We start from the raw sequence: 251,707 nt of genomic DNA, 5'->3' as shown, positions 1-251,707 counted from the left end.
AACTGATAACCTAACTTAAAATTCCTCCACATTCTTGACTCTAATAGTTTTTATTCATCCACTAGTGGACCAGTGCATGAAATTCGTGCACAGGGGAGGTGGGGTGGTCCCTCAGCCCGGCCTGCATCCTCTCCACTCTGGGACCCCTTGAAGGATGTCCTACTGCTGGTTTACAGGGGTTGGGCCTAAACTGGCAGTTGGACATCACTCTTGCAATCTGGGACTGCTGGCTCCTAACCGTTCACCTGCCTGCCTGCCTGATTGTCCCTAACCACTCTGCCTGCCAGCCTGCTCACCCCCAACTGCCTCCCGTGCCAGCGTGCTCACCCCCAACTGCCCACCCTGCTGGCCTGCTTGCCCCAAACTGCCCCCCCGCTGTCCTGATCACCCCCAACTGGCCCCCCTGCTGGTCTGTTCACCGCAAACTGTCCCCCCTCACCAGCCTGATCATCCCCAATAGCCCCCACCCCACCGGCCTGATCACCCACAACTGCTATCCCATCCTGGCCTGATTACCCACAACTTCCCTCCCCTCTTGGCCTCTAACCACCTCTACCTCGACCCATCCACCATGGCTGTGTCCAGAAGAACGTCTGGAAGGTCTCCCAGTCTAATTAGCATATTACTCTTTTACTAGTATAGATAGAGGCCTGGTGCACTGGAGGGGGCCAGCTGGTTTGCCCTTAATCATGTCCCGGATCAGGGTGAGGGTTCCCTTGGGGCATGGGGCAGCCTGGGTGAGGGGCCTGTGGTGGTTTGCGGGCCAGCCATGCCCCCATGGGGTGAGGGTCCCTGCTGGGGGGCTTGGCCAGCCTGGGTGAGGGGCTGAAGGCTGTTTTCAAGCTGGCCACACCCCCTTTATGGTGGGGGTTCCCGCTGGGGTGCCTGGCCAGCCTGGGTGAGGGGCTGATGGCTATTTGCAGGCTGGCCATGACCCCAGCAGGGACCCTCACCCCATGGGGGCGTGGCCAGCCTGGGTGAGGGGCTGATGGCTGTTTGCAGGCTGGGCATGCCCCCCAGGAGGGACTCTTACTCCATGGGGGCATGGCCAGCCTGGGTAAGGGGCTGAGGGCCATTTTCAGGCTGACCACACCCCCTTTAGGTTGGGGGTCCCCCTGGGGTGCCTGGCCAGCCTGGGTGAGGGGCTGATGGCTGTTTTCAGGCTAGCCAAGCCCCCCCCCAGTGGGGACCCTCACCCCATGGGGGTGTGGTCATCCTGGGTAAGGGGCTGAGGGCTGTTTTCAGGCTGGCCACACAACTCCAGTGACCCAGGCTCCCAGTCCCTCCTTGAGTGGTGGCCAGGGCTGGCGGGAAGCTTGGCTTCCTCCATTGCCGGGGGCAACCCAAGCCTCCTGCTTGCTCCAGCTCCATGGCCACCACCATCTTTGTTGGGTTAATTAGCATACTCACTCCTGATTGGCTGGTAGGCATAGCTGAGGGATGATCAATTTGCATGTTTCTCTTTTATTAGTGTAGATACTCTGATTATGAAACCCTCTATCAGATTCATATCCTAAATATCACAATTTTCAGTTCTGTGCCACTTAATAAATATGTAAAACTGAAAATAAGGTGTTAAAGCCTAATCAACCAAAGGCCATCAGAGACAAACATACAACCTTGCTTACAGCAACAAAAAATGATCCTTTAATTGTAAAATGCTTCTGGATTGGGAGGACAATATATGGAATATAGTCTTCCCTTAATGCAGTGCTTCTTATAACTGTAAAAAAAAATGCTTGCAGGAACCCTGAAAGTATATCTGAACATTATAAGATATATTGGTCCTAATTATGGTCATAAGACTTCTAAGATAGGGTGGTCCCTCTACCTGTGCTAATGCTGTCTCTTGGGGTCCAATGTAAAAGCCTGGGAGGATTATGCTCCTCGAAGAGAGATGGCTGATATAACTGCTGGCATGGTGAAATTTTCAGTTATGAAGTTCTTTATGGGTGTTTTGCATACTATTAGGCATTATTTTGTTTTCTGTGATTATTTCCATTTAAAGTTTTACCTTCATAGCACAACCTTTCCCGATGATAATCAATGTCAACCTCAAACTCAGAGCTCGGACTAGGAAGAGTGCCGAAGTGTATTGTCAGCATCACCAGCAATTCCTCACATTTCTACTTCCCTTCCTGTACCCACTAGGCTGTCACTGGCTCCTCTGTTGGTAGAGCTGGGGAAGTAACAGAAGGTAACTGACAGCAAAGGCTGTATTTGACCAGAGATGTACCTTTTCAAAGTTAAATTTTTTCAGGCATGAGTCAGACACCATTCCCACACATTCCAGGGCTTACATGCCAAACTCTGGGTGATTCTTAGATACCTTCTTAACTTTCTTGCAATTGGGGATGGGGCATTTATGTCTTAGTTTGCATTTACTGGAGGCAGAGGCTGAGACAGGCTTTTGCTTCAGGTATTTTATTTGGGAGGTGATCCAAGGAAGCAGGAGTAAGGAAACAGGGAGGGTTAGCAGGCATGTAGGATCAGCCAATACAAGGTCACTGCTGTCGCAACAGTGGCTTGACTCCATTGGGATATGTGAAAAGTCCAGAGATCGCATACCAGAATTTTTCAACTGAGAAAGAGGACGGATGTTCATACACTGGATTCCATCCTGTGTTGACTGGGGTTTCCCCTGGGGTTTTAACTACTCCTTACATTTGGACAAAGCAGGTTGCAAGAGACTCCCCAGAAGGTCTTAGGCTTCAGAGAAAGACTGGGACATTAAACAGAGACATTAGTGGTTATTATCTCTGGAAGCAGGACACCGGCAATGTGAGTTACAACCACTCACCACATATAACCTTAAAATCATAACTGGGGCAAGAATAAGTGATGTAGGTATCAAAAGGGTACGCTACAACCCTTTGCCCATACCACCTGACCCCACGGCAAGAGAAGGGAAAATGCCACTCCAACACTTCACTGTATAAGTAATTACACTCTAGAAGTTGTTTTTGCCACTCCCCTATACAAATGCCCTAATATGCCCTTGACCTGCATAATTAGTTAAATGTTCTTGGACCAGTTTTTGATTTTGTGTTTTTTGGAGGGTGGTTGTGGGTGAAATCACACTTAGAAAAATTCTGATTTTTGGTCATCTTGGGTTATCAATGTTATCTTAGGTTAGTTTCCCTGGAAGCATATCCTGAGAAGAGCGTTTGTTTTAAAGTGATTTATGTAGAAGCTGCTCCCAGGAGAAACTAGGAAGGGAGTCAGGAAAGAGGACAGCAAAAAAGAAGAAAAGCAAAGAAGGGTGTAATCTCAAGAAAAGCCCTGGTTCTCCAGTGAATATAATTTATATAGGCATAATAGCACAATCCTTTAATATTTTGTAGTCAGCATATGAGATTTATAAAACTTGATTCTAATTACAGAACACAGTATCAAGATAATGTGACTGAGCTGAAACCGGTTTGGCTCAGTGGATAGAGCGTCGGCCTTCGGACTGAGGGGTCTCAGGTTCGATTCCGGTCAAGGGCATGTACCTTGGTTGCGGGCACATCCCCAGTGGGGGGTGTGCAGGAGGCAGCTCGTCGATGTTTCTTTCTCATCGATGTTTCTAACTCTCTATCCCTCTCTCTTCCTCACTGTAATAAATCAATAAAATATATTTAAAAAAAAAAGATAATGTGACTGAAATAAGAACTCAATGCTGGAATGAGAATTGATGAGAAGAATAGACAGGCAGATATCTTTATACTCATAAAATAGGGGTCATTAGATATCTTCTATAGTTAAAGTAAAATAAATGTGAAGTGTATATTACATAGAGTTTTAAGGTTTAAAAGAATAGAAAAATAAAAAAACAAAAATATTGAAAGGAGTGGAAATTATATGAGTGTTTGAGTGTACTGACTGATGTGAGCGATGGAGCTGTGCACAATGTCAATAAATGAATATATAAAATTTCTAGATGAATTAAAAATGGTATAATCTTTAGAAATACATTTTATGCTCCAAGTTATTTAATTCAGCTTTGATTAAAATTTAAGTTACAACCAGATGATTATTATAATAGCTAGAAACTTAAAATATAGAGAAACGGATTTTTTTAGGCAATGTAGAATTTAAGATGACAATGAACTAAGCTAGTCATTACACCTTGTTATATAGATATGAATAAAATATTGAAAATAATATATATGATCATTAAAGAAATTGAAAACATGCTATTTTGGGGTGTAAGATTTATTCTCTACTTAACTATAATAAATTTGAGTAGCTTATTTATAATACTCTAGCCGATAAGATTCTACTTTAGCTCTACATGTTGAATGCTGTATATCTTTAAAACATGATACTATCACATTCTAGTTCTTTTTAGCTGTGAGAAATTATTCATTTTTACTTAATCTTTGCAATAGAATATTAAATTAAAATTTATTTTTTTTGATATTTAACATTGATTATTATGACCTTATTATAATAAATTAAACAAATAATATCGGTAATGATTATCTAGACTTGGGAAAACTAAGGGATTCTCCTTGTATCAATTATGTTTCCAATAAATAAAAAGGAAAACTAGCAGAAGCAAAGATAGAATTCTAAGTTTTTTTTAGTAAAGCATATTATTTACAGATACTGAGTAATCTCAATCATAAAAAAGTTTAAAGAGTCAAGAGTGGCAACCTGTGGGGGTTTTTAAAATATATATATTTTTATTGATTTCAGAGAGAAAAGAAGAGAGAGAGAAATCAATGATGAGAGAAAATCACTGATCGGCTGCCTCCTACCCCCCCTACTGGGGAATCGAGCCCACAACCCAGGCATGTGCCCTTGACCAGAATCAAACCTGACCCTTCAGTCCACAGGCCAGCACCCTACTGGGGAATTTAGCCCACAACCCAGGCATGTGCCTTTGACCAGAATCAAACCTGGGACCCTTCAGTCTGCAGGCCAACACTCTATCCACTGAGCCAAACCAGCTAGGGCACCTGTGGGGATTTTTAAAGGAAGAGAAGATGGATAATTGTTATCTCTTCTGAGCCATTTAAACCAAGTGCATGTAACTGATAGCATTAAAAATAAGTAACGTTAAATTATTTTAATAAATAACTCACTCAGGCTGTTCTGTGGAAGACCAAATGTACATGTGGGAAAATCAAGTATACCGCTTTGTAGAGTTGAGATAAAGAGGACACATGATAGGAATTGGGAGGTAAGATGAACAGGACCTGGTCGTGGGTAAGCACAGGAGAATACGTTGGGATTCTGAGTATTAGCCTGGCACTCAAAGCTACGGTGCAGGCCTCGCCAGTTACTGGGAGTCAGGCAGAGTGTTGAGGGTGGGAAGCAAAAACTGTGTAGTGTAGAGGTCAGGAACTAGTTGGGAACCAGTGGTCATAAGTGGTTCACTTAAGTTTTAAAGTTGACAAGATGACAGTAGTAGTGGCGCTCTACATCTCCTGGCTCCTGTGCTTCATGTTCATGGAGATCAATACCCTCCCCTCGGCACCCACAGCCTACGGGTACCTGGCCCGCACAGACACCAAAGGCGACATCCTGAGCCAAGCCCCTTAGTTCCGCTTCCCTTACCCAGGTAATGAGAAGATGGGGACCCTTCTGGCCTGGGACACATTTCCCAGGGCTGCCCGTGGGACCCAGGGCAAGAGTATACATGCTAGCATCAGTCTGAGTTGAATTTTAAACCTAGATTGAATTATACCAGTTGAGTATACTGGACAAGTATCTTTATGCCTCAGTTAATTTTCTGTAAAGTTAGGATATTGGGAATACTTAGCTCACCAAATTATTGTGAGGATTAAATGAGAATAAATACAGTGTTAAGCACAGTGTTTGGCAAATATCAGTGGAATTTCCATTGAGTGGTGCATCAGCAGGGTGAGACAGGGCTTTCTAAAATAAGGATTAGCAAATGAATAAGCTTGAACCTTCAAGTTGAAGATAGCTGTTCCTACCATCATCCATCTAGTCAAATAAGCCACTAATCAGTAGTCATCCATTTGAGGCAGATTAATTCTGATGTAGAAGTCATTAAGAACTCTTTTTACTTCACAGTTCTCTATAACTTTAAAGGTAGACATTGTACACACTTTGCTAAGAAAAAAATACACATTTTTAAAATAATTGTGGTATTTAAAATTCAACTTTAGGTGGCATTCCACCCTAAGGTTCCCCAAGGCATCTAAAAGAGTATCATGCAAAAAAAAACACACCACACAATAAAAACAATGAGATACCATTTCACACACCTGTCAGAATGGCTATCAACAAATGATAAGTGCTGACAAGGATGTGGAGGAAAAGGAACCCTCTTGCACTGCTGGTGGGAATGCAGACTGGTGCAGCCACTGTGGAAAACAGTATGGAGTTTCCTCAAAAAGTTAAAAATGGAAATTCCGTTTGACCCAGTTAATCCCACTTCTAGGACTATATCCCAAGAAACCAGAAACACCAATCAGAAAGGATATATGCACCCTATGTTCTTAGCAGCACAATTTACAATAGCTAAGATTTGGAAACAGCCTAAGAGCCCATAAGCAGATGAGTGGATTAAAAAACTGGTACATCTACACAATGGAATACTACACTGCTATAAAAAAGAAGGAACTTTTACCATCTACACAGCATGGATGGAACTGGAGAGCATTATGCTAAAAGAAATAAGCTAGTCGGAGAAAGATAAATATCACATGATCTCACTCATATGTGGGATATAATGATCAACATAATTTGATGAACAAGAATAGATTCAGAGACAAATGTTAGGGAAGTGGGAGGGGGATTTAGAGATCAACCAAAGGACTTGTATGCATGCATATTAGCATAACCAATGGACACAGACACTGGGGCAGTGGGGGCTTGCCCGGGGTGGGAATGGCTGGGGAAAAAGCAGACATATGTAAAACTTTAGACAATAAAAAAATAAAGGAGCATCGCACATATATCATGATAAAACACTTATAAAATACACATTTAACACATGTTGAATGAATGAAACTAAGGTTACCATTTTATAGTTGAAGTTTAATATTACTTAGCCCAAAATATCAAAGCAATATTTAGCTATGAAACAATTTATTATTTATACTCCCAATAAATATCAATGGAAAGTGCATGAAAATATAGACATTAAGAAAAATATTAATTAGTACAAAATTGACCTCTTGAAAATTATTTGTATCTGTGTTAAGTGAACTGCTCAATACTCACTTGAGAATGTGATAATGATCCCTAGTGCTTTTGAATTCACATCTGAATGTCTAGATTCTTCAGAGGTTTATCCCCAAAGGCAAACAATAATAAAAACATGCCTACTATATAACTATAATGATTTTGAATTTATTGTTGTAAGATGAATGAATTCCTATGTCAACAGGTAAGATTTTGGCTTTTGTGAAGAATCTATGATTTCCATTTATTCTCTAAAATTGCACCCACAAGACCTGGTGGAGAAACAAGGCAGATGTAATCCAGCAATCAGTTAGCAAGTAACCTTAGCTGAATTAACCTACGTTTCTACAGTCTTTTTAGTGGATATAAACAAATATAATTCAGGGTACCAGGACTCTTTGTTTATCCACCCATAAGACCAGAAATTCACATGATCTTTCCCACTATCTAAACTTGGCACTCAACAATAATGCTAATTATTCCACTAGCTTTGAGATGCTTTGGAGACTTACTGTTTGCAAATATTCTGTGGAAAATCTCCCTTTGTTCATTTTTTTTCTGAATTCTTTAGCTTACAGGCAACCAGATACTTTTGATCAAGTTGAAAATAAACAGACAAAAACTTAGAGACGCGTTCAATCTGGCCAGGAGCTGGGTGAAACTGGGTAAACTTCTGAACATTTTAGGCTGTAACTTTATTCAGCAGCTTATTATGTTGAAACTAGGTTTATTTCATTCTATAATACTCCAATTATAAAATATTGTTATATTAGGAAGTTATTTGATGTGTTTAAATACATTTATACAGTATTTAGGCTAATATTTCAAACTACTTGATATAACAATATTTTAATTGTAAATGTTAAATTTACATAATAAATTTATACTAGGTGTCTTTATTTGTAATCTCAACTTGAAATTTCTGTCATATTTATCCTGTTAATAAAACTGTAATTCTTCATTTAAAAATATTTTTATTGATTTCAGAAAGGAAGGGAGAGGGAAAGAGAGATAGAAATATAAATGATGAAAAAGAAACATTGAATTGGCTGCCTCCTTTACACTCCACACTGGGGATTGAGCCCACAACCCAGGCATGTGCCTCGACTGGAAATCAAACCATGACCTCCTGGTTCATAGGTTGATGTTCAACCACCAAGCCACACCGGCTGGGTCTGTAATTCTCCTTTTAAAAAAATCTTGTTTTACTTTTAGGAACTATAAACTTCCTGATTAACGATGCACCTCTTTTATATATTAGCTGTAAAAAGGGTAATCTGTTATCCATGCATTTCTGAGAGACTCGAAAGGATAATTTGTTACCACACACTTCTGAGAGATTTAACTCCATTATGAGTATTAATTTCCATTTATAATGTAATTACAAAAAAAATGGACTGGCTTCAAACTGCCTGAGATTCACAACTTGATTCCACCACTTGCTATGTAAACTTGGTGAGTCATTTTATAATGTCAAATCAGTTTCTTTATCCATAAATGTAAGTCCTCAATATTATTTCATGAAAATTAAAATAGAACTATATATCTAAAATGTTCACACTGTGCCTACCATCTAGTAAACTTGCAATAACTGTTAGCTATTATTCATGTCTTCATTATAAATTTATCTTTTTTGTTATGCTGACCATTCCTATTTGCTATTCTTACTAGTCTTGTTTTTAATGTTTGATGACCATTACTATTATGCTAGTCTTGTTTTTAATGTTTAAATTCAAAGCCACTTTAAGTATATTTTATAAATTGATAATATAAGGGAAAAGGACCTACATTATTTGAAGTGGGTTCTCTAGTGTTTCTGGTAAAACAATTTTTAAAATATACAAGATTCACTGCATGCAGCTCTGGACTCTGAAAAAAAGTCTAACCTTAGCTTGAATAATTATTTTGTTTACAATAACTCCTATTTGTATTGAAGAACATAAACCATTGAATTAACAATTCTTTTTTTAAAAAATATATTTTATTGATTTTTTACAGAGAGGAAGGGAGAGGGACAGAGAGCCAGAAACATCGATAAGAGAGAAACATCAACCAGCTGCCTCCTGCACACCCCCCACCAGGGATGTGCCCGCAACCAATGTACATGCCCTTGACTGGAATCGAACCTGGGACCCTTCAGTCCGCAGGCCGACGCTCTATCCACTGAGCCAAACCGGTTTCGGCTGAATTAACAATTCTTTAATGCAATCTTTTATCACAAGTTCTTTTGGTAGCAGCTACATTATCTCATGGATTCCCTGTGGGATGGAAACCACACGGCAGTGACAGGCTTCATTCTACTGGGCTTAACTGATGACCCCATCCTTAAAGTCATCCTCTTCATGATCATCCTGTGTATCTACCTGGTGACTGTATCTGGCAACCTTGGCACAATCATTCTTATCAGAATCTCTTCTCAGCTCCATCATCCAATGTATTTTTTTCTGAGCCACCTGGCTTCTGCAGACATAGCTATTTCAACTTCTGTCACACCCAAAATGCTTGAAAACTTCCTGGTAGAGGGAAATCCCATCTCCTTTCATGGATGTTGCACCCAGCTTGGTTCAGCTGCATTCTTCGGGACAGTGGAGTGCTTCCTTCTGGCTATCATGGCATATGATCGCTTTGTGGCAATCTGCAACCCACTGCTTTATTCAACCAAAATGACCACACAAGTCTGTGTCCAGTTCCTCATAGTGGCTTACATAGCTGGTTTTGTCAATGCTTTCTCTTTCATTATTTCCGTCTACTTTTTATTCTTTTGTGGACCAAATCGAGTGAATCATTTTTTCTGTGATTTTGCTCCTCTGGTTGAACTCTCCTGTTCTGAGAGCAGTATCCCTGCAGTTGTCCCCTCATTTACATGTGGCTCCGTCATTATGTGCACACTGTTTGTCATAATTGTCTCCTACATGTACATCCTCATCACCATCCTGAAGATGCGCTCCAAAGAGGGGCGCCACAAGGCCTTCTCCACCTGCTCATCCCACCTCACTGCAGTCACCCTGTTCTATGGGACCCTCACATTCACATATGTGATGCCCAAGTCCAGCTACTCAACAGAACAGAACAAGGTGGTGTCTGTGTTCTACACGGTGGTGATCCCCATGCTGAACCCCATCATCTACAGCCTCCGGAACAATGACATTAAGGGCGCTCTGAAGAGAGTGCTTCACAAGATAATATTTTCTTAGTGAAGCCTGTTATTTTATGAGCTTAGATATGATAATATGCCACAAATATAATAAAAGTAAACTGAGTGTCTGTGGTAAAAATATATTAATTCGTATGTAATTAGCCAGTGTGGAGTCCTTTTTATGAAAATGGGGGTTGTATTTTCTGATATCAAAGAGTATCAGAGGCCCACAGTCACTTCTAATAAAATTAACCTAAATTTATATTTATGAATACAGCTTTCTTTTTCTAAATTTTTAAAAATATATTTTATTGTTTTTTTTACAGAGAGGAAGGGAGAGAGATAGAGAGTCAGAAACATCAATGTGAGAGAAACATCGATTAGCTGCCTCCTGCACACCTCCTACTGGGGATGTGCCTGCAACCAAAGTACATGCCCTTGACCTGGAATCGAACCTGGGACCCTTCAGTTCGCAGGCCAACGCTCTATCCACTGAGCCAAATCGGTTAGGGAGAATACAGCTTTCTTAACATAAAAATACTTTATATACTTAAAATCCCCTCAAGTATAATTCATTTTTTCAAATGTCCTAAAATAAACATGATATTTATAGTTATAACTGAGTACACCTGTTATCCCTCTGTAGAACCCTGTGTATTTTCTTCAGAATATTCATTGCACTTGTAATTGAATATTCAGTATTTGTTTTCTCCACAATCTTGGAAGCTTCATATAGACAGCAAAAATGTATTTTTCTCTCCCTATGCATCTATTTTCATAGCAGCATAAACACTTAGTTGAAATGAATGAAACCATTAATAAATGAATGGATGGCTGAAGGAAGCTTTTGCTGTGTCATGAACCACTGGTTCTGCTGGCTTTGAATCCTGGCCACTGATATGCTGAATGTTTCACTGTGATTCAAGTGATTGAACGTTTGTGTCAGATTTTGCTACAACTGTGACAGGCCATCACACAAACTCATGCTCATCATAATTAAGACCTTGCCTCCACACTGATTAACTCAAAGTGGCAACTAGAATCCCAGCATAGTTATTAAAAGATTTGTAAACACGTTATGTTAAATAATGTCTTTCTCATATATTTGCATGGCTGGAGAGTTTGAAAATCTAGAAGTCAAATAGTAATAAGGGTAGTAGTGGCAGCATTAAGAGTATTAGCAAGAGAAGCTAACAATATGAGATTGTTTACTACATTCCAGGTACTGCTCTCAGATATCTACAGGTTAAAGCCAATTAATTATCAGAATATCACTTCATTGTTCCAGAGAGGATGTAACTGGAACACATACAGGTTAATCAAAAACTCCAAGTCACAAATATCCTCTTAATAATTTGTCTTCTTTTAGGTATATAGTCTGTCAAGTGACAGAATGATAAGCTCTTTGAGAATAAAATAAGACCCATACATATGCTGCCTACAAGAGACCCACTTCATATCGAAGGACACACACAGACAAAGTAAAGGGATGAAAAAAGCTATTTCATGCAAATGGAAGCATAAAGAAACTGGGGTACCAATACTTTTATCAGACAAAATAGACTTTAAAACAAAGGCTATAATAAGAGATAAAGAAGGACATTACAATAATGATATATGGAGCAATCCAACAAGATGATATAACCCTTATAAACATTTATGTACCCAATACAGGAGCACCTATATATATTAAGCAAATTTTGACAGACCTAAGGAGAGAGATCAACAGTAAGAGACTTTAACACCATTGGCATCATTGGGTATATCATCCAGACAGGAAAATCAACAAGGAAACAGCAGTCTTAAATGACACATTAGACAGATGAATTTAACTGACATTTTTAGAACATTTCACTCCAAAGCAGCAGAGTATACATTATTTTCCAGCGCATATCATATATTCCAGGATAGATCATATGTTAGGCTACAAAACAAGTTTCAATAAATTTAAGATTGAAATCAATGCATGCACCTTCTTGAATTACAATGGCATGAAACTAGAAATCCACTTGTAAGAAGAAACCCGAAAAATATTCACACAGGTGGAAGACAAGTAACATCCCATTTAACAATGAATGGGTTAACAGTGAGATCAAGGAAGAAATAAAGAAATACCTTGAGACAAATGAAAATGAAACCACAATGACCCAAATACCTATGAGACACCGGCAAAGCAATTGTGAGAGAGAAATTCCTAGCAATAAAGGTCTGCCTCAAGAAAGAAAAATATTAAATAAACAATCTAAACTTACATCTAAAGAAACTAGAAAGACAACAAAAACAAAGCCCAGATTGAGTGGAAAAAAGGAAATAATAAAGATCAGAGAAAAAAATAAAAATTTGGGTCTAAAATAATAATAGAAAAAAGTTATTGGAACCAGGAGCTACTTTTCTGGAGAAGTAAAATTGATTAACTTTTAGACAGACTCTTCAACAAAAAGAGAGGCAGGGTCCAAATAAATAAAATCAGATATGACAGAGAAGTGATGAAAAACAGATACTAGAGAAACACAAAGACTATAAAAAATACTTTGAACAATTATATCTCAAAAATGCGGACAACCTGGAGGAAATGGAGAAAATCCTAGAAACATATAATCCTCCAAGGCTGAATCACATAGAACAATAAAATTTGAAAAGACAAATATCTACTACTAATATCAAATCAGTCATTTAAAAATTCTCAATAAAGGAAAGACAAAGAAAAGTCCTAAACCAGATGACTTCACAGGTACATTTTACCAAACATCCAAAGAAGCATCAATACCTATGCTTTTCAAAGTGTTCCAAAAATTAAAGAAGATGGATGGCTCCCAAACTCATTTTATGAAGCCAGCATTACCCTGATACCAAAATCAGAGGAATACATCCTATATAATAAAAGAGTAATATGCAAATTGACCATCACTCCAACACACAAGATGGCTACCCCCATGTGGTCAAAGATAGCTGCCCCCATGTGGACACAAGATGGCCACCACAAGATGGCCAACAGGGGAGGGCAGTTGGGGGGGGGGGACTCAGGCCTTCAAGGGAGAGCAGTTGGGGAGGCCTGCAGGGGAGGGCAGTTGTGGGGGACCAGGCCTGCAGGGGAAGGCAGTTAGGGGTGACCGGGCCTGCAGGGGAGGACAGTTAGGGGCAATCAGGCTGGCAGAGGAGTGGTTAGGAGGTGATCAGGCTGGCAGGCAGGAGCAGTTAGGGGCAATCAGGAAGGCAGGCGAGCAGTTGGCAGCCAGCAGTCCTGGATTGTGAGAGGGATGTCCGGCTGACCATTCAGGCCTGATCCTGCGGGGATCGGGCCTAAACAGGCAGTCGGACATCCCTTATGGGGTCCCAGATTGGAGAGAGTACAGGCTAGGCTGAGGGAAACACACCCCCATGTACAAATTTCGTGCACCGGGCCTCTAGTTACATCACAAACAAGCATAATCTCAAAATGGATTAAAAACTTAAATGTAAAACTCAAAACCATATATATCCTATAAGAAAATGTAGGCAGTAAGATCTCGGAGATTTCTTATAGCAACATTTTTTTCTGATAAATCTCCCCTAGCAAGAAAAACAAAAGAAAAAACAAATAGGACTACATCACACTAAAAAGCTTCTGGGAAAACATATTTGCCAATGATACATCTAATAGGGGGTTAGTATCCAAAATTGATAAAGAACTTATACAACTCAACACCTAAAAAAGAAGAAACCCTCCCCCCCAACACACACACCAAACAATCCAATTAAAAAATGGGCAAAGATATTGAAAACTTATTTCAAGAAATAATGAGAAAATTTCCCCTACCTGGTGAAAGAAATAGACTTATAAATACAGGAAGCACAGAAAGTCCCAAACAGGATGAACCCAAAAAGGCCTACACCAAGACCTTTTTTAAATGCCAAAGGTTAAAGACAGAGAGAGAATCTTAAAAGCAGCAAGAGAAAAGCAGTTAGTTACCTCCAACCAAGCACCCATACAACTGTCAGCTGATTTCTCAACAGAAACTTAGCAGGGCAGAAGGGAGTGGCAAGAAATATTCAAAGTGATGACTAGCAAAGACCTATAACTAACATTACTCTACCCAGCAAAGCTATCATTTAGAATTGGTCAGTTAAAGAGCTTCACAGACAAAAAAAAAAAGCTAAAGGAATTCATCATCATCAAACCAGTATTACATGAAATGTTGAAGGGCACTCTTTAAGAAGAAAAAAGAAGAAAAAAGAGATTAAAAAATATGAACAATAAAATGGCACTACATACATACCCATCAACAATTGAATCTAAAAATCCAAATAAATGAACAAGGAATCTAATTAACAAAATAAACTTATGAAAAAAATAGGACCAGAAGCATGGAAACATGGGACAGACTGAGGAATCTCAGAGGGGTTGGGGGTGGAAGAGATTAGCTAAAGAACACGCATACATGCATTACCTATGGACACAACTAATAGGGTGGTGAAAGCCTAGAGTGGGGTGGGAACTGGGGGTGGAAGGGGAGGTAATGGGGGGAAAAATCAGGACATCTGTAATAATCTCAATAATAAAGATATATTTTAAAAGACGAGTTTGCAAATACCAAGGGGTTAACCAATAAAAAATAGAGGAAGCAAACAAAAAATGGGGAAAGGACCTATATAGACTCTTCTCCAAAGAGGACATATGAAGGTGGCTTCAGACATATGAAAAGATGCTCAATGTCATTAATCATCAGAAAAATGCAAATTAAAACTACAACAAGATATCACCTTACACTTGTCAGAATGACTATCATCCATAAATGAACAAACAACGAGTGTTGGTGAGGATGTGGTCAAAAGGGAACCCTCAAGCACTGTTGGTGGGAATGAAGGTTGCTGCAGCCACTGTGGAAAATTGACAGACTCATTAAAGATTACTTGTGTTTGTGTGAAGTGAACTGCTCAATACTCACTTGAGAATGTGATAATGATGCCTGGTGCTTTTGAATTCACATTTGAATCTCTGGAATCTTCAGAGGTTTATCCCCAAAGGCAAACAATAATAAAAACATGCCTACTATATAACATCAGTGAGTTTAATTTATTTCTGTAAGATGAATGAATTTCTATGTCAACAGGTAAGATTAGGCTTTTGTGAGGAATCTATGCTTGCCATTTATTCTCTAAAGTTGCACCCACAAGGCCTGTTGGAGAAACACAGCAGATGTAATCCAGCAGTCAGCTAGCAAGTAACCTTAGCTGAATTAACCCAAGTTTCTACAGTTTACTTACTGGGTATAAACAAATAAAATTTAGGATACCATGATTCCTCATTTATCCACCCATAAGACCAGAAATTCACATGATCTTTCCCACTATCTAAACTTGGCACTCAACCATATGCTAATTAATTCACTGGCTTTGAGATGCTTTGGAGTCTTAATGTTTGTAAATATCCAAAAATCTCCCTTTATTCATTGTTCTGAATACTTTAGCCTACAGGCAACCAGATACTTTTGACCAAGTTGAGAATAAACAGCCAGAAAACTTGGAGATGGGGTTCAACCTGGCCATGAGCTGGGTGAAACTTCTGAAGATTTTAGGCTGTAACTTTATTCAGCTGCTTACTATTTTGAAACTAAATTTATTTCATTTTGTAATACTCTAATTATAAAACATTGTTATATTAGGAAATGATTTGATTTACTTAAATTTATATAATATTTAGGTTGATATTTTAAACTACTTGATATAATAATAGTTTAATTGTAAATGTTAGATATAATATATTTATAATAGGTATCTTCATTTGTAATCTCAATGTGAAATTTCTTTCTATTTCTTCATTGCCCTATTAAAAACTATAATTATCCTTTTAAAAAATGACCTTGTTTTATTGACAGAAACTATAATCTTTTTTATTAACTATGCACCTCTTTTACACATTAGCTGTAAAAAGGGTAATTTGTTACCCACCCATTTCTGAGAGACTCAACTTCATTATGAGTATTAATTTCATTTATAGTGCAGTTAAAAGAGATGGACTGGCTTCAAACTGCCTGAGATTCACAACTTGATTCCATCACTTGCTATGTAAACTTGTTGAGTCACGTTATAATATAGAATCAGTTTCTTAAAATCTATAAATGTAAGTCCTCAATATTATTTCATGAAAATTAATATAGAATTATATACCTAAAATTTTCACACTGCTTACCATTTAGTAAACTTTCAAAAACAGCTATTACTCACATCTCCATTATACAATCCGGTATTTATATACATCTCTTTTATACTGACAATTCCTATTTGCTATTCTCATAAGTCTTATGTTTTTAATGTTTAAATTTAAAGCCACTTTAAGTACATTTTATAAATTGATAATATAAAAAGAAAAAGACCTACATTATTTGAAGTGGGTTCTTTAATGCTTCTCCTAAAAACAATCTTAAAAATCTGCAAGATTCACTGCATGCAGCTCTGAACTCTTAAAAAACTTCCTAACTTAGCATGAATAATTATTTTGTTGCTAATAACTCCTATGTGCATTAATGAACCTATAAACCATTGAATTCAAACTTCTTTAACATAATCTTTCATCACCAGTTCACTTGGTAGCAGCAACATTATCTCATGGATTCCCTGTGGGATGGAAACCACACGGCAGTGACAGGCTTCATTCTACTGGGCTTAACTGATGACCCCATCCTTAAAGTCATCCTCTTCATGATCATCCTGTGTATCTACCTGGTGACTGTATCTGGCAACCTCAGCACAATCATTCTTATCAGTATCTCTTCTCAGCTCCATCATCCAATGTATTTTTTTCTGAGCCACTTGGCTTCTGCAGACATATGCTTTTCAACTTCTGTCACACCCAATATGCTTGTAAATTTCCTGGTGGAGAGAAATCCCATTTCTTATCATGGATGTTGCACCCAGCTTGGTTCAACTGCATTCTTTGGGACAGTGGAGTGCTTCCTTCTGGCTATCATGGCATATGATCGCTTTGTGGCAATCTGCAACCCACTGCTTTATTCAACCAAAATGACCACACAAGTCTGTGTCCAGTTCCTCATAGTGGCTTACGTGGGTGGTTTTCTCAATGCGTCCTCCTTTATTATTTCCTTCTATTTTTTATTCTTCTGTGGACCAAATCGAGTGAATCACTTTTTCTGTGATTTTGCTCCTCTAGTTGAACTCTCCTGTTCTGAGAGCAGTATCCCTGTAATTGTCCCCTCATTTACATCTGGCTCCATCATTATGTTCACAGTGTTTGTCATAATTGTCTCCTACATGTACATCCTCATCACCATCCTGAAGATGCGCTCCAATGAGGGGCGCCACAAGGCCTTCTCCACCTGCTCATCCCACCTCACTGCAGTCACCTTGTTCTATGGGACCATCACATTCATATATGTGATGCCCAAGTCCGTTTACTCAACCGAACAGAACAAGGTGGTGTCTGTGTTCTACACGGTGGTGATCCCCATGCTGAACCCCATCATCTACAGCCTCCGGAACAATGACATTAAGGGGGCTCTGAAGAGAGTGCTTCACAAGATAATATTTTCTCTGTGAAGCCTATTTTGTGGGATCTGCTATAATAACATGTCATAAATATAATAAAAGGAAATTGAGTGTCTGTGGTCAAGATATATTCATCCATATGTCATTAGCCAGTGTGGAGCTATTGTGTGAAGGTAGAGGGTAGATTTTCTGATATCAAGTAGTATTAGAGGCCCATTATCAGTTACTTCTCACAAAATTAGCCTAAATTTATAATTATGAACACAAATTTTCTAACCTGAAAATACTTCATATACTTAAAATCCCCTTAAATATTATTCATTTTTTCAAAAGTTGTTTTCTGTCATGATTATTGTACCTCCAAACCTTTAAGACTGTGACTTTCTACAGAAGCTTATCCTAAAATAAACATGATAATTATAGTTATAACTGAGTACATTCTGAGTAGAAAAAACCAAGTGGAACCAGTCAGTAAAATTACTGATGACATTCTTCTTGGAGGAAGGTTATCAGCTGGGCAAGTGCTCTGTAGACTCATAAATTGTGACCTGTCTTCCTGATCTCTGGCTCCAGCCTAGGTACAGGGGACCCCATTATAGAACAGGATGAGGTTCCCCTGACCATCCTGTGAATTCTTCTGTCAGGTCAAAACAGTGATACTCTGTGGGAAGGAGCAGGGATTCCAATGCCCCTGATTCTCTGTGGAAAGGAGCAAGGATTCTGATATTTTCTAGACTGAGTGAACAAAATCTTGGAGTGACTTGTTCATGATCAGATTTGCATCCTGTTAGGGAAGCTTGAGGGAACTCCACTGTATTTTCTGTGAAGCTTAATTTACCTCTATATACTCAATGATTACCACATGTATTTCTCTTTCCCTGGCTTCTACTCAGAATTTTAGATAAAAATATTTTGGTCTATTGAATCCTCAGCATTAATTGTCTAAAATTATGTAATTATCTCTTTCCATCCCAACTTATTTTCCTCCAGTGTTTCCTCAGAATATTCTGTGCACTTGTAATTAAATATTCAATATTCGGTTTTTCCCCACAAGGTTGGAAGCTTCATATACACAGCAAAAATGTATTTTTCTCTCCCTATGCATCTATTTTCATAGCAGCATAAATGCTTAGTTAAAATGAACGAAACAATTAATGCATGAATGGATGGCTGAATGAAGCTTTTGCTGTGTCATGAACCACTGGTTCTGCTGGCTTTGAATCCTGGCCACTGATATGCTGAATGTTTCACTGTGATTCAAGTTATTGAACGTTTGTATCAGATCTTGCTACAACTGTGACAGGCCATTATACAAACTCATGCTCACCATAATTAAGATCTTGCCTCCACACTGATTAACTCAGATTGGCAACTAGAATCCCAGCATAGTTATTAAAAGATTTGTAAACATGTTATTTTAAATAATGTCTTTCTCATATATTTGCATGGTTAGAGAGTTTGAAAATCTGGGGGTCAAATACTAGCAAGGATAGTAGTGGTAGCATTAAAAATATTAGCAAGAGAAGCTAACAATATGAGATTGTTTACTACATTCCAGGTACTGCTCTCAGAGATCTACAAGTATTAAGCCAATTAATTATCAAAATACCACTATGAAGTTTGTCCTTATCTTTATTTTACAGAGGATGTAACTGGGGCACATAAAGGTTAAGCAAAAAATCAGTCACAAATATCTTCTTAATACTTTGTCTTCTTTTAGATACATAGTCTGTAGAATGTTAGAATGAGGAATTCTCTGAGAAAAAAAACAAGACCCTTACATATGCTGCCTATAAGAGAACCACTTCAGATCAAAGGGCACACACAAACTTAAAGAGTTGAAAAAAGATATTTCAAGCAAATGTAACCAACAAAGAAACTGGGGTACCAATACTTATATCAGACAAAATAGACTAAAAAATGCTATAATAAGATACAACGAAGGACATTACATAATGATAGATGGAGCAGTCCAACAAGATGATATGACCCTTATAAATATTTATGCACCCAATACAGGAGCACTTAAATATATAAAGCAAATTTAAAAAAATATATTTTATTGATTTTTTTCAGAGAGGAAGACAGAGGGATAGAGAGTTAGAAACATCAATCAGCTGCCTCTTGCACACCCCCCACTGGGGATGTGCCCGCAACCAAGGCACATGCCCTTGACCGGAATCGAACCCGGGACCCTTGACGCTCCATCCACTGAGCCAAACCAGTTTCGGCTATAAAGCAAATTTTGATGGACATAAAGGGAGAGATCAACAGTAATAACATCACAGGAGACTTTAATACCATTGGCATCAGTGGGCATATCATCCAGACAGGAAAATCAACAAGGAAACAGCAGTCTTAAATGACACATTAGACCAGATGAATTTAATTGACAGTTTTAGAACATTTCACCCCAAAGCAGCAGAATATACATTCTTTTCCAGTGCACATGGTATATTTTCCAGGATAGACCATATGTTAGGCTACAAAACAAGTTTCAATAAATTTAAGATTAAAATCATATCATGCACCTTCTCCAATCACATTGGTATGAAACTAGAAATCACTTACAAGAAGAAACCTGAAAAATATACACAAAGGTGGAGAATAATAAGCATGTTTCATACCAATGTGATTGGAGAAGGTGCATGATATTATTTTAATCTTAAATTTATTGAAACTTGTTTTGTAGCCTAACATATGGTCTATCCTGGAAAATATTTACAATGATGGGTTAGCAGGGAGATCAAGGAAGAAATAAAGAAATACCTTGAGACAAATGAAAATGAAACCACAATGACCCAAACATCTATGAGACACAGGCAAAATAATTCTAAGAGAGAAATTCATAGCAATACAGGTCTACCTCAAGAAAGAAAAAAATATTAAATAAACAAACTAAACTTACATTTAAAGGAACTAGAAAAACAACAACAAACAAAGCCCAGATTGAGTAGAAGAAAAGAAATAATAAAAGAGCAAAAATAAAAAATTTGAGTCTGAAATAACAATAGAAAAAAGTTATTGTAATCAAGAGCTACTTTTCTGGATAAAATTGATAAACCTTTAGCCAGACTCTTTCTTCAATAACAAGAGAGACAAGGCCCAAATAAATAAAATCAGAAATGACAGAAAAGTGGTGACTGACACCACAGAAACATACAGATTATAAAAAAAATACTTTGGAGAGAAACCAAGATGGCGGCATAAGGTATACACCTGTACGTGCTGCCTCTCACAACCACACCAAAACTACAACTAAAAGACAAAAACGACTATCACCCAGAACCACGGGAAAGCTGGCTGAGTAGAAGTTCTACAACTAGAAGGAAAGAAAAAAGCGCATTGAGGCTGGGTAGGACATGCAGAGGCATGGAAAAGCAGAGGTACGGAGGTGTACGAATCGGGCTGGCGACTGGGTGAGCTGTTTTTTTCAATCGGGAAGGAGATACAAGCTCCCAACTGCTCTGAACTCCAGTTTCCAGCGAGACTATGGGGACTCAGATTCCTACGGGGAGACACTGGACTGTCTGGCATCAGGTCAGAAAGTGAGGGTGGTTTTCTTGCAGAGGTGCTCGCAGGAATCATTGTTTACTGTGTGGGGGCACAGGACACGGGGGCACGGAGACATAGAGACTGCTGACTGCCAGCCATCGCTGTTTGCTACACCCTGGTGATTCCCTGAGACCCCACCCCACCCAATTTATAAACCCACCCAAACTGTGCGCAGCGGCTTTTGCATATGAATGGCCTGCCCTTTTGCAGCTTAACCTAACAAACTGCAGCTGGGTCAGACAGCGCCAAAACTTCCAAACCCCAAACAAAGAGGAGAAATCTGCAGATCTCCCTGTAGCTCCTACTGGGTGGCCTCAGGCAGTAGCTGACTTGCACCTCCTTAGAGATCCATGAGCCAGTGTACCTAGTGGTCAGTGTGAGACAATACCAGATTTCAACTCCTCACATCCATAAGTGACACACTCAAGAGGCAGACTCAATGAGCACCAAAGCCCCACTGAAGCAAGTGCTGCCCCATAAGGGTGTCTCCAGCACAGCAGTTCTTCCATTATAGACACAGCGGGTCCTCACAGCCAATTGGCTTGGAGATCAATTACTCCCAGTGTACCAACAGCAATCAAGGCTTAACTACAACAAGACTGTGCACCCAGCCCACAAAGGGGTGCACCAATCCACCTCAGGTGATTGGGGAGGCTGAGCCACTGGGCCCTATAGGTCACCTACCACACAAAGCCACTCCATCAACACAGGGAAGCAGCCAAAATGCAGAGACAAAGAAACATGTCACGAATGAAAGAAATGGAGGAAAGCAAACTACTGGATATAGAGTTCAAAACCACAGTTATAAGGTTACTCAAGAATCTTCTAGAAACATCCGAGAAACTTAGTGAGTCCTTCAAGGATCTTAATGAGAATGCCAAAAAAATGGAAAAGGACCGGTCAGAAATTAAGCATAAACTGTCTGAAATAAAGAATAATATACAGAAGTTCAACAGTAGACTAGAGGACCCCAAAAATCAAACCAAAGATTTGAAATATGAGGAAGCAAAAAAGACCCAACCAGAAAAACAAAAAGAAAAAATAATCCAAAAATATGAAGATAGTGTAAGGAGCCTCAGGGACAACTTCAAGCATACCAACATCCAAATTATGGGGGTGCCAGAAGAAGAGAGAGAGCAAAATATTGAAAACCTATTAGAAGAAATAATGACAGAAAACTTTCCCTACCTGGTGAAAGAAATAGACTTACAAGTCTAGGAAGCACAGAGAATCCCAAACAAGAGGAATCCAAAGAGGACCACACCAAGACACATCATAATTAAAATGCCAAGGGCAAAAGACAAAGAGAGAATCTTGAAAGCAGCAAGAGAAAAACAGTTAGTTACCTACAAGGGAGTACCCATATAACTGTCAGCTGATTTCTCAACAGAAACTATGCAGGCCAGAAAGGAGTGGCAAGAAATATTCAAAGTGATGAACAGCAAGAACCTACAACCAAGATTACTCTACCCAGCAAAGCTATCATTTAGAATTGGAGGTCAGATAAAGAGCTTCACAGACAAGAAAAAGCTAAAGGAGTTCATCACCATCAAATCAGTATTATATGAAATGCTGAAGAGTATTCTTTAGGAAGAGGAAGAAGAAAAAGGTAAAGATAAAAATTATGAACAACAAAGTGACAACAAATACATATCTATCAAGAAGTGAATCTAAAAATCAAGTGAAGCCGAAACCGGTTTGGCTCAGTGGATAGAGCGTCAGCCTGTGGACTGAAGGGTCCCAGGTTCGATTCCGGTCAAGGGCATGTATCTTGGTTGCGGGCACATCCCCAGTAGGGGGTGTGCATGAGGCAGCTGATCGATGTTTCTCTCTCATCGATGTTTCTAACTCTCTATCCCTCTCCCTTCCTCCTCTGTAAAAAATCAATAAAAATATATTTTAAAAAAATAAAAATAAAAATAAAAATCAAGTGAATAAAAAATCTGATGAACAGAATAAACTGGTGAATATAATTGAATCAGGGGCATAGAAAGGGAGTGGACTGCCAATTCTCGGGGGGAAAGGGGTGTGAGGGGTGCAGGAAGAGATTAGACAAAAATCTTACACCTATGGATGAGGACAGTGGCGGGGGGTAAGGGCATGGAGTGTGTGTGGGGAAATCGGGTGGAGGGGAGCTATGGTGGGAAAAAAGAGGAACATCTGTAATAATCTGAACAATAAAGATTTATTTAAAAATAAATAAATAAATACATACATACATACATACATACATAAAAATACTTTGAACAATGATATCCCAACGAATTATACAACCTGGAGGAAATAAAGGAAATCCTAGAAACATAATTCTCCAAGGCTGAATCAGGTAGAAAAATTAAATCTGAAAGGACAAATATCAACTAATAATATCAAATCAGTAATTTTAAAATTTCTAACCAACAAAAGACAAAGAGAAGTCCTAAACCAGATGGCTTCACAGGTAAATTTTACCAAACATCCAAAAAAAGCATTAATACCTATGCTTTTCAAAGTGTTCCAAAAAATTGAAGAGGATGGATGGCTCCCAAGCTCATTTTATGAGGCCAGCATTACCTTGATACCAAAATCAGACAAATACAAGGTAAAACATGAAAATAATAGGCCAATATCCCTGATGAATATAGAGGCAAAAATCCTCAACAAAATATCTGCATATCAAACTACACTACAAGGCCACAGTAGTGAAAACAGCATGATACTGGCATAAAAACAGGCATATATAGCTCTAGCTGGTTTGGCTCAGTGGATAGAGCATCGGCCTGCGGACTGAAGGGTCTTAGGTTTGATTCCAGTCAAGGGCACATGCCTGGGTTGTGGGCTCGATCCCCAGTAGGGGGGCATGCAGGAGGCAGCCAACCAATGATTCTCTCTCATCATTGATGTTTCCATATCTCTCTATCCCTCTCCCTTCCTCTCTGAAATCAATGAAAATACATTAAAAAGAAACAGGCATATACATCAGTGGAGCAGAATATAGAGTCCAGAAATAAACCCATGCCTTTACAGTCAATTAATATCCTACCTAATAATAGACAAATATGCAAATTGACCATACCTTCGCTATGCCCATGATTGGCCAGGAGGCGCGGGGGGGGGCAGGACTCGGGGTGGCCGGGGTAGCTGATTGGGCAGGTGGGCCGCTGAGCTGCGTCGCCAGCAGTGGCACGAGCTCAGCGTCTGCGCTATGGCTGTGCTGCGGCACAGAAGGGGCCTCTGGGGCAGCGAGCTGACGTCCCGCTGCGCGGACCATCAAAAGCGGGGGAGCTGAGTGCCTGTTCACTCAGGCACCAGGCCTTTCAGAAGCCTCTGCCACACCGGAGGCTTCTGAAAGGCCTGGTGCACCAGCGGACAGGCACCCAGCTCCCCGTGATCGAAAGGGAAAGCGTGTAGGGGACCCTACACATGCATGATTTAATCATGCACTGGGCCTCTAGTTTAACAATAAAAGGCAAGAACGTATAATGGGGTAAAGACAATCTATTCAATAAATGGTGTTGGGAATATTGGATAGATACATGCAAAAAACTGAAACTAGACCACCTCCTTACAGCATAAACAAGCATAGTCTCAAAATGGATTAAAAACTTAAATGTAAGTCTCTAAACCATAAATATCCTAGAAGAAAATGTAGGCAGTAGTATCTCAGAGATTTCTTGTAGCAATATTTTTTCTGATATATCTCTTTGAGCAAGGAAAACAAACAAAAAAAAATAAACAAATGAACTACAACACACTAGAAAGCTTTTGCACAGCAAAGGAATCCATCAACAAAATGAAAAGACAACCCACTGAATGGGAGAACATATTCACCAATGATCATTTATAAAGAACTTATACAACTCAACACAAAACAATCCAATTAAAAGTTTGGCTAAGATATTGAAAACCTATTTGAAGAAATAATGACAGAAAATGTTCCCTACTTGGTGAAACAAATAGACTTACAAGTCCAGGAAGCAAAGAGAGTCCCAAACAAGATAAATCCAAAGAGGCCTACACCAAAACACATCATAATTAAAATGCCAAAGGTTAAAGACAAAGAGATAATCTTAAAAGCAGCAAGAGAAAAGCAGTTAGTTACCTACAAGGGAGTACCCATACAACTGTCAGCAGATTTCTCAACAGAAAATTTGCAGGGCAGAAGGGAGTGGCAAGAAATATTCAAAGTGATGACTAGCAAGGACCTACAACCAAGATTACTCTACCCAGCAAAGCTATCATTTAGAATTGAGGTCAGATAAAGAGCTTCACAGACAAGAAAAAGCTAAAGGAGTTCATTACCACCAAACCAGTACTACATGAAATGTTGAAGGGTATTCTTAAGAAGAAGAAAAAGAAGGGGAAAAAATATGTATATATATATATAAAAGGCTAATATGCAAATTGTATGATTGGGAGTTCGACCGCTTGCTATGATGTGCACTGACTACCAGACGGCGACGTGGAACATGGTGGGCAACTGCAGTGGTGGGAGGCACTGAGGGAGCGAGGGAAGGAGGAGGTGGGGAGGCCAGGCATAGGGAACCTACCCTGCATGAATTTCATGCACCAGGCCTCTAGTAAGATAATAAAATGGCAATAAATACATATCTATCAATAACTGAATCTAAAAATCCAAATAAATGAACAAGGAATCTAATGAACAAAATAAACTGATGAATAAAATAGAACCAGAGGCATGAAAACATGGAATAGACTGATAAATCTCAGAGGGAAGTGCTGGAGGGAGGAGGTGGCGGGAAGAGATTAACCAAAAACTATATGCATACATGCATTGCCTATGGACACAAACAATAGGGTGCTGAAGGCCTAGGGTGGGGTGGGAACTGGGTGGAGGAGGGTAATGGGGGAGAACTGGGGGACATCTGTAATACTCTCAACAATAAAGATTTTTTAAAAAGATTAAACAGTTTGCAAACACCAAGATGTTAACCAATAAAAACTAGTGGAAGTAAAAAAAAAAAAAAAATGGGGAAAGGACCTGGATAGACACTTCTCCAAAGAGGACATATGAAGGTGGCCAACAGACATATGAAAAGATGCTCAATGTCACTAATCATCAGAAAAATGCAAATTAAAATCACAATGAGATATCACCTCACACTTGTCAGAATGACTATCATCCATAAATGAACAAACAATGAGTGTTGGTGAGTTGTGAACAAAAGGGAACCCTCAAGCACTGTTGGTGGGAATGAAGGTTGCTGCAGCCACTGTGGAAAATTGGCAGACTCATTAAAGATTACTTGTGTTTGTGTGAAGTGAACTGCTCAATACTCACTTGAGAATGTGATAATGATGCCTGGTGCTTTTGAATTCACATTTGAATCTCTAGAATCTTCAGAGGTTTATCCCCAAAGGCAAACAATAATAAAAACATGCCTACTATATAACAATAATGATTTTTTAAAAAATATATTTTATTGATTTTTTACAGAGAGGAAGAGAGAGGGATAGAGAGTTAGAAACATCGATGAGAGAGAAACATCGATCAGCTGCCTCCTGCACACCCCTCACCGGGGATGTGCCAGCAACCAAGGTACATGCCCTCGACTGGAATCGAACCTGGGACCCTTGAGTCCGCAGGCCGACGCTCTATCCACTGAGCCAAACCAGTCTCGGCTAACAATAATGATTTTGAATTTATTGTTGTAAGATGAATGAATTCCTATGTCAACAGGTAAGATTTGGCTTTTGTGAAGAATCTATGATTTCCATACATTCTCTAAAATTGCACTCACAAGACCTGGTGGAGAAACAAGGCAGATGTAATCCAGCAGTCAGCTAGCAAGTAACCTTAGCTGAATTAACCTAAGTTTCTACAGTCTATTTAGTGGGTATAAACAAATATAATTCAGGGTACCAGGACTCCTTGTTTATCCACCCATAAGACCAGAAATTCACATGATCTTTCCCACTATCTAAACTTGGCACTCAACCATATGCTAATTAATTCACTGGCCTTGAGATGCTTTGGAGACTTGCCGTTTGTAAATATCCAAAATTTCCATTTATTCATTGTTCTGAATGCTTTAGCTTACAGGCAACCAGATACTTTTTTTTTTGGTAGAAGAATGGCTTTAAAGTGCCCATTTTAAAGGCCAGGGACCCAAGCCCTGCTCCAATTTCTTGGGCAAGCATCAAGCCCTGTGGCTAGAGTCACCTTGGGGAAGCCGGAGGCCCCATTTTTCTCTGCTCAAAGATAAAGTTGGAACTTGGTATCAGAAGCCTCGAGCCACTCAAGTTGAAATGATATGATTGTTTTCTTATCTGATAAATGCCTTTGTAACCCAGGAAATAAAAAAGGTATAGAAATTATTAAATAAATCAAATACATACTAACGGTTTAAGGTTACATTTATGAACCTTTTTGTGTAAATTAATATTCAAGTCCATAAATGTTTAAGAAAATTTGCATATTAAAGTATCCAACAAATTAGACTTGTGAATCTAATATAAAATGTGTTACTTTTAGGCTTATGATTTTAAGTTGAAAATACTTAGATGCTTTTTTAAGTTTATGTAAAATATTGGAGTTACTATATTTTATATTTAACATATTTTTGAAAAAATTTTCAAGTATTATATAAATCAGAAGATAATATTGATTAATCAGACATTTGGAGCACTTAGAAATAAAAGTGGAATATATTGAACTTTAAAGGCAATATTTTAGAGGAAATTATAATGGTCCCCCTGCAATATGATTCTAAATATTCGCTGAATTGACAAAGAGAATTACGAAACTAGCAGGTTCAACTTAAAAGCTCCAGGGAAAACAAGACAGTTTCCTACCCAGAATGTTAATATAAATTTTGAAACAAAAGTAGACCCCGAATAATCTTTTATGTGTCAATGCTCTCCCCTCCCTCACTCACCTCCAGTACCGAAAAGCTTACATTGAAAACGTACTCCAGCCTTCCGCAAGCAAAGCATGAAAACCCACTGCTGTAAGCTGTGGGCAGTCACTGAAGGATTTTCATGATAGCTAACCCTGATTGAATGGGTCAATAAATAATCCTTGCGGCCAATTCAATGCCAATGGGTCAAGCGCTTTGGGCTAGACAGCACTGCTTCTCTGCTTTGCTCTTTGCAGGCCAAGGACACATGGGTTTCATTCTTCCATGGGAAGAGAAAGTTCACTCTCGCAAGCAGATACTTTTGACCAAGTCAAGAACATACAGCCAGAAAACTTGGAGATGAGGTTTAACCTGGCCATGAGCTGGGTGAACCTGGGTAAGCTTCTGAACTTTTTAGGCTGTAACTTTATTCAGCTGCTTATTATGTTGAAACTAAATTTGTTTCACTCTGTAATATTCTATTTATAAAACATTGGTATGTTAGGAAATTATTTTATTTGCTTAAATAAATTTATACAATATTTAGGTTGATTTCAAACTACTCAATATAATGATAGTATAATTGGAAATGTTAAATATACTAATAAATTTACAATAGGTGTCTTTATTTGTTATCTCAATGTGAATTTCTTTCTATTTCTTCTTTGTCCTATTAAAAATTATAATTCTCCTTTTAAAAAATGATCTTGTTTTACTGATAGAAACTGTGCTCTTTCTGATTAATTATGCACCTCTTTTACACAGTAGCTGTAAAAAGGGTAATTTGTTATCCACCCGTTTCTGAGAGACTCAACTTCATTATGAGTATTCATTTCATTTATAGTGTAGTTATAAAAGAAATGGACTGGCTTCAAACTACCTGAGATTCACAACTTGATTCCACCACTTGCTATGTAAACTTGCTGTCACTTTACAATATCAAATCAGTTTCTTCATCTATAAATGTAAGTTCTCAAAATTATTTCGTGAAAATTAATATAGAACTATATATCTAAAATTTTCACACTGTGCTTACCATTTAGTAAACTTGCAATAACTGTTAGCTATTAATTCACATCTCCATTATATAATCCTACATTTACACTTTTATATTGACAATTCCTATTTGCTATTCTTATAAGCCTTATGTTTTTAATGATAGATTTAAAGCCATTTAAGAACATTTTACAAATTGAAAATATAAACAGAAAAAGATCTACATTATGGGAATTGGGTTCCCTCATGTTTCTGCTAAAAATAATTTTTAAAATATACAAGATTCACTGCAAGTAGCTCTGGACTCTAAAAAAAAAAAACCCCTCCAAACCTAGCATGAATAATTATTTTGTTGCTAATAACTCTGATGTGTATTAATGAAAATATTAAAATTTCTTTAACATAATCTTTCATCACCGGTTCGTTTGGTAGCAGCAATATTATCTCATGGATTCCCTGTGGGATGGAAACCACACGGCAGTGACAGGCTTCATTCTACTGGGCTTAACTGACGACCCCATCCTTAAAGTCATCCTCTTCATGATCATCCTGTGTATCTACCTGGTCACTGTATCTGGCAACCTCAGCACAATCATTCTTATCAGTATCTCTCCTCAGCTCCATCATCCAATGTATTTTTTTCTGAGCCAGTTGGCCTTTGCTGACCTATGCCTTTCAACTTCTGTCACACCCAATATGCTTGTTAATTTCCTGGTGGAGAGAAATTCCATCTCCTATCATGGATGTGTCACCCAGCTTGGTTCAGGTGCTGTCTTTGGGACAGCGGAGTGCCTCCTTCTGGCTATCATGGCATATGATCGCTTTGTGGCAATTTACAAACCACTGTTTTATTCAACCAAAATGTCCACACAAGTCTGTGTTCAGTTGCTCATAGTGGCTTATGTGGGTAGTTTTCTCAATGCTTCCTCCTTTGCTATTTGCTACTATTTTTTATTCTTCTGTGGACCAAATCGAGTCAATCACTTTTTCTGTGATTTTGCTCCTCTGGTTGAACTCTCCTGTTCTGAGAGCAGTATCCCTGCAGTTGTCCCCTCATTTACAGCTGGCTCAATTGTTGTGTGCACAGTGTTTGTCATAATTGTCTCCTACATGTACATCCTCATCACCATCCTGAAGATGCGCTCCAAAGAGGGGCGCCACAAGGCCTTCTCCACTTGCACCGCCCACCTCACAGCAGTGAGTCTGTACTTTGGGACCGTCACATTCATCTATGTGATGCCCAAGTCCAGCTACTCAACGGATCAGAACAAGGTGGTGTCCGTGTTCTATATGGTGGTGATCCCCATGCTGAACCCCATCATCTACAGCCTCCGGAACAATGACATTAAGGGGGCTCTGAAGAGAGTGTTTCTCAAAAAAATAATTGCTTAGTGAAGCCTGATATTTAGTGGGATTTGATATAATAATATATCATAAATATAATAATAAAAGGAAATGGAGTGATCAATTATATCCCAACAAATTAGACAACCTGGAGGAAATGGAGGAAATCCTAGAAACATATAATCCTCCAAGGCTGAATCAGGTTGAAAATAAAATCTGAACAGACAAATAACTATTAATAAAATCAAATCAGTGATTTAGAAACTCCCAACAAGCAAAATTCCTAAACCAGATGGTTTCACAGGTATATTTTATCAAACATTCAAAGAAGAATTAATATCTATTCTTTTTTTAACACACACACACACACACACACACACACACACACACACACACACACATATATATTCTGGTTAAAAAATGGGCAGCAGGCCTGAATGGACATTTCTCCAAAGAAAACATACAGATGGCCAATAGATATAAGAAAAGATGCTCAAATTGCCAATCATCAGAGAAATTAAAATCAGAATGAGATATCACCTCACACTTGGGATATATTCCTAGAAGTGGGATCACTGGGTCAATAATGGCTATCATAAAAACAAAAACAAACCAACAAGTGCATATGAGGACATGGAGAAAAGGGCCCCTTGTGCACTGTTGTTGGGATTCTAACTGATACAGTCACTATGGAAAATGGTATGGAGGTTCCTCAAGTAGTTAAAATAGAACTGCCTCATGATCCAGCACTTCTACTTCTGGGTATTTATCTGAAAAAAAAAATGCAAAATACTAATTTGAAAATATATCTGCACACCTATGTTTACTGCAACATTATTTACAATAGCCAAGATGTGATGGCAACCTAAGTTGTCCATTAACAGACAAATGAATGAAGAAAATGTGTTTTATCCATTGAATATGACTTAGCCATAAAAAATGAAATATTGCCATTTGTGACAACATGAATGGACCTAGAGGGTATTATGCTAAGTCAAATAAGTCAGTCAGAGGAAGACAAATACTATGATTTCTCTTATACTTGGAATCAAAAATATAAAATAAACAAAACAGAAACAAACTCATAAATACAAAGAACAAGTTGATGGTTGATGGTTGACAAATGTGAGTGGGGTTGGGGGGATGGGTAAAAAAGGTGAAGGTATTAAGAAGTACAAATTGTGCCCTGACCGGTTTGGCTCAGTGGATAGAGCGTCGGCCTGCGGACTCAAGGGTCCCAGGTTCGATTCCCGTCAAGGGCATGTACCTTGGTTGCGGGCACATCCCTCGTGGGGAGGGTGCAGGAGGCAGCTGATCGATGTTTCTCTCATCGATGTTTCTAGCTTTCTATCCCTCTCCCTTCCTCTCTGTAAAAAACCAATAAAATATATTAAAAAAAGAAAAGAAGTACAAATTGTTAGTTGTACAAACCTTCATGGGCATGTAAAGTACAGCATAGGGAAAACAGTCACTAATATTGTAATAACTAAGAACAGTGTCAGATTGGTACATTGGGATGATCACTTATAATATAAATATCTAATCACTCTGTTGTATACCTGAAACTAATGTAATATTGTATATCAATTGTAATTGGGAAAAAAACTTAAGAGATATGTTTTAAAAAAGATATTGAGAAAAACCTCAGAAATGTTTGGCTTCAATTATTTGGTAAATGTGAATGGAATGTCATTTATTAGTTGAGGAAAAGTGATGTTCATGTTATCCATTACTGCATAACAAAAACTCAGGGGCTTAAAACAAAATCATTATTTTATTTTTTTCTTTATTAAGGTATTACATATGTGTCCTTATCCCCTCATTGCCCCCCCCCCTCGTTCATGCCCTCACCCCCCTGGTGTCTGTGTCTATTGGTTATGCTTATATGCATGCAGTTAAGTCCTTTGGTTGATCGCTCCCCCTCACCCCCTCCTTCCCCTACCTTCCCTCTGAGGTTTGAGCATCTGATCAATGTGTCTCTGTCTCTGGATCTGTTTTTGTTCATCAGTTTATGTTGTTCATTATAATCCATAAATGAGTGAGATCATGTGATATTTATTTTTCTCTGACTGACTTATTTTGCTTAGCATAATGCTCTCCAGCTCCATCCATGCTGTTGCAAATGGTAGGAGTTCCTTTTTACAGCAGCGTAACATTCCATTGTATAGATGTACCACAGTTTTTTAATCCACTCATCTGATGATAGGCTCTTAGGCTGTTTCCAAATCTTAGCTATTGTAAATTGTGCTGCTATGAACATAGGGGTGCATATATCCTTTCTGATTGGTGTTTGTAGTTTCTTGGGAAATATTCCTAGAAGTGGGATCACTGGCTCAAATGGGAGTTCCATTTTTAGTTTTTTGAGGAAACTCCATACTGTTCTCCACAGTGGCTGCACTAGTCTGCATTCCCACCAGCAGTGCACGAGGGTTCCTTTTTCTCCACATCCTCACCAGCACTTCAAAATCATTATTGTGTATTACATTGTTTTGTAATCAGAAATTCAGGTTGGGTTTGACTCAGCATTTCTTTTCTTCTACATGGCATTAACAGGAATCACTTGGTAATATTCAGGTGGCATCTCGGCATGTGTAGAGAATCCAAGATGGCTTTACTCAGAAGCCTGGCACCTTAGCAAGGATGGCTTGAGAGTCTTAAGAGTCTTTCCATATGGTCTTACCAGAAGAGTAGTTGAATTTCACAAAAGGTGGCTCACACTCCAATAGCAGCTATTCCAAGAGACTAAAAAGGAAGCTGTAGTGTTTCCTATGATCTAGCCGTAGGAGACCCAGAACATCATTTGCACTGTTTTCTATTGGCAAACAAATCACTAAAGCCCATTCAGATTCAAAGCAAGGGGAGGTAAATTAGCTCACAACTTTTTGTGAGAGAGAGTAGAAAAGACTTTTCAATCATCCCCTTACCATAATCCCTCTGACCACAATTATTTATATACAGGCATACCTTATTTTACTGTGCTTTGCCAACTGCATTTTTTACAAATTTAATTATCTGTGGCAATTCTGTGTTGATCACATCTATTGGCACCATTTTCCCAATAGCATTTGCTCACTTCATGTTTGTGTGTGACATTTTGGCAATTCTCACATTTCAAACTGTCTTATTATTAGTATACGATGTGGTGATCAGTGGTTTATGATCTTTGATGTTACTACTGTAATTGTTATAGAGCACCATGAACAGTGACAATATAATATGGTGAATTTAATTGATAAATGTGTGTGTTCTACTGATCAGCTTTAAAATCATACTCAGTGGTGAAAATCTTGAAGTTTTTCCTCCAAGATCAGGAAGAAGTCAAGGATGCTCACTCTTGCCAATTCTATTTATTTATTTTTCCTTTTTATAAAAAAACTAGAGGCCTGGTGCACGAAATTTGTGCACAGGTGTGTGTGTGGGGGGGTCCTCTCAGGCCAGCCTGCACCGTCTCCAATCTGGGACCCCTTGGGGGATGTCCAACTGCCAGTTTAAGCCTGATCCTGGGGATCAGGCCTAAACCAATAGATAGACATTCCTCTCACAATCCTGGACTGCTGGCTCCTAATTGCTCACCTGCCTGCCTGCCTGGTCGCCCCTAACTGTCCCCCCCCCCCCTCCGCACCAGCCTGATCGCCCCTCACTGCCTCTGCGTGCTGGCCTGATCACCCCTAACTGCCCCCCCCCACCCGCCAGCCTGGTTGCCCCTAACGGCTCCCCCTGCTGACCTGGTTGCCCCTAACTGCCCCCACTGCAGCCTGGTCGCCCACAACTGCCCCCACCCTGCCTGCCTGGTCACCCCTCATGGCCCCCCCGCCGGCCTGGTCACCCCACACAGCCTGCTTGTTCAATTGTTTGGTCGTCCCTCACTAACTCCCCTGCCAGCCTGGTCTCCCCACGCAGCCTACTTATTCAGTTGTTTGGTAGTCCCTCACTAACCCCCCTGCCGGCCTGGTCGTAGGCAGCCATCTTGTGAGGGCATGAGGGTTAATTTTCATATCACCTCATTATTATACAGGATTATTTATTGTTGAAAGTATTATAAATGTCTCCTTGCTCACTCTCTTTATCTCCCTCCTGCTCCCTCCCCAGGCCTTCACTGCACTATTGTCTGTGTCCATGGGTTATGCATACACATATTTGGTTAATTTCTTCCTACCCCCCCCCCACCCCTGCCTCCCTCTGAGATTCCTCAGTCTGTTCAATGCTTCTATGTCTCTGGATCTCTTTCGTTCATCAGTTCATTTTGTCCATTAGATTCCACATAGAAGTGAGATAATGTGATACTTATCTTTCTCTGACTGCCTTATTTTGCTTAGCCTAATACTCTCCAGCTCCCTCCATGCTGTCTCAAAGGGTAAGAGATCCTTATTTTTTATAGCTGCATAGTATTCCATGGTGTAAATGTACCACAGCTTTTTTATCCACTCATCTACTGATGGGCAGTTGGGCTGTTTCCAGACTTTATCTATTCTAAATTGTGCTGCTATAAACATAGAGGTGCATATATTCATTCTTATTGGTGTTTCAAGCTTCTTAGGACATATTCCTACAACTGAGTCACTGGTCAAATGGAAGTTCTGTATTTAATTTTTTGGGGAAACTCCACACTATTTCCCATAGTGGTTGTACCAGTCTGCAGTCCCACCAACAGTGTACTAGAGTTCCTTTTTCTCCACATGCTCGTCAGCACTTGCTGTTTGTTAATTTATTGATGGTAGCCATTCTGGCAGGTATCAGGTGGTACCGCATTGTCGTTTTAATCTCTCTGATGATTAGTGACTTTGAGCATTTTTTCATATGTCCCTTGGCCAATTTTATGTCCTCTTTGGAGAAGTGTCTATTCAGGTCCTCTGCCCATTTTTTAATTGGATTATTTGTCTTCCTTTTGTTGAGCTGTATTGAGTACTTTATACATTTTGGAAATTAACCCCTTATCAGATGTATCATTGGCAAATGTTCTCCCATATAGTGGGTTCCCTTTTGATTTTGATGCTGGTTTCTTTTTCTGTGCAGAAACTTTTTAGTTTGATATAGTCCCATTTATTTTTTTCTTTTATTTCTCTTGCCATAGGTGAAAATTCTGCTATGTGAGATGTCTGAGATTTTTCTGCCTATGTTTTATTCTAATATTTTTATAGTTTCACAACTTATATTTAAGTCTTTTATCCATTTTTAGTTTATTTTTGTGTATGGTATAAGCTGATGGAATAATTTCATTTTTTGTATAATTTTTTCTACATCATTTATTGGAGAGACTATCTTTATGCTTTAAACTTTTCTTGAAATACTAGAAAAAAATTTTGAGTGTAACTACAGTAAATGGAGATGTCGATTACAGCAGATTTTCCTTTTTAGCAAAAAGAAGAGTTTCTTCATGAGAAAGCAGCCACAATGATTGTGACTATGTATGTGTTCATATTCTTTTCTACTTTTCTTCTGGAAGATTCCCTGGGCAACCCCCAGTAGGACAGGCCCTCTCCCTAGGCCTGTATATAGGACAGAAGACCTGTGGGGCATGGCAAATTTTCAGAACTATATAAAAAAATATTGAGTAGGAAATAAAATATACCAGAGGGAATCACCCACATTTCAAAATGTACTTGAACAAGTTGAGTTTCAATTACTTGGTTTGTCTTTTCAGACAAATGAGAACAAACTTCACTGAGTAATCATGATGCCACATCAGAATAAAACAATGTTTTGTGGACACCACAATGAGTTCTAAGTCCACAGAGGACAATCTTCCTGGTGTCTAATGGAGAGGAAGAAACTCCAAGTGGTGCCAAGGGAAATGGTCTCAGGTGACAAAATTCTCATTGGAATTCACAGGAAACTCGGCTCCAGACATAAGGAATAGAAAAGATTCTACCCTATCGATATAAGGAACTTAATAATCTCAGACACAGACTGAGCATATAACAGGGATTCAAAGGGGGAAATGGCTTAAAAACTTATCCCTAAATAATACTGCAGAAAGAACTGTAGAAAACAGTACATGAGCAATGAGTTCCTCATGTAGATTAATGTTTTGTCTTTTTAAGAGATTGGAAGTGACTTCTCTTTGACATAAAATGGAATTTTATTTTATATTTCAATTTACCATGAACATTGTGCTCCATCCACTAATAACCAAGTTTCTGTGGGTGTTAATGGACAGTTAAAATGTATTGAAAATACCAAGAACACAGCTGAACTGGAGATAAATGCTATTGTTTCCCTATTCTTGGCATAATTAGAACACAGACAATAGCAATGTGAGGAGGTTAGAAATCTGCAAACAGGATAGGACTGCAAACTCTAGACCAAAGCAAAGTGTGCCAAGAGGGCTCGACTTCACACAGCTGACTAAGCAGAAGAGCTCATACAGTGTTCCAGGAAACTGTGAGCAGGTAAGTACTGCTGGGCACCTGTAGGAAACGTCTATAAAACATGTGAAGTTTTAGCAAATGGGAATAGAACTAGCATGTTCTGAGCACTTAATATCTGTCAGGTCTGTATGCATAGCATTGTAACCTTGCAAGAAAGTATATGTAGAGCCATGTTACACAGGAGAAAAGTGGTTATCACGGAGATTAAATTACTGTATGTAATTTGTATGTAATAGTAGCAGAGCTTGGATTTGAACCCAGGCCCCTCTAATTCTGCTCAATTCCCTATTCCATTATAAAATCATTCCTGGTCTAATCTCAAGGCTAATTAAGTGACTGCATTATATCACAAGAATTAAGTAGGGAGAAGTCAAGAAAAACATGTATAAAATCCTTCTGGAATTTCCATATTTCACTCATTATTTAATTGTAAATTTCACTGTAAAATACGGGCAGTTTGATTATTCCTGTCCCCATCCACCTGCATTTTTCCTTTGACCACTCACTATGATTTCAAAATCATGCACTTGTGGTTTTTAAAACAACAAGCAATCCTTTGGTGATGGCTCTAATATACCCTCACTGTAAGAACTAAGGAAATAAGTTTATACATATATATGAACTTAGAAAACCATGTATAATCAGAAAAAATGAGCGTCATAAACCTCTAATATACATAAATTGTTAAATTTTCTACCAGAATTCATACCTATAACTCAATAAAACATAGTCTTTATTTTCCCACCCTGTATCAACTGTGATCTGAAAATATTAAGTGGAAAATTCAAGATATATAAAATTCTTAATAAATTGTGGGCCATTCTGAGTTGTATGATGAAGTCTTGCACTGTCCTACTCTGTCCAGTCCAGGATGTGAAGCATACCCACACTGTATTCGCGCTACTCCTCACCCCAGTAAGTCACTTAGAAGCTGTTTTGGTTATCAATTTGACTGGCACAGTATCATGGTGCTTGTGTTCAGGTAACCCACATATTATTTAATAAAGGCCCCAAAGCACAAAATAGTGATGTTAGCAATTCGAATATGCTAAAGAGAAGTCATAAAGCACTTCCTTTATATGAAAAAGTATCTTATGTTTAAGGAAAAAAAACTATATAAGCTTGAGTATTATCTGCAGTTTCAGGCATCCACTAGGGGTCTTGATACATAAGCCCATGGATAAGGGAAGATTACTGTATCTTTTCTGAAAATTGTAGAAAAGCTGACTCAAAGCTGACATTTATTCTGATTGGGTTGAAAGAAAGCTGAATGCACTTTCCCAAAGACTTGGTGATAAATATTCCCCATTGCTTCACCTTCGAATATTGCTCCATGCCCTAAAATTAAGTGTAGCTGCCAGAAAAACCCTCCAGTTCAGTCTGGTGTGGAATGATGAATGACATGATGGTCCCAGGGGTCCTCAGACTGGCCATGGTTGTGATGTGTCTCCTGGAAGGTAGATTGGTTTACAGTGTCCACTTTTTAGGGTTTTGATATAGTGCGTGGACAAAACAGTCTGCAAGGTGACTTAGTATCAAGAAGCAGCCTCAAATTCCTGTAGGTCTCCACTGATATTTCAAAGAAATCAGGCATGCTAAGTCCCTAGATCTCTCGGCAAGGGTGGGGCATGACTGAACTGAATAACAGGGTTGTCAGGGAAAGAAATCAATTATTGGCTCTTTCAGTCCACAGAAGTGTATATCCCAATGAGGGTGAATTTATCACAAAATGCTGGGCCAGAAAACATCTCCCTCAAACTCTGTCCCTCAAGAAGCAATGGAAATGATGCCATATTAACATATTCTCAATCACTTGTGCCCATTATGAGGAAAGCTGTATTTATTATCAGTACAAATGAAAAAAAGGAAGTAACAGAATCACAGTGAGAGTTTCTGAACCTAAACATACAAAATTCTCCTGAAGTTTTTCTTTTCTCTTCTTTGAAAGATTGCCCTTGTAATGAGAATATATAACTCTCAAGAAGACTGCCCTGGTGATCCCAACATGCTCCTTGGTGTAGGAGCAGTCATGGCAATCAGGTAACATTTTATGCTACAGAAAATGAAGCTTATTGTTTAGATCAGAAATACTAGTCTTTTTTGCTTTGTTCCAAGTATACCACTCTGAGAGTTTACACATTATTCATTAAATAATTATGTATTAAATGTCAATATGTAGTTATATTGCTAGGTGATGTGACTATATCTTAATGGGTATTGAAATGTATTGAAGGAGACAGCCAATAAATAACCTTTAGCACCTGTCCAAATTAGGTAAAGGCTAAAGAGAGAAAACAATATAGTTGGGAAGAATTAGTCAGTGCGCCTAAGGAAAAAAACCAGCGAGGCTCCCTGGGGCAGATGGCACCCCATTTATTTGTTGAACTCTCAGGACACAAATGCTTGGATTTACCACGTTATGCTGCAAGTACGTGGACAAATTGGTAAAATAGCCTTCTGCTTTGACTAGTAAAGAAGTCAGACGTTAAAAATGTCATCATAATGCAATCAAATATGAACACAGAATTTATTAACAAACTTGATTGCCTTCACAAAGTAAGTTCCTAAAGCCATGGTTTCCTTATCTCAAGCATGGGCACAATATTACTATTTCTCTCGCAGGGTGTTTAAGGTGACACATGAGACAGGTGTTCTGCATACACTGATTGTCTTCATATCCCTTGAACAGGTCAAGCTCATTCCCACTGTGAGATCTTTGCACTAGCTATTTCTGGTGTGTTGTCTCCCGCCTAGATCTTTCAATGGTGGGCTGCTTACTGCATTTCAATCACACAGTAAGGGTAAGTTCCTTAGAATGGGCTTTCCTGATTCTACAGTTCAAAATAGCCATTTAGTAATATAACTTTCATTTAATTCTCTTGATGGCATTTTTCTCTATCTGGGATAGAAGAGGCTATATGTCTTATCCCATGTTACATTTCCCACACATGTGATTGACAACACATCATAGACATTAAATAAATATTTGTGGAATCAATGCACTGGCTTTGGGTGGTCAATTAAGTAACCTCTACCCAAGTGTCAATTTCTGTAACATCAGGATTGAAATGCTTATTATGCAGAGTTGCTGGGAGAAATTTAACGAGAAAATTCTATCAAACACACAGCATATTGACCAGCACATGTCAGATATTGAGTAAATACTGGTTACCTGACATGTAAATTTTGCCCAGTAATTCATAAAGAACATACAAACTGTTCAGCTAAAGGTATATTTTCTTTAAGCTTTGTAGATCTTCCCAGTGTGTCTCTACCATTCTTTCCTCAACCATTAACTCCATGCCCATGTCTTCTCACTGTTCTCCTTTACTTCCTTGACAATAGTGACTGAAACCAAAGCACATATTGTTTGGAAAATCCCTGTCCTTCATACTGTCATCTCACTTGCAGCAGAATGGATGAACTCATGAAAATGACCAGAGGAACTTAAGCTCTAAAAAGAGCTGCACTGAAAAGCAGCCCTTTCCACTAGTATATCAGTTAGAAAATATCCTGGCAATTCTCCTGAGAGCTCAAGAATTAATCCTGACATCATGAACACAAATGAGCCATCTAGGATGGGGATGGTCTCTCCATACCATTTTGCCTTCAAGATCTGCATGAATGGGAGACAGTTATTGAACACCTCCAGCCTTAACGTATTGTCACGGAGAGAAAACCAGTACAAACTTCAACAGTAAATTCATTTGTTAGGTCAGTTCATGGTGGCCTACTTGTTAGCCAAGCAGCCACTGCCTCCTGGGGAGCACCTCTGAGGGTAGGACTACTTTCCAAGAATGTTTGGAAGCCATTCAAAAACATTTTCTTACTTCTTAAACTTGCATTGAGTCCACATTGTCAGGCACTTCTGTGTGCCAGACTATAACTAGATCACATGCAAACATTTTATACCTGCTACCCCTCTTGTAGGTAGGAAAACAAGTATTTTTCATCTTTCCCTCTTTTGTGCAGATTTTGACTGCAGAGGAGATAAAGGAGAGATAAATGAGGGGGTTCCCAGGAAAAAATCAGGCATACTTTATGACATTTATACAGAATCTCCTACTAGAATCTTTCTCATCAGTCTGAGTCCTGGCCTTGAATTCAGCAAGGAGTATTTAATTCCCATTTCTCAGGGTCTCTCATTGAGAATTGTCTTGCTGTTGCCCAGGGATCCTTGATGTCATCAGTGCTCTTTATAATCTCATCAGAGTCTTGAATCAAGAATATTTGCTTCTGTGGAGAAAGTTACTGAGCCTCCTAGATGATGGGCAATCGAACCAGAGTGAGCACATTCGTCCTGCGGGGATTTTCCAGTCTCCCAGACCTGCAGGATCTCCTCTTTGTGCTGGTCTTTTTCTCCCATGTGACTATCCTCGCTGCAAATGTGTCCGTAATGGTGGCCATCAAGCTCAGTCACAACCTTCACACCCCCATGTACTTTTTCCTCTCTGGCCTGTCCTTTTCAGAAACCTGTACCACCCTGGTCACCATCCCCCGAATGCTGGTGGACCTGCTCTCAGACAGCAAGACCATCTCTCTTCCTGAGTGCGCCACACAGATGTTCTTCTTCTTTGGTTTGGCGGGCAATAACTGCTTCATCATGGCCGCCATGTCCTATGACCGTTACACTGCCATTCACAGCCCACTGCACTACCCCATCCTCATGACCCACAGGATCTGCTTGCAGCTCATGATGGCCTCTTCTGTCACTGGGATTGTGGTGTCGTTGTGCATTGTCCTCATAGTATTCAACTTGTCTTTTTGTGACGCCAGCACCATCCAGCACTTTTTTTGTGACATCGCACCGGTAGTCTCCCTTGCCTGTGATTATACGTTTTTTCAGAAAATGATCCTTCTTGCATTCATTGCCTTTGTGTTGGTGGGCAGCTTCATTTTAATTATGATTTCCTATGTCTTCATTGTGTCCACCGTTGTGAAGATGCCCTCTGCAAAGGGGAGGTATAAGGCCTTTTATACTTGCTCCTCTCACCTCACTGTAGTGTGCATACACTATGGATTTGCTGGCTTTGTCTATTTGAGACCCAAGGACAGTGATTCGTTTAGTGAAGATATGCTGATGGCAGTGACATATACAGTGCTGACTCCTCTGCTTAATCCCATAGTTTACAGTCTAAGAAATAAAGAAATGCAAATAGCTCTAGGGAAAGTACTAGACAATGTCTATAGGTTTTTCTCACAGATGGTAAGTAAAAGAATGCTGAACACTTCTTAAAACATTTACAGAGCACTGATAAATAAAAATAAAGAAAGTAGAGTACCTTTAATAAATATCAGCACTTTATGTACAAAGCAATTAAAGTGTGTTCTAATTGCCTGATAAGCCCCGATATCATTTCTTTCCTACTACAAACAGGATGTAGTTTTTAAATACTGTAAAATGTTAGTGTATATGTGTATATATATGCATATACACATGCACATATATATGTAGCAAAAATATCTGAGATGCGTTGGAACACTGTATTTTCATAATTTTGGTTGCCTTTGGGGGAGAAGGAAAATTATTCTAAAAAGAAAAAGAAGAATGAAAGAAGTAGACACAGACTGAGAAAAAAGGAAAGGAAAGATCACTAATTCACCCAAGAAGGAGAAACATAAATTTAGACTTACAATGAGTGAAAGACCACAATACAGAGAAATTTCAAAGAATTTTAAGAAATTATATTTTTCAACTCTATTCAAAGAAAGTTAGAAACTAGATGGGAATGGATGAATATCTGGAAATATAAACTGATGAAAGTTATTGCAAAAGAAATAGGCATTTTTAACATATCAAATTCCAAGAAAAATATAGACCAGTCTACCAAAGAGCTGCAAAAGGAGTAGGTTAGATGGTTTCGTAATTAGCTTCTTCAAGTCCTCAAAAAGCAATAATTGAAATGCTATTTAAGTGAGAGCATAGGTAAAGACAAATAGCTTCTACTTTATGAAAACCACAGAGGTGAAAGGTGCCGTATACAACTGAATCTAATTGAGGCGATTGCAGTAAAGTTCACATATGGATTGTGGAAGATAGTAGAGGCTGTAAGGAGGTCTAGGCATTTTGAGATCACACTGTCTAATGGTAACATCCACATTGTGTGAAGTTGCCAGGACTGAGGTATTAAAATGGTTTAAGGATCAAGAAGCCAGTGGCAAAGTCTTTAACAAATGAGGAAAAGAAACTGGTCAGTAAAGGACTCTGAAACAATAGCATGTTGTTTCATAGCTGGATAACACTGGTGCCAGTGAGTAAACTGTTTTGCCATGAAGACTGCAAACTAACGATTTAGAAATAGGGTAAGGAGCTAGGAGAATGTCAACACAATAGTGTCTTGGAAGAGGGGAGTAGGCAACTTCTCTTCAACAGAGCTGAGAAGCATATGTACCCTTCCCAGGCCATCAGGTTTGGTTAAGATAAAGAGATAGGGAATGTACACAGTGGAAAGTTGATGAGTGGAAGAGAGAAGATTCCAAAGTGAAAGTAAGACATATTAGGAGAAACCCCAGCAAAGAAAGAAGATTCCAAAGACAAGAAGTACAGCATTGTGCTGGGGTGAATCTAGGTGAGGACAGCTGCCAAAGGGCTTGCAACCAAGATTCTTATCATAGCTTCACTGATTACAGTGGTCAGAACCTACTGAGTCTCCAGGTCCCATTTTTGTTCAACACTGAATTAAAATTTGACTAGATGTTCTCTGACCATCCATTCCACAATCTTCACCATTCCCATTTTCACAAATATCCCCTGTGTAGTGTGAAATTTTCTACCTCCTCATATAATTATCATAAGCTGTTTCATTTCATTAATTAAGTCTCAATTGTGATCAAATGGGACTTATCCCTGGGATGCATGGTTAGTTTAACATATGCAAATCACTCTATGTGGTATACCACATTAACAGAATGAAAGATAAAAACCACATGATCATGGTATATGTACACAATGGACTACTATCCAGCCATTAAGAAAGATGGAAATCTTGTCATTTGTGACAACATGGATATTTCTGGAGACATTATACTCAGGGAAATAAGCCAGACACAGAAAGAAAGATACTGTAGGATCTCACTTATATGTGGAATCTAAGAAAGTCAAATTCATAGAAGCAGAGAGTAGAATAGTAGTTACCAGGGTTGGGGAGGTAAGGGAAATGGGGAGATGTTGGTCAAAGGGTACAAAGTTGCTGTTTTGTAAGATGATTAAGCTCTAGAGAGCTAATGTACAACATGATAACTGTAGTTAATAATGTATTTTATACTGGAAATTTGCTAAGAAAATAAATTTCAGGTGCTCTCACAATATCACCTCCCTCAAAAAAAAAAAAAAAGGTAACTATGAAAAGAGATGGATATGTTAATTAGGGTAACTACATTCATTATTTCACTATATACATGTATGTCAAAACATCAACTTGTATGCCTTAAATATATACAGTTTTTGTTAAAAATAAAACATTTTTTTTTTAAATTTAAATATGGCAACTAGCACTTTATTCATACCAGTTGAATGGAAACCATTTTTTTAAAGAAACATTCCTTTGATTATTTTTAACTTCTTGAAAGAAAAGCACATGATATATTCAATTTTGTTTCCTCAGTTAATAACCTAGTGCTAAGAATAAAGGAGACACTAAATAAATATTCATTGAATTAGAGTTAATATTTAACCCAAATGTATTTGTTAAATGCTTGCCCTGTACCAGACACTGTACTTTGGTTAAGGATCATTAGTTCAACCTCCCACGTCACTATTTTCGCCCACCCACCAAAGTTTCTGCAACTGCATTTCCAACTCTCAGTGACCAACCACTTCATTCCTATTTTTCTCTATGTCTCCATTTAAATGTCATTTCCCCAGTAAACCTTCCTTACGCCTCAAAAATAAATGCATTTGCCAAATGATTTCATGAGGAATAGAGATTGAACTAAAAGATACAGCCTGGGGCTTTTGGCAGTGTGCTGAGTGCGTAGAAGTCTGAGGTCAAAGATGCCAAGGCAGATAAGACTTGTGAGGCCAAGATCCTGGAAAAGAAAAAAACCTGTAGTGATATGAGCCTGAAATTCCATGTGTAATTTCTCATTAAGTTACACATGGGATCAGGGGCACAGAAAGGGAGTGGACTGACAATTCTCGGGGGAAAGGGTTGTAGGGAGTTTGGAGGATGTGGGAAGAGACTGGACAAAAATCGTACACCTATGGATGAGGACAGCGGGTGGGGGGGGTAAGGGCAGAGGGTAGGGTGGGAACCGGGTGGAGGGGAGCCATGGGGGGAAAAAATAGGAACAACTGTAATAATCTGAACAATAAAGATTTATTAGAAAAAAAAAGTTACACATGGGCTGGTGATATATCAAAACACTGGTGGAAATCAGCCTGTGGAGGCTGAAGATCTTAGCAGAGACTTGGGCGTTTTCCAGTTCTGGTTTGATAGAGTTTGTTAGAGAGGCCATTTGAGGTAAAGGGGACCCATAATACCCTATGCTTTTATATTTAAGAGTCGTGAGGGACTACACCCTTGGAGTAATCAATCACTATAGCCTAGAAATAAGATCAAATAACAAAGAAATGGGAAGATATGCCATGTTCAATGATTGGAAGAATTAACATTGTTAAAGTGGCCATATTACATAACTGATATACACATTTGATGCAATCCCCATTAATGTTATTTTTTCACAGACGTAGAACAAAAATCTTCAAATTTGTATGGAACCATAAGAGTCCTCAAATAGTCAAAGAAAAACTGAGGTGGGGGGGGGAACAAAGGTGGAGGTATCACACTCCCTGACTTCTAAATCTACAAAGCTACAATAATCAAAACAGTATGATAGTGGCAGAAAAACAGACACACAGACCAGTGGAACAGAATTGAGAGCCCAGAAATAAACCCACACATGTACGGGAAACTAATTTTCAACAAAGGAGCCAAAAACTTACAATGGAGAAAGGAAAGCCTCTTCAATAAATAGTGCTGGGAATATTGGAAAGCCACATGCAAAAGAATGAAACTAGACTGCTGACACTATATAGAAAAAAAAATCATCAATAAAACAAAATAGCAACTAACCTAATGGGAGAAGATATTTGCAATTGGTACTTCTGATAAGGGGCTAATATCCAAAATATATAAGGACCTCATACAACTTAACAATAATGGGATACTACCTCACACCTATTAGAATGGCCATTATCAGTAATACGGGAATTAACAAGTGTTGAAAAGGATATGGGAAAAAGAAATCTTCATGCTCTGCTAGTGGGAATGTAATTGGACTAAGTTATATTATCCTGGTGAACAGTCTCAGAGAACCCTTAAATATGTTTCACACTTATATGTTCTCAATTATATAGTTACTGCTGTGAATAATCCTTAATGTCTTTTTTCCTCCCCCTTGACCTTGTGTATGTGTTACATGGCATTGAGTTGGCTCTGACTTTGTTTTAATGATTTAAAATTTTCTACTAGGTCATTTTTAAAATTAAATTTATTGAGGTAAAACTGATTAATATATAAATTTCAGGTGCACAGCATTATAATTCCATATCTGCATACTGTATTGCATGCTCACCACCCTAAGTCTAGATTCCTTCTGTAAACTTTGTTACCTACTGTCCTTCAACTTCCATGAAGGAGGAATCATGTCTGCCTTGTTCAACACTTAATTCTTAGAGCACTGCAGAGTGCCTAGTTCATAGCAGTACTAAACAAATGAATGACTGAATGAATAAATGAATGACCTACTTTTTTAAAAACTTTGTTTTATTGTGGTAAGAACACTCAGCATTAGCATGAGACTTATCCTCTTAACAAGTTTTTAAGTATATACAATACAGTGTTGTTAACTATAGGTACAATGTTCTACAGTGGATCTCTAGAACTTCCTCATCCTGCATAATTAAACTTTATGTCTATTGATTAGCAATTTCCCATGTCACTCTAACCCCAGCCCCTGGCTACCTTCATTCTATTCTTAAGTCTATGAATTTGACTATTGTAGATGCCTCATAAAGTAGAATCATGCATATTAGTCCTGTGACTGGCTTATTTCACTTAGCATAATACCCTCTAGGTTTATCCATGTAGTTGCATATTGCAAAATTTCCTTCTTTCTTAAGACTGAATAATAATCCAATGTATGTATATACCAAATTTTCTTTATACATTTATCTGTCAATGGACATTTAGATTACTTTCATACCTTGGCTCTTGTGAATAGTGTTGTCATGAACATGGGAGTGCTAATATCTCTTTGAGATACTGATTTAATTCTTTTAGAGAAAAATATGGAGGTGAAATTACTGAAGCATATGGTAGCTCTTTTCAATTACACGAGGAACCTCCACACTGTTTTCCAAAGCAGCTGTAGGATTATGCATTTCCAGCAACAATGTACAAGAGTTTCCCTTTTCTCCATATCCTCACCTACACTTATCTTTTGTTTCTTTGAAAAGAGCCATCCTGACAAGTGTGAGGTGATATGTCATTATAGTTTTTATTTTTTTCGTTTTTTTTTTCTCTCTCTTTTTTTTTAATGAATCTTTATTGTTCAGATTACAATTGTTTCTCCTTTTCCCCCCCATATCTCCCCACCACCCAGTTCCCACCCCTCCTCTCCCCTTACCTCCCCCCGCCACTGTCCTTATCCATAGGTGTATGATTTTTGTCCAGTCTCTTCCTGTACTCCCCACACAGACACCCCTTTCCCCCTGAGAATTATCAATCCACTCCCATTCTATGCCTCTGATTCTATTAAGTTCACCAGTTTATTCTGTTCCTCAGATTTTTAATTCACTTGACTTTTAGATTCACTTGTTGATAGATATGCATTTGTTGTTCATAATTTTTTATCTTTCTTCTTTTTCCTCTTTTTAAAGAATACCTTTCAGCATTTCATATAATACTGGTTTAGTGGTGATGAACTCCTTTAGCTTTTTCTTATCTGTGAAGCTCTTTAGCTGACCTTCAATTCTGAATGATAGCTTTGCTGGGTAGAGTAGTCTTGGTTGTAGGTTCCTGCTATTCATCACTTTGAATATTTCTTGCCACTCCCGTCTGGCCTGCATGGTTTCTGTTGAGAAATTAGCTGATAATCGTATGGGAGCTCCCTTGTAGGTAACTAACTGTTTTTCTCTTGCTGCTTGTAAGATTCTCTCTTTGTCTTTTGCCCTTGGCATTTTAATTATGATGTGTCTTGGTGTGGTCCTCTTTGGATTCCTTTTGTTTGGGGTTCTGTGTGCTTCCTGGACTTGAAAGTCTAATTCTTTCATCAGGTGGGGGAAGTTTTCATTCATTATTTCTTCAAATAGGTTTTCAGCATCTTGCTCTCTCTCTTCTTCTGGTACCCCCATAATTCTGATGTTGGTTCGCTTGAAGTTGTCCCAGAGACTTCTTACACTATCTTCAACTTTCTGAATTCTCTTCTCTTCATGCTTCTCTGGAGGAGTGTCCTTGGCCTCTTTGTTTTCCAAATCTTTGAGTTGATTCTTGCAATCCTCTAGTCTGCTTTTGGGTCTCTGTATAATATTTTTTATTTCAGTCAGTGTATGTTTCATTTCTAGTTGGTCCTCATTGAATTTATCGGCCTTTTCCATGAAATTCTTGAAAAACCTTATAACCGTGGTTTTGAACTCTATGTCCAGTCGCGTGTTATCCTCCATTTCTTTGGTTTGTGATCTGTTTCCTTGCCTTCTCATATTCTCTGCTTCCCTAAGTTGGTAGGGTAGTTTTGTGTACTAGGTGTCCTATTGGTTCAATGGGTCAGCCTCCCAGTTACCTGAGGTGGACACTCTTGGTGTATCCTTGTGTACTGTGTGTCCCCCAGCAGGAGCTACAGCAAGAACTAGTTTTCTCCTCCTTTGCTTGGGCGGTTTTGGAGCAGTCTGACTGGAGCTGCAGTTTATTTGGTTAAGCTGCCACAGAACAGGCCATTTATATGCAAAAGCCACTGTGTGGAGCCTGGGCGGGTTTGTAGAATGTGCGGGGCGGGGTCTCAGGGCGGGGTGGGGTCTCAGGGCGTCACTAGGCTAGGGCATGGCCAACGGCGATGGCTGCCGTCAGCCGTCTCTGCCTTTCCACGTCCAAGTCCCTGCGCCCCGAGTTCCAGCGCAGTAAAACAATGATTGCTGGGCGCACCTCTGCAAAAAAGTCACTCTCACTTTCCGACCCGATGGCTAAGAGTCCAGCTTCTCCCCGTGGGCGTCTGGGTCCCCCACGTGTCCCCAGAAACTGGATTTCAGAGTGATCGGGAGCTTGTCTCCCTGCGGGTTGAAGAAAAACCGCGCACCCAGTCGCCCGCCGCCAGCCCGATTCGCGCGCCTCCGTACCTCAGCTTTTCAGCGTTTGTGCTCCTTTCTCCCCTTAGTTGTAAATCTACCACTCAGCCAGCTTTCCCGTGGTTCTGGGTGGTAGACGTTTTGTCCTTTAGTTGTATTTTTGAAATTGTTGTGCGAGGCAGCAGATTAGTTGTTTAACCATGCCGCCATCTTGGTTCCTCTCCTCATTATAGTTTTTATTTGCACTTATTTGATGATTAGTGATGTTGAGCATATTTTCAGTACCTGTTGGCCATTTTTATATCTTCTTTGGAGAAGTGTCTACTAATATCTTTAGTCCATTTTTTTAACTGAGTTGTATGTTTTAGAAATTAACCCCTTATTAGATACATTTTCTCCCATTTTGCAGTTGCCTTTTCACTCTGTTGATTGTTTCCATTGCTGCACTGAGGCTTTTTAGTTTGATGTATTTTCACTCGTCTATTTTTGTTTTTGTTGCAGATGCTTTTGATGTCACATCAAAGAAATTATTGCCAAGACCAATGGCATGAAGCTTTCCCCATATGTTTTAATCTTGGGATTTTCTTCTTACAGTTTTGGATCTCACATTTTAGTCTTTAATCCATTTTGAGTTGATTTTTGTGAAAAAATATAAGATAAGGGTGACTCGCAGTCAGGGCACATGCCTGGGTTGTGGGCTCAATCCCCAGTAGGCGGTGTCAAGGAGGCAGCTGATCAATGATGTTTCTCTCACATTGATGTTTCTATCTCTCTATTCCTCTCCCTTCCTCTCTCTCCAAAAATCAATGAAATCATATATTTTTAAAAAAACTACATGAAAGTTGATGATAATCAGCAAAAGAAGCCAAAGCAGAACTGAAAGTGTCTGGAGACAGTTCCAGTTTCCACAACGAAGGGCCTTGTGCTTTAAGAGCTGTGCAGCATTGCAGATAAGGGTTTGGGACCATGCACCTTGCATGGCTGATTTTAAATTGGTCAAGAGACACCTCTCTGTGGAGGGGCATTTCAAATAAAGCTTAAGTGATACCAACCAACCAACCATGCTAAGGTAGAGGGAAGAGCATTCTGTAAGCAACCAGTGCAAGGGCTCTGAGAAGTGATGGCTTTGTACGTTTGAAGAAAAGCAAACCAATGTGGATGGATAGAGCAAAAGGAAATTAACTCAAGAGCTAGGCAGAAGCCATGATGGGAGTATTCTAAGTGCAATGGGAAGACAATGCAAAGTTGTAAACAATGACACAATCTAAATTATATAAAATAACTCTGGCTTTTTACTCTAAGGGGACTAAATTGTAGAGAAGTAAGAGAATTGACAGAAGATCTGTTAGAATGTTGTAGAGTTTAATCCTGCAATATGGTGCTGGCTTGCATGGCAGTAATAAAAGTTGAGAGTAGTGGACAGATTAAGAAAGCATTTGATGTGTTAGAGGGGAATTTGTAGCTGAGTTAAGAGAAATGTGATGACAATGTTAACGAGATTTTAAAAAAGAGAAGCTCAATGAAACTGCAACACATACTTTTGAGGTCAACCCAGAATCTCAGTGAGAGAGAAGCCAGACCACTGAAAAAGGAAGTACGAAACAATGAAAAGAATAAGTACCATTAAATAAAAAATAACTATCAAATCAAATAATACTTTGGAAGTAGTGCTATCAAATATCATAAGCCTGCTATCTGAGAGAGAAGAAATGCCATTGTTTTTTAAAGGAATGGCCTCAACTACCTGTTGACTCCTGAACTGCCCAATGTAATGTTTGCTACTTTTTAAAGAATGTCAATATTAAAAATGTTTTTACAATATGTACAGGTAAATTACTATCAGAAACTTATCGTTCATCACTTTCATTATGAAAAACTTGTACTCTAGTGGTCATCAAACCAATGCATTTAATCAGTTTCTGGCTTCAATTATTAGTCCATAGGATTGCATCAGAGATTAAAAGACAGAAATCTAGAATAGATCTTGTATTTTTATAAGAAAATATCTACATGAAAGACTCAAACTCAAAATATGACATGAGTGCCAGTATGATTTGGAAAGCATACATACTTCACTGTAATAAAAGTAAAATAAGATTTCAGAGCCCAAAGCTCTGGGGGATAAATTCCTCATCTGCCACTTGATAGCTGGGTGATCTAGAAAAGTTACTTAATACTTCTGAGACTCAATTTCCTTATTTTAAAAAATGATACAATAACATTTACCTCTCAAGGTCACTGTTAAATGAGATGTTGTGTTAGAACACCTACAATGGATGATAATAAATGAATAATCCATAACTGAGAATATACTTCAAATAAGCAACTACATATGCAAAGGACATTTTAAAATAAAAAAATAAAAACACTACCTGCTGGTCAAATGTTATAAGGGGACAGACTCCAGGAATCATCTGTATAAAACAGGGCTTATTTGTGCTGGACTTAGGACCATTTGGAATACAAGACCTTAAGTACCTCAGCATCAGATAGGCACAGGTTTGCTAACATTCCACTGAAAATCCAATGAGAGGAAATCCAATGAAACTGAGAAAAGTAGGTGCATTTACATGTACCCACACCAGTAGGCAGTCTGAGATACTCAATAAGGCCTCAGGGGGCTTCATTTATTATCTTCCTTATTTGCATAATAAGCACTGTAATGCATAGATCTAATTAGTTTTGAGACTCTCTTTGGATCAACATAATTCGTGGGGCTATGCTTTGATCATCTGTGATATTTCTGAGAAGCAGCTATGATCTAGAACAACCGTCCTGTGGTTCATATTTAGTCGTTCCTTAGGGAGCTGCAGGAAAACCCATGATGCTTTTGTCTGTCAAAGTGACCCGCAATTTAACTCACTCAGCCTTGGCATTTCCTCCTTTTCATGCCTATTCCTACGTGGTCATAGATAGCACTGGCCAATCCATAGCTGTTTCTCACACATTGACCATGTGTCACAAACTCAGCCAGGGAAGAAGACTTGCACATAATCAGAGCCACCTCCCATGCCACATCAACTGCATCAGCTGCCAAGTGTAGACGTGAAGGAGACTTAGTGTTTGCCTCCTGTAAATACAAAACAATAGTGAGAGAATGCAGGTTCACAAATGCCTCAACGGACAGTACCCGAAATGACTGTCTAGTCACCTGACTTCCTGACTGTGCCACCAAATTATCTTTCCTCTCCTTTTCTAACACATGCTTATAACTATTCATTTACACTTGGAGAATAAGAGAATGAAAAATGGGATAGCATATGCTCATGGGTTGTTTGCAGGCATGTAGTCCAGTCTATCTTTGCAAACAAGGACAACTTTGATGTCCAACCCACTTGTAGAAAGCGGTAACTTGTACTAAGAAATAAGTAATGTTTGCAAACCATTACTTAGATGCCAACCACTTAGCTAGCCAGATACGCTCTGGGAAGCAACAATTGATGCGAATGTAATGGGACATGTAATACTGCTTGAACAAGATTATGCTTCTGAGGTTTACTCCCACATCTTACAAAAATCTTTGCAAGAAACCACATTCAGAAACATCATATGGACATGGTTGAATGCCTCAAGTCTTGGTTAATGAATAACCTCCTTTTAAATGGGCTTACTGCTGGTCTCACAAGGCTTTCTATTTTGTTTGATTCTCTTTGGTCTCTTTAAAATTTCAGGAAAAAACTCTGAATCTCAAAATGCCTATGAGTAAGAATAAACTGTTTTTACTTCTGGGAATGATCTGTTTGGAACAAGGTAAATCTGCAACTCTCTCTCTTTCCAAAGGTAAGTTTCAAACAAACTCTATAGTTACCTTGTCTGAAGGACTAACCTTTACTGTCAATGGGCATCCTAACTCCACTCCATATTCCTTTGGTAAAACCAGAGAAGCAAATATATTTTGGAAACCTAACTGTCTTTCCTGTAATTATTTTGAACTTTACTCTTGAAATCAGCATATAAAACTGGGAAAAACGTTTATGGAATACAACTTGGACAAGTTGCATTGATCTGGATTGTTCACTTATTTGGACATGTTACACCACCCCATCCTCATTCATAGAACAAATTCTGGAAATCAGCATACATGTTGAAGCATCTGTAATTTTTTGGAACACTGTCTTGCTAGGAAATAGAAAGCATGCTCACTGTAGTGTATTACAAATGGTTTTTTCCTCCCTCAAGCAACATAAGCTGAGAATAGTTCTTGGCAGGCTTTTCCACAGTCAGATTTATGCCAGTCCTGAGAATCATCATGTTTTCTCTCTTTGCTCCAATGAGTTCAGAATATAGTACATTTTATTTCTGAGGTATTGATGCTTCATTCAGTTGAAACAGTTAGAAAATAAGCTTTTGATCCAATGTCACGGCTGCAGTGGGTTCGGAATCAAAAGGCTTAGTGTTATATCCATGCTTTGTCATTAATTAGCTGTGCATCTCTTTGATTCTTTTCTTTAATTTAATAAAACTTTATTGTTCAGATTATTACAATTGTTCCTCTTTTTTCCCCCCCATAGCTCCCCTCCACCCGGTTCCCACCCCACCCTCTGCCCTTACCTCTCCCCGCCCCACTGTCCTCATTCATAGGTGTACGATTTTTGTCCAGTCTCTTCCTGCACCCCCCACACCTCTTTCCCCTCGAGAATTGTCAGTCCACTCCCTTTCTATGCCCCTGATTCTATTATATTCACCAGTTTATTCTGTTCATCAGATTTTTTATTCACTTGATTTTTAGATTCACTTGTTGATAGATATGTATTTGTTGTTCATAATTTTTATCTTTTTCTTCTTCTTCCTCTTCTTAAAGAATACCCTTCAGCATTTCATATAATACTGGTTTGGTGGTGATGAACTCCTTTAGCTTTTTCTTATTTGTGAAGCTCTTTATCTGACCTTCCAATCTGAATGATAGCTTTGCTGGGTAGAGTAATCTTGGTTGTAGGTTCTTGCTATTCATCACTTTGACTATTTCTTGCCACTCCTGTCTGGCCTGTATAGTTGCTGTTGAGAAATCAGCTGACAGTCGTATGGGTGCTCCCTTGTAGGTAATTAACTGTTTTTCTCTTGCTGCTTTTAATATTTCTCTTTGTCTTTTGCTCTTGGCATTTTAATTATGATGTGTCTTGGTGTGTTCCTCTTTGGATTCCTTTTGTTTGGGGTTCTGTGTGCTCCCTGGACTTGTAAGTCTATGTTTTTCACCAGATGGGGGAAGTTTTCTGTCATTATTTCTTCAAATAGGTTTTCAGTATCTTGCTCTCTTTCTTCTTCTGGCACCCCCATAATTTGGATGTTGGTATGCTTGAGGTTGTCCCAGAGGCTCCTTACACTATCTTCAAATTTTTGGATTCTTTTTTCTTTTTGCTTTTCCGGTTGAGTGTTTTTTGCTTCTTTGTATTTCAAATCTTTGACTTGATTCTTGCGGTCCTCTAGTCTGCTGTTAGGTCTCTGTATAATATTTTTTATTTCAGTCAGTATATGTTTAATTTCTAGTTGGTCCTTTTTCATATCCTCGAGGGTCTCACTAAATTTATCGGCCTTCTCTAGGAAATTCTTGAAAAACCTTATAACCATGGTTTTGAACTCTATATCCAGTCGTTTGCTTTCCTCCATTTCTTTCATTTGTGATCTGTTTCTTTGTCTCCACATTTTTGCTACTTCCCTGAGTTGGTAGAGTAGCTTTGTGTGCTAGGTGTCCTATAGGGCACAGTGGCTCAGCCTCCCCAGTTACCTGAGGTGGACACTCTTGGTGCACCCCTTTGTGGACTGTGTGTACAGCCTTGTTGTAATTAAGTCTTTATTGTTGTTGGTATCACTGGGAGGAATTGACCTCCAGGCCAATTGGCTGTGAGGATCAGCTGTGTCTACGCTGGGAGAACTTCTGTGCTGGAGACACCCATATGAGACAAGACTTGCAAAATTGCAAAAGCCTCTGTGCTCAGCTTGAATGGGGCGGAGTCTCAGGGCGGAGAAGACAGCCTTGGCTTCCCATCAGCCCTGCCCTATGAGGCCCCTGGGTCTCAGTATCCCTCGGTAATCGCTGCAAGCACCTCTGAGAGAAAGCCGCCCTCGAGTTTCACCCGCTGTCAGACAGTCCAGTTTCTCCCCCAATGAGTCTGGGTTCCCAGATTCTCGCCCAGAACTGGAGTTCAGCACAGTGGGGAGCTTCAGTTTCCCACCCACTAGAGAAAGCCAGTGGTGCACTCCGCAGTCAGTCCTCTCCGCGCACACGCGCCTCCGGACCTCTGCCTTCCGCAGTGGGCTTTTCTCTTTTCCTGACAGTCCAGATTCCCCCCGTATGAGTCTGGGTCCCCAGGGTCTCGCCCAGAACTGGAGTTCAGCACAGTCGGGAGCTTCTTTCTCCCTCCCGCTTGAGAAAGCCAGCCACGCACTCAGCCGCCAGTCCTCTCCGCGCGCGCATCTCCGTACCTCAGCCTTTTGCAGCTCCCCTGAATCTCAATGTGCTTTTCTCTTTCCTTCTAGTTGTAGAATTTCCATTCAGCCAGCTTTCCTATTGTTCTGGATGGTGTCCGTTTTGTCTTTTAGTTGTAGTTTTGAAATTGTTGTGCGAGGCAGCAGTTTATGTGTTTACCTATGCCGCCATCTTTGTTTCTCCCTCTTTGATTCTTTGTTTTCCCATCTGTAAAAGGGGTAACAGTGCTTGGTTCATAGGCATAGAATGGAGGGTTAAATGAGAAGTTATTTGAATGAGCTTTGTATGTTTTAACACATTAACATAAATAGCTGTGCTCTGAAGAATACGTTCTCAAGGAAAACTTTATGTTCATCCACCTAACTTTCCTAAGTGTCTACTCTGTGCTAGGAATTGTGCTAAACCTTGGAAATGCAGAGATGAATAAAGACATAGAGTGTGGTTTTTTTTCCTCAAGTAGTTCAGACTCCAATGAGGGAGACAGACAAACAATTCACTATCACAATGTTGCATGGCAAAACTATAAAAGGGGAAAGAAAAGAGTACTACCTGGTAAAGAAGAGAGACACTTAAAACACATCTCGAGGAAATCAAGGAAGACTTCTCAGTTGAGGTGACCTCCAGGCTGAAGAATAAGTATTAGAGGACTCAGGTACCCAAAGAAGTGTGGTGATTGTGAGGTGGGGCTTTCCAGGCCTTCCTAGAAAATGTAGAAAATAATGATCTGCCATCCCTGACAGTTGCAAACATCTTTAATCTAATGCCTCTCTTAACTGATAAGTCAAAAAAAATTTGAGTATAATAAGTAAATGCAATGTTTTCAGGGACAAAAATCTTTTCCATAAAGACAAAAGAGTTATTTCTTCCATTATCTGGCAACGCTTCTATCCTAACACCAGTCTGGTGTGTGAATCAGGTCACAGTCTTCTCTCCACTCTCCTTGAAAAATCTGCTACTTTCTACCCTCAGAGAGAATTAAATCCAATATCAAACTGTGTACCGGGTACTACAGACCATGGTCTCAGATTCAGTCCCCTGCGAGGGAGCAAAAGGTGAACACACAATTACAATCTAAGCCAGACTATGGCATCATCCACCTACTGAAGGAATTAAATAAGCAACTTCTATGTATCAGGAACTGTGTTAGATATTGTTGGATATAGGTATCTCTAAGATTAAGTTCATATCTTTGAGGAGCTCACTGTCTAGTTAGCTTGAAAGTCAGACATAACCAGCCCAGCCAGAGTGGCTCAGTGGTTGAGCACTGCCCTATGAACCAGGAGGTCAGGGTTCAATTCCTGGTCAGGGCACATGCCCGGGTTGCAGGCTCAATCCCTAGCTGGGGGGGCCTGCAGGAGGCAGCTGATCAATGATTCTCTCTCATAATTGTTTCTATCTCTATATCCTCCCTTCCTTTTGAAATCAATAAATACAATAATACATATATTTAAGTCAGAAATAACCATAATGTATGTAATTAATGTCACAGAAGTACAGAGTGCTGTGAGGAGCCTCTAAGGCAGGGGTGGGGAAGGTCAGGCCCGTGGGCCGAATAAGACCCGCAAAATCATTTGGTCTGACCCTGCCAAGGCATTAGGGGTGAGTTAATAAATGTTTGACCAAATACAGCAGGCTAATTTTTATGTTGATAGTTTTGTATGGCCCACAAATGATGTTATAAATATCCAAATGGCCCTTGGCAGAACAAAGGTTCCCCACCCTGCTCTAGGGGTCCAGATTGCTCATAAGCAAAAAGGGTCTGCATTCCTGCTAACCCAGTGAAGATCTACTTCAAAGGCCCTTAATCTTCATATTAGAAAAGATTTTTTTCATGCTACCTATGTTCTATGTGACAAAAGCTGAATAACCCTTCGTACAGCACACTACTGCAAACCCCACAACTAACTTAAAGCCATTTTGTAGTCTTTCTACATGATCCAGGCCCTACAGTTTTTCTTGCTTATAAGACTTTGCTGTGTCCCTCAATCTCAGAAGCTATCTAATCATTTTTTAAAAATCTTTTCATTTCTCCAGCTCCCACTTGTGGGCAGAGTCTAGTGAAGGCACAGCCCTGGAATTTCTTGAATGATTTTAGTCGCATTGTTGGGGGAAGCCAAGTGGTAAAGGGCTCTTACCCATGGCAGGTGAGTCTCTGAGAACATTCTCTGGTGGGTAGATTATGAGCTGTTTTGGGATTTGATACTTCAAAATCACCTGCTACTCACTAGTGCACTCCTTTCGGCCTAGCTCGGCATCAGAGATCTCATGAGTGTGTAAGGGGTTCAAGTTCCTCATGCTGTAGACCAGTTATACTGCAGAAAAGGTGTGTCCAGAATAGTTCCATGCACTATTGGCTTGTTCCAAAAATTGAAAAAGACATCCCAAACTTTCAACCCCTAAGACAATTTAAAAAATAATTTTCTGATTCAATGCATAGATTTAAAATATACCTATCTCACTATAGTTAAAGATGACCAGGGAAGTCAAAGGTGTCATATCCACAGGTCTACTTTATGTCTGAGGTTTAAGATTTGTACCTATTCCATAGGACCTCTCAGGAAATAATCAAACTTACTACCTTCTTAGTAGCTAATGTCTGAAGGATTCTGTCTCAATTTAATTTCCTGGTCCTCCCGTGCCATAGAAATGTCTTTCTGCTACTGCCCTTGGCCAATGTTGTTCACATTTATTCTCCTTAAAAGTCTCTCACCTTTACCCTGGGAGCCACACTACACTGAGTGGCCAATTATGATCTCTGAATGCATAATAATCTGGCCACTCTGTATGTGTGTGTGTGTGTGTGTGTGTGTGTATGTGTGTGTGTGTGTGTGTTTTGGAGGCCTGGTGCATGAATTCATGCATGGGTGGGATCCGGCCAGCCTGGCCAGGGGGAGGGAATATGGGCGGTTGGACAGCCTGCCTGCTGGTCGGACTCCTGGTAAAAGGGAGAATTTGCATATTAGCCTTTTATTATATAGGATATACACTGAGTGGTCAGATTATTATGCGTTCAGAGATCATAGTAATCTGGCCACTCAGTGTATATTCTTGTCATTTAATTTTATAAGTAGAGTAACAGCTCTTTATTTTTACTTCTCTTAAGCCAGTCATATGAACTTTTAGGCCAGTGGATATTTGGAATGGTTTGTCGATTGGTTCACTATGTTGATGAATTAACTTGGTTGAAGAGCTGATTGATCAGTTGCTTACTTGGCAGTTGGTTAGCTAGTCAATTCAGACGTCCATATTCAAATCATAGTCAGAGATGAATCACTGACTTTTACTTACTTGCTCTTTATTATATTCTTAGCCTTTTCTCTGTATTAAATATTTTTTTCCCAATCGTTCATTGAATAATATTTGGTCAAAAAGGGAACAATTCTAATAAATTGCTTACTTTCTTATTCCAACAATGGAATTAAAAGTATTACTTGTACCCTGTAAGTCATTTTAGAGTCAAATCTAATATCATGAACAGGATAAACCAAAGACGGAGGCAGAGTGAAAAATAGGCCTGAAGAAGTTGTAGAGGTCAAACAGTTAAGAGTGCCAGAAAACTGTAGGTCCAGACTCTCTCTCCAAGAGGCTTGGAGGACTTGGAGCACGTGTTGCAAGACGCTTTGGCCCTCTCCCCTGGCCTTTCTCTCAGACCTGCTCATCTGGATTCTGCTGTATCTTATTATTCTTTTTCTTTCTCTTCATTTACAGATATTGTTTACATTGTTAGAGTAACAGTATGAATATTATTGTAAAAATTAATAAATACCATCAATGTATAAAAAATAAACACTATAGCCAATGATCTGAGATTAACCCCCTGGGAACCAGGCTGGGAAGGTTTTGGTTCCAGCATTTCTCTTTTTTCCTGAGCCGCAGTGAAATGGGTTTTACACCTTTACAGTCCATGATTTCTAATAGTTGTGAAGAGTATATCTGGGTCTATTTTCCAGAATATGCTCAGTCTCCAGGTTTTGGGGATGCCAGGGCATTAACTTGCTCTTATTTAAGGTCTTTGCAATTCAGGTGTCTCTGAAACGAAGGCAGAAACATATCTGTGGTGGAACCATCATCTCTCCACAATGGGTGATTACGGCTGCTCACTGCGTTGCAAACAGGTAGGGAAAGGCCCAGCACATGTATAAAGGTCAGATTACCTCTCTTTTCCCTTGGAATCAGAACAATAACTCTTTAAAACAGGAACTGTGTGATAAATGCTTTAGTGAGAGAACATCTTAATTGCATAACACAAATGGGGCTCAGTGATGTTGTCAGAGGGTACTCAACTTGGTAGAAAACATAATCTCTTGCAGAAATAGTTAAATATGAATGGATGTTCATAAAGAATAATATCGCCGAAACCAGTTTGGCTCAGTGGATAGAGCGTCGGCCTTCGGACTCAAGGGTCTCAGGTTCGATTCCGGTCAAGGGCATGTACCTTGGTTGCGGGCACATCCCCAGTAGGGGGTGTGCAAGAGGCAGCTGATCAATGTTTCTCTCTCATCGATGTTTCTAACTCTCTATCCCTCTCTCTTCCTCTCTGTAAAAAATCAATAAAATATAAATAAATAAATAAATAAATAAATAAAGAAATAAATAAATAAAGAATAATATCCAGGTGAGAAAAAGCATCATAAAGATGTATTTGTGAAAATTCTCTCCTAGTTTTCCTAAATTTCAATGGAAAAAAAAATCATGCTGTTCATTATGCGTCTTAAGAAGTGTATAAAAGATAACAAATAGAGGCCAGTAAAACATAAAGAAGGCTCTCACATCTTCTTTCATATTGATCCCGCCTCTATGAGCTTCAATCTAACAACTTCCATCCTTAATTCACTTTCCTGTGTGTTTCAAATGTTCTATTGTTGCCAGTGTTCTTGGTATTCATTAGGCTGCAATCAAGATCATGTCCCCATATTTATCCTATTTCAAATCTGCAAATATCTGCTGGATATTTACTTGGTGCTAGACACTAGTGGGTACCAAAGATACAAAGATGAGTAAGACATAATTCCTGCTCCCAGAGAGTTGGCAGTCTAAAGAAGAATCACCTAATAATTCCACTAATGTGACAGGTGCCTAGGTTAGGGATTTGCTATGTGTTAAGTTAGGTACTTAATATAGCCAAGAGCCAGGAAAGTATATCAAGAGAAAAGTATGGCCTTTCCAGGTTTTTATAAAATCTGGGAACAAAGGGTCCCAAAAGATGGCAAACCCAAAGCTCTTAATCCATCTCAATTCATCCCATCCCATTCCTTTCAAATAACTTTGCTTCAGGAAGGGAAATAGAATGGTCTTTCCCATGTCATGCCAGGTATCTAAATTATAAACATAAAGGAAGTAGGGAGAAGATCCCCACCTCCCATTGTTGTAATCAGTCCAAAGTCCTGAGAGTGCATGCTGTTATGGGGTTCACAATATACATTCTGTATTAGCTCTCTGACAGTAACGCAACATACTTAGTGGGGATCACAAGTCATTCGCTGATACTGAGGCCAGGCCAACCACCTAAGGTAGCTAAATGAAGTCCACTACAGCTTTAGACCCCTGAATTACAAAGTATACTGTATACAGCTTTAGACATTTTACAAATAAAATTGCAGAGCACTTGATTTATTACATCATTGACTCCTGAGGACATTCATTACTATTCTCCAATCAAATTGAGAACCTCTGCATTTTTAGCAAGAGTGCAGGAATCATTCTCACTTTCTCTGTCCAGCAGCCTCCTACCTCCCATTATCCACCCATGCCATTTTGAAGAGGCCAGTTTGTCAACCATTACAACTGTACTAAGAGGCTCAATGAAATCAATTCATTCTACTACTTCCTCTTTAATAGAAATACTGCATCGACTTTGAATGTAACTGCTGGAAAACATGATTTGAGCCATGAAGAGCCAGGAGAGCAAACCCTCACCATTGAAAGCATCATCATACATCCCCAATTCTCCACCAAAAAGCCAATGGACTATGACATTGCTCTTTTGAAGATGGCTGGCACCTTCCATTTTGGTAATCATTTCAGGCTCACTCTGAATTATCTATTCCATGCTCTCCATAAATTCTGTTCTATAGTACATTCCTTATAGTACATGATATGCCCAGCAATGCTGGGTCATGGACTTAGAGACAGGGGTTTGGGGTGGACGGTCCCCTACCTGAAACACTTTTGCTTATAGCTTCAGATATAGGATTATGTAGAGTGTCTTTCTTTGTCTGACAAGTAACACCTGGAAGTGTCAGGGAGAAATATCACAACTCTTACAAGATCTTGGAGGACCACCTAGATGCCAGCGGGTGAGTGCATCTGGTGACCTCTCCTCCATGCCCTGCCTTGCTCTTTTTTCAGGCCCGTCTGTGGGGCCCATGTGTCTTCCAGAGCCAGGAGAACGATTTAAGGCTGGATTGATTTGCACAACTGCAGGCTGGGGCCGCCTGACTGAAGGTAAGAACTTATATGCCTCTACCCTTAACCAGATGTTAGAACTTTCTGTTGGGTAATCCAAAAATACAAATTTTAATCTGTTATTTTTTAAGAAAACAATTGTGCAAATGTGTTTTAAAATCCTATCTAATAAAGAGTAATATGCAAATTAACCACCACTCCGCTACACCCACAAGCCACACCCACAAGCCAATCAGGAGCAAATATGCAAATAAACACAACCAAGATGGCTACGGCCACAGAGAGCAGGAGGATGGCTTGGGTTTCCCCGGCAATGGAGGAAGCCAAGCTTTCCGCCTGCCCTTTCTGGCCTAGGCCTCCACTCAAGGCTACAAAGTTTCAATGATAGAAGATACATAAATCCAAACAGAAATGGCAGCAGTCATGGAGCTGGAAAGAGCAGGATGCTAGGGTTGCCCTGGCAATGGAGGAAGCCAAGCTTTCTGCACACCCTGACTGGCCCAGGCCTCCGCTTAAGGCTACAAAGTTTCAATTATAGAAGATACATAAATCCCAACAGAAATGGCTGCCGCAACGGAGCGAGCAGGAGGCTTGGCTCTGCTCTAGGCTACAAAGTTTCAATTGTAGAAGATAAATAAACCCCAGATACCAGGGCCTCCACTTGGGTTGCCAGGGGGTGTGGCAGGCCTGCAAACCACCACTGGCCCCTCTCCCAGGCTGCCCCACGCCCCAAGGGAACCCCCATCCTGATCCTGGACATCCTTCAGGGCAAATCAGCTGGCCCCCACCCGTGTATCAGGCCTCTATCCTATCTAATAAAAGAGTAATATGCAGATTGACCATCACTCCAACACACAAAATGGCTGCCCCCATGTGGACACAAGATGGCCGCCACAAGATGGCCAGCAGGGGAGGGCAGTTGGGAGGGACCAGGCCTGCAAGGGAGGGCAGTTGTGGGCAATCAGGCCAGCAGGGGAGGGCAGTTGGGAGGGACCAGGCCTGCAAGGGAGGGCAGTTGGGGGCGATCAGGCCTGCAGGGGAGGGCAGTTAGGGGTGACCAGGCCTGCAGTGGAGGGCAGTTAGGGGCAAACAGGCTGGCAGGGGAGAAGTTAGGCATCAATCAGGCTGGCAGGGGAATGGTTAGGGGGTGATCAGGCTGGCAGGCAGAAGTGGTTAGGGGCAATCAGGAAGGCAGGCAGGTGAGCAGTTGGGAGTCAGCAGTCCAGGATTGTGAGAGGGATCCCAGATTGGAGAGGGTGCAGGCTGGGCTGAGGGACACCCACCCCCGTGCACGAATTTTGTGCACCGGGCCTCTAGTAGGGAATATAAAAATGTACTTAGAAGTTCGAGTCTTTTCAAAAGACACAAACCTGACTGGAGCAGGCACCTTCAACTCAGAAAGGGTAGAAGAGTGCCTTGCAGGGGCTCTCGTCTCTGTGTGTTCTAGACGGCATCCTCCCGCAAGTCTTGCAAGAAGTGAACCTGCCCATCTTGACCCAGGAGGAGTGTGTGGCAGCTCTGCTAACCCTAAAGAAACCCATCAGTGGGCAGACCTTTCTCTGCACAGGCTTCCTTGATGGAGGGAGAGATGCATGTCAGGTAGGTGGGAGCAGCTAGGCTGATGAATGGACTCTGAAAAGAAGAGTCTAGAGTGACAGGAGAGGTTTGAGTTAAAATAAAGAGACAGTCTGAACAAACTGTTTATACCGGGGAGTGTGAATACAGAAGAGGTCTTCCACTTTTTCCAAAAGACGAAGTAACAGATAATGCCAATAATGAGCTCAGGGTTCTCCACCTCTGAAGAATGGCTGGCTCTTTCCTATCTAGAAGTTTCAGGTTCATGTATAACAGGAACTTTCCTTTCCTCCCATCCCTCCTGCTGAACAAGCCTGAGGTCATTTTTACTACTGGGCAAGACTTCTTTGAGCCTGCAAGACGAGATGGGAACAGGAAGACAGCCTGATTGTGTGATGAAAGTCTAGGATGAGGAGAAGGAGGTGGAGCTGATAGGCTCTGATGATACTCGAGGGTCTAATGTGAACTGTGCTTGCCTGTTCTACCAGGCCTGAGTCCAAATTATTAGAAGTGAAGAAATGTCATTGGTCCTCATCTAGCATCTTCATTGGGGGAAAGGGTGAGCACTTTGGGGCACAGACACTGATCATGATGGTAACAGAGGCTTTTCCCCCTCCAGGGAGATTCAGGAGGTTCCCTCATGTGCCGGAATAAGAAAGGAACTTGGACTCTCGCTGGTGTGACTTCCTGGGGTTCGGGCTGTGGTCGAGGTTGGAGAAACAATGTGCAAAAAGACGATCAAGGATCCCCTGGGATCTTCACAGATCTCAGTAAAGTGCTTCCCTGGATCCGCAAACACATCCACATGGGTAATAAAGCTGGCACCTAAGGTCAAGAAGCTAGGGCCAGAGAGGGCCTCAGCAGAGTCCAGGCAAGTCAGGGCCACTGTGCACAGGCTCTGCTTCTGTTCTTAGGGCAACACATCAGGACTGTGGTATTTCCTAAGGCTTAAACAAGAGGAAAACTTGGTATGTGGTACAGCATACAAACAGTCAATGAAATATGAATGCATCCATCCTAGCCTTTTCAAATTTGCCTTTAATTTAAACTATGTCAGCTGGTGATGTGTATTCACCACTTCTCAACTGTGCTAACAAGATTCAGCGTGCAAAGGTAAAGATCAGTGGTCATCGAGCACAGGGGACAATGTCTGGAGACATTTTTGGTTGTCACACTAGGGCAGTGGTCGGCAAACTCATTAGTCAACAGAGCCAAATATCAACAGCACAATGAATGAAATTTCTTTTGAGCCAAATTTTTTAAACTTAAACTATATAGGTAGGTACATTGTTATTAACTTAATTAGGGTACTCCTAAGCTGGTCTTTGCTAAAAACTCAAGGGACCAAAGAGCCGCATGTGGCTCGCAAGCCGCAGTTTGCCGACCACTGCACTAGGGGAACGGGAGGGAGTGACATTAGCATCTAGTGGATAGAGGCCATGGATGCTGCTAAGCCTCCTACAATGCACAGACAGGCCCCGCAAAAAAGAATAATGCAGCCCCAAATGTTAGCAATGCCCTGGTTGAGAAGGCCTTATACCAGCATTTCTCAACCTGTGGGTTGTGACCCCTTTGGGGGTCGAACGACCCTTTCACAGGGGTCGCCTAAGACCATCGGAAAACACAGATATTTACATTACGATTCATAACAGTAGCAAAATTACAGTTATGAAGTAGCAACGAAAATAATTTTATGGTTGGGGATCACCACAACATGAAGAACTATAGTAAAGGGTCGCGGCATTAGGAAGGTTGAGAACCACTGTCTTATACAGATCTAGGTACAGTAAGTCTGAAAAGACCTGGGTCTACATATACCTTCTACTAGCCTGACCAGTGAGTTAATGAAAACTTCATTTCTGCCTCCAAATCAACCTTAATTGTTTTCTTAACTGGTACCTGCACCCTTAGTTCAAGCTATAGCTATCTCAAAATTCTCTTGTGGTTGTGGTGAGTTATTCCATCTTGAGCTTCCCTTCTCATGTAAAACAAGAGGGGTGGGCCAAATGACCTCTTCTTGCTCTGTGTAACCTCCAAGCTAATCATGGCCTGTCTCTTAATTCCCCTACTTAATAAACAGAATGACATCATCTCCTTAAAACAAAAAGGCCACTTTCTGCTTTGTCAACTTGTCCCTTCTGTTCTTTCCATAGATTAGATTCTCATTAGTTGCATATTGACTTGAAAATCTCTGTACTTTTAAGTCAGGGAGTTGCTAATTTCTTGAAATATTGTTTAGGATACCACACACTTTGAATTGCACCTTTCTTTTTCTTCCCCAGGGAAACGGAGAAAGAGCTCCAAAGGTGGGTATTTCTCCAGTCCGCTCCCCCAGAAGCATGACTTATATATCAGTTCCCTTTATAATCAAACGTCTTCCTCAGCAAAAGCTGTCCTCGCTCACTAGGTACAGAGCCACCACTTGGAAAACCCAGAGCCACTCCCTGCCAGTCAGGGCAGTCCCTCACCCAGCTGGAGCCCCAGATTCCCTCCCATTTCCCATCCTGTACATCCAGAGCTCCCTCTCAATTCAGCAAACATTTGCCAGATCCTTGCTTTGCATCAGAGACTTGAGGGAGGAGGGTAAGGTGGTGAAGGTGTGGCCAAGAAGCTACACATCTTGCCCTGAAAGTGCCCTTACTTATCCAGGGGACTCACCCTGGTGTACGTTGTAAGACTACAATGAATTCACTCTGTGATCTGGGGAAGCTCCTTTCTACTTCTGGACCTTAGTTTCTTCATTCATAAAGAAAAGAGTTTGGACCAGATGGTTCCTAAGGCATCTTGAGCTCAAGTCTCCGGTGGTTCTGTGTGAGTCTGTGGAACTACCTACAAAGAGCAATGTGAGGAAGAGTACCCCGAGAGCTCAGAGGAGTAAGTGGCTCTTCTAGCAGGAAAAAAAAAATCAGGTGGCAATGGGATACAGGTAAAGAAACATATCCAGCTGTCATCCTGGATGGGTACTAAAGGATGGAGATAGGAAAACGTAGGTTGTAATAGAGACCAGTCATCTCAAAGCAGCTGAAGTGCAGGACAGGTGATAGGTTAACGAGGGAAATTAGAAAGATAATGTGAGACCGTGTTATGGAAATTTGAATGCCAGTCAAAACAGGAAGTTGATTAAATAGATTAGAGCTATACTTCAGTGGTATAAGAGCCACACATAGGGAATATACACTGAGTGGCCAGATTATTATGATCTCTGAACGCATAATAATCTGGCCACTCAGTGTGTCAATATATATATACATATATATGAGGTCTGGTGCATGAATTCGTGAGTGGTTGGGGTCTGGCCAGCCTGGCCGGGGGGGGGGGGGGGGGGGGGGGGGAGGGGGCCATGGGCAGTTGGCTGGCCTGCCTGCTGGTCGAACTCCTGGTCGAGGGGACAATTTGCATATTAGCCTTTTATTATATAGGATATACACTGAGTGGCCAGATTATTATGTGTTCAGAGATCATAATAATCTGGCCACTCAGTGTATAGGTTAGAGGGGAAAACAATTTGAGGTGGATTATGAGATTACACATTAGTTCAAGAGACGAGAAATACAGGCTTGACCTAGGGCAAGGGCCAGAGGATGAAAGGAGGGAACAGAAACAAGAAGAATTAGGACTTGTTGGTCACTTAGATGAAGGGTGGAGAGGGGGGAATCAAGGACGCTACCGAAGTTTTAGGCATGACAGACTAAGAAAGGGGCAGATAAAAATAATCAAAGCCGAAGTGGAAGCACTCTTGCATACCCAGAGGAGTTTCATTTGTAGCATGTTAAGTTTCAGGGGCGAAACCTAGGAGACGATTGAAAAATCAGGTCTGAAGTTTAGAAATGTAGAGATGATAGTTGAAACTGAGGGTATGAATGAGACTAGTCAGAGGACCCAGGCAGAGAGAGATGAAAAGTAATGACAGAACCTGGAACTACCTGTATTTATAGAATGGAGTACGGGGTCAGAGAAAGAAGAGGGAAGGGAAAAATAATCACAGAATCTTAGGGTTAAGCAGGACCTAAAAGGAACATACATACATACATACATACATACATACATGGCATCTAGAACCAAGGCAGGAAAAGGTTTCGTGAAAAAAGGAAGCATGCATAACCAAGAACCAGGAGATCCCAGTTTCTGTCTGGGTCCTGGAAAGCGAGGGCTGCTGTGACTAGCCATCATTGTTAGCCTGATTCTGTGGCTTCCCTCCCAGCCGCGTGCAGGGAGAAGGATCGTGTGGTCAGGGAGTCGGAGGGGGAGCTGCACTTCCCAGAAAGCCCCCACCTCTATTATGACAGCAAGCAGTGAGTAGCCCCCTCTGCCACTCCTACGTCCGGTCTGACTGTGCCCAGTAACAGGGACAGCCACTTTCTGTCTAGAAATAACACCCTCCCGACGTATCTGCCTGCAGACTGTGTGTCTGGACCCTGTTGGTACCCGAGGACATGCATGTGTTCCTCAGCTTTTCCCACTTGGATGCAGAGTCTTGCGACCACAATTACCTGTCAATGCATTCTTTAGAAGACAGACTTCTTGGTGAGTGGATTCCCACACTGTCAAACGGACACTAGTGCTTGGAGGGATTCATGGGGCCTGGGTACAGTATGTCTGGCACTGTTGGAGGGGGAGCTGCACTTCCCAGAAAGCCCCCCCGCCATCTGTGCCCACCACATTTCCTGTCTCCAACTTTTGAGACTCAGGATGGAGGAAAAGAACTAAATCTGGGCCTGTGTGATGGCTGGGAGGCCACAGCGCATTTTACTCGCTGCATGGGCTTCCCATGGAACCAGGCTTCCGACGCTCATTTCAGACCTGGAGCCCATCAGGAGTAAAATGTAGGCACCCTGCAGGGCCTCTGCCTCCCAGGCAGCATGCGGCTTTTCTAGGCATGAAAACGGTCTTTCCCTGTCTCGTCCAGCTAAAAGTAAAAATGGATACTCATGAGCAGGAGAGGAAAATTGCTTATATAAAACACAGAAATGAAGGGGCGTTTCTGTGGTTCTTAACTGGAGGTGATTTTTTGCCTCCCAGGAGACCGCTGGCAGTGTCTTTAGAAGCTTTTTTGGTGTCACAGCTGGAGGGAGAAGTACGGGCATCCAGAGGTCAGAGGCCAGGAATGTGCAAAACACCCTACAATGCACAGGAGCCTGAACACAAAGAACGTTCCAGTTCAAAATGTCAGTGGTGCCAAGGTTGAGAAACCCCGGGTTAGACGATCCTGCACTATCATGACACGTTCAGGTCTCCTTCAGTCTTTGAATGGGTGCTGCTTTCTAGACTGTGAACAAAGACTCTCCTTATGTTGCAGGGAAATTCTGTGGAGAAAGCCTCGCTTCATCAGTTCTTGTTGCCTCCAACTCTTTGAGGCTGAAGTTCATCTCTGATGCCACAGATCATGCCGTTGGTTTTAATCTCACCTACAAAGCTCGTAAACCAAACTACCTTCCTGGTAAAGCCATTTTTCATTTATCGCAAACTATCCAGGCCTTTCGTAAAAGTTGAGGCCCCACAGGAATGGGGTGAGGGGCAGGGAGCCCCCTCCCAAGGCCCCCTTGGCTCCAAGGTGGAGAGGAGCACAGGCCCGTGAGACGCCAGGCACAGCGCTCCGATGGTGCTGCCATTGCACACCTAAGTGAGCTGAGCGTGCCCGGTGAGTTCTGGAAAATCAGTGCACGAGCCTCTTCCTCCTTGCTGGCTCGGCCTGAAGATTCGGGTCATGCGTCATTCGTGGAAGACAAGAGGGAACACAAAGGGGCTCCTCTTTGCTCGGCTGATGCCGCTGTTGGCATGTCTTCCCTTGTGTTTCAGAGTCCGGGTGCAGTTCCTTGACTGTCCTTTTTGAAGAAGGCCTCATACAGAGTCTTCATTATCCGGAAGATTACAATGACATGGCCAACTGTAACTGGGTATTTCAAGCCCCCAAACACTACCTAATTAAGGTACCGACTCTGGCTCCCCGTCCTTTGCTATGGTGTCTCCACAGAATAGCTACAGGGCACCACAGGGCAGCTTTTTATCTGATCTATTCACTGCTGTAACCCTAGTCCCTAGTCCCTAGTCTCTGGCATACAAGGCTCTCAACAAATACTTGTAGAATAACAGACCAGCCTATTTCTCCCTGTAACTACCCACACTCACCACCAGATGGCAACTGCACACTTTATTTTTGTTGAAGTGCTGCCTTAGTCTTTGTACCTGGTAAATTGTTTCATCATTCCCTAGTCCCTTCTAGAAACACTCTTGTAAGTGATGGTTAACAAAAGTCGATGACACTGAGGCCCAAATCATCCGCTCTTGTGCAGAGGGGACAGGGCAAGCACAGAGGAACCAGCATAGAGCAGGTACAGGTGCTCTGGTGTGAGCGTCATGACATGTACTGGAAGGGGTGCTGGGAGGTGAGGCTCAGGTTAATGTATGGAGAGCCTTGAATGCCAGGACACAGGGTTTACTCAGCAGTCAATTAGTGGTGTTTGTGCCCACCAGTGTTTGTAAACACTAGTGAGCCATCTGCACAGAGATGCCTCCGGGTAGTTGAAGGTGAGACTGCATTCATAGTGAGGTGGAACTAGGCACTTATTTAGACGTCTTTCTCTTAAAATTATAATTGAAAGTAAGAGAATATGAAGTTGAGAAGGTAGAGTAGAAAATAAAGGGGGGCCCTGGCTGGTTTGGCTCAGGGGATGGAGCGTCGGCCTGCGGACTGAGGGGTCCCGGGTTCGATTCTGGTCAGGGCACATGCCTGGGTTGTGGGCTCGATCCCCGGTGGGGCGCATGCAGGAGGCAGCCGATCGGTGATTCTCTCTCATTATTGAGGTTTCTATCTCTCTCTCCCTCTCCCTTCCTTTCTGAAATCAATAAAAATATATTTTTTTAAAAAAAAGAAAAGAAAGGGGGAAGAATAGGGTGAACACCACCACCAAGTTCTCAGATGTTCAAGAGGTAAAACGTGATCTGAAACCCAGGAGAACCAAATTGGTGTGATGTTATAACAGTCTAGAGAATGGAGCCTTTAACTTAGAACATAAAACAAAATAAACAAAATGGTGTGGCCAACACTTAGAATTTACTACACAATCTCAGAATTTAAAGAGAAGGAGGACTGAGCACTCATTGTCCAGTCCCCACCTCCCCCCCTCCCCCCCCCCCAGTAAAAAGGTAGAATAACTGGACTGGAGAACTGAACAATAGAGAGGAGGTAGGAGTGTCTGAAATATCAGGGTAAGTCCAATCTCAGGAGCAGAAACAAGATCACACAGGTCTTACCAATGAGTGGGAGAAGAAGACACAGAGGAGGTGAGCATAGCTCTTTTCCTAAAAGTTCCTGAAACCCAAACACAGGCAGGGCAGGTGTTTCAGAAGGAAGAAGTATTAAGGGGAGATGTTATTAATGATGGAGGATTTTCTGGAAGGAAGATGAAGACACATTTAGTTGAAAATCTGAACGTGCCAGTGCTAGAAGTGATTAAAAAACATCTATTCAATAAATGTCCACGGAGTGCCGAGCATCCGTGAAATGAGGCTCTCACACCCCCCGGTGACAGGATCTTCCCAGGCCTCAGCCAAGACAGTAATTTGGAAATGAGCATTGCAAGTCATAACTGTGTGCTTACCCTGACTCAGAGAGAGAAGGGCTTACTTCCAGAAAGCATCCCAGTAAGGGTTTAAGAAATGCTTGAATGAATCCTGTGTCTGACTCGGCTCCTTCTCCCCATGCCTACATTCACCATTAACAACCATTTGCCTCCACTTTTGTCCTATCCATGCAGTCCTGTATCTCCGGCTTCAGTGTGCAGGCTCCACTGAACCCTATCATCTGTATGTTTAAAACGTGAACGCCTGCTTCCTCAGCCCTTCATCCCGCTGCTCTTCTCTTCGCACTCCACTGGCCAGTGCTACCCAACTGCTCAAATATTGTTCTTTGCTCCTCCTAGGAAAGAGCAAGGGAGCTTAAACATTTGCATATCTCCCCACCCTTACATTTGGATTGTATTTGGTCACTTAGATGCTTCAGCAGGTTTGGGAGCCTATGGTGCAGCATCTTTTCCTAAGTAACTTAACCCACTCGTGAACATTCCACTAACTTTCTCGTCTAAGGTCGAACTCCAGAGCAAGTTGCACAATCCTAACTTCTCTCCCTAATCAAAATCAGGTAATCCGTCCCTATTATTCACTCTGGATGTAATGTTGAGTCTCCTCAGCTTTCCTTTCAGAATCTGGAAATAGAGGAGAGTGGAGACTGCACTTCCGACTACGTGACAGTGCACCGGGATGTAGAAAGGAAGAAGGAAATAGGTGTGTGTTCCTGGAGCTCAGCTGCCCTGGTTTGCGTTTGGACCCGGTCCTTCTGGGGAATAAAAAGGATCTGACTCAGTGGTCCCTCATTCTCCCCCATCCCTCCCTCCGCTCTCACCACCACCACTTCCTCTTCTCCTACATCAGGGGCAGGAAAAGCAAGAGGGAGAGTCACAGGACCATTTGAACAGAAATACAGAGAGCCCACATGAGCAAGGGGTTGGAAAGGGAAAGTGCTATGGAAATAGGAGTGTTTGAGAGATAAACAGAATAGAAATGTTGATGAGATTAAAAACATATTAAAAAGAGGCCAACTAGTGACATCCACCAGGAAAGTTTATTTCTTAACAGTTACCTAAAGGACAATTCTTTTTTTTCTTTAATGCAATGTCACGTCTATTTGCTGGCCCTTGACCCTGTCTCGCCTGGGCTGGGCTTGACCCAGCTCGGTTGTGTGGCTTTGCTGCCCCAGCCCCGGTGCTGAGCTCCTCTGGTGTGATGCTCATCAGCTTCCAGTCGGATGAGAATGTGACCTTCAGAGGCTTTCAGGCTACAGTCTCCTTCATCCCTGAAGCAGGTAAGAAGGAAGAGGCACCAGGCCCAAATTCTCATCCTCATAACGTGTTAATCAAGTCTCATCATTTGCAGCAGTTCTGTTCTAGAAAGTCGCCACAAACACTGAAATTAGTGAATACTGAAGCAGTGCTCACAGGGGAGATACTCCTAGGGTTAGGCTCCTCTGAGCCTCTGGTTTGATGTCTATTTCTGTTGAACGTCACCTTATTTAATACATATTGCTGATTCATTAACACTGAACTCACAGCCAATATCCTGTCACTCAAACCTGAACAAAGCTTATCTATCACATGCATCTTCTAAGGCAGTACAGCCTCCTTGCACTTAGGAACACCAGATGGCACTTCAGCACAAAGCTCAGGGCCATTTTAAACAGCAAAATCACCAACAAAACACACAAAAATGCAACAACAACAAACACACCCCCCACAACAAAACGTGGCACTAAAGAGACCATGGCAAGAGCACTTACTGATAGTATGAGAGCTGAAACAAGAAGGCAGAGTGTCACCTCCTTAGACCTCAGTGAGGGACACCTGCTCAGGTGACTCAAATTCTTCACAAATGTTCATGAAAGACCCTGGAAATACCATGAGTACTGGTTTTGAGTCACAAATAAATGTTAGTGAGTAGGTAAATTTGCAAATACAGAATCCTCAAAGGATGAGATTCAACTGCATATCTGAATCTTGGCCTGTGCTTACTAGATATGTGACCTCAGAGTCATCTAGGGTTCATTTACTTCAACCTCACAACGGGTGACTAACACCTGCCTAGTAAGAATGTAGTGAGGATTAAATCAGATAATCCCCAGTCTCTGCCTTCATGTTCATGTAACGTTCTCCCTGTGTGCGCGTGTCTCTCTCTGCATCCAGATTCCCCCTTTTATGAGGACACCAGCCATATTGTATGCTTGGCCAAGAGCAGGTGCGTGACATGTAACAGGGGCTCCAAAACGTGAAATGTCTTCACCACCCCCAGTCCCTAGACACCTGAATTACACAGTTTCCTTCCAAGCCCTCACACCCATAAGCACTTTGTCCAAACCCCACAAAGCTTCTCAAGTTGTTCATTCTTGTTAGGGGGTAAGCAGCTACTATGGCAAAGCCAGATTACAGTTAAGATACTACACTTTTTAGTTAAAATACCCACAGAGTTCAGCTAACGGAGATGCCCCAGGACTCTAACAATAATAATATTCTGCTGAGTCCCAAGCACTGGCCTGGTTTGTGTGATCTGAGCATTATATTATGCTTACACCCAGATTTAAACATCTCCAGATCAGAGGATGGGTCGATGTTTCTGGAGACATGGGATGTCCTTCCTGAAGAAGACAATGCTTCTGGTAAGCTGGGTTTTTGTGTATGTTTCTTTAATCCTCACTGGAGGAGTGAGGTTATTTTTCCCATTTATTTTTAGAGAGAGTGGAAGGGAAGGGGTAGAAGGGAGGGGGGAGAAAGAGAGAGAGAGAGAAACATTGACGTGAAAGAGACACATTGATTGGCTGCCTCCTGCTTGCACTCGGACCAGAGCCAGGGATTAAACCTGAAAACCGAGATATATGCCCTTGACTGAGAATCGAACCCAAGACCCTTTGGTCCACGAGCTGATGCTCTAACCATTTAGAAACTGGCCAGGGCCCGGTAAGCTCTTTAGAGGAATGTGACCAAGTGATACACACAGAGGATATCAGCCAGGGTACAATCAGGGGAATGGCATGTGTGAGTCCTAACCTCCAGGACCCCAGAAGGTGACTTTATTTGGAGACAGAGTCTTCAGAGAGGTAATCAAGTTAAAATGAGGTCATGAGTGGGGACCCCAATCCAATATGGCTGATGTCCTCATAAAAGGGGGAATCTGGATGCAGAGAGAGACACGCGCACACAGGGAGAACGTCACATGAACATGAAGGCAGAGACTGGGGCGATGCAGTATCTTTAAGACAAAGAACAACCAAGTTTGCCAGCAAACCACCAGAAGCCAGGGGAGAGGCATGGAACAGCTGCTCTCTCACAGCCCTCAGAAGGAACCAACCCTTCCTGCACCTTTCTCTCGGACTTCTAGTCTCCAGAACTGCGACCCAATAAATTTCTGTTTTTCTAAGACACCAGTTTGTGATGTTTTGTTGCGGCAGGTCTGGCAAGCTAATACACCAGGAACTGGCTTACATGACTGTGAGGCTGACGAAGCAAGTCAGTGCAGAGGGCAGTCATAAGGGAAGCTCACTAGACACTGGCATTCACAGGCATGGCTGAAGCCTTTCTCCACAGGCGGAATTTCTCCTCTCCTCTGGGGAAGCCTCAGCTCTACCTTTAAGGCCTTTGCAACTAAAGCAGTCAGGCCCACCCAGGTAGGCCAGGATGCCCTTCCTTCCATAGTCTTCTGATTAGGGACTTACCTCACCTCTGCAAAATCCCTTCCCACAACATCTCGCTTATGTTTGACTGAGTAACTGGGGGCTGCAGCCTAACCAAGTTGACACATCAAAAAATCCATCACACGGAGCTCTGTGGGCTGTGGTCATTGTCCCTTTGCTCAAAGCAACACAAATGACTCAATCACAGACCTTCCTCCAAAAGCATCTCTTAGCTTCAGCTTTGTCAGCTGAAAAATGGAGTGCTTCTTTAAATCTGAAATCAGGAATTTTTAAGCTGTGTGACATGACAAATAAAATGGTGGGGTTTTTTTTATTCACTGAGTGTAGCACAGGGTGCTGGGGTTTAGGGGAAGAACATGAGGCTGGATTCAGAAACGTGGGCTTGAGCCCCAGCTTTGCTATTTTCAAGCCATGTGATCACGGACAAGGCGTGGGCTCTCTCAGAGGTTCTTTCTCCAAAACAAAGTGGTTGTAAAAGGATCACAACACTTTCAGAAGGATATGTTCCATTATGGGAAATGTTCTGTAAACTCAGCAGTTCTATGAAAATGAAGCTTTTATAATTACTCTTAGAACGGATAGTTTGAACAAGTTAAGATAGTTTGCTCTATCTTAACTTGTTCATAATTTTAAAAACAGACACTAATTGTCCCCACAAACAAAACTCGTTTTGAAAACCTTCTGCTTTTGTCCCTATAAGAGACAAGGAAGCAGAGGCTGGCCAAGTTGGTGAACAACCAAATTCCGGGTTGTGTTCAAGTAGGAGGGGGGACCAGCTTCCTTCATGTCTTTCTGTTGGACGCTTTCCCCTTCTCCCCTTCCGGAAGGCTGGCCTTCCTCCTGCTGCAGGTCTGAGGCTCCCGGCCCCAGGCTGGCAGCCATTCCCCTGGAAACTGCATGTGCTGCCCCCCTGACTTCCTGTTGTCTCCACAGCCCCAGCTGTGAACTCACATTTACGACGTTCTGGAGGCTCTACCCCAGCCCCTGCCGTAACAGATGCTGTCTGGGAAGAGTTGAAGCAACTGCTAGTAAATATTGGTCGGGAGCTACACTAGTGGGCATAGCTCTGCAGACATAGCTAGCTGCTCAGGAAGGATCCCTGGGGTATGGGTGTGGGAGGGATGGCGGGAATAGGACTCTACAAACTGTTCTTCTGACTTTTCTCAAACACAATTCCTGGCAAATTCTGGTCATTCCCAGTGTCTCAAGCCTCTTGCCTTTATACAGTCTTACTCCATCAGGCCCAGGTAAGCCTCCCATTGCCAGGAGCGGGCAAGGTTTTCCATGCCTTGTTTCTGGTATCCAAGTTGAGGTTGAAGACATTCCAGAAAGCAAAGTGTTACCTTTGCTTTATGACCATCTGCAGTGCGGGGGGAAGAGGGGAGGGCTGGTGGGGTGGGGAGGGGTGGGATCCTGACCAGGTGGCATCGACATACTTTAATTTAAAATCCTTGAAGAGGAAAACCAAGGGAACTCTGATATAAGAAATAGTCCGCACTGGTCACGGTGTTGGGTGCTTGGAGTGGGTAAGGTGCTCCATCAGTGTTGTCTCAAAAGCTCACTCAAGTCAGCCAGATTTATCTGCTGACATCCTTTTCTCAGGATGACATTTTTGCACAATGCACAAAGGACAGGCCAGAGCCAGGATGGAGAGGAAGGGATGGAGTGGGTGGCCACTTGTGTGGCCTGGCAGAGACAACAAGCTGAAGACGTGGCCAGGCAGCAGGAGGCTGCTGAGGGAGGCTGTTCACATGAGAAAAGAGACCCATTATTACAGCAACAAGAGCAGAACCAGAGGGCAGGGGCTCCTCCTGGCTCCTCTGGTCCCAATCACAGGAAATATGCTTTTTTTTTAAAAACCCAAGTAAAAACAAACATGCCCTAAGAGACAAAAAGAGTCATTCACTTAGTGTATTAGTTTCTCATTGCTGCCATAACAAATTGGCCCACATGTACTGGCTTTAAAAATTTATTCTGTTCCAGTTCTAGAAGCCAGAAGTATAAAGTCAGTTTCACTGGGCTAACAAGGGGCTGGCTCCTTCCAAAGGCTCTGAGGGGAAATCTTTTTCCTTGCCTTTTTCAGCTTCTGGTGGCCGCTGGCATTCCTTGGCTTGCAGCCCCTTCCTTCATCTTCAAAGTTCATCGCTCCAATTACTGCTTCTGTCATCACATTGCCTTCTTCTCTGTCTCCTCCTGCATCCCTCTTATAAGGGATACTGTGATGTTGGACCCACCAGACAATCCAAGATAGTATTCCCATCTCAAACACTTGAACTTAATCCCCGCTACAACGTCCCTTTTGCCCCACAGGGTAGCATTCGCAGGTTTCTGGGATCAGAATGTGGGTATACTTCGGGAGCCATTCTCTATACCACAATTTAGGCTACACAGCTAGCACCTAAGAGGTGGTCATTTGTTGAAGGGGTAAAATGGAAATAAATACTCTTCAAGGTCAAAAAGCTAAAGAGAAAGTCCACAACAGGCTGCAAATTGTTTAGAGAGCAGATGCTCAGTAAGCATCAACTTGGTCAGGGTGTCGGTTCCCCCAGGGGAGTTCAGCGGTGAGGGAGACGTGGTGCTGCACAGGAGACGCTGGCTTGTGGGGCAGAGTCTCTATAAACTTCAGCAGGGACAACAGATGTTTCTTCTTTCTTTTTTTCAGCAAGCACTTGCAGAAGGCCTGTTCCTTGCCAGGCCCTATTACCAAGCTGGGCATTTAGAGAGTGAGAGGTACTCATGGTAAATTGCAGGGGATTAGTAGAAGATAAGCTAAAATCCAGGCAGTAGGAGAGCAAGTGAGGGACTCACATAAAAAGTGTGTGTAGGAGTGCTGAGGAAGGAGGGACTCTCTGTCCTGTATAAATTACTGGGAGTCCAGATCAGTCCAGATAAGCCTTTTATCCTGCTGTAAGATTGGTAAAGGAGGATGTGCCATCTACCTCTCTGGTAACACGGAGGGCTGTGCAGGGAAAATGAGAAGGGAGAATGGAGGGCAGAGGCAAACTACTAAGAAAGCCACAGGAAAAGGAGAGGTGACTTTTAATTCCAAATGCAAAAATACTTTTGATTGATCAAAAAAAAATGACGTTCATTCTTTCATTCATGTAATAAATATTTATTGAGCATCTACCAATTGCCAGACACTATTCTACCTGGGATACAGCAGGAGTTGAAACAGACAAAGCAAGTCTTGGCCTCTTGGAGCTTCCTTTATAGTGGAGAAAGGCAGTAAACAAGTAGGTAAGATTATATATATATATAATTATATATAAGATTATATATAAGACTTACCATATATATATATATATGGTAAGTCTTACGGAGCCAAATTAATCAAGGAAGCAGCATAGAGTTCTGAGGGAAAGGACTATTCCGTCCTTTAGTATTTATGGAGCATCTACCGCGTGCCGGGCAGGGTGCTAAATGCTGCAGGGCAGAGATGAATTTATTCATTCAGGACAGTCACTGTGCTAAACCCTGGGGAAGCCAGCTTTCTGACCTATAATAGAATTTCCAGGCAAATGTGAGAATCAGTTCTTTATCGATTGAATATTCAAGATGTATAATTATAAACTGAAGTAAAAGTTATGACTAGAATGTAATGTATACATCTACTTAAATTGGGGGACAGGAGCAGGCATCTCTGAGGAAGTGATGTTTGAGCTGAGAACCAATGAATATATAAGAGTGGATGATATAAATATTTGTTATAAACTATTATAATTAGAACAGGGGTGGGGCAACTAGCTCAATGTAAGAGAACAGAGAAGCTAGAACTAGACCCGTACATATATAAAAAATGATATATGACAGCAATGGCATTGCAGGTTAGTGGCCAGGTACAAGCAATTCAATAAATGTTACCAAGACAACACCTTATCCACATGGCAAAAATTAAATTGGATCCCTGCTTCAAACCATACACAGAAATCAGTTTCAGGTGGTTGAGAGACTTAAATGTGGAAGGAAACACTTTAAATTTTATCAGAGAAAATATAAAATATCTTTAGAATCTTGGGTATAAATAGGCAAGTCACAAAAAGCACTGACCATAAAGACTGAAGATTAAAACATTTGACTACATTGCAATTTCCAACTTCTATTCATGAAAATACATCCAGGGAGTGAGAGAAGAGAGAGAGAAAAAAGAAAGGTAAAATAAGTTGCAAACTGGGAGAAAACACTTGTAAATCATATAACAAAGAAGTAGTCTTTAAAATATAAAAGAAACAGTAAGAAAATATGGTACAACTCAACAGAAAAATGGGCACAAAGCATGAACACAGATTTTTTTTTCCTCAGAAAAAGAAATGCTATGGGAAATATGCACATGGAAGATATTCAACCTCCATAGGCAATGATATTAGGTTCACAGGCCATCACTTTACACTGATTATATTGCAAATAAATAAATAAGATATCTGACAATAATATCCTGGCACCTGCAGGTGTTAGGGGAGTTGTCCATTACAAATGGGCCTGTGGTGTGTGTTTGGGGGTCGGGGCAGGTTAATGGGATGGGAATCTATTGCTTGGCTTCTGACTCATTCATGTCCAGGAGGCAGGAATTTATCTTTGCCACTGGGATAGGTGAACTGATGCGGGAGGAGAGTGAGCAAGATTCTCAACTATACTGTGAGGAAACCCCCATAACCGACATGCCTGCCATTCTGCTTCCCATTTATTATTGGGTACCTGTCATCTCTCTCTCTCCCAATAATAAATGAATGACTGAGCACCTTGAATAATGTCTTTTTTAACTGGATCACACCCCTACCTCACCCTTACAAACACCTCGCCCTGGACCAGGCTCAGAGTAGGATGATCGATCGATATAGATGCTCTTAGAATTGGCCTAAATTCCCAGTTCCTTTACCAGCATCCCTTCCCTCCCACTCGGACGTCCAACCTCCCTCCAGCCAGCAGAGGACAGGGAGCTCTCCATCAGGGCAGCTCAGAGCGTGCAGGCAGTAGACCAGGCTGGAGAGGGGGCCACGTTACAGGTAAGGGATGCTTCCCTAGGAACGAGGAGACCCCCAGCAGGGGAAGCCCCTGGATGCCGCCGGGCCCCGGCGCAGGGCAGGTGCGGGGCCAGAGTCACGCGAGAAAGAACCTTCCAACGCCGCGCCTCGGGCTGGGGGCAGGGGTGGGGGGTCACCTGGAAGGGCGCCCGCCGCGAGCCGCCGCCGGTCAGGGCACGCGTCGCCCGGCCCGCCCCTCCCCTCCCCTTCCGCCGGCGTCCCTACCTGTCCGCGAGGCTCGGCCGTCGGTCCGGCGGAGCTGCAGGTCGGCGGCCCCCAGTCAGCGGGCCCGCGGGGTGGGGACCGCGCACCAGCTCCACTTCATCATGTTCGGCGTCTCATTCCGGGTGGGCGCCCAGGGCAGGGCGGCCGGCGGGAGAGGCCGCAGACCGGAGGCGGGCGGGCGGGGGCCCGGGAAAGCCCGACGGCGTCCCCGGGGTCTTACGGGGGGACGCGGAGAGGTCGGGAGGCGGACGTCAGCCGCGGGCCGGAAGGGGGGGAAGCGGGTGGAGGGGGCACGCCGCGCTGGACCCGTGCGGAGCCGGCGAGGGCGTGGTGCGTGCGGGGCGGGGCATCGGGGCGCCGGGCGTGAGAAGTGGGCCAGCCGACCTTTCCTGAGTCTGGCCCGCGATCGCCTGGGTCTGCAAAGGGGCAGGCGGGCCGTGCGGGGTGGAGTTGGAGGCAGGGCGGAGGATGACAGGGGAGTGCTGTCTCCTCCTCTCCTGCCTTGGAGGTGTTGGCGTGTCCCGAAAAGCTAAGATCACGGAGCACCCCAGCTCCTAGCCTAAACTGGATGCTGGGAGCAGTGGGGGAGGCGAGCCCTCCCCTGCCCAGCTCTCAGCCAAGATCACCTCTGGAGGATGCCACACCCAGGCTCCCCCTCTAGTCCTGTCTTTGGGGGCTGTGGCCTTCATTCCAAATTGTATGTTAGAAGCAATGCCGTCAACTACTCCACCTCCAGGAGGGGACTCCCAGGGATGGCACCCTTGGCTGTAGCGAGGACGGAGGAAGATGGGCAGGAAGGGCCTGGCAACATGAGCACTCCCAGGCCATCTGCTTGGCGTGGTTCAGGAAGCCTGAAACATGCCACCTTGTCTGACCTGCAACTGACCCCATCCCCACTGGGTCCCCCCTAGACTCAGCCTGCTTTCTCGTTTAGTGCCTTTCCCTCTGCCCAGTTTCTTTCAGGCACACCCCAGCGTTTATGCACTGGGTGTGGAGAAGGCTCCTGTGTGCCTGAGAACTGTCCTGCCAAAGGCAGGCAGGACCTGAGGTGCCCTGCTCGCATTGTGTCTGGCTAGGACCCGTCCCTGCTCCTTGCCGTCGCCGTCATTGGGCTCACGGTGCTTCTGTTGGCCCTGAAGAACATGAACTCAAGGAGGAGACAACTTACCATCACCTTACAGAACCCTGAAACCAAGTATCCGCTGCCCCTGATTGAGAAAGAGGTAACGGGTCAGCCCACGGTCAGGAGGTAAAAGAGAGGATCGGCAGAAGGGTGGGGAAGGTGCTGAGCTGGAAAGGCAGGGCTGTGGGGCAGACATTTAAGGCCTCCCCACTGCCATTGTGTGTGTGTGCACCTGGGAAAGCCCCAACTGGGGCTCCTATCCCAGGCATCTGGGCTCCCCAGCTCAGCTTCTAGAAAGCTGACAGAGCCTGCCTTTGTTTTCTGTTTTATCAGCAAATCACCCACAACACCAGGAGGTTCCGCTTTGCACTGCCGTCAACAGAACATGTTTTGGGGCTTCCTGTAGGTGAGTGGTGTTTGGTTTCAGGCCTCCTCAAAGATTTTGGTTTATGTTCCTGAAGGTACTGGAAGGACTGGCCCCTCCAGCGCCCCTTCCCTCCGTTCCCTCCTCCTCCTCCTCCTCTTCTTCCTTCTTGTCCTCCTCCTCCCTGTCTCTCTCCTAGTTTCTACCTCTGTCTACATACCCACTCCCTTTCCTGTGTACAGTTTCTACTCCCTCAGACACCCTGGCACAGAGCTTCCTCTGGCTTCTGTCTCTGAGCATCTCTATGGCCACTTCTGCCTTCACCACTAATTGCTGAAGTCTCCCTGTTAGATCCAGCAGAAATCGGAACGGCCCAGCCCATCATGTGGCCTGGGGTGTAGTTGCGATCCGTAGATCTCTGGCCACAGCTGGTCCCTTCAGTTCCACCCTGGAGGGGCAGGATTACATGGTTCAAAACGTCACTGCTGCCCCTCAGCAGAGCCATTGCCCAGGAAGACACAGTGCTCTTTCTAGAACTTCTGGTCTGCGGGTGTCCGAATCCTGGGGCTTTGCATACCTGTGAGCCCAGGCGTTCTCTGTGCCAGGCAACAGGTTGCAGCTGAGGGGGGCTGTGATTCATTCGCTGACCCCAGTGATGCATCCAGTTTAGGAAGAAATGACTTCGTGATGGCAATATATCTTGCTTTAAAAGGGACACACCCCTTTCTGTAATTTTTAATACTCAGCCTCCAACAATGAGCTCTTCCTGCTCATTTGACACAGTGAGCCCACACTAGCAACAGGTTTCCTGTGAGTGAAGCTGACAACTACACTATGATGGAGGAGGGCAGGGATATGGTCCCCATTCATAGGGATGCTCAGAGAGATGACATGACTTGCCCAGGGTGGCACACGGAGTGACAAGGACAGGCCTAGGATTCACACATCTGCACTGGGGCTCCTTCCCTGCTTGGCCCTCCTCCCGTGCACCCTGCCCCACTATGCACCCACCTCCCTGAGGCTCAGTCCTTTAGGGGAGTTCTGAGTCCTATTTAGGCTGGCCACGCCGACTTGCCGTTTGATGCCTTTTTGTAGGTAACTATGTCCATCTCTTGGCCAACATTGATGGTGTCCTGGTGATCAGAGCATACACACCTGTGTCCAGTGATGATGACCAAGGCTTTGTGGACTTCATTATAAAGGTAAACGATGCCCCCCATGTCCAGGTGCCTCACCCTCACAAGCCTATTAGGGTGGTGGGGTGGAGAAGGGACTCTTTCCCTGGACAGTGTCCTGTAACAGGAAAGCCGTTGACCTGGTGAAATCTCCGGGTTGCTTAGAGCAATTGTGAGTGCAGGGCATTTTCTGCATGGTTTCCAACAGCAAATGCATAAGTTGTGTGCGGTGGTGGCCTCGGGTCTGAGGCTGTGAAAACCAGGCTGCCTTATTTTTCAGATCTACTTCAAAAATGTGCACCCGAATTATCCAGAGGGAGGGAAGATGTCTCAATACTTGGACAACATGAAAATTGGGGACACCATTCTTTTTCGAGGGCCAACTGGGCGCCTGTTCTATCATGGGCCAGGTACTGGGGGTTCACCCTGGGCCTCCCATGGGGAGGAAGAAGATTCCTATGGTAGTTGCATTGTTCTAGAAAACGCCTCAGATTTGAGTCACATGGATTTGTACTTAAAGTCGTCACACATTCATTCACATACCATTTCACAAGACTGTAGGCGCCATCCAGCCAGGGGAGTGGTTGGGTGTTTCCTCATCACTGTATCTCCAGCACAACACCTGATGCATAAAAAGTAACCTGCTGCTGTTGGAAAACGGATGGATGGAGTCCACACTCATTCATTTACTCACGTATTCGTCACTCACTCGCTTGCTGCTGTGTGAGGCTCCCTATCCACTATCTAGTGCAGGGGCCCTCAAACTTTTTAAGCAGGGGGCCAGTTCACTGTCCCTCAGACCGTTGGAGGGCCGGACTATAGTTTAAAAAAACTATGAACAAATTCCTATGCACACTGCACATATCTTATTTTGAAGTAAAAAAACAAAACGGCAGAAACACCCGCATGTGGCCTGCGGGCTGTAGTTTGAGGACCTCGGATCTAGTGGAACCTCCCTCCTTCCTCAGAAGAAAAGATCCGGGGATTCCCCGCAGGGCCCAGACTCTATTCCCACTCTGTGCACGGGTGCACCGGGCTGGCCACGGAAGTTGCCCTGGCTTCCCCTCTGGCTTAAAAGGGTGCAGCCACGTCCTCAGATGGACGTGCCCCCGGGAAGGCCCAAGGAAAGGCAGTGCTGTTTTGCAGGCTCTCAGGCAAGGACTCCAGAAGTGAGCAGTATCCTCTGTGTTTCCAGGGAGGTTTTCAGTCAAAGCATACAAAACGAGTAAGCCTGAAGAAAAACGAGCCAGTCACCTGGGAATGATCGCTGGGGGCACAGGTAAGAGGCTTCTGAGGGCTCATCCTAGGTGAGCCCTGAGCCATTTCTGACCTTGGAGTCCTTGGATCCTAGAAGGGGAGATGTGAGTGATTCCTTCCCTGGCTGTTTCAGACGGGAATGTGGGTCAGTGATAGGCCTTGGCCCTGACCCTGTGCACCCTGCTCCCCTTCACCAACACAGTGGGGGAGGCCCAGGAGTCCGGGGGAGCCTCTGAAGTCAGGCTGGGAAGAGGCTGAGGACCAGGCAGGGCAGGCCCACACATGGTCACCCAAGGACTTCTAGCTCCAGTTCAAGCCTCACCCCCATCTTTTGACATGAATTTCTGAAAGAAGAGAACAAACATGTAAGGAGAACTACAACTCGCCAGGCAACATAATAGGCACTTTTAAAACTATTACATTTACTCACCGTGAATTCTGTTTCACAAACGAGGACCCTGAATTGCTCAGACAGGTACTTGAATCACCCTGGTCAGATAGCAAGAGAACTGGGCATGGAACCCAGTTCCCACACCAAAGCCAACACTCCTTCCATCTGGCCATACGAAAATGAGAAAGGGAAAACCAAAATGAAGGGCAGTTCCCCACTGTGAGTTTTGGGGACCAAAGTGAGAAAAGTAGACCTGGGGTCCAGCTGCTACAGACCAGGGACCGTGGGCAGCCGCGAGGGCAAGCTGGCCTGCCCGCAAACTGTGTTCCAGGGATCACGCCCATGCTGCAGCTCATCCGCCACATCACCAAGAACCCGCGTGACAAGACCAGGATATCCCTCATCTTTGCCAACCAGGTCAGTTTTGCTGAGTCTGCCCTGGGCTCGCAGGGGTAGGATGGATGGAATGTTTGCTGAACAGGGCTCTGCATTCTCCCCTCCCTGCACTGAGCCCAGGCCACTTGGTGCCTGCGGCTGTGGGCGGACCAGTGGGCTGCTGGCGGTGGAGAAGCTAAATCCTGGCCTGTTTTCCCATTTGTTGCTTTTTTAAAACTCTTGTCTCCCCAACCAGCCTAAGCACTATGCTTTCCTTTCTTTCTTAGTACTTAGTTCTACGTTAATCAGAGTATCAAATCATAGCAGCGCTCCATGCAAATTTTGGAATATACAGAAGCATATAAATATTTGACATATTGTCTTTTTTTCCTCTACACGCTATATATGTATTTACAGTTACATATATATAGTTTTGTTTTTTTTAGTCAACATTACCATACAGATATCTTCTTCTCATGAAAGCTCTTTATAAATATTTTCATTATGGTCTATATCAAGTTGCACCATCTTTTACTAAATCTTCTACATTCAGATTGTTTTCAGTTATAAATGATGGTGATAAATAATTGTACCTCAACTTGGTCACTTTTGGATTATTTTCTTAAACAGAATCCCAGAGGTGGAATTATGAGGACCAGAATGATAACGAGTTTTAGGACTCCAGGTCTCTGTGCAACATCTCCGAGCCTGTGACAAGTTTCTTTAGGCTTTGGCTTGCTTTTCCCCACATGAGGCTCCAGCCTTTGTTTTTCTCTTTAGCTCTCCAGTGCTGTTTATAATATATGTATATATATTTGTATATATATATATATATATATATATGCGTTTTCTAGAATATATATATATATATATATATATATATATATATATATATATATATAGCGTAAGCGACCGAGTGGTCGCTATGACGTGCACTGACCACCAGGGGACAGACACTCAACGCACAGGATCAGGCTCCCTCCTGTCTGGATTGGGCCTGTGGGGATTGGGCCGAAACCAGCTATCCGACATCTCCCAAGGGGTCCCGGATTGTGAGAGGGTGCAGGCCAGGCTGAGGGACCCCACCGGTGCACGATCCGGGCTGGGGAAGGATGCAGGAGGTTGGCCAGCCAGGGAGGGACCACGGGAGGGCTCCAGGGCATGTCCAGCCCATCTCGCTCAGTCCTGATCCACCGGACCACAACAGCAAGCTAATATACCGGTTGGAGCATCTGCCCCCTGGTGGTCAGTGCACATCATAGCGAGCTGTTGAGCATCCTTAGCATATCATTAGCATATTATGCTTTGATTGGTTGAATGGACGACCAGACACTTAGCATATTAGGCTTTTATTATATAGGATATTATATATCGCTGCCTTAGCCCCTTCCATTCCCTGCAGAAGATCCTGGGCCCACACTAAGCTCATTTCAGCTGGGTTTGCTGAGCCTGGTGCTCAGTGTGGTTGTGGGAGGTGGGGCTGGGGCCTCTGAGGGAAGCCACCCCACTGCTGTGGAGCCACGGCCTTGCAGCTGGAGGCAGTCACCCAACTGCCCAACTCCTGCCCTCACAAGAGAGGGTTTGTTGTGCAGGAGCAGGGTCTGTGGGGAGCACTCCAGCTAGAGTTGCGGCAGCCGGGCCAGGAACATGAACATGCTAACCCATGTACTCCATCTGAGGGATAAGCAGGAAGTCTCTGGAGGGGCCGTGCTCAGGCTGCTTCCTTTCTAGACAGAGGACGACATCCTGATGAGAAGGGAGCTCGAAGAAGTTGCCACAACTCACCCGGAGCAGTTCACCCTGTGGTACACCCTGGACAGGCCTCCTCTTGGTACGAACCCCATTCTCCCCACCATGGGTCATTGACCCACCTCAGGGCCGAGTCCCTGGGGGCGGGGGGGTGTTTATTTGGACTGGGGGGCTTGGGGATTGAGGACTTGGGCTCTACCTCCCATGGAAAATTCAGGAATTTGAAGAAGGGAGGATTTGGAACGACCTGCTTGCAAAGGAAGTCAAGGGAAGGTGTCCGATATCGCAGCAGAACTTCACACACTGCACTGAATATCAGGAGGGACACTGAGGCACTGGGCCACCCTGAACACCTACCCCCACCTTGCACTCCGCACACATCCCATGGAGGCGTCAGATACACTGCCTCTAATACGGCCACTGACCCCTTCTCCATCCTCAGCCGTGCTTACGGCAGGCAGACTCCAGGTAGAGGCCTCAGAGCCTGGGATCTGGAGTAGACTGCGGCCTGCCTGGGGGCCCCATGTCCTCTACTTCTCCGCTTTCTGCAGAGAACAGAAGTACACACTTCTGAGTCTTTGGGGAGCAGCCTGGCCTCCCTCTCCCTGGCTTTAGGGACAGCAAGAGGCCTGGGGCCAGGGTCTCCCCCTGGCGCCTCCCCAGCTCTCCTCTGCTTACCCTCAGGCTGGACATACAGCTCGGGCTTCGTCACCGCCGACATGATCCAGGAGCACCTCCCTGCTCCCGGCAAGTCCACGTTCATCCTGGTGTGCGGCCCACCACCCCTGATCCAGACAGCCGCTCACCCGAACCTGGAGAAACTGGGCTATTCCAAGGACATGATCTTCACCTACTAACACTCCCTTGCTCTTAGCAAATGTCCCTGGTCCCTTCCATCTGGCTCACAGTGAGTTCAGCATCACCTTGTTCAGAAGTGCCTCAGGGCACCCTCGGGCTCACTGGAGCCCCTCTCTTTGGGGTGGGCCTAGGAAGGGAGTAAGGGGCTGGAGACAAAGTGGCCTCGGGAGCCTCCTTGCCTGGGGAGGCTCGGAGGGACTTCATCCTAGGACCTTTCCCCTTGGCTCAGTGAAATAAACGTCAGTACAAAGCAGATAGCCCATGGAGTGTGGCTCTGTGGGGGACCCGCTAGGCACTTAGAAGGCCCTGGCCTGCCCTCCATGTGCACTGGCTGTGTGTCCATGGGAGGGCAGAACTGGCAAAAGTGCCAGGGCAGAATTTCGGAAGAATCCATGTGGGGGTCATGTCAACTCCCAGTAATCTCTTTTGACACCCTCCCCCATCTCCACCCCCACACACGTTTGTTTTTATAATCCTCACTCGATATTTTTTCATTGATTTTTAGGGAGAGTGGAAGAGAGAGGGAAAGAGAGAGAAATATCGATGTGAGAGAAATACCTTGATTGGTTGCCTCCTGCAGACACCCTGACCAGGGGAGGAACCTGCAACCGAGGTACATGCTCTTGACTGGAATCGAACCTGGGACCCTTCGGTCCACAGGCCAATGCTCTATTCACTGAGCCAAACTGGCTAGGGCCACAGTGTTTTGTTTTTAAGGTCAGACCTATGAGAGGGCTCAGGCACCCTCCCTGAGCACCCGCCCTTCCCATGCGGGAGACCCTTGAAGGAGGAATGGTGTTAAGTACACACATGCCAGGGCAGTGGACCCACAGGGTAGGAGGGCTCCAGGGATCCTAGACCCCCTGCACTTTGCACAACAAATGGAGGTAAGGGGTGAATTTTTGCTGGCATCCTCTGAATGCCAGGCCCTGTTCTGGTGCGGTGGGTAGGGGTGGTCACAGACAGAAGCTTCCGAACCTGCAAACAAAATGAGGTTCCAGAAGCTATTCCTTACATCCTTCCTATCACTAACCCCAAAGGCTACGAGTGCCCACCTTGCCATCTGACGCTCATGGCCAGGACGTGCTCCTGCTCTGTTACCTGTGAGGGGGTGGAACCCCTTCTGCACTTGATTTTGTATAATTCTCATAACAAGGCACAGAGTCTGCGGGGATACTGTTCCTTAAGTTATAGATGAAAAGGAAACTGAGCCTCAGAGACAAAGTTACTATCCCCAGGTCATTCAGCCAGTAGGTGGCAGAGGTGGGCTTCAAACCTGGGTCTGTTTAATCCCAAGTCACTCCTTCCTTCCCTTCTCACAAACACTGGCATAGCAGCAGCATTGCCAATTGATATTGCTGGACTTCTTATTCAACACATATGTGGTAAGTTAGGGGGAGAGGGAGGGCGGACTACAGGAGAGAGAGGGACACCGCTCTAGGGAACAGCTTTGTAGCGCCCACAGGATGGCCCCCACGGGGTACCTCCCAGCGGGCTGGTGGGGTGGGCCGCTGGGAGGCAGCCAGCCCCATTCCTCTGCGTGGTCAGCGTGTCCTCAGGGAATCCCCTCCTCAGAGAAAGATACTCTGCTGAGCACTGCATGATGAGTAGATCCTACGCTGGGATATTTTTCTTAAACACAAATGTTACCTTGCTTGTCTCCTGCTTTAACCTCTTCCTCGTCCCCACCTGGCTACCTGGGTCTCCAGAATAAATTCCAGGGCCTGGCTTACAAGGCCTTTCCCGATGTGGCTCCAGCCGGCTCACCAGATTTCTCTTTCCCCCGGCCTCCCACTCTGACCCCCTTCTCTGGCTCGGCAGTTCTCAGCTAGAGGGGATCTTCCCCCCAGGGACTATTTGGCCGGCTTGGGAGACAGTTTTGGCTGTCACAGCGGGAGAAGAGATGCTATTGGCACCTAGAGGGAGGCCAAGGGCACAGCTAAAAATCCTAGGGCACACAGGACAGCCCCCACCACAGTCAATTATCCGGCCCCAAACGCAGCAGTGCGGGGCTGAGAAACCTGTCTTCACACGACTTCCCAGGGTGTGCTGAGATGCTTCAGGTCCATCTGTGCCTGCCCCCTTGGCTCGGTTGGGGAACCTGCTTCATCTTTCAGAACTCAATGATCACCTCTTCCTTGGAGCCTTTTTGGTCCCGGCCCCCAGTCCTGTCCTCCATCTGAAATGAGAACTTGCTGTTGGGGCTGTAGGGACTGCTACTGGCGCCCCTGCAACACCAGCACTCTCCTGTTTGAGACTGGCCTGTGTGCCCTCTCGGGACCGTCTGCACCCTTAGGAAGGACCTTGGCGTTCATGCCTGTGCCTCTAACCCTCCTCAGTCCAGCACGAAAGGCCCTTGACCTGCACACATGAAGGAGTGTGTGTGTGGGGGGGGGGGGGGGGGTGTGGTTTGCAGCATGGATCTCCTGTGCCCTGTGAGGACCAGGATCGGGCCATATAATGGGCGCAGAGCCCACCCACAGCAGGTGTGCGGTGAGTCTGTGTTGAGGGTGGGCATGGTAAGGGAGAAAGACCACAGGTCACTTCAAGGTGAACCAGGAAGGGCTCGACCTCAAGGGACACAGGGGCCTCCAACCGGAACACCGGTGAAGGTTTTCCTGAAGGAGGCCGTGTCTTCCGGGTCTCAGCAGGCAGGATTTGGCTTTGTGACGGGGACTGGGAGAAAAACACATCCCACAGTGAGGGGAGAGTGAGACGGTAGCGCAGGCGTGGACATGGGGTCCTGAAGGCTGAAGATCCAAAGGGCTGGGGCGCTGACGAAGGCTTTTGAGCTCTCATCTGTGGTAATTCTGGAACTGAGGAGTCGTTAGCCAGAAGCCAACAGGCTTAAAGCAGTGCTGTGGGAAGGTCACTGGGGAGGAAGCCGAGAGGGGACCAAGTAGGAGACCAGCTGTGGAAATCAGATGAGAGGTGGGACCTGAACTGGAGCCATCACGGGGGCGGGGGGGGTGGGGTGGGCGGAGGCCAGTTACCAAGGGCGGAGACTGGCTGGGAGGGGACTGTGGGGCAGGGGCATGGGCTCTCTCCTGAGGTGGGAGCCGCCTGAGGTTCATAGGCTCCTCTGGAAGATGGAGTTGCTTTGGCAACGAGATTCCCAAGGTTCTTCCACTAGGGCCAGCTGTTTGATCAGACAGTTGCAAGTTTCTTCCACTAGGGTGAGCTGTTTGATCAGTTGCATCGGAGGCTGGTGAGGGAAAGGCTGGAGGCTGGGGGAAAGGGGGTGGCTGGGGAGGGGGAGCGGGGAGGGTGTGTGCATGCTCTGCTTGCCCAGCTTCACCGAGAACCTGAGACAGGCTTGCTTTGCAGTTGAGGGTAGGCTGAGGGCAGCCAGGGCTGGGAGGGAGTCTCACTGCTCCTTTCCTCTTCGCACCCAGATCCCTCATGGGACCAGATTCCTGTGAGTGGGAGCAGGTGCCTCTGTCTGGCAGCGCCCAGGGAGGGGCCCTGTTATCCCCTGGCCCAGCTCTGGCACCACAGCGCACTCAGGGCGGTCTCAGCACTTTTCCAGCAGAGCCTTTATGCGCGCCCGGCCCCGCCCCTTTGGTAGAAGAGCCTCCCGCGTCTCTCCCGCAGTCCTTGGCCACCAGGAGCAGCTGCGTCTGCACCCACATCTCATTGCCTCCACACAAAAGTGGTCGCAGCCACGTATAAAAGTACAAAAGGTATAAAAGCTGTGGCGAAGGGCACAGCACTGTTGAAAATGTGGGGCGCTGGGGCCACCTCTGGACACCAGTGTCCTGCCGCCAGCACCCATGTCCGAGGTGCCCGGCCTGCCTCAGCCTGGCTCTGCTGTGGCCGTGTGCCAGCCCCCCACTGCAGCAGAGCCTGGGATCCACACGCGCCTCTCCGGCTCTCCACCACGAAGTCATCTCCAGTCCTCAGAGTTGGGAGCAGCCAGGTGGGAGTCGTTCAGCATCTGGTCCTGGCTCAGCATGGTCTGAAAGGTCACAGCCGAGGGCGCGGTTGGACGGGGTTTGGTCAAGGCCACCCTACTGCAGCTATGTGGGAAGCAGCGGGCACTGGGGGTGGTCCCACCTGACCCTATAAGTTCATGGTGTCCCAGGGACCCTGCGTATTGGGTCAGATCAGACAGCATGATCAAGATGATAAATTGCTCATACCTTAGGTCAGTGGTTGGCAAACCGCGGCTCTTGAGCCACATGCGGCTCTTTGGCCCCTTGAGTTTTTAGCAAAGGCCAGCTTAGGAGTACCCTAATTAAGTTAATAACAATGTACCTACCTATATAGTTTAAAAAATTTGGCTCTCAAAAGAAATTTCAGTCGTTGTACTGTTGATATTTGGCTCTGTTGACTAATGAGTTGGCCGCCCACTGCCTTAGGTAAAGCTGCTATTTTCAAGGCCACCAGAAACCTATTAGAGGTGAGAAGGGCTGGGTGGAGTCATTTAGGTGTGTGAGCCAAGAAAAAACAATTGAATAAAAAGGATCCTACTTGGATTCAGGGAGATGCCCTCTGCCCCGATCACTCCCTTGAATATAGCCTTCTTAACCTGTCTCTATGGGAACCAACAGGACCTGAAATGTATGGAGCCCCCACAATGTGAAGTGGGGATAGCCTTTTCCTGCCTGTTCTAATCTGCCTGTGCACCTTGCAAGGAGGCTAACTTTAGCCTTGCTTCACAGAAACTGAACCAGGGCTCGGAGGGAGAATGACCTGCCCGATGTCCCAGCAGGGGCATGAACCAGGCTAGCCTCACTCCCGGGGTGCTCCTCTTCCTGAGACCAGGCTGCCTGCTGGGCACACCAGTATGTGCTCATGTGACTTGATATTCAGGATGTCAGAGGCATGATGGGAAATATGTGGGTCTCACGGGCAAAGAGGGTAGAATAGTGTCCACCAGGCCAGAGGTGAGGCGGGGCATTGGGCTGACTGGGCAGGTGACCAGAGCTACTGAGCATCTCGGCTTCCTCACCAGCTCCGAGCCTGGGAAGAGGACCTGAGGCCTGGCATGCTTTACCTGGTTTTTTGCTCGAGGTCCATAACCCTCCCCAGGGCCCTGAACTGCTCAAGGCCCAGCAGCAGGCCCGTGGAGAAGGCATGTGCACCGCCTGCTGCCTAAGGGCTGGCTCAGGTTCTGGCCCCAGCGCCCAGCACCCTCCTTTGTTCTCTCTGCACCGCCACCTCCACCCCGCCTCAGAGCTGCTGATGACACTGGCTCTGGAGTGGGGACAGGGCTGTCCCAGGCCTTGTGCACCACCTCACCAATCTCACGGGGGCTCCCAGCACCTGTGCTACTGTGGAGAGGGTCCGGGTCCTACCGTGAGGCGGTGAATGTCTTGGGAGAGGAGCCCTATCTGCGTCACAGTGCCTTCCGAAGGTGCCATCTGTAAAACGGGCAGCAGCCCCGTCAGCACATGTGGACTCCACTCGTGACTCACAGAAATGGCATGCACTTCTACAGCTCAGGCATGCTCCCCTCGGGGTGCGGACAGGTGTGGGCCAGGCCCTGAGAGCACATGCCACCTCTGTCCCTGGGGAAACACGGAGCCTCCAGTGTCCCACACTGCCATGCGCATGCTCTCCTGGGTCCCTATCCGGCAATAGTTCCAAGGGCACAGACAGGGCCTGCCAGCAACAGCCCTTTCCTATATGCGCAAGGCTCTTTCCAGAGCGGAGAGGAAGGCCTTCAGGATGCTGAATACACTGGCGATTTCTGGCACCCATAGGACCCCGGACACCAATGCCCAGTACAGGCACAGGGAGCATCCTCAGGGAGCTGCCCATGGAGCTTCTTCACACCAGCACACCCCTCCCCTCCCCTTCCTGCCCCTCCTCCTCTGGTAATGCTGGCCCACTCCTCCTCCCTGAAACCTATTTGACACTGTAAATTTGGAAGCACCCTCTGAGGGCATCATATGTGACCCCTCATTTCACAGGTGGGAAAATGGAGGCCCACACGGGGATGGAGGCCTTGCTTGTGCCCACACAGAGAATTAGTGATATAATTCCATGCAGTTTGAAAACAGGCACATGCAGGGATACCCTCCCCGGGATGTGATAAGAAGTAAGGGATAGCCCAGCTGGTGTGGCTCAGTGGTTGAGCATCAACCCATGAACCAGGAGGTCATGGTTCGATTCTCGGTCAGGGCATATGCCCGGGTTGTGGGCTCGATCCCCAGTAGCAGGTGTGTAGGAGGCAGCTGATCAATGATTCTCATCATTGATGATTCTATCTCTCCCTCTCCCTTCCTCTCTGAAATTAAAAAGAAAGGAAGGAAGGAAGGAGTCAGAGCCTGGAAAGAAAGAAAGAAAGAAAGAAAGAAAGAAAGAAAGAAAGAAAGAAAGAAAGAAAGAAAGAAAGAAAGAAAGAAAGGAAGAAAGAAAAAGAAAGAAAGTCAGAGCCTGCCCTGACTATGGTTCTACAACCGTGGTACCCAGGGACCAACCTTGAGATGCACCTGCCACACAAGGTCCCAGGCACTGGCATCAAACACCAGCCATGCCAGCTGGTGAGCTTGTCCATCTCTCACTGGCCGAAGTGAGGGGAGACAGACAGAGGCCATGGCCTGAGGTTACAAGTAGTTTAAGAAGCAAATCTGAGCACTGGCTCCATCTGGGACAGAATCAGAGTGTCCTCGATGGGGTCATGAGGCCCCGGGACACCAGACAAGTCACAATGAGGCTGTTAGGCTTCTGCAGATGAGGCTCCGGGGGACCCAGCAGAGCCAAAAGCTGCCCTGGGCCAGCTAGAATCTCCTGGGCAGGAGCCCAGGCGTGTCTCTCACGCAGTCCTTGGCCAGACAAAGCCAGTCTGGAAGACCCATTATCAGTTAGTCAGCCTCTAAATCAGGAAGCAGGTCTTTGCAGCCCTGCCAACACAGGCGGACCAACCCCCACAGTGGCTAGGGGCCCAGCTGGGCCCATAACAGAGAAACTGGCAAAGCACATGAAAGAGCAGCAAGTCCTTCCAGCAAGGCCGCCTTCTTGTCTCCCCACCACCTCCTTCACTGGGTGGCCCACGCCGCTGAAACAGAAACCAACTGTGGGGTCTGCACGTGAGATGTGACCTACAGTCAGGACGTGTGTGAGACACGAGGGGCATGGAGCCTGAGACCACAGGGCCACAGGCCTCCTCTGAAGGATTTGGGGTGAGGGGTGGGGGTCCTTCCCTGCCCCTCCCTCTTGTCCATGACACTTGGCAGATCCACAGTGTGCATGGCGAGGACCCGTCTTTCGGCTGGGTGCCGCTGGTGGTCACACCGTGCAGGGGGCAGGACTCATCTCCAGATGTGCTCGGCTCTCTTCCCCACCAAGACTACAGACGTGCTGTACGGTTAGCTTTCCACATAAATATCGTTTTATTACCAGGAGGAAGCGACCACCTCTGTAGTAAGGCACAGCACAGGGACATTGTCATGGCGGCAGAAAACCCTGCTGCTGTCCCTTGGATCACGGCCAAGACTGTGGCACAGGCCTAAGGCACTTGAGATTGCCCTTCAACCGAAGCACAGTGGACGGGCCCGGGAGTGAGCCCCTGGCGATGGTCCACGGTCTCAGGACCTGTGTCCAAGCTCGTATATTTCCACGGGTGCTGAAGATGGGACACCGAGAAGTACTAAAAATGTACAGGCATCTGTTAGTGTCTTTCCCCCTGAGTGAGAGCACCTTTGGCAACCGTTCCCAAAGTCTGGCCCCTCAGCAAAGGTGCGACTCCATGCCCTGGCCACCCTCGGGGTTCGAGAGACAGGCCCAGGGGAACACGATGGCTGAGTGTTCTCTGCGAGCCATGCACACGCACGGGGGTGAGACGCAGTTATGTGCTGACACACACGGTGTTACTGTGAGTTCTCAGGGTGCACAGAGAGGACAGGTGGCAGGGGCATCAGCTAATCTGTCCCACCTGGTCCAGCCCATCCACTTCGGGGGCATCGAGTGGGCTGAGGCCCCGATAGCCACTGTAGACCCTGTCACCGACACTGTCACTGGGCTCCATCGGGCAAATGTAGTCCGTCGATTCGTCGAACTTCTTCTTCCTTATGTTTCCAAAATGTGAGAATCCCAGTTTCCTTGGCTAAAACACAGCAAATGCAAGATTATGAGAAGATCGTCAAGCTGGTGTGCAGGTCTGACTGACCACACCTTACACGGCAGGCCTCTGAGGAAGATGCAAGGCAAACTGCTCTGGAAAAACTCTCTTACCCAAACAGAGCTCCTGTAAGCTTTATCTATGCTGGGGAAAGACCAACAGGTAAATGATCTTACGTGGAGTGCTGCCCCCTCAAGACTCCGCTCCTGAGACGCATGCCTGCTGTCCCAGCAGGGATGCTGGCATTGCCCGGGGACAGGGATGCCTAGAGGCCCTGCCTCACCACAGCTGCTGGTGCCACATAGGGGAGCTCTCCTTCCTTCCACTTGCCCTTGTGGAGCCACAGGGGATAGGCCTGGTGGCCCTCCTTCCCCTCTCCAGCGGCACCCAGCAGTGTTTCTGCTGCTCCCCCAATCACACTTCCTGTCCTGCTCCCTTGGCGAAGGAGGTCTGGGAAGGACCTGGTCTGAGGACCCTGTGGCTCAGACAGGTCAGATGGGCTTGGTGGCATTCTGAGAGCCCCAGTGAGTGGTGCTGGTACTTGGACAACCTCGGGACTTCTGGATAACTATGTGCCAGCTGCCAAGGGGAACACTCCTGTGGCACAAAACTGGGTTTGACTGCAGGGAGCTCAGGCCCGGGAAAGTGAGTCAAGGTAGAGGACAAGCTCCTAGCCTCCCGAGAATAACTGCTTCCTGCACGTGACATCCATGTAAAGCAACCTGCACTTGGACTCCAGAGTGGCTGGGAACTAACACGCTAACAGTGAGACCACAGCAGAGCTGAGAGAGCTCCTGGTCCAGGTTGCACGCACTGGGTTGGCCCCGGGTGCTGGGTCACTGCTGTACAGCATGAGGGCAGGAGGAGGGCCGCTGGACCGCCGCAGGTGTCCGCCACTCACCCGGACCTTGGCTGTGGTGGTCAGTGGTGTGTAAGCTGGTGAGGTCATTTTCTCCCGCTTCTCCTGTTCAGCCTCAGGACCAATCAGAGCATTAAATTTGGTAGTTAGGTGGCGTCTGAGGAGCGTCTTTTGTGGGGGGATATTGAGAAGCATAGCCAGGGTGTCCCCAGTGAAGCGTGGCTCCAGGATCTAAGAAGAAACCAGACAAACCACCCAGTGGTGACGAAGGGGCTCCAGGTGATGACTAAGAAATGCGCTCCCCCCACCCACTGCGGGCCTGGGTGCACCTCCAAAGAAGAGCTGAAGCTCGCACTTGACCTGTGTCCCATGCCCCTCTTTACCTGGCCCAGAGCCTGGCTTTGAGCAGACACTAGCACAACTGCTGACTGATCATCTCCTTTTCACAGACGAGCAGAGAACTGTGACCTCTTAGATAAGCACACCTCCCAGACTCCACTCTGGTTGACATCCAAGCCACCCTTCCTCATTTCCCTGCTGGCTTTGCCACTTGACAGATCTGAGTGACGATAAGGACTGTATCACGGCAAGCAGGAAGCTACATTTTGAGGAGGGATTGGCTGTCCTCTCTGGCCCCCATGTTCCTATAGGAGGAGGTAGAGCTGAGGGCTGATTCTCACACAACCCCTTTCCCTGGAACCCTCTGGTCTGTGGCTAGGGAAGTCCTTCTAGGGGACGTCTTGCTTCTATGAGGCATATTAATTCTCAACCACAAATTATCAAAAACACTTTGAGATTTCAACTTGTACAAGGATTTCAGGTGAAATATCAAATATTTTTACTAGGTCTTATGTCTAGCCCTTAAGAGAGCAATTTCTGAATAGCCCCGTTTTCACTGAGGCAGGTGGGCTCATCCAAAGAGCCACTCACAATGAGACCTCCATGGACGCCGCTCCCACGAAGATTGGGTGCATACTCCGCCAGGTCCACGGATCGTAACCACTCCATCACCCTGTGGTTGGACCATTGCACAACTTCTGAAGGAGAAAGGTTACCCTGTGACGGAGAAGAAGAATGACGAGATTAGGTCTAACAGACCCCACCATGGTGCTCTGTGGAGCATCCCCCGGGAATGAGCCCGCCCCGGCTGCCTCGCCACAAGTCAAGTCCCATGCCCCAGGGACTCAGGTGGAAAGACCAGTTGCCCGAGAGCGTTTCCAGTTTCCAGGAAATGGAGCTCTCATGGTATCATGCAGGATATTCTACACTGAGATATCCGATTCCAGAATCCTGTTATTCCCTAGTTCTCTGGTTAACTTTGGAAACAATAGTCCCCAAAGGCACAGAGTCATTCATTCAGTGATTCAACATAACTTTAAAGAGGACTGTCAATTATGAGCTGAGTGTTTTATAGACAAAAACATCTCCCTGGGGTGGCCCAATGTTTTAGGAGAGCACACATTAAGATACTTGTGCCTAAGTGCCCTCCGGTGGCAACGGGTCTTCAAAATACCCAGCATGTGGCTGTCGTATAGAAAACTTATTTGCTGAACAGGGAAAAAATAGGCAATGGAGGGTAGGGGTAGGCGTCGTTAGTCCCTCAGAAAGCCGAGTAAATCTTAGAGCAGTTAGACTTAGTTCCCAGGAACATGGGAGACATGGTGTAGTCACACCCCGTTAGCTTCAGGGCCCACCAGGAACTCTGAGGTTCACAGAACATTATCAGGGACTTCTCCAGAATTTGGGTTGCTGCGTTTAACTACACAATTTATTCTCTAGAAAAAACCTGCTCATGGATCCCCTGTGCACCCAAGACTGGAGGTCAGTTAATTTCATATCTACCAATAGGGAGATCTAGTCCAAAATGTCTGGTTCCTTATGAGCTCCTCATCTCCTCTTCTCTGCCTCCTTTGACACCCATCTTTCTGTTTTGCCTCTTCCCTCCCTCTCCTTTGCACATTTCCTTATCGCCTTTCATTATTATGATGGCTGTGCAAGACTTGCTTCTCCCGCCCTCTGGCCCACAGCGTGTGTCTCCCCAAGGGAAGGTGGGAACTTGAAGGTCTGGTGGCTCCTTGTGGGGCACAAAGCATAGACCATGGAGTGTCTGAGGCAGCACAGAGCACTAGCAAAGGAAAGAATCCCCAGCACCATGGTCCGAAACGCAGGCAGTTCGTGATGATGTTACTCTTGTTTTCTTATACCCAATCTTACAGATGTGCTGGCTCCGCGCTACCCAGATAGGTATGCTCCAGCCCTCACCTCATCAGCTGGCCGCCGGTGCAGGCAGTGAGGGTTGAACTTGTTGACGTGCAGCACGTGAATGGCACATTTGATGCTGAGATGATGTAGTTGGCTGGTGACTTTTAAGAAGAGTAGATCATTCTGGAAGAGGAAAGTTTTGGTTGATGAACCAGAGTTTCCAAAGTGACAAAAGACCCCCTGAGGTTTCTTCTCAGACCTAACACAGACAAGCCAACCACATCTCGGCAGGTGCACATGGACACACCAACAGCTTTTCTTAGCACAGTGGTTCGGACTTGGCTACTTGGCACCTCTTATGTGACAAACAACATGATTTTCAGACCGTAAGAGTGTGAGGGAGGTGGTGGAATCAAGTTTTAAAATAGCCACCCCAGGGACACCTGAGCTGAGTGCTCACAGGGACGAGTGAACTATTGAAAGGAAAAACCCTCACCACAGTCAGGTATTGCAGCATGCGTCCATCAACTCTGGATTCATGAAACTGGTCTTTGTATTGGGGTAAGCCAATATCATCAAGCCAACCTGCAGAAACAGGAGGAAATGGGTGAGGTAGGATTCGAGAGAATGGGAGAATGTGGGTGCCAAAGGGAAGGGGGATTCGAGAGAATGGGAAAGTGTGGGTGCCAAAGGAAAGGGGGCAGCAGATGCTCATTTTGGAGTTCCGGCTGTACTCCCCATAAGGTCTAGTAATCCATCTGCCTTCCCCAAGGAGACAGCGTCTTTGAGACACACATTCCCAGGGAAACCGTCTTCCCCGAGGAGCTGCCAGAGACATAATGCACATAAGCCTGCCCTTACGTGTCACCCAGATGTGATCCAGGAGTGCAGACTTCTCCTCCTGCTTGGTGTTGATGGCTTTTACTGCTAAAACCAGCTTCTTCCTGTGAAGAGGGTGCTTAATTCCCAGCTCCTGAAATTGAAAGATGAAGACAGATGTGAATTTTCGGCGGGCAGCTTAGCCTTCAGAGGACGCTGTGTCTGGGTGGAGATATTCCACCTGGGTGGCAGCGGAATCCTGCACAGCGACAAGGGATCAATTTGCAGCAACAGAGGGAGTCTGGGCCTGCTCTGTCCACTCTGTTGTGTGTGGAGCGGGGGGTGGAAGAATGGGGGTCCGGGAGGATTGGGGCACCTCACCTCCAGGCATCGGTTTGGGGAAAGATGGGAATCTCCTTGCCCGGAGGCTCAGCTCTTACCTTTTCCATGTCCTGAGGGGTAGCGGTCAGTAACGTGTGGCCAGAAGTCACCCACTGCCTGGCAAAGATCACGTACTGAGCCAGGCCGAAGTCCTCCAGCCACATGCACACGCGCTCCGTATTCCACTGGGCGAAGGGGGCATTGGGGTCACTGGGAAGCAGGAAGACAATACTGCCTGTGAGTGGGGGGTCCGAGGCTCCATCTGAGCCTCACAAAGCGGGGGACTATGTTTTAACAAACACTCCCCACCATGGGATCTAGTTGAGAAAAATTGCACACACTCATCTGAGGTGGTCTCTAGTTTCCGGTGGTGGCAGCTGGTCTGAATTAAAGTCTGTAGCTGCTGAGAGCCTGGGGCTGTTACATGATCCTTGTGAGGCCATGTTTACGTGTGCTGTGGTTCACGCACATATGCACACGTGCCTCAAGCCCAGAGTCCGGCCCCATTAGGATGAAGAGCCACACTGAAGCATGTTTTCCACAGGGTTCAACACCACTTTGAGGGAAACACTCAGAAAACTAGGAAAAAGGGTCAGTTCTCTAACATTAAAAAACAAACAAACAAAAAACACTCCAATCAACAACAGCTAATACCTAATGAAATACTAGGGGCATTCACATTGAAGCCAATAAAAAAGCAAGCCTGGCCAGCTTGGTTCAGTGATTGAGTGTTGACCTATGAACCAGGAGGTCACAGTTCAGCTTCGAAGTTACAGGCACGATCCCCAGTGTGGGATGTGCAGGAGGCAGCTGATCAATGATTCTCTCTCATCATTGATGTTTCTCTCTCTCTCTTTCTTTCTCCCTTCATCTCTGAAATCAATAAAAATATATGTATATGTATTTTTTAAAGTAATACTTTTTATCAGTACTAATATCAGCACTAATAACTGAGACTTGTAGGCAGTATAAGAAGAGATGAGATCAAAATAAGAAGTATAGCCATTAGAAAGGTAAAAAATAAAAGAAAGTCACTCCTTTCAGAAGACTGTCCATCTTGAAAACCCTAGAGAACTCAGTAAGGTGGCTAGTTATAAAATACACACACACACGTTATATTTATGACATGCATCAATCCACAAATTTCTATATACCATCAGTGCACAGACACTAACATTTTTTGTTAAAATAATTTAAAAATCCCACTCATAGCAACCAAAATGATAACATGTCTAGGAGCTGCCTTTTCAAAGAATGTGTGGGTCCGGAGTCACCACCTGCGGGGATGGGGGGAGGTGGTAATTGTAACATCCAACTGAGCAGCATAAAAAGACATGAATAAATGAAGACCCAGATCGTGTTTCTAGACAGGATGCCTGGGTATTACAAAGCCGTCAATTCTTAGAGACATCAATTTTTCATGTAAAGTGTGAATATTAATGGCACACTTAAAATCCCCATAGAATCTTCTTTCGGGAGTGAGAGGAAAGAAATTGACAAAGCAACTTTATATTCATTTTTAAAAATAAATGGTGATTTATGGAATATATAGAAGGCTAGATATTTTAAAAGGTTCCTTCCAAGAAAGTAACCCTAACATGCTGGTTAAAAAAATTTTTTTTTTTTTTTTTTTAATGCCTGGTTGAGTTGTTAAAAAGGAGTGATTTCCTTGAAGGGCCAGAATGACAAAAAAACAAAACAAAACAAAACAAAAAAAACCCACCAAACAAAAAACGCTCTTGCTTCTTCCTCCATGTGCCTATGAGCATGAGTGAGGTCTACTCGCGTCCAACAGGAAAGGTTGGGAAGCTCTGCAGTAGGAGCTTCTGCCTTCCACCTCTGGATTCTCTGGGACGTCCGCCCTGGCCCCGCTCCACCATGGCCAGGATTTCTTTGTAGATGGACTAGAGGGAGCCTTACCTTTTCTGACCCTTGGGGTCTCTCGTCCTAGAGAGCCTTGGCCCTGCAGTCGCCCGGAGCCCACCTCGCCGAAACTCTGCCATCCCCGGTGCATCGGTGTTGAAATTTCCTGACTGAGTTCTTCGGATTCTGTGTGGAGAGCATCCACGGAGACTGTCAGGGACAGCCTGGAAGCGTGCTGTGAGCGCACCCCCTCCTACGCAGGCCCACACAGGCCAGACCCAGGACTCAATGGCACTGCTTCCCGGTTCCTCCCCAGAAGTCAAGGATCATGACCTGTGATAGCTCCTTGGCCAGACCCAAGCCTCAATTCTAACCCTGCCTCTGGGATTTGGGCCTCTCCTTTTGGGAGTGAAAGTGGAGGTTGGTGCCTGGCAGGAGGCCCTGGTTTCTGCTTCATTTCATAGACTGGGTCAGTTGGGCCAGCAAGTACTCAGCTTCCTATCTTCAAAGATGTCTTAAGACCCAGACTGACCCCTAAAAAGGAAGCAAGTGGTCTCACACATGTGTCTCTCCCCAAGCACATGTGGCTGAGCTGCAGAGAATGTGCTCAGGCTGTGTGGAATGGGTGGGCACCTAGAATGAATGGCATGTAAGGTAACTGGCTACATTTAATGGATGCCTTTCACAGTTCTCTTTCTCTGGGCCCTAAAAAAAGTCACTCAAATTCTTGGAGCACTCTATTTTCACTGCTTTTCTAATATTTAATTGCACAAGGGTTTACGTAGACTCTCTGCCCAGTCAAGAAGAATATTAATCCCAAGCAATATAATTACAATCATCACCACCAACTTACTTTCCCCAGAATTTCTTGATGCCTTTGGGGCTCCGTTTACCATCTGGTGTCAGGGGAGACTGGGGACCCGACTCAGTACCAGATGACGTGGATGAGAAGTCGTTGGCCATAACAGTATCATCCCAACCGCTTTCTGTGTCTCCTGAGATGGAAAGAATGTGATGATGTGAGAATGAGTGGAAGGGTCATGACCTTCAGAAACTTCTCCCCCAGGCCTGGACATCCTCCAGTGGGCGTTGGAAAGAGTCTGCCCAGCCTGCCTTTAGGGCAGAACTTTACACCAAGACCTCAGTAGGGGGCTCGAGCACACTCCAGGTTTCTCTAGGGGGACTTAGTGAGCATAAGGTTTCAAATCTGGGTGAGCTAATGCCTTCAAATTCTAAGGGTTTGGGGTCCAAATACTTGCAGGTAACTCCAACAAGGAAGGTGCTTTCTTTTTCCCAACGGAGATTGGGGAATGCAGGCAGGAGGGGTACCTGGCTGCATGCTCAGAAGGGACGGTTAGGGTAGGGCATGTCACACTCCACCTCACCTGGAAGGGTACAGTACCTAATACGGGGGCACTGACACTCCGGCCACGATCTCCAGCCAACCAAGAAGCAGAGAAGCCACATGAAGAAGCAACAGAGGCCCAAGTCCAGCCCACCAGAGTTATAGGGAAGCAAAGAAATAAACAAAAGTCATCGAGCAAGAGAGAAAAACTCAAACAGAAAGAAAAATAATCCCCTCAAGGAAGGAAGGGGAGGAATGGTGACTAAGCTCAGTGCACAGGGCCAGGGCAGTGAGAGGAAGTTTCAGGTGAGGGGACTGAACACCCCTGGAGCCACTTCCTGGCAGGTGAGGTATCCACAGGTAGGGAGAGGGAGGAAGGGCGGCAGGGCTGAATACACCGGGACCCACAAAGCTTGTGCAGGTGCCAGGACTCAGTCAGACTAGAATGTCCAAAGCCACCGCAAGTCCAAGTCCAAGTGTCACCAGGACATACTCATTCAAGGGCTTATCTGGAGCTCCTGCAGCTAGAGGCAGAACTGACCAAGGACAGACGCCAACACAAGGGCTGGCACAGGGAATAGCCAGGGATGAGGAGTCAGGGGTAGGAGAGCTCTGCCAGGACCTGAATATTCCCTCCCAGGCCCCATGGATATGCGATGCCCTAGCTCAGTGGTCAGCAAACTCATTAGTCAGCAGAGCCAAATATCAACAGTACAACGATTGAAATTTCTTTTGAGAGCCGAAAACCGACTTCTGCGCATGGGCCACGAAGTTTCAATCACACTGTACGTGCATGCCCACACGTGGTATTTTGTGGAAGAGCCACACTCAAGGGGCCAAAGAGCCGCATGTGGCTCGCGAGCCGCAGTTTGCCGACCACTGCTGTAGGGGAAAGATGGCCTCTTCTGCATGAAAAGCAGCAGAGACCTCCATGGTTTTGGGTCCTAAGCATCCAACGGATATCTGTGCACTGGCATTCTTGCCCACTGGCCACTGATTCCATTTCTCTAAGGAAATGCTCTCCCTCAGGAGAGCCCATAATACCATCCTACTGGAAACAGAGAGGCTGCAGAGAGGAAGGAGAGTCAGGAAAGGGGAGATCAGGGTGACAGAGGAGGCAGAGAAGGGAAGAGGGTGGAGTGGGGAGTCTCAGAAGGAGGCAAAGGAGGAATGATGGAAAGGGCAGGAAGGGGTTCGAGAGAGGAGGAATAGGAAAGATAGGGGTGGAGTAATTGCAGCTGGAAAGAAAGGGTGGGTGCACACCCTGGTTTTATGGGTTCTAAGGTGTTTACTGAAGGAAATATTGTACCCAGACAGGGAGCCAGAGTCTCTGGAAGTGGTCTGACTTGTCCCGTATGCCCACCCCCCTCATTCTCCAGCTGTGGGCTGCTGTGGTGGGCACAGGATCTCGTGCACTAACTGGAGGTGCCAAGGCCTGGACACTCACTCAGCCTCCGCAGGCTGTTTCCTGTGGGGTCAGGCTGGGGGGTGGTGGGAGTAGATTTGGCAGCGTCTCCATTGGGCATGGCTCCTGAAAGCTTCCCAGGTAACGTGGGGTATTTGTGCTCCGCCAGGAAAGGGCTGTCCTGTTGGAAGAAGAGAGATGTTGGATTAGCTGTCAGTCTCAGACTCAAACCCCACTACGAAACCTCGGGCTAAAGGGACAACACCCTGCTCTCCAGGAGTCAGCTTCACTCCAGCTGACTCAGAGACCCCTCAGAGGTCATTCAGTGCAGGCCAGGAGAGGGGACCAGAGTTCTGAGGCCACACAGTGAGACAGGGCGGGAGGAAAGCCCAAATGCAGGGCCGACTGCAACTGACGAAGCAGGAAGCGGAGGAAAGATGCAGAGGAGGCCTTTTCATTTGGTGTAGTGCTCAGAGGCTCAGTGAATTAACAGCTATAAATTACCCTTTGAGCCCTTTGAATAAATAAATCAGAATTCTAATAAAAGCTATTGCTTTATTGTATAATAACTAATAACTATTATATAGTATATTACACCTAATATAATATTACTCCTATATTATGTTAATAATTATATATTATGAAAATATTAATTTTGGAAAATTCCAGATTAAGGCAAAGAGAGAAGGTACACTGCATTCAGGGGAGATGACCACAGAAAATGAGCAAGAGGGCTACATGCCAATAAAGCGTCCCCTAGGAACTCGGGATCATGGTCTGCATGAGGTTTAGCCCCAGGGCAATGGGCTGGCCATAGAAAGTGTCCCAAAGAAACAGCTGATTAGAAGGGAACGAAGAATTGGACTTACTTGGTCAAGAAAGATATAATGGCCCCTAAATTCACAAACGTGAGGGAAACATAGTGCAATGCATTTGATTGAGAAATAAAAGAAAAAGAAAAGTTGAAGCAACATGATCAAGGGAGTCAACTGTGGATCACTTGGTTGGCCTCAGAAGAAAGGTAACATGAAAGACAAAATTGATTTCAAAACGGACAAGTCAGACAAGTAACGGGAGACTTCTGGACTGAGATATCTTTTGAAGTTTCATTTAGTTAACAGCCAAGTGCCCAATACATTTCTGAATTCAGTTTGCTTATAAATGCATGTCCTAGAAATTGTTTGAAATCCAATTCATTCTTTGGACACTGAATACTAATGCCCTATAAAGAAGCTCAGAAAGGAGGACTATGAGAAAAGTACGTGACATTCTCAAATAATTCTGAAAGAACGGCTGGTGAAGTAGAAATCATCAGAACCTTGAGAGATGGAGACCATGTGGTTTTTAAGTTCACAGTGACCCATAGGTAGAGCCTGGCCCTGAAAGGACAGACATGTGCTCAAGCCCAACAGTGTCCAAATGCTGGTCCCTGGACTGGCTGCCTCCCCTCACCTGGGGCACGTGTAAAAACCATACAAATCCCCATGTTGCAACCTGGTCCCATGAATCAGCCCCTCTGGGACTGTACCCTGGAAGTCTGTATTTTTTTCTGACTGTGGGAAAGGCAGAATTTAGCCAATTTAGAAAACTGAAGGGCCTGACTCCAAGTTCCATAATATACAGGAATATGGGAGGGGGGTGTGGGGGGCTCAAAACAGACTTCTGGTTGTGTCAACACTCATGCCCTCCTAAGAAGGGCAGAGGCAACCGAAGTCATTGACGTGGGCTGCTCTGGACGCCTGCTGAGGAGCTGAGAGGTAAAGAGCGCATGGATCTAACCCAAGGAATGGGCTTCAAAGGTGGCCCAGATCAGTGAGAAAGAGCTCAAGGTGACAGAAAGGGCTCTTAGCTCTGTTTAGCCAAGAAGAAAAGCTGGGAAGGAGGGACTCACTGAGAGGGAAGGTCGTGCAAGGTCAGGATGGGACACATGGAAAACAGAAATGCTTGAATCAGGTTGCTTCCCTGGTCTCCAAGAAGAGTAAGCCTGGTTATGGGGGAATGAACTCCCAGCCAGGGAGCAGCGTGGAACTGACTGCCCAGCACAGAGGCAGCACATTGAGTGGGAGGAGCCTGGGCGTTGAGTCAGACCAACCTAGGCAAAGCCCTTTCTCTTAGCCTTTCAGAACCTTTGATCATTTCTAAATAGAGAATAACAGTTTCTGCCTCAGAGCCTGTAAACAGAGGCACCGAAAAGGTCATGTGCCGGGGCCTGGAGTGACATCAGTACCACCAGAGCAGACCCTGGATGGGAGGACACCGGTCAGACCCCATCAGGAACGTCACGCTCAAGTGTGGTCCAGGGCACAGCTGGAGGAGGCACTGAGGAACTAGTGCTGATCCCAGGATACTGAACAGGGATGCCAAAGGTTTGTGATCTGTGCACACGAGAAGAGGATGTTTAACTCAGAGAGGGCCAGGGGGCTTATATTCTAGAGCTGTCAGGAGCAGGGCTCCAGAGGGAGAGCCGGGATCAGCGATGACATTTTAGGGAAGCCCAGCAGATGTGTGTCAGAGACAGAGCTAGAACAGAATACAGTGTGTCTTACAGTGCAATGAGTGCTCAGTCACCAATGTTAGGTGCCGCTGTGGCTGAACGGACGCCTGGGGTTTTAGCCATGGCATATCAGCACAGAAAGAGTGAAAGCTGTCGCCCTCCTCTAGTTGTGTGCTGAGACCATATCCCCTTTCCAGTAATCGCATCTATGCGGCCTGGTTGAAGATGAATTTCTCTGAGCCTATAAAACGGAGAAGATATACGAAACCCTACCCAACAGAGAATGGAGGTGAAAGCACACAAGACAGCAGGGTGCACATACAAAGAAAAAGGGAAATGTTGTCTTTTCTCTCACCCTCTTACCCTTCAGAGTTAACATATTTTAAGGTTACAGAATCTGTAACTTGCTACATGAAAACACTCTAGCAAGCAATACAACCACATACAGGTGAGAGGGACATGCATTTAACGTACCTTGGGTTCTCCCACCAGGGACAGTTTGTTCCCGTTGACACACTATGGAATGACAAGGAGGATTTCCATTATGTGGAGAAAAAGAGACCTGTGCTAGTCACAAACAACTCAGGACCCGGGCTTGAATCTGCAAGGCTCATCCCCTCCCTCCCTATTGTTATGCCAGGTAACCATCCTCCATGGCAGGAAACAGGAATCACTGTCCAACCACATAGACAGATGTCCTGGGCAGCTGCCAGCATCTGACCAGGAGAAGCAAGAGGCAAAGGACCATGGGAACAAAGCTACTGAATGGGCCTGTGCCTCCTGCCACCTCTACCCTCTATGGTTTTCCACAGAATCACCAGGGAGGCTGGTGTCCTGTTAGAGACCACAGGATCCTGGGCAGCGGGGCTCAGTGGAGATGCTCTATCAGGGTAGGACCCCTTGGTCTCCAATGTCCTCAATCAAGAGCCTGCGACACTCTCTTCCAGTTCAGGGTTTACCCACATGGTCAAGGGCTACCCTCATAAAGGGCCACAGAGCCCTCCTCATCTTTCCAGACTCTTACAAACACTTTCTCTACAATCTTCTAAATGATCCTGTAGCTCACTCCTGGGATTGTCTCTATCCACATCACTTCATTTAGAATCTCTGCAATACACATGGTGCCCTGAGGATACCTGGCCAATATTCAAGTTCTTCTGGGGCTTGATATGACTCATGGTCTTGACCTTACCTTCTCCTACTCCCCATTTCCCAAAACCTGCCTCTGCCCACCTCAGTATCTTTTCTCATCAACTTCAGGCAGCATTTCCTGGCTTACCTGGCTGCTAGGATGCCTTGGACCACACTTGACTGGTTTTTTCAAGATATTCCCATAATTCCTGCCACCCCATTAACTTTATAAAAGGCCCTACAAGGCGGGAACTGGGACCTCACTTGTGTCCCAGCACTGTGCTGGGCACAGAGAAGTAACTCAGGAGTCTTATGGAGAGACTGATGGGCTGACCTTATCCACAGGTTCACTTCTCAAGTCTTCTAGACTACAGGAGAGTTTTTTCTGAGCCCTGGAAAAACACATAAGAAAAAGTTACTGGAGAAGGAGGTACATAGTATCATTCATGCCTAGAACATTCCAAATGTTTAACCAGTAGTCTGTCTTGGGCTTAGGGTCAATATCAGGAAAAAGCCACCCTCTCATCATAATGATTACATATAAGATGAGACTGGCCCATCTCCGGGATAGCCTGATGGGACAATGTGTTGGTGAAGGCATGAAAGCATCGCTTAAATCCAAATCAAAATTCCTTGGCATTCCTCAAAAACCTAGAATACATTCCATTCCATTATATCATTGTGAGCTGTTTTGTGGTCATAAAAGACCTATGTCAACAGACTCAAAGAGAGGGGAGGTGCCAATACTGCTCTGTCTGAGCCTAAGAGTAACCCAGGGGGGAAGAATTACTTTAGAGTAGAGATAAGCAAATCAGCCATCCCCACTTCCAAAGCATTAGCTGCTAGAGTTTTCCAGTCTGCTCAGAAGAATTTGCTTTTAGCCCTAACCGGTTTGGCTCAGTGGATAGAGCATCAGCCTGCGGACTGAAGGGTCCCAGGTTCGAATCTGGTCAAGGGCATGTACCTTGGTTGTGGGCACATCCCCCAGTAGGGGGTGTGCAGGGAGCAGCTGATCGATGTTTCTCTCTCATCGATGTTTCTAACTCTCTATCCCTCTCTCTTCCTCTCTGTAAAAAATCAATAAAATATATTTAAAAAGAAAAAAGAAGAATTTGCTTTTACAGGGGCTACTTTACTGAGAAGAAGCAATACCACTGTGGTCACAAGGGTTACCTGTGACAAGTCTCTCCCTGGCATTAGTATTTCTCAGTTCATATGAAGAAGTCAGCATCTGTTGTACATTAGTCTGTTGTGAGCCTGGTCAGTGTGTGTTACTTTCTCCTGAGTGAACTCATAAACCAAATTTCTTTTTCTACTAAACTAAGGACTGGCTGATTATCCTCTTTGACACCACTGTTTGTTCTGGGGCTAAGAGGCTCAGGGGAAATGGAAAGTGGGTTTCTGAGAGTACACGCTCTGGAGACTTAGCACCCATCTGGGAAAGCTTGTGTCATGCTTGTGGCCATTGTCTCCAGACACCTTGGCTGAAAGACAGCCTGCTCTTGGCAGTGAAGCTCCGTATCTCCATTACTTGGAAACGTGTTCTAAAGAGCTGACACAGAGAACTAGAAATAGGTTCATTTTAGAGGGAACCAGACAGATGACAGCCAAGTGACCCACAGGCCAGCCGATCATAAGTGCATTGCTATGCAACGCTTTGCCAAAGCAATTGGACTAGCTTCTCTGTAGGAGAAATGGCCTTCCCTAGAGAGCATGGCTTGTCATAGGGTTAGTCACCCTGAGAGCGGGAAAGACATTCCAGAGGGCCTGACAAAAATGACAGGCACACATCATGGAATGCTCTTGGCTCTGATGAGCCATTGGAGGGCCCAGATGAGGTGCAGCCACCTCTCCTCTGAGGATATAACCCGTGGCCAGGTCTTTTCTCCGTGACAGTGACTCAGACCCTCAGCCTGAAGGAAGGGAAGCCCCTCTATGGCCAGAGCTAATAGGCATGGTTTATGATTCTCCGTGATGTTGGTCCCGTTATGGCCACTGCGAGGGCCTGGATTGCTGTCCTGATGGTGAAAGGGCAGGTGTTCCCAGGACATAGTGGTCATGCTCACAATGCATGGCCAGTCCCCACCATGTCAGGCGCCCTGAGTGGGGCCTGAGGTCACAGCTTGAGCCTCCTACCTGGTTTCCAGTGATTTCTGTGGAAGTGGAGGTGGCCCCACTACAGGAGAGCTACATCTTGGAGGCACCTGCACCAGAAAGAGACGAGTCATTATAGAGGACAATTGCTATTTGGAAACCACCCTTTGCCCTTCTTTGATGATTTCTCTTGGGGAGTTACAGTTCTTCCCCTGGGTACAGCCATGGTGGCTCCGTCAATCCTGGTGCTTTGCTATTTCAAGATACCAAGGAGGTGGGTGTAAGAAACAACCCAGGCCAACCTGCCTCTCCTTCCTGGGCCAAAGTTCACATCTTGGGAGCAGAGTCCCGACAAGAGTCCCGAGACTCGAATCCCCAAAGGCTCTTGCTGCTCCTGCCCTTTCAGAGCTTGGTCCTTCAGCTTTTCCTTTCATTCAGTGAGCCCTTTCAAGAACATGCCTTTTAGGCCAAGGTTAGTCAGAGCAGATTTCTGTTGCTTGCAATGAGCAACACTTCTATTGATAGAGTCACTCAGCAAACGTGAGCAACATCTACTGCCTGCCAGGCCCTGTGCTCATCATAAGGCCAGCACTCTTCCCATCAGGGTGGCAGACAAGTTATAGGATGAAAGATCAATGTAACATGTCCTTGTGGCACCAATTCCTACAACATAACATGAGGTTAGAAGAGAGGGAGGGGCTCCCTCTCACCCATAGGAAGGTTAGGAAGGCTTTGGAGGGAAGACAACTTGAGCTGAATCTTAAGAACTGAGTGTGGGCTCGCCAAGAAAGGAAAGAACGTCACAGGTGGCATGGGCATGAGCTAATGGCATTTAAGGACAGACTGACTGCAAAGACCACCTCCTTTCTCTAGAGCTCAGTGTCTTTTTAGTCTACTACAGGAAGGGCCCTGATATTATAGTACAGTTGGTAAAGCCTGGGCTTTTCGGTCAGATAAACCTGGCGTTAAGTCAAGGTTCTGCCATCTCCTTGCTGTGGAGTAGATGAGGTGAGCCACACACAGTGCTCATCACAGTGACACTCAGAGGTGCTGAGCACGTATCAGTTCCTGCTGTTTCTTACGGCCAGCAGTCCGGCACGCTTGCTTTGACTAGGTAACTGGGTCACTGGGTGACACTTTACACTTTCCTTCATTAAGAGGGTTGAGCTGGACCGCTAAGATCCTCTTCAGTATGGCTGTTCTGGAGTTTCTTGAACTTTTTAGATCCTAGGTTGAAGCCCTTTCTCTACCTGTGTGCTTATTTGTGTTGATCCTAAGTCCACAGAGATTCATATAACAGAGGCAGGTTTTAAACAAGGAAAAGAGGAGAAAGAACATCTCTCTGCTGGGTTTTGGATCTCCAGGGGATGTCTGTGAAGTAGGGATGTAGGACTTCAAAACTGGCAGCTGCCCCTCTAAATGAGCAAGATGCATCCATTCATTCAACAAATACTGTTGAATTCTACTGGGTACCAGGCATTGTTGCAGACTCTGGAGAAACAGACAGGTAAGTAAAAGCAACAACACTTCTGGTCTATGCTTACACTCCAGAAAGAAAATACAAAAAGACAAGGAACTGAATTAAAAAAAAAAAAAATCCTACCCTTGAATGTCCAGAATCCACTATGCTGTCCCTCCCAAGCGAACACAGGCCTGTGCCTAGGCCCCTGGCTGCTCTTGGGGCTCTCCCCAAGGCCTCCGGGGCTCCACTGATTTCAATTTTCACCTGTCAACATTTATACCTGACAGGTTCCTGCCTAGATCCTCCCCTGTGCTCAGGGTAAGCCCTTGGGAACTACTGAAACCCCACATTCCAGATGGAAACAGCACCTCTTCGGGGCCTTTATTTGTAGTGCTCCACTTTCTGAAACTTCCCTCCAGCTCTTCTTCATTGATTGAGAGATTTCTTTCTGAAGGCCCTGGAAGCATTAATGCAGAAAAGATGATCACATAGTGTCCTTTGTTCAGAAATTACAACTGCACCACACAATTCTAACACATTTTTTCCTTCACCAAGAAAGACTAAGAAATATACAGAGGAGCATTAAGAGCATGATTTGGAAGATTCTTCACAGCATCTGAGCATGGGCTGCCAAGAGGGTCATCTCAAGGTCAAAGCTCCTGTGTGCAACAGAGAGAAGGCACCCCGCAGTATCCCTCTCCATCCTTCTCACTTTTTGGCCCAATCAGATTCTGAGAGTGACTTGACCCAAGGCCTCCAAGGATTACAGAAAACGAAAACGGCAGTGACATATATGTGGGGATGGGGTGAAGGGAGTGGGCAAGGTGGTAACCAGTCAGCCACAACTCAGTTTGTTCCTAAGATGAAGCAGCAGCTCAGCCGGAATCAGAGACTCCGGAATATCCTCCAAGCAGCCCTCTCCTATGAAACAGCTGCTTCCTGGGGATCTGTGATGGGAGCCCAGGTCAATGGTGTGAACAAAGCGGACAGCCTGGCACATGCCCCACTGTGCCCATAAGAACACGAATGCTGCCTGCATGCTGCATTCAGTCTGGGTGGCAAATATGAAATGCAAACAGCTCTCTCTGCCCTGTGACTTCCTGTGGGAACCAAGCCCTGGGCGTCCTCTGGGAGAGTTTCACATTCTCCAGGAGGTGGACAAGCTCTCATCCCCAATAAGTGCATTAAAATGATTTCTGATCCAGGTTGCATTCCACTCATTGACTCTCCCAGGGGAAACCTGGGGAGATGCAGAGGAGATCCTCCAAGGGTGGGATTCTCAGGGGCGCACTTTGAAGGCTGCATTTTTTTGGTGATCTGGACAATCCCTGAGAGTTCTGAACTGAGTGACATTTGACAAAATTTCTGGAAATCTTAACACCTGCCCATTTCCTGCAATTCATGACAGTCTAACCAGTTCCGTTCTCCAGCGGAGGCTCGTCCCCAAATGAAGATGAAGGATCTTCTGGTGGGACTGCCCCTGGATTTAACCCCATAGTTGGAATACCTCTGGGAGAAAATGGGGCTCTTACCTTGCGTTGCCAGCATGATCTCCTTTACCCTTCGATACTGGTTTAACAGCCCCGCGAGCTCCTCTATCCGGCGGTCCTGCAGCAGTGCGAGGGCAGACATGTAAGCACCTCAGGAGCGCCATTCCGGGCCTAGGCTATGTTCTGCGCCCACTGAGAGGAGGTGCCATGGGGAACCTGAGAAGCATTCAACGCGGTGTCCAGGCCCCTCCCAGAGCCGGGTTCTCTGTGGTCTGCCTCCCAGGCAGCTTGCAGTCACTCTTGCCTCTCCCTGAAGGCTGAGTCCAATCTCCAACCATAAGACAGCCCCTTCTTGACACAGCCTTTGAGGGGCTGAAACAGTTCCAGAAGCAGGAAATTCTGTCTCCTCCCCCCCTCCCTCCCGCGACCCCCCCCCCCCCCCCCCCCCCCACTTAGGTAACCATTCAAATCTGCCTCCTGACCCAAAAGTTTTTCCTGGAGATATCCCCCACAGATCCCCTCCCCACCCCCACCCACATGATTAAAATAAAACTGTCTATTTATCCCAATGTCCTTGCCTGTTCTTTAGGAGTCTGAGGTTCCTTACACAACAGAGGACATCCCCAGGGGATTGTATCTTTCAGCAGAGGCCTAGGGACTTGGGAGGCCACTCAGGTTCTGGAGGTAAGATGAATTTGGGCATAAACTCTAGCCCTGCCACCTACTGTTACCTGACCTTGGGCAAAACTAAAGTACTTTGAGTCTGTTTCCTCATCTGTAAAATACAAGGGTGTGATCCTCCAAGCTGATGTCTGTGCCAGGTTACAGAGGTGTTTAATTTATGATTATGCAGGAATTGCACGTGAAGAATATAAGACAGCAGGGCAAACAGCACTGCATGCTGCCTAGTGTCTCCGTGTTGGGTCCATCACTGGATCATGAATGTGGGAGGTGGGTGGATTGATCTGGAGTGTAGCTAAGAGTCTAAGCAACAGCTATGACATTAGCAGTAACCACAGAGGTATTTTTTCTCCACACCAGCATGAATAGGCTTTGGGAGAGTCCATTTAGGCAAAGTTTCCAGACATCAAAGTCAAAAACAGGTGTCTGAGGTCTAGTCTCTGGGAAGCACAGCCATTCTCCCAACACATCCCTGAATCAATGACCTGATGGGTATGGCCATGCCCAAAATATCAGCGACCAGCAGAGACCAACAGAGCCAGGGATGTCAGCAGGGAAAAGATAGGGTTGCCCAATGATCATCTTACCTTATCTTCATTGGCAATAAGCAAAGTTTCCATCCCAATTTTCAGACGTTGAATTTCTTGGTCTAAAGAAGAATTTAGATGTGGAAAGAATTATTTATGTAAATGCAGGCAGCTATCTCCACATGCTAAGATGCTTCTCAAGTGAAAACTTGAGGAGTTTCCATGTGAATAAACTGCCCATGGGCTTCTTTAGTTTTTAAAGAGCTCATAATGGTGTCTGGCATACACTTCAGTCTCATTAAATATTTGTTAGACTAATAAATGAATGAACCTATCATTTTGTCTTCTCTTTATAGACATTTGTGGGGCGGGGGGGGGGGGGGGGGGGGACAAAATGCCATTTACTCAAAGATGACACAGAGAAAAATCTTTCACAACCAACATCTCATAAGAATATAGACATTTATCCTTTATGAGGCATGTGCCTGGACTGCAATTAGTTTTTAAAGAAAGTCATGCAGTCCCATGGTTTGTAGCAGAGAATTTAAAATAAGGGGGGAAATGTCTATAGGTGAATGGAGACTGGAAAAGAAAGACTATGTAAAAGAGTTGATTACTTGGCTTAGTTTAAAATGGTATAGTCAGAATTGACTAACAAATGTTTAGACACATCTTTTCATATATTAAAATAAACTCTACTGTTAAGTAAAAACAATCCTATTTCATCATACATCTATAGAACTTCCCTACGGGCTGAGGGATCTATTTCAGTCTGTGGTGGACAATTCATGGCCTTCTCTCACTTTGGAGCCAACAGGGACTCTCTTGACTTCTTCCCAGACAGGTCTAGAGAGCCAGGTCAAATGCCAATGCCTGAAGGAGCTAGAGGGAATTCTGCCAAATATTTGGAGGTCTAGGAAGTGGCACATACTTAGATTTTTCCAAACAAGGATACATCTGATATAGGGTACTGCAAAGAGAATAGGGGTGTCTATATAAGAAAAGTACAGGAAAAAAATGAAAAGTAAAGTAAAGGAGACCAGCGAACAACAGTCTAGGCACCCCATTTGCTTTTAGGATGCTTGCTATATCCAACAGGAACAGGAAGAACGGATTTATGGACTTTGTATAAATAGCTGTGGGGATCCATTTTCACAGCAAAGTGTAGAGTGCTTGCCCATTATCTTAGGCTCTTGCCAGCTGAAGATCAGCTCTGCAGCCTGGCATGTGGAGAGAGCAGTGAGCTCCACATGAAGACTGGCAAACCTTGATGCTTTGGGGAGCAAGTGACCAAAGAACCAACTCCAGGAGGCAACTGATGATAGAATGGGGCAGGGCTTGGAAGGCATGGACTGTGGAGTAATGTGGGGCCTAGGGCAGTGGTTGGCAAACTGCGGCTTGCGAGCCACATGCGGCTCTTTGGCCCCTTGAGTTTTTAGCAAAGGCCAGCTTAGGAGTACCCTAATTAAGTTAATAACAATGTACCTATCTATATAGTTTATGTTTAAAAAATTTGGCTCTCAAAAGAAATTTTAATCGTTGTACTGTTGATATTTGGCTCTGTTGACTAATGAGTCTGCCGACCACTGACCTAGGGGAAAGGCTGCCTGGTCTAGAAGTCATGGATGAGGGAGCTTTCTGTCATGGTTTAACATCACAGATAATCTAGGTTATTTTAGGTGGATCTAGCCTCTACGTTAGGCTTGATGGGTAGGTGACACATACACTTAATGGCTTGGGAAAAGAAAGGCTGTGGAAGGGATTAGCATGTTGGTGGCTAATTTTCTCTAGCCTAAGCTACTGTTTCATGGCCACGTGGCTTAACCACCCCAGCAGGGATCTGAGCTAAGCAGTGCTGAGACCGAGATGAGACTAGGTAACAGGATCAATCTACCCAGCTACATGATCTCCCCCAGCATTACTCTTTGGCCTGAGCTAAGAGAAAAAGTTGGAAGATGTTGAGCATTTTGTATACAAGGCAAACAGCCATAAATACTAAGTATGTGTTAAGAGGATTTACCACCAAGACTTGAACTCCTCGGGGACCATTCATCATCCTTTCATTTATACAATAAATATTACTTAGGAGCCTACCATTGGCTAAATACGGTGGTATGTGGAAATGTCTTACGAAAACTTAGACACAGTCTCTGCCCCAGAGAGAGGACAACAGGCTATACAAAGAGAACCCCAAAAATGAGAACCACAACACTGACAAGTTATAATAAATGCTATGGGGGGGGGGGGGGGGAAAGAACACTGACTTAGAGAAAAATAGATTGGGGGGCATCTATTTGGGGTAGGGTGGCCAGGAAAGGTTTCTATTGCTTTCTAGAGAGACTAGAAGGGAGGGAGGAGAGAAACATCAATGTGAGAAAGACACATCAATTGGTTGCTTCCTGCATGCACGTCCACCAGGGCTGGGGAACCTGCAACTTAGGACCATGCCTTGACTGGGAAATGAACCTGTAACCCTTTGGTCCATGAGCTGACGCTATAACCACTGAGCAAAAACTGGCCAGGGCAGGAAAGATCTTTCTGAGAGGTAACATTTAAGTTGAGATCTAAAGGATGGGCAATAACTAATTTGTTTCTGTAAACTCGGGGCCTTCAACAAGTATCAGACAGGAATCCATTAAATGACTGAATGAACTGCTAAAGCCTCCCCTTTGTTGATGACACAAAAACAAGTCCTTTCAATCAAGTGAATGTCTAAAGCTCCAGAGGTGGCTACACAGAGCTTTAATGGTCAGAATGCATGTGAGAAAAGCCTTCAGAGCTGAGTCTTCTGGGCAGGGGAGGAGTTCATGGCAATGATTCCATGATAGAGCTGGGTTTACAGGCCCAGTCATGCAGACACACACATGCATCCCTTCGGTTAGATATGTTTGTACATACATGCACCTACATGTACATTAGCACACCTACTCACACAGGCATTTACATACCCATCCATAGACATACATGCCCAGGGGCACAGAACCCAGGGGTAACTGCACTGTCACAGCCAACCAGTTACCTTTCTCTGCATGATCGCTGTGGAGAGCTGCAGTCCGGGAGAGCTGGCTGTGTAGACGCTCAATTTCTGCATCCTTCAGGGCCACCTGCTCCTGCAGCTGGGCCACCTCAGCCTGGAAGAGAACAGAGGACCCCTACCAGTTCAGAAGGACTACCAAACCGTAAAGAAGTGCCTCAGGTCAGAGTCCAGAGCCAGTGGGTCCCAGGACAGGTTAGGAAATTAGGAGCAGAGGTGCCAGAGGTGAGCAATTAGAGGTGCTCACAGCCCTTCGCACAAGGTGGAGCTCTGACCAATAAACTCATTCTTTCTGTCCTTTTGGCCCTGCCTGTCTCTAGCTGTCCACCTACTCTTCTCCAGCATCCTCCTACCTGACCAGGCTCTTTCCCTCCCCTGCCCTCTGTGGTCCAAACACCACTGAGCTAGGACTGTGTGCAATGGGAGGGCTGCCCTTGGTTCAGAAATGGATATTCTCTTTCTGGATGTGGTCTTCCTTCTCCCAAGATATTCATGCAACAGTATGTAGGCACACCACTGTTACAAGTGCACGCATTTTCATTTTTTTGCCCCATCTAGGAAATACAGTGGAAATCAAATCACTACTGGTAGACAAAGAGTGAGCCAAGAGTTGCCTTTCTCAAACACTCGCCCATCCTTTGTGCACAGCCACTGACTGCCCAACCTCCAGGCACCTGTGCATGATCATCCACACATACATACAAACAAGAATTCAGGTGTGCTGAGCAGATATACTTTCGCAAATAAAGTAGGTAAGTACAACCACATCAGTGTATATACACATTCATATATGTACACCCATGGGCAGCTGCACTGGATGGTTCTCATGTCTCCATGCATAGCAGGTTACACTTCACACCTAACAGGAGATGTGGTTGGGTCCATGCTTTCCCATCCTCGTTTGAAGATTATAAATGTATAGGTCCCACCCCAGGAGGCACATTGGCTTTGGAGTCAAACAAACTTAGATTCTCTCACTTCCTATTGGGTGACCTGGGGCAAGTGAGTTAACCTTTCTGAGTCTTAGCTCATCTTTAAAACGAGGTAAATGGCATTTACCTCATGAGGCTATAAAGAGGATTAAATAAGATAATGGTTAAGAACAATTCGCCACTGGACCCGGATGAGGCTGGGTCCCTGGGCCTGGGTGAGGCCATGTGCCCCTGGGTCCGGGTGAGGCCTTGCGCCCCTGGATCCATCCGGGTGAGGCTGGGTCCCGGGCCCGGGTGAGGCCACGCGCCCCTTGGGTCTGGGTGAGGCCATGTGCCCCTTAGTCCGGGTGAAGCCGTGCCCCTGGGTCCGGCCAAGACCAAACCAGAGGGAGTCGGACCTCCATTACCACCATTTGTCCACCATCCAGAGCTGAGGGGTCAGTGCTGACATGTACACATAAGGAACTGGTGGACATTGAAATTGGGTCTCAAAAGAACTGTTGGTCCAGAAAGAAACTCACTACAGACTGATTCATCTGCCTGTCAGCATAACTATTATTGCTCGTCTCACATTCAGTTCTTATAAGTATATATCTAGTGACGTATGATCTCGCTCATCTAGGGGAAATGATGAACAACATAGACTGAGGAACAAGAACAGAACCAGAAACAAGGAGGCATCTATCGGACTATCGGACCTCAGAGGGAGGATAGGGGAGGGTGGGGGGAGGGGGAGAGTTCAACCAAAGGACTTGTGTGCATGCATATGAGCCTATCCAATGGTTAAGTTCAACAGGGGGTTGGGGCATGCGTGGGGAGGGGTGTGGGATGGGAATGGGGGGATAAGGACAAATATGTGACACCTTAATCAATAAAGAAATTAAAAAAAAAAAAGAACAATTTAGCCTCATGCCTAGTAGATAGTAGGTGCTCAATAAATGCTAGTGTTGCTGCTCTCATCCTATTCCTTCCTTATGAATAACTAGCTAGTTCTTTGAGCATCAAACCAGATTAACCAAGGGGTTGTAAACTGACCCCTGAGCCAGGCAACGAACCACACAGCAAAGATTTCTACTCTGGTTGCACCCCTCCCCATGTGGGAGTCCCGTCACACCCTGCCTTCGTTTCTCAAGGTTATGGAACGTGCTGTCTGTTCCCACGGAGGCCCACGTTAATCTCTGAACAACTCCAAGTAGCCAAATGAGCACTGTTCCTGTCGGTGGCTCCTCTGCCACACAGGCCTGCAGAGTGGACCCCTCAGGACACAGGACACGCAGAGTGGGCTCCTGCGCTAGCCACTTTCTTACATCAACCCTTCCTTAGCTCCACAGGAAACAACGGGAGGAAGCAATGTCCCTGCCTGTCACTGGAGAGACAATAGGAGTTGTGCAGGATCCAATGGTCAAGTCACAGAGCCAGTTAGTGACCAGGCCAGGGATGTAATCCCCTTCTGCTCCAAAGCCAGGGCCCCACGCACCACAGCTGGTCTGCTTCTAAGATAACAGGACAAATGAGAGCCACTCTCAGATGGCTAGGGCTCCCTGAGACCACCTTGAGGGTTTTGGAATAAACCTTCCCTACCTCCTCCCGTGGCACAGAAATGACCATATAAGGAAACCTGGTGGCCCGGGATGGGGTTCACTTACTGCAAAGTTTTACGGAGCACCATCCTGTGCTCTGGTTTCCACCCAGAGGCCGGAGAGCCGAGCCCCCTGTGCCACACCGCCTTGCTGAGACTCGCAGCCAGGCGGCCGCTTTCCATAGCTCCCTCAGGGCCTCAGTGCCCAAGGGCTTATGATGGATGGTGACAGCGGCTTCTGAAAAACTTATCCTTGAGATTCTCAATCCAAATGCCTCACATTTCTCTAAGAGTTGGACTATTCTTGGAAAACATTCTCGAAGCCTCTCTTGTACCTCTCCATGCCATTGCTCCCTTTCTTTGCAGACAGGGTGAGAGCTGGTCCCTGTGAGGAATCTGGATGCCTGATGCTTGTCTGTGGGCCCCACAGTGACATCGGTGGTGTGGACCTGCTGAGGCAAACCCGGGCCACGATGAAGTCTCTTCTCTCGGAGGCCCGCCTCTGGGTGAAGTCATCTGTTTAAGTCCCTAAAAACTAAGTGGCTGGTCCCAAACTCCCATGTGCCAATTCCCACACAATAGGCCAGAAATGGCAGGTGCTCTGATATCCTTTGAGTGGTACCTGTCCCTACAGCTGGGGAGTCAACAATAGCCCAGAGGCTCCACTTGACCAGGAGGACCAAGTATGCTACTGCCACAGCCACCCAATCAGGCAGACATAGGCGCTGATCCCAGCAAGTGCGGGGCCTCATTAAACCCCGACCACACCCCACTCAGCTGAACTGGAAGATAAATCACCTTTTGGCACCAAAGCTTTACACAGAAAACCAAAGAACTTTCAAAACCAGTGAAGGCTTTTACTGCAAAGAATCAGGATGGTATAGGAAAGGGAGCATGAGTTTTGAAATGACAGATCCAGATCTGAACTTCACCTTGGCACCCTGAGCCTCAGGTTCCTTAACAGTAAAATGAGGATAACAAATCAATGGACCGCACCAGGTTATTTCATGGATCCAATGAGAAAAAGGGCTTGGTACATTCTGGCACATAGGAGGGGCTCCACACCTGGTAGTTATTAAATAACTCTTGGTATCTGGAGGTCTACATGCCAAGGCAGAGGGCTTGGAAAAAGTAAAAAGAAAAGAGTTGTTTGGTTTCATCAGAGAAGGTGGCATGTACAACTTCAAAGGTTTCACCAACACAGGGCCCGTGGGGGAGCACTGTGATGGGGATTCTGAGCTACTCAGAAAACAGCTCCTGCCGCCAGTGAGTGGGAAGGGTGGTGCACACAGGCTTCGATGAGCTAAAAACAGAGCAGTAGCTAAGTGGATCTGGATTGCCGAGGGTTGGTACTGACTAACTGTGAGGTCTCGGGAAAGTTAATTAACCCCTCCATGCCTCAGTGTTCTCATCTGTACAATGGTTAAGCAAATTATTTTACACTCATACTATACTCATACCATAGAATATTATATAGACTACTGACATTAGCATTGTGTTCAGAGTTTTCTTTTAATAGCATGATTATAAAATTATATATAAACGATCAATACCAGAAATTGAGAGAGTGAGAGAGAGACACCCAATCAGAAAAATACCTAGAGGAAATATTAATAGTGGTAACTCCTGGGTGGCATAGGAGTTTTTTTGTATTCTTTTATTTTTTTTCTGGTTTAAAAATTCTCTGTAATGAATATTATTGTTTTTAATATCATTAAAAGTTAACTTACAGAAAAAAAATAAAACAAAGAACAAACTAGACTTTAAGAAAATGCAAGTAAGTAGTAAAAATGAAAATGCCTGCAGGAATCATGCACCAGCACCTGTAGGTGGCGCTACAGAGACCTTAGGGAAATGGCAGGTGTGCATCCCACTTAGAGGCAGCCCTGCCCAGGCTTCTTCAAGCAGGAAAGCTGTTCTAGGGTTGTGAGAGCTTCCTTCCCCACACTCCACCCCCAGCCCCTCCCCAGGGCAGCCTAACTATTTCAGTGTGCAATTTCTTAATGTTTACGTGACAATGAATTCGACATCTTTAAATACAATCTCAACTGCCTACCCACCCCCGCAAATGTGTGGGCTGATTCCAACCCACTCATTTTAATCTCTGCATTTCAACTATTTGAGAAAATGAAGGAAGAAATGGAGGGAGAGGAAAAAGTTATTTCACAAAAGAATTTATCCTTAGTGTCCTCTTAATAGCAAGCTTTGCAATTCAATAGAAACCTGATTTGGTTTTTTAAAAATAGTCAAGCCTGGCTGGTGTGGCTCAGTAATTGAGTGTCTACCTATGAAACAGGAGGTCATGGCTCAATTCCCAGTCAAGGCACATGCCCAGGTTGCAGGCTTGATCCCCAGTAGAGGGCGTGCAGGAGGCAGCAGATCAATGATTCTCTCTCATCATTGATGTTTCTATCTCCCTCTCCTTTCCTCTCTGAAATCAATAAAAACATATTTTAAAATAATAATAATAAATATTGAAAGTATACATCATTTTTAATTTTTTTAACATATTTTATTGATATTTTACAGAGAGGAAGGGAGAGGGATAGAGAGCTAGAAACATCGATGAGAGAAAAACATTGATCAGCTGCCTCCTGCACACTCCCCACTGGGTATGTGCCCACAACCAAGGTACATGCCCTTGACCGGAATCGAACCTGGGACCCTTGAGTCTGCAGGCTGACGCTCTATCCACTGAGCCAAACCGGTTAGGGCTACATCATTTTTTAAAGAAATACATTCATTGCTGAAAATAAAGCATGCTGTTTTAACAAACTGATTATTAGAGGGACTGGCAAAACTTAAAATGATGCAGCCAGCATAAGATTGGTGTCCATCTGCCTCAGGACTCACCATTCACTCACTCACTCGCTAGCCCTTTCTCGTCCCAATGTCAGCTGATGGTGCTACCAGACATAGCAAGAGGAAGGAGACTCAGTTGCTTCAGCAGCTCATAATCTCACAGGATTTCTCCCATGAGAAGGCCCTCTTGGATCCAACCTGTCTGCTGCTGGCCACTGCTACGTGTGCACACAGTAGGGTCAATTTGCATTTTTCGAGCATGGGGTCCTGTAAACCCAGAGTTTGAACACAGAAACCCCCCACCGGGCTCGGTGCCTCCCCTAAGCATCAGAACCGCCTTTTACCTTAGTGGCCTTCAGCTTCCACTCATACTGATTCCGTTCATTTTCCAACTCTTCCACCTTGATTTTGAGGCGCCTGAGCTCTTGCAGTAACTCCTAGGGAGATGAGGGAGAAAGACAAAGTCTGATGGTTGCCCAGCAGGATGCTGTTCCCTGATCCACAACCCAGTTAAGCTCGTGCACAGAGGATGTCCGGAAAGGGCAACCACATCATGCTCCACACTGAGGCTCAAATCCTTCAACGTGTGCTGTTTCAGGAACAGCTGTGTGGCCCTTTAAAAACAAAGGCCAGGGAATTCTTGACAGAAGAAAGAGAAAACTCTCTGCTTATTTTTAGAACCAGTTCTGCCTGCCCCTCCGCCCCCCACCTGATGCAGGATGTGCCCACATCAAGCACAGTGTGTGGGAGGCAGGGCAGGTGGGGGCTTGGGAGCAAGAGGAACAGAGATATGGAAATGAGGAAGCTTCTTACAGACAAAGAAGCAGGAAGCAGGCTAATTGGGAGCATCTTTCTGTGCAGAGTGAGGGTGGAGGAACCCAGAGGAGGGGTCAGGGATCCTGAGAGGCTGCACAGAGGAAGGGACAGCCAGCAGGACAGACATCAAACACGGAGGAAACAAACGCTAAGTGCCTAATGCAGAGGCCAGTCTTCCTGTTCCAGTTCACAGGAGGGGGTTGGTTTAAAGAAAGGAGGGAGGGAGAAGGCATCCAGGGAAAGGATGGGAGAGGAGGCTGGGATGGCTTTTGGATGAGACTCTCAGGAGTTCTGATGCCATTGTTTGGACAGTAGGGAGCCACTGAAGGTTGCTGGGTGGCGGGAGTGATATTTCAACAACTTGCCCTTGGTGGAGCTGCAATCCAAGCCCACATCTTCTGGCTCCAGGGCCCCTGTTCTCTAAACCATCCCTTCAGCAAAGATGACACCACTAAGCACCTTTGTCCCAAACCCGGGTTCCTTTAAGGCAGCGGTTGCCAACCTTTCGGACCTCACGGACCACCTGTGGTCCACAGACCACTGGTTGGCAACCACTGCTTTAAGGGACAGTTGGCCCTGCTGACTGGTTCCTATCAGAAAAATTAGCATAAAAGGGATCCCTTCTGTAGACTTTCTGACCTGCAGACTCATCTAACGAACTGTTACCCCCTAGCATCCAGGGGCACAATACCATTTAGACACAAATCTGATCCTGGCACAACCTGCTCCTCAAAGTTCGTCAACTTTAACCCATGACCCACACAGCCTGGCCCGAGCCAGCACGCCGCCTGCCTCTCATGTTACCCTGTGCCCTGGTTATGCTCCAGCCACACTGAAAACGTTTTACTTCCTCTTTCTGCCTTGGGGCTTCACACATGGTCTTCCCTCTGCCTGGCACTGTTGGCAAGGTTCATTCCTGCCCATCCTTCTGGCCTCCCTGAGCGAAGCCATCCCAACCTCTGCCCTTCACCAGGTCTCCCTGCTATACTCTTGTGGCATCCTGTCTATCACCCTTATCACTTGCAATTAAACATTTACCAGTGTGAATGCCAATGGTTAGTTCTCCTACAATGAACTCCATGAGACATTTTGCTAACCTCTGGCACATAGTAGGTATGCATTATTTTTTAATGAATGAAGATACAAATTTAAGGTCATTGTCTAACTGACCTGGAGCTCTTTGCATTCGGAGATGATCCAGCAGAAAGTGGCACTGCTTACACTTGAGTTTTGTAGGGTAGTTTATTAAATTTTTTTATAGGTGAAGTGAGCATTTATTGATGCCCTTTAAAAAAAAAAGTCTTCCATGCTGAGGTTATTGCATCCATGACCTGCAGCAATAGATTTCTAGGCCTGTTGTGACCTGCAGCCGATACAGGATCATTTTCTGAGAACATTTCCACCCCTGCCTACAGGGGCACCAGGCCTGCAGAACCTGAAGTGTGTGGGATACTGCCTGAGCGGCTGCCACTATGGGGACACAGAACATGGTGATCTCCTGCTGCAGAAACCTCTTCAGCACATTCTCCTCCTTCTAAGCTACCGGTTGTCCATCATCAGCTATAAACACTGAAGCAAATTTTAACTTCCTTTAGAAGTCTTTTTGGGGTAACCCCTCAACATGGGGCATGCCCCAGCATCCTCTCAGGGCTTCTCCAGCCAAATCTACACTTACATCTTGACTCTCATTTTCCCCTGTATCCTTTAATGTAGGAGGAAATCTTCCCCACTGCATGCCTCCCCTGATGCCCGAGTCAGGGCAGAGATTTTCAACATATTTCATAGCTGAGTATGGACCACGGGAACTTCCTACAGAGCTGAGGCAGGCCTTCTGCATTGGTCAGGCTACTGTGACCTTGACTTTCCCCTGACTTTCCCCTGGGCTTCCAAGTCAGTGGACCTTGGGGGTGCACAGCTACCATAACCAGGCCTCAGCCCGGTCACATGAGTGTAAGGGGCCAAGTCCAGAATCCCAGTCAGAGACACCCCACAGGGCCCAGGGATCGTGAAATCCCTCCAAAAAGGGAACTTTTTCTGGAAAGTCAGAGGATGACTTTATCACAGCAAATAGAAACTTGTGTTCTATTTCCTCACTGGGGATAAACCTCTTTAAAAATAAACTTGAAAGAATTCTTTCATTATGCTTTTCTTTAAAAAAAATCATGGGAGATGAAATGTCATTTATTGCACTTCCCAGAGCAGCAATCAATGTCTGAATTGTTCCTGAGACCGGCAATCCTGAGGCTTCCTTTTGCACAAACACCCCAGGACTCATTCTGAGCCCTGCAGGAGGTGAGTGTCGCCACGTGCAAGGGTTGGCCTCACCTGCTCAGACCCTGCTCAGGGAGGGTCACAGAGCTCAGTTCCCACCCCGAGGGAGTGTGTGAGTCCCCGGCTCTGCCCAGAGGTAACAACAGATCCCTGTTAAGCCACTGCACTCTGTTCTGGTTAGGAAAACCCCCCGCCCCTCCACCAGTGAAACACCCCACACACGCATGCTCTGATATACTTAAGTGTGGTTCCTACAGGTGACCCCTCCCAACGCGCACAGTCCTGGCTGTCGGCCTGGGGCCCAGCCACACCGTCGCCGGCCGCCACTTCCTCAGGGTGGTCCCTACTGAGCAAGAGGCGCTCTTGAATCTGCCTGTGGATGTCCAGCTGCAGCCTACACATCTGCTCCTGCAGCTCACTGATCACATTCAGAACCGACTGTGGGAAGGAAGAGAAAGGAGAAAAGCACTCAGGGTCAGTCAGCGCCCAGACACCGAACTCCTGGAGGGAGCCGCACAGAAGGCAGGAAGGGCATAGAGGTGAGCAGCAAGTGGCACCCAGTGGGCACTGTCTGTGACCACCCGCTCTCTTCACAGGAACCAAGAGACATGGCATTTTCCCAGAGGCCTCTCCAATCCCTTGCAGTTTGAACAAACACCGAGCAGCTCCTTGTGCCAAACTGGGGGCCATCGTTGCATGTCCATATCTGAGGCACAGGGTCTGGGGTACAGTTAAGGCCCATGTGACATTGATTGCTAATAACAAAAGCCCAGTGGCTACGCATGCCCGGGCACACGCATCTTACTGGGCACCCTTCACTACTAGACTCTTCCAGTCCTTAGGCCTGCTTTTCTCTCTTATGTGTTTCAAGAACTTCACTGCCTTTTCCCTTCTTTTGTTCCCTCCGTCGATAAACCTCTCAAATGAGGGCACTGCTGTCCCTGATTTTCATCCCTTATTCCCTGTCTCCACCATCCCAGGTGCCCGGCTCTTCCTCGGTGCCTTCCTCCTGGTCAGATCCACAGGCGTGTCCTCCGCCCGCAAGCGTGTCCTCTGCTTGGCGCCCTCTTGATGTGTGTCATGCCTCGCCTTCAGAGATTTTGCATTATGTAGGTTCTTCTGACCTCTTTTTCTGCCAACGTGTCTATCACTCCAGGTACCGTAGAGGTACCTTGAGAGAAACTCATTTTCAAAGGGGCTTGTACAAAAGATAGAAGGACAAACAAAAGTGCACCTGCATGAACAGCACTAAAGGACAATGCTGAGGACAACAGAAAGACTTTTGGTTAGAAATGTTCTCAATAAGGCCAAGAAAAGAATGGGCTTGATTCCGCTGATGCCTCTGATAGGTACAAAGGACTTACAACAGCAGTCCCCAAACTGCTAGAGGTGAATTTTAAGGAATCACGAAAATCAAGCGATTTTGAATTCCCATGTCAACTGATCCATGTAGATTTTCTTGGCTTCCTGTCATCACAACTTCAAGGCCTTCTACATCAGCATCCAAAATATGGACTGAAAACGCTCAACAGGCAGAAGGGCTGAGGGCAGATTACTGTTACCCTCTACAGAAAAATCTTTCAAGAGCCTTTATGTACTAATGTAGTACACAGGGTGGGTCAAAAGTAGGTTTACAGTTGTGAGTACACGAAACACCGTTTATTCTTATATTATTATTTATTTCTAAAGGCCCAGTGCATGATTGAATCATGCACTTGTAGGGTCCCCTACACGCTTTCGCTTTCGATTTCAATCGCGGGGGATCTGGGTGCCTGTCTGCTGGTGCACCAGGCCTTTCTGAAGCCTCTGGCGTGGCGGAGGCTTGTGAAAAGCCTGGTGCTGGAGCAGACAGGCACCCAGCTCCCCCACTTTTGATGGTCCGCGGTGGGACGTGAGCTCACTGCCCCAGAGGTCCCTTCTGTTCCGTAGCACAGCCATGGCGCAGACGCTGAGCTCGCGTCGCCGCTGGCCCAATCGGCTAACCTGGCCACCCCGAGTCCTGCCCCCTGCGCCTCCTGCTGGCCCAATCGTGGGCGTAACGGAGTGATGGTAATTTACATATTACCATTTTATTAGGTAGGATTGTATTATTTTCCTTATGAACAACTGTAAACCTACCTTTGCCCTACCCTGTATATATACGTAGACTCATTTGGGTACTAATATACCTATTTTTACATTCAACCTACATCCCTCTCTTATCCACAAGACTGTTCCAAGCACTGTTTTTGCAATGCCTTGCTGAAGTGAGGATTTACCGGGTCTACCTCTACTAGACACATTCCCAGCCAAGCCAAGAAGTGAGACCTAACTCACTCTTAATGGACATGGATCCCTACTTTGTCTTCCAACCTCTCACAAGCCATCATAGGGTTGACCCCAAACTCAATAGATTAAATTTTATAAAAGCCATCTAACTTCCTTTATCATTTAGAAGGAGGAAGAGGAGGTGGTTTGATTTTAGTTTTTAAACAAATCACTTGATTCCTTCAAGTTTGCTTATAGCAAGAAGTTTGGGAATGCTGCCCTAAGTACTTGGCACCTACAGCTCATTCTTGGAATCCAACTAATTCTCTCTTTGACCTTATTGAGAACATGACTTTTAACAAATAGTCTTTCTGTTGTCCTTTTGTTTGGGGCTCGCCCTTCCTGGTGCTGTTCATGTAGGTGCATTTTTCTTTGTCCTTCTATCTTTTGTACAAGTCCCTTTGAAAATGAGTTTCTCTCAAGGTGCCTCTAAGCCTTTTCTTTTTATTGGCATTATTTGTGAGATTGTGCAACAAGAACTATATTATTTTAAAGTAGTTCAGTGTTCTTGAGTCATCTCCTGTTTTGTCTCTGAACTTTTGGAGTCGTGGTTTGCAACGTGCATGTCTGTCTAGGCACAGTTTTCTCTCCCTCACTGTCATGAACTCTCAAATGACAATGACTACCCTCTCCCGGCACCCATCACTTTTCCTCATAAACCAGTTTCTCCTTTTGCTTCAAAAAGAGAGAGGCATTTTCCCAGTTTCTCTCTCTGCCCTCCTGGTGGAAGCTATAGAAAAGGGGAGAAGAGACCAAGAATCAATTCAAATACCTAGGGCAGGGGTCCTCAAACTTTTTAAACAGGGGGCCAGTTCACTGTCCCTCAGACCGTTAGAGGGCCGGACTATAGTTTAAAAAAAAACTATGAACAAATTCCTATGCACACTGCACATATCTTATTTGGAAGTAAAAAAAAAACAAACGGCAAAAACACCCGCATGTGGCCCGCGGGCCGTAGTTTGAGGACGCCTGACCTAGGTGTTCCGCTGGAGGAGATTGTTAGGAGCTCTCTTCCACTGCCCCTCGTCAGTCTTAGTTAGTCTGGGGTCTGTACCAGGAGAGCATTGGGGTGACCATGAGGGATGCCCCAGCACTGTTGGGACCCTCTCCTTTAATTCTCCCCATCCATGCGGCGCTATGTTTTCCAGCATGTCTATCCTCAGGCTTGGCACTTGTATAAAACATAATTTTACGATTCCTGTCTACAGGGCCAACCCATCACCTCTCTTAACAGGTCTGTTTCTTCCATTCTCGGGCCCCACGTCATGATGTGCAGGAGACATTTATGAGGTTCTAATTGCTGTTCTGCGTGGTAATCTCTGCTCATTTACTCCTGCTTTGCCAACCATCAAAGTTCTTTTTTATGGTTCATTTGTATGTGAAAGTACTGGGCACCTCCCATAATCAGAGTCTCTCCCACACTATCTTTCCTGTTAAACTTGTTCACAACTTGACTTTCTCTCCCTTTTCCTTCATGCTCAGTTTACTACTTTCTTGGCACTCTTCTACATCACAGGTAAGAATATAACCACTATGGTCTATGGGGCGATTGGAAATATCTGTCAAAATTTCAAGTGTATGTACCCTTGGACCCAGTTCCACTTCTATATCTTCACACATGTAGGAGCATTTTTATAATAGCGAATACTTAGCAATAACTTAAATGTCCATCAAAAGAGAACTGGGTGGATAAATTAGATCCCTGGCCAGTGTGGCTCAGTTGATTGATCATCATCCCATGCACCAAGGGGTCGCCGGTTCAATTCCTGGTGAGGACACATGCCCAGGTTGCGGGTTTACTCTGGTCGGGGTGTGTACAGGAGGCATTTTTTTCTCTCTCTCTCCCGTTCCCTTCCTCTCTCTCTAAAATCAATTTAAAAAAATATTTAAATAAATTGGGGCATAAGCAGATAGTAGAATAATATGCAGACATAAATATAAATGAGGAAGTTTTTTTAATGAGGGAAAAATGTATATGTGCATTTGTATATATTTATAGATATGTATATATTTATAGATAGATGCAGACAGATCTCCAAATAAATATGCTTGTCCATGCATAAAATAACTCTGGAAGGTTAAAAAACAAACGGATAGCATTGGTTCCTCAAGGCTGGCTGGGGAGCACGTGGAAGGAGACTTTTTGCTATATACACCTTTTTAAACTTCTGAATTTTAAATTATTGGAGAATATTTTCTATGTTAATGAAAATAAGTAAATAAAACAAAATAGGATAAAAACAAGAATAAAACTCCCCTCACCCGGCCAGCTCTTTGAGAAAACACTATTTTCCCAGCCCTTGCTCTATACTCCAAGTCCATTATTCTAGTTGCTCAGTTCAGAAAACAGAATCCCTCCCTTCCAAAGGCCTAACCATAGGGAGAGAGAGGGCATGACCCCACCACCTGGGCTGTAATACAAGTATGTCAAACTCGTGGCCTGCAGGCCGCATGCCTCATTCATTTGGCCTGTGTTAGCCTTTGAGTTTGACATGCTTGCTGTACGACATCCCATCTTCTGCCAGGAAATCCTAAAATTCTTTCTGGTTCTGCTCATGCTTGTGCACATCCCTGATCAGCTGGGCTGACTTCATACCCCAGCATGGCTGGGTCCCTGCTCCCTCTCTACAGGCTGCCCTGGTATTCCTCTCGAAGCCCTTTGGATCCCACCCAGGGGCCCAGCGGCAGGCGTGCCCGCACCCCATGCTCAGGGGGACACTGGCCTCCTTCTCAAGGAAGATCCCCTGAAGGGCGTGGCTCTGACATGGTGAACCACCAGGGCTTCCTTTGCCTCCAGATCTCTTTCTTTCATGTTCCATCCTCTTAATTCTGATTTTTCGTTTCCATGTCAGTCACCCTTCCTGCAGCCCGCCTTTTAGGAGTAAATCTAACTGATCCAAATTAGATTCCCTGAAATGACATGGAACCATCAGCGAAAGGCTGATAAGAAAAAAAGTAAAGTAAATACAGGAAAGCGAGTAATTGCCCCTATCTCATTTAGGCCACTGACTCACTCCTGAGCAAGGCCCCCCATCAGGACTCTCTCCATTTGACCAGAGACCTGCCTCTCACAGTCCTCAGACCACCATCCGGAATCGCTTCCACAACTACAGGCAGCAGGATGCTGGCTTTGAGTGAGATCAGAACAGACAGAAAGAACAGTCTGCAATGCTCTTGTCAATAACACCCCACCCCCTTTTTTTTTTTTCTTTTTTCATGGAAACATAAAATGGAATTTGAGGATAAAGCCTGAGCTACATGGAGGGAGTTTATTACAATCTGGCTACTCGAAAAAAAAAAAAAAGTTCCTGCCTTTTCCAAACCACAAGCAATCAGGCCTTAGGCTAAACACTGGAAAAAACAGCAGTGTGCCGAATGGAAAGCAGCGTTCCGTTTACTCATGAAACTACAACCTCTGGTAACCTTAGCTAGCTAGATGCTCGTTCAAAATAAACAGCCCCCATGCCCAAGACAGCAGTGCAGCGGGAGCCGCACCCCTGCCCTGTTTAAGTCTCTGGCAGTTGCAGACTGTGGAGGTCCTGGGCATAGCAGCAAAGGTGATGTTGAATCACAAGAAGAAAAAAAAACACGTGTTTCAGGTCATGGGGCTGTCCACTGAGCATCACAGGTTTGAACAGCCTAAACATTCCTCCAGGTGGAAACCGAGTGTTTGCACTAGCGGCTGAGAAGGACTGCTATCTGATAGGACTGTGGCCAGCAGCTCAGGGTCTATGTTGCCTCAGAAATGAAGAGCCGAATGGAAAGCAAAAACAAAAAACTCAGATTGAAAAACAATCCTTCCAAAAAGAAAGAAATAAAGCAAATCGTAAAAGGGCCGCGTTAGCTGTCCTTGGCCCAGAAGTGTGAGTTCTCCTTCCTTCCGGTCTCCCTAGGAGGGAGCTGAGTGGCCCGGCTTGGTACTAACTCTTTGTGCTCAGGTGTGCACACACCCGTACGTGGCTGCATGCTGTACACATAGTAACAGTGAGATTTTTTTTTAATCTTTATTGTTGAAAGTATTACAGATGTCCCCTTTGTTTGTTTGTTTTTTTTCCCCATTGAACCAGCACTGCAAGAAATGCTAACCAGCCAGGTTTTATCCATCATTTACTGACATGTTGTTAAGCATGCTAGCTAGATGCCTCGTTATGTAGACTTACATGCATTATTATATATGACAAAGGTCACACAGACTGCAAGTTCATCTGTGTGAGGTGTTAGTTGAATAGACTCTGCTTCTTAAATATTCACAGAGAAACAATTCTGGCTGGTTCAGGACCAGGCATGTGACCCAAATTGACCTAATAAGGCACAATCCTGGGGCTCCTGCTGGAACCTTGGAGAAAGAGAATCTCTGTCTGGCAGGCTCCTAGGATGGAGTTGTGGATGGCCATCTCTGCCACCACTTGGGGACAGCCTTTCTGAGAAAAGGCTAAAACAGAACCAAGTGATACACGAAGGCTGGTTTCTAATGACCTTGCGAGGTCACCTGGATCCAGTGCTGTTGGCTTTTTAAACCCTGGACTCCTCAAGTTTTGTGACATAATAACCTTTCCGCCTTAATAAAATAAAATGTATGTGGTTTTGAGTTGAATCTCTGCCACCTGGAGCCTTCTCACAGAATCTATTGAATTCTTCCCCCAGAGCCCTAATGTATGTTCACATGTAATCACACATCTTGGAACATTGGTAAAATGAACTCTGAACCCGGAGAAAATTTAATTGTTTCTCTGTGAATATTAGCAGAGTCTATTCAACTAACACTTCACACAGATGAACTTTCAGTCTGTGTGACCTTTGTCATATATAATAATGCATGTAAGTCTACATAACGAGGCATCTAGCTAGCATGCTTAACAACATGTCAGTAAATGATGGATAAAACCTGGCTGGCTAGCATTTCTTGCAGTGCTGGTTCAATGGGAAAAAAACAAACAAACAAAGGGGACATCTGTAATACTTTCAACAATAAAGATTTTAAAAAAATCTCACTGTTACTATGTGTACAGCACTATGCTAAGGACTCTACATATATTATCTCACTCCTTACTCAGAACAGCCCAGGAAATAGGAAGTATGTATTACTATCTCCTTTTTACAGAAGAAACTGAGGTTTGGGTGGTCAAATTACTTGCCTAAGATCACAAAGTTCCTGAGTGGCTAAGCTTGGATTACAGCCAGGAGATGTGATTCAGGAGCCTGCACTCTTGATCACTAGCAGATACTGTCCTCAGCTTAATGGAGAGACCTTCTTTTGGCAACTGTACATCTTACTAATGAGCATGTTCTCAAAAGCAATGCAAGGAATATGCCCCACATGTTAGACATGTCTCAGTTACCTGCATTCACCCAGTAAACAGAAATGTGACAGGTGTCAGTGCACAATAACGATGCCACTTAATAGAAAGAAACAATATCCACCTTCAGATTTTGGAGATCCTACATGGAGGGAGGGGATGAAGATAAACCAACTACCTACAAAATGGCAGATACTATAATAGGGACTCAACTTTTGTGATTTTGTGTGGACTTCACATAGTTATGTACTTTATAGATAAAGAAACTGAAGTTCAGAGAGATTAAGTAGCTAACTTGTTGATGTTCCTAAGGTTAGTAAGCAGTTAGGCCAGTAACGGAGCAGAGGTGTTTCTAAACCTAGAGCCTATCTCCCTTTCACATCTCACGTTGCCAGGTGAGAACACAGGGACTTGTAGGTAGAGGCACACAGGAGATGGTTATCTAGTGTTAAAACAGGCTGTCTCTCTAAATACGTAGCTCCAACTCTAAAATTCTCTAAATTTTTATCCAAATAAGGAGTCTAGCATGTTCTAGCCAATGGCATATGGAGCCTGGAAAAACAAAACAAAACGAAAAAACAGGAAAACATTCTCTAAGAGAGGCCTGGGCAGGGGCTCACCCATCGGCCCCAGCAGGAGGAAAGAAGCACATAGTCTAAGGGTGCCACCTGGGTTAGTGAAGTGCACATCAGACTCCTTGGATATAGTGACTGTGGCCTGTGAGGCAGTTGACTCCATCCCAGCCACGTACCATTATCCTGGGGTTCACTGAAGACATCCCGTGTCCCTCTACATCTTGCCTGATCCTCCCCCAACTACTGCCTCCTTTTCCATCCTTGTCAGCAGCCGGAGGGAGGACAAAGCCTTAGAGCCAAAACTGGGTGGTTTGGGCATTGCTGAAATTTGCAGCCACAGCAAAACCTGATAACTTGGTATTAACAGATAGATCATTGTGTCTCTAGTGCATAGATGTTTCTGGCTCCCAGCGGCTGCCAGGCTCGGGATTGATGAGATGGTCCGAGTCCACATCGGGACAGCTTCCCCTGCTCTGAGCTTAGGACAGTACGGGTCCCCCTGGAAGTTGGTGTGTTACACTCACCTCTGCTTTTCTCTGCTTCTCCTCCTGCTCTCTCTGCTCCTTCTCCATGCCAACCAGCTTGAGCTTCAGATCAGACACTTCAGTCATCAGATCGAGCTTCTGAGTCTCAAGAGATGTGCGACTTAGCAGCTCCTGCAAGAAAAGACAGATCTCGAAATCATAAGCCTCCACGGCAATAAGGACAACTCTACTCCATAAGCACATAAGGCAATCTCTCACTTGTGTGCTGGACAACACAGAGCCGAGACAGCTGCCTATAAGCCACAGCCTAGTAGGGATGGGCTGAGTGATGACCAGTCATTTGGGGATAGCACAGCCCCTGCCACTACCCATTCTGCTATGACAGACATGTGAGCTACTTTTTAAAAAAACGTATTTGCCCATAGAAAACATTATTCATTATTTCCAAGTAGAAAAAAATAAATAAATGCATACTCTTGAAGTACTAAATTTCTCATCTCTACTTTAAGGCAAAGCAACAGGTCCTTTTCCACTAAAACAACAAAACAAAAAAACAAGCTAATGGCAATATATTTTTTCAAAACTAAAATATCCCTATAACCCCCTGAGCTCAATCGCTCTTCAGCGCAGTCTTTAACACTTCTCATTGTAAGACCTCATGGCAAAGACTCTAGAAGGAGCTGGTGCATAAAGGAGATGTTCAATGAGCATTTACTCGATGATTTTATTAGATTCTGATTATGTGAGAGGAACTTTCCTGGGCCGCACCAAAATTACAATTTGCCACCATGTGACGTAAGTAAGAAGACTTCTTTCCTTATTGTAAGGACTCCCCAGGGGAGTCCTGCCATCAGTAGAACAGTAGTAGACAACTTGACATTAGTACATACACCTAAAGGCATAAATAAGGCAAAAAACAAAGGTCACAGGCAAAACTCCTGCTCAGCATTACTAGGAATTATGAAGAACCTCAAAAAACAGGAGCATTTCCTAAAGTCCAGTGGCGACACATTTCTCTACTGGAAAAAGCAGTGTTCCATGTGGTCCCAAATCCCAGCATATGGCAGACATTGAATACACAGGTCCTAGAAGGAGAACATACTATGGCAAGTAGGAGAGCAGCCGGCGAAATGAGCAGACGGTAAAGACACACTGTCCCTCCATGGTCTGAGCATTCTGTAACACTCTGCACAGCCCAATCCTAGGAAGAGAATGGTGATCCCAACACCATTTTGACCTAACAGCTGTGAGTTCACATATTCTGAACTGTTCTCAGATCATAAACCAAACCACACAGGACAAATTTGAACTTGAATACATGATTCCCTAGGCCAGTGATGGCGAACCTATGACACGCGTGTCAGCACTGACACACGTAGCCATTTCTGATGACACGCGGCCGCCTCAGCGGCCGCATGCCGAGGATGAAACATTTGCTGCTCCTGAGGATGAAACATTTGCGAAATAATGTTTTTTCCTCAAAGTGACACACTACCCGAGTTATGCTCAGTTTTTTGGCGAAGTTTGACACACCAAGCTCAAAAGGTTGCCCATCACTGCCCTAGGCTAAAAGGCCCTCAGGACTGCAGAAAGCCAGGCTACAAACTGTCCGTCTGCTAATCTGAGGGGGTGAGTATTTAGAAGTCAAATCAGCAAAATAAGCTCACTGAGCCCTGAGCCAAGAAGGCCGCACTTCCTGGGTCAGCCAGACTAGAAGCTGGCCCTCAGAGCAGAGGCAAGAGCACAGCCCTGCCAGAATGACGGGCCGCTTGGTGGTAAGGAGACAGCCTGATAAGTGTGTCCAATGTAATTGGGGGGTGGGCCTGGGGCCTGGATTCACTGAGTGTCTCCTCTGTGCCAGACACTTTTGGGTAGTTTACATACATCCTCTCCATAAACCCTTCCAGGGATTTGGCAGTAAATATTATTATCCCAAGTTTACAGATGGAGGAAATGGGTCCAGAGATTGACCTATCTTGGCCAAGGACACATGCCAATCAACAGCAGAGTTAATTTTCAAACCAAGGTCTGCTGACTCCAAATTTATTTCTGTACCACATTGTTTCCCAAACAGAGGAAGAAGTTCAAGAATTTTAAGGGAAATAAAAAATACATGCTGAAAAAAAAGGCAACCAACAAATATTTACTGAGCCCAGGAAATACCACTCAAAAAGATAAGATATTGTTGAGTATGTACTATTCACTAGTGCCTGGTGTTAAGGCCCTAAAGAGTTTTTCTCTGGGTGAAGACAATGGCATTTTCTGGGTCAAGTAACTTAGATGTAATCCTCCCCCACACCTCCCACTCACCCCTACCTCCTTCTCCTTCTTCCCCACCTCCCTCTCTTCCTCCACCTCCTCATAATTCTCTCTGCCTCTAGCACCTCATAATTCTAGGTTTAGCTCTCTATCCTTTCATCAACCTGTTTATTCTAAAAATTACTTCAGGCAGTTTGCACAAATATATAATTCAAGTTAAAAAATAAATCATAAAAACTAAAGCAGGTAGGAAAAGAAATTGAAGCCAGAGTCGTTGGTATTAGAATCATACGTTAAAGTTCTATACACAGCTAGCAATGGACTAGAATGTATACATGACCTTCCCAGACATCAATGCCAAGGTTAGAAGGAGCAATTCTACAAATCAAGCTCCATGAGATGATAATAATGTTGCTATGGAGTGCTGAGAGCAGAAAACATTCTTCCATTAGACTTCAATCATTTATTCAACAAATACATTTTTAAGTATCTACCAGATACCAAGGCCCTAGGATCTGAGAGTTAAAAACAACCTGCTGAGTGCTTGAATATCCTAAGATGATTTACTAGTATACAGTTTGTCTACTAACAGCATTCAAACTACTGCCTTCGTGGGATTAAAAACAACAACAACTCAGAATGTATCTCTCTTGAAAGCTAAGATTCCAGTCTATTTCCATCATTGTCAAAATCCCTCTAGCTAGTTTACTGCCAGGCTGTAATTGGTCACACCAGCGTTCCAGCTGACGAGGAGAGCATTCTAATTGGTCTCACTAAAGTTCCAATAGCATTCCAATTGGTCATGCCAGTGCTCCAACTGGTCACGCTAACATTCCACGTGGACATTCCAGTTGGACACACGAAAGTTTTCATTAGAAACCTGGGGCTGCTTAATTTCACATACTCTGTCAATAGCAAAACTTTCATTTACCTTCTCCCAGCTTATGTCTGTTAGCGTGACCTCTACCTTTCATTATCATCACCCATCATCTTTGTCATTAATAAATACTGTCCCGCCTGGCCAGTGTGGCTAAATGGTTGAGCATCAACCCATGAATGAAGAGGTCATGGTTGGGTTCCTGGTCTGGAGGGTACATGACTGGGTTGCAGGCTCGAACCCCAGTGTGGGGCATGCAGGAGGCAGCTGATCAATGATTCTCTCTCATCGTTGATGTTTCTATCTCTCTCTCCCTCGTCCTTCCTCTCTGAAATTAATAAAAACATATTTTTTAAATAAATAAATAAATACAAACATACATACATACTATCCCTTGCTCTGAACTCAAAATCAGCCTTCAACAGGCTTATCCCTGTTCAGCTCCACTTTCCCATCTCCAGGCCACACATGGCCTTCAGCCACTATTATGTGCTGTAACCTTTGTCTTATGTGTCCTAATAGGATTTAACCACCCTACAGTCTTAACTGCTCCTGACTTTCACCCCATCTGACACATCCTCCCTAGTCTGTCAGGTGAAGACCATTCTGCTCCAACAACCCAAGGTACAGAGTCCCTCCCCGCCCCCCTGAAAGTTTGAGACTACTTCCAGACCACTGATTGTCCCTATTGATGGTCTAGGTGTGCCCTCCTCTTCTAAGGCAGCGCATTCAGTAATGTCACATTCTCCTCAAGTACCTAGAACCCAATATAGTCACCCGGTCACACTGGCTTTTGATCAAGTTTCTTTACCTACTCTGGGCACATTCCATCTCCTCAGTAGCTTCAACACCCTTGTTTGTCTTCCTTTCAGTACCCACGCTGGCTTCACTCTAGTATACAGTTTCTTGGCTTCAGCACCAACAGGCTTTGCTTCCACTTTGTTTCAGTTTCTCAGCGGTATGGCCACAGCCTGGCCCTCATCTTTGTCCAGAATGTGTTTGCTCTGCTTCTAAAATCTTCACCTCAGAAATTCTCTCTTCTGGCCACAATCCTCTAACCTTTCAATTGTCCCATTTACTCCGGTAATCTTTAATTTCTTCCTCGGTGGCTGCTAGTTACTTAATAACCCTCTATTTTCCTAGATTACCAACTTCCTTTAGGCAATATTTGCCTCCTTATCCTCTCTACACCTTTGAGGTCATTGCAATTATATAATATCAGCAGCAGAACACCCCTCGTCCAGCTCATCCCTGAAGCCCCTAGACCTGAGGGGCATTTGCGTTATCAGAGCCCAGCCTGTGCTAAACCTCAAAGCCCTTTGTCCATGTTTCCACTCCCCATGGCCTGAGGATCGCTGGTAAAAGGCATTTAATGATGCCAATTGGTTTCCATACAAATGTATGCTATTTAATTACAGCTGTTGCTATTTAATTACAGCTGATCTTCCAATACTGCCTGGCAAAACTTCTATTCATCTCTGGCTGGTTCCTTTCAGAGAACATTCCAAATCTTTTCCATTCTCAATCCCTAAACCCCACCCTATCCCCCTCCTCTCCTCAAATAACCTCTCCTCACATTTACTGGAAATATATTTTTTTAATTATCTGATCACTTGTTGAACTTACATCTTTTCTATTTCAAAGTTTCCCAGAATCGTCTCTCATTCATGCATCTTACCCTCAGGTCTTAGAGAAAGCCAGCCATACTTCCTTTCCAAGGTTAGTCTGAGAGGACTGCACAGAGCCAACTCCTCAGTCAGGCTCTTCCACCTTTAAGAACTGTTCCCTAGCCCAGGAAGTTTCCAGGTTGCACATAAAAAGCACACGTTAAAAAACACAGTGATTGCAGACTTGGCTCCTGAACTGCCCCATCGGACCCACCTTCCTGTTGCTGACCACTTCTCAGTCTCTACACCCTTCATGCCATCCTCACACAGCTCGATGAGACTTCAGACTCCGTCCCTGGTCAACCAGTGGCATTTGCCTTTGTTCTCTGCGTTCTGGTCCTGTTCCTCCCTCCGGCTGGTAACTCGGAATGACGCCTGCTCACATGGTCCTAGGCTCTCCTTCACCTCTGTGCTGCCTTCCAGGAAGTTCCCAGCAAGTCCGTGCTACTCTAGGGTAGGACCATTAATCATCCACTCTGACAGGCATTTAATCTCTCCCTCACCATCAGCCTCTATTTCTCAGGCTAGAAACATGATCAGATTTCTGACATTTGAAAGAACCTTCCCCCCTGACCTGGCCTTCCCCTCGAGCAACCACCACCGACTCCTGTGAGCGCTCACCAGGCCAGTGCCTGCTCTGTGTGGTGGTGTGTGAATGCCGTCTCTGTCTGTCTCCTCCCTCCCCAAGCTCTAGAAAGAATGATCTGCCCTGCTGCCTCTTCCTCACCTGCCTGTCACTTCTTGATAGGATGCCTGCCTGCATGCCTGCCAGCCACTCCTGCCTCCACGAGGTAGGACACAGAAACATTCTGCTTCTGGGGACAGTTTCAGATGTAACTTACACATCTCAGCTCCCCACCGACTCTCCCTTCCTCCACTCATCAGTGCAAGCTACTCCCTGCCACTTCCTTCCTTTTGGGTTTTCTGACCTTTCTTTTTTCTTCTCCTTCTCCTTTGATGGCTTCTTTTATTGTCTCCCCCTTAAGAAAAAGTCTTGGGTGCCTTAGCTCTCAAGCCCAAGACTGGGATTATCTATCTCTGGATCCAGCCTGCTTGTCTGGAGAACCAAGGCTTGGCCTCTGCTCAGACCTGCGGGGCAAGGCCCTGTGGGGAATCTCTTGGGGTCATACAGCCACAGTAATGTCAGGGGAGAGGAGAGGAGAGGAGGAGAGGAGGGGAGAGGAGGGGAGGGGAGGGAAGGGGAGGGGAGGGGAGGGGAGGGGAGGGGAGGGGAGCGGAGGGGAGGGGAGGGGAGCGGAGGGGAGCGGAGCGGAGGGGGCTGGAGACTAACAGGCAGGCTTCATATGCAGCCTTGGCTTCTGCTCTCCCAATTGTTTCAACCTGTGTAAATGAGCAAGAAAAGGGATCGGGAGGCGGGTGTTTTGTTTTTCTTACTCTGAAGGACCATAAAACTGGGTAATGAAACTTTAAGAAAAACCAGTGAGCAAAACGATCACTCCCCCCTCTCATTTCACCACTACCAGTAATTTCTTCCAGAAGGGCAAGTACATCTCCTTTCTTGGAGATGAAAAAAAGCTGACATCTCAGAGCAAATCGTCACTTCCTGTTTCCAAAGCTGTTTCCCACTAGAGCTGATAAAAAGAATTTGCCTTTCAACTGGTTCTCTCCTTCAAGGGCTACATCTTGAAACAATTACCTCCGTCTTTAAGTGTGGAACACTACCCGGGAGTTACTGACCGGCGACGGAGGACGGGGCCAGACCGGCAATCTGAAACCGGAAGGCAAGGACAGAGTGGAAAGACATGAAAGGGAAAATGTGTCCTTTGCCCTTTGGAATAAGAGGCGCAGGCCCTGCCGGGAGCCTCGTGCATGATCAACACGGTGCAGAGAGGTGCTTGTCGTTGACCCGAGTTGGATCCTGATCAGTCCCCGCTGATGAAATCCTCTCTCTCAACCTGTGCTCCCTGATCTGTCACAAGGGGTAAAGCACCTACTTCACACTGTGGTCTGGAGAGCCAACGGCAAATGAAAAACTAGAGGAACACGGTTACTTCTGCCTCATAATCTCCTGGGGGATTTTCTGGAATAACTGTCAAAACCCTGTTTTCTTCACTCATGACTCCAGTGTCTCGCCTCCCCAGACAGACCTGTGCCGCAAAGGACCATGTCCATGGCTCTGCTTAATGTTCTTTTTGAGACAGAAATGCCCCCTTAAAGGTGCTTTTGGGAAATCGGTCAGCGGGACCTGTGGACACTTTGCTGGGCTCACATGTCTGGGTACACTGCTCCCTCAGTCGCCTCAAGGGCAGGAGCCGGGCCTGTGTCTCAGGCCCCGTGTCCTCTGCTCAGTGTCTTGACGCACAGACCATTGTGCTCAGTTTTAACAAAACTGGAATAACTGCACCGTGGCTGTAAGAGGCGGGCAACACGGAGTCCATATTGTCACCCCATTCTCTGTAAATAAGAACACAGGTTCATTGACTTTTCCAGATTAACAACAAGTGGTGAACCTACAGAAAGTCATGCCCCCTGACTCCCAGTCCCCTAAATCTGTCACTCTCTGCACCTCTCCTAAAAGGCAGCCAAAACAATAAGGCTGCCCAGCGCCTGGAGCTCTAGGTCAGGCAGGAGGACTGAGTCAGAGCCCGGTGGCCTTCAAGGTTTCCCCACAGCTGGGTTATGTCCTCACACGGAGATTTGCATCCTTTCCTCTTCTCCACTTGGCTTCCCTACTCTGTCTTCTTTTTGACACTGAATATCATTTCTGCTCTTGACACCGATGACATCATAGATGGCCAGTCTCTGCAAAGTGCTGCGTTTGGCTGCCAACTCCGTCAAAACCTCTTACCCAGTGAAGAGCATCAGCTTCCTTCCTGAGATCATCCCCTCTGGAGAGAGTCCCTGGGGGAGTCAGAGGAGCTTGCTGTGCAGGAACCTTCTGGACTCCAGAGAACCACGGAGGCTACTTCAGAGAAAGCCACCAGGGACCTCAACTACATCAACAGACCATGGGGAATGCTCCCTGTGGCAGATTTTGTTGCCAGTGAAGCTGGTCACAGGAGGGGGGCACTAGCCCACGCCTGTGTTCCCAGGGTGCTGTTTTGGGCCCCGGGCTGGCACAGCCCCGTGTGCAGCACTCAAGGGTGCAGCTGGACAATGCTTTGACTTGCTCAGGGAACAGAGGGCAAGGGTCAGCCCTGTGAGCTCTGTACCCAGACCATCCCAGATCTGTGAAAACTGAACTGGGCTGTGGCCCCCTGAAGACCCAGTTGTACATTTCCTGGGAAATGTCTCTTCCTAATGGGGAAGGTTCCCCAGAAAATCTAGATATGCTCAGTGAGTCTGAGACTATATCTGAGTAGGTGCTTCCTAGTCAGTCCCAAGAGATGCTGCAGCTGCCTCGTTCCCAGCCTGCATCGGGTTGCAGACACGTAATGATTAGCTTTAACTTGTGTCCATAATCTATGTGTTGCCCATGTGGACGGGCCCCTATGCTGATTCGGTTTGGTCCTGGTTGGCCCATCTAACTCCAAGGTCTTCATATTCTCTCTTTCTGATTTCTGGACACTGGGTGGATTCATGCAGAAAAGAAAACAGATGGGAATGGAGAGATCAGGACTTAGCAGGGGCTGGGCTGGGCCAGGCTGAGGGGGGCGGCGTGGCTCATGAGTTGAGTGGGGAACACTCTTCCTTCCCCTGGGGCTCCAGGAGGGAGGCTGTTTTGGTCAGGAGAACAGCTGTGGGGAGAGAGAGCTCAGTGGGGATTTGGAGCCCCTGTAAGCACAGGGTCTGGCCTATGCTGGTTGGGTTTGGGTTTCCTTGAGTCCCCCGAGTGCTATTCCAGCCAGTGGAGGGGACAAACTCTAGAGTGGAGGTTGCAGATTAGAGGTCTGTGGGCCAGGCTTAGCCACATGTATCATGTGGTTCAAACAGTATTTTTCTCCCATTTAAATTAGTCATTTTTAAAACAGAAACTTATCTTTAAATCTGGATGTCCAGCTGCTTGTGAGAAATGGGACTATCTAGCCACACTGGGCCCACATGGGCAGTCAGCTAGAGTTGAGTAGCAGCTGCCTCCTTTAGCAGGACACACTCAGTGCGCCGGAACAGCATGCCCCCGGGGAGCAGTGCCAACGGCAGTCAGAAGGCCCCAGACTATGACCGTGAAAGAAACTGTTCAGAGCTCCGCAGGCCTTGGAGCAGGAGGCCAGGCATGGCTCAGGGCAGGGATGGTTTCTGAGGACTGGAAGAAATGGGCAATTGTTTGCCTCCTTTCTCTGCCTCAAGGTCATGAGTCATTCTTGCTCCTATCACCAGAAACCGAGGGCCCTGCAGTCCAGGATAACACAGTAAATGAGGCAAGTCTCTCCTGCCCCCAGCTCAGAAGACGCATGTGCATACTCCAAGCCACCAATGGCATCGCATCAGCGCCGTGCTGCACGAATGAAGTGTCTTTTCAGTCAGCACGCAGCAGATTTCAGGAAAGCATGAACTTTCAGTTTGGGATTTGGAACGGGGAGCTCAAAGATCTCAAGCTCAGGCACCACCACGTCCAGCAAACACAGGAATGAGAGCTGAGGTGCACATGCGTCCTATGACATGAACCCAGAATTTGCCAAGGAAGGTGTATTCCACACTCCTTTCATTTTACTCCTGAAAGAATGCAATAAAAGCTATGAGGGGAAGTTATGGCTAAATTCAGGAAGATCTTTAAATCCTAGAGGTGGCTAATAAGAACTATACTCCAAAAGAGACCAAGTCAAAGAATCCAACTCGTTGGTATATGCAAACCACATGCCTGTCACCAAACCCAAAGCACACAAGAAAGATTCAGAATACACTGGACATATAGGGGGACTGAGCTTAAGACTTTTTCAAAACTCTAAAACCCAGTCTATAGACAGACAAGACAGACTCCCTGGGGTGGTGCTGGGAACCAGCGTGACTGCTTAGATGGAGACTCTGACAAGGAAGCAGAAGCAGAGAGGGGTGCAGGGCAGTCCTGGAAGAGCAGCTGGGGCGGCTGCAGAGAACTCAGGGACCTCCCTGCAGCCATGACCTCCGATGCCTGGTTACCTGCCAGGCCCTGCCTTCCTAAAACACCCACCTCCTGACAATTTCGTGACAGGTTCCCTTTCACGTCCAATTTTTTTTTTAACTGTCTTTTTTTGTTTGTTTGTATTTTTTTTTATAATATTCCATGGTCTTCCCGCCTCAACCCCACACCCAACCTCACCTTGTGCAGCCTTGAAAATACAATCTAGTGGGTTGTTCGACGTACTCTTTGAGAAAATGCTTTTCTGCCATTTGAGATTTTTCTATTGGTTTATTTTCTTTCCTGGATTTTTATTTTTTTTTAAAATATAATTTTACTGATTTCAGAGAGGAAGAGAGCAATAGAAACATCAATGATGAGAGAGAGTCATTGATCAGCTGCCTCCTGGCTGCCCCACACTGGTTCATAGGTCAACGTTCAACCACTGAACCACACCAACCGGGCTTTCCTGGATTTTTAAAGGAAAAAGTCAAAACTTTTAAAAATAAATAGAAAAAAATACTCCTCAGATTTTCCGGGAGTAGGATGAGCAAGAGAAATGGCACACAATTGAAACAGAAAATCAAATGCAGCCAAGAATGTGGTAACTTATTCTTCAGCAATGCAAAAATAACAAACTAGTAACAGCCTGTGAGCTGCTGGAACTCATTTTTTTATAAAGCCATTTGACTTTTTAAAAAACATTTAAAAGCACACTCAAACAACGCTGGAGACACCTGGGAGCTGAGAGGTTTATCCTGAGACCAAAGGTCAGAGTCAAAGCCTCTGAACAATTTTAATTTTATGCGGATAAAAAAACATTAGAGCTCTGGGGGAAAGATTGCCAGCGGTCATCTAATCAAACCCCCTCATATGAAGGAACTGACTTTCCTTGTTTAATTAGCAAGCATCAGAGCACCCTTTATATGCCAGTACAAGACCAGGAGCTGCAAAGCATGCTCCCATAAACTTTAGTCATGGTTTAGTTCTCAAAGTAACTGAAAACGCAAGAAGGATGCAAGCTAAGGAAACCAACTAAGTAGCTATATTAACATATTTCATAAAGTAAAATTTCTAAATAGCTCCTCAATAGATTCTAAAAAGACTTTTGATAAAAATTCAATATTCTTCCTAAAAATCGTAGCTCATTATTTACAATAGGTTAAAACTGTTCAAGAGTAGAAGAGTCAATTAATTATGATACTTTCACATATTTATAAATGACAGTAAAGACAACTCCACAGAAACATTTCAAGAGGGGAAAAAAAACTATGATGTGAAGCATACAAAATCTGAGGACTACACTGTATGGTGCTGAACAGAGTTCTGCAAATTATATGTACACGTAACAAGAAGGACCAAAAGAAAATAAGGAGAAGACATTTCAGAGATTTATTTGACTGGCAGGAGAACAGCTAATTTTATTTTTCATCTTGGTGTGTATTAAACTATATTAAAATATTATTTATGTAATACATTTCATCAAAGAAGACTACACAAGAGTTCGAAGGGGAAGAATGATTGGGAAACGGGCACAAAAATAAGCTAACCAATTGGCTTTCTAAAACCCCACATGCTACCTGCAGTCAAGCTGGGGTTCACGTGATAGTATGAGGGTGACTTTGCCAACAGAGAGCTCCTTCCCTGAACCAGACCTGGAGAAAGTGCTGCCTGGGAATCTGTCTAACCAGCCCAACAGGTTATTCATGGCCGGCCAGCCCCGCCCCTCCCTCTCCCTCCCCACCTCCCTCCTGCTCTGGAATGCTCAATGTTCCGGCTGGTTTCACCTGCTGAATCAACACCACACACTGAGCAGCCAATCCCACCTCCAGGAAGGATGGAAAAGCAGGAGCCTTAACCCTGACACAGAAAGGGGCTTGAACACTGAAGTCCCGTAGAACCCCAGGGCCTTCAGCCCCGTCCGCCCTTACCTGTTGAAGCATCTCTTCAGCAGCATTGAGTTTCACCTGGTGTCCTTCCAGACACACCTCCAGGTCCCGAATCTTCTCTCCTTGGGCTTCCACTTGGTCTGTGAGGACACTCACCTGGTGGGGGAAATAAAGCAGCGGTGATGGAGGGAGGGGCAGGAATGGCTCGCCACGGGAGGTGAGCCCTGAAGCCACTGATCCTTACATAGGAAGACTGGCTTTTCTGCTTGATGGGTGGCAGGTCGGGGAAGAGTTCTGGACGAAGGAAACTCCCGGTTTCTTACCTGGCCAGGGAGTCTCAGCTGTCTCAATAGCCTTGGTCGCGTTTCCTGCTCTTGACAGGCTCAAGAGAAAAACACCCAGCGGTCACAAGAGCTGCCTCTGGGCTGAACTCTGGCTCTTATTCCTCTTCCAGAGATCCCTCTGGCAGCCCCGACCTCCAGGCACAGCAGGCTGGCTTGCCTGGGTTCCTGCCACCTCACGTGGAAGAGCAGTCCAAGCTGTGTGGAGACTAACCAATGACCTCACCTCTCTCATAGGGTGTGAGGGCTGCTCACCTATCAGGCGAGTGTTCTGAAGCAATTAAGGAATGTGGGACGCAAAGGGCATGTATTAGCGCTGACAAAACTTGGCTCCAGAAAGGGTTTTGTGCTTCACAGGCCAAAACACAACTCATAAGTCATAAATATCCACAAGCCACACTGCACATACAGTGGCAGGGAAATGGGGCATCTTTCTGGAAAACACTGAAAATATTTAGTGGCGTTAATTAGAAAAATACAATTTTAAGAAATTATTTAAATCAATACCCTAAATATATACGGAAAGGATGTTTTTAGCCTGCTCTGTTAGCACACTGTCTCAGGATCAGTTTCTTTTTCTTAACTAGCAGGTGCCTCAGACCAGGAAGGTGAAGAAATGGAATGGGTGATCTCCCCAAAACAAAGCAATCAATGCCCGGTAAATGGAGATCCGTTAGACCCATTTGGCTTTTCAGTAATGGCTGAGTCATTGCTGTTTACACCTAGATGATCCTGAATGGCTTCTCAGCCTGTAAAGGAACAAGAGCTGGAGCAGGAAAGAGTTCATGTGAATTCATTCAGGAGTGTTTCCATAAACTTCATGAATTACAAAGCTCCCCTTACAGAGGAAGGAATCTAAATTAATATGGCTGCTTTAAGCTTTCCATTTTGATGGTCCAGAGTGATTACTGAATTATTGAAACATATTGAGGCATGGTGTGCTAACATTTCAATTATAATCCAACAACGAGCACCTTCTGTTAACCAGGCCCATTTTAAACATAAACCTTTGTGGGGCTTTTTGTTTTTGAATCTTTACTGCCTAACAGCATCATCAGTCTGGCCTTCCCAACTACCACCTCTCCTTTCAAAAGGGTAGGATTCCAGGAGGTGGTCTTTGGGCCTGGCTCCCAGAGTTTCTGTTTGGGAAGGATGTGTTCCAGTTAATCTTGCTATGAGGATTAACACCTAAAGTCTGCACCACGCCCTGGGCCTGGGGGCCATGCACTGGTGGTACCCTAAGGAATGACATGTGGTCTGTAGCATTCCATAGCTCATAGCTCAGCTGCACGTCTGACTGACTCAAGACACACAGAGCTGCAGGATCCTGAGGAACCTCAATACCTACTCAGAATTACGAATGGAGAGGTGTAGAAAATTAGGACAAGAAGTAGAAAGATCTTAGAATGTAACCTTTATGTAATAAAAACAAATATTTTTGAGCCCCTACTACATGCTAGGCATGATTTTAGACACTGGGAGATATACAAAGGTAAAAAAAGAAAAGAAACGCCTTGCCTTCAGAACTCTAATGAAGAGATAAACAATTTTGGTTTTGTTTTTAACTAATCCTAGAAATAAAGTATTTGATTCTGTGTGGTTCCCCTTGTTCTTCTACAAGTAAACCCAGGAAAAGATGGGCCAAGGGCTTCAAAGAATTCAGTCTAAGCAAGAGGCCTTGCTATGCTGGGGTTTGTCTAATGGACCCCATGGGGCCACTGGACAGCGGTGATGATGGGAGAGCAACTCTGAAAGTCTGTCCACAAGCTCCAGGCAAAACAGAAATCGCCGGGATCCACTTCTGACTTTCCTAATAAGCAGGTTTCCAATTGTGTTACAATTATTTAAACAAAGATTATTCAAGAATTTGGAAGTTAAAAAAAAACACACAACACACACACAAAACAACAACATGCACATCAAAGAGATGAACACACAGGACTTTTATTAAAATGTAATCCTCTAACTAGGAATATGTTATGTCAGCCATGAAGGTTTCTGGTTCAAAAGCTTGCAATTTCATAGTATTTGCTACAAAATTTTAAACTGGACACTCTTTCATTAATCATCTCATTGGGGTGGCATTTCAAATTACACATTCCTCAAAACGTCTGTGCTCTAATGGGCTATATAATCTGGCCTCTGTACCTTTCTGAAGGCAGTTCCCAACTGCCCCCCTGTAGGTCACCAGTTCAAGTCACATGGTCCCTTCCTGTTCTGTCCCACACACTGAGCACACCCCTACCCCAGGGCCCGTGCTGGACCCACCACTTCCTTGGCCTGGAATGTGCTTTTCTCCAGGCACCCAAGTGGCTCCCCGCTAACTCCAGTCAGGTGTCCTCCTGTCAGGGGAGGGCTTGCCTGACTACACAGTCTTTACCCTGCTCTATTTTTCTCCATAGTATTTATCACCACCTGAAGCATTTTGTGTATTGGTTTACTGTCCACACACACACACACACACACACACACACACACACGAATGGAAGCTTGAGCACAGGGACTGACTTAATCTGTTTCCTGTGCTCCTGCTTCCCCAGCACCTGCAACCAGTGTCTGCCAAGCTGTATGCACTCAAATATTCTTTAATGAACCAAATCAATGAAGAGAAGGGAGAGAAAAAAAAAAACCTGTGTAACTGTATAATTGGTTTGAGCTTAATTATTTAAGATAGGGGTAGGACAGGATAAAAAAAGGTTGGGAGAAAAGGCCAAAGCGTTAAACTCTTTTTGCTATTCCATAGTTTCTAAGGTAATCATTTATTATTCTCACATTCATAAAATGAAGTGAAATGCATACAAGAAATAAGGTAAAATAAGATTTAAAAACAAACAAACATACTGCAGCCTCTTAGCTCTAGTGCTAACTCCAGGGCTCTAGGCTAAAGCCCACAGTCTGGGTTGGGGGGCAGCGGGGAGGGAGGCTCAGAACCCTACCTGCCCCCTCCTCCATTCCACTACCAGTCTTGTTCAGCACTTTTCGAGCTTTTTAAAAAACTAAGATTGGGATGTTAATCCTATTATTCTCCAAACATCAATGCACACCAGACCTTGATGCTTGATCCGTGCAGCTGAGAGCTAGCAGAGCAGAGAACCCCTGCTACAGCAATAGGCCTCCCATAAGAACGCTCACCTTGCTGAAACCGGTTTGGCTCAGTGGATAGAGTGTCGGCCTGCGGACTCAAGGGTCCCAGGTTCGATTCCAGTCAAGGGCATGTACCTTGGTTGCGGGCACATCCCCCGTAGGGGGTGTGCAAGAGGCAGCTGATCAATGTTTCTCTCTCATCGATGTTTCTAACTCTCTATCCCTCTCTCTTCCTCTCTGTAAAAAATCAATAAAAATATATATTAAAAAAAAAAGAACGCTCACCTTTCTGTCCTACCAAGGAATGTTCGCGTTCAGAATTGAAAGTGTTCCTTTGACTATCTCCAGGAAGAGTTTTGGAGTTCCTCCCTTTGAAGCAAGAGAGTCATCAAAGGCTTGTTACCCCATGTTACCATCTAGGGATTGGGCTTTAAAGTTCAAGTCCAGATCCACCTCCAGATTATTTGGGCCTGATGCCATTAACATGCACCCTTAAGCCCGGATCAGTCATGGCTGTTTCATTAGTGACATGAGGACACAGTTTATCATCCTTGCAAGACTCCTGGGCTCCTAGAAGGTAAGGCCCCATTAACCAGCCTGGCCACAGAGCTTCCAGCATATCGAGGTGGGTGCTCGGTAGTCCATGATGAATAAATGAATACATTCACAGTCCCCCAAAGCCAAGTCCAGAGTGAAATTGTGCCCCCAGTTACTTTCTGCTGTGTTTCAGGAAACGTCTTTCTAAAAACATTTACTTTGGGAGCAAAATAAACCCTATAGAGATAATCCCTGTGCTTCTCTCCCACTTAGGGCAGCTGCAGAGTTGGAGGTAATAGGATATGCGATTCCCACCAAAAAGAACCCACCTGTAATATGAGGGACTCCTTGTCTCCTTCTAGACGTGCCAAGCGTTCCTGGTATGTTTCATTATTAGCAGCACCGTGGTGATTTACCTGGGACTAAAGAGAAGGGGGAAAAGAAAAAGGATGTACTTAAAAGATTATAAAACCATCTTACCAACTTCCAAATGAAGTATGCAATTTGTGTGGACAGTTGCACTGTTTATATGTGCAAAACCACCCACCTGAACAGGAAACCACAGGATTCCAAAACTACGACAAAGAGAACCGGACCAGATACTGGTGATGGGTATGTTTTGAAAGTTGGCAAAACCACCCCCTCAGATGACCTCACCCTTGGCCAGGAAGGCCTCCGTGGAGCTCCAGACCCAGTGGTGCCCGACTTGACTGGATGTGTTGGGTCTGGTCTAGCACAGCCTGCCAGAGGCACCAACAGCAATGTGGTTCTACTCTGTGAGGAGCCCAGGAAGCTCATACTATTCACCAAGGAACTATGTGGGAACAACTCCTGCAGAGATCTTGGTATCTCTCAACTCTCACGCCAGGTTCTCCAGAGCCAAGGCACACCTCCCAGCATGGAGGTCCGTCCTGAGCATCACAGTGAGCATGGAGGACAGGGGACGCCAACTGCAAGGTCCTTCACCTACTCACACATCTGTTCCAGAGATGGCCAATCCCACCCCTTGATCAGGGCTCTGGCAGCCATGCTGGCACACTGTGTGTGTGTGCTTTTTAACCTGTGTTTTTATTGATTTTTAGAAACAGAGGGAGGGAAAGGGATAGAAAAATAGAAACACCAATGAGAGAGAAACTCTCATAGATCAGCTGCCTCCTGCACAACCCCTACTGGGGATTGAGCCACAACCCAGGCATGTGCCCTGACTGGGAATCAAACCAGCGACCTCTTGGTTCCTGGGTCGACACTCAACCCCTGAGCCACACCAACCAGGCCACACTGTGTTTCTACAAAGCTAGAGCTGAGAGAAGCAAGCTACGATGAAACATCTTGAAGAGAACCTAAATAACACTGAGGGCTCTCAGAGGGGTAAGCAGAGAAAACACAGTAAATGGAAAGTAGCCAGAAACCATGGAAAACAGAGGAAAGGGAAAAGATTAGAAATGGCAGAAGAGAGGCAGAATCTCATAAAATGCGCCGAGCTGGAGAAGGAGCTGGAGTGACTTTCAGGGTGTGCCTGACCTGGGTGTGGCGGGGAGGAGGGAGGGAGCTGCTAATGCAACAGACCTGGCCCAATGCCACCAAACACTCCCTCCCTCAGTGCTGAATGAAAGGCCGAAACCAGAGGCCCACCAGCGGCCATCCAGGGGCCTGACAGTCTGAAAAGTAGGTGCTATTGCTAAACGGGGAAGTGACAATCATAATCTGGGCTGCTCCAGAGAAATGGAAGCTCCAATGTTCATGAGACACATTACCTGTGCCCCAAAGGAAGGTCATGATTGTGCAAAAGAGTCAGTGAGGAGCGCAGGCGCAGGGGACTGGAGCTGGTTACCTTCTCCGAAGCCCACTTCCCCACATTCCAACCTTCAGAATGGGCTTTCCAAACCCCCTCCATTAAGAAAGGGCACCTCCTTCCTTCCCTTGCCCCACCCCTTCCCCAGTACGCTGGGATGGGAGGTGTGGGAAAGGGCAGATGGCAGAGCCAGGCTGGGCCCTAGAACAGAAACAGGGACCAAGCGTTCTGCATTGAAGCAGGAGTCACACTGGGAGAGAAGCACTGGCAGTGTGGAAGGTGCAGTGGGAGGGCCAGCACAGGGGCCAGTTCCCAGGGTGGCTGTGCCAGGCTCAGGCCAGACAGGGCCCAAGGCCCTGCCACACCACTGCCTTTTGCACCAGCTCTCTGCAGTCTGCATCTTGTTCATTGTTATGGAAGCTCTTTCACACCATAGACAAAGGGCTTTCACAATCACAAAGGGCTTCTTTGTGTTGATGGCAGTTTATTGTTGTTACATTAATTCATATTCCAGTCCTCACATGGTCAAGCTCTCTGACTAGTATTTAGGGATATAATTATAGCCTACATTTCCTCAGAGTCTTACAAGAAGAGAGAGAAAAATAATTCTCAACAGCAGGTCAAAGGCCCCCTCTGTCAGAGAACTGACATGTTGGTGATGTTCAGGGGGTGGGGAGAATAGGAAAGGACCCCAGCACCCACGGGAAGCTCTGCATGTCCAACCCAGTGACAAAGTCTGCATGTGCACGGGGCCACCCAGCACGGGCAGCTGCCACTTCTCCAGCAGGAGGTGAAGGAGAGAAGACCAAAGGGAAAATGCCTGCAAGACTCCAGCAAGTCAGGGCGCCAACCGTGCCTCCGTCCCAAGGGGTGCAGCAGGTTCTTCATCGCAACAAAAGGTCAACCCATACACTCACCCAGAGGCAGCTATTTTCACTGGTTGAAAAAAAATGGAAGAGTAAGAAAGATGATTTCAATCGTAAGTTCAGTTCATATACAACATGCATGCCGTCGAATCTACAGCACGTGGTAGACTAGAGGTAGATACAAAAATCCAAATCCACCCTCGCAGTCAATGGAAAAAGGGGAGCGTGATGAATAAAAAGGCACAGAGCAGTAGAGTAATGTCACAGCAACTGCCTGGGAGAAGCACAACTATCCCTGAGGAAGGGAGGAACTCCTCTTATTTTCACAGAGATTGTGAAATGGGAAAAACAGCATCCATGATAATATCTTCACAGTAAACCAAGCCCAGAACTCACGTTTTCCTGTGATGTCCTCTAAATAGGTTAAGGGTTAATATGGGCCAAAGGCCAAAGCAAGTCTGTGGAGACCGATACAATGTGGTCCAAGCACAGTGCTGTAAACACATAGCAAGCATGTAGGTACTGTTCACATGTGCCAGGCACTGTTGAGAGCACCTGACATACATGAACTCATTTACTTCTTCCCACAAGCCCATGAGATGGGTAATGTTTTTATTCCCATTTTACAGGTAAAGGAACTGAGGCACAAGTGTAAGAACAAGGCACAAATGGATAATTTGCCCACATTACCACGTACTAAATTGATAAGCTTTCTATTATTATAACTTAACTGAGGAGCAGATCAAATACCAATTTTGCTTTATATATTAAGATTAAATGAAAATTGACTTAAAATAAGGTTTGAAAATTTTGTCTGACCCTAAATGTCCATTATTGGAGGAGTGGCTAAATAAACTGTGGGTTATTCATATTATAGACAATTTGCAGCATTTTAAAACATGAAGCAAAGCCCTGGCTGGGTAGCACAATTGGTTAGAGTGTTGTTCTGATACGTCAAAGTTGTGGGTTCGATCCCTAGTCAGGGCACAAATAAGAATATCCAATGAATGCATAAATAATGGAACAACAAATGGACGTTTCTCTCTCCCTCTCTCTCTCATATAAATCAATCAATTAAAAAAATTTTAAAAACACGAAGTAGATATGTATAGATCATTATAAAAATGTAAGACATATTAGTTAAAATATCAAGATGCATAATAGATTGTGGTACTAGAAAACAACACTATACAACCCCATAGGTGTTGCTATCTATATGAAAATCAATAGATTAAGTGTTTGGAAGGTTACATAACAAAACTTAACAGTGCTCTGGGGAAGTGTCTAGATGACAAAAAGCTGGGGATGGGAGGTTTGGTAAAGATGTTCTTTTACCTTAACCATAATATTTGAGTTTCTTAGAAAAAAATGTTTATTTTCTTGAGTAATTAAAATGTACTTTAATGTCTAGAAGCTCTGTTTGAGAATCTAGAATAGTGGTGCCTGGTACTTTATTCCTCTCATAACAGACTTGAGGGGCACATTGCCTCTCAGCCAGTCACATTGGCCCAGATCACAGTGATGCTCATGGCAGAAAGGTACCCCCCTCATCCCAAATCATCGTCCTAGCATCTTCCTCTCATACAGTCTACCCAAATCACTGCTGTTCTCTAGCAAGCTTTTGAAAGGTATTAAACACCAGTGAAAGAGAGATAATGTTTCAGATAAAAGTGGCTTTTGGTGAAATACAGAGCCATGTCTTCACAATCTAGATGAGAATGACATCTTAACAAAACTGCCATCAACAGCAGAGCACAGGCCAAAATAAAATGCCACCTCCACTTGAAGAAAAACCTGGAAAGCATCTGAGAACAGCGCCAAGAAGATTGTCTTAGAATCATCTTGTTGAATGCTAACATCCATCAGTCAAAGTGAGGATTTGAGTTGAGGTACATAAATGTATAACTCCCTGTTCCAGTAATTGGGCAACAAGTTCAATCATTTCCTGTTGTCATTTTTGGATTGCAAAACAGTATGTTATCAAGGCATAAAAGGCCACGTGGTTATGTAAATGCCATTCCAATTATTCAGAAATGTGTTTCAAAAGACATGGTTGGAACACAGCTCTGTTTTGCCCTACTTTAAGAAGAATTTGCTTTGTCAGAGGGTATGCATGCTTCCTTAATTCTATCAGTGGAACTGCAGTAGTGGAATTCTTGGATCAATACTGAGACCATACATCTGGGTCCCGGAGTGATTCTAGGTTTGGGAGTCTCTGAAAAGTCTTAGACATATTCTCTGTTGGGTAAGTCAGTGATAGAGTGGTTGCCCAGCTCCATGTATGAAGTCAGGTTAAGAGAAGCAAGCCAGCTATCCACAGATGAGAGAAAGTCAAATTGAATTCGGAAGGAAGCTACATCCTAAATTTCCATTCCTCCCCACTCTGAGATGGCAAGTGTATTTAAAGGAGAATTTCTACCCTGTTCTATGCTATTGAGAATGCTCATTCCATTGATGAATCCTATATAATAAAGAGGGAATATGCAAATTGACCATCATGCCATCACAAAGATGGTGGCGCCCACAGTGGAGGTTTCTGTAACACAAGATGGCTGCACCCACAGTGGAGGCCGAGTTCCTGTAACGAGCCTTAACGAGCAATCAGCAGGGACCTGAGGCTGCGTGGTGCTGGGCCAGGGGACCTGAGGCTGTGCCCCACGCCTGGTGGGACTTGACAGGGGATCTAAGGCCGCGCCCCCCACCCGGCGCCAGGTCAGGGGACCTCGGGATGCGCCCCTGCCCAGCGGGGCTTAACAGGGGACCTCAGGCCATGCCCCCCACCTGGCAGGGGACCTCAGGCTGCGCCGCCTGCCCTGGTGCCAGGCCAAGGGACCTCAGGCCACACCCCCCGCCCCAGCACTGGGCCGGGGGACCTGAGGGTGTGCTGGGGGACCTGAGGCTGCGCCCCCCCCATCCAGCGTGTGCTGGGGGACCTGAAGCTGTACCCCCCCGCCTTGCGGGGCTTGACAGGGGCCCTGAGGCTATGCCCCCCACCCAGTGGGGCTTGACAGGGGAACTGAGGCTGCACCCCCCACCCAGCAGGGCTTGACAAGGGTGGGGCCAGCTGGGTCTGGATCTCGCCCAATGGGGGTGGGGCTAGGTGAGTCTGGGTCTCGCGTGATTTTGAGGTGCCGCGGGTGGGCGGGGCCTTGGCTCTGAGTCCCACGGCGCATCCCAGATTCTGACAGGAGGAAGATTTTCATATACATTTTACTAATTTTCTTTCATCTCTGACACTTCTATTATAGAGAAAGGGCAAATAGCAATATTAAAATATTTCCTCTAATTAATCCCCTTTTAATGTGCATGAATTTCGTGCACCAGGCCACTAGTATAAATAATAAAATGGTCATTTTCATTCAACCAATGATGGTAGCCCCTAGGCTAGACCTGTCCATTGGACAACTAATGTACTAAACTGGGTTACTCATCTATTTGATCAAATTTCCTCTTTTGTTTTGATGGTTATTTCTACAAATATGACAGAGGGAAAATGAATCTTCTCATCAAAACTTCCCACAGTCAGAGCTTCTGACTATATAATCCAATTACCTATGGATACTGTGAGGGACTAAGAGATCTGTAAAGAGATTGAGAGACACATTTTCATGTCCTCTTGCATTTCGACTGAAGAAATGCCACAGTGCAACATGCTTCCTCTCTTGTATCACAGAACTGAATTAGGATGGGAAGTTCTCTTTATATGTATATTGTCAATATCTCAGGAACTTTAGTCAACGTTATTGAAGCTAAACTACCTTTGCCCCTATCAAAGCTTTGCTCTCAAGAGGCCTGGGAAAAATCTTTTTAAAAAATATATTTTTAAATTGATTTTAGAGAGAGAGGAAGGGAGGTGGAGAGGGAGCGAGAAACATTGATTGGCTGCCTCCTGCACATCCCCCACTGGGGACCAAGTCCACAACCTGGGCATGTGCTCCGACTGGGAATCAAACTGGTGACCTTTTGGTGGATGCAACAGACGCTCGATCAACTAAGCCACACCAGCCAGGGCAAGGCTGGATAAAATCTTGAATGCAAGGAATTCAGCCTCTAAAACCCAGATCTGTTGGAGGCAAATGTAAAACATAGCCAAGAGTTATCAGATCAAAGTCTTCCCCAGGCCTTACAAGCTATGTTACTGAGATTCCTCGGGAACACAGACAACACAGTGCCTCAAGGCTTACAGATTATGGGTCTGTTTCTAGAAGACCCAAAATGCTATCACTGCTAAGGCTGCGCAGGCCTAATGCACAGCTTCAGCAGTCCACAGAGTAAGGTGGGGATCTATATATTTTTTAAATCCTCACCAGAGAATATTTTTCCTACTGATTTTTAGAAACAGAGAAAGGGAGGTAGGAAGGGGGGTCGGGGAGAGAGAGGGAGAGACACATTGATTGTTTGCTTCCCACACATGCCCAGATTGGGGCTGGGAATTGAACCCACAACCCAGGTAAGTGCCTTTGACTGGGAATCGAACCTGTGACCCTTTGGTGCACGGGCCGCTGCTCCAATCACTGAGCAACACTGGCAAGGACAGGTGGGGCTATTTTTAAAGCCATCGCTAAGTGGAGGGAGAGGCTTCAGGTTGCTATAGTAGCTGCACAGGATGTTCTATGGTTGGGGGTCAGGGAGTTGATGATGATAGTTAATCAGCCTCAGTGACTGGAGAGCAATGAGAGAGAGGATGGAGAGTAGACTGACCAACAAGGTTCCAGCATGGGCATAGTCTCTACATAAAGGGCAGTTCAGATTATACAAGGTCACTAGCCTAATCTCAATTGAGTCCTGCCCCCCACCTCTCCCATGGGTAAGCATAAAAGGAGTTTATTCTTAGAAAGTTCCTCATGTACTGAGAGTTGGATGCTAGTAGACTCAAGAAATAAAGTATGTTTCCATATCTTGAGAAACACTGCATTTTAATTAGAGATGAGATTATTAGCGGATGTCTAAGGCCTCCCAAAAGAAACCTTATCATTAGTTGCAGAGAAGCTCAGACTAGTCAATCCCTAAAGTAAAGGGATGGAGAAGACCAATACAGACAGAATTCTTCTGAACACTTCTTTAGTGAAACCTATGGCCTGTCCGCCCAGAATAGGCTGGGATCATTACCTTAACTGTGACCACCTGGCAGAAGTGAGGGCTGTCATCTTTTTAGAGACAATCCTCACCTCCCAGTCACCTGATCCAAGCGTGGCTGGTTAGAATCTTCCCTCTGAATTTTTAAAATATATTTTATTGATTTTTTACAGAGAGGAAGGGAGAGGGTTAGAGAGTTAGAGACATCGATGAGAGAGAAACATCAATCAGCTGCCTCTGCACTCCCCCTACTGGGGATGTGCCCGCAACCAAGGTACATGCCCCTGACTGGAATCGAACTCGGGACCCTTGAGTCCGCAGGTCGACGCTCTATCCACTGAGTCAAACCGGTCAGGGCAGGAATCTTCCCTCTGAATTTTTAAACATGGGAACAGAAAATGGTAGTGAGTGGTGCCAGAAGGTTCTGAGGTTATCGGTAACGATGTCCCTTCCATGTGGAGGCAGCTGGTTTGCAGAAGGAGTCAGCTAAGAAGCCATCATGCACAGAAACGTATGAAAGTCAACAAAATATAGAGGATGGTGGCATTCTCATCCCTGATTCATGTTGTCTAAAGGCAGAGATACGGCCCTGCCCTTCCTTTTAGTCCCTTCTGGGCCTGTACTGGTTCAAGCAGAGTTTCTGTTACTTGCAACCAAAAGTCCAGGCTAATGCATTTATCTCAAAGGGAGGCCGATCTATCAACTAACTAAAGTTTACTCCTTTGGCAACAGACATACAAGAAAGAATTCCTACTATTGGGACATGAGTTACAAAGGAATTCTGCCCACTGTTGCCTGATTTGCTTGAATTGGCAATTTTGAAGATGGCATTGTCAGCTCTGAGCCAGCTATAGTTAAAACCAGGATTAGCATCAAGGGCCAAAGGGGATCTACTTTGTGGCACAGGGTGTGTCTGTGTGGGATGTACTGGGATAAAAAGGGCACCCGGTCTCCTTTGTGTGTGGAATGGATGGCTGGGGGCCGTTCGATCTGCCAGGAGAGCACACCCTGCATGAATGCCACCACCTGTTGGCCTCCATTCTTATTTCTCACGTAGAACAAGACAGGGAAATGACGAAGTAAAGACAGGGAATGATACAAGATGAAATAGGCCCTGGCATCAACTGGGGGTGGGGGAATTGGAGAAGTGGGGGGTAAGCCTTCTCTGCAGAACAAGGGCAGCAAGAAATGGCTCTAACCGTGTGTAACCTCAGGAAGGTCACCTCATCTCAGATGTCCCATCCTTCGAACAGAGAAAAGTATACCTCACAGAGCGACATAGAGGGTCCATTAGATCATTACACACAAGAACTCGTGGGAATGAAAGTGCAGCGTGCTCTTTATAGCAGGATGCTCTAATATTTCCTCTGTGTGATATAAACAGTTTAAAAAAGATTGTGGAAATACGGAAATCATTAAATTGCCTTTGTTTGAGCCAAAAAGACCAAAGCAGAGTTAGAAACAGTTCATCCCTTGTGTTGACAGTTTTAATTAACTCTTTTTGTGTAAGAGAACAAAACGAGGCAACATTTCTGCTCAGGATGCCTAGGACGTATCTGTCAAAGTCTGCACAAACAACCCAAGGGGACAACAACCAAAATACTTTCTGGCTGGAAAAGACGAAAGGCGGCCTGAGTGACAGCACAGCACCAGCGCTGGCTCAGAGCACTGGGACTGTGCCTGTGGCGCAAGTGCTGAGCGCTGAGGGCGTGTTCACTTTTGCACTGTCCCTGAACAGATGCCTGTGTTTTGAGTCATACCTACAATGGCCACATTTTTCCCTTCTTTACAATAATTTTACGACATACTCCAAGTACTGTGTGCTACATGCATGTTTAGAATGAGCACAGTGAGAATATCAATAGCTAGTAATGAACCATCGTAAAACTGAAATTATTGTTTGTTACAGTCCAGAAGTCAGGTCAAATTTAGGTTAAACATGCTTTCCAGCCAAATCGCCCTAGGCAGCCTCCTCCGAGGCATCACCCTTGGGCCCGCATGGCTGGTCAGATTCCACAGCACTTGCTCGCTCCTGGCCTGGCTCCTCCACAGCAGCTTGGCCAAGGGAGAGCCGTGTCAGGTCTCTGCAGAGTTCTGGGGGGAGGGGTGGTGGTGGTGGTGTGTGCCTGATGCCATGACTGGGGGCCATCCGATCCCCAGCAGCAGGACTCCGTCATAGCCTGGCTGGCCTCTGCCAGGAGAGCACGCCCTGCATGAATGCTCTGTTCGCTCTTGCTCTCAGGGATGCTGGGTGAGGGCGATGCTGCAGCATTCCTTGATGGACATGTCCCGGAGATCAGAGACATGCTACTACCAGCACTGTACTTCGCTGACCCTGGGGAAAGAGCTGGCTCAAGAGCGGTCAAGTGGGGCAGACAAGGGGTCACATGAGGGTGTCACCTGGTATGCAAGCGTGCAGTGCGGGGGAATATCCTCACGCAGTCAGCTCCCCGGTGTGGCAGCTCTCACCATCGTGTGTCGTTGTTCAGAGCCACAGGTGCTTCTCAGCACTCCAGCCCTGGGATCCTCAAAAATACACCTGCTCTCCCTTTCCTGATACCAAAGTCTACAGTCTTCACCAGGTGAACAGTCACTTCCCTTAGCGCTTCTAATAAGCTATAGATTCCAGTTCCCTCAGGATCCTGGCCTCACTATTTATGCTGTCCCCACCAATCAGATCATTTTAAATTACATGATGGCTCCTTGCCTGAAAATACACTGAGATTTTGGACACAACACACTGGGTAAGCCTTGGCCCTGGATAAGTCTAGGGATGGTTTTTCCCTTCTTTAGTCACTAAATACATAGATGGCATGTGTTTCTAGCTGAATGAGGAAACAACAACAAAAATATGCAGTATTTCAGGTTGTCTGCTCAAAGGGATCTAATCAAATTTAGAAAACCAATCTCAAGTAAGCCATGACTGCTGGGCACAGGGGACATGTCCAAGGCACTATTCACATTTGGGAACTTGAAAAATGTACACCTTAAAAATAAGGGAACCAAAAAATAAAGAATGAGAATAAGTGGGTCATAGCAGCTACAGTCAGTTCCCATTAAATGGCTCAGGTTACCCATCACCAAGGGAACCAGGCACTATGAGTGTAGACAGGTGCCTGTAAATAGGAACACTTCCCCTAGATTCTCTGGTTAAGGACTTAAGAGCTATCTACAGTTGTTACAAAACCAATGGTTCCCAGACCAGTTCCACTTTTCCTAGGCGAAAAATAATCAAGCCAATGTACTATCTTTGACACAGTTTTAAAGTTTCTTCCAAATGTAGTGTGAATGACATGCAATCAGATCTTTAGCTACCAGGAGTCCGACAAGAGATATCTTATTCTGACCTTGACCTTCTTATGCCCTTCATCTCTTGGTTTCAGTTATATATAAACTAGTGGCTCAGTGCATGGATTCATGCACATTGAAAGGAAATTAATTAGAAGAAATATTTTAATATCGCTATTCGCCCTTTCTCTATAATAGAAGTGTCAACCAAATTCACAATCGACAATGACAGATTGAAATACACGTGTGTGATTGGTGCCAGCAAGAGCTTTATATTTATCGTTCATGCACGAGTCAACTTAGCCTTTTATAGATATAGAATAAATTTGCTTAATTAGACCTGCTTTCTGATTTAGCTAAACTTTTTCCAGCCCAGTGAAGCACCCCAACTTCTCTTTCAGGTAATTATCAGCAACACAGCAGTAAATATCAACATGAAGCAGATTATTATTGTAGATCACGCAGGGAGAACAAAGGGTAAAATATTTAACTGCGGCAGTGTTTGACTATATTCTGCGCAGTGAGAAAACCTGAAGTCATTTTCAAGGTCCACCATTTCTTACTTCTTTTCAGTCAGGTCAAGTTTCTAAACTTTCTAAATCTTCATTTTCCGGCTAATGAAAAGAAAACAGGAATTTGCTGAGTCTCCTATCTACCTACTCACATTCATGGAAGAGCAAAGCACAGTTTATAAAGCAAATTAAATAGTTTGGTTAGACCAATGTTCATATTATTGTGTTTTATTCATTTATTTACTGAATGGCTCCAATATTCCTGAACACCTACAAGGCACCACACTGAGTGCTAAACAAATGCTTTCATCCCTGCCATCAAAAAGCTCTGTAGTCTTTCGGGCAATATGGCAAGTACTGTCATAGAGATGTACCTAAGCCAGCAGCAGTGGCAGAAGGGAGGGATGAGTCAATTACACCTTCCAAGACAGGAGAGGCTTTAAGTGGAATCGCCACTTGAATGATCAAGTCTTAAAAACTACAAAGTAACTTTCCCAGGAGAATGGGAGAACAGCATCTTTAGAGTCTTCCCAGTACAGATAGGCTATCCATGAAGCTACAATGAACACATTCAGGTTTCCAGAACTAACACAGAAAACAAAGGGTACCTTGAGGACAGTCTGTCTATAAGCTCTCCAACCAAGGAGTTGGTGTGACGCACATGGAGACTCCTAACTGATCATCCTGGGGGGATCGGGAGTGAGAGTAATGCACTTAATTTACCAGGATCTTTTCCCAAGTCATAGCCTTGGATAAGCTTAGTTCCTGCTAAAGGCTCTTGATTGTGGGTGGATGCATAAGGGACCACAGCACTAGGCTATAGGACAAGTGGCATTTGTAAGTGTGCTGGTTATCTTATGAAGGGATGATAGTAAAGCCAGGTGGAGAGAAACAATAGGAGGCTCTTTGAGTGATGCCTTCCCTCATCTCACCAACTCCAACAGACACACTGACTCATTATTATTAACAACACGTCTGGAGACAGAGGGGCAGCATCAGGTGCTGGGGTTGGGGGTCAAGGGTGTGCTGTGACTGTTTTAGCTCTCCTGTGCATAAAACTGTCCAGTGCCTCTTGGACTGCCTGGACCTTCTATCTGAGAGCCAACAATCAGACAGGCATGAGAGAAAGATCCATAGGTAGAAATTATGGGATTATGTGAGAGTGACAGTAAGAAGCTTGTCCTATGGTCGCAAGAATGCCATTAACCCTACACGATTCCGAAATGGAAATGAATTCAGGGGGAAATGGATGGGGAGGTTGCTTGAGAGCTGGAGGCAGTGAGAATAACACTACCGAAGGTATTTGAAAGATGTCTTTAGGGACAAAGCCAGTGTGCTGTGGTTTGGGAATGACCAGGAGATGGTGACTTTCAGCCTGCTCTTTCAAGATTCCTGACGGTTATAGGAAGGTAAGACATAAGTCAGCATGGAAAGGCACTCATAGGGTCAGAAATAGTTCTGGTTTCTTTTGCCCTAAGAATTGAGAAGACACGTTTTCTGCCAAGAGCAAGGGACAAGTAGGCAGGGAGGAGCTGAGAAAAGAAAACCAGAGAAACAAGAGGAGGTGGAACAGGATTGGGTCAGGAGGACGGGATAATGGCCAAGGGAAGGAACTCTTGGCCCCTGAAACAGAAGAGAAGGTTTAAAAAATGATGACTGTGCATATAGTTGCATTTTGTGGTGATGGAAAGGGAAGAGGAAAGGGTCGTCAAAGGGTGGCTATTTTTTTTTTTCCAATGGAGCAGGTGTTGACATCAGTTGAGAGGGGAGTCTATGGTTGGGGACAAATGGGAAGGTGTGAAAGAGCTGTTACAAGGAGGGGGAAGGGAAGAATGCAGGGATGAGTCAAGGTCCCCAGGCGCTATTGCCAGCCCACAGACCACTCATGGCTGTGTGGCTCTGGAGCATCAACAAGCTACTCAGTGACTCTGGTATGATGCCACTTTGTTAAATCCTGCTGGGAAAGAAGCCTGGGGCCTCTCCAAAGAGATGGCAGACAGGAGTCACTGGTGCTAGGGTCAGAGGTGGTAGAATTCTGGCCACTAAATTATACTGGGGACTAAGAGTGGTGGGCATTTTGGGTGCATTGACTAAAAATGGGATATACCTATAGGACACTGCAGATATCTAGAACCTCGAGGAACCATACCCACTGTCTTCCCCCTCGTGGTCTTGAAAAACCTCTCTGCCCAGGATCAAGGCTGGGTGCATGGCTCTGGGGTAACCAGAGGCTGTCCGCTATGGTCAAGGTCATCATCACCTTAATTAACCTTATGAAGGACCTTTTAAGCATTTACATATTTTGAATTATTTATCCATATTTTAGAGTCAAGGGAACTGAATCTCAGGAAGGTTAAATCAATTGTTCATGGTTGCCCAGAGCTGAGATTTGAACTCAAGGAGTTTGATCCAGGATCTTTCACAGACGCTGCCACCTGCTCCTCCAGCTTTCACAGCAGTCTGACTTGAGCACAAGGCAAGGCCGTGTCCAGGATGCCTGAGTGTCTATCTGTCTTTGCAGCTCTTCTGGCCCAAGTGGCCAGGTTACTGGATCAACCATTTGAGCACCAGAAGATACAGAATAAAGTCTTATTTCAGCAGTTTGCATTCATTCCGCAATCTATTGCAGAACCCAAGCCAATTGCATGGCGGATCCATGGTGATTCCACTTTCTTTGTGACTCTGCGTTGGAATCTAGCTTAAACACGGAGAGTGCTAGAAGCCAAGAATAGTGTGAAGATGCTGACAATGCTGGGGTTTCTATCCCTGGAAAAATGAGCCCTGCTTGGAGCTGCTTTTAGAGGCTCTTTCATGACTATGGAGGTTGGAGCCACTCATCTCAAAGCAGGGCAGGTGTGAGCTGTTGGTGAGTCAGTCAGGAATGGAACAGCTGAGGGGCAGAAGACCCTCCGAATACTTGTGGCAGGAGATTACATTGCCCCTGGGCTGTCTGTTGGGGAAGGAGCTGGAGGACCAGCTCTGGTCAGCTCTCACTCAGCAGCCAGAGCCCAGCTGGCCAGAGCCAACAGCCACTGGGGCCCGTGGTTACTCACAGAGGGCCAGGTCGCAGCTGCCTCGTGTAGGTTCTTAGCATGCTTTGGTCTGAGACCTTGACCTGGAATGTGAAAAAGGGGCTGAGAACGGAAGAAATGAATGGCCTAAGATGCATGGCTAGGAGAGAACCAAATTGGTCCCGTCAGTTCCTCTTTCAATTCCCCCACCTGGTAATGGGTAGCAGCAGTTAACTTTTATTGCAAGTTTCCTATATTCATGGCACTATGCTAAACATTTTACATACAGTATCTTACTTGAGCCTCACAAAACCTGTATGTGGCAGGCACTTATCTTCCTTATGTTACAGATGAAGAATTTCCAACTTCTGAGGTTACCCACCTAAGATGATATGGCTGATGAGTGTGGCAAAACCAGGATTCCATCCGCGCCTTTCTTAAAACTGCATATATCTTGTTGTTTATTTGTTAATCCTCACCCAAGGATATTTTTACTTTGATTTTTACAGAGAGTGGAAGGGAAGGGGAGAGACATGAGAGAAACATAGATATGTGAGAGAGACACATCAATTGGTTGACTCCCACACATACCCCAACCAGAACTGGGATTGAATCTGCAACCGAGGTATGTGCCCTTGACCAGAATCGAACCCGGGATCCTTCAGTCCACAGGCCAATACTCTATCCACTGAGCCAAACCAGCTAGGGGAAAAACTGCATATTCTTTACTCTCATGGTGCACAGTGTCCACCCCCCACTCCAAGGCCACTGGACAATGTTTCTTTTCTGAGCAGATACCTCCCCTCCAGGCTCTGTGCCTCCCTGACCACAGGCATCTCCCTCATTGCCCCAACATTCAAAGACTCTGTCTTGCTCCCAGGCACTGCCCTCCTGGTCTGGTCAAAGGGCAAGGGCTGCTAGACTGCTCACCAGGTCACACCTCACCCAGGCACCTCTTCTTCTAGAACCACCCCCTCAGCATGGGAAAATGAAGGAGCCAGTGTTTCCACCTTCAAAACTCCGGGCTAAGAGAAACCTGCTCTCCAAGCCACCTTGGCTTGAGGAGGGGTGGGTGAGCTGGGCAGACAGGAAGTACTAGAGACCCACCCTCCTGAAGCATCCACTACAGGGATGAGGTCAGCAAGGGGCTGATGGAAAAGGAGGGCCATGAGGGAGTCGGATGAAGAGAAGGAGGGCATTGGGGATAAGCTAGAAAAGGGAGGGAGTATACTTGGGAGCCCACCAGAGTGGATGTAAAATGATGAAACTAGAAAGGTAAGTGAAGGCTGGGCTGCCACAGGTCTCAAAGGCCAAGCCAGCAGAAGAGCCTGGGCTCTCTCTTCCAGACTGAGGGCAAGTGCTTGGGGGCCCAGGAAGAAAAGGGGGATTTTAAAAAGGAGAATCTTGGCAATAGGTTCTGAGGTGGAGAAAACCAAAGAGGCTCTGATGATACTGCCTATTAGATATATCCAATACGTGGAGGCGGAGCTCACAGCCGTCTCAGGACAGCAAGGGCGTTCTTATGTGGCATCCCGTCCAGAATCAGTTCTCAAGGTGCAGCGCCACTTCTGCCCAGTGCGTGGGACAGGGCGCCAACCATCCCAGGCACATGAAAGCTGCAAGACCTCCCGGTTAAAAAGCCTCATTTTGGGATATAGGAAAATAAAGGCTACGTGATGGGAAGTGTACTTCTTATCTATTCCCCACCCCACCCAGTATCTCCCTAATGAGGCTTTTTAAATGCTTAAGACGATGGATGCAAATCTTTGCCCGAATGTCTCGTCTCTTCAGCACGCTCTCTGGTAGCTGCAAGCCCCCTTCGCAAAGCCGAGCAGGGACTGAGCACAACAGGATTTCTGCTGGGTTCTAAGCCAATAATTTCCTACATATTTGGCAGAAGAGATGAGGAAGGAGAACCGGACGGGGAGACAGAGAACAGGGTTCAAGATCAGGCTGCACCGCCACTAATAGCTATAACACTAATAGCCATGAGTGAGGCTCGGGCCTCTTTGGGGCTTGGCTAAATGAGGGGTTTGTGCTGGTTGATAACGTCAAGCCCTCGAGCTAATTTCATTCAGCTGCCTCGCTTTTCGCAACACTGCTTACCATACACCACATCATAGCTGGAGTCGTTTTCTTAAAATACAAACTGGATCCCCCAGTGTATCCCATGTCACATCTCTGCCACAAGTCCCTTTACACAAACCGCCCAGCCACAGCCCTCACTGCGGCCTGCGCTGTCCTGTGTGACCTGGCATCCGCCTGCCTCTCCCCACGGTCACCGAGCTCAGCCACCCTGGCTTTCTCTCGCCCGAGAAACCCGCCCGGCTCTCTCTTGCCTTCTGACATTTGCACATGCTATATGCCCTTTGCATGGAATGTTCTTCGTCCTGTTTTTCACTTGACTCACTCCTACTTCTCTCTCAGGTTTCAGTGAGTGTTATTTCCTTAAAGAGGACTCCCCGAAGGCTCCTGCTCCATCTTCAGTAGCCCTCCTGGGCCTCCTGCTCCTCCTCACACCGCACTTAGCCATTAGCAACTGGGGTCTGTTGACGGGGACTGCTTACCCTCCATCTCCTGCGCTAGGGGAAGATCCCCCAGAGCAGAGACTGGTTCTACTGTGCTCACCCCTGGACTCCCAGTACCAGGACCTCAAATATTTGCTAAGTGCGCCATGCGGAGGGTGCACGCGAAAGCCAACAGGCACAGTGTTGGGGCGTTTGGGCCGGAGCCTTCGGAGCTGGTTACTTCCCGTCCCTCCTGCTCCTCCCCGGTTATAAGATCAGATCTCTTATCTGTCAGCTGCTTCTGCCCTTCCCGCCTCTGCAAAACATTCCGCCTCAGTGTGAAAAGAAATGGATAGCCCTCTCAGCCAGTTCTGAGGGGGGTCCCAAACGAGGGAAGAGCCCGAGTTCCGGGAGTACAGGTGCTACTCCAGCACCCAGTGCCCATTCATTCCCCGCTCACACCGCTCACTCACTCGCGCTCATCCCCTCAACAAAGGGCAAGAACAACTGGCAGCCCAAACCCTGGGGCTCCAGAGCATTCAGCAGAGAACTCCCCAGAGAGCCTGCCTCCGGAAACACAGCCGCTTTCGACTGACAGCTCACGTCTCTCCACGCTGGATAACATCGGGGCTGGGAAGAAGCTTAACAACCTCTCAATTCAGTGCATCCTACAGCAGCAGCCTCCGGCCGGTGCCCTCAAACCAAGAAGCAGACGCGGTGGCCGCCTTTTCCGGGCACGGTGTGTGGAGGCTCCGAAGGGGCGAGTGCCAAAGCTAAAGCAGCTGACTTTCCTCATCCACTCTGGCCTTTGGGACGGGGGCACAGTCACCAGCATGTCAGAGGAGAAACAAAGACAGCTGGCTGCTTCTCCCCGCTGTCTATAATTAGATTCTCATGAAGGACTTGGCCACACAGAGCTTTGCAGGATACATCCCTTCCCCCTCAACACACAACCCCCCCCCCCCCCCCCCCGCCCCCCCCCCAAAGGGTCTCTCCCCTCACTCATCTCCACGGAGACTCACACAAAGCAGCCATTCACTTACCCTCTTCAGCCACGCAAAGTGCTTGTACACATCAATGTCCCCATCCATGCTGGGCACCCATGTCAGCAGCTGGACTCCTTGGTTGAAAAGCCCTTTTTCTGGCCAGAGACCAAGTTTTCTCCTCCTCCTTGTCTCTGCCCCTCCCCCTCGGGAACGTCAAGCTGTGTTCAAGTTTCCCCACATCCCTGGCCTGCGCCCTCCAGCCTTTGCCTAAACAGTTTCAGATACATCAGGGCTCAGCCCGGCCCGGCTGCAGCGGATCCGCCCCCGCCGCCCCCACAGACGCGCGCGGGCACCAGCGCTGAGATGCAGAGCCCGCGGAGAGCAGACCTAACACAAAGGTAGGGGGAGAGAGAGACAGACTCGTACAGGAGTCTCTCTCACACACACACACACACACACACACACACACACACACACACAGAGAGAGAAACATTCTTTTGGTGATAATACCAGAGCCTGCCAGAGGGAAACAGTCCTGAAGAAAATTCCTCGTCTGGCTGCCCCGCTCTGCAGTGGCTGGAACTCATTATGGAGAGACCCTGATTTCCTGTCTCTGCTGCTCTCTGCCTTTACCCACAGGCTCCCAGCTGCTCTCGGTTTATTTGGGACCCGGGAGAAGACTATAAATAAGCGCTGCTCTTGGAGGAGCTGCTGGTTCCCACACACAGCTGACCCCCACCCCGACGCCCACGCCTACCCCTGGTCCTGGCTGTGCCCCGAGGAAAGCCTATCGTTTCCAAAAAAAGAGCAGATTCGGAACCAGCTCCCGTCTGGGCTCCCGGCCCTCCTGGGTGTCTGCTATCCTTGGCGCTGGTGACACTGGCCCCTGGAGACCAACTGCTGTAACCTCAGAGCCCTCTGCCACTTGGGGGAGTCGGGCTCCCAGCTGCTGCCAGCCACGGCTGGGCTCCCTGCGGTCGAGTTCTGAACCAGGTTAGGGGTGGGGGGGTGGGGGTGGTACAGCTTCCGTCCAGTCCCAGGCCTGCCTCACTGGTCCGTGCCACTCCGGACTCGCCTCCCCACCAGCCAGGGTGGGAGGAAGGGTAAGGCCCAGGCGTGTGAGTCCAGGAGAGGAGAGGAGAGCTCTGGGTAGGAGCCTCGGAAGGAAGGCCGGCCGTCCTGGCAGACAGGGAGCTTCGTCTGTTTTCCTATTGGCAGGTCCCATGCTGGCTTTCCAGGGGCCTCTCCACACTCCCCAGACGCTGCCCCCACCGCACGCTGCCGTCTCCTCGGAGAGCTCCCCTCCAACAGCTTTCCTCCCGGCCCCGCCCTTGACATGCAACCTTTGCCGATGACTGGTTATGAAAGCGATCTTTGATGTGGGGGCAGCGGGAACTGCGGTTACATGAAAGGGCTCTGAGCTCTGCCGCGCAAATGACTTGCAGACGGGCATCTTGTGACTGCGGGCCCTCTGGCGCCCTGCGCGTCACCAGGAGCTTCCAGGCTTTTCTGGGTGTCGAGGTGCCTCTCAGAGCAGCATCAGCATTCACCGGGGCCCAAAAGCAGGGCCTGGGGATGAAGCAGAAACGTATCCTGCAGCCTGATCCCTGAGGCTGGCTCAGCCCACAGATCACAGGGAGGCAGGAGAGCTGTGGCCAGCAGCTGGCACGAAGGGAGGAGTACATTCCTGCAGACACACCCCGATCCGGGGCCAGAAAGGAAAAGCAGGCTCTGCTGCCCATGCCCTGGGCTCTCCTCCCTTCTCACCTCTGGCCCAGTTCCAGAGCTCAGCCGGGGCCCCACCCAGGCGCGGTTCCCTGCCCAGAACTGTGATAGGATGTGTTAATGAAGACCATCTCTAAGGCTGCAGGGGTAGGCAGGCCTTCTTTTTTAAAAATATTTTTTTATTTATTTCAGAGAGGAAGGGAGAGGGCGAGAGAGAGAGAGAGAGAGAGAGAAACATCAATGATGAGAGAGAATCACTGATCGGCTGCCTCCTGTATGCTCCATTCTGGGGATCAAACCTGCAACCTGGGCACGTGCCCAGACCGGGAATGGAACCGAGACCTCCTGGTTCAGTGGTCGGCAAACTGCGGCTCGCGAGCCACATACGGCTCTTTGGCCCCTTGAGTTTTTAGCAAAGGCCAGCTTAGGAGTACCCTAATTAAGTTAATAACAATGTACCTACCTATATAGTTTAAGTTTAAAAAAATTTGGCTCTCAAAAGAAATTTCAATCATACTGTTGATATTTGGCTCTGTTGACTAACTAATGAGTTTGCCGGCCACCGTCCTGGTTCATAGGTTGATGCTCAACCGCTGAGCAACACCGGCCGTGTTAGGCAGGCCTTTTTAATTTTTTTCTCTCTAAAAGCCTAAGGAAGTCAAATGAAGACATTTGCCCAGCATCCAAGGCAAATGAAACTGACTTCCTGCCCTGGGAGAATAAGGAATGACCACATGGTATGTGGTAAAGGTGTTTCTGGGGCTCCAGGGAGGAAGAGGTCTAGGAGTTGATTTGGGGGCTCGACAGAGAAGTAGGGCACAGTCCCAGCCCCCGCCCCTTTGGAGGGAGGCGTGGTGTTCCTCATAGGTTTTGGTATGAGAGGAGGAAAGAGGGGATGGAGGAAAGAGGGGACCTTGGCAACAACTCCCACCTGCCCGTGGGGAGCTGCCTGCTCACCATCCCCGCTCCACCACCTGCCGCACAGCCGACAGTTTATATATCTGCCCTCTTTACCAGACTGAGGCCATGTGTCTGAGCCCTGATTCGCTGCTCTAACTCCCATGCCTCACACAATTCTTGCTACACGGTAAGAACGGACACGGTTTTTTGAATGAAAGAATGAGGCTCAAATGGTAAGACTGGCAAGAAAGGACTAAAGTTCTACTTGGAGGAAACAAGTCTTAAGTTCTGTTGTTCCAGACTAAAGATGCTCGACTCAAAGAGGAAAGGACAAGGCCAATTTCACCCATTAGCTCAACTCCTGTGTGATGAACTGGTTGTGGGGAGGAGACTGGGAAAGGAGAGGCAGGAGGGAGGTGGAGAGGGAGGGAGGGGCAGAGGGAGGGATCCAGACAAGTTGCAGCTAAATTCCTGACATATTTTTATGGTATCCTCAAGGAGCAATTCTTACCTCAGCTCCCCACTTTTTAAAAACACCAAAGTATATTTTATTTCTTTGTAATTCAACCCAAAAATCCACAAAACAACATTCCCAAAGAGCTAGGAGCAGGGCATGTGTGTGTGTGTGTGTGTGTGTGTGTGTGTGTGTGTGTATATGTGGTTGGTGGCTGAGATGTGGTGGATACAGGAGCAGCAGGCTCCTTTGCACGCACTATCCCCCAGGTGGCAGCTGGCCCAGATGTGACCCCATCATTGTGCCAACGAGTCAAGCCCTGGTCTCCCCACCTCACTCAGAAGGCCACCCCCCCCACCCTAGGCACCTCACAGCGGTTCATAGAGGGGCTTTGGGGATCAGATAGGCCACTAGTATTTGTATGGATAAGTCACTATGTCTCTGAAAATAAAGTTTTCATCAGAAAATGATCCATGACTCCCAAAAGATTGGAAGCCTGGGCTGTAGTTGGCCTATGTGGTTACTCTGAAAGGTTTAGGCTGCCCCTATGAAGGAGGGGTGGAGTTTCTGCTTCCACTATGCTGCCTCTTCGAGGTCAAGTCTCAGTCCCTGGACCCATCTGCGAAGAGAGAAATTCTGGGAACCACACAGGGCACACAAATAGGGGTCATTGCAGTGACCCTGACAGCCCTCAGGTCCTTCCCCAAAGCAATTCACTCACTGGCACGGGCTCCCCTCATTATTGCCTGAAACATGAGGTGCCAGCTACGGAAACAGGCAGGAGCCTGGGTACCACTCTTACCACTCGTGGAGCTTCCCCTCCTCCTCACCTCAGGGCCTAGAGGGCACCCCAGGACAGCCACCTTCCCGGCTGGAATCCCAGGTATGTGTGGGAATGAGTGGGGGTGGGGCTTGTGAGGTTTTGCTCCTCCTGCGGCTGCCAGGAGTCAGCAGTATCTTATCAGGCAGAACGTGGACTGAAAGGGGTCTTGTGGGGTCACCTGCCATTCTGCCGACCTATCACCTGAATCCTGAGCTCCAGCTCAGCTCTGAGCCTTGTCCTCTGAGCCCTGGTGACAGGGGCCAGGACTCAGGTAAGTCTCCCAGCAGGTGTGCTGCACGGTGAGCCGGCCGTGCCGAAGCGGAGAGGGGAGAAGAGGAGGTTGACAGGGGCGAGCTCAGGACCCTGCTCCTTTGGGCTGACAGCCAAGCCCTGCTCGTAAAATAACATCCTGGCCGCTGCAGCCCGAGGTCCCCACAGTGCACAGCACATGGGGCAGGACAAGGGTCAGCACAGTTTCCCTATAAAGAGCCAGATGGCAAATGTTTTGGACTTGGTGGGCCATATGGTCTCTGTCACACTCAACTACCAATTGCAGTGCAAAAGCAGCCACAGACAACACGTAAGCCAACGAGCGTGGCTGTGTCCCAGTAACATTTTATTCGTGGACCCTGAAAATGGAATTTTATATCATTTTTACATCACAATATATTCTTCTTGGGACTTCTCTCAATCATCCAAACATGTAAAAATCATTCTTAGCTCATGGGGCGTAAGAACGAGGCAGCGGGCCGAAGGCAGGCCCTAGACGGCGGACCCCTGGGCCAGGAGGACAGTGCGTCCCTGCCTACCATGAACCGCCTGGGCCGGAGGGAGTTCTTGTAAGAGTTCAGAGTCTAACCCAGTAGGTTGAGACCGTGCATCACTAGCAAGCTCTCAGGTGCTGCTCACACTGCTGGTCTCAGGATCTTAGCTGAGTAGGAAAACCTTTCAAAGTTCCTTGAATCACAGGCTACTGAGCAAGTTTGCCTGGAAGCAGGAATTCCGCGGAGCCCGCCTGCCTGCCTACCAGGGGTGCCTGAGAGGGCAGAAGACCCTGGGGTGTGTGCCTCTGGCTGGCCTTCTCCTCGGGTGGCTGGGTGTCTACATGCTCAGACCTCAAGTTATGCTAACCTGGCAACATCCCCCACCAGGTCCCTGGGGTCTGAAGCAGGAAATCGCGTGGGGAAGGATTTATTTGCTCTTTCACCAGTGTTTGCACATTCTTGGTCATTTATAAACATTGGTTCTTAGGGGCTGAAATAGTCTCCTCAAGTCAGGCCTGAAAGGAGCCAGATCTCTAGAATTTAGTAGGGAAGAAATTACTTTGCGGGAGAAGGAGGGTGAAGGGGGGGCGGGGCCAGAAGGGGGTAGCCAAAATTCACGAAAAACAAAACTGCTAAATTAGCAGTGGCCAAAGGCCCCCAACCTGGGGTCTGTGCCAGGAAAAGTGTATTCGAAATCCCCCCCAACATTAGAGGCTGCTCCAGGGCAAGGTCTGGCAGCTGTGGGGTCAGGAGTGCCTCCTGGAAGGAGAGCGCCAGCCTAATAGTGCCCCAGCAAGAGGCACTGAAATTAAGAGGTGTGAACAGGCCTTGTTGCCCTTGACAATGGAAGGTCAGGTCTAAGCTCCCAGGACCAGCCCTCAGCCCTCAGCTCTCCTGGGTCCTCTCCCCAACCACAAACAGTGGGGGACTCCCAGGCCTGTCCTTTATCCAAGGAAAATGGGAAAGAACTATCTTTGCCAGCTGACCCAGGTGCATTGTCCACCAGTTTCACTAATGAGGTGCCATCTTTTCAAGTGGGAAAAAAAAAAAAAGGGTTTTCTTGCACCAAGTCCATCCATACCTTCTTCCTTGGGATTTACACTTTCCAGAATTTGTCCCTGACTCCCACCTAGTGGCTTCTTCCAGTACTGCACAGGCACGAAGAACCCCACCCACACGCCTACCAGCCCTGCCCAGAGCTCCCAGTTCTTGGGAGCCAAGCACAGAGGAAAGAAAGAGCTGACACTTAGGCTTTCTGAGCTCTCACTCAAGTCCACACCTGTCATAGGTGGAGGGCAAGAAACACAGACTGGAAATGGGCTCACAATAGGCTCTGCTTTTTTTTAATTCTTGAAAAATAGGCACCAAATTTCCCCTTCTCTCTTTTAAGACAAAAAGGGTTTCCTATGAACTTTTGACTAAATTTTCAAAATGAAAATGTTCAATATGCATATAACCTGGCCCATCGTTTGTTCCAGGCCTTGGATGGAGAAGGAGACACAGAGACAAATGAGAAACCCAAGCTCACAGTTCATGATTCAAACAACAGCTTTTTCTTCCCACCTGTTTTGCAACTCTCTCTGGCTTTTCAATATGGTAAACAGATTTGCTCCTTTGGCCAGAATGAAAGGACTGCCTGGGCTTTGTTTGCGGAGCTGGGAGCTGCAGAAGCCGCCATCTGTGACAAGGTGGTGGAACTGATGAGGGCGGTGGCCATGGGTCCTACCGGGCCTAGGTGTCTTTCTTTGCTTTTCGAAAGGTTAGTTATGAAGGTAACTGAGGGTACCTGAACCGACCAGTAGGATGTCAGAGGTGAGCACACATCCTAGACGGGGCCTCACTTCCCCGGCCCGGCCAGGCCCGGCAGAGGCTGTCCAGTCGGGACATCCTTTCCACTGTTCCTGCAGTGCCGGCTGCGCTGAGCCCTGACACTGCGCAGCTGCACCTAGAGAGGCTCCCTAACCTGCTTTCACCCAGGAAACCGAAGGTCTAAATGGAGGAAGGCCGCTCAATAGAGCCCCTCAACACACTGCAGGGTTGGATGCTTGGCCCTTTCCCGCAGACAGATTGCCAAACCAGCTGCCATTACTACTGAGGAAACTGAGTCCCAGAGAGGGACAAAGAGGCTGGCCCAAAGCAAAGTGGCAGAGCACTGGCCTTTTAACCCGTTCCTCACCTGGCCAGTTTCTTCCACCTGCCCAAGCACAGTGACCAGGACACCTGCAACCTCTCAGGGAAAAGGCTGGGTTCCTGCTGGGGCCAAGCCTGCTCCATGTACCCCACAGAGGCCGGGGTTCTGGAGGTTCTCTGCCAACCTCTCTCCCTCCCCTTGGAGCTGGGCTCGGCCCTGATTTGCCCTCGCTCCTGCTGCTGCTGGGTTTGCATGCCTTTCCCCAGACTTCATCTCTAGCCGCTGAAGCTGCTGGTCTTCACCGAGGACCCCCCCAGACCCACATCCAATGCCATTAGACAGCAGGACAGACTGGTGCCTGCAGAAGATGAGAAGTGTATGTTCCGGGCTGTTAGAGAAGTACACAGAGTGGCTCCATCTGGAGACTTCACTGGCTCTGGTATCTCTTGGGCATCTCCCAGGACCTATATCACTAGTCACCACTGTGCATGAGCTGGGTCCACCCCCCCTCACCAGAGAGGTGTCCCCAGCCCTGCAGGGCCCACTGGAAGCTGGTTGACTATAGCCCCTGTATCAGCTCTACCACCCATGCTGGCCCTGGATCCACCTACCCAGCCTCCACCCAGCCACGCCAAGCAGATGTAGAAGAACAGTGACACTCCTTCCAGACAGCCACATTCCCGGAAGTGGTCATAGCGGCACCAGACCCTTCTGGCCTATGGCACACGTCAGCGTCACTGACAAGCACCGCTCTCCTTTCTCAACTTCAGGACCACCTGGTGGGGCTCAGGGGCTCCTGACCAGAAACGGCCATATTCCCCCTCGGGGCATCATCGCACACCTCACCGCAGGCCTAGGAGGTGGTGGCAGGGTGGGGAAGGAGGCTGCCCCTTTCTGGAACTCAGCTCTGTTCCCATCACAGCGGAGAAGCCTCAGCCTTCTGGCCTGGGCCTCAGCTTCCTCTTCTGTGACCCTCTGTGACCCCGAGGGTCACTGTGGTGCTGTACCACAGCACAGGGCGGCCTCCAGATGCTTCTCTGCAGGCCAGGCCCAGCTCTCTCGGGCTGCAGGAAACTTTCCCTACGCAACAGCCTAACACGGAGCTTCCTGGTACTCCACCAGCTTTCCAGGACAGACCCAGAATTCAGAAAGAGCTACTGCTCCTGGAACAAGGGAATCCAGGCCCTGTGTTGCTTTCCTCATGGAAGCCCCAGAGGATTTTCCCAGCTCAGAGAGCCCCACACATACCTTCCAGGCCAGAAGCCTGCCCTTCCTCCTTCTGCTGGCTGCCGAGGAAGGGAGGGCCCTGTTTCAGGCCCCAGAGCCCTGGAGACTCACTCAGAGCCCAGGAACACTGAGTCCTGGGCAGGTCTGCTCTACTTGGTCTTTAGGATGAGTCCAACCTATTTATAATTATCTCCCCAGAGAGTACTTGCAGTTGCCAACCACTCTGTGTCCAGCCCTGCCAACCCAACACCCAGTAGAGGAGGATCCTCCCCCCACCCCCCGCCATACAGATGGTGGTCCAGGACTAGTCTATCTGCTGTTTATTTCATTCTAACCACCAACCACTGCCTCTTCAGCAGCCCCCGTTTTCCTTGGGTACTACATATGCCAATACCTGTGCCTGATAAGATCCACAATCCCTGATGTATAGCAACAAGAGAAAACCACATTTCCTACCATTTAATCTTTCTCCTCTGGACACAGATGATTGGCTCTTAGATGGAAACCTGACCCAAAGGGAGCTAATTCAAAAAGCCTTTAGTTTCAGTTTTTGTTTGTATGTTGTTTTTTTGCACTTAACATTTCTTTGTAGGCCTAGAGGACTTAGCTCAAAAATTATGAGCTAAGCCAATCTGATTCTCTCCTTCAGGAATTTGAGTTCACACATACTCACAGGGAGAAAACATAAAAAGAATTTGTCAGTCAACCAAAAAAAAAAAAAATCAAACTTTAAGGACGTGTGGCAGTTGCTCTGAGCTGTCTTCCTAAGGACCATTCATTCCCCCCACTTCATCATGGTTCCTTTCTGACACAGGCCACCCCCCCACTCTGGTGGATGAAAGTACCAATACTTGTTTCCCAGCTTTCCTTGCAGCTAGGGTATGCACATGTGAACAAATGCTGACCACTGGGACCACAGAGAAGTCTGCGGGAGGGTTTCAGAGAAGGACTTCCCTTCCTAATTAAAGAAAAATTAAAAAAGACTTGTCCTACCTCTGAACAAGGCTGTGTCTGTGTGAGGCTGTGTTGCCTGGCACTGCAGGAGCCATCCGGCAACTGTTAGGGGATACGTCTGAGGGAAACCACCACCCTGAGGATGGTGAGGCAGAAAGATGGGAAGAGCCAGAGCCCTTGAGGTCATCCCAGAGCCACCGATTTAACCCTGGGACCACCCTCCCCTCATCCTCTGGACTTCTTCTTAGTGACATATAAACCTCCTTATTGTTTATGCCACTCTATTGGAGAAAGAATCCCAATGACAGAGATGTCACAAGGCAGAGTGGGACCATGCCAGGCCAATGTAGGACAAAGCAGTCACTGAGGCTGTCTAACGAGAATAGTGAAAACATTCAAGGGATGCACAGATATCGTGAATGAGAAGGGGCAAGGCTGCCTGCCTGCCTGCCTGTCCCTCAGGCTGCCTTACTACTTCCAATTCCAGTTCTAAGCCACATGCCATTTATTTTTTTAAATAATCCAAGCGAGGCTCTGGTTTGAGGTAGTGCTTCTCAAACTTTAATGTCCGTAAGAATCACCTGGTGATGGTTCTGTGGGTCTAGGGTAGGGGTTCCATATTCTGCCCCGTTTTTCTTACCGGCTACCAGGGGATGCCAACACTGCTGGTCCACAGACCACGTCTGAGTGGCAAAGGCTTCTACCTAAAAGTGCCAATCTGAAAAGTACCAGTGGATCTGTAATACTATCAACAACAAAAAAAAAAGAAAAGAAAAAGTACCAGTGATTCACGGATTTAGATGTTATTTCCTTACAGATAAAACTGAACTATGGAATGTGAGTGCACCCGGATTGTAAAATGACTCTAGGTCTGCAAGACCTTAAATATAGACAGGCTGTCTCTGTGCAAAATCAAAACATTAACATCCAGCTCTGCTATTATGGAATGTTTATATGAACTTTTGACCCCCGGAAAGTACACCATTCATAGGTTGTTGATGGCCACAATTACTCTAAAAGATTTATGAATGCAACAATTTTTAGAAAAATCGCTCCAAAGGAAGGCATTTCCCCAACTATTATAAATAACCCCGAAAGAGATCTACAAATCTGAACACAAGCTGTTTTTGCAATGAATCCTGCAAAAACCAATAACTCTTATCAACTGCCTTTGAATTAAAAAAAAATTTTTTTTAAGCTTTTTGGATAAATTACAAACATAAGATCACACAGCACACTAAAAAGCACTGCAGATGAATAAGAGTGAACCATAGGCTAATTATCAAACCATAAACCTACTGGAGGAAGATAAAGGTATTACTTGACCTGAGTGTGAGAAAGGCCTTTCTAAAGATAAAAAGGAAACCAGGAACCCAAACAGGAAAGACTGAGTTTACTACTACAATCCTTTTAAATTCCACGTCTCAAAAAGCCCCATGAAGGACATTTAAAAGCAGCATGAGGAAAATAAATGCTGCCAATAAAGCAAAGGGCCAATCATAGGGGTCATTTAAATACATAAGGAAAGCACCAAAATTCTAATAGAAAATAAAAGCACAGAATATGAGAAGACCAGGGTAGGGCACACACGCTCAGGGACCCAAAGTGATCTCTAGGGTGTGTCCAAAGAAAATATTGGGACTATTTTTTAGCCTGTCCTTTTAAAAATCTCTGCTTTGGGGACTGTTTTATAATTTACATACATAAGGACATGACTGCTTAGGTGAATATGTATATATGGAGAATGAAACTTTTTTCAGATGGGGTATGAGATCAACAGTTTGGAGACCATTCAGAACAACAAATACGAAACTAATGAAAAAAATGCTTAACTTTCCTACTAAACAAAGCAATGCAACCATGATAAAAGGAAAGCATTTTCCCTATGAAATTAGTAAAGCTGTGTGTGTTTTTTTTTAATTTTAGGTATTATTATTGATCAGGATGCACAAAAGCCCCACTAATGAAAATATAAATGAGCACAATCTTTCTAGAAAGTGGTTTGGAAAAATGTATCAAGATATTAATACCTTTGGATTTATACCAGTGGCCAGATTTAGCAAACTGCATGGGACATACAGATGATTCATTGCTGGTCTAAAATTCATATTTAACTGAGCATCCTGTGTATTGTCTGTTAACCCTACTTAACTCTGTAATACCACTTTTAGAACTCTGTGTTTAGGAAATATCTAGAGATAAAGACAAATATTTCTGGACAAATACATTCTCTGCAGCAATGCCCTATATTAGTGAAATACTGAAAATAATTTTAAAATGTCAATATTAGAGAAATGGTCACAAATTCAGGCACATCATACCAGGTGGAAGTACCCAGTTACTGCGCAGTAAAGACTGTTGGGAAGGCACTGCAATGAATCTCTTGGTTAAGTGTGGTAAGGTCCTGAGAGAGCTGAGACGGGGCATTTAAAATAAACAGGCGCAAAACTGCTCTGCAGTGTAATGCAACATTCAGGGAGCCATGGGGAAGGCTGTGAGTTACACAGGGACCCAGGCACACAGTGACAGGCCAGCCCAAGGGCAGAGAGAGTTAACAAGTGACTCCCGGAGTGGGATTATGGCTGATGGAAATGGGAATGGGAATGGGGACATCCACTATCCAACCCTTGGTTTTAAGTTTTATTTTCTGCATTGGAATATTCTTCATGTAAGTTCACCATCCCTTGCCCATAATTCTGAAACCCAAAAAAAGCGCTTAAACAAGTCTTTTTTTTTTTTTTTTTTTTTTTAAGTTGGTGACAAACTTATTTGACAGCAAAACCTGACCTGAACTGGCAGGAGAATATGTGTGGTCTTTCTTTCTCCCACTTCATGTGGATGCTCACAAGTTTTTCTGTAGAAATGTTTATGTGTTTCCGTCCTGTACCTGCTAGAGATGGTATATATTGTATGATATTATACATGCACTATCTCACCTTCCTAAAGTTTAATAAACACACCTGGATCCAAGGATATCAGACTGAGGACTATGGACCTGTCATAAAATTATCTTTAACCACTGCACCCTGGGTCAGCAGTGGGAGCAGGAACAGAGAGAGGGTCGGTGTCTGTGCCTGGGGTATAGTGGGCACAGGAGCTGCAGCTGTCCAGACAGGAGGGCAAAAGATGGCCCACGATGACTGGAGAGAAGCCAGGATCAGCACTGTGGAGCTGATCAGCATTGTGGGGGTACAGTGACAGCAGAGGGTCCCTGATGGAACTCTAGGGAAGCTGTGGGAGAGGAGAGAGAGAACTAACTACTGGAGCCATGCACCCTGCAACTCCCAACCACGGTTAAACGAGTAAATGAGCAACGGGGCTTCTATCTGTTACCATCACAAGCCTGAGAGGACCACCGAGGACTGTCTTCCTTTGGGGAGGAGATGAGGAGCAGGTTTTCAAACCTAAACTGTAACAGGCCCACGTGAAACCCAACCAGCAACCTTCTCCACCTTCCTCTCCAAGCAGTGTCTGGGTGTGTTAGTTTCCTATTGCTGTATTAATAAATTACCACAAACCAAGTGGCTTATAGCAACACACATGTATTGATTACAGTTCTGAGAGCCAGAAGTCTGAAATGGGTCTCACTGGGCTAAAATCAAGGTGATGGCAGGGCAGTGTTCACTCTGGAGGTTTTAGGGGAGAGTCCACTTTCCCAGCTCCTAGCAGCTGCCTACATTCCTTGGCTCTTTGCCCCCTTTCCGTCTTTAAAACCAACAGCAGATGTATTGAGTCCTCGAATCACGTCCCTCTGACACTGACTCTGCCTACGCTGACTCTGCCTCCTCCTTCCACTTCTGCTCCGGGGTTTATGTTGGGCCCACTTGGATAATCCAGGCTACCTGCCCCATTTAAAACTCAGGTGATTAGCAACCTCAATTACACCTGCTACTTTCTGCTTTGCCATGTAACATACCATATTCACAGGTTCTGGCAATGAGTATGTAGACATCTTTGGGAGGCCATCATTCTCCCCACCACACTGGCATAGAAATATCCAGAACACCAGGCAGACAGCCGACGTAATGGAAATATTGAATAACCCATATACTGAATATAATTGTTCAGTGTTCGGAGGAAGGCATGGGGATGAGACTACTGACAGAGGCCTCTTGAACAGAAAGCAGGCTAGGACACCTGGGATGTAACCTGTAACAAACGGTATGGCCTCTGAACAAGGGTGTCTCAACTTCCTGGGTCTGTGATTTCCAACACCAAGTCCCCCCTCCTAATTCAGTGTTCTTGTTCCTGCCTTCCTCACTCTATGCATACTTTCTAATTCTCACACAGGTTTGCAGAACTATGGCTTTAGAAGAAGACTGCACCCCGGCTTTCATCCTCCAACTCAGCTTAGGTAATCACGTGCTTTCTTGGCTCCCCAGGTTCGTTCCTCCAGCCCTGGAATAACTGCATTCCAGGTCAATCCCTCAGTGGGCTCGCTCCTCGCCTGACCCATTCCCAGATGTTACTAGTGTCTTAATGCTGACCCCCTATTCAGTAAGTGGCCCATGTAATCCTGGGGAGAAACCTTCCACGTTTGCAGTTCTCTGGCCTGGCTTCCCTTTCTCAGGAGAGGGGCTGGAGTGCACTGGCAGGCTGACTGTGGTGCTTGAGCCATTTGGCTAGGCTCTACCCTCCTCCTGGGCAGGACCACCCTGTGGGGGTTGACTGAAGCAAGAAAAGACTGGAAGGTGGACAGATGAAGTAACATCCCCAGGCGGTGGTGGCATTCCTTGGACTCTGTGATGATGTCCCCCAGTGGTTCCCCAAACAGGCCCGGGGCCTACTCACCAAGCTCTCCTCGAACCACTCCTTTATGTAGGCAGCTGTGGGGCCCGGGATCTGGCTCAGGAGTGCCGCTCTCTCCTGAGGACGCTCCAGCGTCTGCAGGGCCAGCCTCAGGTCCTCCACGAGATGGAGCACTGGCAAGGGGTTCAAGTAGGAGGCCGGGGAGGCCAGTCCAGGCTCACAGGTACCGTCACCAATATCTGCACCCGTTTTCGTGCCTAAAACAAGAGAGGTGGGAACCCTGGTAAGAAGGGTGGACACCATGGGCAGGGAATGGATAAGAGCCCAGAAGACTACTTCTGCCTCAGCAGAGTCACTCACAAAAGTAAATTCAGCAGAACCCATCCTCAACCCTGGGCTGGGCTAGGCTGGGTGTGACAGGAAGAGGCCTGTCAGAGGCGATGGCTGTGCCCAGGGGGGGTAATATATGGACTCTCACACCATTAGTCAATGGGAAAACACAGCCAGCCCTCACCACTGACCCAAAACATGCTTGCCAAAACAATGAGATGCAATTCTTCAGCTTTTAGATTAATACTCTTGTTTTTCTTTAAATTAACATGGTAGCCTGCACATATGACCACCAAAAGTTCCTCTAACCTGGCATGTGCATTCTGGTCCCTTCATCCTAGGGTGGTTCCTGACTGGCCAGTGACCTGCTGTCATCAACAGATGCAGCGGGAGGGACGCTGCATTAGGGCTGGCGAGGGTTTAGTGTATTGAGCTTCTTCCTGGATGTACCCAATTGGAAAAACTCTCTATCTGCTGGCACCCTTGCACTTTTAACCTGTATTAGTTTACTCTGTGTATCCATATCTCATCTCCCCCTCGTGGTCCTGAAGTCTCTGAGGGCAGAGACCCTGTCCTATTGGCTGAGTTCCTAGCACGGAGCTCCTGCCCAGTGGATGTGGAAAGGGAATCGGACTGTATGTCTGCACATGTGCTTGGATGAATAGCTAAAGGGACAAGTGCTTCGACTTCCTTAGAGATCTGGGCTATTGACTCAGCTCTTTCTAATTTGATGTGTCCCGAATAGGACTGTTTTTGCCTTTCTAAACCCCATCATTTAACTTTTTTTTAAAGTCTTTTTTGCTTAAGTACATTAATGTATTTTTTCAAACCAAAACTGGGGCGACACAGTCTACTAAAGGATTTCTGTGCTGCTTTAAGAAACACTTTAGGAAATATGGTTTAGATCAGTGGTTCTCAACCTTTCTAATGCCGCAACCCTTTAATACAGTTCCCCATGTTGTGGTGACCCCCAACCATAAAATTATTTTCGTTGCTACTTCATAACTGTAATTTTGCTACTGTTAATGAATCGTAATGTAAATATCTGTGTTTTCCGATGGTCTTAGGCGACCCTGCTAGCGGTTCTCAACCTGTGGGTCATTGGTTTAGATGGATGTCAGGCCTGCAGTGTAGCCGTGGATTTGCAATCAGGCCCCGGCCTCCTACTTGAACGCCTTGCAGGTGCTCATCTCGTGGAGTTTCTAGGGCTGTTTACAAGGCCAACAGGATAAATTATTTGAAATCAGGCCCCGGCTGGAAAATGTGGGATGTAGGGCCACCACATCCATGGCTACACTGCAGGCCTGACATCCAATTCCAGGGCCCTTTACTCTTCTAAGAGCCAGCTTCCTACTTACCAGGGCAGTCTCTGGAATGAGAAATCCACACAGAAGGAAACAATTACCATTTGATTACCAGTTTGCTTTCTGAAAGTGCAGGATAGAGAGAACCATGGGTCACAACCCACAAGTCTATGGCTCTGGGGAGCCAGGGAACTGCCTGACCCCCCACACTCCCGTGTGTACTCGGCACTCTCTTGCTCCTACAGATCCAACTTAGCGTTGATGAGGAGGCCCCAGCCTAAGTTCAGGCCAGAAAACAGACAGAAGCAGAGCAAGACCCCCAATCTCCACACAACTGCTGAGTAACCAACCCCTCTCTGTCCTGGACACACTCCAGCACACACACACACACCCCTTTATAAATGTAGGCTGTACTGAACACACTCCAGTACACACACACACACACACACACACACACACACCTTTATAAATGTAGGCTGTACTGGACACACTCCAGTACACACACACACACACACACATACACACACACACACACACACGCACACACACACACCTTTATAAATGTAGGATGAGTCAGGTCAAAAGTAGTTGGGAAGACTAAGACTTTCATTAACTTTCGATCACTCTGTGGTCTTGGACAACAGAAAACAAAAGTAAACACACACATACCTTTATACCAGTAATTATAATAATTATAAGTGCATTGAACTCACTCATTTAAACTCAAAAATTTGAAAAATGGAATAAAAGAAACCCAATTCTTTAATTATGACACTGAATGATTGCACTATAAAGTGGTTCAAAAGATAGAACTAAATTATTCCATACAATGGAGTAGGTATGTTGATTAAACTATTAAAAACAGCTACACACACACACACACACACACACACACACACAATCACTGGGTAAAATGATAAAAATAAATTTAAAAATCATCCAAATAGTCCTATAAAAATGGAGCCATAATTTTTTAAAATTTATTTTTTGATTAATCCTTACCAGAGCATATTTTCCCATTGATCTTTAGAGAGAGTGAAAGGGAAGGGGAGAGACAGAGACACACATGGACTGGGTACCTCAGGCACACTGACCAGGGCTGAGGATCGAGCCCACAACCGAGGTACAGGCCCTTGACCGGAATCCAACCTGGGACCCTTCAGTCCGAGAGCTGACGCTCTATCCAGTCCACAGGCCGGTGCTCTATCCAAAGCCAAACATGCTAGGGCTGGAGCCATAATTTTAAAAATTTTCCCCAGAGGAAATATCAAGCCACATGCTTTTACAAGTGAGTTCTATCAAGCCTTCAGGAAGTGAATAATTCTAACTGTCTTGTTCAGGACAGAAAAGGAGGGAATGCTCCCAGCTCACACAATCAGGAGCACCTGCCCGTGCAGCTGGTGGGTCAGCATGTGAACCGTGCCCTGGAGCTGGGCACCTGAGCGGCCCTCAGCACTGCAAAGGGAAGTCACAGACCTTCCCGTGATGAAATGGAGTAAACAGACCCTAAACACACATTTCAAAACCCAATCCCACGGTAGGTAAAAAGGATAACACATTGTGACCACCACCCTTGGGAAATGACAGATCCAGCAAACCCAAAAAGAAAATAAAAAATAAAGGAGTGATATATATATATATAAACAACAAAGGACAAATAGCAAACTATGACCAAACACCTAGAGATGGCATGTGATGTTCAAGCACATAGAAAGCAGTTTTTCAAAACTGACCATAGACAACCACCAGGAACTGCTGTGAGGGGGACCTATTACTCTTTCCACGTGTCCCTGGGAAGGGAGGGTGGTTTCCACTCAGGCCACATGTGTGGTGCCTCTCCTGTGTCCCCTCACCCAATTTTCCTCACAGGAGGAATGGCTCCTCTGATGAGAGAGCTGAAGGAAGGAATTCTCTTCGAAGCCACCTGACCTTGGGTGCGAGCATTCTCCTCACGAAGGCTTCCTGAGACCAGTTCTGCCCCAGCAAGGTGGAAGTCTGGAGTTTGGAGTTAAGTTTAATTTGGGGTATGTGTTTGTGTGGGTAGGATGGGAGGTATTTGAAGTCCTAATGGTGTCTTGAGGTCAAGCTAACCTTCCTAATAAATAAAACTAATAATAAAGCTGATATTTTGATCTCCCTTTCTCTTTGTCTATTCCTACATTGGTTTAAAACTAAGGAGGGGAATAAAGGGATATTGTTTATTGATCATTGTGCTAGCCAAAATAATGACCCCCCCCCCCAAAAAAAAAGAAATGTCCATAACCTAATCCCTGGAACCTATAAATGTATTACCTCACATGCCAAAAGGGGGTTTACAGATGTGATTAAGAGTCATGAGATTGGGAGATTATCCTGGATTAATAGTCACATAAGCTCTTAAATCAGGACATGGAGGCAGAACATTGAGTCAGAAGTGAAAGGTGAGGATTTGAAGATGGAGGAAGGGGGCCATAAGCCAAGGAAGGTGACAGCATTATGGCAGCAACAGGGCAGGCAGTGGCAGACGAGTTGTACAGAGAAAACCCTCCAAAGATTCACTGCACGCACACACACACACACACACACACACACCATTTTTTACAACAACCAAACCGTCAGAGCTCAGAACCTCAGGGTAAGAGCATGTGAGCTGTGTTCACCCTGTAGGCCACCGCCAATTCCCTGATGTCCTAATACCTGGGCTTGAATGGGGCACTTGAGGGGGACAGGATACAGTTTAGGGCTTGAGCAAAGGAAGAGACTGGATGGGGGAGTCTGTATAATGCCAGGATTCAAAAGGGCAATACCTTCAGTAAATCAATGAGAAAAAAGAGAATGATGGTGTTGAACAGTGCTTGCCACTGTGGGTCATTGCCACCTCTTCACACAAAGCGAAGTCTCTGACATCTGAGCCCGCTAGATAACCCCAAACTTCCACTCTGACTCTCTTCGGTTCAAAGTCACAGCAGAACACTCTCCACCTGAACCCTGAACGGGAATCAGGTGACTCCGTTACTGATGACTGCTGTGTGCCGACCTACTTCTGAGAGGGCGTAGACAAGACCAATTACCTGTGCTGAGCATGGACTTGTCGTGTGACCTTCAACACCACAGTAAAATCATTATGGGCCAAGGTAAATAATCTCAGTCTTGATCGGAACTTTTTCTACCCTCAATCTTTAAATCTTAAAAAAAAAAATCAACAAACAAAAACCCAACCCCAATACTAACCAGAACTGGCAGAAAGGCCCAGACAGAGCAAGCTCTTTTATTACCGGTCATAAAACAGGCTCCTTTTAACTATTCCTCATTCCTGGGTACAGCTTGCAAATAATCGCATGAGTAACCTCTTGCCACGGTGAGAGGAATAAGTGGCCCTCTGTGTCCTCACCGCAGGGTCCTCTGGTCCTATTACAGAAGTGGCCTCACTGAGCAGCCACTGAACCTGTAAGCCACAAACTAAGCCCTCCGCAACATTAGCATATGTGGCAGTTGCTCTGGGCCACCCAGAGGGATGTAATTAAGCCAAGCAGAGTTCAATTTTAATTGTCAACACTGTAATTCAATTATAGTATTATTTGCAGGTGCATCAAAGGGAACCAATTGGAGGAAGATCAGATGGAAAGCTAACAGGTACTAGAAACTACAACAATAGTCTTTTGTACTAGAAACGCATTATTTTTACAGAGGCCCTGGAGTCTTTAACAGTCACCTTTCCCCAGTTTTCTGGCATAAAATTCCAGGGTTCCAATCAAGTAGTCATACCTAGGATATACTGATTTAGGCTTTAAGTATTCAACTGTACAGAAAGTTTCATTTAATGGTCCTATTCGTGCTTACACGGCATTTCATTTTCATATAGCCCCAGAGCCCCCCAAGTGCCTTGAGATGAGGGTTGCCACACGATGGCTCAGGATGGGAATACTTGGACGTGAGCATCAGGACGTCCTCAGAATATTCCTAGCCCTGTTGTTCATGGGAGCGATGATCTCCTGCATCGTCTTCACTGATTGGAGGAGCAGCACACGTCCATTTGTAGTGAATGCTTAATCACATAAACACACCCTAAATGTTACTCCTTTTGGAAAGAGGTTTGGGAAGTGAACAGTCTCCTATCAAACCACAGAGTAATTTATAAAGGGAATTTCCTTATGTAGAGTTATGATTATGAGTAATCATGATTGAAGGCATTGTGTCTGTTTTAGGAGGAATCTGTGTTGTTTGTGCATAAATGGTTGCTATTTGGGGTGTGCAGGAAGTCCATAACATTTTCTTCCATTGAAATAAGTGATGATGGTGTTTTCATAAAGTGAGAGAATACAGCCCTTGGGTACTCACTTAAGTACTTTAACAGGCAAAAGCAATGGTGTTTTGGTAGTGTCGGCACTACTTGATATCATCTGGCTGCAAATTAATAAGAGAATTGAAATAGGAAAGGAGGGTTTAAAGGTTCACCCAAAGATGTCATTTCTGCGGGATCTCTGGAGTCATGATGTGCCACCGTTTGAAACTTTCTTGTAACTGTGCCACCCTGTAAGCAAAGGAACCCGTACTTAAAAGTGTCGTGTGTAAGAGAGATGGGAGCAAAGTCACTCTCTAGCTAAGGGACTGGGAGCAAGACAGAAGTGGACCTTGCTCCCAATGAACTCTTTCTCCTGTAGACAGGCCCCCAGAGCCCCCAGGGCCCTACTACACACCACCATAGAACTAACCCAGCAATAAAAGGAGCCCAGAAGAGACTCGGATAGGCCTGGACTCAAACCTTAGTTCTGCAATTTACTAGCACTATGACTTTGGGTGGTAAAAACAGTAATGTCAATGCTAACATCCACAAAATAAGCAGTAACTCACACCAATTGAGCACTTACCAAATGCTGTATTTGCATTAATTTAATCATCCCAATAATGAGCTAGGTATTATCATTACCACTTTTATCTATAAGGAAACAGAGGCTCAGAGAAATTAAGCAGTTTGCCCAAAGATCCCACAGCCAGAGTAAGTGGCTGAGCTGGGATGCTATCCTTGCCAGTCCAACCCCATAGTCTACATTAGTAACCATAAAATTCCCAAGCTCTGTGGTCCAGTTCAGCCCAACCATCTTGAAAATGAGGATGAGTTAACAATCTTGAGGCAAAGTATCCAGCACAAAGGCATTCAATAATTATCATTCTTTTGATCACAAACAGTATAGAACATATGCCCTCCAGACACTCACTAATAACCTCAGTGTTGAATTATCTGTCAAATAGTGCTTATCAAACCCTGCGTGAGCCAATTACTACTCAAGAGATGGTTCACAGGACGTGCCAACCACCGAGTCTTCAAAAAAAAAAAAAATCAGTGATTTGTTATTCCAAAAGAATCAGCCAAAAAGGAACTATCGGGGAAAATAAGAATGAAGTTCAGGGTGCAGCCAGAGAGAGGATACATACAGAAACCACTAACTGCCTTTTAGCCAATGAAAAGGAGAGCCTGGTCACAGAAATAAGTAACACATACATGTAACACATGTGCATGAAAGAAATGTTTATGTGCTGCAGACCAACTGAGGCACCAGAGATGGCAGCACAGCCTCGGTCTTCATGGAACTTACATTCCAGTGCAGGAGGCACATGACACACGAAGAGACAAAAACGAATGTCAAAGGTCAGGGGGTGATAAGTGCTATAAAGAAATAGCAACAGGAGACGAGGACAGAGAGTGATGTGGGGGAGCACAAGGAGGGTCTCCAGGTTCCACACAACCCACATCCAGGCCACTCCCTCCACACCCATCCCAGACCCTTACCTGCAGATCCTGGACCAAGGCGAGGCCCCGAGGATCCAGCCACAGATTCCTCTGAGACAGAGGGGACCGTGCCGAGGCTTTGTTGTTTCAGGAATGCCTGTGCGGAGCAGTTAGGAGGCAGGGCCTGACCCACACAGGCTCTTGTTCAGGAGCTGGCTCATTCGTCCCTCACAGCCATCCAAGGCTCTGTGCTCTGCCAGGGTCTCCTCCCTGCTCCTGGGCTGAGGGCTCAGCACTGCCGACAGCCTGAGCCCGTCGGAGGGTCTGACCCTGTGGCTCTGAGCTCAATGCACATGAGCCCCTGGGAGCTTCCAGATGAGACTCTGAAAAGTTTGCTAGGAAATCCACACCCTTGACTGTTTCCTCTCAGTAGGGTTTCGGGGGCCCTAACCTAGAACAGGACTTCCCAATCTGTGGAGCCTCCAGAAAGTGGGACATTGTCATACTCAAGGGCTCCAGTGTTCCCTGAGAAGTGCCTGACAGGTAACAGCTAGCACATGTTAGAGTGCCACCAATAACACGAAGAAGCTTCAACACACAGACAGCCCCCATTCCCACAGGCAAATACACAGAACCCTCAGTAAGTCAGATGCGTCTCTGCAGAATGGCAGGAAAAGCACACGCCTGAGAGGGGGCAGTTCAGGTACCTGTGCGCGTCCTGGGCGCCAGCCACACTCAGGCCAAACCTTCCTCCTCCAGCCATGGCTCACACCAGGAGCAAAGCCCCAAAGAAGCGCCCAGTCAGCAGACAAGGCCACTGACCTGCATCAGGTAAGGACAGAGAGGAGACCTGGGCCCGCTGGGAAAGAGTTTCAACAACAGGTTTGTTCCAACCAACACGGGCTCCTCGGTTGCCACAATCAAGGAGTTAATCGGCCCGAACAGCCCACTGGCAGCCCTTTCAAAACCAGTTTTGCTAGATCTTTTCTAGAGAATGTTCCTAACTGGCTAATGCAAACATGAAGCCAAACAGTTGCAATGGATAAAAAAACAATATGGCATAAGGAACATCCTCTGGGGGATGAGGTGAAACAGTACAAAGCCGCCTCCTGACTCCCAAACACACTGGAGGCCGGCTGGGAGGTGAGCGACACCTGCGTTAGGTGGCAAAGTCGGCTGGACTCCGAGTTTCAGCTCGGCTGCGAGAAGCCACGATGTGCCCTGGAGGATTTACAATAAAATCAATCTCACTGCACCCAAGCTGCCTCGCAGCCAGGATCCAAACTGTGACAGTTATACACACACTAACATAAGTTACATCCGCCTTGTCTCAACAGAGACCTAACACACACCAGGTATCAGAGTTCTAGAAGTCTGTACTCTTCAAAAAGAGATGGCATGCCCTGACTGGTTTGGCTCAGTGGATAGAGCGTCGGCCTTTGGACTGAAGGGCCCCAGGTTCGATTCAGGTCAAGGACATGTACCTTGGTTGCGGGCACATCCCCAGTAGGGAGTGTGCAGGAGGCAGCTGATCGATGTTTCTCTCTCATTGATGTTTCTAACTCTCTATCCCTCTCCCTTCTTCTCTGTAAAAAATCAATAAAATATGTTAAAAAAAAAAAAAAGAGAGAGATGGCATGCACAATAATAATAATTTAAAAATCAAACCAGGGGCTTCTCTCTGCACCGAAAAGAAAGTAAAGTGAGAAAAAATGGTTTCTCAGTGTGGGACTCGAGCCGTCAGTCATCAGCCTTCCCCACCGTACTTGCCGTACCTGCAATGATCCCGTCCATCTGCTCCAGGGCAGCTGCCAGCGCGTGGCTGGCCTCAGAAGCCATGACTCCTTCTCCCTGCTCAGCCTCCTCCTCCTCCTCCTACTGAAAATTCAAATACAGAACAAAGGAAAAATTACAGAGAGTCCACAATATGCGTACAAGATCCAAAGCCCTCTTACTCCCTCATCGTACAGTGCGCTCTCATGAGCATCCTGGTAGCTGGCCTGTGGATTCTGCCACCTCCATGGCCTCTCCCTGCTGGTATAAGTGCTCTTTTTCCATGAATCCTTACCACATGATCCCATTTGCTTTGGCAATGAAAAGCCACTAGGAGTCACCCGTAGCAGGAGGCAGTGATTGCCACTGCTCGCCATCACTACAGTCCCAGGCTCCGAGGGCTCCTGCCACACTGGGGAAGGCTCCCCAGCGAGGGAGGACTCTGTCAGGACGAGAGCCCTGCAGCAGTGGGTCACAGCAGGCATTTAGCTGTCTTGTAGCTGCATTTGTCCCACACCTGCAACACTTTCCTAGGGCAGGTGTGATCCAGACTGGGAGGCCTCAACTGCCACTTTCTCTTTTCGATTGGCCCCATGTCCACACCTAGGAAGGCTGTGGGCGCACCATCATGGGGAGAGTACTGTCCCAGGAACCAGGAGTATGTCTCCTACAATTTCAGCTCTACGCTACCCGGTACCATTCCAGGGGCGGAATCCAGGCCCTGGCCAGGTGCTCAGTTGGTTAAAGCATCATCCCAATCCCAGGTCAGGGCACATACAAGAATCAACCAATGAATGCATGAATACCTGGAACAACAAATTCAGTTTCTCTCAACTCAATTAAAAAAAAAAAAAGGTACAGAATCCCGCCCTCACTGGTGTGGCTCAGTGGATAGTGTGTCGGCCTGCGGACTGAGGGGTCCCAGGTTCGATTCCGGTGAAGGGCATGTACCTTGGTTGCGGGCACATCCCCAGTGGGAGGTGTGCAGGAGGCAGCTGATCGATGTTTCTCTCTCATCGATGTTTCTAATTCTCTATCCCTCTCCCTTCCTCTCTGTAAAAAGTCAATGAAATATATATTTTTTTAAAAAAGGTACAGAATCCCATCTTCTCAGGGCTGGAGAACTTCCCCAAGGATACACTGTCTAGCCACTCCCTAATCCCTTCTAATGGGAGAAGAATCTATTGGTTCCATCTCTAGACCCCTCTGCCTCTAAGAAAAGTCTTTAAACTAAACTGTCTTCCTGCAGCCTCTTTCATTTTCCTTGCATCCCCCACTCCTTGACCGGCAGCACTGTTATTCTACGAAGAGACTTAGGTAGGAGTTGTTTATTTGCTCATTCAGCAAAACCTATGTGTGAGCCCAATGGGCGCAAGTGCTATGGTGAACAGAGGCACAGCCCCCATACCCAAGGACGGTATAGGTCAGGAAACAGAAGGTCCTGGGTAAGGGTGGGGTGGGGTGGGTGGCGGTCTCTGCTGAGACATTGGGCCTTTGGAGTAAAGAGCGGTGTGAGCAGACACAGAAAAGTGCCTTTGGAGATGGCGTGGATAAGAATGTCAGGACCACAGAGAACCACACTGGGCTATACCAGTCATTAGCAGTGAAATAGCCAGAGTTGGAACCCAGCTCTGTCATTTACTGTGTTAACTCTGAGCCTCAGAATCCTTATCTGTAAAATGGGCATAATAACAGCACCTGACTCATAGGGTTGATGTCACAATTAAATGAGGAATTAATATTTCATAGAAAATGCTTAGTACAATCCCCTGCCCACAGTAAGGGCTCCGTATATGTGAGATTTGTTTGTGTGTTTGTTTGTTTGTTTTTAAGTGAGGAGATAACCTCAGGATGTATTTGTACTAGCATTACTCAGGGGATGAGAGGCTTTAAAATAAAGGAGGGAGAAGCCAGATAACCTAAGAGTCTGGTTCCTTTGGAGGAGGCAGGCATGGCAAAGGAAGATAAGCAACCACGTGTATGGAGGGCGAGGGCAGTGGTCAGGTGCAGAGCCAGGAAGGTTCAGAGACAGGCCCTGAGCCCTGCAGTCCTGGAGGCACCTGGCTCAGGGGAATGAAAATGTCAGAACCTCACTGGCGCCTGGACAGGAGGCAGCCAAGGCTACAGGGAGCAGGGCTGGTCCACAGTAAGTATAGCAGCCCAGACGGCTACAGAAAAACACAGTGTGCAAATCTTGGGGCCTGAATGGAAGCAGGCTTGGATGGGGATAAAATAAGAGGCAGTAGGGAAAGCGATGCAGCAGAAACAGGCGGTATTCAGCACATTCACACCTGTTTGGCCACCTGGGATAGTAAAAGTTTTAAACCCTTCCCTTGGAGGACTTCCCACTGCTCCCAGGGAAAAATCCAAATTCCTCCCTGTGATCTACCAAAGGGGCGTGGCTGGATTGATCCTCACGCTTCAGTCTCCTGTCCAAGTTTACACCTGCCTGGGCTCAGCAATCTGAATGGCTGATTTATTCTCATCCTTCAGGTCTCAGCTACAACGTCCCTTGAGAGGCCTTCCTTGCACACCTCCATCTAAAGCAGCTCCTTGAAAGCACAGCAGTTACAAAGCATCTGGTCCATACATGTGTTTTCTTGCATACTGGCCTTGCCAACCCGCTCCATGGAGGCAGGGGGACCTTCTCTGCCTTGTTCACCCCTATGTGCCCAGTGCCTGGCAGAGTGCCTGGTACCAGGACGTTCATGAGTAAATACTTGTGAATAAATGGATGGACCCATGCAGCCAGCCTGCCCTGAACCCACCGTGAGGGGCACCAGAGATACCAAAAAATCAGGCCTAATCTTTGTCCCGATGGGCCACATGGTCTAGAGCAGAAGATGAAACTATGAACAGATAATTATGACACCGGGGGAGGCACGCGGGAAGAGGCAGGTATGCCGTGTCCCTGGGTCTTGAGGAGGAGTAGGAGCTTTCTCAGAAGATAAGGGGAAGAATGCTGTTCCAGGCGAGGATGTGGTAAGCAAAAGGGAGAGAAGCATGTAAAGGCAGGATGTAGTTGGCAAACGTCAAAATGATTGACAAGATTACACAGGCGCATCCAGTTGCTTAAGATGAGTCAAACCTTCCACGGAATTCACATAGCCTGACAAGGGCAATTAACGAGCTTGGCAATCACACTCACTACTGGTCTGGATACCAGAGAGCAACAAATCACGTGACCTCAGATATAAATCTGACAGAGATTTCAGAAAGAAAGGTCTTATAGTTCAGTAGACTGGCCCCACATGAGGCCTCATTACCAGGGTGAAAGTTAGGGAGCAGTTGGAAGCCACCAAGCCCAGAGGGCCCAGGCTATAGCCCCCAGCAACAAAAGGGCCATAAAAAAAAATGACCCTTGGAAACAGAAAACAAACAAACAAAAAAGACCCTCGGGCCCTCTGCCCAGGGATGACTTTGCACCTGGCAAACAGCAAGCTGGGTGGACCCGTGGGAGCTGGCATGAAGCGAAACATGAGTCAAGGGTGTATCATATGTATAATCCGGGAGCCCGGGACTGGCAGATTTGGAGCACTCAGGAGTGGGAACTGGTTGAGGGCAGCCAATGAGCTCAGTGTGAGGCAGGGAGAGACAGCTGGGCAAGACCAGGCCCTCCCAGCCTCTGTCACAGGGCTGCTGTGGGGTGCCAGTGGGGTACAGAAGAGACCTCTGACGGGAAAACCGTGCAATGGGAGTGCCGCCTCCAGCCCCCATCTATGAACATGGGCACTCTTATTGGAACAGGGAAGCCACGAGGCCATGAACCATTCCCATCTGGCAACCATAGCCATGTTCTTCCCTCACCACTGTCAAGGTTGAGCTCCCATCAGTAACACGCAGTAGGACAATCCCTGCCCTCCAGAACATGGGGTCACAGAGGCAAATGTGTCATCCGGCAGCACCCAGTGCGTCTGGTGTCTTTTGTGTCTGTTCATCCCCTCAGAGACACATCGCCTCCGCTGGGAGCCCGGGTTCCCCAGGGACCTGGGGCCTATGTGCAGGAAGCTCCATGCCAGAGGGCCTCCTGGAGAGGAGCGCAGCGAAGGGGTCAGAGAGCACAGCTGAGGAGCAATAACCCGAAGGGGCTGGGAAAGAGCACACTCCGAAGGGACAGCCGGATCAGGGCAACCCCCAGGCAGGTGGTGGCCAGCGGAACTGCAATCATGTTCTCTGCCAGTGGGAGGGGAGCCGCCCAGGGGCTGACATGGAGTAGAAGACAGAGGGGTAGGCACTGCCCTGGAGACTCCAAGGTGAGGCGCCCCACCAGCCCGGGAAGGAGAGGAGCAGGCAGAGGAGGACACTGCTCTCAGTACAGTGACGGTTGTCATATTGGCTGAAAGCGTTTTCCTTCTCTCTGACACCTGGACGATTAACCAAGCCCTGCACTGGACCTTGATGAGCAGACAGGCCTCTGATACTAAGAGAAATGTTGTCTACAAAACGGTGCAGCCCATTCATCATTCCTTCCCTTTACCCACAGGCCTCTCTCCATGCTGTCATCTTCCTATGCAGTGTCTGAAACTGGGGCTCCCCTAATACAGGACTCTCCTTCCTCTTTGCTACCAGCCAGGGAGCAAACAGCTGTAAGACCAGCCAACCAGGAGGAAACAACCATGTTTTAGAACGACAGTGTCTGGGGGCAGATGCCAAGGCCACTGAACTGCACCTCACAAAGGCGGTGTGGCCCCTGAGAGCTGATTCGGGCGCAGGATGTGTGTGTTCTGAAATTTAGAGAGTGAGCCACAATTCATTGCCCATCATCTGGTGTGCCCTGAGGCACGCAGTGATTTAGACATTGTATGAACCACTTGCGAGTTCAGCTGAGGAGAATCAGAAGTAGGCAGAAGTCGTTAAGACAAGTCTCATGCAAGTAAACCTGAACATATCCCACCCGTACTGAATTGCAAGCTTCCGCTTCATTTTATGAACTACTTTTCTCTCAGTAAAGGGGTTGGGGTTGCAGGTGTTTGAGGCAGGCTCACACCATCCTGGATGGAGGAAGGAAGCAGGAACAGATCTAGAGTCCCCGGTGCCCCTGCTCCTCCAGGGTCTCCTGTGCCTGGGCTGGATCCTGACTCCTCGACAGCTGCATCAGACGGGGGCCCAAGTCCCCAAGTAGAAGGCACGGTCTTGGGAAGGAACTCCCAGCTAAGAACCCACCCCCCCCCCAAATATCTCATGCCTCTCCCCTCTCTTAGTGGCCAACAGGTGGCAAAGTGTCACCATATCACAACAAAACGAAGCTTTCCTTAGAATTTGCAGGTCACCAATAAATCACAGCTGCTCTTAAATGGTCATTTTAAGAAATACTTCTTGCTATAGGTCCCTGAACTTGGGAGACAGCCTCTTAAAAGATAAAGAAAACCTATCTCTTGGGGATAGTAGAGCAAGAACCATTAACAGCATTTTAAAAAGGAAGAAGAAGAAGCAGAAGATGGAAGAAGACACACTAGGAAGTTGATGGCAGTGCCTAAATTCTAAATCACACCCCTTGTCAACCAGTAATAACTTTATAGCCAGACAGTCTTGAGTTGAAGCCTGGGCTCTGCTGCTAATGGCTGAAGGTCCTTGGACAAGTTGTTTAACCTCTCTGAGCCTCAGTGGTCTCATCTATAAAATCAATACAAGCCAATCTCATTGTTATAACCAAGAGTAAACAAGACAGACCTCAAGTAAATACAGCAGATTGACGCCAAATGTCTAATTTAGCTACCCATTAAAACAGTAGTAGCGGAATTTATTCTGAAAGACATAAACCCACCAGGACATGGTGAATGTGTACGAGACAAGGGGATCAGACAACAGCTCCACAGCAAGTGTAAAAGGGTAAAACTGGTCCAGGTTGGGGTGCTGCCAAAAACTCTGGGAGAGATTTCCTCGGTAAAATGAAATTAACAGAACACCTAATGCATCTGGATATCTTTAAAAACTTATATCATTGGTGAAGAATTTGTTTAATTCAATATTAAGAAAATAGAAAACCATGCCAGGCCTGTGTGGCTCAGTGGTGGAGTGTCAGCCCATGAACCAGGAGGTCACAGTTCTATTCCCAGTCAGAGCACATATCGAGTTGCGGGTTCAATCCCCAGTAGGGGGTGTGCAGGAGGCAGTCGATCAGTGATTCTCATTGTATCTCTCTCTCTCTCTTCTTTTCTAAAATCAATATATATATAAGAAAATAGAAAACCAAGCAAATGACAGAAGTACTTCATGGAAACAAAAAGTAAAAGTAATCGTAGTCCTTCCCATGAAACACCACATACTGCTCTTACCGGAACACACTGGCAGGGTGGGGGTGGAAAAGAGCGCGTGAGGAACAAGGGTAAGATTGGGAAAAGAGCTGCTTCCTCAAGTCTAGAGTGGAAACTCAGAAGTCACCAGATAAGGACAACTGAAAAAATAATAAAGCAGCAGAACAAGTATTTTTTAGTGATACGGATTTTAAAACAAGAATTTTAAGTGGCTACATCTGAGGAAGAGCAATGAGGGGTGGGTGGGGAGGGAGATAGCTGTGTTAACAAGTCATTTATAATTATTTGACTTTATAAATTGTGTAGATATATAGTAGTGATAAAAATAAAAAACAATAAAAAAAAGATTTTAAAAGATGTGTGAGATGTGCCTGGCACAGAGTGGAGACTCAGTGTGTGCCCTTTCTCCTCCTGGGCAGGTGTCTGCTAGTCACTTGCATCGAGTTTAACCAACATTATGTCACTTAATCCCCACTCATCAGTTAGGAATCATTCTCCCCCTTTTCCAGATGAGCAAACAGATTAGGCAATTTGCCTGAGGATGCACACGCTCTTCCTGTTCTTCCACTTGGTCTCTCAGACAGGAACCCAGGGGAGGGTTTTGAGCACAGGAGGACCTAACTTACCTTCTAAAAGGAACACTTTGAATGGAAACAATCTAAGTGTTCCATTGCTGCAGGAATTGATAAAGATAATGTGATATATATATATAATGTAATACTCAGCCATAAAGAAGGAAATCTTACCATTTGCGGCAACATGGATGGACCTTAAGGGTGTTATTCTAAGTGAAATAAGTCAGACAGAGAAAGACAAATACCATATTATTTCATATGTGGAATCTAAAAAAATAAACTAACAAACAAAACAAAACAAACTCATAGATACAGAGAACAGATTGGTGGTTGCCAGAGTGGAAGGGGGTTAGGGGAGGGTGGAATGGGTGAAAGAGATCAATTGCAGGTGATGGATGGTAACTAGACTTATGGTGGTGATCACCATGTAGTGTATATAAATATTGAGTTATAATGTTGTACACCTGGAATATATATAATATTGTACACCAATTTTACACAATAAAAATATATAAAGTAAATGAAAACAAAAGAAACATGGACTGAGGGCAGGGGTTGGGGGCGCTGCAACAGTGAGCACAGGGAAACCAGGCAAGAATGACGGTGATAAATATTCTAATCCTTGACATATGTTGAGGACAAAGCCAGTAAGCTCTACTGATGGATTAGACTTGGGCATGAGAGGGAGGAGTCGAAGATGACGATAAGGTAAGGTTTTTACCCTGAGCCTCTGGGAGAGTAGGGAGGACCTCAGGAGCCACAATGTGTGTGGGGGTGGGAATGGGGGAGAATGAATCAGGAGATTGGGTTTGAAAATGTTTAAGATATCTAAGGACACCTAGGAAGACATGCTGAGAAGGCATTTAGAAATCCAAGTCTGATGTTCAGAGAGAGGTTTGGGCTGAAGATAACTATTTGGGAGCTGTCTGCATAAAGATGGTATGTAAAACAACTGCACAAAGTAACTTAAGTAGTGTAGACACAAAAAAAAAGATGAAGGAAAAGGAAGAGGAGAAGGAGGAGGAAGTGGAGGAGGGGGAGGAGGAGGGGGGGGAGAAAAGGAAGAGGCCCCAGACTCCCTGGAACAGTTCCATGTGTGGCCATCAGGGAGAAGGACCAATACAGAGACTGAGAGCATCAGCCAGAACTGAGAAAGTGGCGCCCTAGAAACCCAAAGGAGGGTTCAGGATGGAGGATGCAATCAGGGGAGCCAACTGCTGCTGAGTCAGACTAGAGATCATCCTCTCTCCAAACGCCTGCTGGTGGTGATCTCATCTCATCTGCCCCCACAGCCTCACCTGTGCCTGCATTACCTCATCCTAGCCTCCAAGCAGCCTCTCCATTCACCTGCAGTAAAGATTCCCCCAACTCAGTGGTCCTCAGACTTTGGTGTTTATATCAGAATCACAAGGACAGAGGCCCAGCCTCATTTAAGTAGCAGAGGGCCTGACCTTCGTATGCTGACCTAGCTCCTCAGATGATTCTAAAATTGACCTAAATGATCAGAAGAATGGCGGATCGAATGCAGACACAGCTCCCAACCACTCACTCTTCTGCTTAGAAAGTATCCGGGTAGAATTCATGCCTTTTACCATATGGCCGCAAACTCCTTGGCTGCAACTTTAACTTCCATCATACCCCTTAGTGAACCTCTGCCCCGTCCTTCCAAATGTCTTACCTTCCATGGGCAGATTCTAATTGTTAGTTCATTGAGGCACCTGCTTTCCTGCTTCAAGCCCAGGGATGAAAGAAGCTGTGCACAGCCTTCTCCTCTGCAAGCCTTGCTTGCATTCAGGCCCTGGGGGCACCCCCCATTCTGTAAGCCCTGAAGAAACTATGCATTATCAGTGGGCAACTGAGGTGGCCTGGAAGACAATGAACTGGGAGGAGGGAGGTGGCCCCCATCCTTCCCCATGTTCTCACACTCTGTGGGCCCCAACAGGTGGTCACTGCCACCAGATAGTGCTGCCCATCCCACCTCAGTGATGCCACCACAGTCACCAAGCCAGAAACCTGGGAGTCATCCCTGGCCTTCCCTCTGTCACCCACACCCAGTTGGTCACCATGTCTGGTAAAGTCTCTTCCTCACCCCTTCTCAGAACTGTCCCTCATTTGCACCTGCCCGGTTTCAGGCCACATCATTTCCCATCAGAATGACTGGAAGGCTTCCAGACCGATTTTCCTCCTGCAGCCTCACGCCCACACACCTCATCTTCCACATTGCTGCCAGGAAGATGGGTCTATTTCACAAATCCCGTCAAGGCATCCCAGCGCTTGCGCAGCTCTTCCCCAGCTTCCTGTCACTCGAGAGGAAGTTAAGGACCCAAAAGATAGTCAAGACTCTGCGCTTTGTAGTCAGGCTTGCATTTGGACCCACATTCTCCCCATCAGGGGCTTTGCCCTTGGACAGTTCCTCAGTGTCAGCGGGCTTCATGTTCCCTGTTTATAAAATGTGGGTGACAATGTACACATGGTGGGATTGTGGGGATTCAGTGAGATAATGCAGGCAGAAGTCCTTTTCACATAGCTGGGAGGGCGTTCGCAATCACAGCCGTGATAATTCTCTCAGCCCTATCTGGCCCCCACTTTGAGCACCAACCATTACAGCAGCCAAGCCATCTGCACCCTGCCTGCTTTCATACTGAGGCTTCCTCACGATGCAATGTTTTACTCCAAGACCCCCAATGCAGCTGCTCAATTCCCACTCCTCTTTCAAGGCCCAACTCCAGCATCATGACTCCAGAGATCTTCTCCATTCCCCACGTAGAAGTGACGGCTCCTGACTCGGTCCCCCTCTCCACCCCACAACAGGCTTCCCTCAGCATCTGGAATGCTCCAGAGCAAGGGCCACTTCTGTGTGCAATTCCTTTGTCTGAATGGTAAGCTCCTAGTGGGCAGGGCCATGTTTCTGAGCCCAGAGCTCAGCTGAGACCTGGCACAGAGCAGGTGGTCAGATCCCATCTGTTTGGGAAGACCATCCACTGTGGAAGACTATCAGTTGGGGCCCTTATCTGCCTGAGGGAGGCAGTGGAGACTGGCCAGGGCCGAAACTCCTCTCTACCTGTAGATCTGTGAAATAAGTTATTTGCTTCCAAAATACAACGGGACAAGTAATAGAGGATAGACATTCCCATTCCAAAGGGAAAAAAATAAAGAGCTACTAGTAAGTGGCTCCCAGGGGTGGCAGGCCACCTCTGCCCGGACCTGTGCCACCATAGGCCGCACCTGGAGCCCGGAGGCCTGACCGAGGTCCTGTCCAGCCCCGAGGTCTTTGTCTCCACAGGCTTGACAGTGAAGTAAAGCAGCACACCTGGCCTCAGAGGGACGGCAGGGCACAGAGACACCCACTCGGGATCAGGACCAAAGGACAAGCCACAGGTATTAACTTTCCATCAGGAGAGAGGAACCAGACACAGAGACATCCAGGCAGGGCAGAGGGCAGTTGGAGCAGGGCCGAGGGACCAAGATGCTGAGAAGGCAGCTATCAGAACTGCTGGGTGGCCCCAGCCGGTTTGGCTCAGTGGAGTGTCGGCCTGGGGACTAAGGGTCCCTGGTTCGATTCCAGTCAAGGGCACGTACCTCACTTCAGTTGCAGGCTCGCCATGTGTGTGAAGGCAAACAATCAATATGTCTCTCTCTGTCTTTCCCCTCCCTTCCACTCTCTCTAAAAATCAATGGAAAAATATCCTCAGGTGAGGATTAGGAAAAAAAAAAAAAAAAGAGAGCTGTGTATGCCTTCAGTGACTATATGAGCCTAACAAAGAGAACAGGTGGAGTCGATGTCTTTTGTCAGTGAATAGACGTTCAGGGAGCCTAAGAAAAGCTACACAGGAAAAGTGAGAAGAATGTTGCTGAAGGTGAGCGAGCATGCTTAGCTTGTCCCCATCTAATCATGGCATCAGTGAACTCCTAATAACAGACATATGTTTAAAGCTTTCAGCTTTGAAAATGTTTTCACACACCAGGCCTCTCATTCGCCCCTAAACACCCCGATCAGGCTGTTCTGCACTGCCAGCCAGTTAAGCTGAGACCAGACCAGTGGGGCCCAAGATCTTTCAGAATTGATGAAAGGGCCTCAGCCTAGAAGAGGCTGGCAGTGCCAGGTGGCGGCGGGGGACAGATGCGATATTTCTTGCTTAGCATCTTTTTCCCGCTGTACCAGATTAGTGGGCTGTATGCACTGGGCATTCCCAGCCACTCCCAGCTGGGCGAGGTCCAAAGATCCTTAAGAACATTTGTGCCAGAGCCCAGATCTCCTGAACCCACTGGCTGCTTTTTGGCCCTTCCATTTAGAGCCCAGCCCAGCTCCTGTCACATGTCACTGCTCCGCCACCAGCCTCCTTTGGCACATCCACACCCAGATGCTTCCACTTAAGCACTTACCCCAAAAGTTCAGGCCCTTCTCACCAAACCACAGCCCTTTAAACAGATCCTGAACAGCTCTTTCATCAACATGTAATAATAGCAGGAGACTCGGTCGCACAGCTGAACCCCCACCCCACCCCTGCTCAAGAATGCAAGGAATAGCAGCATCAGGCACTGACACCTCACCTCCAGGGCCCAGGAGGCCAAACTTCCTCCCAGCTCAGCCGTCCCCCGCCCTCAGGACATAGGGAGACAAGCCTGAAATGACAAGCTTCTTAAGAGAAACACCACCCCAAAGCCATGAGCACGAGATACCCGCAGCCCAGCCCACAGGAGGAGCGTGGGCTCTGGCCAGGAAATGGGTGCCATGGCTCACACCCAAACAGCCCTTCTGACCTGGGCTTACGGAACACTGAAGACTGATGTGGAGTTTCCCTCGATTTCTTTGCTTAATACTTTCAAACACTTGCTTCACCTTCCTCTGACTATGCTCACCTTCCATTCCTGCTCTTGACATTCTGCCCCAAGCTGGTCCTTTTCCCTAATTCAGGGGTTTATGGTAGCAAAGAGGCCATGACAATCTCAGTGACCGAGGCCATGCGTCTTAACTCGGGCCTGTGGAGGAATGTTTTGGACAGATCTCAAAAGATAACAGATGCAGGTGCTCCAGCAGGGACAGGGATGGGAGATGAGGCTAAGAGGAAGGAATCTGTGGCCTTTGAAAGAATGATAGGGGAGCCAGACAGTGTCCACGTAGCTTATCTTCAAGGGGACCCTGCCCACTGCCAACCCCCTTCTACTCTGTTACAAGATAGTATTTTACTGGAAATAAGATACATAGAACAGAAAAGAATTGTCATAAAAATGCATGATCCACAAGTATCAATCTATTATTATTTTTAGATGTTTAGACATTTAATAAATACTATTTGCCCCTATTATCAGTAAAAACCTTTGCTAGTAGATGCTATGAGTGAATAAAAAAAGAATGTTAAGACTAAGTTATTTATCCACCAAGGGCCAAAAATCTTTCATCTCTCATCCATGTCAAGTAGAACATGAAGGTTGCATGTAGAATTGGACCGCTATCTGGGATCCATGAGCCAAAACCAACAAACTTTGGCTTTTTCCAATTTAGACTTCAGAAATTCATAAATTAATTAATGATCCAGTTCTAAAGCAGTCATGGTATTCCTTTGTGAGAAGAAAAACATCATTTCCCTGAAATTCCCATCATCTCTAAAATTAAGTTCAGATGGCACTTAGCTGCTAATATGTCTACATTGTCACTAGCTCATTGAGCAAGTAACATGTAAAACATCACATAAAGTTAGTTTCAAAGACAAGCTGAGTTTCAAAAATCAACCATTTGCCAATCATTTCATGGATAATAAGGCTCACCTCATCATCCTCTCATTCAAGATAATGAATATTCTAGGGGAAGAGTGTGGATGACAGACAGCATAGAGGTGCTGGGATCCTGAGGGAGAAGGACACATACATGCTGTAAGCTTGGGAGAGGGAAGCTCAGTGTGCTCAGGGCAGGGCAGCAGGAGGAAGGAGCGACAGTGCAGTGTGGGCAACTTAGAAGGCTTCACATAGCAGGAGAGATTTCTCCAGCTTGACAGCAGGCAGAAATACATTGCAGGAGAAGCTGGGAGGGGATAAACATATAGCTCTGTGTGGTCAAACAACTGGGAAAGAATGGCACCAAATGAGGCTAGGACCAACTTGTGAAGGGTCCCTCACCTCATTTCTCCCCTAGAACTTGACCTTTATCCATTGGGCAATAGAGAACCACTGGAAGGAGCTATCTGGAAGATGTCCTTCTTCTCCAGCAATAACGAAGAAAGAGCCCAGCCGGCATAGCTCAGTGGTTGAGCATCGACCTATGAACCAGGATCATAGTTTGATTCCAAGTCAGAGCATATGCCTGGGTTGCAGGCTCAATCCCCAGAGTGGGGTGGGGGGTGGGGGTGTTATACAGGAGGCAGCCAATCAATGATTCTCTCTTATCATTGTTAGCTCTCTCTCTCTCTCTCTCTCTCCTTTTTCCTTCCCAGATTGCGACAGGCAGTCAGACATCCCCTGAGGGGTCCTGGATTGGAGAGGGTGCAGGCTGGGCTGAGGGACACCCCACACACACACGAATTTCATGCACCAGGCCTCTAGTACAGTGGTCGGCAAACCGTGGCTCACGAGCCGCATGTGGCTCTCGAGCTGCAGTTTGCCGACCACTGCTCTAGTATATAATAAAATAACATAAAAGGATGCAAGGACCTGAGGGAAGGGTCCTTCTCAGAGGAGCTCACAGGGCTCTCAGAACTACCCTTCTTTGAGTGTAACAGGCTAATGGCAGCCTGTCCCCTCCACCTGCCTACCTCAGGAACCCTGTGGCACCCTCCCACTTCTCTTTTACCACCACCCTCATTCTGGATAGTGAGGATGGGGCTTCTCTCTTTTGGCCCCATCAGCCCTGTGCATGTCAGCAGTCCGCTGTCAGCATGCAGGATCATCCCCTGAAACTCTGCCTGCCTCTCTCCATCCACTTCCGCAGCTCTCACTGCACCTGCTCCCCTGCTCCCTCTGCCTCTCTGGCCACAACTTGCCCTGACTCTTCCCCTGCCTGGCAGGCAGGCTCGGGTGTGTTCTTCCTTCTGCTCCAAGATGCTTAACAATGCACACAGCTCTGTCAGACACTGTGCACCCAGACCTTTAATCTCCTCTTTCCTTCTTATCAGACTCCTCCTCAGCAAACTACCATGTATCTTTCTTTCTCGAGAAACGGAATCCTGCAATTCCCTTTCTCTTCACCCCAAATTTCCTCTCCACTCTCTGATCTCCTAATCTCTCATCGCTGAGGTCCGAACGTCTCGATTGTTCCCTCTCTAAGCTGAATATGCATCTCCCCCCCTCTCCTGCTCCTTCCTCTCAACCCGCAAATATTAAAGCCTCAGCTATCCTAAAACCCTTCCTTTGGCCCTATAGCCCTTATCCTTTCATGTCTCACCTCCCTTCTCTGACACCTTGTGTGATATTTCCACCCACGTATGCTGCCGCTGCTCTTTCGTCTACTGAGCTACTTCAGTTCTTATTCCTTGAGAGGCAGTCTAGGGTGGGCTTAAAGCCCAAGCTGGAGGCTCAGGCTGCTTGGGTGAGACCAATACTGACATCACTCGCAAGGTGTCCTGGGGCAAGACTCTTACTCTCTGTGCCTCAGCTGCCTCATCTATGAGATGAGCAGAATCAAAGTACCCACCCCAGAGGTGGGGTTGAAGGTCAAATGAGTTAATGCAAGTGAAGCAGTGAGACCAGCGGGCAGCCAGTGCTGGCTGGGGTTGCTCTCTGTGGCATATCATCGGTGCTGAAACCCCGGAGACACTCTCCTTCCTTGGCATTGGAGACGGGGTGCTCTCTGGGTTCCTCTGGACCCTCCTCCTTCACTAAATGTCCTACCTCAGCTTCCACTCCCCATTCCAGGGCAGATTATGTGCTAGGTTTTTTCTTTCCTTCTATAGTCTCACCCTGGACAATTCATATTTCATCTCCATGTTCATGACTCATAAAACTAGACTGCTTTGGTGAGCTCTAGACCAAAATATCCAAATACTCATCAGCTTACTACTTCCTAGCAGCCCCCGAGATGCAGCATTCTCAGAAATTCTCGGCATGGTCCTGCCCTGGCTTGGTAGCTCCTATGGCCTCGAACTGTGCCCTGCATCCCCTGTAACCCCTCCCTCACCTTCCGACAGCTGACAAGTCCCTGTGAACGGCTCCTGCAAGGATGCTCTTCTCCGTCTCACTTTCTCCACTCCAGCTGCCCAGCCTGTGTTCGAGTATTCCAAACCTAGGCATTGAGGCCTCCTCTCACCTGAGCAATACCTGGTCTCTCCCACTGCAGTCCAGGCTCATGATGTGGCATTCAAGGCATTTCTTAGCTAAATGGACTGTCCCCAAACTGTCCTGGACTCACGATGGTAATAATAACGGCTGTCATTTATTAAGCACTCTCCCTGCACTGAGTCACATGTTTATGTGTATCTCATATGCCAATATTCTTAACTGCTATTTTACAGACAAATTTTACAGACAAGGAAAGCAAAGCTTGGAGATGTTAAGTAACCTAGTCAAATCACACATCTGGGAAGAAGTAGAGACGAGATTGAATCCAGTCTGTCTGGCTCTAAGGTTATGTTCTTAATCACTATGCAGCACTTTCTCACCAAGCCTGGCTACCTCCAACCATGTTCTTCTGAGTTCCTCCTACGCTAACCACAGGAGTGCATTCTCATTTTGCTATGCCTTCTTCATGCTGCCTCCTCAAGCTACAGGTGCCTTCTCCAGTCTCCATCCATCAAAACTAATTTTTTCAAGGCCCAGATGATTCTCCTTCCTCTATGACAGCACCTCACCCTACCTGTCCAAGAGAACTGCTGAGACCCACTACCCATGCTCACACCTCCATTTAATTTGTTTCACGGTGCCCTGGGGATACCCAGTGGGAGGACACTGACATCCTCTCTGTCCAGGATCTCCTCACCTGGGGGCAGCTAAGTATCTGATTGGTGGGAATGAGAGAAGGAACTGAGCATGTGCAGCCCAGCCATCCTTCTCTCTCTTTCTCCGGAGCTGCCTTGCCAGGAGGAGACCTGTATTCACCCAGGTCCCTGATAGAGGTGGGTATGCTAACTCAGCAGAGAGATGCATTGGGAACCCTACTGGCCACATTCTCGATCACCTTTATAGCCCTAGAGCAGATATTTTGGTCTTTGACTCCCGGTCTTTTCTTTTTCTCATTTTACTTTTTTTTTTCTTTATTGATTAAGGTATTACATATGTGTCCTTTTCCCCCATTACCCTCCCCCCTGTTCTTATTTTTTAATTGGTGCCAAACTCAGAGGGCATTTAAGGGGTATAAATAATTACCACATCGCCCACTGAATCTGTGTCACTATCAGTAAAAGAAGAACTGGTCACCCCAGCCAGTTTGGCTCAATGGATAGAGCATCGGCCTGTGGACCAAAGGGTCCAGAGTTCGATTCCAGTCAAGGGCATGTGCCCAGGTCCTGGTTAGGTTGCATGCAGTAGGCAACCAATTGATGTGGTTCTCTCACATGGATGTTTCTCTCTGTCTTTCCCTCTCTCGTTCACTCTCTCTAAAAAGATCAACGGAAAAATATCCTTGGGTGAGGATGAAAAGAAGAAGAAGAAGGAGAAGGAGGAGGAGGAGGAGGAGAAGGAGGAGGAGGAGGAGGAGGAGGTGGAGGGGAAGAACTGGTCATTGTTGATCTATTTGGCACATTGGTGACCAAGAAGGAATCTCTGGGGGTCGATTCCTGGTCACTAGCAAGGAGGCCCCCACAGCATCCTGACTGACAGCCCTACCCAGCCGCGCGGCGCCTCTGTCTGGGAGCCTGGCTCCCTAGCAACCTGCACATGACCCTGTAATTCACTTTTCCAGGTAGGGTAATGCCAGGAAGGCAGTCTGGGAGGGCAGGCGTTTGTGTTGTGGCCACTGGACAACGCCTGCCAAAGTGAATTAGTCCACTGGTGCCTGGTTTACAGATTAGCCTTGTCGGTTTGGTCAGCATGAGTCAGGCTCTCAGGCCACAAGTACAGGTCAATTGAATAGATAAGGAAGGAGGGTCTCTGAGCCTGCAAGCTGCCCTCCCAAGAAGTCTTTACCTCTATTCTCTGCTGTCCACACCTGCAGGCCCCACGGCAGAGAGAACCTACCCCGCTGACAGGAAGAAGCCTGCCCGCAGTGTGTCTCTACAACCCCTTCAAAGAAAGAACACACCCTTCAAAGAAAGCTCCTACCGTCCTCCTCTCACAGCAAAGAACACACACACACACACATACACACACACACACACACACACACACACACACACACACAGATTTACCTCCAGGGATGAACAAATGGAAAAAGATAGACAAATTCAAATATAGCCTCAACCTGACTACTTCCAAGACGTTTCGGCTCAAAACCACCAACCTAAAAAATATAACCAGCCAGGGGTCATTTAGAGCTGGGTAATGAGTAAGGAGATTCATTATACCTTCCTTCTACTTTTGTATAGGCTTGAATTTTTTTTTTTTCAGTAAAAGATTAAACAAACATGCACACATACCACTTAGGGAGCCTGGATTTTCCAGAGGGAGTCACAGGACCCCACCTTCCCTTGCTAGGGACCAGCAGAACTGAGATTTGAACCTAAATTCCTGATGACTCATGTGGTGTTCTTCCTACAGTGCCATTCAGACTCCCTGAAGGTCCTAATATCTAACCAAACTCTCATCTCCCCATCCTTCAGCCCCACCGCCTCTCACCTGGACTGCCAAAGCTGCCTCCTCCCGGCTTCTTACTTCTCGCTGACTCTTCCTCGACCATCTCTTTCCCAGTGCAGACAGGATATGTTCCGTAAAGCTTGGGACATTATTACTCTGCCCCCAAACCGCCCATGGCTCCCACCATTTCAGGAACAAAGCTGTCTTCTGGAGCTTGGCCACCAAACTTCTCCAACAAGGCCCACGCTCCCAGCTGCACATCTCGCCTCGCTCTCAGGTCCAGTCACGATGGGCCGCTGCCTGATCCCTAAATCCAGAAAGATTTTCCCGTTTTCTCTACTTCCTCTGTTTGAGATGCTTTTATCCATCTCTGCTGTCAAGTTCTACCCATTCTAGGGTTTTCGACACATGCGCCAACCCCAGGAGAAACCTTTCCTGACACCACTACCCCCAGTGCTTGAAGGTGCTGGATGCCTCCACGCTGCTCCTACCAGACCTGGCACCCACCTTTATCATCTCACTTACATGCTGTTTATACGATTCCTCGATCTGTCTGTCTCCCCTTCTAAATGAAGAAGCTTGAGAGCAAGGAGTAGGTGCTAGTCTCCCTTCTGTCCTCAGAGCCCAGCAGCGAACCTACAGGTGCATGCTTGGTAAAGGTTGGCGGGCACAAAATGTTCAAGGTGTGTGTCTCTGAGTGGTGAGAAAAGGGAGAAGGGAGATGTTGGGGGAGGTCAGCTTCCTGAAATAAGGGTGGGCAGTTGTCCTTAGCAGCCTCTCCAATCTCACTCTCTCCAGCCTGATATTCGGAGTGGAGGCAGCTCTACCATATGAAGAACTTGGCTGTGCTTGGGCCTGGCATGAGCAAGAGACATAATAGATGAATGCAATTATGCTCCCGAAGGACCAACAGAAGAGGATGTAACTGCCCCTGACAGAAGATAAAGCCAGGCGTTGCTCCTCCTATTATTTTAGAATGCTAAGTGACAAGAAAAAAAAAAAAAACAAAAACAGATCTGAATTGGAAAATTTTCTCTATCATCTAGAGCAAGCATGCCAAACTCGCAGCCCAATGAATATTTTTGCAGCCCAGCCAATATAACGGTATGTAAGGAACATTTTAATAAAAATTTCATAATTTAATTTTTACAATATCCTGTTATACATAATTATTAATAACTAACTACAATGTTTGCTAATGACTGATTACTATAATCGTGTTGCATTCATTTTCCTTACACGCAGGCGCACCATTCCTCTCCACTAATACTAGCAGTGAATATTTTAGCAGCTGATTGCCACGTCACTAGTCTTGTACTGACTTGTTTGGTGTACGCAACAGGAAATCTTTCCATTTCGGAGAACAAGAAAAATAGGTTTATTTTCGTTACGCTTATTAATTTGTGCAGTTATTCAGTGTCTGATAAGTTAATGTTCAAGAAAAAATTTTAACTTTTATTAAAATGTTTATTATTTTATGTTAATGATTACTCATTTATTTCAGCCCTTTGTATTCAGCATGTCTCTATCGAAATAAACCTACGTTTCTATGAAAATTGAAGCTTTTGTTTTTTTGTGGCCCACATAAACTTAAACCCTGTTTGTTTGGTCCGTGTTAGCCTCTGAGTTTGACATGCTTGATCTAGAGTGTTCAGGTGCCTCCTGCATAACCTTAGCCTGCAGCTAGCTACCTCCTACAAGCCTCCCAAGCTACCTGGGGAGGAACACAGGCTCCGGAACTTAGCAGGCTGTAGGCAAATGCTAACTGCATTCATCAACATTTAGTCTGTATTTTGAGCATTCATTTCAGCATTTGCTAAACATTTTAATTTTGAATTAATGCAATAGTTTTTCTTTGGCATTAAAAAAAAAAAGTTTAAACCAGTAGGAGACCAAAGAATCAAAGAATTTCCTTAACGACAGGTAGGCTGTGTGCATGAGTCATTTCTGTGTGACCCAGAAATCCCCCATTTGTACACAAACTCCTGCAGATCAAAGAGAGGCTGGCTGGAGGATTACACTGCTCCAGGTCTCCCCTCCCTGGGGGCCCAGAGTTCTTGCTCCTGGAAGTCTGTCAGCCTGACCCCAGTGAGGGAAGGGGGCTTCCTCTGTCAGCCTCGGTGAAGGAAGGGGGCTTCCTCTGTCAGCCTCAGTGAGGGAAGGGGGCTTCCTCTGTCAGCCTCGGTGAAGGAAGGGGGCTTCCTCGGTGGGCCTGGGCTGGATGTTATCAGCAGGGTATTAGCACCTCTGTCTTCTCTGGAGGGTTGAGAAGCACACAGGAACCAGATGAAGACACCACACAGAACCCACTGCTGACAGAGCCCAGACTACAGGGGACCCGCTCTGCCTGGACTTCCCTGGGCTGAGCCTTTGGACAAGGCCAATCAAGCCTCCTCCACTGGCTGGGCTGGGGCCCCTTTCTCCCTTGGCAGGACCAGCAGTGAATGCCTCTCCATCCCTCACCATGACACTGAGCCTTGCCCAATGAGGGTCTTGGAAATATCCTGTTATTGGGCTAAATTATGTCCCCCTTCCCCAAAGTCATATGTTGAAGTCCTAACCCCCACTACCTCAGAATATGACTGTATTTGGAAATAAGATCTTTAAAGAGGTAATTAAGTAAAAGTGAGGTCATTAGGGTGGGCCCTAATCCAATATGACTGCTGTCCTCATAAGGACACAGATGGGTACAGACGGAAGATCATAGGAAGGCTCAGGGAGTAGATGGCCATCGAGAAGCCAAGGAGAAGGGCCTCAGAAGAAAACCAACCCTACCAATACCTTGATCTTGACTTCTAGCCTTCAGACTTGTGAGAAAATAAATTTCTGTTCTTTAATCCACCCAGTCTGTGGTACTTTGTTACGGCATTCCCAGCAAGCTAACACATGCCCCGGGATCTTGAACACTCGGCGAGACCATCGGAAGAAAGTACAACTCTTCTCCAGAGCCGTGGGCCTCTATTCTCATCCATGGGTGCCCCTTCCTCTCAGTTTAAGGGAGACCTCGCTTCACATCTTCAAACCTTAACACCCAGGTAGGGCCAGTTCCTGAGAGTCCTTTATTTTCTTTGTAAGTCAGCTCTGAGGCAGTTGAACCTGGGGAGCAAGATCACTTAGCAAGGCCAGACTTGGCAGCTGCAAGGACAAAACCCCAGGGTCCCTTGACCTGACCAGCTGTCAAACTGCATTCAAGGAGCCAAGAGCCCTCAGACCAGCCCTCTTCTCTTCAAGCCAAGTCAACAACTCCAGCATATGCTGGGGGAGGGAGGGGCGGGCAGGGCTGGGCCCCTACCCTCAGCTCACCAGTCATAAGACACTTGCCACCTGGGATCACTTCCCTCCCCTAAGAGCACTTAGGCCAGAGAGAGGTTGAGGGACTTTCCCAGAAAAAGTGACCCAGAAATCCCCCATTTGTACACAAACTCCTGCAGATCAAAGAGAGGCTGGCTGGAGGATTACACTGCTCCAGGTCTCCCCTCCCTGGGGGCCCAGAGTTCTTGCTCCTGGAAGTCTGTCAGCCTGACCCCAGAGAATGAAAACCTCTGGGGGCCTCTCTCCCTTTTCTCCCCTCTTTTTTGTCCATAAAGCTGGGCCATTATTTTCCCATAGGAGAACCCCGATAGTTCCTCACACTTCAAGTGAAAGGTGGCGACATCCGTGTGACTCAAAAGAGCCACAGGAGGGGAAGGCAGTACTGATACCAGAGTCCCCACTCCCAGCCCAGTCCATCCCAAGCCTTCTGCAACTCCTTTCTCATTCATTCCCCTGAAGGAGGAGAGGAGCAGGACGCAGTGGGAAGAGTCCAAGCTTTGGAGTCTGATCGACTTGGGTCTAAATCCTGGCTCTACTACTTGGAGCTGAGTTAGTGTTTGACCTTGGGTAATACATATTAACCTCTTGGGTTACTCTGTAATGGAGATAAGAACACCTGCCCCACACAGGGCTGGTCAGAGGGTTAGGAGAGAGGAGAGAGTCAAGGACCGCTCAGGGCCTGGCCAGTAAATAAGCAACATGGGCCTCTCCCCTCTCGGAGAACAGGGCCCTAACTGCACTATTCCAGAAGGTGGATTTAGCCAGGACCAAGACCCCTTATCAGGGCCTGTATGTTGAGATCAGGGGGAAAATATATGATTTTGAGAAGTTGCCAAATCTCTTGCAGCTGGCCTCCCAATTAGGTAGATCTGGGGGGACAGCCACTCTGCACAAGCTCTGAGCTTCCTCTCTCTCTCTCTAGCAGAGTGAGACACTGTCTCTCTCTAGTGTCTGCCACGAAGGCTGGGCACCAGGCTCCTACAGCCTGCTCCTCAGTCATCCTGCCAGTCTCCCCAGGCGCCCAGCTTAGGGACAGTGAGCAGGATTCATGATGATCAAGGCCCATCTGAGCGCAGGCCCCTGGCAGAGAAATCATAGCTGGGGAGATGACTGGAGAGACTCCAAAGGTGGAGGCTGTAGCTGAGGCTGGGCTCTAGGGGCTGGGAGAGGCAGGCCAGATCCTGACATGTGTGAAAGGCTGCAGCCTGGAGCAGGAGGTGTCTGGCCTCGGGAGGCTCACTGAACTCAGAGGTGGCCCAGAGAGATGACAGCCTCGTACTTGTGACTCAGAGAAGCCCCACAATTGCTCCTAGTGGGCATCACACACACAGAACACCGGGAGATACTGAGGGAAGGTTTCCACACTCGGTGTGTAACCGAGATGCCGTGAGATGTGCGTCTTTCCCATGAACACTATTCGTCATTCAACTGTCACTAGGTGTTTTTTTAAAATTCTCTTTCAATTATACTTAATCATGACATTTGAGGGCTCGATTTGTGACCCTGAAGTAGCTCTTGAGTTTCCAAAGTGCTCATGATTAGTAGAGCTTTGTCCCACGTGAAGTCCCCTGAGTCACTGCAGCCCAAATACTAACTAGGGAGCTCCCCCCCCCCCCCCGGCCCAGCTTCCCGGGATCGTCTTAGGCTTGCTCTCTGGGCTGAGGGAAACCTTCCCAGGAGGAAGCCTGGAGCACCCAGGGCCACCCTGAGGACAGAAGCAAGGGCTGGATCTGGGATGAGCTCCAGGAGGAAGAACAGGCTGGACAGACGATGGGGTCCTGGGCAGACCTGCTCAACAATAAGAACGGGCTGGCTCTAAGGGCACAGGATCAGAAAGAACCCAACTTCAGCAGGTGGCCACTGCCAGCACCCACTTGCTCAGAGCCTGAAAATGTCACTGTAAAAACAATACTTTCCTTTCACACAGGTATCCCAGCACCCACTCCACACCCCTGCATGGGCAGGCTCCCAGCAAAGACTTGCGGAACTGTGCCGACTGCTCCTCTCCACCCCCACAGCCCAGCCTGGGTCACTGCCCCGGTTACTCTGACTCCCATCCCTCACCTCACCCTTCCCACCCACTCCACAGTACCATCTCGCTGACCATCCCTCCACGGCTGACACCCTGGGGTCCTCAACAGGTGAGGTGGGTTGTAACTTGTTACTAATGATAAAGTAGCTAAAGCCAAGAATCTTTTTGTATAAATTAGGGAAGACTCCCGATTATCTTGCCCCATTCTAATATACTTTCTTGAATGGCAAAGAAAAATAGAGGAATTCCGCCAGGAAATCAGCAACAGTACTCAGAGAGTAACAGTTTCCATGATGCCATGAACAACAAAGTAACTTCCTACTATATTCAAGATTTACATCCTAAACACACACATGTATGTATACAGATATATTTATTGGGGCCGGGTGTGCATCATAACAATCTGGCCATGTCCACCAAATGCTTCTCTAAGATTAATGTTATCTGGCACGTGCACACCAGCCATCTTCCTGCCTCCACATGAAGAGCTGATCTTCACAGCAAACTTAAAACGAAGTAATCTGGACTCTCAGCCTGGTGGCTATATAGGGTGGAAAGAACGAGGGTTAGGGACCGGGTAGACTGTGCCAAAATTATCACCAAATAAGGAACCATGGGAAAGTCACTTATCCAGAGTCAGTTTCCTCCTCGGTTAAAGCCCTGAGAGGCTCTGTGCTCGGTGCTTGATGCACGGTGAGCACTTCATAGATGAACACTTCAGCCCCGGGCTCCCTATGTAACCTCACTTATCCTCAGTTCCAGCCAAACCACTGGCTGTTTTCCACCCATGCCCCATAATTTACCACCCCTATGCCTTTCCCTGGGCATCGCTGCTCCCTCTGCTAGAAATGCCCTTCACCCCCATAGAAAGGGATGTCTCTGGTCCTGTGTTTCCTTCAAGACACATATCAAAAGCCACCTGATCAGTAAGCCAGGCGCCCCAGTATTTGCTGTGTTTTCTCTGCAGTTATTACTGCCTGTTTTGAGGAAGGAGTACAGTCCTTAAATTTCCTCCAGGCAGGGGACATGTTTCATTCCTCTCATGTTCCCACCATCACAGTATTCAGCACAGAGGATGATCAAAAAATCACTTGGTGACTGAAATAATAAACGAGGTCACAAATCTATTGACTTTAGAGTACCTCTGCTCCTAAAAGAGTGAGCATTTCCCTAGATGCAGTGGGTCTCTTCTGACCTTGGGGCTTCCATAGCCTCCCGTCCCACTGCCTTTCCTGGCTCCCTTCCCTGCCACCCAGGCCAGGATAGCCTGCCCCTCAGACATCCACGTTGCTTAACCACAGCACTCTGCATCCTCCATCCATGCACCCCACCCAAAACCTCAGCCCATGTGAATAAGGCCCTGCTGCCCACAGCCCTTCCCACCTCCTCTTGGTGTGGGAAGCTTGCTCTGTGGCCCAGACTGCAGACAGCCAGAATTCCCAGTGTCTTGGATGCTGTGAGCCCAGTGCCCCAGACCACATGGCCCTAGTTCTCCGGGTACCAGGATGCTGTGCTCTCAAAATCTTCAAGGAGGGGGAGTCTATAAGAGCCTTCATGTCCCAGTCAGGTGGTTGGACGAAGGTGGGTATCAGCAGAGAATACGCGCAGTACAATCACTTGTTTGGGATCACAGCCTCAGTTTCAACCCACAAAGAGCCTTTCCTCTCTCCCAACCCCTGTTCCCAAGCGGGACTAAGCCTGGGACTCAAGGCAAAGCAGCTTCTGCACAGCTTTATGGTTTCCCTTCCCCTGCCCCCCATCCTCATTCCACCCTATAGTTGCTGCAAGTCATCTCTGCTCAGAAGCCATCAATTACACCTCCCCCCACCCCAAATCCTGCAGCACTTTAACCTTTCAGCAAACTCTGCCTCCCCTGGTATTTCACAAACTTCCCTCTAGTCCAGTGGTCGGCAAACTCATTAGTCAACAGAGCCAAATATCAACAGTACAATGATTGAAATTTCTTTTGAAAACCAATTTTTTTAAACTTAAACATCTTCTAATGCCACTTCTTCAAAATAGACTCAACCAGGCCGTGGTATTTTGTGGAAGAGCCACACTCAAGGGGCCAAAGAGCCACATGTGGCTCGCGAGCCGCAGTTTGCCGACCACTGCTCTAGTCAATACTGCTTGGCCAAGACCCTCCACTACATGCTTTAAGACAGCTGCGTGGCCCTAGGGATAAGCTCAAGTTATTCAGAATTTCTCACCTCATCTCAAACCTACTTCCTCTTTTATACCCTTGACCATCACCACCATGGACTCTCAACTCTGCCCTCTGAGCACCACAGAACATGGCAGCTCCCTGACCCACCTGAATGAAAATCACAGCCACAGCCTGGTGTCTTTTTGTCTGTCCCCAGGTCCTTCCCAAGCTTACAAGGCAGGGACTCCAGCATTTAAGGTTCCCCCCTCCACCTGCTCCCAAAGTGTGCTGTCCAGGGTACTACCTCCAGGTGTGGCCAGTCTTGGCCAGTGCAGAGAAAGGGGATGAGACCCCAGCAAGATATAAACCCAGGACTTCTAGTAACGCAGCCAGTTTACATGGGCTTCTCCACATGGTCAGGTAGGATATTGATTTTAGAGCCTAAAATCAATTGATTTTGGAGCCCAATGGCAGGACTTTGCACTTACCCCTGCTACATCTCATCGAGCTGGTGTGGGCTCTGAACTCTGTTTGCTGCCCTTGTGCTGAACTTTGGTGACCGGCCATGTGAAACCAGGCTGTGTGCATTATCTCATTTAATCATTACCAAAACCAAATAAAATAGGCCCGTTCCCATGGGGCAGATGAGGAACTTAAAGCTCAGAGAGGTAGAGACGTGCTCAAAGTAGCAACAGTAAGTATGTGTAGAGTTGGGATTTAAATGGAGGCCTCTCTGATTCGAAGTCCATGCTCTAGAGCAGGGGTAAGAATGTCAGGCCCATGGGTCATATAAGGCCCTTGAAATCGTTTGGTCTGGCCCTGCCAAGGCAACCACTTCCAGGCAGGACTGGAAATTCAATAAATCTAGGAACTTTTTCATAGCAGCATAAATTTATATTAAGTGAATTATATTAAGTGAATGATGTTATAAATATCCAAATAGCCCTTGGCAGAAAAAAGTTTCCTGCCCTAGCTGGTTTGGCTCAGTGAATAGAACGTTGGCCTGTGGACTGAAGGGTCCTAAGTTCAATTCCAGTCAAGGGCACATGCCCAGGTTGTGGGCTCGATCCCCAGTGAGGAACGTGTGGAAGGCAGCCGATCAATGGTTCTCTCTCATCATTGATGTTTCTGTCTCTCTCCCTCTCCCTTCCTCTCTGAAATCAATGCTCTAGAGCTACCAGGGTTCTCAGAGAGTAGGAAGGCCAAGTCCCCGTGGTGGAGAAAAGCTGCTGCCTGCCACGCTGGAAGTGGGGGTGTGGGGGGGCAGGAGGAGTCAGATTCCTTCTCTCCAGAGCAGGACAACAATCCCAGCTGAGGCACTGTGCAGTTCCAATGAGCCGGCCCAGAGAAAACCTAGATGGACACGCAGGGTGGCGGTTGTTGTTACTGGGTGAGCAGCCTCGCATCACAGAACCAGATGTCTTGGCTGGTCGCAGGAAGAACTTATGTAATAAAACTTTTTCATGACATCTACTCAAGGTCAGGTGTCAGAGCCAAGAACTATGTCTTTGCTTTAGCAAACTGTTAAATTAGAAGAATCTGCCTTTCCTACCCAAATTCGAGTTCTAACTTCACCCCTCCCCCTTCTGCAATCCATTCTCCCCAGTCCGACATCCCCTTACCTGTCCTGGTTCCTTACAGAATTTGGAATTTGATACCACACGTTCCAGTGTGCCTGGGACACTCCTGTCATTCCAGGATCCCATCCAATTCAGTATTTGTCCACCTCCTTTCACTCTCAAAAGCGTCCCTGATAGGACAATAAATTAAGTCTAACATTCTGGGACCTTAAAAAAAATGACTTTACTTCTCTGACACCTGTTTCCCCTCCATACAATGGGAATAACACTACTATCTCATGAGGCAAACCCTTTGTAAAGTCCACCAAAGCCCAAGCCCCACCCCATCCTTTCCTCTGGAGGCAGCTTGCCGAGGGGCCTGTCTGCACCTCTGTTGTCTCCATGGAGCAGTGCAGCTGGAGCTGGCTATTCATGCGAAAACCTCTCCGATTCTTGTGTTGGGGAAAGGAAATTTGCCCCTGAAGAGAAAGGAGTTGCCACATATGCATGCACGGAATAAAGGTAACTCATTTGCGGTCTTCCTAGAATGAGCTGTGGCTTAATCCCTACAACACACCACTTGGCTCCTACATCACACACACACACTCAGAGAGAGAGAGAGAGAGAGAGAGGGAGAGGGAGAGAGAGAGAGAGGGAGAGGGAGAGAGAGGAGAGGGAGAGGGAGAGGGAGAGAGATTGTCAAACCAAGACTCCTTCTGGCAGGGCTCCCTGGGCCTTTCTGCCAGAAGCAGGTAGGAGGATTTTGCTAAGACCTCTTGGGACACCCAGAACAGTCACAGGAGTGGCTCCCCAGGCCACAGTAGTGCCTGCCCAGCTGAGAGGCCCAGCTACATCTGACTGGCACATTCCATCCATGCTCACAAGTCACTATAGACTTATGCCTTTACTCAGGAGTCAGAGCAGAGGAGTTCTGACTACGCTACTAAAACACACTCCCGGCAGCCAGCAGGCACTGGCACTCTCCAAGCAGGCATGGCCACCCTGAGATTTGGATCTCCTCCTTCCCTATGCCTGTCCTCAAGCAGGAAACAGACACGGGTGGGTTTGGTTCCAAGCCATCACAATGGAGTATTGCACTAAAGCTAGTCGTAACCTTTTTGCTGGTGAAGGGTCTGCCTTCAAAAACACAACATCTGTGAAGCACAACAAAGCCAAGCTCAATAAAACCAGGTATGCCTGTGTATCCAAATCAGAGCCACCTGGGCACATGGAAGCAGCTGTAGGCCAGGGGGGAGGCCAGGACCAGGTCAATTCCCTGTAGCTTCACCTGGGTTAATGGAGTCTTCCTGGAGACTTGTTAGTAGCCCCTCCATCCACTCTCTTCTGCATAAGTCCTTCCTGAGACATGGGCAACCCAGATCTCAAGTCTGCACTCTATGGCTATCCCTGATACTTCAGAATGGGTGAGCAGGCTCGTGAGATACATTCTGGTCTTAGAAAAAAAAAAGAAAAGAAAAAAAGGAAAACTCAAAACAAGATGAAGCAGAAACTTGCCAAACCTAGTTACATAGCTGAAAAGAGCCAAGAGGCTTAACAAGTTTTTGCTCAAAGTCAAATCCCAGCATTTATCGTTTCTTTGTTTTTATTTGGCAATCACCACACATCCGGCAATAATCTAAATGTTTTCATCTAAATGCATTAATCCAGCTCTGCCTTATCAAACAGGTGAACACGGTGCCCTGGCAAAGGCAGGGCTTTATCCTAGGATGCTGGAGGCTGAGGAGCGGGGCTGGGCAGAGAGGTGTGGAAGGGAGGGGTGAGCGGGGAGGAAATCCAGCCTCAGGCCACTGAGTCTCTGGGCAGCAGAACAGATTCTGGATTAAGTCCTCTCCTCATCTGACAGCCTTGGCCCTCCACCAGTCATCTGGATCCCTGATCCTGGCCCTACCCCCAGGCCCCTGCGCGGAGGAGGCCCTCAGGGCTGGTTGCCTTTCCCCAGATAGGCTCCCCCGCTGCCATGGACCCCACTCCAACACTACACAGGCAACTTCTCATGACTGACTGGATGTGTCCCTAAAGATTGTCTAGAAAAAAAAAAAGGTGTTTGGATCTTGGAATTCATCTTTCCATAGAACTGATAGATTGGTGGGTGCAGTCCCAGAAAAACCATTTAGTATACATGCTTCCACACCGAGCACTAACAAGTATGAGTGCTGATACCATAAAAGCTCTCCCCACTTCCCATCAGCCCACATACAGCCAGGCCACAGGACAGAAAGGAGGACTCATGAGCCTTCACACCCACCCTGGCACTGGCTGCCAGCAGACACTTCCCCACTGAGTCCTTGACCTATAAGACTCCAGCCTTAGCTGTCCTGAAGGCCGAATTCACCCAAGCCTGGTCTCTCCCATTTTTTCATTGCTTAATGGAATCTCCATCTGGACCTTCTGGCAATTTCTCACTGGCCAAACCCACTGTGCTCCAAAGGAAAGAGCCCAAGGCCAGAGGACCAGAAGGCCCGGGCTCTGTCACGAGCAGCTGAGCCTGCTTCTGGGCTTCACCATTCTCCAGAGTAAAAATATAAGGGGCATGCAAGAAACTGCCCATGGCTCCCTCCTGATTCCAGAGACTCAGCCACCCTCATTTGCCTTTCCTCTTCGAAGTCCCTCCAAGCTCTCATGCTGCTAACAATTGCCTCCTTCTTCTCCCAGCAAACTAGCACAAAATGTCAGTGTCCAATTTGACTCTTTTCTCCCTCCCTCAAATCCAATCAGTCACCAAATCCTTCAGGATTTCTTGGCAAGCTCACTCACTTCTGTTTCCTCTTCTCCATCTCTACTGCCATTCCCTTGATTTAGGTCTTAATCTCTAATTCAGTGGGTTAGTCCAACAGCGCATTCTCACAAGAAGTTCCCCTCTCCCTCCAATCTGCCCTTCCCCACCCTGAATCCTTCTCAAAGCACAGCTTTCACAAGTCTTTTCCATATTCAAAGACCTTCAATGTCATCGGAATAAAATTTAAATTCTTTAGCTCCAACTTTCAAGGCCTTCTATGATCTATCCACAGCCTAAGGCTATAGCCCCACCTCTCCTGATGTCCCCTCTCCAACTCACCCTATGACTCTAGCCATGTGGGCCACTCCCCATTGGGCTTGTCCCAGTCTTTCAGGTTCTGGTCTTATTCCCTCCCTCATCTCCTACACAAAATAACCTGCCCCTTAACCCTTTACTGAGGCAAACATTGCAAAACCAGATAGCTCAAGGCTCCCGTCTGTCACAAACTCTTCCAGAACATCTGCCACGTGTAGGCTGCACACAAGGGCTGATGCAGCCCTAGAGCAGCTCAGAGTTTGCAGGGTGTGTGGATAGAGATATGCAAATGAGGTGCCTAAGTACTGCAACAGAGATCTGTATTTGATGCTATACATATGCAGTATTAGAGAGAAGAGTAAACATGATGTGGGGGTGGGGGAAGGAGAGGTGTTTCAAGAGTTTGATCTACATTAATGTGAAGGATTAATAAGAGTTAGTTCATCTGGCAGAGCAGAGACCAAAGGGCCTTCCAGGAAGAGGAAATAGTATATGCAAAGGCAGAGAGGCACAAAGGATAGAGGGGGGACAGTGGAGATGCAGCTGGGGAGCTAAATTATCGCCAGCTTCTGCAGAGCCCCGGATGCCATACAAAGATGTTATACTTTCTCCTTTCAAAGAGGCAATCTTATCCCATCTGTGTCTAGACTTTCTTTCTACAGGTGTGTTACAGAGGCCAAGATTACCATACAACAGGAAACATGGCGATTAAAAGCATCAGGCACAATGAATGCTCAGTTATCAGTGTGCAGACCAGTATATGTGACAGAGAGAGGAAATGAAAGTAAGAATGATCAAGGAGCACCAAAGCAAGAATTACCTAGAAGCACGAAACAGGTATCACACATTTCCTGAAGACAAAGCTGAGAGTTAGCAGCCCCCTGGAACTCTTGGGGCCATCTGGGTCTAAAGCTAAATAGATGCTCTTGGACAGCACCTCCCAGAAGATTATTTACCTGGTGCCTGAGAGATAAGAATGGGTCTCCTGCCGAAACCGGTTTGGCTCAGTGGATAGAGCGTCGGCCTGCGGACTGAAAGGTCCCAGGTTCGATTCCTGTCAAGGGCATGTACCTTTGTTGCGGGCACATGGGTTGTGCAGGAGGCAGCTGATCGATGTTTCTCTCTCATCGATGTTTCTAACTCTCTATCCCTCTCTCTTCCTCTCTGTGAAAAATCAATAAAATATATTAAAAAAAAAAAAAAAAGAATGGGTCTCCTGAAGATCCACAGGGTTGAACCAGACCTGGCTTTCAGGGGACCATCATGAGATACATTCTGGTCTTAGAAGTATTGAAGCCAAAGAATGATGCCAAGAAACATAAAGTGGAACTGTTCTGAGGAAGGAGGAAGCAGGAAAAAATAGTGACTCAGGAAAACACAAAGCTGCCAAATGTTTTAGCCTAGCTGTGCCCACACCAAGAGGTGACAGTGTCACTTTATTTTTCCCCTGAGTGTCACCTCTTGAATGGGGGTGCCCCGTCTGGGAGCTTAATAAATGCTTAAATGCTTCCCAGTGTGTTCACATTAGCCCTTCCTTCTCATATTTTGCAATAGGGACTCCACCAGAGGATTTTAAGCAGGGAAGTGTCATGAACAGATTTGTATTTCAGGAAAACAATTTTCTGATGGCCCGGTAAAAAATAACTTCAAATCTTACCCCAAATGTTATAGTCCTAAGTGCATGCCATCCCTCCTCCAAAGCTGGACTCTCTTTTATAAAAAAGATATTTTTTTTATTGATTTCAGAGAGGAAGGGAAAGGGAGTGATAGAAACATTAATGATGAGAGAGAATTATTGATTAGCTGCCTCCTGCATGCCCCCCACAGGGGGATGAGCCCAGAACCTGGGCATGTGCCCTGATCAGAAATCAAACTGTGATCTCCTTGTTCATAGGTCAACGCTCAACCACTGGGCCACACAGGCCGGGCCAAAGCTGAATTCTCTCAGAATCGTTCTTCCCTCCTCTCCTGGCCTGTGCAGTCAGTTCAAGAGACTGACAGGGCTTACTCCCTAGCCCCCTGTCTTATAGATTCTCTCTCCTGCCTCAGTTTCCCACTATCTCACATCAAATATAAGGCCTCATCACTTCTATCCAAATTGACTTTCCAGGGTCCTATCTGGGGTCTCCACCCCCAGTGTCTTTGCCCCCTGGTCACTGCTTCCCACAACATTGCCAAGAGTCCACCACAGCCGGTCCCACCCAGCCTTCACCTGGGGAAATCAGCATCACCTGGGGAAACTTGGTTAAAAAAATCCCAAACATACTTACTAGGAATAGTTTAAAAGCTCCCCCAGGCGATTCTGAGGCGTAGCCAGGTTTGCAAACTACAGCTCTAAATCCTGGTTATAGATAGTGAAGGGCTCTCACAACCTAGGAACAGGTTAGAAATGCAGAATGTCAGGCCACACCCTTGACCTAGAGATCAGAATCGGCATTTGAACAAGATCCCCAGGCGATTCTTAAGCTTGTTACAGTTGAAGAGCACTGCTCTAAAGTGTTGCCTGGCCATTCATCCCACAATACCAGTATTTACTGGGTTTTCTCCACATCAGATTAGGGTTTGGAAAGCTGGGAGGGTCTAGGGCAAAGGTTCCTGACTTTAAGTTCACCGAAACATCCATCCTTCCCCTGCTTACGGCCCATTATTGGCTTCCATGCTTTCAAAGTCCAGACTTCACCACCTGCTGGGACCATGTTTTTCATCCTTGTCAACTTTATGGCCTACCACCCCATAGGGGCCCAGCTGGACAACTTGCCACTTCTCAGGGCTAGCTGGTGCTTGCCGACTACACAGCTCCCACAGCCCAGGCCAGACACTGCCCACGTCTGCCTGGAGAAACTCAGGAAATATTCTCTGCGGTCCATTACATACATGACACCCCTTTGTTGACATTATCCCAGATTTTCCCTGCTCAGATGAAAGATAGGAATTCCCACAACTCTTTGCTCATACCTCATGCACCGGGTAAATAATCCGGGAGGTCAGCACACTTGCTATAGCTACCCCCGTACAGAAGTGACCATGGTACTGTCTGTCTCCCCACCAGCAATAAGCTAGTAACTGGCACATCCTCAAATCTCAAAGGAATAATAATAATGTGTTAAATTTATCACCCACTTCAAAGTCATTTAAAGATGAATTTAAGAAGAATACAAATGGGCTGCCTCTCTTAAGCCCCAAAGAGGAACATAATCTCGAAGTCAAATAACATTCTGTGTTTTCCATATACAAATAATAACCACAAGACTGAACATGCTGAAGATGAATTCATTATTTCTACAGCCAATCACCTTTCTGTAGTTGGGCATTTTACTTCACAAAAATGCAATAAAATTTGCAAACACTTCAGGTTCGTATTATAATCAATTAAGGAACTGGGAGAGGAAAGAGAGAGAGATGAAGAGAAAGACAGAAGTAGACCCAAACTGGAAAGGGAGACGGATCTATACCAAATACCCAGCTGCTGAAAATGTAAAAACATAATACTCTGGATTTATTTTTTAAAAGAATTAAAAAACGACTAGAATGCCTGTTTCGATCCCACCCAAACTTGGAAAAGTTCTGGTCTGCAGCTATATAACTTTATTTTTATCTGAGCGAAAACTGGGGTCTGGAGCGGGGATGTCAGGAGGGAGAGGAGGAGCCCACTTTCAAGTAGGACCACCCCCTGCCTGCTGTCTCCTGGGAGGCAGTGGCTCGAGAGTTTCAAAAGCCTGTTGCATTTTTGCGATTACAGTATAGAGTTGGTCTCCGCCAAGGCTTAGCACCCGGACACACGCTCTGTCAAACACAGGTTTACTTGGGCAAACAGACCGCAAACTTCCCGACCACCTTGGGCTCTCTAGATTACGCTGCTGCCCCAGCTGACGGAGCAGAGCTGACATACCACACAGCACTGAAGGGACGACCACACAGCGCATCTCCAGGGACATCCTAGCACCTGTAGCGGCGCAGAGTGTCCCTAGTCCCGGGCAGAGTAGGGTGCAGGCTCGGAGCAAATCCCCAGGAGTTATACCGTCCTCCCAGTCTTCTGGCCAGAGCAGGGGAAGAGGGTCCCCGTCCTCGCGCCTGGGACACGCTCTGACGCCATCCTGCCACTGACCTCCACTCCGCGGGTGGGTCTAGGATCTGGGGGCTCTCCGTGTCCCCGGCAATGCCCCTGCGGGGTCTGCAGCGGGCCTGGGGGCGTGGAGAGAGCCCACTGACCTGGGTGCGGGACTCCGCTCCGGGCGGCTCAGGTGTGCGGGCCGCTCCCGTGTCCTTCCCACCTCCGAACATGAGAGCTGAGAGCCGAGTTGCAGGTCACTGACCCACCGACCAACTGACCGACCCACCAGCAGAGCGACCGGCGGCGGCCGGGTCTGGAGCCCACGTGACGGGGGCGGGGACCCACGGAGGCTCATCCCGAGGCGCCCGCTCCCCCCTCCCGCCTTTCTTCCCCTGGGACCGCCCTTCGGCCACTCCCCCACCCTCTCCCGCGCCGCTGTGAACCGTAGGACCTTCCTCCACAGGTTCGGGTTCCGTAAGGACTGGCCTTGTCACCCCGCCCCTTCGAACCTGCCCCAGCCCAGGTCCTCCAAGCCCCGGCCCCGCCCCCGGCTGCGCTCCTCGCTCCCAAGCCCCGCCTCCCCCGAAGACCACGCCCCTCCCGGGGCCCCGCCCCGCCCTGTCACCTTCCCATCCCCGCACCCTTCCCGCCCCGTGAGGCCGCCTGACGGTTCCCGGCTCTCAGTCCGGGGCTTCTCCGGCCCTTCGGCACCATTCCCCGGCGGGAAGAGATGAAAACGGGGAAGCAGAGAGGGAATTCGTGTCGCGAATTGCAGAGGAAGAAGCCACAGAAAAACCGATTAGAGGCACCAACTACCCCTTGGATGTCCGGACTCCCGGACCGGTGCGATTCTGTCCCACTTGAGGTTGGCCAGAGGGAAGCCTCTCCTTCCCGGTCTCCCCGTCCAACCCCAGCCCGCCCCTCAGTGTGGAAGGCTCTGAGGCACCCGAGGGTCCCCATGCACTTGAGTCCCTGGACTTGGGGTGGAGGTCCTTCTAGTGGTCAGCGCCATCTAGAGGCACGGGTGCCCTGTCTTGTGAACAGCTGAGGACAAGAAGCAGCTCCGGGGGCCCAGCACCAAGGCTGGGGTCCACAGGCCCAAGAAAAGCGTTGACGGTCTGACCCCAGGAACGGATCCTAGAATCTGGGCAGGACCGGGCCCTGAAGACCCAGTCCAAAGCCTTCCCCTAGTGTCTGGCCTGAATCCCCTTTGGTGGGACTGCTAGGCTGTTGCCCTGCCTAGGCCTCCAAGCACTAGTTGCTCGGTTCAGCTGATTAAAATCCCTGTGTGGGCCTCAGATGGCAGCGACACCAGGGACTCTGGCATAGTCCCCAGCTCTGGCAGGAGTCACCACAGACCTGGCCTCAGTTTTTTTTTTTTTTTCTCTCTCTCTCACTCTCTACGTTTCCACAGGCTAAAGTGTTGACAAACGCCACAAGACACATCTTTTTTCAAATTACCCCGGTGGTCTGAAATTACCAGTGTGCCCAGAAGATGCACACATGAACAGAACTTAAGCCAGCCTGGCAAATATGAGACTCCGGCCACTGCAGGAACCTGGCCAGAAGCAGACTGAGGGCAAAGCCAGCAGAGGAAGGCTGGGGCCCACAAGAGTTGTGTTACAGCAGGACACCCTCCAGCTCTCTTTCACTTCCTTAAAATAGCAGCAGGGAGGCTTCTGTGGAGGAGGCTGCCACAGTTCACACGAGTTCATGGGTGTTCCCAAGTCCCACATGTCATTGCCCCACGGGACCCACTGCCCAGCCCCCAGCCCCCAGAAGATGCTAATCTGTTCTCAGAACTATGCCATTACTGTTTTTTAAAAATCACTTTAAAGAATGGTGTCAGTCACTGTCTCTCAAGCGTATTTGCACTTTGGAACCACTTTGGAGGAGGGGGACTCAAAAATGTATCCGAGTCCCACCTCCAGAGGTTCCGATTTGATGGGTTGGGGGTTTGGCCTGGCATCAGGATTTTTAAAAGCTCCTCAAGTGATTCTCATGTGCAGTAAAGTTTAAGAACCATTAGTATAGGTCATAGGGCCTTTAATCTGGACTGAAATCCAACAAAAACCCCAGAGCTAAGAGGCGATTTACCTGGAAGAAGCGAAAAGTGTACAAAAGTGGCACATTAACAGGGGCTTCCTGGGGAAAATGTCTTGGCCTAAAGGAGTCATTCTAGCTGCAGGAATTTCAGGCACCATGTGGGCTGTTAGTCAACAGTGCGCCCTGCAGAGCTATCAACTCAAAAACACAAAGCATATCACAGATGAAAGGCAACCTCTCCTCCGTGCTTCCAAAGGAACCATGTGCCCAGCACTCGCACAAAGCCCCACTCGCTAATGACTCCACTCTCCCCTCCTCTGCGAGACAGCTCACATCCCTTCTCCCTGGGAAATAGGTAATCTTCTTTTACCCATATGGTAGGGAATGTCGCCAAACCCATGGACCGGGACATATCATCATGTTTATGCACACCTGCCTCATTCCACGATGGATTTGAGCTTTCCGTATCACTCTATTAGAACGTAGAGTGGGTAATTGCAATGTATCCATGGGGTGAGCAATCCCATTCTGCCAAAGAGCTACTCAAATGCTCCAGAGAAGAAAACCTCTCTTCACTGCCTATGGCCCCGGCCTGAGCTTGGCAGAGTCTGGCAAACAGCTGCAAGTATACAAAGCAAACTCCTCTCATGTGACCAACCTGGGAACACGGGGGCCTCAGCACATGACACAGACTGGCACCGGAGACTGCCCTTGTGACCCAAACCTGACTGAATTGGAGTAATGCGTGGGAAAGATTTTGAAGAAGCCCCTCTGGCCAGGCACAGCTGCCCTCTGTCCCCTGTGCCACATGGCACGCCTGCTGTGGCAAGGAGTCACTTGAAGGCTATCTGGCTTCCATCCAGATTCCAGAATATTTACCAAGGGCCTCAGTGTATTGAGGCTTGTTCACTGAAAACCCAGGCCTGGGCCTCACTCCCTGAAACTGCTTTGCTTGAGGGCATGTAGGCAAATTAACCTGATGAAGTTTGTTTGCTTAATGTCAGCTTTATTGTATTTCAAGCAAGAGGAGAGATGCTGGGGAACAAAGACAAGATGAGGCTAGAGGTAGGGTCCTCATCCGCAGACTGGTGTTCTGGAGGAAGTCGCCTTTGAAAGGCCTATAGGAAGGTCGTGTGTGAACATGAAAAGTGGCTAAAGGGAAGACCGTTATTTTTGGTATGAAATGATAAACGTATTGCTTGTAAAGACTGGGTGAACGAACAGACACACACTTTGAATATTTATAAAAGCAGTGTTTATTAAAATACGTTTCATTTTCAAAATTGAGCTGTCGGCTGTTGAAGGGTGTATACATTTTTGGGAGACACCCTGTGTTTGGTGCTTCCTTGGGCAATGAAAAAACTATGGGACTTGCAGTATTTTATAGCTCTGTCTTTCATTTTGTAGCTCTGTTATTTTGAATGGCTCACCTAAGCTCTTCTCATCTCTTAAAATGGGAACTTTAAAGACTTGTTCTGCATACAACACCATGATAAGAATTAAATGATGTAACAAAGGTGCAAACACTTTGCACCTGGAAGGTGGTATTCAAATATTCATGTGTTTACCTTATTATTATATCTGCCTGGCTTGGTAGAGAGGCAGAGCTAGACTAAACATCAATAAGAAAGAGTACTTTAGTTAGGCAGTAAACGTGGAAGAATATCAAAAGGCATTTGTGAAAGAGGAAAGCATTTGAGCAAAGGCCAGAGGAGAGAAGAGCCGGCAGTATTAGAAGGTGGCCTGCATTTCTAACCGTTTGGAGGGATGGGGTGGGTAGAGTGAGAGTCAATGCTAGTAAAAGAAAAGGCTGGAACTAAACTGGATCAGAATGTGGAGGGCCTTGATGGCAAGATGTTTGGATGGGTAATGGAAGTTGTTGACAATTTCTGAATGACAGACTCTCATTTAAGCTCTTGAAAGATCTCTAAGGCAGCAACATCTGGGAGGATGCACATGCATTCCGACTTCTAGACCCTATCCGTGTGTGTGATTAGAGGCAGACAGTATTGCAAAGGGGCTGTGGCCTCAGTGTCCTGGAGAGCAGTTTCCAACGCCACGGCGCTCTCCCTCCGGCTGTCATGCATTACTTCACAGGCTGCTTTCTCTTGGTCTGAAGTTTGTAAATGATCTGGTTTCCATCATTCCAGGCATAGAGCTGCTTATCTCTGACATTGTAATGGATCATGGAGTGACTTCTCAGCCGCCTGGGAAAGAACACGTTGGGCAGATCCTCCTCACTGATAGTGCCCCGTGGGTCATAGACACAGGTGATGCGATGCGGGCCGTGGCCACCAGAACTATAGACCACATAGAGGACCCCACACAAGAGGAACCCAGCCTCAGCATCCTGGCTTCTGCATGGAGTGTCCCATGAGTGCTCCACTCCGAGCGTGCCAGGATCAATTTTTGTGAGAACCAAATGGCCATGGAGGCCTGGCCCTGCGTGGATGGCCCAGAGCCCATGCTCATCCACGGCCAGGTCAATGTAAGTGGAAGGGGAGTGCTGGTAGACCAGGGTTCGGCCTGCCCCTCCTGGGAGCAGCATGCGATCCTCCACAGTCCTCTTCTGCAGATTGTATTTGATGATCTCATTGGGAGTCCCTTGCTTATGAAAAAATAGGAAACCTTTGTAGACCACCTGGCCTGTTCCCTGCCAGGATTGTGGTAAGATCAGCTTCCGGGGGCCTGACTTGGTGCCATCCTCCAGGAGTGCCCGCATGTTTGCAAATTCCCAAACAGTGTTGTTTCTGGATCCGATTAAGAAATAAACCTTCGGAGAGTCGCTGACAGCATCTTTCATCCAAGAGCCATCTGTGTCCAGAGTCTTCTTCACGATTTTCAGAGACTTTATGCCCATCAGCATGTTGTCACAGCCTGGCCAAACAGGAGAAAAAGGGAAGGTTACTTTCTAAACATGAAATATCTGCTTTTCTCAAAGGTGGCTTTTTCCCCCTTCGTTGTCTAGAATGAAGTTACCACATAGATCAATGACAATTTTTGGTATGATTCAATGAATCAAATAATTAAATGAGTAAATGGGCCTCTGCTCAGGGAGTTGCTGTCCAGTTAGAAGAGTCAGCATTTCATTCAAGTCAGGATACAAACAGCCATTTGCTGTCAAAAGCCCTGTTCACTCTCTAGAGCACTTGGGGGTTGAGACAGGGAGAATGACTTAGGTGTGAAGCTGCCTAATTCAATTCCATTTGCCAAGGTTTTATTGGGTATCTACTGTGTTCTTAGCGTACAATGCTCCTAGAACAGTGCTAAATATTAAGGGTAAAAAAATCTATTTCTGACATTTCCATGAAAAACACACACACACACACAAAACATGCCTTAGCTAAGATAAGAGACACTTGGAGCAGAACCAAATCACCCCAGTTCAGCCCAGCCTAGATCAACAAACCCTCCTTCAATCACAGACCATGAGAACAAATGATTGTTGTTTGTTGTTTTAAGTTACTCAGTTTTGGTGTTGTTTGTTACACAGTATTTTTGAAGCAACAGATCTCTTTTCTACCGTATAATCTCTCTCTCTCTCTCTCTCTCTGTATGTGTGTGTGTGTGTGATAGAGTTTTTTCTTGTATTATTATTTATTAACTATTGTATTATTTTCCATACAAACAACTATAAACCTATTTTTGCCCCAACACACACACACACACACACACACACACACACACACACACACACACACAAAATCAACCCTACACCTTGAGGAGATCATCCTCTAGTGAAGGACTCTGGCCCTAAACTACTAGAACATCATAAGAGCTCTATTCACCCAATCATTTATTTATTCATGAACTCATGCATGCATTTAGCCAGCAGACATTGGACACCTACAAAGGCAAGATACGGACCTGGGTGTTATGAGCTGGGGGTGCCATGGGCTGAGATGCAATGATAAATTAGGAGTAGTTCTTGCTTAATACATATTTGACTAACTAAGATATAAAGCTTAATGTGAATTTTTTTTTTTACAAAAGAAGAACAGGGAATAGAGATGTCATTTGAGGAGGCAGAGGCTAATCTGCATTTGAATTGGCCCTTGAAGAATGACATTCTGAGATAGGTGGGAAGAACATTCCTGACAGTTAACAAAACCATATTTGGGAAAGTCCTCCAAGATTAGTGTTAATAACATAGTATCAAATTTAAAGCAATTTGAGGCATCAAATTTATGCCTCAAACTAGATGCATAAAACAAAGTAGTAGATTGAAACCAGATTTGTGCTTGGAACCTTGAGGGCGGGGCTAAGGAAGATGGATTTTATTCTACAGGCAGATAGGGAGCTACTGCTGATTTTGAGCAAGGGTGAGCAATGATCAAGCTGTTCAACAAGATTAATTAGCTGGCAGTCATGTGTATAATAGATACGTGGGAGAGAGGCCAAAATCAGGGAAACCAATTAGAATATTTCTATAATTCAAACAGGATGATAAGGACATAAACCAGGTGGAGGAAAATAAAATGAAAAGAGGGGTTTACATTTTTCTAGCTCCTCATTGCCACTTCAGACTATTATAATTCCACTTTTATGCAAAAAAAAAAAAAAAAAAACACACAAAAAATCCAACCCTTCTTTGTAGCTTATACTACCAACTCCTAGTCTAAATAACTGACTATTCTCCAGGATGCTACCCCAAATGCATCAAGAGCCTGAGCTCTGTAACCTTTTCCACTCCACAGCACCTTACCTTCAAATCACTTTATCAACTCCCTCCATGGCCATACTCTGGATCCCCTCTCCCTTTAAAACTGTTCCCTACCATAAATCTAAAACTCTGATAGCCTACCTTCTACAGCAACAATCTCTTATTCTTCATTTCTCACTCCTTTGCTCTCACCCCCTCCGTTCTTCCATTTCCTCATGCTGTCCAATCCCTCCACCTCTACTTTCTCCCAGGCCATCAGCCTTTTCTTGGCCTCACTTCCTTTCCTATCCATCCTAGACCACTGACCAGCACCTTCACCCACCAATCCCTCGTTATTCCACAATATTCCACTCTACAAAAATAAAACATCTGTCTCTGCCCTGGAGAGTGCACTGGTGGAGAAAACCTCACAATGGTGCATCTTGATGCCACTACACATTAGGGGTCTCCAACCTCAGCTGAGCCCTAAATACAATATTGCTTTTCATGGTTAGGCCCACATCTTCCACACAGCAGCTATTTTACGCCCCCCCAGAATTTTCCCATCATTCCCTTCATAACAACAGATCAACCATTTGAAAAATGAACACCATTAGACATGAACTCCCTTCACTTCCTTTCCCTCACTTACAAACTTTTTCTTCAGTTGTTCCTGCCCTTGTTACCCTCCCACACATTTTAGAAGAGGCCATGCCATTCCTCCTGTCCAAAACTAACACATTCACTGTGCTCTGGCCTCATCCTTTCCTGGCTTCTTCTAGACCTCCTTGATGAGTTATCACCTTTCTGTTATCTTGACTTTCTCCTTCACTTTGAGTTCTTTAGCTTGTAAACATCTTGCCTGCATTAAAAAAAAAAAATCTCTCTGTACGCACCCTTTTCTAGTTACTTCACTAGATTCTCCTACAGAATAGTCTACTTCCTTACCTCCCATTCTTTCACATCATTAATAACTTCACAGAAACTACTCTTCATAATGTTACCAGGCACTTCCTAACTGAAAAAATCAGACCTTTTTATGTCCATATCTTACTTGGCCTTTCTGTAGCATGACATCATTGATCAATTCCTCCTTCTTGAAGATTTCTCTCTCCTTGATCTCTGTGTCACCACTGTCTCTGTGTGCCTACTTGTTTTTATCTCTGACTGCTTATGGCAGAGACAATGTCTGTCTGTGCTCATCAAATGCCATTTCATTTTCCTCATCCCTAGTTACACAATCGCAGCCTCCTTTGAAGTTAGGCTGCACCCAGTGGCCTGTGATCTGTCCAGTGGGAACTGGATGGAACTGGTGTAATCCATTTCCACCTTGCCCTTAAATATGCTATTTTCCAGAAGATCTTAGAGTCTTAAAATTCTGGGTTAAGATGAGATTAGTTTTACTGGTCATTTCAGGGGTCATCAGTTCTAATTGAGGACATGTTAGGACTGCTCTGTTAGTCAGTCTATTGTGAGGTGAGTGGTGTCATGGGGCAGAAAGTATGAAGAACCCTGTGGGTCTCCCTCAAATACTGATGAGGTCTGTATCATGGGTAGGAGAGGATGGTCTTAATAAGAGCATGGAACTCTATGGTCCTCCCTCACTGACTGGAGGGTGAGGTGGTGAAATGATACACATGTGTGTAACAGTCTCTCGAGGAGAACTGGGCACTCTAAGGGCCTCCTAAGTCCTTCCAAAGACTTTGGTTTAAGAAGCTGATGTGTCAGTGCATTGTCATTTTCTTCTTAATAAATGTTAGGGTTCTGTGGGTCAACTGGAGGTCATCTAGAGTTAGAGGACAAGAAATAGGGTGATGGGAGAAAAACTGGACACAAGAAAGAAAGGTGCACAGTCAGAGAAGTCTCACAGGTTCTGAGGTAAGTAAGCATTTTTTATCAAACTGCTTATTACTCCAGATGTTTGGGTAGAAATCCTACCATAGTTCCTTAGTCAATTCGTCACCCACCATTATCATACCTTCTCTTTCCTCAAGCCTCCATCATGCCCTCCTCACTCTCCTATGAAGATCTTGCCTCTGAGAAAATAGGAGCAACCTGAGAACTACATCTCCTCCCTGGATCACTGTGACAATCTCCCACTTGGTGACCACACCTCTGTCCTTGACTCCCATAGTCCATTCCCAGCCAAAGGGATCATTTTAAAATGTAAGTCAGATCATGTCACATGTCTGCTCAAAACTCAGGAGTGACTGCCCATCTCACGGAGAGTAAAACTCAAGTATTTGCCTTCCAGAGCACATGTGAGCTCCCCCCACTGCCTCTCTGGCCTTTTCTCCTACAACTTTTCTACCTTGTTCATTTTGTTCAGCTACACTGGTCTCCTTGCTGTTCCTCAAATTATGCCAAGCATTATCCTGCCCCAGAAATTGGACACTTTTTGTTTCTTTTGCTTGCAACTCAACCATCTTCCCCAAGATGTCTCCATGGCTTCCTCCCTCTACTTCCTTTAGGTCTGTTCTCAAATGTTCCCTGATCATTAAAGCCTTTTCTGACAACCTGATAAAAAATGGCAACCTCTTCTCCAGCTCTCTATAACCCCTTTACTCTCATTCATTTTCCTCTGAAGTGCTTCCTATTTTCTATCTGACCCATTAAACTCATCTGTTAACATATATTGCTTGACTTCCTTCAATAGAATGTAAACTCCATGAGGGCATGAGCTCTGTCTTATTTGTTTAACTCACTGCTGCATGTCTTCTCCCTAGGACAGCAACTATCACACAGGCCAGTGTTTGCTGAATGAATGAATGAATGAATGAATGGGTTTTCTAACCACCAAATCTACCAAGTACCTAAACCCATACCCTCTGCCTTCTCTCCTGCTCTCTGCTTTTTCAGTGGATCTAATCCCCTCTCACTACTCAAGGATATAGCACATGAAATTCTCTCTCCTCTCCTGCCTCAATAGTCTGTCCCTCCCTGTTGGATCATTCCCCACAGTAAATAGAACTTTCTAGTGTGGCTCCATTTCTTTTTCACTTTACAATAAACCCCCTTAAAAGAGGACTTCTCTCACCTCCAATTACCCCCCAAGCTACTCTAATCAGCTTCAGTTCTCCACTGGTCTAAATTCCCCTGCCCCTCTACTAAATTAGTTCTTGTCAAGGTCTCTGACAAGCTTCATATTTATAAATCCAAGGGTCCATTCTCAGTCTTCAACCTACTCAACCCCTTGAAACTTTTTCTTCTCTTTATTTTGGAGTACCCCTCCCATCTTTCTGGCTTTTTTTTCTTGGCATCCATTGCTGGTTCCTTCTCATCATCTACCTTTCAGTACTCTGACCTCATACCTCTTCTTTTCTCTACAATCACTTCCCAAGTCACCTTATTCTATCACATGGCTCTGAATCCCATATAAATTCTAAATAATGATGAATTCCAAATTCATATTTGGAATAATGTCCTATCTTGATATACCTACTTAATCCCAAACTAATTTATCCAACTTCCTACTCAATGTCCCTGCTTAGATATCTTCAAACTTAACCTGTCTAAAGCAGAACTCATGCTTTTATCCCCCAAACTCTCTTTAATCCTACTCTTCCCATTTCTGGTAAAAACCATCCAACAAATTTATTTTCTGGAAGTCCTGCCTGATTTTTTCCCCTCCATTTCTCCCACACCAGCAAGCTATGATAGTAAAACTTACTTTTAAAATATGATATTATACTTAAATTAAAATGTTTAAATGCATCTCTCTCCCTTTCTTCCTACCGCCTCCTCTTTTGTACTCCTTTGAATCTTCTCCTCTTGCCTAGACCATAACAATAGTCTCTAATTTCTCTCCCTTTTTTACTCTTGCTGATCTACAGTATCTTCTTCACAAAGCAGTAAGAGTGATCTGCTTAAAAACATAAATTATGTGACTGACCTGCTAAATCCTTTCTACTATCACTCTTGGAATAAAATCCTAACCCCCTACCCTGTCCTAAAGGACCTACATGATATGGCTGCTGCCTATTTCTGGGACTTTATCCTCTCCTCTCCTCCCCCTTGCTCACTGCCTTAAGACTACCTTGGCTTTCCTGCTACTCTGGGAGCAAGTCAAGTTTATTTCTGCCTCAGGGCTCTTGCACTTGCAATTCTTTCTGCCTGGGGTGATCATTTTCTTGATCTTTCCACAGTCTGCTCCTACTCATCTTTCAAATCACAGTTGCAATATCATCTCTCTAAGAATCATCTTGAGACTACTGCATCTAAATTTAAAATGATGTCCTATAGCCCATAGCATCTTTTCCTATTTCCTTGAGATCATTTATCACATTCTGTAATTATATGATCTATTTTATTTATTAGCTTATTGCCCTTCTCCCCCACCACACTGTAGGCTCCATAACATCAGGGCCTTTGTCTTCATGTTTCCTATTGGACCCTACTGCCCAACTCAGTGTTCAATGGGTTCAATAACTATCTATTGAATTAATGAGGAAACATCGTCAATCAAGTAGATGGCTTTCTAGGGCCTAAATAGTATTGCATATTCGGAGTTGTGATCACAGTCCTGTCTTAAGTAAATACTATTTGTAAAGTACTTTAAAGCTTTTAAGATACTTTCAATCCATTACTTCATTTAAAAATCAGACACAAGGTTCTCATCAAGGGAACATACGGCAGGAGTGGGAGAAAGGAGCAACCTTAGCTGGGAAAAGCCAAGTCCCTAAGAAGATCAGTCCTTTCAGTGGTCATGCTGTCATTGTCTGTTCCCAGAAACCCACAGAACTTGCCTGCCCCCCATTGTGGCCAGAGCCAGATGTTGGGATGAGATGTAGAAGTCTCTCAGCCATCAGCTGCCACCATGTCCCTTGATGATATGCTTTGCCAGCCTTAGGGATTGCTTCCCTGTGGCCTCTGGGCCACCTTTGTTCTGATTGACCTGCATTATATAAAGTCAACCCCCGGGGGAAGGCAGAGGAGCCTGGGCCAGCTGGGAACCTATGCCCTGCAGGAGGAGCTAACAGAAGGATCCCCAGCCACAGTGAGCTTTGGGCTGTGGCATGGAAGGAGCAGTGGTCTTCCCTGTTTTTTTTTTTTTTTTTAATATATATATATATATATTTTATTGCTGTTTTACAGAGAGGAAGGGAGAGGGAGAGAGAGAGCTAGAAACATCGATGAGAGAGAAACATCCATCAGCTGCCTCCTGCACACCCCCGACTGGGGATGTGCGCGCAACCGAGGTACGTGCCCTTGACCGGGAATCGAACCTGGGACCCTTCAGTCCGCAGGCCGACGCTCTGTCCACTGAGCCACACCGGTCAGGGCTGGTCTTCCCTGTTTACCAAGGCCCGTCTCTGCCAGGGCCCAGTATACCTTTTTTCAGTTCCACAAGCTCAAGGTGTCTCATGTAAACCCTCCCATATTCTCTGGTGATCACAGAGGTTGAATGCATGCAGGTTTAAGCTTATAAGTGATTACAGATACCTTTAATGGGGAGGAGGAGGGATATTAGAGAATCTTAGAAACTGTTCCCTATCGAAAAACAAGCACAAAGGCTTGAGAAGTATATATATATATATATATATATATATATATATATATATATATTCTGCTTTGTACTGTGATAGGTACTTTAGATTAATTTATCTAATTCTTAGAATAAGCCTACATGGTATATATTTAAATCTCCATTTCCCAAGTGAAAAGAAAAAGTAAAGGCTTGGATAAGTTATTTAAATAAGTCACAGAGCTGTGTCCTTGGAGCTCAGTCTGAGCCTGGAGGCAGGGCCAGCCAGGACACCTCCAGCCAGCCCCAGGGACATGTTAGAGGGGTGTGTATGCGTGTGGTGGGAAGGGGTGAAGAGTGGGTGAGTCTGGGTGTGCCTACACAGGCACAGGTGAGGGCAATGAACTCCTTAGGACCAAATCACAGGGTGATATGATATATGCCTTAACAAAGAAGCCTCCCACCTGTCCAACCTTCTAGGAGGGAAGTTAGCAGGCTTGCAGCCTAGCTGTGAGGGATTATGTCTAAGAACAAGGCACGTTCAATGTGTCAGCCCTAAGGAAATGTTCATTTAAAATGGAGAAGTACACGTTGGCAGTTACAAAATAGTCACAGGAATGTAAAGTATAGCATAGGGAATATAGCCAATAATATAACAGCTGTGTATAATGTCAGGTGGGGGTACTAGACTCATCAGGTGGGGGGTAGGGGGATTACTTTGCAAGGTATATAAATCTCTAACCACTATGCTGTATACCTGAAACTAATATAATATTGAATGCCAGCTGTAATTGAAAAATTAAAAAAAATAAAGTACATTACAGTAGAAACTAACGCATAACAATTCTTTCTCCTTCTATACCTCCATTCTAATGCAGAATCCTTAGAGAAATAGCAAAACGAAGAGGTGTTGATAGATGGTCTATAGTAGGAAAACAGTTGTGGGGGAAAAGGCACAGAATTTCCCCCATGTGCTTCCTTCTGCTTCTCCTATCCCTCCTTGGTCAATGAAACCTGGGACCAAGAGCCAGAGCCCAGAGGGGTCTGAATTCCATCTCTGGTTCTCTCTGTGTCTCCCTAAAAGTCCCTTTGTCAATCTGGCCTTAGCTTACTTCCCCAGCCATAAAACAAGGGGTTTAGGCTGGATAGTTGTTTCAGGGCACATATTTCATAATTTTTATAAATTCTTATTTTGGAATTTGGAGAGAATAGACTTCCAGTGTTTGAGTATAAGGGTAAGTTGAGACTCGTGCTGTGCTTCTCTTGAGAAGAGATAATTAGCAGGAGGAAAGGAAGGATAGGAAATAAATTTAAAACCTTTGAGGCCAGCCAAGATGCAAATTATTAGCTCAAATGAACTCTTATAAATATCCTCAAAGAAAGATGCAAATTACTTAACAGAGACAACGGCATGCAAGGTTCCACCTGCAAACCAAAGAACGAAAACCTGTGCTTTCCCCTCAGGCAGAATTGCAGACAAGCAATTAGGATAGAATTTGGCCCAAGGCCGCAGCACAGTGAATTCATACACAAAAATCACTTATTTGAATTTTAAAAATACTTTCCCCCTTATTTAATAACCACACTCTCCAACCTGGTGAGACTTGTCCTTCTGTAGGAAGGACTCAGTAGGCCTATGTTTTAGAGCATCAGTCTGGATGTTGGTAGAGAATGAACTGGAAGGGGGGCAGAGTGGCAGAGGGGCCACAGAGAGACAAGTAGAGTATCTGTAAGTATAATCCAGATGAGAGATATATAAATAGTGATGGGCATGGAAAAACGGGTATGGATTCAAGGAACAAAAAGAGAGGTCAGGTCTTAGTAATCAGTTAGATAGAGGAAGCTGGGTAACAAACCAGATTCAAGAATGGGGTGACCGGACACATGCGATAGCAACAGAGAAAAGAGGGCAAGTTTGCTTGGGAAGAAGAATGTCAAATTCATTAAAGAGAAGAGAATTCCCATAAAACCATGAATGTTTTGACTGCCTCTTGAAGTTCTGTTATAAACTTGACTTTTTCAACCACCTGAATTGTATTCATGTTAATAAACAGTTACAAATACCTATCAAGTGACAGGTATGACGTTAGACACCGGGATGATGAAGATGACAGCTCTCAGATGAGTAGTCAATTACAACCCTTCAAGCTATTACAATAACATTGTCAACGTGAACTTAATTTTCTAGAAATTAGGGTCATGTCATGCTTTTCACCCACAGAATGGGTTTCAGATATCTCAGCGTGGCACTTAAGGTCCTTCCTCTGACTTCCTCTTTTGTCACTCCCCTGCCACACTAGACTGGTCACAGTCACCAACCGTGCCACGGCCTCTCAGAAGTTTCAGGCGTTGCCCATACTTCCCCCCTAGCTCACCTTCACTATCTCGGGATACATCTACTTGTCCTTCAAAACAAAATCTCTGAGTCCTGCAGAGCAGGGGGTTGCTCCTCCTGCATCTGAAGCATTCTGTGCAGCTCTCTCTTAGGGCACTCCTCATGCTGAACTGGAATTGCTTACTCATTGTTTCCTTGCCAGCACTTTAGACTGTGCCTTATTTGTCTTTTTATCCACAGTGCCTGGGACAGAGTACCTCTTTCCCTCCTATTGAATCTTCTACTTCCTGTCCAAACTCGGGAATCAATTCAATTCAGATAATGTGGTAGTAGTCAGTGTCCAAACCTGCTATCCCAACTCATGCTATGCCAACTTAGACATCAACTTGATCTGAACAGCAAGGGGTATGTGTGGACATGAGTGGGATCTATTTCAGTGTCTGAGTGCCTGGGTGGATGGACGGCAGGAAGGCAGGGAGGCCGGCTTCTATGAAATGGTACCCAGTGAACCCTCAGAGGTGGCTTTGCAGGGCCGTGACTCCAGGGCTTATACAGGGCCTGAAACACAATTAGTGCTCTAGATGTTGGTTTTGGTGAGTTAGACAGCACTCTGCTAAATCCATGTCAGAGGCTGTTCTAGGTTCCCAGCATTAAATTCAAAGTATTACATGGCACCCAGTACGGAGCCCTGACAGCTTTCCTTTTTTGGTGATTAGCAACAGATTGTGAGAAAGAAAACAGACCTGATCTGTGGCTGGTTGCTTCATGGGGGTGCACGGAAGCTGGAAGCTGTGTGAGGCCAGTCTGTTTGCACCATGAGGTCCCACAGCTGGAGTCCAACACAGCCAACCTCCTTCAGGTGCCTCCTGCCGAGGAGGCCAGCTCGCCATACCCCTTACCTCAGTCGATTTTCCTCCACAGTATTTATTCTTTTCTATCTGACATGTTAGAAGTTTATCTTTTAATATATTCAATGTTTGACTCCTCTCAATTGAATGTAAACCTCAGGAGGGCAGGGCTTTGTCAAATCTGTATATTCGCTGCTGTATGCCTTATCCTAGAACACCATCTAGCACACATTGCAATTTCTATCTTTTAAATATGAATAAGGTGAATATCAATAGATGTAACTTATATATAAAAAAAAAAAAACACAACTCATTGGGGTCCAGAGTAATTTTAAAAAGTGTATTGGGTTCCTGAGACTAAAGTTTGAGAATGCTGTCCTAGAGGATCCAGGCTGGTCAACACGGATGGAAAGCGAAACATGAAGTGGGCCGTCCTCCGGGAATTTCTGATCAAACCGCTCCACTCTGTATCCATTATCTGACTGTTGCAACACTTAAGCATTCCAAGGTTGTAATTATGAACTTCCTGCTTTTATTTATTTTTCATTGAAAAACAGAGCTGGTTTTGTTTGTTTGTTTTTGGGGATTTTTGGGTGTAGTGTTTCCCCCCCCTGTAATATTCTTACCAAACTAAAAAGAATAGAAACGTTCTTTTCCATTTCTAGGTGTGGTACTGCCATTTCCCCATTTGCGTGGATAGAAACAAAGTCATTTTGACATTCGCCATGGATTTTCCCTGTGAGATAACTCATTTCATTCTGTTCTTGTCCTCCTTTCTCAAATTCTAGGGCCTGTTATCCTGAACCTGAACTTTGCAGCGCTCTTCTCAATGGCTCTTCTATCTCATCTCAAAATCATCAAGCACACTAATGCCCGATTCACTGTTCTCATATAGAAATTTGCAAACTAAAAACTGATCCTGAATACTGCCTGCTTCCAAGGGGGTCGAGACCAAATACCTTGTTAGGGTGGGCTCTGGAGCCAGACTTGGAACTTGCTTTGGACAAAAGAATTTGGTAAAAGTGACCAGATCTTGGTGTGCTTGTGCCCTCTCTCTCAGACCCCTGCCTCCAACAGGTTCACCTTCTGAAAGATCAGAGGTCACGTGGAGGAGAACCAAGTCTTCCCAGTTGAAGCCATGCTCAGACAGCCGGCCCCAGGCAATGTGCCACTAGGGAAACCAGACAAGAGGGGCCACGGCTGGCCCAGCCCAACAGAACTGCCCAGCTCTCCTGTAGACTCCTGAGAAATAACCGGTGATTGTTGTTTTAACTGCTCGCTTTCGGAGTGGTTTGTTATGTGGCATGATTGTAGCCACAGATAACTGACACGGGTAGAAGTGAGGGGGTGGGGAGCAGAGATGAAGGCTGAGATGAATCCTGGGTGTCTCAGGGGTGATACGTCCCCTGGATGTAGCAGGAATGTGGGAGGATGTCAGGCTGTGTGAAACACTCTGAGCCACAGTTCCTTCATCTAAAAATAAGGCATAATGGTGCCTACCTAGCAGAGCTGTCATGGACAAGATAACAGATAAAAAGTGCTTAAGGCAATCTTTGTCTAATAAACTACTCCTCAAGGTCAGAAAATATTGATTTCTACTCTGTTCCAGGCACTGTGGCAGACCTGAGAAACACAGCCTGAATAATGCAGGGATGCATGAAGCATATTTTTGTTTTCAGACTAGCAGATCAGACACAGCGTAGAGCGGCGGGTGAATGGAGATAGGCAGTAGTGGCACAGGACAAAGCTGAGAAATGATCAAAGTTGCTGTGGTCAACTGTTGACTTGTTATCTACGTTCATAATAAAAGTAAATGCAATAACTACAGTACATACATTATTCACAGTTTTTATTTACTCAGTAGGTATTACTTTCGTAGAGAATAACACAATAAATTATTTAAAGAAAGCTAGGTTAGGATCAGGTTGTAAGGGCTTTCTTTATGTTATTTTATGGGGTTTGCTTTAGCCTGTAGGTTGTAGTTGCTGTCAACGTTGATAAAGCAATAATAAAGTAACTCTAGCAAGATGACCCCGATGATAGCAGTATACAAGAAAGCCCTGGTACAGCAAGAGAGTGGCAGCCTGCAGATCAGCTAGGAGGCTCTTGTAATCAAGACCAGGGATGATCAGGGAGTGGTGCAGATGGAAAGAATACTTTTGAGAGGTACTCAGAAGGAAGAATCTACTGGATGTGGTGCCGGTCAGATGAGGGCCCAAGAGATGCCCCTGAGATTCCTAGCACAGGGAAGTGTGTGTGCAGCTCTTCTGTGAACTGAGAGAACTGGGGGGAAGCAGAGGAGTTTTGTAGTTTAAGAGTAAGTGAAGAAAAGTCAGGAATTAAAAATCTAGAAGGTGGGGGAAGAAAATTGACTCTTCTCGGTCAGGGTTGAAAAGGATTTAAACTAAACTGTCTATGGTAAGAATCATCATCAAATAGCAACCAGGAGAATTGACATGGTCTTCATATGTGTCCCACAGTAAGATCAGAAGCAGCGGAGCCTTGCGGGCTCAGGCATCTAGTCTCAGACCAGAGGGCTCCCACCTTGAGTGCCTGTGTGACAGGCCTGAAGATGACCTGGAGATGACCTCCCTGCCTCCAGTCTCACCCACCTATGCACACTCAGCCTCCCCTACTGCAGTCCCTTCTGTACACTGTGACCAGCATGACCTTCCTAAAACCTCCGTCTGAGCCCTGACACTCCCATGCTTACCACTATCCAGCAGAATAGCACACACAATGAAAGAGGTGAAACTGCCTTCGTTTGAATCCCAGTCCTGGTGCCAATTAGCTCTGAGTCCTTAGAGAGTTGCTTATCGTCTCAGTGCCTTGATTTCCTCACCCATAAGTGGGGGATGATTATAAGCCTATCTCATAGGGTTGTTGTGAGAACTAGATGATATGATCCAACATATAAAATGCTTAAAGATGACCTGCTACACAACAGGCACTCAATAAATACTAGCTACTCTTGTTCACATTACTTTCCTTTCCCACAGCGTGAAAGTGTGACCTGGCTTAGCACAAAGGAGCTCAGCTCTTTTTTTTTTTTATCTAAAGTTTTACATATGTCTCCTTTTTCCTCAATTGACGCCCCCCCCCCCCCCCCCCCCCAATGAGCTTAGCTCTTGTCTGGTTCTTTAATCTCCTCTCCAAGACTCCCCCCTCACCTGAGATCTACTGAACACTAAGCCCGATTAGGCCTTTGTGCCTCCACACACTGTTCCATTTGCTCGAAGTGCCCTTTGTTCTCCATTGGATCCGGTTCTTTTCATTACTGAAACTCAGCTTGAGGGTTACTTTCTAGATTTCAAAGTCTCCCCCATCTCCAAGGCAGCCCCGACCTTGCTTAACTGCATAATGCGGGCCCCTTCTGCTTCTGTGACACCTCCATCGGAACAGTCACACTCTGGCTGTTACCCTATTTGCTTACACGCTTCCCCACTTGGCTATACGCTTTTTGAGGACAAGATGCTATACCAGTCAACGTTCCATCTCTAATGCCTGGCACAATGCCAACATTAATCTGGAATTCAGTTAGACCTTTGTTGAATGAATGAATAAATGAGTGAACTAAAGAGAGAATAAATGGATGTTCACTCCACCTAGAGCCGAAAGGCAGCAGCTAAAACAACCTTGGGACCTTGTGTTAGTATCTGTAGTGATGGGACTGGAGGTATCCTCATAGACCACAGGCCTTCCAGATGGATGGACAAGAGACGTGCTGTGCACAGGGGCCTTTCTGGACCCAGCACAGTGACCTAGTTCTCTAGGCGGCAGCACAGGATAAGCTGCACACACACACACCTCCAGCGTTGCTGGCCCCATGCATGCAGCAACATCTGGGTGAAGAACCTGTGTGTGTAAGAGTGTGTGTCCACGTATGTGTGCACACATATGCACATCCAAGCACTCTCCTGGGCTTACACTGTGTGTATACCCTCACTCTCCTCCTTTGTGGTAAATATATCTGCTTCAAATTAGAGTTACACATCTCTTAATGTTTTGCTGTACTTACCACAAACTAACAGACCCTAGGGCTTGGCTCACAGGTATGTTTTAGTTGGCCTCCAGTGGGGTTTTGTTTACTTACTTGTTTTTTATTTTATTTTGTTTTTAATGGCTTTGAGAATGAGGCACACACATTTGCACTACCTGAATGGATCCCAGAGGCATTTAAATTTGCAGCAACAGACTTTCTGCTTTCAAACAAGATCTAACAAAAGACACGAGTTATTTAATTTAGCAGAAAGAGGGTTACTTGAGGTAACTTGCATGCACCCTTGTAATAAAAGGAGCTGGACTAAAACAGGAAATAAAATCTCTTACAATGCCTCATTTTGACTGCATTGAGAATTTTTCTTTACAAGTGATTTACAAGGTAAAAAGAGGTTAATACTCTTATCTACACAAGAATGCAAGCATATGGGATTAGCCAAAGAGTCTGTTGGGTAAGTTCTGCATCTGGGTATCTGAGGCAATGGTGTTTTGCCATAAATTGTCAAGTGCAATGCAAAATTTCTTTATACTAATAAAAGTTAAAGAATCTAAGATTTAAGAAAAAAATTTAAATATAAGTTATATTGTATTCAATTAACTTTCACTCACTGCATTCTAAAGTGTGTGTGTGTACCTTCTCTCTATCACTGGAAGAGAAGGAGGAAGAGAAAGAGAGGGGTTAGGGGAGAAAGAGAGTATTTATGTTTGTTAGAGTTAAGATAAAAATTTACCTGGCCCCCAAACATCCCTGGGACTGTGGCTCTCATGGGAACATCTTTGGGGATCTTCTCTAAATAAAGGTTAAAGACTTGGGAACAGCTCTCTAGGGAATGGTTTAATTACAGAGCAACTCCATCATATTAATTATCTCCAGTACCTGGTCCTTCATGGTTACCCAAGAAATAGTTCCTGAATAAATAAGCACCACTTAGACTAATGTTAGAATTTTCTGGAAATATCTTGAGACACAAGGTTGAATTTTCCCAAAGAAGTCATATTAACTTCTCCCTATAAATTTTCCATAAAACACACACACACACACACACACACAAATACACACACACACACATACACACAAACACACACACACACAACAACAACAACAACAATAAATTCCTCTAAGTTCTCAGGGTCTTCTGCTCTCAGTGTCACTTCTATAGACAATTTTACAGCCTCCTTCATGGGATGCCCTGATCCAGACTCTGGGAATACAGAAAAAAAAGATGTAATAGCTCATTATCTCGTGATCTGGTTTAGGAGTCAATTACACACAGATATAACAATATATATATTGTTAAAAATATGAGTGCTCCTTTGGAGGACTGAATGAGGTGCTACAGGCCAAACTGCTGGAGCCCCCTCCCAACCTCTCTCACCCCCAGAAGTCTTCCCACAGAACCCACAGCTTTTTGAACCATAAAGGGTGAATAGAGAAAACAATATTTGTATTTTTAATTGCAACTGCATTGGGTAAGTCACAGAAACCTAAGAAGCTGGAGATGAGTTTGGGCCACTTTGTGAGGGGCCTTCTCTATACAAAAGGCTAAGAGATTCGAATGGATTTTTTGTTGTTGCTCATAACTGATGGTGAATGACAAAAAAAAAAAAAAAAAAAAAAAAACCTACCCAGAGGAGTAATGTGATTCATTCGGTGTTGTGGGAAGGCCTGCATGATAGTCGGTAGACTGTAGGAGGCAAGCAAGATCAGAGGGAAAGAAGCAGTAAAAGGGCTAGTGCAGGAGATAGCACATTCTACTCACTCCTCTGTCCCTACTACTGTGTCTGTAGCACAGGGCCCATCCAAGAGATGGGGCAAAAGTGGCTGTTAATCATAAACCAAATCACCAAATGAGGTCCCCAGAGGCCCCAGGCATGGAAGGAGCAATCTCTGGAAAGCTGACAGGGAACTCACCATGGGGATGGGCGAGGGAAAATTTCAGGCCTCCAGAGCTCGAGGGATGAGGCAGAGGATGAGAGTTAAAGAAGTAGGAAGGCCAGACTATGCTGAGCTTAAGTTGGAGTGGAAAGGGGCACTTCAAGGCCTGAGAGGCTCAGAGTGTACAAGGACAAGGAGCAGCTCAGGGATCCACTATCTTTTCACTAACTATTCAGGCTTGGGATCCTGCCTGACCTCTGGCACAAATGTTTAGGCACATTCTAGCTCAGGCCACATTAGCACCCAATCTTACACATTGGTTTTTGGGGCAGCCTCTGTTCCATCCCCTGCGAGCTCATCCTTACCTTTGCCCCCTCACCCCACCCCATGCTGAGTCCCATTTGTTCCTTTTCGGAGGATGGCTCATCTCAATACCATGTCAGGGCCAAAAAGAATCACTCACTTGACCAACTTGATCAACTGCTTCCTATAATAGACAAGGCACCCTCCTGTCTGTCTTCTGACTCAGAGATAAGCTGTTCACTGTTCTTTTAATACCGTATAGCCCCTCTCCCTGTGCTGACAATCTTTCTACCATTCATTCATTTTCTCACTTAGTTATTCACTGACAAAGATCTGTTGAACATAAACACTATTTTAGGCACTGGGACACACACAGCATTGAATATGAAATGCAGGATCTAGGCTCCCATAAAGCTGACATTTTAGATGCGCAGGTAGAAAACAAGCAGTGACCAAATAAATGAGCTAGAAGACTTCAAAGTAATAAGTGCTAAAAATAAATAAATAAAGTAGAGTAATAAGAGCTCCAAAAATCCTCTTGGGTTTCCTATCTCAACATATTTCAGATCAACCACCCAATGACCTAAGCCAAATCCCTGGGAAGCATCTTGAATGCATCCTTCTCACTCATTTTTTGCTCTTAATTATCAGTCACCAAGCCATGTGGATTCCAAGTCTCAGGGGCTCTCAAATCCATCTGTTCTCCATCTCAATGACACAATGCAGGCACCATCGCTGTTGCCCAAATTACTGCAGTATTCCCTTGACTGGTCTCTGCTCTCTAGTCTTGCCCTCTTCCTTCATGTCATGCCCCTGCTTAAAACTGCTCAGTAGTTCTCTATAGTTTCTCAAGTCAAGTGCAAAACCATTAGCATGCAAGGCCTTTCATTACCTGGATCCTGCTGAACTCTTCAGTCCTGCTTCCCTACACTCACCTGCCCCATACAGGTCCACTCAGCCATATCTGTAGATCTGTATACCCAAGTGTATACACCCTCATATCTTTGACATGCTATCTCCTCTGCACATACTTCTCTAATTTCTTTGTTCAAAACTCATATCAAGTGTCACCTCATTTGTGAAGAACCATGCAGTTCTTATGAGGGTTACATTGAGAAGGGATGATGGCACAATGATGGCATTCAACTATGTCTTATTTCCCTAATGGAGTGTCACACATTTGGAGCACACATAATTAGCCTATAAATAAAGTTTTCCCACTTGCAATAAACCATCTCAGAATACAGGCTTGGATGGGGGGAAGGGGAGGGAATTGTCTCATCATTATTTTTATAAAATGGACTCACGCATAGGACATTTTCCTTCTCTTTTATGTTTTTGTTACTTGCTACGTGTTGTTTTAATTTGAGCTCCTAAACATTATTCTTAATGGCCTGGAAGTGATTCTGATGGGTCACAAGATAGGAGACAAATCCCCGAGATCTCCCATTGGGACAGCACACGCAGTAATAATTCACTGCAGACCCTGACCCTGAGCGTTGCCTGCACATTTGCAGCCTCTCCTGGCTCACAGGGCCCTGGGAGAATCCACCAACCTGTCACTCTCCTGGAAAGATCTGCAACCACACACCTCCGCCAAACCAAGATCTATCAGGAGATGCCCTTCTTGGCTGACCTCTGACACTGTAGCCCTGACCTTCTATGGGCCCTTAGGAATGCGTGTGAAATGAAAAGCTGCTTTCTAAGAATGGATTCTCCTCTGGAAACCAGTTCTCTGCTAAGGTTGCCTACAGCACGGGCACATAAGAGGGCACATCCAGTCCTAACCGGTTTGGCTCAGCGGATAGAGCGTCAGCCTGTGGACTCAAGGGTCCCAGGTTCGATTCCGGTCAAGGGCAAGTACCTTGGTTGCGGGCACATCCCCAGTAGGAGGTGTGCAGGAGGCAGCTGATCAATGTTTCTCTCTCATTGATGTTTCTAACTCTCTATCCCTCTCCCTTCCTCTCTGTAAAAAAATCAATAAAATATATATTAAAAAAAGGAGGGGCACATCCAACTATTACTATCATACTAGGTCAGTACCCCTGTACCATCTGTATCTCTGAATGACAGTCCCCAGCATGATATATAAGACACAGCGCTCTTACTTGCATTCAGCAGAGTCTGGATCTTCTTCTCTTCTTCGGCTTCTTGGAGTAGCTTTTCTGCCAGCATCTTGTCCTCTGATTCCACGCACATGTCTGCTGCCCGAAGGTACTCTAGGTAGTCAATCTCCCGCTGGGCGCGCTCGACCCTCAGTGCCAGGTTGTTCACTGCGCTCTTGTACTCGCTTGTGTAGGTGTGGCATTGCCCCAGCATAACGGATATGTTTTTGGAGAACTCGTGGAAGTCTTGAATGTTTGCTCTTGTTGCTTGGGTACATTTTTGCAGTCCTTGCTTCAGTCAGAAAATAAATTCCCAAATTACTTCTAGTTATTGAAGTTACTCAAGTAATATAAATAGCTATTATTCATTAAGATTTAAAAAATACAAATAATCAAAAAGGGGGGAAATAAAAATCACCTTTAATTTCTTACTTTAAAGTGCTTTAATGTATCAATTTTTAAGTTTTCCCATGCATTTAGTCCTATATATTTTTAAAGGTTGGGCAAGTTGGTGCTAAATGTCGTGATTGAGTATAACTCCGGCACTTTTAAGGACTGGGGAAGAGGGGTCTGAGGAGTGAGTGAGTGAAGAAGCAGCCAGAGGCCACTGGCCTGGGAACATCTCATCCACCGCTTCCAGCCTCAGTCGTTGGCCGGACAGCATTGGGCCTGCTCTGCAGAACGATTTTACCCTGACTGTACCGAGATGACCAAATAATTTGGACTTTTAAGACTTTTCAGGAAAATATTGAAAATAAATACTGGAGATAAGAATGCCTTTGAAAGAAGATAATTTATCAAAATTTAACTTGTACAAAAGCAAGACGATTAAGTATGAGATAGTCAATGTCAACACCAGGGTTGTGTCAAAGGCCAGGTAGGGCAGAAGGTCACATTTGTCCCTGGGAACCTGTTCATGCTACAAAAATGTTGCGTTTTGCAAAGTTCAATGAAGTGGAGGCTGCAGTGTATGGAGAAGAGGACCAGGCACTTTCTCCGTTTAGCATCGCTGAAATCTAAATCCAAGTCCAGTTTGGCAAAAGAAGCTAGTATGGCTTCTTGGCACAACAATACCATGACTTTTTACAGTGACCTAACGGTTTTTCCTAAGAAGACAAAAAGCAAAGCTAAAATTAGCTCTCATCCTGCTATAGTGAAAATGAAGAAAAAAGTGACCCCAAAGTTTAATTTTCAGATTTTAGAAGTTGAACCATCACATAATAACAATTTTGGACGTTTACCAGTATGTCAGGCAATGTTCTAACTATGAAGTAATATTAAATCTCCAGAGTAGCTGTAGGAGGTAAATTCTACGAACATCCCCATTTTGCAGATGAGAAAAACTGTGCAGAGGGAAGCCCTGCTCCAGGTCTAGGAGGTGTGCAGTCTGGACTCTGGTGCTCTAAACCACTAGATCATAAAAACATTTCAAGTGTACCCATAGCACCATAGCAATGTATTTATCATTTACTATCCAGAAAAATGCATCCAAGTAGATAGGGAAGCATGGGTAAGAGAAGCATGTTCCTGTATCAGGTGCACCGATGCCACCTACCTCCAAGACTTGAAAGCGCTGGTAGATGTAGTGCACCATGCCTGGGTCCTGAGCACACTGTGGCGGGGGCACAAAGGCTGAGAGGAATAGAACCAGGAGAGCAGAAGCTTGCCGGAGGGCCAGCATCGTCCTGCAAAACACCCAGGGGTGGAATCTTCTATGCTGGGCCTCTCAAAGAAGACTCAAGGGTCCAGGGGTTGGTCTCCTGGTTTCCAGCCGCTGCTGTGAAAATCCTCTAAAAACAGCCAGAAAGCAAAGTTTGCTTGTTATTCCACCAGATGCATGACCTCACTTTGCAAGCTGGTGATCAAATCCAGCTGTTGGCAAGCCCGTCCCTGGAGGCCTAGCGGGCTGACTTGGGATAGAGAGCTTCCTGGGTCCAGCATCTGTTGGCATCACCCTTGACACACCAGGCGAGTGCTGCACCCTGCTTCTGGGCCTGGGTGAATGTGCATTGGGGTGAGTGCAGGAAGGGCTTCTCCCCGCTTCCCAACTCTTTTACTTTTGCTTTCCTTCCCCCAGTGGACTCTGCAGTCCAATCACAGCCCTGACCTAACACACACCACTCCCAACTTCTTAGAGCTGGAATCTCAGCTTTGTTTCTGGCAATAATTCCCAGGATCCTTTTCCCAGAAGACCCCACCCCTCCTCCAGACTCCCTTTGCATTCCTGTAGTTCTTAAAGGCACAGCAAGGGGAAGAAAAGCTCAGATATGCACAGGGCTGATTGCCCCTTGGAGAGAGAGATACAATGGGCTGTAGGCCTGGCCACCCAGGCTGATAGCTAAAAAAATCTAAGGATCCAGAGCAGAAGAGTTTTACTAAGATGCACAACAACAATTAGTGATGCTCCTGGGACTAAGTCATCAGGAAATGGAACTCCTACAAGGAAGCCCTTGATTTTTCTGAGTTCCTAGTGGCAGATGTCCCTTCACCAGGCCAGCAATACACAGAACTCAATTCCTACAGGCCCCAGTGCTGTTGAAGATAAATCACATCCTTAGGACAAAATCTTCTAGTTTTTGCCTTTGTTGTGCAGGCCTTTAGTTATCTCAAACTCTCCTTTCATGGATGGGTCCAGGATACCCATCATCCTTCCTCAATCACCTACCAACATAAGGAAGGTTGGGGCATCTCTGGGATGTGGAAGGAACCCTGGCCAGGAGTCAGAAGACCTGGGTTCCCAGAGACACTAAAAGACTGAGAAATTCCAGTGTGGCCCTTGCCTGTCCCTGCCTCCTTAGATATTCCTTTCTACCTCTCTTCCAGGTGACTTTAGCCCCTAACTGTGCCTCCCCACGCCCTTGGTAAAATGGCAAACAATGACTCCTCATCCTCAGAAACAATTCCTCCTATTTATGAGAACCATCTTTGAACTATTCTCCAAGCTAGCTGAACTTCAGCTGGTCCTTCCTCTTAAATTCTTATTAAAAATACTGCTCAATTCAGCCTCCTTGCCCAAGTGAGAAGGCTCTTTAGGAAACGTCTCATGCCAGGCATTTTTGAATCAAGTCTTACGCTAAAGGTGCTCTGGTTGATTTTCTTCCATCAGCGCCTCAAGTCCTAACGTTGAGATTGTGAACTAAGGTGGGTAAAGTCTAGTGGAGGAAATCAACAATTGTGTCACAATTAACTTTGGGGGGCAGTGTTGTGGATCAACTTGTTCTTGGTTTTCTATAGCATGCTTACATTATTTTTACAATGATATATGCATTCGGCATTAATGAAGTCTAAAGAATTACTGGAGAGTTGGTGAGAACAGGGCTGCTATTGCCCTGTTGTGGATGGGATGCGCTCCAAAGATCTTGGCCTCAGAGTCCAGTCTGGCAGTTTCTCCCTCTGCATGCCAGTGACTCAGGCCCACACCGCTCTCTCTTCAGTCACCAGCCTTATAGGGACAAGCTTAGTCTCTCTGCTCCAACTGCACCCACATGGTCTTAGAGGGTTTCACTTCTGGATCCCACAGGTAGCAAAGCCCCACAGCTGGCTCCCCTGAGCCTCAGGAGTGATGAGCCATAGGGCAGACCCAGAGTGGAAACCCTCATGTTCTCGTAACCAGAGGTTTCATAAAGGAAACATAAACTTACCTTGGAAATAGTCACAGCGTTGACTGACAGACAGTAGCCAAC

The 251,707-nt window shown here is 45.9% G+C and overlaps 9 protein-coding genes across 10 annotated transcripts; 6 read left to right on the top strand and 3 right to left on the bottom strand.

Annotated features, from left to right (window-relative positions):
- The first annotated feature begins 9,359 nt into the window (after window positions 1-9,359).
- Window positions 9,360-10,340, top strand: LOC129151080 (olfactory receptor 502-like). The gene has a single exon (XM_054724740.1). It carries the CDS (start codon window positions 9,396-9,398, stop codon window positions 10,338-10,340), a length of 945 nt encoding a protein of 314 aa, XP_054580715.1. The 5' UTR covers window positions 9,360-9,395.
- A 6,410-nt stretch (window positions 10,341-16,750) lies between these two features.
- Window positions 16,751-17,815, top strand: LOC129151078 (olfactory receptor 502-like). Its single transcript, XM_054724739.1, has one exon. The coding sequence runs from the start codon at window positions 16,868-16,870 to the stop codon at window positions 17,813-17,815; it is 948 nt and encodes a 315-aa protein (XP_054580714.1). The 5' UTR covers window positions 16,751-16,867.
- An 11,750-nt stretch (window positions 17,816-29,565) lies between these two features.
- LOC114234946 (olfactory receptor 502-like) lies at window positions 29,566-30,546 on the top strand. Its single transcript, XM_028159928.2, has one exon. The coding sequence runs from the start codon at window positions 29,602-29,604 to the stop codon at window positions 30,544-30,546; it is 945 nt and encodes a 314-aa protein (XP_028015729.2). The 5' UTR covers window positions 29,566-29,601.
- A 10,587-nt stretch (window positions 30,547-41,133) lies between these two features.
- On the top strand, window positions 41,134-42,102 carry LOC103294701 (olfactory receptor 10T2-like). The gene has a single exon (XM_008151105.3). It carries the CDS (start codon window positions 41,134-41,136, stop codon window positions 42,100-42,102), a length of 969 nt encoding a protein of 322 aa, XP_008149327.3.
- Window positions 42,103-52,838: 10,736 nt separating this feature from the next.
- OVCH2 (ovochymase 2) lies at window positions 52,839-75,838 on the top strand. The gene is made up of 16 exons (XM_028159924.2): window positions 52,839-52,926; window positions 57,605-57,714; window positions 59,594-59,685; window positions 61,409-61,581; window positions 61,919-62,014; window positions 63,423-63,574; window positions 64,170-64,359; window positions 65,833-65,856; window positions 67,752-67,842; window positions 67,950-68,074; window positions 68,847-68,987; window positions 69,347-69,477; window positions 71,737-71,830; window positions 72,276-72,407; window positions 73,662-73,751; window positions 75,717-75,838. Exons 1-16 carry the CDS (start codon window positions 52,839-52,841, stop codon window positions 75,836-75,838), a joined length of 1,851 nt encoding a protein of 616 aa, XP_028015725.2.
- A 4,153-nt stretch (window positions 75,839-79,991) lies between these two features.
- On the top strand, window positions 79,992-87,574 carry LOC103294655 (NADH-cytochrome b5 reductase 2). Of its 2 annotated transcripts, none has more exons than XM_008151073.3 (9): window positions 79,992-80,069; window positions 81,106-81,252; window positions 81,486-81,558; window positions 82,612-82,718; window positions 82,972-83,101; window positions 83,887-83,970; window positions 84,671-84,756; window positions 86,446-86,545; window positions 87,148-87,574. In XM_008151073.3, the coding sequence occupies exons 2-9, from the start codon at window positions 81,172-81,174 to the stop codon at window positions 87,318-87,320; spliced, it is 834 nt and encodes a 277-aa protein (XP_008149295.1). In that variant the 5' UTR covers window positions 79,992-80,069; window positions 81,106-81,171; the 3' UTR covers window positions 87,321-87,574. The 2 variants fall into 2 exon arrangements, with proteins under 2 accessions (XP_008149295.1, XP_028015706.1); XM_028159905.2 differs by having other exon boundaries at window positions 80,024-80,151.
- A 3,349-nt stretch (window positions 87,575-90,923) lies between these two features.
- On the bottom strand, window positions 90,924-168,156 carry LOC103294656 (liprin-beta-2). Its single transcript, XM_028159909.2, has 24 exons — window positions 167,986-168,156; window positions 150,220-150,312; window positions 145,971-146,084; window positions 134,280-134,411; window positions 122,834-122,926; window positions 117,162-117,273; window positions 114,203-114,264; window positions 112,977-113,052; window positions 111,813-111,901; window positions 110,025-110,092; window positions 108,223-108,280; window positions 107,232-107,273; window positions 104,306-104,444; window positions 102,367-102,508; window positions 101,571-101,699; window positions 99,710-99,860; window positions 99,312-99,423; window positions 98,947-99,035; window positions 98,511-98,633; window positions 97,179-97,304; window positions 96,291-96,479; window positions 95,204-95,374; window positions 92,622-92,687; window positions 90,924-91,279 (listed from the first exon to the last, which is right to left on the bottom strand). The coding sequence occupies exons 1-24, from the start codon at window positions 168,031-168,033 to the stop codon at window positions 91,208-91,210; spliced, it is 2,496 nt and encodes an 831-aa protein (XP_028015710.2). The 5' UTR covers window positions 168,034-168,156; the 3' UTR covers window positions 90,924-91,207.
- A 9,450-nt stretch (window positions 168,157-177,606) lies between these two features.
- LOC129151310 (liprin-beta-2-like) lies at window positions 177,607-224,726 on the bottom strand. The gene is made up of 4 exons (XM_054725680.1): window positions 224,565-224,726; window positions 190,772-190,874; window positions 181,698-181,912; window positions 177,607-177,651 (listed from the first exon to the last, which is right to left on the bottom strand). Exons 2-4 carry the CDS (start codon window positions 190,833-190,835, stop codon window positions 177,607-177,609), a joined length of 324 nt encoding a protein of 107 aa, XP_054581655.1. The 5' UTR covers window positions 190,836-190,874; window positions 224,565-224,726.
- A 2,964-nt stretch (window positions 224,727-227,690) lies between these two features.
- On the bottom strand, window positions 227,691-250,004 carry OLFML1 (olfactomedin like 1). Its single transcript, XM_008151075.3, has 3 exons — window positions 249,580-250,004; window positions 248,028-248,316; window positions 227,691-229,329 (listed from the first exon to the last, which is right to left on the bottom strand). The coding sequence occupies exons 1-3, from the start codon at window positions 249,703-249,705 to the stop codon at window positions 228,539-228,541; spliced, it is 1,206 nt and encodes a 401-aa protein (XP_008149297.2). The 5' UTR covers window positions 249,706-250,004; the 3' UTR covers window positions 227,691-228,538.
- Between the last annotated feature and the right edge of the window lie 1,703 nt (window positions 250,005-251,707).

This window comes from Eptesicus fuscus, chromosome 13 (genome assembly GCF_027574615.1).
Source record: "Eptesicus fuscus isolate TK198812 chromosome 13, DD_ASM_mEF_20220401, whole genome shotgun sequence".
NCBI classification, from domain to species: Eukaryota; Metazoa; Chordata; class Mammalia; order Chiroptera; family Vespertilionidae; genus Eptesicus; species Eptesicus fuscus.
The sequence above is the reverse complement of the archived record's forward strand: the minus strand, read 5'-3'. Positions and strand labels throughout refer to the sequence as shown.

Coding starts and splice junctions, on each gene's coding strand:
- LOC114234946 (XM_028159928.2), top strand. CDS start 29,602: ATGGATTCCCTGTGGGATGGAAACCACACGGCAGTGACAGGCTTCATT.
- LOC103294701 (XM_008151105.3), top strand. CDS start 41,134: ATGGGCAATCGAACCAGAGTGAGCACATTCGTCCTGCGGGGATTTTCC.
- LOC129151078 (XM_054724739.1), top strand. CDS start 16,868: ATGGATTCCCTGTGGGATGGAAACCACACGGCAGTGACAGGCTTCATT.
- OVCH2 (XM_028159924.2), top strand. CDS start 52,839: ATGCCTATGAGTAAGAATAAACTGTTTTTACTTCTGGGAATGATCTGT. Junction 72,408..73,661: donor CTCCTTCATCCCTGAAGCAG/GTAAGAAGGAAG, acceptor TTATATTATGCT/TACACCCAGATTTAAACATC. Junction 73,752..75,716: donor TGAAGAAGACAATGCTTCTG/GTAAGCTGGGTT, acceptor TTGTCTCCACAG/CCCCAGCTGTGAACTCACAT.
- LOC103294655 (XM_028159905.2), top strand. CDS start 80,131: ATGTTCGGCGTCTCATTCCGG. Junction 81,559..82,611: donor TGTTTTGGGGCTTCCTGTAG/GTGAGTGGTGTT, acceptor GCCTTTTTGTAG/GTAACTATGTCCATCTCTTG. Junction 86,546..87,147: donor CCTGGACAGGCCTCCTCTTG/GTACGAACCCCA, acceptor GCTTACCCTCAG/GCTGGACATACAGCTCGGGC.
- LOC129151080 (XM_054724740.1), top strand. CDS start 9,396: ATGGATTCCCTGTGGGATGGAAACCACACGGCAGTGACAGGCTTCATT.
- LOC103294656 (XM_028159909.2), bottom strand. CDS start 168,033: ATGGATGGGGACATTGATGTGTACAAGCACTTTGCGTGGCTGAAGAGG. Junction 134,412..145,970: donor CTGAAGAGATGCTTCAACAG/GTAAGGGCGGAC, acceptor CTTTTCTTGCAG/GAGCTGCTAAGTCGCACATC. Junction 95,375..96,290: donor CCACCACAGCCAAGGTCCGG/GTGAGTGGCGGA, acceptor GCTGTGTTTTAG/CCAAGGAAACTGGGATTCTC.
- OLFML1 (XM_008151075.3), bottom strand. CDS start 249,705: ATGCTGGCCCTCCGGCAAGCTTCTGCTCTCCTGGTTCTATTCCTCTCA. Junction 248,317..249,579: donor AGCGCTTTCAAGTCTTGGAG/GTAGGTGGCATC, acceptor TTCTGACTGAAG/CAAGGACTGCAAAAATGTAC. Junction 229,330..248,027: donor CCAGACTCTGCTGAATGCAA/GTAAGAGCGCTG, acceptor CTGTTTGGCCAG/GCTGTGACAACATGCTGATG.
- LOC129151310 (XM_054725680.1), bottom strand. CDS start 190,835: ATGGCTTCTGAGGCCAGCCACGCGCTGGCAGCTGCCCTGGAGCAGATG. Junction 181,913..190,771: donor GATGGACGGGATCATTGCAG/GTACGGCAAGTA, acceptor CTCTTGTTTTAG/GCACGAAAACGGGTGCAGAT. Junction 177,652..181,697: donor AGTGGTTCGAGGAGAGCTTG/GTGAGTAGGCCC, acceptor TGTTGTTGATAG/TATTACAGATCCACTGGTAC.